The following is a 245,151-nucleotide window of genomic DNA, read 5'->3' as shown; positions in this document are numbered from 1 at the left end:
TCCTGTATGTCTCCATCTCCCAAAACAAAAATCCACCAGCATTTCCTTCAGTCAGGAAGCTGAATTTTTATTTTTTTTTTCCCCTTCTTCCTCAGCAGCTGGGAGTTTACAGCTGCAAATCATCGAGTTGGGCTTTTGGCAGAATAAAACCCCCAAAATATCCCAGCCTCTTCCTTTCTTGCAGCAGTTTGTTTGTTTCCAGATGTCTGCAGTTTATTCAGCGTGGAGCATCTCCCCTGATCAATATTTTAACCTTCTTGTTGATATTTACTCAGTGCTGCTGAATAAACTCCGTGGAGTGGAGCTCCGGAGTGAATCTGCATTTCTCTCAGCTCTCCGGAGCTCTGGCAATAATTCACATTATCCGGGGTTATTGTTATGCTGGGGTATTAACGAGCACATCTCCCTTCCTTCTGTCTCTCCAAAATTCAATTCAGAGCCCACTTCTGGTGCTGAAACAACTTCTCAGCTCTGAATTAGCACAGAGAGGAGAGAGCTTTGTGCTTTTCCTTTGTCAGCTCGCTTTGAAAAAACCCTTTTCTCTCGACTTTTACAAAGATGGGTTTGATGCAACCCCAGCTGCTTGGGCCTTGTGATGAGGGGGAGATTAAACCCTTCTTGGTGGCATTTTAAGATCCTTCTACCATCTTTCAGAACTCTGAAATTTAATCCCATTTCTCTGGCAGTTCTGCTGTTTGCACTTCACCACAAAAATTCCACGCCAGAACTGCCCCACGTTCCCCTGTGCCTGCCCTTGACCTGTTCTTTCACCTCCAAATACTGATTATTTTTTTCCCTTGTTTGGTTTTTTTGGGAACTTCTCTCCTGGATTAAACGGGCTCAGTACATTTCAGAAGCCCCCCTGAGTGATCCATCACCATCATTTTGGGGCGTGCATGCAGCAGAAGTCAAATAGCCTCGATTGCAGCTTCTATTGAACTCATCTTTTCTCCTCTGCAATTTCTTTATTGTGCCATAACAAAGCTGCCCCTGTCACTGCCGAGCTCTGCCTCATCCGTCTCCCTCTGCGAGATGGGAGCTGAGAGAAATTGCTCTGGTGACGTTGGACTGGATCAGTCCGCCTCAGAAATGGGGAAAAACTCTCCCCAAAGTTGTTTTTTCCTGCTGAAAATGCTGTGACAGCCCCCCAGGCACGGCCACAGGGAGCTCAGGGCTCCTCCAGGAGCAGGGAATGGTTCCAGTCTTGACTTCTCCTTCTCAGCAAGCCCAGTTCTCTGATTTAGGCACAAATTCCTGCCCCCAAATCCACATCAGCAGCGTGGTCCCTGCTCCAGCTGCTCCTCCAGGGCCCTGTGCTTGGAATTTCCTTAAAAAACTCGGGGTTTGGGCTCTCAGCAGATCCAAATCTCCCTGTTCAGCTGCTCATTCCCCTAGAACCAAGTCTTCCCTTCTCTGCCTTCCTTTCCTAACTCTCCATGGAATTCTGAGCTGGGAAATGTGCGCTGTGCTGGTGGGAGCAGTCAGACCTGGAGTTCTGCAGCTCCCTGGGAGATGCAGGGATAAAAGGAGGCTCTGCACCTCTGACCTCTCTTTGCCCAGAAAAGGAAGGTTTTATAAACCAGTGGAGATTCAAAGCCAGGTGAATTTGCCCCAAAAATCACAGCCAGGGTTGGAATTCCCTGCACCTGTTGCAAAAATGAGAGGTCTCCTCCCGAGTCCTTGGCCCAACCTGCCCATGACTCATTTTGTTCTTCCTCCCTTTCTTTAATCATTCCTCACTTGAAATTCTCTTCATCTTTTGTCTCTTCATCTTTTGTTTTCCCCACATTTCAAAGAGAGGTTGGGCTTTGGTTGGATTTTTTTTTTTTTCCTGCCTCACTTAAATGACTGCTTTCCTTTCTCTTTGGGGTGTGAATGGAATGCACAGAGGAGAAAACATCCTTTGATGGCACTAATTACGAGAAGGAGAATCAAAAAAAGAGAGTAAGGAAAGGTGTGATAGGCTGGAAATGATCAGTCCAATATTTCTGATTGTCTGAGGGGATGGATCCTGTGACAGCTGAAATGTTCTGTGACCTCCTTGAGATCCTGGCACTGCTCCCACCCTCTGTTCCCCGTCCCTAAAGTGGCAGATACCCCCAAAATCCTTAAATATTGCACCTTCTTTACGTGCTCTGATCTCCCAGGGTTCTCTCACTGTGTGTGCAGCACCTGAGAGGGGGTGGGATCCATTTTTTGGAAGTTTAGGCACTAAAATCCCCAATCCCACGTGTGTTTCTGGGATTAGATGGCAGTTCAAGGCTTCCCAAATCGGGAATCAGGGTGTGGAGCAGCCTCCTCAGCTGGGACCAGGAATATCCTCCCAAATCCTGCATCAGGATTTGGCAGATGCCACTCCTGACTCTCCAGCTCATTGAAATTCACACACATTTTCCTTTTTGCATGGAAAAGGAGGCAAACAAACTGTTCCACAAAATGTTCCTTATTTATCTAACTCATCCTACCAACTTCTTGGAGCTATCTAAATATATTTTTATAATTAGCTGGGCTTTTTTATATAACTACCACAGGATACTTGCTCCTCTCACTGCTTCCTTCAGAGCAACTCTTATCTATAAAATTATCTCATTTGGACGTCGTCTATTACCAATAAAAACTTGTTATAAACCTGGGTGAAAAAACTCGCGCCCATAATAGATTTATTCTTTGTGTCTCAGTCAAACCTTGACTTTCAGTGCCTTTTATCCCCTGAAATTTCTCAGCTCTGCCTGAATTTGACTTTTTTTTTCTTTTTTTGCAGTGGGCCTGTTATTTACTGTTCTGCTGAAATACAGCCACCTATGAAGATAAATGTAGCAGTTTTTTGAAATGATTCACTGCTCACCTCCACGTCAGTTTGAGATCAGAGCCCCTCTCCGTGCAGCTGAGAGGGAAAAGGGAATTTAATTGCTTGGATAAACAACCTGCTCTGAGGGAGGCAGTGGGCACTGCTGGGGGCTCTTTGTCCCAGATGTTGGGAGCTGGAGATGTGGGAATATTCCCAGAACAAACAGCCTGGAGTTTGGGGAAATTGATGTGGATTCATCCACGTGCAGCACCACAGGATCTGCTGCACCCTCCTGGCAAAGCTGGGGAAAGGGTTTTGGGGCTGCATTGAGGGACCAAAAAGTGTTTGGGGCTGGATTGAGACCCTGAACTGTATTTGGGCCTGGATTAAGCTCCCAAATCATGTTTGGATCTGAACTGGGGCCTCAAAATGTGTTTGTGACTGAATGGAGACCCTATGAAGTGTTTGGGTCTGGATTTAAGTCCTGGGTCTGGATTGAGACCCATGAAGTGTTTGGTTCTTAATTGAGACCTCAAAGTGTATTTAGGTCTGGATTGTGACCCCAAAACAGGTTTGGGTCTGGATTGAGACCCCAAAAAGTGTTTGGCTCTGCACTGAGCTGGACCTGCACTGGTACCATGGGTTTGTGCTGCTCTTTGGGACAATCAGCTCTATTTCTAAGCCCTGCTGCTCTTCCCCTGTGCCTTGGTGACCTCAGGGAACATCCTGGCAGCGATTCCCTGGGAAAGGAGCATCCAGGGCTGGCTGGTGGGGACCAGTGCCCTGCCCTGAGTATCCCCCAGGGCTTTGGGAAGCCTCAGCATCTCCTTGGTGTGTGTGTGTGTGCCCTGAGCGTGAGATCCACCCCCTCCGTAACACTTGGATTTGCAGCCTCACATCAACAACAGCTCCTTCCCCAAACAGGATTTTCTAGGTCATCAAACCCTCCAGCTTTGGCAGGGAACTGTGTCACATCACCTCATTCATAAAATGACCAAACTGTATTTTAAACCTCGCTGGGTGCCTTCCCTCCCCCTCCTCTCCCCCGTAACACTTCCCAGCAGCAGGCACTTTGGAAACCTCGCTCTCGTGGTTAGAATCCCGGAGTTTTTTCCCCCCAAACCAAACCAAGTTTCTTTGCAGGCAGTTTCTGGAGCTGTCTCCTCTGGATTCCTGCTTTCAGCTCGCCCTGTTGGCTGCCAGGCTGCTTTAACTTGTGATCCTGCTCTGATTTTTGCCATGCCATGGAGATTTTGGAGAAATTTTGGTTTTCCTGGTCTTGAGTTGCCTTCTAAGTGTACAACAGCAGGGCTGAGGCGCCAATAATTGCCTGAAGGACTCAGGGCACGGCAGAGATGGATCTGAACCACGCAAAAAATGTCTAAAAGAGAGTGGGGTGCTGGCACAAGGCAGGAACCATGGCAAGGATGCAGAATCCACCTGGGTCAAGGTGGATGGGGAGCCCTGGCTGGCCCAGGAGTGGTCAGAGCTGAGGTGAGAGGTGGGATCTGTCCATCTCCCACTCCTGGAGCTGGCACAGAGGCTGCTCTGGGTCCAGGAGAACCCCCAGCTATGCTCACCCAGGCAGGGCTGAACCTGGACCTGCAGGGCCACAGTCATTAATTAGAAGCAGATGCAGCCCAGATGAGGGAAATGCTCATCAATTCCAGGAATAATAAATGCTGGGAATGGGCTGCTGGGCAGGGACACTGGGACAAAGGCCCAGGGATCTGTCACACAGCCACTGACTTGTAGCTGTTGTCCTGAGGGAAATGATGTGTAAAAGGGATGAGCTCAAACACCCCATGCCTGTTACCTGTGTATCTCATGAGTAATTTGTCTCCGAGGCAGAGGCGTTTTATTTTTCTCCTCTGAAGCTGATTCTTTTCCTCCAGCTTATTTCTTCTCAGCAGGAGGGGAAGATGAATTTCTGTCAAATAATAGTTCATTGCTCTTAATGCAAGAGTCCAATTAATTGATGGTTTAAAAGCTTTGCTTTCCTCACCATTACAAACAAACAGGAGCAGGAGGACAGGACTGCAGCACTGCAGGCAAGGCTGGAGCATCTCGGGGATCAGGATCCTGCCTGGCATTTCCCAGCCTCACACCATGGGATGGCTCTGTCCCACTCCTGCTTCCAGGGCTGGGTGATGCCTTTTCCCAGCCTGTGTTGATGCTCAGGGCACCAGGAGGAGGTTAACCTTCAATATGAAGATTTCAACAGCTGGGAGCAAAATTTTCTCACCCTGTGTCCTTCTCAGGGAGGGGAGAAGGAGATGGAGACTCGGGGTGCTGCCAGGGAATCCCAAAGCAGTTGAGGATTTGGGATGTGTGGGGAGCAAGCACAGCTTTCCCAAACCCAACTGTCCCAATCAGGGGCGTTTAGTCTGGGCTTAGGAAAGCTGGTCACTGTTGGAGCTCTAGTTCCAGTGGCACACTGGTCCTTGCCCTCCCTCCTCAGTCCCCTCCATCCCAGATTCCTGTGCTCCCTCCATCCTCAGTACCATCAAACCATAGAATGGGCTGAGCTGGAAGGGGCCCACCAGGATCATCCAGTGCAGCTCCTGGCCCTGCACAGACACTCCCAAATCCCACCCTGGGCATCGCTGTCCAGCCCCTCCTGGAGCTCTGGCAGCCTCGGGCCATTCCCATTCCCTGGGGAGCCTGGGCAGTGCCAGCACCCTCTGGGGGAAGAACCTTTCCCTGAGATCCATCCCAAACCTTACAGCTTCGTGCCCTGTCCTCTCTGCATCCCTCCATCCTTCGTGTCCTGTTTTCCCTGCACCCCTCCATCCTGCCTGGTCCTCTTTCCATCCTTAGCCTCCTGCTCTCCCTGCATCCCCTGATCCATTCCACACCCCTGCTCTCCCCGCATCCCTCCATCGCTCTCTGTCCCGCACCCCCGCTCTCTCCATCCCGGCCCTGCCCGCGGGGGGGCCCCTCCGCCGCCCGCCCCCTGCAGTTTCCCCGCCCGCCGCCGGGGGCCCGCGGCCGCCGGAGCCGGAGCGGGGCCGGAGCTCCGCGGGCAGAGCCCAGCCCAGGTAGGAGCCGCGGGCAGCCATGGGGGGATGCGGGGTGCAAGGGGGGATGGCGGCTGGGGCGGGGGGCGGGCACGGCTCCCCCGGGACCCCCGCGGGATGCTCGGCACAGCCGCCGAGCTCTGCTGCCGAGCCGCGGGGCCGGGAGCGCCCGGAGCCGCAGCCGCCGCCGCTCGCTGGCTGCCGGCGGCTGGCGGTGCCCCTGGCTGGCACTCAGTCCCCCCCTCCCCGGCCACATCCAGCCTTTCCCGGTCACATCCAGCCTTCCCCGGTCACATCCAGCCCTCCCCGTACGCAGCCGGTGCCCCCCGACCGTCTCCCGCACTCGCTGAAGGACTTTGGGAGCAGCCCTTTGCGGTGTTTTAGCGCACAGAGAGTTGAAAAATGCCACGCTCGGGCTTCTCAGCAGAGCTGAAGTTCACGGAGCGAGGGGAGGGGGGCACTCGGGGTGGCTCCAACTCGTGCGGATCGGCGGGGAGCGGCTCCGGGTTGCGGGAGCGTGCGGAGGGAAGGGATGCTCCCCGCGGGCTCGGGGGATGCTGCGCTCGCTGCCGGCGTGCCACGCTCGGAGGCGGCGAGGAAAACGCTCTTTAAACTCGTATTTGGCTCAGGCTTTGGATGGGAAGAAAAGGCTCGTTGTTCCGGAAGGCGTTTGTGCGGAGTTGTGCCGGGAGCGATCGGCGTTAGGATCGCTGAGGTGCTCGTTGTGTGCGCAGACGTGCGGGGCTGATGCTGACACACTCCCCTGATGAACCGGCAGCGCCGAGCCCGGGCGGTGTGCGGGGAAAACTCCACGCAGAAACCTCTTCCTAGGCCCAACTTTATCCCGGCTGATTTATGCCCAAACTCCGGTTTAGCTGCGGCTCGGGCCGGGGCTCTGCGTAGGTGCGAGATGCTGCGAGCGCTGCCCGGCTCTCGCCATCCATCGGGCTGGATTCTTTGAATTTATAGGATTGAGAGCCCGCGGTTGTGGCCCTGGGGGAGTTAATTGAACCCCCGTGGCTCTGGCTTTGTCGCCACACTCGTGTCCTCCGTGGGGAGGTGCTGCTGGTCGGAGCACCCAGCGCCTCCCCGGGGACCGGCCACAAGCGAGGGATGCTCAGGGACAGCCCAGCTCGCTCTGCCGCCGCATCCCGGCCGCTCTGCCGGGGCTCCAGCAGCCCCCACAGCACGGCAGAGCCCCCCAAGAGGAGCCAGCCCCTTTGTGTCGGCGAGGCAAGGCAGCCTTTCCTCCGGGCAGCGGCTCAGCAGCCACATCCCGGCTGGATGTGAGCGCTGCAGGCAGCGGGAGCAGAGCCCTCCCCGCCTCTCTGGGCAGCGAGTCGGGAGTCTACGGCATCGGAGAGAGCCAGGAGCATGCCCCAGGAGTCTCTGGCTCGGCTGAGGAGCTGACAGGACCGGCAGCTGCCTCTGCCGCCAGCTCCTGGGTGCTCAGCCGGGCGTGCTCGCAGGTAGGAGGGGGATGCGGCCGTGCTGGGGCTTCCCTGCCGTGCTCTGCTCGAGTCTTGTTTCACAGAGGGGGAGAAACCATCCGCAGTGAGGCTCCCACGGCGCCAAGGCGTGTTTAAAGTGTCTCCATGCGAGCCTGCTTCAGTATTGATGTGTCTGAAGCTGGGGATCTGAAGGGAACCATCTGCGTGGAGAAATCGATGGTGAGAGGCAGAACCTTCCCCTCTCGGTTTCCATTTCAGGGCTGGGCCTGATGAGCAGAGACAGAAGTTGGGAAAGTTGCTGTGTGGCTCTCTGTGGTTCGCAGGTGGTGCTTTCCCCTGCACCTGGCAGGAATTAACACCCTGGGAAGAGACATCTGGAATTTTGGGGAAGAGGGAGCTGCTGATGGGCTGTGCTGAGCAGAGAGTGGCAGAGCAGGAAAGGAGAATCCTCTTTTTTTAAAAATTTCCTTTAAATGCCCATTTCTCTTAGACCCTTTGTGATCTGGCTCATGTGTGGTGAGAACAGGCTGCCTGAGGAAGGTGAACCCCAAAATGAAGGGCTTTATCCCAAAATCTTGAAAAGATTGGTTCTAGATGGCTGATTTGGAGTAGCTGCCTCCAGTTTTGAGAGGCACAGAGATGCTGCCGCTGCAGGTTTCTTGCTGGAGGTTTCTTTTGCAAGCTGTGCAAGGAAAATCAGCCAAGGAGTCATCTGGGCTGGCAAAGGTCTGGATACCTCGGTGCCAAGGAGCACTCAGCAATCTGGGGGTGATTGGAGCAGGATTTGAGGGACCTGGGCTTCTGAGAGCTCATCAAAGGAGCAGCCAGGTGAGGTAGGGGCAGTGCTGCCTCCAGACTATCCTGAAAGCTTCACTGTGCCAGGAAATTTCATCTCCTCTGTGTGTGTGTGAGTGTGCTCACACTGATGTCTCTGCTCGATGGAAAAGCAGAGAGTGAACTTCCAACTCATCCAGGGGGATCCTCAGCTAAATCCTGGCTGATTGCATGGGAAATTCTGGTGGGAAAGTGCCTGGCTGTGATGTGGGACCTCTGTGTTCCATGTGGGATCAGATTCCTGCTGCTCCTGGAGGAACCTGTTGGTTTTCCATGTGAAACAGGGCCAGAGGAAAGGCTTGGCTGGAGGAGAAGCTGTTTTCACTGGGTGATGGCTGGGTGGGTGGAAGGAAAAGACTTTGGAGCCAGCAGAGGAAGGAGGAAAAGCAGGGGAGAGGAGAAGCAGATACATCCTTATGGTCAGACAGGCAGAGGAGAACGCTCTCCTCCAAGAAACTTCATTTTTTTGAAGGCAATTTAAGCTTTATTCTGGCTTTGCTCAGCATTCAGCATGTGCAGACAGTTGATGTCTTGCCCTTTTTAAAGGCTTGCTGATGTTCCTGAGGTGTGGATATTGATTTTCACTGACTTGGGGGAGAGATCTTCAGGGGCAGCTCTTGCTGGGGTCAGATTTTATTTATTTTTCATGCTTCTAGGAAGGCAGAAGGCAAGACAGAAGTTTTGCAAGCCTCCTCAGAAATGGTTTTTGTTCTGGGGCAAGAGGTTTCTAAGGCAGCGCATAAAAGACAACGAATCTGTTAAAACAAGGCACCTTTGCTGTGTGTGAACAGGAGGAACAGTGAAATTGTGGCTGAGCAGGATGAGAACAGCTTGGAGGGTGTTGCTTAGACCTGAGGGAGGAATCAGTGGGGTATCAGCAGCTCCATGAGGAAAAAATTGCCCAGAAAGGAGATTGTGGGATTGCTGGAGCTGTGCCTGTGCACAGGAGGCTGCAAACTCCACTTTGGCACCTCAGGACAGCCACTAATGCTGTCCTGGCTTTCCTGACAGGAAAAATGGGGGACTTGGAGAGATAAAAGAAGGTGTAAAACCTGTGAGGAGGTAATGGAGCGGTTTTAAGGATTCCCATCATAACTTCATTTATGGGATGGAGCTGGCAAGGACAGACTGTGGTGGTAACACACAGGGATTCTTCTCTTTGTCCCGGTGCCTCTGGAAAATTTGGTTTGTTAATGGACGTGGGACTTGGTGGTGATGAAGGAAGAGGAAAATGTGGTGAGGAGCAGATTGGAGAGCCCCAGAATGGTTTGGGTTGGAAGGGAGCTTAAAGCCCATCTCATTCCATGGACAGGGACATAAACCAGGATAATTTCCATGCTGGTGACAGGGGGTGGCTGCTGGGCAGGACAGAGCTGGCAGTGGCCACCTGAGGGGAATCAGCAGCTATTGGACTGTTCCAGAGTGGGGAGCAGACCCAAGGTGTTGCAAATCAGTAGATCTGAGGTGAAACAGGTGTAAACATAAAGGGGAGGACACCTCTTTCTTTGTTCTGTTCTCCTCCCTGGCCATTTCCAAGGCAGGAACCCCAGCGGGCAGAGGGAGCTGATGGATGCTGCAGGAATTTTTGCCGCTCTCTGCCTGTACAGAAACCAAACCTGAGGGAGAGCTGGGATATCAGGCAAGTGAGTTTTTTCTTCTGTGCCCGCTGGGAGTGCCTAATTATCCCTTCAATACTTGGATGGTCTATCCCTGGGGGTCAAATCACCACAGTTTATATGCAGAGGATGGCTGCTCAGTAGGGAAGCCGTCCTTCCTAAGGCTGAGGAAATAAGAGTTCAACTTCTTCCAATGGGCCTAATTTATTTGGATATTTCATTAAATCCACCCAAAAGAGACTATTTTAGGAAATAAATAGCAGAATGTGGGCAATAAATAGCTGTGGGATAAGGGGCAGAGTTCAGTGCTGGCTTTCCTAGTTAAGCTGCAGAAAATAGAAGTGTAATGGCCGAGTGCTGATGGGAGCGTAGATATGTGATTATGTGAGGGTTCCTCACACTGAGGCTGGGCTTATTTATTATCTTTAATGATTTGGAGGTGGAAATGGATCAGAGCTGGGTTAGGCAGAGTGAACATGCTAACAGGAAGGGGTTGCTTTTGCAAGAATGAAGAGGGAAAGCTGCGGGGTTGGAGCGTGCGGCGGTTCGGCCACTGCAGCAGCAGTTGGTGTAACTCCGATTTGAGCATGTGAAAAAAAGGGGAAACCTGAGTGAATCCTTCCCCAGTAACAAATCCTGGGTGATTCTGTGGGATTCTAGCAGGAGAATGTGCAGGGACACGAAGAGTTGGTGTGGTTTGTGTGCAGCTGAGGAGGTCCCAGGGCTGTGTGGATGAGCTGCAGGTGCTGGTGAGCCCCAGGAGATGCTCTGCTGGGGCAAACGGGGCTCTCTCCATCTCTGTGTGGCTCAGAGAGGGCTCTGCAGTGAATTCTGCTCTTCCCAAAGCCTCCCAGCTCAGGGTTTTGCTGCTGCTGGAGCAGGGGCTCTGGGTGTCTGGACTGTGCCAGCATCCCACTGGATTTGCTGCCTTGGAATCAGTCAAGGGGAACTTTGCAGAGCCCTGAGCTCCTGGTGGGGCCATGCCCTGGCTTTCCCGAGGGGGTAGATGGTGACTCAGGGATGGAGGAGCTGAGATAAGCCGTCCATCTCCAGGGCTGATTTCCCCCAGGTTTGTGGTGCCTCCATCCCGGAGCCCTGGGGATGTTCTGTGTTTGAAGCGCAGCCTTTGAAGAGTCCGTGGTGTCTCGGTGCTGGGAGGGGGATTGCAGAGCCCAGAGGGTTCTGTTTCTGCTGGACTGCACCTCCCTGAGCCAGCTCTCATCCCAACAACAATATTTATTCCTTGTACCCGCTGCATGTGAGCAGCTCTGTAACAAAATACCCACACAGCGCCTCACCTGCTGAGCCATCCAGCACCGGGGGATTTTCATCTCTGCTGAGGTCTCCTGCCTTCAAAGTCTGCAGAATTTATTTGCATCCTTCATGAGGGAGACAGCCAGGCACAGCATTTTGTAATTTTTTTTTTATTATTTTTTTCCTGTTCCTCCCCCCTGCTTCCCCACTGGCTTTTCAGTTTGTTTATTTGGTGAGCTCAGCATCAGCACAATGATGTGGAAATAAAGCAAAGGAGCTTCCTCTTGGCCTCCCTGCATATGCATAAATGGGAGACATAGATCATGCTGGCAATCCCCAGCCAGGCTCCACTTAATGGAAATTCTCCAGTGACCTTACAAACCCCTCTTTGCCAGGGTTTATAATGAGTCTGCAAAAATCCCTTCAGGGCACAAACAAGTCACCTGAGGTCTCAGACCCTGCGAGAGCAATGTGCTAATGATAATAACGCTAATTTCCCACCCACTCAGCCATGTGCTCGGCTCCTTAAAGAGTTTGCTATTTTTAAAAAGCAGTTTTTTCACCTTTTTGAGGACTGTTAGGACGAGTGTGTAGGGGAGGAGGAGAACAACCTGTGGGGAACAGCTCTCCCTGAGCTGTGTGGCACCAGATCCCCCTGGGAGCATCCCTGGGTCCTTGCCTGGCTCTGGCTGGAGCAGTTTCGGGTGATGAACCTCGCACCTCAGCAGCTTCAGCAGAAAATCAGCTTTCCTTGCCTCTGCACCTCCCTACAGCCGAGTCTGATAACAGAGATCACCTCTGGCCCCTCAGGAGGGGATGGATTCCTGAAAACCCTTTGTTCAGCCTTGACCTCCGTGTAAACTTTCTGCTGCAAACCACGGAGTTTTTGGTTCAGCGGCAGGAGTTGATGTTTTTTGATGGCGTTTTGATGCCGAGGGTTTGTTTGATGGCTCTCTGTCCCTGCTCAGAGACACGGGGCTCCTTGTCACTGCTGCTGGGATTCACGGGCAGCTTTCCCTTTGCAGGGTTTGATGAAGCAGCAAATTGTGTCTGAGAGAGCCGCTCGAAACGTGCCTTGCTTTGGGTGAGGTGGCTGAGCCAGGGGCTGCAAACTCAGCTCATTGCATCCACTGCAGATCTGCCAACTCTTACCTGTGCCAAAACTGCTTTTTTTCCACCCCCAAAAAAGAGGTTAATCAAAGAATCTGTCCCTCTGCCCACACTCGCTGTTTGCCCTCGCTGTTTTCTTGTTTTCTCTCTGGTATTTGCCGTTTCCTGCAGCACCCCCTGACTGAGGGTGTGTGTGCAGCTCTGGTTATCACATCTCTTTTAGCCCGAGATGGGTTTGGGGCAGAGCCTGTGCTGATGCTCACCGAGCATCTGGTCCTCTCCAGGTCCCATTCATCACTGTCTCGCACTTCGCATTATTGTTCACGCCGAGGGAAAGTGGGTGTGAAGCTGGAATAATAATGTTTCACACTTGCTTTGCGGTGGGTTTGATACCCAACAGCATTTGAGCCCAGCACAGAAGGCACCGAGAGATGGAAGGGGCTGCAAGCAGCAGCTGAGAAATAACAACTTAATTACCTTCAGTGAGGAAATGACCACTCCGTGTCATTACATCCCTGACAAAATGAAAATCGAGATGGGGTTTTTAAATCCTGGTTTAACAGGTTAGAAGGAACCTGCAGGTTATGGCAGAGCTCAGTGCAATGGTTCCCCCAACTTCAACCTGGTTCTTTCAAATGGAATTCCAGCATGGATGGGGCAGCAGGGATATTTTCCTGAATCTGCAGAACACTGGAAAAACTCTCTGTAGTCCAAAGTGCCTTGCTCATTTCCAAAGGGCGTGGGGGGTTAAATGGTGGACCTCGTTGCAGTTGTTTTAATGGCATAAACATGGAAAGAATGTAATGCTCCTTGGAATATCAGGAGTTTGGTGTTTGGGAATCGGGGTCTTTTGGCAGCTGGACCTCCCAAGGGTCTCCCAGGAGATGTGGCTTTCAGTGATTTGGACTGACGTGCCTTTTGTGGTGCTCCTGCTGAGTGTTAAATAAGATTTAAGTCTCCTCAGTCACTATTTAGTTATTGAAGAACATCGCAGTCACCACAAGTGCAAACAAAACTGTCTGGATGTTTGTTTATGCAACAGATCATTAGGAAGTCTGTATGAAAAAAAAAAAAAATCTTGTCTGTTAGATAATTAATCTGCATTTTAAGAATTGTCTAAAGACATATTTGCAAGCCAGTCCATTGAGCTGCTGCTCATCTAGTCAATAATCCCATATTTAATAGTCCCTGAGAATGTATTTCCATAATGTGCTGTGAACAGTTGAGAAATCTGCATCTTTTTTTGTCTTAAGATGTCAGTGCTCGCACATTTTCTATGACAATTTTTTTTTTCCCTTCCTTCTGACTGTGGGTGAGAAAATCCAGACAGATGAACTCCCAACTGGTGGGTCTGGGGGCAGGGAAGAGGGGAAGATGCTGGGAGCAAGCCCCTGGGTGCGGATCCTGGATGAGTTTGCAGTTTCCATCTGGCATCTGCGAGCCTGCAACGTGCTGGCAGCGCTGCCCAAAATGCACCTGGAGGCTGGGGGGAGCGGGGCCAGGGGCTTTCCCGGCTCCCAAAATCCCGGGGGAGTCAGGGAAGTGGGAACATGGCTTGGGAAGGAGGGTCTGGCATGAGCTGGGCTGGACGAGGTGCCGTGACATGGGAGATGCTGTGGTGGGAACGCTGGGGTCCTGGTGCCATAGGTTTGATCCTGGCAGGAGCAGGGATGTCCTGGCAGTGCTGAGATTGGGATGCTGGAGCTCTTTTGGCTCCCAGGATGGGGCTGTGCTGCAGCAGCACAAAGCCACAGGGACCTGTGGGTAGTGACTCCCCTCTTCCAGCCTGGAATTCTGAGAGCAACCACTGGATTTTGGGGTGTGTGCAGCACCTCTGAGCCGAGGTTTTGCATGTTCCCGCATGGATGGATGTGAGGGTGTGGGGTTTAGCCAGTTCCCTCGGTTTCCAGAGGGAAAGGCTGAGTGCACAGGCAGCCCCTGTGATAATTTACTAATCCACACTAACGAGAGCGGGGAGTAAAACCCACACTTGGCGAGAGGAACCCCCGGGAGCCGCCACATCAAGGTGAGAAGCAGGAGCTTAATTTCATTATCTTATCAATAACTGGCTGGTCTTGTGCTGTGCTGTGAATCCTCAGGAGTGCTAATGCTATCTCGGGCTGTCTAAGCAGAGAAATAATGAATACAAGCAGGAAGAGCATTGTGTGCAGCCCTGGTATCTATACCTTAAAAATGATGTTGGCAAACTGGAGGGAGATAAGGGGAGAGCCACGGGGATGATGTGAGGGCTGTAAAACAGGCTGGAGAGAGAAAGAGGCTGAAGCCCAATCTTCTTGTCACTGAAGGGAGTGATTTGATTATTGTCCAGGAGTAGTTAAGCAGGGGAAGAGACCTGTGCTAGGCAAAGGTTGGGAAGGAAGGCCATGGTTCTGTGGCTGGGTGCTCAAGCTGGATAAATCCAGACAAGAAAAAGCCATGTTTTATTTTTGCACAGCTTTATATTTAAGCACAGGAGCAAATTACCCAGGACTTGGTACATTTGCTGTTCTTTAAATTGAAATGATACATCTTGCCAGCGTTCTTTTAGGTCAACTGCAGGTTTGGAGTGGGAAAAGCTCAGCATGAGTCAGTCACAACTCAAACAAGATTTTCAAAATGGTCATTATTGCCCTTCAAATCTTTCAGTTATGTTATGAATTTTTATTTTTTTTTTCCTGATGTGGGGGAGAGCAGGGATGTAAAATCCAGCAGGGCTTTGGGCTGTAGTGCGGAAGGGATTGGGTTGCTGACAGCTGAGCCCGTGTGTGGGGCTTACCCAGTTAAAAAATCCCCTTTTCCCACTGCTTTAAGACTGGAACAGGCCTGTTTGGAAGTGTTCAGGGTGTCTGAAGGGTTCTGCTTTCCTCCTGCTGTCCCGTGGGATTCACCAGCATCCCGAGCCTCCTGCACAGGCACAGGGGATGCTGCAGCCACAGATCCCCTCCTGCGCCTCCCGCGAGGTGCTCAGCAGACCCAGGGAGGGAGATTAAGGGGAATCTCTGCTTCGGTGGGTGGCTGGCATGTTAATTAGGGCACGGGGCTGCTCTGGAAGGTCACTGTCACCTCTTACCTCACCAACCTTAAAGCTGCAGAGTGGGGAAGGAGCAGAAGCAAGAAAATGGAGCTGGAAACAAACCCAGCTTTGCCAGGGATTGGGATGGGGAGGTTTAGCCAGTGCTGCCTCCCCTTTTCCACATGGGAAGTGATTCCAGCTGGGAATTCCACAGCCTGGCTCCATCCCACTTTGACTCAGCTCTTTGCAGAACTGAAGGATATTCCCTTTCAGAGGGTGGCTCCTCGTTCTTTTTCTCCCCATGCTTGATGCAGGTGCGCTGAAGAAAATTAAATTAGAGCTGTATCAGTACAAGGGGGAGATTACCATTTGCAAAACCGTGTTTTGCTTAAGTTAGTAATAATGTAAGTGTTAATTGAGTGTTCATTGATTGCCTGTCACCACCCTGATGTAATTCTGCTCTTCTCGGGCTGGTGCCCTACCCCTGGTTAAACAGAGCTGCTCTTGCACCAGGAGCCGGCTGGGCTGTTCATTTCTTCCCCCCAGTGATTCCATTTTACCAGCTGGATAATTAGCATCATCTCCTCCTCTTTGGAGCCAGCTCAGCCTGCACACCATCCTTGTTCTCTCCCAAGTATCTTTAATGCTTTAATACTTCAGGGTTTTAAAGTGGCCCTAGACAAGAATTTAAGCAGGGTGATGTGTTTGAACTCGGTCCAGGAGCTGTTGTCTGCCTGGATTTAGGGTCTGAGCTCCCCCAGCAATTGCTCTGTTCATTAGAGGCCTTTTGTTGCTGGAGGTTCAATTATGGGAGTGAATGGTGTTTTATGGGAATAGAGGTGGGGAAGGAGAAGCCGAGAGCTTTCTGTGCTAATGGTGTCTGTTATGTAAATGGCTCTGTAATCAGGTAATCGAGGCTGAGTCGTGCTGGTGACAGGACTCGTGCAATCCTTCCACTGGAGACTCCTCGGAGCCTTTTTGTGGTCCAGGGAAGCTGCTCGGGCTCCCAGCAGGGAGTGCTCAGGTGTGGGAGGTTCCCATGAGGACACACCAAGGTGAGGGTTGGACACAGCGCAGGATCCTTGAGTCCTCTGAGTCCTCCTGTAACCCAGCCATGGGCTGGCAGCACATCCCAGCGATCCCAGCACCAAACGAGGCTCCTCTCCCGCATCCACCCCGTGATCCAGCGTGCCCGGAGTAATTGAGTTTCCCCTCTGAAGAATGAGGCTCGCTGTGCACTTCTGCATATTCAATTATTCCTTCCTGCAGCAGAGCTCTAAGATCTGTGGTGGGGCTTTCCCGGTGGGAAGGCTCTTCCTGGTGTGTGTTTGGTGGACTGGAGCACCTTTGGAAAGATTAATTAACCCTGGGTGAGAAACTGATTTAGCATTTATGCAGTGGGGGGGGAGGGAAATTAATATTCCTTCTGCCATGCAGAATCTGTTTAAGCTCCTGCCTTCAGCTTGTCTGACTGGGAATCTCCTCTAACTTGTACAAATGAAAGAACAATTTGTTTTAGATGATGAGTTACGAGAATATTGCTCATAGACCCAGAACACGACATTTTCAATCACATCTTTATTGCATTGGTAAGGAAAAAAAATGATTTTTAGGATCTTGACATGCTTATCCTTTGGAGACCAAGTCAATTATCATATTATATCAGCGTTTACTCCATGGCTCTCTGGTCTCTGGGAATATCATGGCATCAAGAGGAAAATCCTGTGAGGTTTATTGCAGCTGTTGTGGAGTTGAAAGGATTGCCCAAGTTTCTATCCACAGGTGGCCTTCAGGAATAGGAAAATGGCTCAAGAAATGTGTGGTGGTAAAATATATGTTAGGGTTGTTTTGTCCATTCAGTTTTTGGCAATGTGCAGCTTTTACCTTGTCTTGAGGGCCACAAGGAACTCATTTTCCATCAGCCTGGGAAGGTGGAGCTTCTCTTGCCAGGGACTTTGAGCAACAGGTCAGAAATCCTCAGTTGAATGATCAATTCACTGAATTGAATGATCAAATACTGAATTGAATGATCAAATCCTTCCTTATAGCCCTTGGCTGAGGTCATGGAGGGAGTTTTTGTGTTTTTAGTTCCCTGCAGGGTCTGTCCTGCTGAGAATTACAATGGTTGGAGTTGTTCTCCTCTCCAGGCTGGGTTTTTTGGGTGAGGGACGCTCTCACCCCTCATTTTTCTCTGCCTGTGGAGCATGGACAAGTCTGTGCTGCTGGAATGTGGCAGATTAGCACGGGACGATGCTCCAGGAGCTGGAAATGCTGCTCTGAGCGCAGAACTCTGAGCACTTTTCTCCTTGAGCAGAAATCCAGTCACAAAAATATCCGAGTCCCATTTGCAGGCACTGGTGTTAATGCAGTGCAGCTGCTCTGCTCCATTTGCTTGCATAAATGCAGCTTTTAGAGCTGTCACATATGCTTGATGGAGCCACTACCCCTCACCTGCTCCTTCCTGGAGTGGCAATTCCTGGCAGGGATTGCCAAGACAGGGAGATGATGGCTGTCTCCGTGTATTAGTGCATATGCCAGGGCTACAATCCCACCATTTCCAAGCTGCTCTGGATGGCTGGAATGCTCCAAATGCACTTGTGCAGATGGAATTTCTGGGCTGTATTACCTTGGCTCGTGCCCTCCTTGGTTCTGTAGCTTTGTTTAGGTGGAGGTTTCGAGCTGGGGTTTGGTTCTCCTGTTATTGAAGTTGTTATGTTTTTATAGTGTTGCATTACTCATTGGTTCCTTTCAAGTTTGCCAGCCGTGACTAATGAAGAGTTTTGCTGCAGCCTCTTGTGGAGTGGACACTGAAGATGCTGTAAAGGGATTTTTTTAGTGTTTTATCTTTCCTTTGCCACAATTTGATACTGCAGGGTTGGTGCTTTCAGTGGGAAGCTGGGAAGTTGTGCCTCCTTTTTTCCCCCAGCCCAGGAGGGGTTGGTTTGGGAGCTTCAGGAGTTAAAGGAATGAGTCAAAGTTTAAAGTTTGGAGGCGCTTCAAGGCCAGGTTGGATGTGCTTGGAGCAGCCTGGGCTCACAGAACGTGTCCCAGCCTATGGGATGATTTTTAAATCCCTTCCAACCCAAATCTTGTTATTCAATGATATCTCTAATTAGTGCATCCCCATGTTGTATCCTGGGAATCCTCGAGTGAGGGGGGGCTGTGTTTTGTGGGACCTCCTAAGGGATGGCAGGGTGGGAGGAAATGTGCTGCCTTTCCTGGAGATGTGGCAGGAAGGTTTCCAGCTCATTTTATTTCCATTACTGGGGCGTTTGTGTTTTAATAAACAGCCCCAGTGAAGAAATGAATCCTTCCTGGGGAATGGATGAACTTTTACCCAGGGGAAATTCGGAAGCCTTGGACTTGCCAGGGTCTGTGCTGGTGTCAGTGTCACTGTCCCCGTGGTGTCCCTGCTCCCAGCAGGATGAGTGATCCCTGTCTGGGATCCTTTCTGTTCTCAGTTTAGCCCTGAGTGTTTTACTCAGGCCGTGGGCAGGAGCCACACCTGTGCTGGGGACACTCGAGCGTGGAGCCGATTTCCTCTGAGCCTGAGAGGATTACAGCCTGTCAGTGGCTGATCTGTTCCCAAGGGAAAGTTTCTTGGGAGATCTCGTGCTCAAGGACAACATTTGTAACCACCTCACTTTCTCAGAACAGTTCTGTATAACTGTAGAAGGTGTGTTTTTCTCTTGTCCCACCAATGGGACAAGAGGTGATGTTCCTTTGACCATTCATGTTAACCCTCTAGCATAAGACCCTATAAAAGCTGAAAGGTTCAGAGAATAAAACCCCCTTTTCCTAGGAACTTGTTCTGGTGCATGCTGTGAATCCACACTTCTACCTCGTGTCCAACAGTGACATTGGAGCTCTTTCTGCCACAGTTTTTCTCTCTGCCTCTCTTGCACAAAGCTTTGTGTTCCACGCTGGGGAGCTCAGCAGCTGACCTGGGCTCTGTCCTGCCATCTGTTTGGGCACATCCCTGTGCCCCCAGCCCTCACTGCCTGAGCTGATTCTTCCCTGGCACTGGGTATTTTCAGAAATCAGGCAACCCCGGGAATGCTCCTGGAGTGGGCAACAAAAAAAACCCAAAAAAAAGCCAGGAGACAAGTGAAGAATATTTAAAATAAATAATTCTCCCTGGCTGCTGAAACACAGCTGGGCAGCTTGCTGAGCTAAATCCAGCTTAAAAACCATCAGTGAAATTCAGGTTTAGAATGGTGGACAAGCTGGGTTCGCTGGGATACCCTTTGGGGTCGTGACAGTGTTGGGAAGAGCAGGTGGATGTTTGACTCCCTTTTCCTTCCACTCCCTCCTCCAAGAGCAGTGGATCTGTTTATTCCAAAAGCAGAGGTGAGAATTTGGGTTCTTATGACCCTGTTTTGCCCTTCTTAACCGTGAATTACTGAAGGTGTGGGAACAGATAGAAATTCACAGCTGCTGTCCAAAGCTATCAAAAATTTCAAATGCCCTTCCTAAAAAGAAGAAAAAGAAAAGACTCTGGAAAACAGATTGAGATGAGTCTTTTTTTAATTAAAGGAAGCTGTTGTCTTGTGTACTTGGGTGTTCCCAGGGAGATGACGAGCAGCTGAATTTTAATTCACTTTACTTTTTTTTTGTTTACTTCCCTCCAGCTTCTCCTCCTGAACTTTGCCCCATGGGTGGAACCGGTGCTCTCCTTGTTAGAGCATCTAAAACCTCTAATTATCAGGGAAATGGCTGAGAATTATCAAACCAGCTGCAGTGCACGTGCTGGGTTTTTGGTTTCTTTTTTTTTTCCCTAGGTGTGGACAAAGCTCCTTAATTTTAACAGCAGGGAGATGTGATCGATGTGGTTGGGGTCTGGCAGAATGAGCTGTGCCGGGGTTTGTGTGTTTTCCTGTCATGTTTCCACTCCTGTCCAGGAGAATTGTTCTGTGTTTGGGGTATTGTTATTTTGCAACTGGAATCAAGTTACACAGATTTTATTTTTTTTTTTAATGTGGAGCCACTGGGAGCAGTTACTCAGCGAATACAAAAAGGCACCAGCCCTAATGATGACAAGGAAAAGTTCTTTATGGGATCTGGGAGCAAAAGGCAGGCAACAAATGGGTACAGCCTGCAGAGACTCAGCACGGAATCCATCAGGGGAGCTTCCAAATAACTGCATCTGCTTTTGTTAATGTCTCAGGTGATTAGCTGAGAGCTGCTGTCCCATCCTTCATGGGAAAAGTGCCTGCAAGGAGGGGAAAAAAAGATTGGATGGAGGTAAAGGAGCGACACCAGGGATGCACCAGCTTATGGAGTGGTCTGGAAGGATGAAAAAGGACAGGGGAGGGTTCCGAAAATCACCTTTGAGCTGTTGCATCTCTGGAGGTAATTAAGGTGTCTGAGACAGAAACTGCTGCTTTGGGTGCCCAGATCTGGGTGCTCCGTGTAAGGGAAAATCAGAGCTTTAGAGATTTGGCTGTTCCTGTTGAATTTTGGTTGCCAGTTTGGGATTCTGACCCACAGAGCTCCTGTTAGTGCTGGGCAATATGCAAAGGTCTGGCTGGCAATTCAGCAACAGCAAATTCCCGAGCTGGGCTTGCAGAGGGCAGCTCAGATAAGCTGGGCCATCAGTTCTGTGCTGTAATGTTTGATTTATTAAGGCCTGGAAACCTGAACACAAGCCCCCAGGAATCAAAGAGAAACAATCTCTAAAGAGAGAGAGAGAATGAACTCTTCTCAACAGCAGAAATTGCAGCAAGAAAAATTGAGGCTGGACATCGGGAAACGTTGTTGAACAGTAAAAATAGTGAAGAGCTAAAATAGATTGCTAAGGCAGTTTGCAGAGGATCTGTCACTGGAGATTTTAAAGAACAGATCAGACAAATGGCTTGGAAGGATTGAGCTTGTTGGATGGACGGGAGGACTAACAGAGCTCTTCATTTACTGCCTGCTTCCCATGGTCCCTCCATCAGTGTCACTGTACTGCCCTGTGCCAGCCTCCCTCCCCACACAGAGAGCCCTAAACCCAAGCTCTGCCTGATTCTGGGGCTGGCAGAGCCCTAGGGATGAGGAATTTGGGCTTTCCTGGCTCTCTCCTGGTGCTTTGTTTTAGCCTTGTGGCCACTCAGCAGCCTCTGCCAGTACTGACAATAATGCAAATTTAGATTTGATTCATAACTCTGCCATGTGACCTCAGGAAAATGATCTGAACCTGTCATTCCTCTCAATCTGAACCTCTTGAACACAGGCCAGACTTTCAGCAACAAGTAGAGGCCTCCTTGATAGGGATTAAGATGAATTTTTTTTGCCTTTTCAGTCCATGGTTGATTAGAGATAGTGGTAATTATAGATTAACAATGGGTTGGAAGGACCTCAAAGCTCATCCAGTGCCACCTCTGCCCTGGCAGGGACAATTTCCACTATCCCAGGGTGCTCCAAGCTCCATCAGCCTGGCCTTGGACACTTCCAGGGATGGGGCAGCCACAGGTTCTCCGGGAAATCCATTCCAGGGTCCCCCTACCCTCACAGGGAAGGATTTTTTGAGTGTGGTTGTGCTCCCTGTGATGTGCAGTCCATCCTTCCCGAGAAGATTTATGTAAATTGAGATGGGTGTTATGTGAAAACGTCATTATCTCAAGGCTTTCAGGGCTCTGGAAGGCAAAAAAATAAAAAAAACAAGGGGAGAAGAATTTTGGAAAATTAAATATTTTTGACTAGGGTATGCTAAATCTTTTTCTGTTTAGGAAGGTGAGAAATTAAAATTGCAAAGCAGGCGGCGAGGGAGCGAGTCGCTGTGCGTGGCAGGGTTGGCTGGGTCTCCTGACTTCACAGAGGCTGTGAGAGGGAATCAGCAGAGAGACAGAGCTCCTTCATATGCAGAGAAGTCTCAAAAGCCCGTGTGTGACAGGGCTGTGGCTTCGTTTGCATGTGCAGGGTAACAGCAGCTCTCCCCACGCAGTGCCGAGCCTCTGGCTGGAGTTATTGGGCTTGGGAGTGTTTTTCCCTGGCCTTGGTGGTGCTGTGATAGGAGAGTGCTGAGAAGTCAGGGGGGAGCCCTGGATTTGTGTCCTTTCACCGTCTGCATCTGCAAAAACCTCTCCAAAAAGGGGCTGGAGAGCGAGCTGAGTGGTAGGTTACAGATGACAAACCCAATTTATAAATCTATAAACACGGGGAGAGGGAAGGGAGGGAGGTGCAGGGGTCGCCTGGTGGTCTGCAGAGCTCGGGCTCAGCTGTGATGAGCAAACTTCAGCCTTGAAACAGGAAAATCAGGGGGTGTTTGATTTGATGTGCAGAGACTGCATTCTCTGTCTGACAGGGCTGTGTTAGCGCTCTGTACAAAGCTCAGATTATGTTCTCCCTCTGGAAGAAAACCACTTCTGTTCAGCCTCTGCTGGCTGCCCCAGGCCACCTTTGGCTGCTTCAGGCTGCAGCTCGCTGCAAACCAGGGAACGCTCCTGACCGCAGGGTGACACAGGGACCTGTCAGACCTTGCTGCTGTCGTGCTGCACGCCCAGGCCCTCAGATGTGGAAAAACCTTTGATAAAACCTGGGTGCCAGGCTGGGTAGTGACTCCAGTGAGGCACAGATGAGTCAAAGACAGGTCAGGGATGGGTCCAGAGGCTTGGAGCGAGGTGGCAAAGCGGGAATTGGAACCCCAGTTTCACAGGGGGATGCAGTGGCCGGCTCACAGTTGTTTGAGGCGCCTCCAGAAGATGCCAGGAGTGATTCTACATCTCCAGAGGCCTCTCCCTTTTCCTGTTCGGGAGCTCTGCAGGCTGAGCTGGCCCTGTGAAGGACATGGGGACCCTTTTCCCGTGTCCCCAGGGCGATGGCAGCAGGCAGCAGCCCCTGCCCTCCCCTGAAGCACAGCCCTGGCAGCTCCAGTGCCTCGGTTACTCTGGCAACAAACTGCAGGCAGACAGCACCAAGCAGCTGAATTCAGCCCCTTGTTCCAGCAAAAAAATGCTCTCATTGAAGGCGAGCCCGTGGCAAAACCCTCCTGCTGAAGGACCCTGACAGCCAGAGGGACGTTCAGGAGTTGGGGAATGTGGGAGGAGTTGTCCCCAGAGCTGTGTCCCCATCAGGGCCACCAGGCTGTGTCCCTCGTGTTTAGAGGTGTCTGATCCCCAGGGATGTGGGGAAGAGAAGATTTGGGAGGTGATGGAGCAAGAGAGGCTGGGGAAGGGTAGAGGGGGAGCTGCTGGAAGGGGTGGGACAGGGAGAGCCACCAGCAGTGTCACAGTGACAGGGCCCCACGTCACCAGGAGCTGGGAATTTTTCCCTCATCCCAGCAGCAAAAAGCAATCCTTGCAGAGCTCTCCTCTCCCTCTCTGTTTGTTTGTCAGCTCAGAAGGGTAACAAAAGCATCCGTGGCACTGGGGATGTGCTGCTTCTCTGGGATCCAGCGAGCTGCCCAGAATGATAATTGGGTGCTTTTCATTTTTTTAAGGAGCTAACAGGCTACTGCACAAAGTAATTAACTGGACAGATGGATCCAGCAGAATTTGTAAACGTCGACAGCAACAATAAGGCTTTTTTTCTTTTTTTTTTAAAGGCCTTGTGTCAGCAGAAGGGCTCCAGGTTGGGACTGGCTTTCAGGGAAGCAGCTAAAATAAATGAGACTTGAAAAAATTAATAATCTTCACGGCTGCAGATGATGCAGGTGTCTGGTGGTGGCAGTGAGGACAGCCAAGAGATGGGGGAGCAAAAAGGCCAGGATTTCTGTGTAGCTGCTTGTGTATATGTATTCATTTTGCCCATGCAGAACATCCCCTCTTTGTGCATATAAAGGGGAATTTACTCACCAAGAGCGTGAGAGGACTGAAATAAAAATTAGGTTGTTGCAGCAGCAAATCCAATCCAGGTGGTTTTTAGATTGTTACCTGTATTCTGGGACTGTCAGATTTATTTTGACTTGTCTGCAATGGGTGATTCAAATGCTACTTTTGCTGCAGCCTGACAATGCTTGGTTCAAGATGTGTGGTTTTTTTTCTCTCACATTTTCTCACCAGTCCTTTCAAATATGAGGTCTTTGCTGTGTAACCCATCAGCCTTTTCAGGCCTCCTCTTTGCTGCTTTAATTGGGCAGGTTGTTCTTCCCTTTGTGTGGTCACTCCTCACCGCAGTGACCTGCCATGGATGGCCTCTCCATGAGGTGCCAAAGGCAGATAAAACGCAGAGCAGAGGGCAAGGGAAGCTGCTCACGCAGAATTATGGAACAGTTGGGGTTGGAGGGACCTTAAAACGATCCAGTGCCACCCCTGCCATGGGCAGGGACACCTTCCACTGCCCCAGGCTGCTCCAGCCCGGCCTTGGACACTCCCAGCGACGGGGCAGCCACAGCTGCTCTGGGAAATCCATTCCAGGCCCTCACAGGGAACAGGTTTTTTTCCTAGTATTTAATCTAAACCTCCTCTCTGTCAGCTCACAACAGACACTTGTTCCCCTGTCCTGTCAGCAGGTGCCCTTGTAAATAGTTTCTCTCCAAGACAGACTTGCCCAGGCCCCTCTGGGCCGTGCTGCGTGGTGTAATTAGTCTGACTTCAGCAAGAGTGAAGCACTGCTGTTGATTTATCTCACTTTATTGGCTCGGGCCTGATATTGGTCTGCTCAGCAAGGCTTGGAGGATGTTGTCCTCCAGCATCAGCCTCCCAGGAGACATCTCCGGAGTGAGGCGAGCGGCCCATTGTGCCTGTCAGCTCGGTGTAAATCATCCAAACACCCATCCTTCACAGCAGCACCGCACACACGGCCAAGGACACTTGTTGCAAGCGTGTCCCTGGCAATGCAACAGGTTTTTGGGGCTGCTGGCAGCTTCAGCCCTGTTCCCACTCACTGGTTGCTGTGGCTCGGCTGGGGATGGAACATCCTGGGGGGGGGCCTTGCCTTAGAGCCAGAGGAAATGGTTTGGTTTTCTGGGCGCTGTTTGTGTATTTGTTTGTTTTTAGCAGCACCCAGGCGCCCTCGTTAGGCTGGGATTTGTGTGGTTTGTGCCCCCGGGGCTTGGGAAGATCACGGCGAGCCGGGAGCGGCTGGGAAGGTTTTGAAGCTGCACCCAAGGAGAGCATCCCTCTCATCGTCTCCAGGCTCTTCCTTTAATTAGCAGGCAGGAACTGGGACGAGTTGTAGCAACTGCAGGAGTGGGGGCACAGGGGAAGGGAGCTGCAGAAGAATTGGTGCTGTATGAGTGTGGCAGGGTTGATTAGGGAGAGGGGAAGGCGAGAGGCATCTCCAGAATCCAAAACGACTCTGCCTGGCTGGAGCAGCCTCCCCCTGGCACAGGCAGTGCAAAGCCTCTGACAGATCCAGTCCTGTCAGGAAAACAGGGAGCAGCAGTGGGGAAACCATGCCTAAATCATGCTTGGTTTAATCAAGATAACTGTTTTATGGGATTGTGATTAGGGCTTTCAATACATCGATGGCAGAGACACCTCCGCTGTGCTTTGTGCTTTTGGTTTCCTTTCCCTTCTCCTCGTGGCATCGCCCTGCTTCCCCTTCCCTGAGAGTGCATTTTTATTTATTCTCTTTGTGGTGTTGCAATGGAAAAGGTTTGGGGTTCAATATTTTTAATAGGAGGAAAAAAAATCTTTAAGGGAACAAGAGCAGCCTGATGATTTCCTTTGGATGCAGCTGTTTGAATTATTGGTGAAGCTTTGTTTTTTTTTCCCCTGCCTTGCTGTGGAACTGGAGAACCTTATTCTGCTCTGAAATTGTGCTGTCTGCACTGGTTTGGGGGATGAATTGAGAGTTTTGCTTACTTTCCACTTTGCTCAGCTCATGCTGCTGCTTGCAGTGAGGGGTCCCCTGCTGATGTGGCAGGGATCACATCCCTGCAGCAGTGCCAGGATTCCCCCTGGCCCTTCACAGGGATCTGTGCTGGGATCTCCTGGATGAGGGGGATCTGTGCTGGGGTCTCCTTGATGGAAGGGGATCTGTGCTGGGATCTCCTGGATGGAAGGGGATCTGTGCTGAGATCTCTTGGATGGAAGGGGATCTGTGCTGGGATCTCCTGGCCCTCTGCTCTGCAGCTGAGCCTCTGTGTGAGCTGTGAATTCATCTTTTTCCACGTAATGCAGCCTCTTCCTGCAGACCTGGCTGCTCCAAGATATCCTTGAGTTCAAAGTCATTCAGATTGGGCACTCTCGGGGACAATGGCAGAATCAAAACCGAGTAGTGAAATTATTATGCAGTCAGGATGTTTTATATTATTTTATTCTAGAGGACAGAGATGTTTCTGGTGCTGGAGATGGCAAAGGCGTCATTCTCCCTCAAGACAAGTTAATCTGTTTTTCCTTGCAACTCGGTCCAATTTTTTTGGTTTAGAACACCAGATCTAGGACAGGCCATGCCAGAATTTAATCTCATGGAGCAATTAAGGCCCACCAGGTTTCATAGAAGCAGGAAAGGGAAGGATCTTGAAATCTTTTGGAGACTCTAAAACCAGCTCTAGAGCACACTGTGTGCTGTGGGTGAATTGCCTCCAATCAGACCAATTCTTCTTTATGGAGAAAAGCCTCCAGGCAATTTTTGGGGTGGTTTCTGGGCAAAAAGATGTCGTGAACAGGTGAAGTTCTGTTTATCCATGGGCAGAGGGACTGCTGGGAGCACAGACCCCAACGTTGGATCCCTGGGATTTGTGAGCTCTGTGGCAGAATGTTCAGGTCACTGATTCGAGAGATAAAAGACTCCTGACACGAGCAGAACAAGCTCTGCTACAAATCGCTTTAGTTCATTATGCTTGGGTAATTAATAGATGCTCTCCCAAAGCTCCTGGAGCTGCCAGGCAGGGAGCAGGGACAGGCTGGGAGCCTGTTTGCTGCCCACAGGGGACAAACCCAGCACAGGAGCTGCAGGCACTGCCTCACTCCTGGCACTGCCAGACCGGGCTGAAACTGCTCCTGGAGCTGCAGGAGAGGAACATCAACCTGGGCTGTGCTCCAGAGCACCTGGAGCAGGGAAAGGGCTACTGGCAGGGCAGTATTTGGGCTGGAAAAGGGAAGCAGAGGTCTCACACCCATCTCCCTTGCTGCAAGGACCAGGCTTGTCCTTGCTGTTCTGCTTGCTGCAGATAACAAAGGAACAGAAATAGCCCAAGGATGACGTAGAAATCAGTGGAATAAACCTCTCTCCGAGTCCAGTGACTCCTTTTTTTGGGGTGTAAACATGTCAGAGGTGCAGTCCAGCATCCAGGAAAGGGGTCAGCATCCAAGAAAGGGGATCAGCATCCAGGCAGAGGAGGGGGGCCCCCAGCAGTTCTTACAGGAAACTCCTCCGATTTTCTGTGTAAAAAGCCATGAATGGCACAATCAGCTGGAGCATTGCCTTGTGGCAGCAGGGTGGGAGCACTGCTGAGCCCCTGAATCCAGGCTCTTGTCTTGGAGGCCATGGGAACACCTGCACTGGGGAGAGGAGGCAAAGGCAGGGCGTGTTCCTGCTGTGCGCTCCCTCCTCTGGATCCCGACCCAGCCAGAGCAACCTCATCCCCTCTGCCTCGGGCTCTCTGGAGGCTTAAATAAACCTGTGGGAGTTGGAGGAAGCTCCTAAATAGCAAAAATACACACGTGGAAAAATAGTTGCAGTTTTGGAGGTGAAAAAGCAAAAGTCTCATTATTTCTTCTCACGGTCTCCTTCCCCTTCTGCTCTTTTTTCCCTCTTTTTTATTTTTTTTGCCTTTGGTAAGAGCTGTTTTCTCCAGTAACCCTTAATAAAGGAGACAAGAAATTGAATCTGTTACTTTTGAGGGGTTTGTGGGAAAAAATTGGAAACTTCTTGGTGAGGGGGCTGAATTGCAAAAATTACCAATTTTTGGAAGAGGGCCATCCGTTTGACAAAAATTGTTTGAGAAATTCTCCCCAGCTCTTGCTCTAATGTGTTTTGGCCACCATCCTGTGTAATCACAGTTCATTATTTCTGAAGCACGGATGCTGCCTCATCTGAAAGATCCCTCATGTGAGGGAATGAGGATGCCTCAGGCAGCAGCACAGACCTGCTCCCTTCTGACCCTGGTGGCTCCCCTCGACCCTGGACGTGCAGGGAATTTGGGGGCAATCCCATGGATAAGACATGGCTTTTCCTTCTCCTTTTGCAAGGTTCCAGAGTCACAGGAATGCTTTCAAACCCCCTTGAAAGCATTAAATCCAAATGTCTGCATTGTGGTGTAGTAGGGCATGGGGTGGCCAGTGCCCTCCCTCTGCACCCCAATCCCAGCTGGAAGTGTGGATTCCCCGACTTCCACCTCTGAGCAGGGAAATGACAGGGAAAATGTAATTTCCTTTATCTCTGGGTGCTGGGTTGAGTCTGCAGCTTAAATCTCCTGCTGGTCCTTCTCCTTGAAGGGGACAGGAGCATTTTGGAAATGTTCTGAGGTTCCAGTGACAGCAGCACGATCCCAGCATGGCTCTGTTTGCTTCCTTACCTCTCCTGCCTCCCCCCTCCCCTCAGCCTCCGCTCCTCCCTGAGCACCTGCCTTTTATCCAATTTAATTTTCACACCTCCTCCTGCCGCTGCTGTCCTTGCCAGTTATCTCTGTGCTTCTGCAGTGGGTGTCTTTCCTTTATTGGAGTCACTGCCATGAAGGTTCCCATCCCATCCCAGACTGGCTTCCATAATTCTGGTGGATCTGGTCCCAGCTGGGGGAAAACACCTCAGATTCCCACCAGGACAGGGCTAAAGCACAAGCTCAGCTGGGAATTTGTGTTGGTTTGGCTCTGAACCGGTCCCGTGGTTGGTTGTGTGCTATCACACCCCCAGCAGGGTGGAGACAGCGCATTTCCCCTCCTCTGGGATTCTCCTCAGGACTTTCCTGGACAGGAGCATCTCCTGTGGGTGTCAGTGCCCACCTCCCAGTGCCTTTAGTGTGGTTTCAGCCCAAATTCTGCTTTGAGCCTGGCATGGGGTGGCCAGAGCAGCTGTGCCCTCCCTCTGTACCCCAATCCCAGCTGGAAGTGTGGGTTCCTGCAGGGCCAGAGCAGCAGCAGCAGGAGGACAAGGCAGCAGCTCTGGCTCTGCCAGCAGCACAAGTGAATGAAATCTCAGCTGAAGGCTCAGGCAAGTGCAGCTCTGTCCCCAGAGCAGAGCCAGGAGCTGCTGGGCTCGGAGGCCTCACGGGCTGAGCTTGGCCTCTGATGTTTGTGACTCGTGGTGGCCCAGAAGAACCAGGCCCAGCTGCCATCTGAGCCAGCAGGGTGGGCAGGAGAGGACAGACAGAGGGACGTGCTCCTGGTGAGAAATTTGGGCTCACAGGATGGTTGTGCCACCCTGGTGGGAGTGCCCAGCAAGGCTTGGGGAGTGTTTGTTTGCCACAAACTTGAGGCCCAACCTCCAGCAGTGGTGGGAGCACCTCTGGGTAACAGAGAAAATAGTTCCAGGGGGAAAAAGGAAAGGGTTGGCAAAGCTGTTTTAAGAAAATAAGCTGGTATTTATTTCTCACAATCTAATTTTATTGGTAATAATTTCCTGAAGATGAGATTGTTTTGCCTGTGGCAGGAGCTCTGAGTGGCAGCCCTGGTTTTATCCCAGCCCACCTCAGGAAGGCTCAGCTGCAGGCTGACAATGACCAGGGCTCCCCCCACTGCTTGTGGGATCTGTTCCCTTTCATTTCAGTGCTCAGTGCCACCCTAGATGGCACCTAATAATTCGTGCAGTGCCCTCCTTGACCCCACAGAGGGTTTTTCCAGCTCAGCTGGAATTGGAAGTGTTGGCACTGAAATGCAAAGTGCAGGGCCTCATAACCCCTGACCTCGAGGTGCAGGTGTAGGATAGAGGAAGAGCCAAAATATGGGAATTGTGGCCAGATATCATCATTTCAAACAAATAACTGTGCCTGCCAGAGATTTTTCTAATATTACTCTTGCTCTGTAGATAATACTTAGCATCTGCATGAGATGATGAGATCTGGCCATCACTCAGAGGGGCCTTTCTGGCCATGTCCAGTAGCACCAGGACAGCTCAGCCCCAGTCTGTGTGTGTCTGCAGCCCTGTGCTGATTTATTCAAATCTGAGATGATTATGAGGGACCTTCATCAAAAAGACAGAGATTATCCTAACTGGGAGGAAGGAAAGATGCTGCCTGCACAGCTGGGCCTGCACTGGGAGCTGGCAATGCCCTTTCCAGCTGAGGAAGCTGGGAAAGGGGAAAATTGCCATCTTTTCTTTTTTCTTTTTTTTTTCTTGCTAGGATGAAAAGACAACAAAGTATGAATGGTCATAATTTAGTGGGCTCCTGGGTAAATTTGTATTTCATTCCGATTATTGAGTGCATTCCCTAATTGCTGCAATAAAAAGGAACAGTCCATCTTCTAAATGCAAGTGGTAGTGCTGATTGTTATTTAATTACTTGATTCCAGTGGTCGAGGGGTGAGCCTGGAATTAGAATTGCAGCTTGTATTATTTCACTGAGATTGCTGAATTAATTAGAAGAACAATGGGATTCTTCGTTGTTGACATCTTAAGGACTTGTGACAATAACTCCAAAACCCAGTGAATAATAAAAGGCCACTGTGGGGTTTTCTCCTGAAAAAAAAAGAGAAATGGGGGACCTGGAGTCCCCCCCATCCTTCCCTGTTCTAGACTGTTTTTATTCAGGAAAGAAAAGGTAATTTCAAGTCAAACTCCACTTGCTGATATGTGGGTTAATTCCAGTGTCATGGAAAAGCAGCCTGTGGTGTTCCTGGTCACCCGGTGTAATTGGAACCCAGAGCTGATATTTATGGGGCTTATCAGCCTTTTTAGGGACTTTTATGCTCTTGTGAGAGAGTAAATGAATAGAAAGTTATAAATTCTTGTGCTTCAGGATATGACCTAAGCTCTGCTTAATGAGACTGAGCAGAGACTTAACCCCTCTAAGCTCTCTCTCCTCTGCTTTTACATTTCCCTCTCAAAAATTTGGTGTCGACTGAGCCCAAGGGGACAGATGGAAAATCCCAAGGGAGGTTTGGGAAGGGTTGTGTTCACCTCAATGATCTGCTGGTCCTGGAAAGGAGGTGCTGCCTTTCCAGGCATCTCACTGGGATGGTTTTGCACAAAAATGAGGAAATTTCCATGCCCTTATTGCTCTGCTGGCTCAAGGTGATTCCATCCACATGGGAATATTGGGAAAGGAAATGAGGTCTTGCCCTCTCCTGCCACCATCCAGACCCTGGGAATGCAGGATGATGGAAAGGGCATTTTCTGCAAGGCTGATAATGCCCCCCAAAAATTGTTCCTGAGGGGAACAACAGAAACATTTAAGGACTGAGGGAGATGTGGGTGGCTGATGCTGAACAGAGATGGGAAGCGATGTGAGAGGGGAAATATTCAGACATTCAGGGTGGACATTTGTCTTGATCTACTTAAAAATAAGTAGAAATCCATCTCCACCACCCCTGAAAGTGGTGGACAAGAGGCACTGATTGAGGTTTTGCTCTGAAAATGTTTGCTTTATTGTTTTTGTCTCTCTCTCTCTCTTTTTTTTTAAAGTTTTATTGAAAATGTGTTTCATATAATGGCCTTTGTTGTGATGTAGCTTTTACTGTAGCTGAGTGAGTGTTTGTGAGGTTATTACAGCCTTGCAGTGGAGGAAAACACAAAACAGGTCCACTCAAAAGCCTTGGGGGGAGGCATGATTATGTTAAAATAATCATCTTCCCTGACCAAACTTGGCATTCTCTTTCCTGGGTGCTCTGCAGAGAGTTGTTCCTTTTTTTGTCCACATCTTTGTATTGTCAGGATTAATTTTTCAGAGGGAGAAATCTCCATAAGCTGAGTGGTGCCCACTCCTTCCTTTTTAGGAGCAGGAGGTTGGATTTTTATTTTTTTTCCCCCTCTTCTCTGCAGAAATTCTGTGGCTTGAATTTACTCCACTGCTCACTTTCTTCCCTTTCAACCTTTGATTTCCTCTCTGTTTCTGTGTGAGATTTCTGAGCTGATTGAAAGTACTTTGAGGTACATTTTGAGGTTTTTTTTCCTCACAGATTTGTGGGATGAGGTACATTTTGAGGTTTTTTCCTCACAGATTTGTGGGATGAGGTACATTTTGAGATTTTTCCTCACAGATTTGTGGGATGAGGTACATTTTGAGGTTTTTTCCTCACAGATTTGTGGGATGAGGTACATTTTGAGCTCCTTTCACCCTAGATTTGAGGGAATTTGCAGGGCCATCATGGATGGAGGGGAGCTCATGAAAGGAGCTCAGGCAGAAATGCATCCCCTGCTTTCCCAACTCCCCCTCTCCATCTCCTGCATCCCTCACTCCTCTCCTTAGGCCTGGCTTAGCTCTCCTGCTCCCAAACCATCCCAGGGACTGTATTTCACCTGCCTTTTGAGTCTGGCTGGGCTTCAGCTGAGCTTTTAGCCAGGCATGAGTTACTGCCTGTGCCTCAGCAGGGAGAGCTGTGCCAGGCCTGAGCCCCAGGGAATGGGGCAGGATCTGCAGGATTTGGGTGCTGGGGGTGAATCTGTGAGCTGGGGATGATGTTGGGGGGTAGAAATCCATGTGTGTGTTTCCTGGGAGAAGAGAGGGAAGGGCTGAGGGCGAGACTTTGGAAGGGTGGGATGGAGAGGAAATCACTCAAGAGCCAGGGGTGGGTTTGGGCAGACCTGTCCCTGCCAGGTTTGGATGTTGAAGGGCTCCCAGCTCTGTTTGCTGCAGCAGAGGGAAGAAGCTTCTGGCATTGATTCCTTCTCTTCACCTAAAATCAGCTGAGCTCCAGGGCAGAGGGGTTTGCAGGATCTGCTCCTTGCAGTCTGGCTTCTCCCTTCTCAACCCATTTTATTCCCTTTGCTTCTACTTGTGCCTGACAAGCAAATATCTCCTCTCCCTCTCAGCAAGAACCTTTTCTTCCTCCACTGCCTGGTTTTTCCCTTCTCCAGAACATCTCTAATCTCTCCTCCTGCACTGATAACTGAAATGAGTTCTATTCCCCAGGCAGCAGCTGCTCGGCGTGGACAGGGCTGAAGGGCAGGCTCTGATTGACGGGGGATCTCTGGGATTTTGTGGGCTCTGGTGATTTATTTCCCTCTTTTCCCCTTTCCCTTCCCGTTGGGAACTTGCCACCTGCAGGAGAAAGGGCAGCCAGGCTTCACTGGCAGAGTGCAGAGGGTGAGGAGAAGGAGACATGGAGCTGATAAGGGTGTGGGTGAGATCAGCCTGGCTGGGCTCTGCTGCTCACGAATCCTTCAGCCAGGAGCTGTGCAGAGCAGGAAACCCCAGGGGAGAGCCAGGAGAACCAGAGAGGTGAAGGAAAGAGAGCAGCAAGTAGAAGGGAAAAAAAAAAAAAAAAAAGAATGGCACCCTGGAGATCTGGAAAAGAGCCAGAAGAAAGAACAGGGTACAAAATCCAGTTAATTTACAGTCTCCAGGGAGAGAAAGGGAAAAGGAGGGGGGGAAAAATGTCTTTGTTGAGAAGAAGCAAATGGTAGAGAAGAGAGTGGATGGTGGTGTGGAAATCCTGCTGACTCCTGGGGTTCCTCCTTGTCCTGCTGCCACAGTCTGGAGTGCCCTGGTCAATCCAAATTCCATCTTCCCGAGGATCTGAAGGCATCTCTTGTCCTGGAGCTTTCCCCTGGCACCAAGGGAGGTTCTGAGTCAGACAGAGGCAATGGGAGAAATACCAGAGCTGAGCAAAGGCAGTTCCCAGGGTCAGATTTGGGGAATTTGGAGGGGTCATATCCCCTCACTGAGCACCTGAGAGCCAAATGTGCCCAGGTGGTTTCCTCTTTCTGCTTTTGCCCCAGGAAGGGCAGCACTTTGTCCTTTGCCCTGGCTTAAATTTTGTCCAGCAGAGTTCCTGGATGTGCTGAGCATTCCCAAATGCACCCCAGGCCCTGCTCCTCAAGGAAACACTGCTGGAAGTGCTGCTCCCCTCAGAGCTAAGCCTGGCAAAATTCCTGGGTTTTGTCCTTTGAGCTGAGGGTTCCCTCCAGCATGAAAGGACCTCAAAATGTACCTCATTCCCACAAATCTAGGGGGAAAGAACATCAAAACTACCTCGTTCCCACAAAATGGACCTCAAAATATACCTTGTCCCACAACTCTAAGGGGGAAAGGACATCAAAATGTACCTTATTCCCACAAATCTGAGAGGCAAGGACCTCAGAATGTACATCATTCCACAAATCTAGGGGGAAAGAACATCAAAATGTACCTCATTGTCACAAAAATGATATCAGAATGTTCCTCATTCCCACAAATCTAGGGGGAAGGGACCTCAAAACTACCTCATTCCCACAAAAAGGACCCCAAAATGTACCTAATTCCCACAGATTCAGCCCCCTGCTCTCCTGATGCCAACACCCAGGACTCTGCCAGCCAGTCCATCCCTCTCCCTGTGATTGCCACCTGCTGAATAACTGAGGTTCTGTGCTCTTCTGGCTGAGGTGCAGAGTCCTTTCCTGGGACATTCCTCATTTGCTTATTGGAGGCTCTAAAGTGGTGCTGGGGAAAGGCTGGGGTGCAGCTCCAGCTTGCTCAGAGCTGAGGTTTGGGCTTTGGGGAGCACAGAGGATGTGTCCAGAGTCTCCTTTGACAGCAGCACAGATGCACTGGTTCTTTTTCACTCTGTCTGGAATGGCTTTGTAATAACAGTTGGAGTCGGAGAGGCATTTTTATTGATTAAACAATTGAGGCTATTTGTCTTTACCAAAGGAAAAATATTGAGGTGTCTCTCTCTTCCTACATATACATTATAAACATTTATTATGTGCAGCAGGCTCTGTAATCAAGCTGATGTTTATGATGGGCTGGATTGAGATGGTGTAATGGGAGCTGGAGTGCAGGGGAAACCTGGTGTCAATATTCTGAATAACCAGGGCTGAGGCAGAGGGGAGGGAACCAGGGACTGGATTTTTGCAGGAGGTGTGATGTTATTATAATAACAAAGGACTTCTTTGGAATGTCTGCTGCTGTGCTCTCTCCCAGTGACTCCTAAAGCATTCCTTTGATACAACTCCATTCCAGCCATTGGAAAATTGGTAATTTGAAATTCTGGAGCTGCACCTCTCTGTTGTCTGTGTTCCCCCAAGGCTGAGCAGAGCCCTCTGTGGTGCCAGGGGGACACCTGAGTGCCCCTGGTTTGGGGCTTTCTCTGCCCTCCCCTGTCTGGTTTCCCCAGTTTCCAGGTCCCAGAGTATTGACAGAGATCTCCTCTCTCTATTTGTGTGTTTGCAGCAGCTGTAACTGAGCGCTCGGGGATTATCTCTGATTTTACTCTTACAGATTTCCTTTTAATTTGGTTTTTCCCCTTTCTCCCCTTCTCCACATGGAAGAATTTATCTGCAGACAGGACCACATGTGTGATGGAGCCTTTGGGCACGTGTGGACTTTGAGAGGTCAGACCCTGAGCGTGCTTTGTGTAACCTTTTCCAGCTGATAAGTGTGAGCGCGCTCTGCCTCAACCCCTGGCTTTGAGCTGGACAAAGAGCTTTACTTGGGTCGGTATCCTGCAATTTCCCCTCATTTTTCCACTTGCAAGCTCCCAAACCTGCCTTCCAAGCAAGGAAACGTAGGCTGGGAAGGAACCTGAGCCATCCCAAGGGGGTTTATCCAGGTGGAAGTGAAGCAGCTCAAACCCAGCAGGATTATCAGGCGATGATTTGGATTTCAGCGCTCAGCTCTGCGCTGTTTGTCCTGGTTCTTTAGGAAGCTGTGCCAGACGGGCTGGAGAGGACCCAGCTGAGCACGGAATGCCTCTGTAGGTGTGTTTGTGTATGCGATTTCTTAGGTGCACAATATGTCTGAGCATGGCACAGCCACCTTCTCCTGCCTGTGGCACAGATGGACACGTTGCTCTGTTCTCCCCATGTGATGTGTTGAAGGAATTTTGGATGTGAGCCTAGACAGGAACCTTTGGGGCCACCAATTGCAGGTACCTGCCTTGGGAAGGCTCCACCAGCACCCACCTCCAACCTGCTTTGGAGGTTTTTAGTTTTTATTAAGTTTTGGGTGGGCATTTCCAGCTCCTCGCCCCTCTAATGGCAGCCAAAATTAATTCCAGGGCTTGCTTAGCCCCATTAATTTTTGTTAAATCATCATCATTATTGTTATTATTATAATAGAAAACATAATAGATAGATATTCTTATTTTCTTGGCCATCAATAATCACAGAGAGGAGTTGTCCACTGGATTTATCTCAGACTGGAATTGTGCATCCCAGCAGGGATGGATGGGCCTCCTTGGGTAGGGGGTTTTGCTTAAAAGTCCCCTTCAGCACAAAATTAAAACGTGCCCTTGTCACTGCAGCTCTGTGGGGGGTGATTTACATTTCCTCCTTCAGATGAACTTGTCAAACTTGGTGATAATGAAGCCAAAAAAAATAATAAAAAAAAAAATTACAATGGTTAAGAAAGAGGTGCCTTGTGAAAAACCTTCCTTAATGGAAAATGTCTTTTTTGATGTGAAAATCTCCTGTGTGTGAGAAGTGGTAGCACAGCTTTGATTTTTCCATGATTTAAAACCAATCAGCTTTGTCATGTCCTAGGAAGGGAGGAAAGGAAATGAAGCCAGCAGAAATAAAGTGGAATATTTGGATGGAAGTTGTCTGACCCCTCAGAAGGGTCTAAAGCCAGCCAGGAATACACTTTTTTTCTCCCTGTTTTCTTCTGAGCTGAGCCAGTCCTGGCACTGCTTTCCCACCTTTTGTGTGGATTGAGTGGAGCAGAGGGGAATGAGGGGGGTTTAAGTGGCATCTGTGTGCTCAGGGTTCACCGAGCTGTCCGCTCCCGTGTTCCTCGATTCCGTGCCTGCCTTAATTGGGTGCTGCAACAGTTCTATATGTTAAAATAAATGAACTTTTCACTACAAAAGAGGAAAAGAAGAGAGACAGATGATCCCTCGGCAACAGCTGTTTGGAGAAAGAATCCCACAGAAGCCGCTTTCTTGGCTAATTAGAAATCTGCTTTCCTTTAGGAAGGATAACGTTTACGTTCCTGACTCCTGTTCTTGCTTCTAATTACTTTTTGGAGAAATGAATAAAGACACTTTCATATGTTTTACTCAGAGTTGCTGAGGCAGAGAGAGCTGGGTGGGAAATGGCTCCTGGAGATGGAAGAGGAGACAAGAGGAGGAAATCAAGATTTGAGGAGAGGGGGTTTATTCCAGCAGAAGCACCAGCTTGGGAGTAGCAGAGAAGCTTTAGGTGGGATCTTCTGGGGGAGGCCATTTATCCCAGACAATTCCAGCTTTCCTGGTATTTCTCTGCTTAATTTAATGCAAAAGAGCAGGGGCTGTGTCCAGCAGGAGTCATGTCCAGCCGGGGAAGGAGGAAAAGCGAAGCACAGCTCCCCCAGATCCTCCCCGTGGCACAAAAGCAGAGCCCAGCCAAGGAGCACTGCCCCAGAGCCAGGCAGGATGCAGGGCAAACTCACTCCTTATGGGATAATTTACATTTTCCCTGGCTGGGGGGACACTCATGGCCTGAAGGAATGCCCAGCACAGGAAGGGGATGGAGGAGCAACCACCAAACCTCCAGCCTGCTGTGCTGGGAGGTGGCTCTGTGTTCCCAGAGGTGGCCCTGGCACCAGGAAGCTGCAGGAGGCTGTGCTGGGGTGGGTGGGAGGAGGAAGGCGAGTCCAAAGGCACCACAACCTCTGCTGGGAAGGGTTCCCTGCTCCACCTGGCTCTCAGAGGAGCACAGGGGTTTATTCCAAGGAAGGAAGGAAGGACGTGGAGATGAGCCCAGCTGGTTCCACACCCCGTTGTCACTGTGTGCAGGGGGGATTGAAACCACTTTGGGGGGTCTAGCTTAGTGATTACAAAACAGAAGGGATCCACTCGAGCTGTTTGATACCTGGAGAAAGGAGCAGCTTCTCTCAGGAGCTTTAAGTAAATTCATCACAAAACAAATGCTCAGGAAAATGAAGTGTTTGAGCTAAAATTCTAGAAAACAGCAAACGTTTTTGTTTGGCATCTGCTGAGAAACGAGCTTTGATTGTTTGCCATGAAGGAAGAATTCAGTTTTGAAATGTGTTTCATCTTTTTATTAAGGTTATAAATATTGAAATTGGAACAAAGCGTTTAACTCAGACTGAAACAAAGAATTCTCTCTGTTTTTTGGGTTTTTTTTCCTCCCAGTAGCCCCCTGGGAGTTCAGGGTGTCTCCTCCAGGCTGGAAACTGCTCCTGCTGGTTATTTCTATTTTTGTGTGTGTGTGTGCAAGGGGTGGTGATTTAAGCAAAGCCTTTCTCTGCTTTTTGCTGAACTTTTTAAAGCCTTGAGCAGGTGTTAGTTTGCAATCCAGCAATTCAATTACTCTGGGCAATAAATTTCAAGGTAAATGTTGGAAGTTCCATCACTTGAAGTACCAATGTTTTCCTTTTTTTTCTCCCAGTCTTCAGGGTAGTATCATCAGCAGTGGAAGTAATGAAGCCTGGTTTCCTATGGATTGCTTTCTCATGGTTGGATTCTTTGATAACTAAATAATTTCAGGCTTTGACTGAGTGCCCCAGCCACAGAAAAAGCTGGATTGTGTGTAAATTCTCTAGGAAGGAGTGAGCTCGCCTTGCATCCTGCCTGGCCCTGAGGATGCTGAGAGCCTGGTTATTGTCTGGCCTCTGCTTTTGTGGAGCTGGAAGGGTTTGGGGGAGCTGGCTCTGGCCGGTGAGCTGCAGGTGGCTTTGTTTGTGGGTGGCTTTGCCTGTTTCCATAGGAAAACAGGTTGGAAAGATAGGTGGGTAAAGGATATTTTTGGCAGGCGGACCTGGCGGAGTCAGTGCCACCATTTCTGGACTCTGAGAGGAGGGAGGAGGATGTTTTTTCCGGGGAATGTGCGAATAAACACGTCCATTAACACGGTGACAAACAGGACTTGACATGCAGGGTGGTGCTTAAATTAAAACTGCTCGTTTTCCATGACCAGGGAATGGGATTTCAATGCTTTGGCTCCTGTGCTTGGTACCAGAGCTGCATTTACCACAGGGTTACTTCCATTGCATGCAGCATTAAAAAAAATAAATAGAAAACCCCACTTCTCCACTGGAGATGCAATTTTCCTAAATTCCCTTTACTTATTTTTTTTTTCTGATATTCGTTTTTAGGGGTGTGATTAAACAAAAACAGTGATGAGAAGTGAGAGTGGCTGGGCAATAAGGAGGGAAATGTGTGTTTCATCTCTTGCCTGAGAGCTCCACAGACTGAATTCCCCCAGCTCCTGGTGCTCTCCAGCATCCAATAAAAGAATAAAAATCCAGGGGCAAAATCAGTGGGGGACAGGGACAAATCTTCCTGTACAGACAATAAGTGAGAAGCTGGGAAGTGGTGGCCCAGGTAGGCAATTAACACAAGGGGTTAATGAACTGAGGGCAGAGATCTCTTGTGGGCTGAGTATTTCAGCCCTTTCCGGAGGGAATAGCTCTGGAGGGATGGACATCTTCAGGAATTAGCAGTGACTTTGGAGCAGAACAGGTGATTAATGAGGGTTTATTGCTGCTGATGGACAAGCCAAGCAGCTCCGCTTTTCCTGGGAGTGATGCTCCCTCTCCTCCCTGCTCCAACTTTTCTAGGAGCAATTAGAGGGAAAGAGAGGGGAGAGAAGGGAAGAACTGGCCCCGCTCTCGTCTTGATTTATGATCCAACCCTTTCGTAACAAGATTTCCAGTGTTGTAAAATATTAAATACATCCTTATATTCAATATCACATTTTGATACATTTCATGCCTCATTTGCTTCTGGAGTCAAGGACAACTTCGCATTTTTCATGGCACCGGGCCCAGATTTGTCTATTTATTTATTTTTAATCACTGCATTTTTTTTTCTCTTTTTTATACCTGTATCGTTCTGGATCAGATCTTGGGAACCATAGCAACCTATTCCACTGGGTGGGTTCAGGTCTCCAGCACGTGGCAACTTTTTTGGCTTGGCTGATTCCCCCTGGGGCTGCTGTGCAGGTTCCACGGGGGAATCGCGGGTTTTTAGGAAATGGGAGAGAGGTGGGTTTGTGCTGGATTTGAGGCTGAGGCAGCAGCTCTGTCACTTTTAAACAAAAGGCTGTTTTATTGAGCAGCTCACGTGCTGGGATGAGGGGCATTAAGTGGGATTTGCTGCCACGGTTAAAGGGAGGATGAACACAGCTCCCGTCACTTAGGGAGAGGCTGGAATTTGTCGGTGTGGGAGGTTTTTGTTTCTTTTTTCCTCTCAATCTGGGGAAGAGCAGCTGCCTCCTGGTGCCTGGTGAGTGGAGGCAGCAGCACAGAGGATTCTGCTCCTGCAGGTGGAGGTGCTTGTGCTGGACCTGTTTTGGTGGGCTTTGACCTGTTGCAGCTCTGGCACCTTTTAAATTCCATTTTCAACCTAGGACTGCTGTGGAGGCTGAGTGGGGATGTGTTTTCCCTGGCTGGGGGCTGGATTTTTTTGGGAAGAGCTCATTTCTCCCATCCCTCAGCCCGGATCCATCCCCCCTACCTTCACTGAGGTGTCTCGTCTCTTTAAGTCAGCAGAGAGCGATTGGCCTGTGTTCCCTCCGAGGTGACATCTCAGATGTGACTCATCCTCTGGGCTTGGGATGTCTTTCCCTTTTTATGAAATCCTGGGTTTTTTTCTTCCTACTGCCAAGGCGACTGCATTTTTTATTTATTTTTTATTTTATTTTTAAATTTTTTTGGTCTAAGAAAGTACAGCAAGGTCCACTTGCAAGGAACAGGAGCTCAAGAAGCTCTGCCTTCGAAGCAGGACAGACGGTCCTGAGAAGTGAGAGTAATTAAAAACTGTAATATCTCCCCCCAAGACTTGTGGTCAATTATCCATGAATGGCAAGTTTAGCTTGTGATTGGATGCTCTTCCTGAAGGATAAAGCTGGAGTTGGAATGAGCTCAAGAAGGCCCATGGCTGGCTGTTTTGGAAGGGGGCCTGGACAGCCACAGGAGTCCTGACTGGTCTGTCACAGGGAGCTGCTTTAGCAAAAGAACCCAGCTTTTTTCCCAGACTTCTTTTCCGACTCTTTTGAGCTGCTCCAGCTTTGCCACCCAAGCCAAACTCTTGGAAGAGTGGCCACAAGACTTGGAAGAATTTGGCTGGAGGGAAAATTTTCCAGCTCCTCCCTTGGTGGTGCTGCCCTTCCAGTTCTTAAGAGCTTCCAGAAGTGGTCAGCACCCAGAAATGAAATAATTTCAGTGGTAACATCTCTGAATGGGCAGTACTGAGCTGCTTTTGGGGACAGGTCAGGTGTCCTAAATGAATGACTTTGAACCTTCTGTCCTTTGGCAAAGGAGCCCGTGAAAGATGAGAGTCTCACAAATGAGAAACAAACAGCTTTTCTCTGTACAAGTGCTTGTGTCTGAACTGGAAAACTTCTAAGGCTTGGGATCAAAAAAATCTTCAAAGCCCTTTTTTGTAAATGAAAGTATCAACAGGAGTCAGGGGGCCTTGGTTGAGGGGCTCTTAAAAATCCCACGAGGTGCTTATCTGCCTCTTATGGTGGCTGATACCCTTTGAAAGTTTGTCCCAAAGCACTTGAATCACTCCTGGAAATTTACACTTCTAAATTACCTGCCTGCCTGCAAACACAGCCACAGCCCTGCTTTTTCCTTTAATTGCCACATCAATTAAAAGCCTCCCTGCATCCTGCTGCCATCAGCCCCTCGTGGATGGTGGCGAGTGCAGGAGTTTCATCCAGGCTGCTTTTTACAGTCCCCACTCTTTGGGTACGCAACAAAAATTTAGTGAGGGAACCTTTGTTCCCTCCTTCCCTTCCAGCAAACTAATTGAAAACAACATGAATGTTAATGATGCATTTCGCATTTGGAAGTTAGAGGGGTGATTAATACGTTGTACATTGTATATTAACACCTTCTCAGGGGCATAATGAAGACAAAATATATGCTCTGAGACGAGGCTGTTTATTTCTCCGTGTGTTCCCTGTGTTCTACCTTCCTTTCCCACTATGAAATACAAGCTTTCCAATCCAGAGGGTTTTGTTTCAAAGCATGATTTTAAATCAATCAATAAACTTTTATGTCTTAATCCTTTTTTTTTATAAATTTTCCTCCCCCTTTTGTTCAGGTGGCTGCAACCAAAGGCACCAAGGGGATGGGATTTGAGGAGGGAAAGGCCAGTGATGTGCCAGGTTCCTGGAGCTGTCACCTCATGGTGCTGCTGGGAATGATCTGTTGGTGGAAAAAGAATCCAAGGAAAGCTTTTTTCCCCTCTCTTCTGCTCCTTGACTGATGGCTCCAGAATCCTTGTAATGCTGCCTCTTTTTTTTCCCTTTTTTTTAATTATTGTGATAAATGGCTCCTGTGGCTGGAGCTTGGCTGGAGGCCGGGGCTTTGATTAATCTGTGAGGCTGCTGGAGGCTCTGAGTGCGTCCATGTGAGGAGCACAGATCAGTCTCCTCTGTCCCTGCCTGGGGCTGGCTTAACTGGGCTGCTGTGACCCCAAACTGGGCCACCTCTGCCTCTTCCTCCTCGTGGATCCTTCCAAGGATTGTCACCTTCTGGGTTAAGATGGATTTGGGCCCCAACCTCGCTGTTGGTTTATCCCAGTTTCTTGTCTGTGCCGTGTTCCCAAAGCTCTGCTTCCAGGAGGGATTTGAGCAGGGATAGCATCCAGGCACAGCTTTAGGGAGCAGTGACATCCTGATCCATACCAAATGGGTTAATTCTGCACTTTGCACTCTAGAAGAGTTCAAAAGTCACCCAACAGTTGGTTTTGTTGCAGATGTTTGAGCAGGCTCATTGTTTCCTGCTGCTCTGCATCTCCCATGCACTTTCTGGTGTCCCTTCCTTAACCAGACTCAGTCTCTGGTTTGCTGAACAAACCTTGGGCCCAGCAAATGTGCTCAGAACCCAGAGGAAGTGAACAATTCCACTGAACCCATTGGATTAACCATCCCAGTTAATCCCAATGTCCAATGCAGGGACAGGAGAAGGGGGAATGATTTCAAACTGAGGGTGGGGTTAAATGAGGTATTAAATTTTGTGTCCTGTGAGGGCCTGGCATAATTTTCTCAGAGAAGCTGTGGCTGCCCCATTGGAGCAGTCTGGGGTGGTGGGAGGTGTCCCTGCCCTGGCAGGGGTGGGATGAGCCCACATTTAAGGTCCATTCCAGCCTGGCCATTCCATGATTCCACACCTCTGGAACAACCCCTGTTGCTCTGTGCATCTTGGAGATTTATTAGTTTTAGTGTGACTTTGTGTGGTGACATTGGAATTGTTCCCTCAGCTTGGGATTTTGGCTGGGGTTGTTTATGATGGACAGTGTGTGAATTTTTCTTTTGTAATGAAGAATGTCCGGTTCAATGCCTAAATGTGCTCCTGTGCAAGTGCAGGATCTGTCAAAATTCTCATAAATCCCATAAATCACCAGGGACAGTGAAGCTGTAACCTGGAAAAGCCCTTCAGGTGGGAAGGCAGGACACTGATGCTCCAAACCTTGAGCACCAAGATGAGGGAGCAGATCCACAACTGATAAAACCTCAGCACAGGGCTGAATTTTTCTGGTTTTGAGCCTTTCTGCCCATCCCAGCTCACCCCAGCCCCTCTCCACAAGCAGCAAGGCTGAGGAGCATCCTCATTTTTGCCTCTCTGAGTAGAAAACTCTGGGAAACGACTCTTTGGGAATATTGTTGTGGTGGGTGGGAGCGTGTGCTGGAGGCTGATTATGTAACTGCAGGAAGGGGAAGGCGGGCACGGGAGCTGTAACACGTCTATAATTAAGCACAACAAACAGCCAGGAAACAACAAACACTTCTTAAGCCCCATTCTTGGCCACAGCTGAATTCTTATTTTCCTGCTTTGGCAAAGTCGTCAGAGGGGAAAGCGGCAGGAGGAGAAGCCTCTATGTGTTAATTCATTGCCTGTGTTTGAAACCTGTTTTTTTCGGGGGGGTTGGTGGGGTTTTTTTGGGGTTTTTGTATCTTTAATGAATGAAAATTAAATGTGAGAATGGGTAGAGAGCCCTGGTGAGAGCGGCAGAGCTCTCTCAGCTCCTATTAATAGCACCTGCCACCGCTGTTCCCAGCAGTTGGGTGAAAAAGTGCCTGAGTTCTGGAGTGCTTTTCCAAACAGGGAGGGGAGGAACCAACCTGGAGTAATTCCTGCTCTGCAAGCTGAGTGTTTATCCACTTTGTGAATGAATGGAAATGCGCTTTATTTATTAAAACTAGCAAAATGTCTTTTTCCTTCAGGATCTGGCATATTTTTGCTATCCTTGCTGCCTCTTCTCCCTTTTATCTGCCTTTAAGCCACGTATTTGCATGAAGCCGGCATAAAACTCTGTTTTATCTGGATGATAGTGGGCTCAAATGAAGGCTCTTGGGTTTCTTGGCTGTGTCCCTGCCCTCAGAGCAGAGTCCTGTGGCTGTGGACGTGATCTGTCTCTGCTGTATCTTAACCTCCTTCCTTGCTTGCCTCTAATTAATCTCCTGTTAATCACCCAGCCCAAAAGAGCTACAGATGTGAGGAGTCACAGATAGAAAGAGCTGAAATTTTAGAGTGATGCTACCGGGGAATCTTTCAGGTTGGTGTGACAGGATTTTCTCCTCCTCCTGACATTCCCAGCTGTGGTGGGGGAGGCAGGATTTGCTGCTGCTCTTCCCTGCCTGTTCCCCTGACCTCCTGCTCCTCCAGGCATTCCAGCCTGGCCATAAATCCAGGGCTGTTGCTTCTCCCAGCCGTGCTGGTGAGCTCAGAGCAGCTTCGTGCTCGCCGTTCCGTGTCTGTCTGTCTGTCTGCCGCCTCTCCCGGGCTCACATCCTGAGTTTTTGGGGGTCACCAAGCTGTGTCCTTGTTTACCTGCAGCTTGCCTGCTGCTGGAGGGAGAGGGGTGAGGGGGAGAGCTGTCCTCTCCTGGTTTGGGCAGCTGATCTGGTGTGACACCTGAGCAAAGCTCGCTGGGTGTGGGAATATGGGTGAGAAATTGCAGGCTGGAGATGGTGCAGGGAATCCCAGGAGATGTCAAGGCTTGGGTAGCACCTATAGTTTTCATTATTTGCTGTAAAGAAAACTATTTTAAAGGAGGTGTTGTAAGGTTCTTTAAAATAAGGGTTTCCCAATCCTCTGGAGATTTCTGCTGCGCTCTGGAGTTGTCAGGGTTGTGCTGCCACTCTCCAAAGTCTGGAATGCAGACTTTGAAGGGATGATCCCATGGGTGCATCAGCAATTCCATTGTCCTGGAATGGTCAGGCAGGAGCCCGTGAGTGCCCTGAGAATGATTCCCACGTGGAATTTTCTCTTTCACACCTTGAGGCAGAGTAAATCCAAACTGTCATCATCCAGAAGCGTGAGCCCTGTGCACAAGCCTTGAGCAGATTGCAGGAGAATAATTCAGGGGATAAGGAGTCCCCAGGTCCAAGGTAGGAACAGCTTGTAATGACTCCCAGGGAGCAATTCCAGCATCCATAATCCTGGGATTCCTGGGAAGAACCACACCTGTGGTGGTGGGGGGGGAGCAGAGGTACAAATCTGGGGCAGTTTGTGGGGTTTTGCCATGGAGTCGGGGCGTGGGAAGCAGTACTTGTGGCAAGGAGGAGTAAAGGGGCTGCTTAAAAAGATAAAGACACAGACCTGAGTGGCATTTTAGAAACCTTGATAAAAAAAAAACCCAGCTCAGAGGCTGTTAAGAGCAGAATGAAGGCTCAGATCAATAGGCTTTGAATGAATTCCTATAAAAAAGAAGAATTTGGGTTTGACTTTGTAGGCACACTGCAGGAGAATCGAATCCATTGTCCCCAAAGGAGCTGTTCCAGCCCTCCTCTCGTCGAGATACGGGGGGATTTTAAAACCTGCCAGCTTTTAGTGGTGTTGGGGAAGGGAAAAAAAGGTAGAGGAGAGGTGGAAATTAAACCACAAATGTTCACAATAAAATAGTGACAGAAATGGACAGGGAAGAAGAGAGAATCTGGATTCAGCGTCAGGGGAGCAATAACTCACCTGGGTGTTTGGGCTGATCTCAGGTATTGCTGCAAAGGCTGAAATCAACCCAGAGTTGGGGTTTTGGTGTATTTTGGTGTCAAAAATGTGATTCCCATCCAGGAAATTTCTTGGGTGCCTCCCACCTTTTGAAATAAGCCCCAGATGTGGGCACAGGAGCATTTTCCGAGCACACACCTGAATGTTTGTGCCTTGCCTCTTGTCAAATCCACAGACTTGTGTTCTGCACACAAACAGATTTTATACCTTGAGTTCTCTGTATGGGTATATGGCAAACTTACATTTTTTGGATAGTGATAATTAATTTTTTTGTGGTGTTTCTTGGTTCTCCCTCCCAAATCTCCTTACACAGGGAGTCAGGGGGTGCCCTCTGAGGGCTGGAGGCATCTTTTTGAATCCATGTTGGGACTTCCAGGGCTGTTACGGCACAGACAAAATGGCATTTTTGAGCCTCCTTTGGATAAATCCATGCAGCACCAAAGCCAAAAAACCTCGTAGGGAATACATCTGGTTTTGCAGAGGGGGAAGCAGAGCCAGGGAGTTATTTAGGGGTAGGGAACAGGGCATTTTCAGGGCTAAAAACACCTTTGTGGAGTGGCAGTGGGTAGCCCAGGCTCGGGGGGTGCGTGTTGGATTTTCAGGCTCAGTCCCAGGCACGAAGAGCTCCCACCACCCAGATCCAGCCTCGGTGCTGTGGCAGGCACTGCTGCTGGGTGAGCCCTTGGAAAACTCCAGCAGGCAGTTTTCCAGGCCTTGCCAGAATTTCCCTGGCTGTCAGCGGAGGAATGCTGCCCCTTGGGGCTGCCAAAGGCAGCTGGGAGCCCTTGGAGGAGCAGCTGGGATTTTTGGGAGTGGATTTCCTGGGGAAGAGGATTCCCCTGCTGGCTGTCCAGCTCTGATATTGCCCCTTGCAGCCCCAAGCAGAGCCAGAGGTGGGAATAACAGGAATAAAAATGTCAAACTTTGTGCCTTTTCCCCTTGAACGTGCAAAACTCAGGGTTATGTTTCCATGGGGCTTCTGAGCACGTGGCTGAGCCTCGATCCTCATTGTACTCACCCAAATCCTGATGGATCACATGCTGCCAAACATAAATCTTGATTTATTTTATCTTTATTTATTGATTTATTTTATTTTTAATTGATCCTCTGGATTCCCACAAAGTCCACTAAGTTCTACTGGAAGGTCCAAACCCGAAAGGAATTTTCAAGCCCTGTTTAATGAAATTTTGTTTGTGGTGGTTTTTGTTGGTTTTTTTTCCCTGGTTTCCATCGGGAGGATGGGAAATCTCAGTGTTACCCTGTGATCTCAATCCAGTGTCCTGTCAGCCATCATTCTGGGAAATCCCTTTGGGATTCTGGAAAAGGGAGAGGGTCTTTGGGTCTCGGTTTTTAAAAGTGAGGATGGAGAAGGGCTGAGAAGGGCTCCTTGCCTGGGTCACCCCCCCATAAAGGTGGGGATGATTTGGAGATGGATTTTTGGAGAAGGCCACTCCAAAACCCATCAGGAGCTTGTGGGGCCAGCAGGCAGCTCCAGATCCGCTGCTGGCAGCTTTGATTCTCCGTTTGCACACTACAGCAATGAACTGCCGGCACAGCGGATGACTAAACAGCTTCGTTACCACATCGTTAATTACCTTCATCCCCGCGCTGTTCTGGCCCACGCTCTGAGGCAGAGCTGACCTGATGCTACCAGAGCTGTGTTGCTTGTCCTGAGCTGTCAGGGGCAGAATTATGAGAGTCTCTTCATCTGGTGAATCACTGCTCTGGTTTGGGGTGAGGGAAGTGATTTTGCAGAGGGAATTTACCTCGTGTAACCCGGTTTGTGTCTGCAGCTCTTGAAGTGAATTTTCCAGTGCCCTGTCCCACTGTGGGGATGGGAATGGCTGAGCTGTTGCACCACAGGGCAAAAATCCCTGTGGAAATGTTGTTAAAAGCCATTAAGAGAAAGAGAAAGGAGTTATTTCCTCGTTTTGCTAAATATTAGGCTTTTCTGTGAGCACAGCCTGCAGACTTTAGGTGTGAAATAATGGCAGCATCTTCTAGTTCTGGTTTGGGATTTCGAGGCACAGGGTGGAATTGTTGGGGATGTGCTGTGCAGGGACTCAGATGATCCTTGTGGGTCCCTTCCATCTGAGGATATTCCATGATTCTCTTTTTTTTTGCTGTGCAGAGCAGGACTCTATTTGACTGACAAAACATCATTTTTGGGGACAAGGAGGTGTGATGATTTCATTTGGGGTGCTTCTGTGGTGCGAATAAATGGCAATAAAGTCCAGCCAGGCAGAAGGAGCAGGGCTGCAAGGAGTGAAACACACTCCAAGTGCAGCTGGAAAAACGCTGCTCCAGGTTCCCAGCGCCTGGGTTATTCCTGGCCAGAGCTAATGATGATGTATGAGCCTTGCAGAACACTCTTCATCCTGACACCTCCTCTGGAGAGGTCTGTGACATTATTCTCACTAGGTACAGGTGGTAAAATTAATGCATGAGGAGAGAAAGTTTGGCCAAGCAGCAGAGCTGGGGAGGAAATCTTGGTGTCCTGAAGCAGTGCCAGGCTTTGCCTCCCAGGAGCCTTTCCCAGCTCCTGGAATTTGCTGGTGCTGTGATTGCTAAATCAAGCCCTGCTGTTTTGGAAGGTCAGCAAGCTTTATTCCCCTTGTTCCTGCATAATTCCTTGTCTGGTGGCTTCCGTGGGATGCCACAAAGGGCTCTGAACCCCATGTCCCAGCATCTGCCGTGTGCTGCCAGCGAGAAAATCAAACACGAGTTTGTCATCGTCATCATCATCTCCCTTCTGCTGAGCAGCTGCTGGCAGTGCCACCTGCCAGGGCTCTGACTCTCACAGACTGCTCACAGAGCTTGTTGCAAAATTTTGGAGGGTTTTTTTGGGGGATGTCAAAGCTTCCACAGCTCCCTAAAAAAGCCTTGGAAAGAGGAAGGCCCCCAGGGTGGGTTTGGGATGTGGCTATGGATAGGGGCACACCTGGGTGTGCAGGGCTGTGCAGTCCCAGGGACACTGGCACCCCTTTTCTTATCCTGGTTTTGGGACAGAATTCTCATTTTGGCATGGACAAACTAAGTTTAAATGCTGAATTACACCAGGACACATTGCCTGCTCCTGAAATGCACTTGTATCCCTCAGGATATCTGTTCTCCCTCAGGGTGCAGAACTCTGCATCCCTCTGTCTTGTCCATTTCCTGCCCTGTGTCTCTCAGTCATGAGCAGCTAAAACCTGTTTCTTGCAGTTTGTGGGCCTTTAATCCCCTTATTTTTCCTTGCATGGATCCACTGGAGCCATTCTGCACCAACTCAGGGATCTGCTAAGACCTGACTCTCATTTTTTCATCTCCTTTGTATAAAACCACTGCTCCTGCCCTTGTGCCAGGGAAAATGTGTTGGCCAGGAGACACCCAGAGAGGAAGAGAGGGTCAGCACCAGTGGGACAAAGCCACAAAAAGCCACAAAAATCAGGGAAATCCTCTGTTGGACAGGAGCATGTGCCTGCCCTCCTGATCTGCCCTTTTCCTTGGCTTCCCCTTCCAAGGTGTTGGCTCTGCCGCCTCCCTCAGCTTCTCCATCACCCTGGGAAAAGCTGGATCAGCACAAAAGGTGGAGAGGCAGATTCTCATTTGTGTAAAGGCTTTGAACTGCTGCAGCCAGAGTGATGAGGACAATCAGGGCTTTTTGGGGGGTTGTGATGAGGTTTGGTTCGTAGGGCTGCAGCCAGGGGTGGAGGCACACACGGGGGGATTCTCTGCTGCTGACACAGCCCTGGAGCCACCCTGAGCTGTGCCTGGAGCTGTGGCCTCGTGGCATCTCCCAGCTGCTGCTCAGGAGCTGAGCTTGGCTCTCTTTTGGGAAATTTCTCACTCATTAAGGGGTTTCTCACCTGGAGAAGTCACTGGGGTGGAGGGAGACATTTCTTCCCGGTGGAAAATCCCTGCTATTTATTCCCTGAGTGATCTCCCCTACTTAAATAAAATAATAAACCCTCCTCTCTCTGCTGCCTGGGCTTGCTGGAGCACTTTTGGTTATCCCAGCACTCCTGTGGGAGGGAGCAGTGGACCAGGGAGATTCTGGTGCTGGTTCCTTGCTCACTCAGAGGCTTCACTCACATCCCCACCCCACGCTCAGACATCGCTGCTGCCCACCAGGAGCTGATTAAATGTTAAGGAGAGCTCGAGATTCCCACTGCAGCTGTGCAGGATGTGGCACAGCCCAAAATTCCAGTCAGGCTAAAATCAAATTAAAGTTTCCCAGCGTGATGTTTGAGGAGGAGGAGGAGTAGGGGAAAAAAAATAATAATAATAAAAAAAGAGATGGGATAAATGAAAACCCCAAACAAAAAGAGCCTCCTGCAGAGTTCATCTGGTGGATGGAGTTACATTAACTGAATGGAAATTAAAGGCTTTTCATAGAGATCTTCAGTATAATTTGATGGAAGACTTTAATTATTTCAAAGTGCCTAAGAAAAGGAGCTTAGAATGATTTCGGGAAGGTGGGGGGAGAGGAGCTTTCATATAAATATCTCTCTTCAGCAGCGTTTTGAGCTGTTGTTGGCCTGAAAGGCTGCTGTCAGCTCCAAGGGAGGGATTTGAGAATCCTGTGCCCCCCATCCCTCCCCAGAGAGCAATTCCTGCCTGAGTGGCAGCAGAGAGGGACAGGGATGGGAGGAGGAGGCTGCAGGAAGAGCAGAGGCTCGAGAGGCAGCTCCTTTATCAGCCCTTCCCAAGGCACGGGGGTGGAGAGGGCTCCTGGCTGGGAGCATGAGGAGGGCGGGATGTGGGAATTTGGGATCTCTCTTGGAGTTTCAGGCAGAGCCAGCATCCTCTCCTGGGCACCCCGGGGACACAGGCCATTGTAGTCATTGTGCTGAAGTTGTCACTCTTCCAATTCTTGCTTGGACAGCTCAGGAATTAATGGGTCCTTGTCTGGTCTCCAGGTTGACATAAATCCAGGGATCTGGAGACGGTCCATTCTTTCCCTGGGACTTGGATGCTCTGTTCCTGCCTCCAGCCTGGCTTTAGGCAGAAATGTGGCCTCTGCCTGCCCTGAATGCTCAGTGTTTTTAACTTGTCCTCCTCTTCCCCAGACATTGATATTCCTGTTCATGTGGCTTCCACGTGCCACTCTCTGGGATGGGGAGGGCAGGAAGCTGAAGCTGGGGGCAGGACTGGACAGAATCAGGTTTAGAATCCAACATTTAGCTTGGAAAACACCTCCAAGACAATCGAGTCCAAGCTGTCCAAACTCCACCTTCTCCCCAGCCCAGAGCACAAAGTTGTTCCTTTGGACAGCTCCAGGGATGGGGACTCCAAACTTCCCAGGGCAGCCCCTTCCAGTATTTAACAACCCTTTTTAGTGCAGGAATTCTTCCTGGCCAGGGTTCTGCCACTCATCTGTGGACCTCTCTTCTCCTCTCTGAGCTTCTGCTGGGCTGAGGCTGGAGCAGAGTGGCCAAGGCTGGTGGAGTTGACACCAGGGAATGGATTTGAGCCGGCCTGAGTTAAAATGCCACGGAAAACCAGCTGTTCTCCAGGATCCTGCAGATCCTGTGCTGCCAGGCTGTGGTGGAGGATGGCAGCGGCTCAGTGAAACCTTGCCTGGTTCCCTCCAGGGATTTCCCACTAAACTTTCCTTGCTGTGCCTCTCCCCCTCCCTTCTGGTGTTCCTGAGGTTGATTTGGGGGCTCTGTGTCCCCACATGGGGCTTTGAGCTGGATAACAGCACCACGCTACTCTGCAGGGATGGCCCCAGGACAAACCCTGCCAAGGAAGTTCAGAGCACAGGGAAAAACAGCCTGGATAAAGAGGGGAGAGATGGGGGGGAGAAGAGTGGGATCCATTCCCAGGGAATGAGTTTGAGAGCAGGGGAAGGCAGGCACTGATGCCTCCTCCCCGAGGAGGGGAGTTTGGCAGGCAGCTGGCAGAGAGTGCTGGTAGCCATGGGGATGGGAGAAAAAAGGGGGATGCTCGGATGCAGGTGGGAGTCAGGGAAAAAAGGACAGGCACTCGTCAACCTGGCTGCAGCAGGCAGCACAGGAGGTGAGCTGCTTCCATTTTCAGTTCTCCTGATGAGCACTGCCAGGCCTGGGGAGTCATCAGGGTGAAGCAAGTCCAAGCAGGGAGCTGTTGGGATGAACATCCACACTGAGGGAGGTGCACTGTGTTTTTCGGGGGCTTGGATGGCTGCAGTCGTGCAGGAGAGAGGGAGAAGGCAGTGAGCTTCGGGGAGAAGTTGGATCTGAAGGGGCTTTGGGTGTTTGCAGCTCCTTGGAAGTGCTGCTTGGAGAGGTCCTGCAGGATGGAGAATCTGAGCCTGCTCCGGGGCCAGAGTTAATCCAGAGCCTCAGTAACAGTGAATTTTGCAGTTTATTGCTGAGAGTGTTGTGCTCTGGGGTTTTTTCCCTTCATGTGTCAAAGGCTTTCTGCACCCACCATTCTTTGCTGCATTCCCTGGCTGAAGCTGCTGCTGGAGGAAAAGGAGTCTGGTCCTGGCCAGGGGTCACTGCAGCAGTTTGGGCTGTGCTTTTCCCCGTTTTCAATCCATGCTATCAGCATCCAACCCTGCCCCTCCCACACCCCATCTCCTGTGCCACGGGGTGCAGTTGGAGCCCCCAGGGAAATCCAGGTGTGAAATAACATTCCTGATGTGTTCCCATCCCGGCTGCTGTGGGAGAAGAGCTGTTGGGGTGGGGTGGTGGGGGCAGAGAGCTCCCTCTGAGCTCAGGGTAGGGACTGTTCCCCCACCAGGAGCCACCGAGCTGCTGGCAGCTGGTTTTGCTTTTGATTTAAGGCTCTATTTGCCCACACCAGGCTGCTCTTGCTCTGCTAATAACAGGTCACCATCTCCCCGAGCTCTTTGAGGGTTTGTTGTTGGAGCAGCAGCATTTTTTTGGGGGTGGCAGAGAGAGAATGGCCCCCTGATGTTTGTGATTTAATTCAGGCTGAGGATGGAGAGGAGGAAAAGCTGCTCCAGCTCAGGCTGGGGGTCTGATCAAGATCCTTCCTCCACCTTCAGTGCTGTTCTCTCCCACCAGCAGGATGGAAACTACTTTTGGGAAAGAATAATGTGGATTTTAGCATTAACAGCTTTTCTTTTTCGGGGCAGGGGGAGGCTCAGAGGCTGCCATTTGACAGCAGTCAGCAGCAATCAGCTGGGCTGGTGGCTCCTGGAATAGTTTGGAAGCCTGCTGGGCTCCAGACTGCTTCAAAATGAGCTGTGCTGAATCACAACCACTCCAAACTCCCTCTGCCTGGAGCAGGGCTGGGGTGAAGTGAATTCCAGAGGGTGGGGGAATAAAACCCAAGTGGTTCCCATGAGCTGGGGAGTCAAGGCAGCCTGGAGAGTTGTTTGTGCCTCGTGGCTGAGCTCAGCAAGCTCTAATTGATGATTTTCCCCACATTTAGGGCATGCATAACATCCTTCCCTGGTGGATTCATTGGTGCCTGATGGGAGCCGAGCTGAGCCCTTCCCTCTGTGAGGAAATCCTTCTCTCCTCTAGCAGCCTGTGATTTCATGACACTCAGAGAAACCAGGAGTTTTTTATGAGCCTGCAACACCATGAAATTTGGCTGGGAGCTGGCCCTCCTGTTCCAGATTGATTAGGGGTGGGCACAAAAATGGGTGTTGAAAGCTGAGCTGTTGGAACCTCTTCTTCTCCACTGTTGAGACACCAGCAGAAGTGTCTGGACAAGAGAGCAGATTCAGGATGTCACATTGCTCAGTCCTGCTGGCTCATCTGGCCACACAGGCTGTGACTGTGGGCTCGAGGGTGACAGCTGAATTAGGACGTGGTGCTGGGGCTTGGATGGATTATAGGTCAAGATGCAAACATGGACATTGGGCTAAGCCTGGTTGATGAGGACAGTTTATGCTAGAGCTGGAGGAGAGTGATGTGATGAGGCTTTTCAGAGGGCTCAGCTTGGCCATAACTCTGTCCCTCCCTCATTTACCCAGAATTGATGTTAAGCCAGTGATGAGAACAACTGCAAAGCCAACTCTGGGAAGGGCTGCTCCTTGCTCACTTTGGGAATTGGACATCACTGATGAGGATGAGAGCTCTGGGAGCAGTTTTGGGAATGCTGCTGAGGCAGGAGCACGGCCAGGCTGATTACAGCTGACCCGGAGCAGCAGCGGGGCAAGGTGGGCACGGTGGATTTGTTCAGGGAACAAATTTGTTTTTCACACTGAAGCCACGTGCTGGGCCTTTGTGGCTTTGTTAATGAGGCCAAGTGATTTTTGCTCTCTGGAGAAAGGCTGTGGTGTCACCCCTTGTCTTGTACCACACTGGAGACAGAGGGGAGTAAAACCTCCTGAAGTGTCTGAGACCTACCCCGTGCTTGTCTCCTCAAATGCTGGCTCTGTCTGAATCACAGGATCACAGAATGGTTTGGGTGGGAAGGGACTTTAAAGCTCATCTCATTCCACCCCCCTGCCATGGGCAGGGACAGCTCCTGCTGGGCCAGGCTGCAGAATCAGTGCTGGAAATTTCCTGTGGGGTTTTTCTCAGGGTGGTTTCTATGGCAGTGCAAGCCCCATTAGCACTTTTGGGGATCTCTGCTCACTTTTAGTGTAGAAAAGCTGGAATCTCCTGCAGGAGTGGCTCTGTCTGGGCAAGCTCCCCTTAGCAAAGAAGGAGAAATGGTGAATAACTGAGGCAGAACCAGAGGGGAAGTGTGGAGCTGCTCTGGAATTGTCTGTAAAATGGCCAGATATTGGAGAAACAAAGGATAAAGCAGGAAGAAAGGAATTTATCTTGAGGCTTATGAAACTTGAGTGGTGCTTGGTTCCTAAGCGCTTCTTGCATCACCAGGCAAGCTGCTCTGAGCCCAAATTTCCCCTTATGCAAAAGGTTCCCCAAGCCTTAAATAAACCCATGAAAGGCCATGAGACAGGGAGGGGAGCGTGGTGAGAAACTGAGAGGTGCCAGAGCCAAGGCTGTGCAGACAAGTCATGTCTGTGAGTGAATTTTCTGTGCTGTTGTGGTGCTGAGGGGAGAAGCTGAGCAGGTTCCTGCCAAGGATGAGTGCGAGGGTTTGTCTGGTCTCCTGCCCAGCAATGTATCAACAGGCAGGAGAGGAAATTTCCTTTTGTCAGCCAACACTGCCTCTCTCCTGTCCTTTCCCCATCCCTGCTCTGGGAATCTCTGAGCCGGGGAATCTCTGTTGGATTAAAAGCAAATCCCATTCCCTCAAGCTCACATCCTCACCAGGGAGAAGGAGGTCAGCAAATAATATCCCCAAAAACCCCCTGAGTACTCCACTGGTATTTCCTCTAGAGCCAGAATTCCCCTCTTTTATATGGGATTTGGTGTGTGGTTACAAGAAGCAGAGGAAAAGTGCCAGGGCAGCCCATTCTCCTCCGTCCCTCTGGGTTTTGGGTGTTTCATCTCAGCAACACAGGAGCACTGCACCCTTAATTGGTGCTTTTTGCTGTTAATTAATCAAACCCGTGGTTTTCTGGCCTGAAATATTTTTTTTTTCCTTCTTGTCACTTTTGCTACAAGCAGGATTAAAAGCTTCTCTCATGCTAAATAATGCCTTTAATTGCAGCTTCACATACAAGTTTGGACTTTGATTCTGCCTTCCTGTGCAAGACTATTTATTGCTGCGTTATTCTTTTGCATCTGGTGGTTGTGTGCAGCTGTGCCTTTGCACCAGCATCTCCCAGCTCCTGTATTTTCCTTCTACCCCATTAATTTTGCAGGTTTCCTTGCTCCCTTGCCCCCAAGCCTATCACCCCTGTGCTTTTTTGTGCCTATTCTCAGCTTGGCATCTGTCCTCGTTCCCACCTCCTTCCCCATGCATATGCTCCCTGTCAGCCAAATGCACCCCCAGCAATCCTCACTCCATTAAAACACACAAACATCATCTTCAGCCATTCACAAACTGCCTCCTTCCATCCTCAAAATCCAGGCTTTTGGAGCTTGGATGGATCAAAATGTTCTCTGGGTGATGGATGAGAGATTAATCTCTTTGTTTCACTTACAGTTTTGGCAGCAATAAAAAGAAGCAAACCCGGCTTTTTGGCCATAAACCACTTCTTGCAGGTTGATTTGGTAGAGGCTGCTTTGTTTTCCTTTCTTCTCCCTCCTTGAATCTGCCAGGGACTCTAAGTTAAATAAATAGATTAATCTTCTTTTTCTGTAGCCCAGAGATCAGGTTGATGCATTTAAGAGCTTTCTCTCCCTCTAGACTCTTGAGATGTTCACAGATCCGATTCATATTTTAGAACTTCCTTCATGTGTAAAGAGCCTGGTTGGTGTAGCAGCAATTCTTCACTAACAGCAAACAGGGCTCTGTGCTCCTTGCCTTTCTTTTCTTCTGAGAGAGCTGAAAATTTTTCCATCAAAGCCTTTTTTTTTTTTTTTTTTGCTAAAAGGAGAATTTTTATTTTTTTTTTTTGGTGGAAAAAGAGCAGCCTTTGGAGAGGTTGGGGAAACTGCCTCAAACCTGAAGGTTTCCTTCAAAAGGGAAAGTTGGTGTTCTGTGTGTTGAAGGTTGGATCACTGTGAGCCAAAAGGTTCCCAAAAGTGTCTCCACTTAGCAAAACAAAAGTGTAGCACAACTGGAAAAATCCTGGCTTTCGAGGAGGGGAAAATGGGTTTCTGATCAGCTCTGCTGCGCTCAAAGGTGATGCTGCACTGAGTGCAAGGAAAGCTCAGAAAAGGAGGGTTTTGAAGCAGTTCCTTCTGAATGCAGTCCTTGAAATGTAATAGAAGTGGGGTCCTGAGTGGGTTTTTCATCCACTTTGTGCACTTACAGCATGGTTTTGTAAGAGACAGGCAAGAAGGCTGGCAGAATTAAAGGTTTAATACCAGTGGGTACTTGGATCTTGCACTGCCCAGGGAAAGATGTTTTGCTAAAATTTCTAAAGCTGTGGACACTTTCTACTATCCCAGGTTGCTCCAACCTCTGTCCAACCTGGCCTTGGACACTTCCAGGGCAACCCTGGAACATCCACTTGAAAAAGCCTCAGTGGTTTGTTCCCTATTGGAACAAAACACACACTCCAAAGCTCAATTTTTATCCATTTCTCAGTGTAAGACCTTTGCTGTTTTAAAGCCTTTTTCCTGGTTAAGCTTTTGATGAATCCAAGGCTCTGGCTGTGCTCATTTATTCAGGGTTTCTTTGCAAGCAGCCTTGTCGAGCAGCTCGGATTCTGCTCACCTCAGAGTGTCCCCAGGCCACCTCAGCTGGGGAGATCAGTTTGCATTTCCCTTTTCCAAAATCCCCTCCTGTACTGCTGTCTGCAGTGCAAACTCTGCTCTGTCCCTCACCAGAGGTGCTTTAATGGAAATGAAGGCCTGCAGAGTGGGCAGGAGTCTTCTGCTGAATAAATGTGGCATAAAATCTGTCAGGAGAGCCACTTTAGGTAGGAAAAAAAACCCAGGTGTACACGGAAGGGTTTGTGCTTGCCAGGGGTGGGGAGGCAAAACCCAAAGCTTTTCTTTGTCTTTAGAGAAGATTTTTGACCTGCTCAGAATCTTTATGCAAGGCAGATAACACTCAGCCTTGTATTTTGTGCTCAGAATGGTCAAGGAGTGAGGGCTGGTCAGGGATTGAGAGCTGGTCAGGGATTGAGGTGATGGTCAAGGACTGAGGTGATGGTCAAGGACTGAGGTGATGGTCAAGGATTGAGGTGATGGTCAAGGATTGAGGTGATGGTCAAGGATTGAGGTTATGGTCAAGGATTGAGGTTATGGTCAAGGATTGAGGTGATGGTCAAGGATTGAGGTTATGGTCAAGGATTGAGGTTCTGGTCAGGGATTGAGGTGATGGCCAAGGATTGAGGTGATGGTCAGGGATTGAGGTGATGGCCAAGGATTGAGGTGATGGTCAGGGATTGAGGTGATGGTCAGGGATTGAGGTTCTGGCTGTGGGATCAGAGGAGCAGAGCTGCTGTGGCCACCTCTGGCCCCTGTTTCATTGAGAGCTCGCTGTCCTTCCCAGCTGGGACAAACCCTTCCCTTCCTGCAGCCTCTCCTCTCCCCCAGCCTGGTGGTGATTTTTCCTCTCAGATAACAGCTCCAAGCCAATTAAGAGCATCTCACACAGTCCTCACCATGGGAGACCACGGTGCTTTTAACTGCTATTGTTTGTTAATAAAAATAAATCGTGGGCACCAGCGGAGGGAGGGAGAGAGGGAATCCCACATGGCCTCGCTTTTCTCTTTTCCTGGTGTTTTTTCAATTGGTGGATGGTCACAGCCAGGGAGGTTTGGGCAGATGATGTGGGGAGGAATGTGCTGGGGGTGTTATCATATATGTATTATCATATATTATGATAATATATGATAATATTATATAATTATTATTTATTTATATTGATCTATTTGTTATAATATATTTTATATACTATTAATATAATATAATATAAATTAATATATAATATATAATATAATTTAATATTATATATTATTAATATATTTATTTATATATTTAAATTTTATTTAGTATTTATTATTATTTATGTGTTTTGATAATTGAATTTATTTAAAAAAAAAATCAAACTTTTGACATTTTTCTAAATATTTGCACAAATATTGGGGTGTTTTCCTCCCAGTGCTCTGTGCATCCATCACATGGTGTGTTTGCTCAGCAGCCACAGGATTTCCTTTGTGGAAGGCTTTAAAGGAGGGCAGGAAGGGCAGAACTGCTGCATCTCCCAGGGCTTTGCAGTGCCTAAATCCCCAAATTTCCCAAATTCCCAAATTCTCATTCACTCCTCTGTGCTAGCAGAGCTCTCAAGGACTGAGTGAGCCTGGGAGAGCTGATGGGGAGTGTGATAAACCTGTGGGGGAGAGGAAAATTGAATAAAGATGTCCTGTGACTGAAGTCTCCTTGTGTTCACAGGTCCGGGGTTGATAACGCTGGGGGAAATCTCGCTCTGAGATAGCCCAGCCTGTGCCAGGAATTAGGATGGGGACACGCTGCTTTTATCTCTAAGCAGTGGGGGGAAATTTGATCAGGCTTTGCTAATTCTGGGGAGGATTGAGAAGGGTGAGATGAGAGGACTCAAGGCTGGGGAGAGAGAAAGTTAAAGAAAATAATCCACAGCAACGAGAAATGTCAGGAATACATTTGTCCTTCTGCTTCACTGCCTCCAGAATTCTTTTCTCCTTGAAGTTTTCTTGCTTCTTTTTCTGGAAGTCACGAAGGGTGGAGGGGAAAAAAAAAAGAAGGAGAAGAGAGGGATGAAAGAACACAGCTAGGGGAATGAAAATAATAATAACAATAAAAAAAATCCATTTTTTTTATCAGCTCAGCAGGTGCTTATCACTAATATCACCTTCCCTGAGCTGTCACCTGCTGGGTGTTACCTGGAGAGGTGATGGGGAGCCCAGGGCTCCTTTCATCCCCCTGGCACCTGGGGAAGGGAGATAGCACAGCTCTGTGTCTCACCCCCTCCAGCCCTGGCACTGGTGTGAGGGGAGGCTGTGAGCACAGCAGCCTCTTTAATGCTGATGGAATCGAAAAAACGAGACGTGGTTTTTAGAGGAACGTAGAAATTGCCAGACTGGAACCGAGCTCTGCTTCATGTTGTTAAGTATCCTTTTTAAGCAGAGGCTGTGTGAGGAGCCTTGTCCCGAGGGCTGACTCTTCCAGCCCTCAAAAACAGGGAATTCACCAGTTCCTTGCAGCGTGGAGGGTTTACACCCCATCCAAACATTAATCCGTGTTTTTTTTTTTTTCCTTCAAATTTCCCACTGCAATTCCAGCCATTCTCTTTATAGATGTTGATCCTTCCCTCAGCCCCGAGGTTTTTTTTTGACATTACCTCGTGGTAATGATTTACCCGTGCTAATTATGCTTTTTTTTATTTTTTCTTTGCCGAGTGAAACATATTGGTGGTGGCTTTAAATGGAGTGATTTTTCAGTTTAATTGAACTTACATCTTTGTGGCCCCAGGGCAGGCTGTCAGTGGAGCTCTCCCCTCCCCCTGAGACACTTTTTGGAGCCACTTGTTGAAATGTTTTTCAGGTTTTCCATGTTCTCCTCCCCTTGCCTGTTCCATTCAAACCCAAGCTCTCTGCAAAAGAAGCTTTACAAAAGGCAAGAGCTCTCTTTGCCTGTCGAAAGAATGAAAAAGGCCCCATTAAGTTGTTTGTTGATATTCCAAGACAGTTTTTTCCCCAATTCCTTGCTGCTCTGCAGCTGTTAAATTTGTTGTCTCAGCTGTGAGGATTACTCCAGCTTTGCTCGAGCTGCATTTTCTCACCATTCATCAAGCTTCTGGTGAGGCAGAGAGAGATCCATCAACACCAAAGCCCCCTCCAAACTCCTGCTTGGGTAAAAAAAAAACTAAAAAAAAAAAATATATATATAAAAAATCTGCCTGGAGAAGGTGGAATTTGCTGCCAGGTTTTTCCAGGGTGTTTGTGGTTTCTCAGCTTGCAGGAGAAGGCGTGGAGTGGGGTTTGCAGTGTGGGGTTGCATCAGGATAAAAGGAACATGTTGGGATTTTTGGGAAGCCTGGGGCTGGCACTGCTCTCCAGGGCAGCTGCAGGAACAAGTTCTGCAGGGTGATGGCATTTTTGGAGGTGTGAGCAGGAATCACTGGCACAGGTGAGGAAGAAGTCGGTGCCCCTGGATCCCTGGAAGTGTCCAAGGCCAGGCTGGACGGGGCTTGGAGATCCTGGAATGGCGGGAGGTGTCCCTTGCCATGGTAGATGATCTTTAAAATCCCTCCCAAGCCAAAGCACTCCATAATTCCATGAAATAACAGCAGATTCCTTGAGTGTCCTTGTCAGAGGGAACAAGCAGAGAGGTGGCTGCTTTTCAGGGATGTCTTCTTTATCTCTGTGGCAGCTTCAGCAGAGGGGTTTTTTTTTGGGGTTTTCTTTCAGTGATTTAACATTTTATTTTGCCTTTTGCTCTACCATCTAAGAATTTTTCTGCAGAAATCTCCAAATAGCAGGACGCTGTGGTGATAGCAGTGAAGAAGAGCACCAGCTCACACAGTCATTAAAAATGTATCAGCAGTTTCAGAAGCAACTTGCTCCCTCTCGGAGGCAAATCGTCCATAATTCTGCTTGGTATTTAGAGACTTTTATCTCCAGAGAGAACACAAAACTCTCCAGTATATCCCTGATTTATTCTATTCTCTTGGATTTCCAGAGCTGAGAGATGAAAAAAGAAAAAAAAAGGGGGAGGGGGCTTAGCAGGGAAAGAAATCCATATTTGTGCTGCACGCAGGGGTCAGCTCGTGATCCAGCAGCAGCTTCTCAGCAAGGCACCTCCCACCCTGAAGGGCCCAGGGAACTCTTTCCCAGCCATCCCACTCTTTTTTTGGGGGAGCAGATTGGGAATGCTCCACAGACAGCTGTCCATCAAGCAGGCTCTCCCAGCCTGCTGTCAGAACAGGAAAGAGGAGCCACTAAAGCAGGAGCTGTGAATGCACAGCTCCTGACATGTTCTCGCTGGAAACTTCAGCAGGGGAAGTTGGTTTGATTTATTTTCAGCCAGCTGAGGATGAGTCTGGGATAAGTCATCTTCACATGCACGAGAATTAGTGCAGCAAGCTGCTAAATGGCTTTGTCTCTTCAGGGTTTTCTTGGCTTTCTGAAGTTTTATATTTGTGTTGCACGAAGGAGAGTTGTCCTCCTTCCCTCTCTTGAGTGGAATTTTGGGGCTGCACTGGAGTGGCCACAATTCACTCCTGTTTCACAGCATCTCCTGGGGAAGCGAGGGGCAGAGAAATGCACCTTGCAGCTGGAAGGCAGCTTGGGAGGATGAGGAGTTCAGCAAGGCAAAATTAATGTAAAAAATAAAATATTAATGTACAGTGAGGGCGTCTGAACTGTGCTCAGCACCCCGAATTCAGGGAGGAGGCAGCAAGTGGGGACTGGGCAGATGCAGAGGGCTGTGAGGATTGAAACACATCTTTGTTCATTTGAGAGTAACTTCAGTGCTGGGCTAGGAGGAAAATCCTCTCTCTCCTTCCTTCTCCTGAGTCTGGAATCCCAGCCTTTGAGCAGGTGTGCTGGTGGGGAGGTATCTTTGTGTTCCTCTCCCCAGGTATTGTGCAGTCACCTCCAGCAGCCAGATGGTCTGTGGGCACGGCTTGCAGGATCCTGTGTTTTCTGCTGTTTGGCAACCCCTGAGGTGCATTTCTGTTGCTGACAGCTGTTCCCTGTGCCCGTGCTCCAAAATCCAAGCCCTCCTGAGGGCTGGGGAATGTGTGAGGTGGAGCAGCATCCCCCTGTGCTCCATGTCCCAGGTAATTACAGCCCCGCCGCTCCCGGAGCAGAGCTCAGCGGGCGCCCTGGATTTATTGCTCAGCTTTGCTGTTCACTCCGAGCTGCTGATGCACAGGCAGCTGCTTTTGCTCAGGAATCTCCTGGGTAGCCTCTGCAGCAGGCTGCAAACCTGGAGCCTTGAGGTGTGTCCCTTGGGGAGTCACAGGAGCCTTTCCCCTTTCCCACAAGAGCTGTTGCTCCTTGTGCATTATTGTCTTTGCAGGGTCTGAAAAGAGAATCACTCTGTTTAACCTGTTCACAGCATGACTGAGCTTGGAAAAGCCCTCCCAGACCATCGAGTCCAAGCTGTGACCCATCTCCACCCTGTCACCACTGAGTGCCACCTCCAGGGATGGGCACTCCAAACTTTCCTGGGCAGCCCCTGCCAAGGCCTGAGCTCCCTTTCCATGGGGAAATTCCTGCTGCTGGCCACCCTGAGCCTCCCCTGGCCCAGCCTGAGGCCGTTCCCTCTCCTCCTGTCCCTGTTCCTGGGAGCAGATCCCAAATCCCCCTGGCTGTCTCCTCCTGTCAGGGACTTGTGCAGAGCCAGAAGGGCCCCCTGAGCCTCCTTTGCTCCAGGCTGAGCCCCTTTCCCAGCTCCTTCAGCCCCTCCTGGGACTCCAGCCCCTTCCCCACCTCCTTTTCTTTCCCTGGACACTCTCCAGCCCCTCCATATCCTTCCTTGAAGTGATTCCATGGAGCTTTGGCAGGGAATATTGGGGCTGTAAACTCCAGCAACCTCCTCGAATTTCAGGCAGGCGTTTCCCTCCTGTTTGGCTGGAAATTGAGGGGTTTGTTACCCCCTTTTCCCTGCCCTGGGCCTGGTCTGACATTCCCTACCAGGTGCTTCAGTCGAGCTGTGGTTGTTATCACCAGGCGCTGGCAAGGAAAGAACACTGGGGGTAGCAGTACGAGAAGTAGAACCTAAAATGACCTAAAAAAAGAGGAAAAGAGGGCTGTGAGTGTTGGGGAGCAGCTTTAGAGCCAGAACTGAGCACGAGGAAGCTCTTTGGATGTCAAGCCTCAAGCTGCCCTTGCTGTCCTGCTGTCTCCATCCCTGGGGGAGGGATGTCTTTGTGTGTCTGTGTGTGTTCCACGAGCTCCAGCTCCACATTCCGGGCTGTGAGCGAGTCTGACGTGATCCTGCTGTTTTGTCAATATCATGGAAAGTTTGGAAATAGCTGCTTCAAAGCTCCCAAATGATACCAGGCTCTGCAATCTGTCTCTGCCACTGCCAGAGCTTCTAAGTAACCAATTTCCCATGTGCTTAACCTTTTAGGGCTTCTCTTCCCCAGGAATTACTCTGGAAATCCCACTGAAAAGAGGCGGGGAAAAAAAGGAGAAAATTGCTATTTGCCCTTCACAGAGGTGGCTCACGGTTTTCCAGGTGTTTTTTGGGGAGTTTGTAGCTTTTAAAAATGGGTTGAGAGCGCTGAAATTGGGGGCTTCTTCCTGTGTCTGACTGACAGCTGAGCATGAGATCCCTCAATTTTCTGGAATTGGGATGCTGGAGGTGGGAGCTTCCCAAGGGAAGCGTGATCCAGGAAGGGATCAAACCCCAGGGAGTGGAGATGTCCCAGGATGCCTGGATTTTTCTTTCTGTGGCCTTGTCTCTGCATTTCCCGTCTGTGAAAGGGGATGGTCCCTGTGGAGAGAGCTGAGATAAGCTGGAGGAAAGTCTTAAATGTAATCTAAAAATAGATTAATTGGAAAATTGCAAGTAAAAGGCTGTGTCTTGCTCGGACAAAACTCCTGGTAACTTCAAAGGCAGATTAAAGACTTTGCCTGTGTCAGGACTTCAGTATTTGGCCCAAGAAGGAGACAAATGGAGGAGGGTGAGAATATTTGCCAGCAAGCTGGAGAAGGGAGAGATAAGGTAACAGATGAAACACTCAAAGTCAGCATTTAAGGACATTGCTGCCTGTGGAGATAATTTTATCAACTCCAGAGACAACCGTTTTTGTTTTTTTTTTTTTTTTCTATGAAGTAAAATCTGCCCTTTATGAAGCTGTTTAAAATGGTATTTGTTATAAATTTGATTAGCTGTGCTGCAGGAGCCTGCTGTGGGGGACACAGTGCCAATACCTGTGCTGATGATGAGTTTGTGGATTTTCCACCTCCTGCCCTTCATTTTGGTGGTCTGACTTTGGAACTTGGACCTCTGTGTGGTTGGGTGGTGGCAGCTTGTGTGAGGACAAAATAAAGATGCTCTTGGTCTTGTGCTGAATCCTCTTGCTCCTGAAAGGGAGGGAAGGAGGTGACTGGAACTGTGGAAAGGAATTGGTTTCTAGTTTGGTGAGGCCCAAGTGACTTTTGCCTCTTAAACCCTTCCCTCAAGTCATGTTTAGCTATGAAAATGTTTTGTCCCACCCGAATATCAGAAGTCAGTATTATATAATGAGTTGCAGGCTGCTCTGAGTGGAAAGAAAAAGGGGGGGTGGGGTGGGTGAGAATAGAAGTCAGAGATGTGACTCAATATTGATTTCCACTTGATTTTGTTGAAAAGCTAAAAATGCCAAGATGAAATATTTGGACTTTTCCTCGTGTTTGTTTCTTTTTTTTTAATTTTTTTTTTCCTTTTTTTGCAAGGAGCTCTCTGCCCAGTTTGATTCCAATCCCTGAATAATTCATAGCCTGTAAATATCTCCCTCCTCCTCGAGTAAATAGAGCTTTTGTCTGCAGGGCTGGGAGCTGAGTGATGCTGCTGGGGGAGAGCAGAGGGGCTCACGGGCTGTGTTTTGTGTCTCCCTGCAGAGTTATGTCATGCCCAGACCACCACAGGGCTCCATGAGGATTTATGGAAGATGCTCCGTGTCTTGGCGCCTCTGGTGCTCCTTCTGCTGTGGCTGATGAGGATCTGGGCCAGCCCTCATTCCCTGAGGATTGGTGAGTGCACACCTGGCTGGGGTTTGGGTTTATCCAGCGCTGTTTGGCTGTTCTGGAAGGATCCTTGGAGGGGGAGATGGCAGGGTGTCCCCATTCAGGTGGTGCTGAGGTTCTCACCTTCCTCCTGTAAGAGAAGTGCAGTTCATGCTGAGTGGGGACACTGAGCTCCTCCCTGAGTTTTGGGAATGTTCTCTCTTCAGTTTGTACCTGAAATGTAGTTTATGATGAGCTGACATGCTTGCTGAAGCTCCTCCCTGAGTTTTGGGAGTGTTCTCTCTCCAGTTCGTACATGAAATGCAATTTATGGTGAGCTGACACGCTTGCTGAAGTTCCTCCTTGTAGTTTGGGAATGTTCTCTCTTCCCTTTTGTAAATGAAATTATTTTATGGTGAGTTTACACGAGGAGCTCCTCCCTGCACTCACTCCTTCCCCTTGTAAATGAAATTAGTTTATGGTGAGCTGACACACTTGCTGAGCTCCTCCTTGCATTTCAGAAATGTTCTCACTTCCCTTTTGTAAATGAAATTCGTTTATGGTGACTTGACAAAGTTGCTGAAATTCCTCCCTGCATTTTGGAAATGTTGTCCTTTCCTCTTGTAAATGCAATGCGGTTGATGGTGAATTTCCATGTTTGCCTTGGTTTTCATGGTGTTGATGTTGCTCTTCCTGTGTGAATCCAAAGCCACACCTCAAAGAGCCACCGAGGAGCCAAACTCGCCCCTGCCGTGTCCCACCCCCTCTCCTAAACCCCACATAAAATGAAATATTTCTCTGTCACAAATATATTTGCTCTCCATCGATGACCAAGGGGTACCAGAGCCCAACCTGCCCCCAGTTCAAGGGTGCCACAAGAACATGAAAACCCCACAATTCCCCATTTGTGAGGAAGCCACACAAGTTCAGGCTCCTTTGGGTCGTGTTAAAAAGTGTTCAGGGAGAGGCACCATCATTTTCTGCGGATTAGGGAGCAGAAATACATCCAGAAACCTGGCAGTGGAGCTCACCTCACAGAACTGACACTTGCTTTGTTGTTTAGAAAGGAAACTGCTTCCCCTGGCTGCTCCTCCTGCAGCCACCAGCTGCCTTTATGAGCTATTTGTTGCAGATAAGCAGCTAATCCATTCCTGTCCCCATTTGCAACTTTCACAGGTGACACACTTGAAGTGAAATTACCTCTCCCCTCTGCTGGTGGAGCATGAGGCAGCTCAGGAAATATGGGGAGGGAAGGTGGAAGCTGGCAGGAGCCTGGCAAGGGTGGCCAGGTGTTTTATGTCCCTGGAATCCCTGATTCATGTGGAGCCCTCCCTGCAGGATCCCAGCTCTGCTGCCTGCATTTCACCTTGATGGGCACATCCTCCACTCCAGGAGGCAGGGATGGGGATGGAGGGTGAATTATCAGGATGCTGAAGGTGAAAATGCTTCATTTTGTTTTGTGTCCCGTCTTTTTGGGGAGCTCAGTGGGTTTTTGGGAGTGTGGGGATAAAAGGGAGCTCCCCTGAGAGCACAGAGCTGCACGCCTGAGGTCTCTTTGTTCCCCAGAGTGAAAAGTGAAGGTGTTTGAGACCTGGGATTGTGATTTTCAGCTCTTCAGGGCTGGAAACTCAAATTTGTGCTGCAGCTTCCAGGTGGGAATGGCAGCTGCCTTCCAGCTTGGTTTGGTTTGGGAGGTTTGATGAGTGTTGTTCCTTCAAGCCACAGTTTCATTTTTACGGCGCCTCCAACAAAAAAAGTTAATAAAAATAAAGTGCAGAATAAAAAGAGGGGGAAAAAATATTACCAGCAGCCCTGAAATCATTCCCAAATGCATGCTTTTGGCAAGGCAGGGAGATATGGTATCTAGCAACATAAATCAATGCTCTGCATAGGGAAGGGAAAACAGACCGGCAAGAACATTTAAATATTCAAAGAAAATGCGAGCAAACGTTTAAAGCAATCCTGAAAACCATCTGATAACGGGCTGCTGAAATGCACGGGGATGTGATCAGTAACGGGAGGTGAGCTGGGCAGGGTCAGGGTGGGTTCTTCACCAGGAAAAAAAGAGATTATTCCCTGCAGCTCTTGGCTTCCAGGCAGAAGGAAACACGGTGGTGCTGAGTCAGGGACACTTGGCTTGTGAACCAAGCCCTCAGCTTTCCTGCTGCTGCTTTTTTTGGGGTTTTTGGGTGGATCTTGGCCCTGGCAGCCCTCAGTGGAGTGGAGAGGCAGCAGATTGCTTCATCTCTGAGCACACAGTGAATTTCTGCTGCTCTGGACAGGACCCACAGCGAGTGTTGCATTGCAGTGAGCTCGAGAGGCGTCATCTGTGCAAGGAATTGAGCAGAATGTGGGCTACAGGGTGACCTTCCCCGTGCCTTTGGCTGCAGAGGAGCAGCCTGGAGGCTCCTGAACACTCTGCTTCTCTCCTTGATACACACTGGGGGGAAACCATCAGTGCAAACCTGTTTTTTTTTAAGCCTTGAATTGTTTGTTCCCTTCTGGTGCAGCCCTGGAGAAAATTTCCTTGCTCCTGTTTTTTTCTGGAGACCTTGGTGGGGAAATCCAGGTCTAAAAGCTTTATCCAAAAAGGTGATGTTGTACTAAGAATGCCTTGTGTCAGTTCCCTGCTCTGTCTGGGTGAATTATTGTCTCCATGGACCTCAAAAGCTGGGGCTGATCAGGGAGGGAATGAGCAGGCAGGGATGGGAATGTTCTCATCAGCTTTAAGAGCTCTGGGAGGGAAGGAATTGCCTCCAGGCAGCCTGGAGCCCTTGGAAAAGCCAGTGCAAGGCCTTCCAAAATATCCTGGCACCTCTTGCACAGGTTGTGTTGCATCCAGCCATCCCAAAAACCAAAAATCCTCAGCTCCCTCCTGTCCTCCAGGGTAGCATCTCCCCCTGGCCCTGCTTTCCTGCAGCACTCAGTGTGTGGGAGCAGCTCTGGGTTTGTTTTTTGTCTGTTCACTCATGCTCAAGGAAGTGTCAGGAAATTTGCCTGAGTTATTTACTGGGTTATTTACTCAGCCTCACCGAGCAGAGCATGGGGGCCCTAAATTGGCATTTTCTGGCTTGATTGATTTGGTGTGCTAAAGAAGCTCGTTTAAAATTCACACCCCAGCCAAAATTACAGTTTATCCATGGAATTGCCCTCACCAGGAGCAGGATCAGGAGCCCTGACAGAGGATCTGCTGACAAACTCCTTGCAAGGCCTCCTGTAGCCTTTCGGGATTGCCTGTGCCTGTGAAAATCCCTTCCCTGCCTCTGCCTCCCAGCTCTGCAGACTTTACACGACAACTCCAGCATCTCAGGGGGTTTTTGGGGCTGAAGCTCAATGTTTTCCTGCCCCACACCCAGGGGCTGTGCATCCACCTCTGGCTCAGCTGTCATTGCTGTCCCAGTGCTTTGTGGCTTCATCCACCAGAGAAGCAATTTCTAGTCCAAATCCTCATGAGCCCCACCCTGATGCTGGGGTGTCACAGGAAATGTCACTCTGGGTAGTTTGTCCTTGTTTCTGGGCATGATTCCAAAATTCTGGCGTGCCTAAAGGGCTGTGGATCTCCTGTGTCTGCTCTGAGGGTGGAACTAGAATCACGGGATCATGGAATGCTTTGGGTTGGTTTGAAGATCCAGTTCCACCCCCTGCCATGGACATCTCCCACTGTCCCAGGCTGCTCCAAGCCCTGTCCAGCCTGGCTTTAGACACTTCCAGAGATCCAGGGGCAGCCCCAGCTGCTCTGGGCACCCTGTGCCAGGGCCTGCCCACCCTGCCAGGGAACAGTTCCTTCCCAATATCCCATCTAAACCTGCTCTTTTTGAGTTTTAAGCCATTCCCCCTCATCCTGTCACTCCAAGCCCTTGTAAAAAGCCCCTCTCCATCTTTCCTGCAGCTCCTTCAGGCACTGGAAGTGAGGTCACTCCACAGCCTCTCTTCTCCAGGCTGAACAACACCAATTCTCTCAGCTTTTCACGTCAGGAAGATGTTCTTGGGGATCCCCAGAGCTGTGGAAAGCTCCTGGCATTCAGCTGTGTGCAGCAGGAGGTGGGAAGGGGCAGGCTGGAGCTTTTTCGGCATGGCTGTGGTTGTGTGGTGCCCCTTTATTCCCATCCCTCTGTCACGGCCGTGGGTAACAGCATCGTTTGTATGGCCCCAATCCCTGTGTAATCACCCTCCTGAAGGGTTTATGATACACTGAAGCACTTTTTCAGTGAGTAAAGGCCCCAGAGCTGCCCTGCTGGGTGCAGTTTGTCCATAGCTGTGTCTGAGCTGGAGGGCTGAAGCAAGGGAAAAGCGAGCATTAAAGACTCATGAGATAAAAATGAACGATAAGGGCAGAGGAGTTGTGGATAGATTAGTTCAGCTCCCTCAGGACACACTGAATTCTCCTGCAGGCACCGCAGGGAAGATCCCACAAGGCAGAATTAGCATTTTAAAGGGTGCTGGTGGCTCTGATGATGAAGGTGCAGCCAGCCCCTGGGTGCTGGGGAAGGAGGACGCTGATGTCAGCAGGTACCAAATTCTTCCTCCCAGGTGTCAGGACGAGGGGCTGGGGGAAGAAACCCAGCTGTGCCTTTCACTGGAGGCAGGCAGTGAGGCTTTGTGGCACATTTTGTGCCGTGCCCAGCTCCCCACCTCCTGTTTGCAGCTGGCTCCCACAGCTTGAAACTCCTCTTCTCCCTCCTGCTGGAAACATTTAACACACACAAAGCACAAACTCCTTTCCTGGTGCAGCTTTGCCTTAGCCAAGCCCTTTGTGGATGCTGCTGATGGATCTGGAATGAAGTGGCCGTGGATTTGCTGTTCCCCAGCAGAGGAATGGCCTTACCCTGGCTCTGAACCCGGCCAGGCTGCTGTGATCAGCCCAGAGCACAGGAAGAATCTGCAGGGCTCACATGGTGGTGCTGTTGCTGGAAAACCTCTCCACTTGTCACTGGGATAAGTGTTTAATCCCAGCCTGGCTTGGGGAGTGGGGTGGGAGGAGGGCGTAGTTACTGGGATACAATATTAATATTTCCCCCAATATTAAAAAGAGCCAGTTAAGTTCATTAAAGCGAAGTAGTTTTGTAGTTATTTATCATTTGCTGCTGGGGAGTGGTGAGGTAGAGAAAAATACAATATTCATCTGCTATCTGCTATTTCAATTCTGTTCTGATTATTCTTCTTGGAGAGCGATGTCTTATTTATGGGTTTTGAGTTATGTGCATAAATAGATTTTTGTTTTTAAATCACCTGTACAGATGCCAGGCCCTTCAGCAAAGCCTCATTTAGACTTACAGTGAATCACAAATGGTTTGGGTTGGAAGGATCTTAAAGGTTACCCAGTTCCAACACCCTGACACGGGCAGGGACATCTCCCACTGGGATCTGGTTGCTCTAAGCCCCGTCCTACCTGGCCTTGGACACTTCCAGCATCCAGGGGCAGCCACAGCTTCTCTGGGCAAGTGTTATCCTTGGATTGTTTGCAGTTCTCCCCAGGTGTTGTGTTCCTGTGTTCCAGCACTGGGAAGAGTGGCTGCCACTGCCCCATCTCCTTTACCCTCTCTGTCCTGAGCGATCTCGTTACGGCAGCTCATCCACGGAGACTACTCAAGGATAAAATGAGATGGTTTTTATCAGGAAAAGGCAGCTGAAACTGTTCAAAGAGGGGCTGGTGACTGGTGCAGTCATTTATCTACCCTGCTTTTCTCTGGAATGATCCTGTGGAAGGTGTTTTCTTGAGCGCTTTTGCTGCAGGATCCCGGTGCAGGGTGTTGAGGCTCAGCCGGGGTCGGTGGTGGGCACCGGGCGGTCTCCGTGTGCAGGTGGGAGGTTTGCACGTTATTCCCACTAAACCTGTGGATGCAGATTTTCCTGGGGCTGTGCTCAGCACCCTGGCAGCCTGCAGAGGCAGGAGGCTCATTCGCACCATGGAAGTGTGAGCAGAAACTGCGGGAGGAGCGCGAGCGCTTCCGAGTGGGAACTGGGACCAGCCGCCAGCGGGTTCCTGAGGGATGCACAGACCCTGAGGGATCACAGATCCTGAGAGATCACAGATCCTGAGGGATCACAGATCCTGAGGGATCACAGACCCTGAGGGATGCACAGATCCTGAGAGATCACAGATCCTGAGAGATCACAGATCCTGAGGGATTCACAGATCCTGAGGGATTCACAGATCCTGAGGGATCACAAACCCTGAGGGATTCACAGATCCTGAGGGATCACAGACCCTGCAGCCCTGCTTGGCTTCGATTTTCAGCAGTGGGAGAGCCCTTTCTGGCAGAGTGACAGGACTGGGTACCAAAGAGGGAGGGATTGATGGCTTCCTTCATCAGTTGGGGGTTTTTACACAGATTTTATGTGCTCAAGGTTGGATGAGTTTGGCTTAAGAATCAACCGAGCCTCATCCTGCAGGGAAATTTAATGGAAAAAAGAGGGGATTTGGTGCAGAGCAAAAAAAACTCCATGATAAAAAAAGGGGATTGGTGCAGAGCAGGGAAACTTCATGGAAAAAAAGAGGGGATTTGGTGCAGAGCAAGGAAGGTCCATGGAAAAAAGAGGGGATTTGGTGCAGAGCAAGGAAAGTCCATGGAAAAAAGAGGGATTTGGTGCAGAGCAAGGAAAGTCCATGGAAAAAAGAGGGATTTGGTGCAGAGCAGAGTGAGCTGCCCTGCAAGGAGAAGATGTCCAGGCACCAGGCATGTCCATGCCCAGCAAAGCAGTGCCCCTTGCCTGGTGAGGGAAGGCTCTGCCTCTCTCCAGGCTGCAGCTTTGCCACATAAAACATAATGAGCTCCTCGTCTCCAGCGGAGGAATCCGGCACTATAATAATATGAATAATAAATAATAAGCAGATTTATATTTTAGATCAGTGCCACGGGGCACGGAGCGAGGAGGGACGAGGAGTCAGCCAGACAGATCATCTCTTTCCATCTTTTGCACCTCTGTGGCGGAGTTATTTTTCCTGATCTGTTCCTATTCATTAATGTCCGAGAGGCAGGTTATATTATCCACCCCAGGAGGCCTTTAAGCTTTGTTTTGATTCATTATATATCCACATACATATTATATAGATATAGATCTCTCTGTGCAGAGCAGCTGGATGGGGAAACCGGCTGGTAGTTATGGAAAAGAGCCACGTTACTTAAGCAGCAAATCAACGTTCTATTTCTTCACTCTCTTGTTTATTGAAAGCCATTTAGCCACCAGCACGGGGGAAGCTGCAGTGCCCCTGGGCACAGCAGCAGCTGCTGCCCTGGCCTGTGTGGCTTGGTGGTTTTGGAAGGTGACTGGGTTGGAAGCAGGTGCTAATTCAGCAGGAAAAGGGAAATTTAAGGAGAGGAGCCAGGGAGAGAGGGGTTGGTCAGTGGGGAGGTGACATTTATCTCTTCCAGGCACAGTCCTGAGCTGTGGCAGGGTGATGGGCATGGGTAGGTGCATGTGCAGAATTTTGTATCAAAGGTCTGGATTTTTACATTTGTTCCTGAATATTAAACATTCTCCCTGAGCCAAGGATCAGGATCTGAGAGTCATGTAACTTGTTTTATATCTAAATACAGTTCCTGCCCCTGGGCAGCACTTTGTGTATTTAGCTGCTGAGCCACTTTTAATACAGACCTTTTTGCTTCCCACAGAGGAAGCTACTGATAGCAAGATCCACTCTGCAATTTCTTTCATTATTTTTTCATATATATATATGAATAAAAAAGTCAATTACATGAATGAAAGATCCTTGGTTGCCTGCCTAAACAGCTGCCAAAATGAATTCCAACTTGGAGCCAAATTCAGCAAAGCTGGAATTTCTGCAGAGAGCTCCAGTGTGGCGTGAGATGGGATTGTGCAGGAGGCTGCATTACAGATTCCTGCTGCCCAGCCCCTCGCCCCTGGCTATCCGTGTGGGCAGCCAGCAAGGATGGATTTCACTTCTCTGCAGGGCTGGATTAAATCTCCTCCTCAGAGCCACCACGCTGCCAGGCTGCTGCCTTGGCATCCAGAGCACCTGGGCACTTGGAGCTCCAAATCCCTTCCTCCCCACAGACCAATTAACTTGTGTGTAAAGAATCATCTGAAGTGAGCAGGAGAATTTTGGGGATGTGGGCAGGAGCTGGGTGGAGTTAGAAAATCTGGATAAGCACAGAGAGGGAGGCAAATCCTCCACAGAGGCAGGAGCAGTTCTGGGAATGACTCCTGAGGATGGGGATCTCTGGATGCCTGGCTGAAGAACGTGTTCCTTGTTTTTAGGGAAATGCAGGTCTGTAGTGAGCACAATGTGATTTGAAGGTCCTTTTCAGGCAGTGAGGGGGAGAGAGCCTTGCCTTATTTTAGGTAGGTGCCCAATTTCCTCAAGGTGAGTTAAAGCCGAATTTGTCACCAGGGAGCTGTTGGAACCTTTCTGGGAAGGGCAGGGCGAGGATGGAGATGGGAGAAGGAAGACAAAAATCCACTCCAGCTCCAGCCTGTGGGAGCAGGGCTGAGATCCCCACCCTGGCAGTTCAAGGAGGGGTTTCTTTGTGCTCCAAGCCTCGTGCTCGGGGTTTCTTCCTCCTGCTCTGTTACTCTTGGCACGTTCCCGCGTCCTTTCTCCGTGGATGGGTGGGTTGCAAGCTCAGGAGCTCTCCAGGCTGAGCTCAGTGAGGTGTTAAAGCCCTCTTGACGAGCTTTAGGCACTGCAGGGCTGCTGGGCAACCTTCCCAGAAGAGGAGCTTTTGACCTAGCAGGGCACTTCTCTCGAGTGCCCCTCTGCAGCTAATTGCTGCTGGCTCGCTGTCAGATCAACACGGCCCCTGAGAGGCTGAAATCCCAAATTGCCCTGGCTCGTGTTCAGCAGCTCCCATTCTCCACATCCAGGTGTTGGGGACGTGCAGCACTTGGAAAAGTCCCAATTCCAGAAGGGGAGAGCAACCTGCTGACAAAGCAGGGGGAGTGCTGGGTCCTGCCTCTCCTTCCTCCCAGCTTTGTGCTCCTCTTCCTCCTCTTCTCCCTCGCAGACACCACACTGTGATGAGATCAAAGCTGGAAACGAACCCCACTGCGGGAAAAGGGAAGGATGGAAAGACGTAAAAGAATGAAATTTTTGCTTTTTTGTGGGATGTCAGCTGTGAAGAGCAGGGGAGCACGTGGGAGAGAAAGGACAACACCCAGGGCACAGTCCATGGCAGAAAGGGCTGTGAGCAGGCTGGGAAAATGGGGAAATGGGGGTTTTCATTATTGGGACAACCATCCAAGAGCATCGTGTCACATTCAGGTGCCATCACAACCCAGAACCCTTCTTTTGGGGTGTAATTTGCAGAGGAGAGGAGTGTGGGCAGCCTGGAAGCAGAAGGTGAAGATCCTGGCGGGAGGAGAGCTCGGAGAATGCAGATGTGACAGCAGAGAGCTGGAGCTGGGAGGGATCTGAGAGCAGCAGGAGCAGCTCAGCCTGGCCTTGCCCTGACTCCAGCCTGCCAAATGAGGGCTGTGGATGTCAGGAGGCTGCAGGGAGGGATGGCTGCTTTTCCTTTTCATCACTAATGAATTCTTCTTGCACCTCCAGACACTGTAGGGGTTTGGAGGGACTAAATGGAACTTTATGTGAAAGTGATGGCTGAATGTCAATGCTGCCGTCGGAGCCAATTTGGGAGCTGGAAAGTGCTAAAAGAATTAAGATTGTTAAATGGAAATAAGTCTACTTGGTTGAGATAAAATAGGGTTTAAATGAGTGAAATTATCAGTGGATTACCCTTGTTAGAGCACTGCCTTATTTAATAAACTGGGTTTTAATCTGCTGCGAGCATTCCTGAAGGGAAAGCTCAGCCTGTGGAGGTGCAGGGATGTGATGGAGGGGAAGGACCAGCGGTGCCAAAATCCTCTAGAATGGAGCCACAGGAGCAAGGATTTGCCCAGGAGTGCTTTGTACTTTCACAAGGATCACTGTTCTCTGCTTTACAAGTGGGTTGATCTTTGTTGGAGTTTCTCTCGCTCCGGAATTGGGGTGGGATCACCTAAGAGTGGGGATCACCTTGATACCTCTGCATCCCTCATATCCCTGAGGAATATTTTTAGGGCAGAGCCACACAGTCCTGCATCCTTTTTGGGGTAAATGGATGCACTCAGAGCTCCCCTGGAGCCCTGGCAAGGAGCGATGCAGAAGGAGAAGCCTCTTGCTGCATTTAGGAGGGAATGAAAATGCTGGAAATCTTGAGTGCTGCAATTTTACCTGGAGAGAGAGTGCAGTAATTAGTAATGACCACTGATTACCTGCTGCTGGAGGAGCAGAGCTGGCACAGAAGAGCAGCCAGGTGTTCTGGGCCAGCTTTACCTGTCCACCTGGCTTAATGCAGATGTCACCTGGAACCTCTCGTGTGCTCCTGACCCATCTCTCTGTAGTGGCAGCGCTGAAAGCTGAACTGCTCCAAAATTTCCAAAATTGCCTATGGAGGGAAGGACCTGATCTCTCTCAGCACTTTTGGGACTTTGATTTTGGCTGGTGGAGCTCTGGGCCTGGAGGTGACAGTGCCTGGCCTAGAGGGGAGCATCTGGAACAAGGGACAAAAGCACAAGGAGGGATGAGGCTTGATTTTCTTCTTAGTTGTGCAACCCTGAGGTTCCAGAACATCTTGTGTTCTTTACTTGGAGGATTTGTGAATTTGTAATTTTTTTTTTACAGTCAGTTTTGAGAGAGAAATCAAGTCATGAGCGGGTTGGGAGGCTCAGGTGGGATTCAGGAATCCGGGATCAAATTCCAGCCTTTGGGTAACAAGGTTGTGGTTAACCTACCTGGATTATGCTCTTACCTGTTCAAAGGAGTCTGTCCTCTGTAAATATTCCATTTTTGGTAGCCTTGTTGTTGCCAGAAGGGCTGATAAAGCTGGCTGCAGGCAGAGCTGAGCCCATCCTGGATTTTTATCTCCTTTGCTGGTCTCTGTGAAGTTCTTGCATTCTCATGCAGGTGACATTGTGTTCAGGGGGAATTCAGAGCTGGGAGAATTGGAGAAGGCAAGGAAGGGGCTCTGTGAGGACTCCTGCTGGAGGGATTGCTCTTCACTCCCCAGGGCAGACTCCCAGGAGCTGGGCTGTCCTGTGAAATTATTCTTGCTGCAGAGGTGCAGGCCAGGATGAACGCCTAAGCTCCAGCCCCAGGCTCATCCCACACGAGCTCAAAACTTCTGTGATCTCCTTGCCAAGCCCAGGGGGCAGTGAGGGCTGGGAAGTTGTGATGTGGTGTCAGCCTGGGTTTGTCTGAGGATCATTCATTCATTGCCTCTCCCCTGCAGTCCCCAGGACCTGGCAGGATCTGTGCTTTGGGATGAATCTGTGCGTGCTCAGCATCTGACATCCTCCACCTTGTTCCACATCCTCAGTAATTGCATCAGGGCAGGATTGCCCTGCTCCCAGCCCTTCCCTTCCCCTGCAGAGAGCTTTTCTGGTCGTGCTCAGCTGCCCCCCACTCATCCACATTCCCATTTTTCCAGCAGCAAGTCCCTTCTGCTCTGTGTCCCTGGCACTTCAGGACTTCTTTTCCTCATCCCTTGCACAGAACAGAGCCTGGCTGCTGCAGACTTCAGTATTTATTATCCTCTTTCTACCAATTTTTTCTACCAATTACCAGTATCCAGTTTCTACCCATTTTAGCGTTTTTTGGCATTCTTGATTCTCTGGGGCCCCTGCTACCTTGGCAAGAAGAACTTTATCATTCCATCCATGCTCACAAATCCCATTATCTCAATGACCACAGAAGATAAAGCAAAAAACGCTGGAGTTGGCAAGGAAATACCTTGCAGTGCTCATGCAAAGTCATGAACACCCCGTATAATGCCCACCCCAGAGGTCTCATGAGCCACAGCTGAGTTTTTTAGGGCCAGGAGAGGCTGCAGTGGCTTTGCCCAGGTCTCCAAGTCCCCAGCATGAGCAGTCTTTGCCACAGGACAGCTCTGGCACCAGGCAGGCCCTGTGGCTGCCCAGCTTGGCACAACTGAGGAGCATCAACGTGGTAGGAGATGGTTCTGAGAGCCCAACTTGGATTTTGGAGCAGAAATCTCGTTTTCCTCGGCTGTGGTTGAAACCCTTCTCTTCCCTCCGGTCTTTGAATCCCATGGAGCATCTCATTAGGAGCAAATGATGCCTCAGGCAAGTGGAGCTGTAGAAAAGTAATTTTTATTAAGCACCCTCGGTGGTCAGAGCTGCTTGATGAGCTCTGGGGTTTTATTTGCAGGCAGCTTGGGTCGTTGTTGGGCAGGAAAAGGCTCTGAGCTCCCTCCAGTCCCTGTCTCCAGGGTGCTGTTTTCTACCTCTGCCCTCAGTCCCTTCAGCCCTGCGAACACTGCTGTCCACTCTGAGGACAAAATGAGTGGGAGAGCCTGGGTGGGGCAAGAGAAGGGATTCAAGGTGCCTGCAGCTCATCCTGAGTGCAACACAGACACAGATTTCCCTGGAAAAAATAGATGTAAAGAACCCAGAGACTGATGTGGCTTTTTGCTGGTGAGCCAGAGAGGGATGGGTTGAAGAGCTCTGGAAAATAAAGCAAGACAGGGGGTGTGAGTGAAGGTGTTCACACCTCAGGTAACCCTGTTGGAGGCTCTGCTGCTGCACGGGGTGGGATATTTCCACACTGAGCTGAAAACCTGGAATCTCTGCTGCCTTTGTTCCTCCTTCTTCTCACAGAATTCCCAGAGCAGCTGGGGTTGCCCCTGGATCCCTGGAAGTGTCCCAGGCCAGGTTGGAGCAAGCTGGGATAGAGGAAGGTGTCCCTGCCCGTGGCAGGGGGTGGAATGAGATGATTTTAAGTTCCTTTCCAACCCAACCCATTCTGGGATTTTATGATTTCCTGGTTCCTGCCCTTTTGAATGACAAACTGTGACGGATCCGTGGCTGTTTGTTGTCCCGGGGCTGTCAGATTTCATTGTGAGGAAATGAGAAGCATTTTCAGGCATTAGCTGGCAGCACAGAGAGTTTTAGAGTAGCAGTTCATGCCACTGAACATGCTTTTGGAAGATGTGTCCTCATGCTTGGAGAATCAATTAACCTCGAAAACATTTGGTGGCTTGGTTTGAAGAACACTGGCTCCGAAAATTTCCTCTCCTGCTGCTAAAATCAGCCACCTTCAGCATGAAGCATGGATGGTTTCTAGCACTGAAAGGTGAAGTGAGAACAAAAAAGAGAATAAAATAACAGCATAATGCCAGAAGAAATGAAAAAAAGAAACCCAAAAACACCCAAAAAAAACCCCAATAAAACCAAAACTAGAGCATCTGTGTGACTAAAACCCCTCTGAAAAGCAGTCATTTGCTGAATATATTTTGTTTTAAATGTCCTGGCTCTGTTCTCTGCTCTTCCCCACCCTCCCCATCTGGAAACCATCCAGCATTATCCGTGCTTGAAAAGGCAGCACTGCCTGCGTGTTCTGCCCGAGCCAGCACCTGCAGGGAGCTGCAACAGGTCCCTGTCTGTCTGCTCCGTGCTTTTGGAGCTTTTTTTGGGGTGGAAAAGCAGTGGGAAAGGGCACCCTCGCCTGCTCTGCTTGCAGGGTCAGGACACAAAAGCTCCTGCACTCCTGGGAGACTCCTGATCCTTGGAATATCTTCCCTCCCCTGCTGGTTTCATGGATTTCTCTGCCAGAGCTGAATTAAAGCAGCTTTGGGGGGAAAGTGTTACAACCTCCTTGACCTAAAGTTCTCACCCCAGCAGCATCATCCTTCTCTGCTCCACAATGGGCTCCAGGAGGGCGGATTTTGCTTTCAGTTGCAAAAAACTGAAAAATACAATGGGGATTTAATGCAGGAATCGCTGCTTACATCTCTCACCTCTTCCTCCCTTCCGATTCTGGCAGCAGAGCTCGGCCCTGGGTTTCGAGGCATTCAGGATTAAGCATTTCCAGGAAAAGCAGCAAATTCTGGCTTCCCCTTCTCAGAAAACCCTTCCCTGGCTACTAAATCAGAATGGATTCAGTTAAACAGCTGAGGATCTGGAAATGTGAAATATTAGCCTTGGGTTTGTGTGTTTTTCCAGGCAGGTTATCAACACCTGAGCAGGTGAATTTCTTGTTGCACCCAGAGCAGCTGAGAGCTGTGGTTGTTCTACAGGGCTCTGCCTGGGGTTTTTCTGCTTTTTTGTAAGCCTGGGCACGCCACATTCATGCTTTAGATTTCAGTCTCAGCTTGCTAATCTGCTTTCTGACCTATAGAAGAAAATAGCTGGTAATTATTTGTTTACTTTGCGCAATTCAACTGTGCAAGAGCTTCCTTAGAAGAGCCAGGCTGGGTGATTAGGAGGGGAGGTTTATTTTATTTTGGTTTAGTTTATTTTGCCTGGCACGTTGTCTTTTCATTTGGAAGGGCTGAATTTCTTGGGGGGATTTTGCCTATTTTAGGAGGCTTGAACTCCCTGGCTGCGTTAAGGAGTGAAAAATGAAGCAGAGAGGGGTTGTGTGTGGGGGGTGAAAAGTCAATTTTTATGTTCTGTGTTGTCAAGGTTTGGGAGATGGGGCTGGCCCGAGGCCATGAGCACAGCAGTGTCACCCTGATGGATTTGGATGGACTGTAAGGCACAGTTTTGGCTGATTATTTCTCAAATTCAGTCTGACCCCGTGCTGCACTGCAGTTCTGTGAAAGCAGGAGGGTGCTGAGTATCTTGCAGACAAAAACCTCTCTTCTGGGCTGGGATTATTCAACTAATCTCGTGATTATGGTGATAATCCCCTTTGCAGTGACACTCCTCTCCAAGGAGTTTTTCCCTCGGGCCCTTCCAAGTCCCAGATCCCATTTTCTCCTAATGCTGAAGTGCTCTATATTAAATTAAGGCGCTCTCAGGGATCAGAGGTGTAAAAGTCCTGTGGTATTTATTTAAAGCTTTGGAGTCTTTTGCCTGCCTGACCCTCCTGGGGCTTGTGGTGGGGATGGAGGGGAGGGGCTCTGCTCTTGCAGTAAAGATGGATTTTTATATTTCACCCCCTGTTTTTGGAGCACAACAAGCTGTGGCCAGTGTCACAGCCTGGCCAGTGATGCCCTGGACACTCTGGCTCTGAGGGCCAACTGATTCCAAGTAGTATTTTCCTGCAGGGAAATCAGCCCCTTTCCCTCTCCCGCTGCCAGGTGCTCGGCAGCAAATAAATATTTTGCTCACAACTCATTGGAGGTGGCATCTAACCAGATGTGCTCTCACTTGGTGCGGCAGGAGATTTATTTGGTTGTCCATTTATAGCTTATTATTTCCTGCTGTCTCCCCCCTCCCCAGCCTAATAGCAGTTTGCTATCCACCAGGGTATACATTTTCTTCTGATTAAGTGCCGCTTAGCCGTTGGCTGCTTGCTCATTTTACTTTTATAGACACATTTACAGAGGCACAAGCGCCCAGGAGCAAGGGTAAGGAGAATGGAGACTCGCAACAGCTTGATTAGATTGGATTTTAATAAAGTTTCCAGCTAAGCTGCAGCACAACTATTCCTCAGTGTGCGGATGATCTCCAGAGGTCCCTTTCAACCCTGATTATTCCGTGCTGCTGGGGAAGGGGTTGCACAGCTCCTCACCTGGGCAGTGGGAGAGAATTCCCGTGGCATCCTTGACCAGCAGGGAGCTCTGAGCTCTGAATACCTCCGAGCTCATCTCTCTGGGGCGAGGAGAGATTTTTCTCCCGTCTTTCCGCAGCTGCTAATTAGTCGCAGATGATGAGATAATTTATAAAAATTAGGAGCGATTTTCCCTCATTGTGCTAATATAGCTTGGCAATAAAACTGCTCTTTTAAGGGGGTGACTTTTCCCTAATGCAGGGATCAAGGCTAAAAATACATCCCCGTGTAAGGCAGCAGAGAGGGGGAGCGTGCTCCATCACCACACGCTCTTTCAGAAGTTCATGGGAACCTCGAGAAGGAACTCAAATTGAAATGCAAATCCCAGCCTCGCTGCTTGGGAAGGAGATGTTTGATGGTGTCACCTTGGAGGCAGGGATTGGGGAGGAACCAGAATGCAGCAGGGGGCCCTGGCGTGGAGCAGACAGCGCGCATGCCGTGGGGGTTTTGGCAGGGAATCAGCACAGGGAAGGTCTCTGCTGTCCCCTTCCCCAGCAGTGCCAGTGACTCAGTGCCAGCTCCCCACGGCACCAGGCAGGAGCAGCAAGAGCAGAGCTCCGTGTGCTGTGCCCAGGGAGGGGGGCAGGAGCCGAGGGAAGGTGGGAGCAGAGCGGCAGAGGGGGCTCAGCTCCCAGCTTTGCCTCTGCTGCGCCACTGGGACACGTTCCCTGCAGAGCTGGTGGTGCTGGGATTTGTTCCCAATGCCATTTTTGTGTTTGGAAGGTGCTGTTTGCCCCTTTGGCTGGTTCAGGGTCGAGCCAAGCCTGTGCACACGTGTCTGCTCGGTCTAGTGGGAACTGAGAACCGGGGGGGGTTGCTGTGGCAGCTGTTTGGAAAAAGACATTCATTAGGCTGAAGAATGAATTTTCCATGAACTCAGAAGGCCTCCAGCGCTCCCTCAGGCTCCTAATGATTTTGTCACAGCGTTAATCCCTCAGGTGAGTGGCGGCATTTTGATATCAGCAAACAAATTACGTTTTCTGTGCCGATAACCCAATCCGGAGTCAGGCGTGAGAGCAGAAAACAATTCATCAGCTTCTAATGGGCCCTGCAGAAACCAGGCAGGGCTGGATCCAGCCACAGGGTGCAGCTCCCTGTGTCCCATGGCATTCCATGGAATGTCCAGAGGCACAGGACGCCTCTACAAGCACACCCAGGTAACCTGGTTTGGTTTTTAGTGACGCTCAGGATGCCCCTTCCTGACTGGAATTCTGTATTTTGAGAGGTAATGCCTGTGCTGGAGAGTTTCCAGGAAGGCAAATCCCAGTGAAATGGAGGCAAGGAGGATCAGCTGGTTTTTTTGCAACAGGTGATTGAGGATGTGGTGGGTACAGAAAGTTTTCACAGATTTAAGGGGAAAGTGGGGAGAGAAGAGCACTTAGGAGTTATTAAATATATAAACAACATCAGTTTCAGAAGTTTCCTAACCTGAGAGTAGCCCAGGGCCAGGAAGCTGTTAGCAGGAATTATTGGATGGACTTTTGCTTTGACAGTAACATTTGTTCTTACAATCCAGATATGAGGCAGAGGCACAGAGAAAATGAAAGGAGTTGCCTGTAGCAAGCTCTCAAATTAACACCTCCATCTCCCAAGCCCCAGCCTGGTGCAGTGTCCATCAAGGCCTGGGAAGTGTGGAAATCTGCCTGGGCTGTTAGCAACAAACAGAGGAGAATTGTGGCAGCAGTGATGCAGGTGCAGAGGGTGAAACCAGCAGGATCAGGGATGGGAGCAGCACCTGGGAGCTGGAAAATTCAGTTTGGAATCATCCCCTGGTTTGGTGGGGGCAGAATTAATGTAAACCTGTTTGGGTTTTGTCACATGAAAGCAGCCCCCCTCCCAATTCCACAGCTGAACGTTCAGTTCTGCTTTTTAATGCCATCCTTAAATATCTCCTTTGTCTCTGAATGGTTCTGTCCTGTGCTTTCTGGTGGGATTACCTTGCTCTCCCCATCTCTCCTGTGCAGCTTTAGTTCCTAGGAGGAGCAGGCTGTGTTCATTCAGCCTCTCTGGAGATGTGAATACACAATTCTTTCCAGCATTTTATTGCTCTCCCCTCTCATTTAAGCACCTTTACAGTTTTGGGTGCTTTGCTTTATCTGTGTCAGACACAGAGCCATGAGCATAACCTGGCTGGGACTCCAGGAGTTCACCATACCCTGGGTGAATTTTATCTGTGATGTGCCTTTGAATCTCCCACAGTCCTCTCTAGTTCAGTCTCTCAGACATTTTTTTCTTTGGTTTTCTTCATTTTTTCTTCTTTTTTTTCAAACTCAGAGCCTTCTGATGGTGCTGCCAACAGCTGTGTGGCCTCAGGCTGTGCTCTTGTCCAGCATGAGTGAGGAAACTGGAGTGAGGTGTGGACAAGAGGCAGAGCTGGGAAAGGGGCACAAAAATTCCCATGAAAATCAGGGAATCTGAGCTGGAATTTGGACCAGCTGGACTTGTCTCCTTGCATCCTTTAAATCTTTTCTTCTGTGACAGTTGCAAGAATGTTATTAGGCATTTATCTACTTGGATATGCCGTATCTATTTATCTAGAGAGCATAATGAATAATCCTGATTTAGATCCATCCATCCAAACATTAGCAAACTTGTGATAAAATCTGATCCTTTTATGCAGGGAACCCCTTTTACTGTGTTTCCTTCTGCTTTTATTCCTTGTTCTCATATTCCTTATGTTGCATGCAGAATAATTTGGTGTATTTTCTAGGATCCTTAAGCAGAAATTTTGGTTGTTATTGAGAATCAAATCACAAAGTTAATTACATTTATTTTGCAACTGGAAACAAATGTTAACTTGCAAAGACAAAAACTCAATTTCACTGTATTTGAATTCCTCTGATTATCAATGGAATGGGCTGGGATGGAACAGGATGGGATGGAATGGAGAATAGGGTGGGATGATATGGAATGGAATGGAATGGAATGGAATGGAATGGAATGGAATGGAATGGAATGGAATTCCAGCTGGTCCAGAGGCTGCAGGGAGATTAGGAAACCTTTTGTGGATCTGGCAGTGTGTGATGGCAGCGTGGGATGGGAAAAGCAGAGGAAAAAAGGGTGGAGCAGAGAGAGGATGAGGAGGGAAGCGCTCACCTCTCCTTAGCAAGTGCTGCTTGCTCTTTAAAAGGGAAAAAACAAACCTCCTGGGCCCCCTGGCCCTGCAGGTCACTAAAATGAGCACTCACTAGTGGCCGAATCAGGGGCTCCACACTTTCATTGCACTTGTAAGATCTATGGGTGTTTCCCAGCTCTGCCAGTTGCTCTGAGCTGTGGGATATCAGCATGGCCTGCCTGGGCAGAGGTTTGTGAAAATGTCTGGAGCCCATTAAGACACTTTTCCTGATGGGCCAGACCTTCCCTGATCTTCCATGCAGGGCATTCCCAGGGCCACAGCCAGGTGAGCTGCTGGCAGAGGTGTCCTGGAGCAGAGCAGCAAGGTCAGCTCATGGTGTAAAAGTCCACGCTACTGAAGGGCTGCTGAGGAGAATTTGTAGCTTCTGGACTGCTGCTGGGAGGCCTGGATGTAAATGACAATGCAGCTAATAAGGTCTAATTGGCTATTAAAGGAGGAAGCAGCCCTGGAGATGCAGAGGGCCAATTAACCCTGGGAGCCTGACACTGCTGCTGTGCAGTGATGTGTGAGGCCCTTCATAAACAGAGAGAGGACGGGGGCACTGCAGGTCCTTACCCAAATCCTCTGGAAACTGCTGGGGTATTTCAGTGCTCACTTGCAAGTGTTCTCCTGTCTTTGTAGTCAGTGGATTCAGTGTCTGGGCAGTGCAGGCGCCCCCCTAGAGACACCCCGTGGGCATCAAAGCAGCCCTGGCGAGGTGGAACTTCTCAGGAGGCTGATTTTTCAAACCCTGCTCAGCTCTGGGGGACTGAAAGCCGAGTCAGGTGAGGTGGATCCCTGGGGAAGGCACATTCCTGCATCAGGCTGTGGTGGAGACGAGTGCCAGTGAAAGCAGGTGCCAGCCCCAAGGCTGGGGACCGGGGTGAGGCAGGGAACTCAGGAATGCTGAGATGGATCCTGAGCAAGCCAAAGGCTGTAGAAGCCACCAGGGGCTGTGGGAGGCTCAATCAATCATCCTGCCTCAAACACCGGCTGAGATCAGGGCCGTGGGGAGCCCGGGGTTTGACACAGGCTTGTTGCTAATTTGAATAAACAAATTGTGTCTAATGGCTTTGTCTTCTAATTGATGCCAGTGCAGTCTCGATAAGGGAAAGCAGAGATATTCGGTGTTGCAAAGCAAGCTACCTGATTTCATAGTCTGTTTCTCTGCTAGGAGTGGGCAGGCAGAAAATGGGATTGGGTGGATTTGATGAGGAATTGGGACTTGGGAATCTCAGCATAATGTGGACCATGTCTCAGACTTTGGAGTCTATTGCATCTTAATTGCATGAGGGTGGCTTTGTGTGCTGCTGTTCTGATGATGATCTTTCTCTCGTTCCTCTTCCTCCAGTTGATTATATCCTAATTTCTGCATTTTTAAATTTTATTATTTCTAATTTCTTTGTTTTTGCTTCTCTGAACTCTGACCTTTCTGAAATCCCAGGATTTCAATCTGAGCAGAAGATGAGTGTTGAGTTCAAAGATGCGGCTCAGCTCCTGGACTTGGAGCAGCTGCAGGCTGATGTTGTTTGTCATCTGCTTGGCTTTTTGCAGAGCAGAGAGAAGGGGACTGTGCCTGCAGGGTCTGTCCCACAGGGACACCTATGACCTCCCAGTGGAGGAAATGAGGCTGAGATCAGCCCAGTTCTCACTGGAGTTTTCCATGGAAAGCAGGATGGAATTCCTGTCCTCGATTCTGGTGATCCCCAAGGACGCTTCTCTTGTCTTGTGTCGAGGAAGCAGCTGGAAAGAAGATCCAGTGCTGACCTCAGCAGTGCAGACAGACTGATCTGCTCCCTCAAACCTGGCTAAAACATCCTTTAGTCTGTCTGGGCCATGAGACTCCAAGTTTGTGGATTTGCTGATTTAGAGGTGACCTGGCCTGAGCTGGAATTCCCACTGACAGGGCCAGGAGTGTGCTGGGAGCCCTCTAGAGTGGGGACCTGCTGAGCCCCTGCCATGACCCTTTGGGCAGTGGGGAGCAGCACAGGGGCCTCAGAGGGTGCTTTTTCTCCTGACTCAGCTCCAAAAAGAGACAAAAGCTCCTTTCAGCCACACAGCCGGGAGCTCTTTGCTGAAATAATTTCTGTTACCTTTTATCTGCCTCAGAGGAACACTTAAAAAAAAAAATTATCCTGCCCATAGCGGGTAACCTGATGAGTCTAATTTGGTGGTATGAAAACACAACCACTTGGAGGTTTCCAATCCATGTTCTGGCTAATTAGATCCACTTCCCCTGCTAGCTCCTGCCCGCTGTGCAGTGTTGCGTGTGCTCAAACACCCCAGCACGAGAAGGAGCACGGTGCCCCTTGGTTAATGTGTGTTTTGGCTGGTGAGTTTGGGAGGCAGGGTTGATGTTGTTCGCTGTCCAGCCAAGGGAAGAGGCTGCACCAGCTCAGGCTGTAAAGCAGCTGCTGGTTCTGCAGGCCTGGGGGATCCTGCTGGTCCCTTTGGGCTTGTGGGGTTGTTTGTTTTGGTAAGCTGGGCTTGCAGGCAGCTCTGGAGAGGTCTGGGGGAGGAAGGATGAGGTTCTCCAAGGGGGCTGTGGTGTCAGGGTGTGAGTGGCAGCACTCCAGGGCTCGTGCCCGGGCAGGGAACGCTCAGCAGCTCCAGGTCACTGCCACTTCCCATCAGGAGACACTGGGCTGATGGCATCCTGTCCTCTGGCCCTGGAAGGGTGTCCAAGGCAGTGCAGCCATTGCCTCTAACCCTTAAATTACAGCTGCTGGACTGGACTGAAAGTTCCATCCACAGAGACAGAACAGACTGAACAATTTGTGTGTCTGGGTACAGCCTGGGCTGAGCGAGAGCTGGCAGGGACCAGCTACAGCTCACAGGTCTGGGCATCTGAGTAACACTTCCATGCCCAGGGCTGGCACTTTGGTGCCTTTTCCATAAAAATTGGCTTTATTTGTAGAGAAAGGTGGGCCAGTTTATCATAGGAGTTGACAGAACTGCGTTTTTCCTTCCAGCATGGAAAATACTAGTGCTGGAGGAGCTCAGAGCACTGAGGGAACTTTCCTGCCCTCCAAGAGATTGTTTTGCGTCCACTTAGGGATGCCAGCAGCGCGTGTCCTGCCTGCACAGCCCTCCCAACACAAACATCACCGGTGGGGAAACGGCGCAGAAATTCAGCAGGGTCTGGCTGAGGTTTCCACCCAGGCAGGAAATAAATTTGCTGCTGCTGTTCTCTTTTCTAAAGTGGTGCCTGGAATGGGGCCAGCTCTTTTCCCTGCTCTGGGAGACACCCATTGCTTCTCCAGGGAAATCTGGGAGGGCACCTGGGGAACGGGATTGGCTTGTGGGTTTAGCAAGCAGCGGGATGCCGCAGAGGTTAATTGCATCCGGCTGAAGCGCTGCACAAACCATGAATTTTGGGATGAAAAACGGCTGCAAAACCAAATCCCTGGTGTTGCAATCTGCCCTGGACTGGCCTCCCCCTGTGTGTGTCGGGGTGAGGTGTCTGGGCAGCAGATAACAACACCTCATCCGCATTCATGCCCCGGCTCTCCTGCGGGTGGACATCCGTGCGCTGATGAGGCCGAGAATATCGTCACTTGTGCCTCTAATGGCCGAGCACACGCTGCAAATTCTGCCTTAAACGGAATCTGATGTGCTCAGAAGCTGCACAAGTCTCTGATGGAAAATGAGATCTTAGCAGGAAGCCTAACACCAAACAGAAGGCTCTTTATTGACCATGGGATGCTGCTGTTGGAAGGGGACTGCAGGTGGCTGTTTCCTGTGTAGTAAAACATGTCAGGCTGGTCTGGATGGGGTTTTTTGTTTTTGTTTTTTTTTTTAAAGCAATAAAGTTAAATTGGTAGGACTGTCTAATGTGATTACAGCAAGATGGGGATAAATGTGTTTCCATTAGAGCTTGTTTTGAGATGGGAGGCTGTCATTTTGTGATGGAAAACTGAGATGACAGCGAGTATTGGTATTCCAAGGGCCTTTTTCTAAGGAATGACCTGCTCTGTCTTTTTGACATCAAACATATGTATGCATAAGGAGAGTGCTGGTTTGTGTTCTGCTGCAGCTCCACTTTTAGTCTGAAGTGTTCTATCAAAAATTTTATGAGGGAAGGGAAAAAAAACCTTGGATGAAAGTGCTTGAATGTGGAAAGGTGGCCCCGGGCAGAGCCTGCAAATTCCAGCTGGGGGACGATGGGCTGTGTAGGGCTGGGAGGGGCTCGAGCAGAGCCCAGCAGTGAAGGTGGCTCCTGGCTATGGGCTGGTGCCTTCAGGGCATCCCAGATCCTGTGGTACCACTGTTCATGGGAAACTGGAGTTCTGGTGGGAGCTCCTGAGTTGGTGTGCAGGAAAAACCTAATCTGATCCTGCCTTTGAGGCTTCGAGTTTGGGTTCTGTCTTGGGGTAATGCCAGTCCTTGACCAGCCTGGAGCCTGGATTCTGAGTTTCCTCTCCTTGCTATCCACACTTGATAAGAGACCCAGAACTTGCTCCTTGTCTCTTCCAAGAGACAGCTTCCATCAGCTTCCATCTGGTTCCTTTGCGTCCCGGCTCTAACCTCAGTGTTGGTTGTTGAATGTTTCACAGGGACTTCCCACTGCCCCTGGGATGTTAATTAAAAGATTTCCAGCCTAAAAAGCCCCCCAAATCCCTCTGCACTATTGGTATTCTGCAAGGAACTGCAATGTGGATTGGTGTTTGTGCTGGAATCTCCTGGATGGAGCCATGCATGGATTGATTTTTCCTGGTGGTCAGAAAGAGAGGGAAATGCGGTGTCTGACATCCCCTTGTCAGAAGGTGAAATCTGGGAGAGGAAATGCAATATCTGACATCCTCTGTCCAGGAGGTGAAATCTGGGAGAGGAAATGCAATATCTGACATCCTCTGTCCAGGAGGTGAAATCTGGAATCTCGTGGATAGAAAAGCACAAAAAGGACAGGAGAGGAAAGGCACGGCCCAGATCTCACTAAAACAAAGATGATGTGCCATCAGATGAGTAACACTAGTGGAAAATGCAGGAGCTGACTAATGTTGTAGCCAGAGTAATTGTTTGGAGGACTGGCACTTCTGGTATTTAAAAGATTTAGAGTGAGCTTTCAGTAAATAAAGGAGGAATTGGCCCTGAAGTGCAGGGCTAAGAATTGGCAGCTGAGATTGAAAAAGGAGCGAGGGGGGTGGGGTGTTGCAGGTGCTTTAAGGAAAAAAAGTAATTTTTCAAATTGCATTTCACTTAATTGAGAATCAACAAGAAGGGCTGGACTGGAAAATCTTTATTCCATAGAGCAAAAATCACCTCAGCGAGGCTGCCCTTGGAGCTGAAGGGAAACTTCCACATCCCTGTGGATGCAATCCCATGGGATTATAACATCAGACCCACTTTTTGTGCCACAAAAACAGGAGCTCATTTGCTGCTTGGTGTGAGGCTGCTTTTGCAAGGTTTCCTTGGATTTCTTTGTCTGTGTGTGGTGGCAGCCACAGCAGCTTTTCCAAGCAGGGGATGTTGTTTTCCTGGGATTATTTAATTTCCTTCACGGATGCTGGGTAGCCAGGGCAAGGTAGAAAAACCCTTTTGTGCTGGGCTGGCTTTGTTGTAGTCTGTAGTCTGGGATTTGAGGCTGTCTGGCAGAGCATGTTTGTGTAAATGAATGATCCCGTTCCCTCGCTGCCTTTATCCACCTCACCATCTCCCTGCGCCCTTCTCCAGCAATGCCTTTTCCACGGGCTTAAATCAAAGTGCAGAGCTCTGGTGGCTTGAGGCAGTCAGTGATCCTCAGGGTGCTCAGGGCCGGGGAAATGCGGGTGCCATCAAACACCAGCTCCTGACCTGGTTCTTTAAGGGGTTTGCCCATTAAGGTGTGGATGGGGGGCAGGAGAAGGGGATTGTTAATGGGAGCAGAGCAAAGCCCTGCCAGGTCCTAATGAGCTGCCATGCAGAGCTTTTGTAAAGATTCTTGTGGCTTCCAGAGTCACTTTTTTCTTCCTCATTTCTCCCCGGGTTCCTCTGCTCAGCATCAAGAGGACCGTGTGATGTTGAGGACAAAGGTCTGGGCGTGGATCCTGAGGCTCTGGTCACAGCTGTGGCTGAAATTTGTGCTGAGACCAGACTGGGAATGGTTCTTTCTCCTCCCAGTGGTGCCCAGAGCCACGGTGGGACTGAAACCAAGGGCTCAGAGCTGGCAGGACACAGGGGAAGATTCCATTCCAACATTCCCAGAGCCCATTCCCTTCCCGCAGGTCCGGAGCCTCAGGTGTGGAGCTGAGCTGGGGGCTGCTGGTGCTCTGATTAATGCTGCAGCAGGGCTCGTTCTGCTGGAGAGGAGCCTTTCCTCCAGAGACATTAAATATTAATAGCAGCAATAGAGACACAGATAAACAAGAGCGAGTTATAAACTTCATTTTGAGGGCACTGCTGCTCGCTCTGGCAAACTCCTGTCGCAGCTGGCTCAGGAGCACGGGCCAGAGGCTGGGGCTGCATTTAAATATCTGCATTCCCACCTGGAACTCCAAGTTCCTGACTGTTGGCCCAGCAGAAAAAAGCCTCCCTAGCCATGATCAAACCCCTTCTGGAAGGTGACAGTGACCTGCCAGCAGTGCCCCTCATGCAGCCAGAGCGTCCCCAGCCGCTGCCATCTGCGCCTTGTGTTTCCTTATTCCGCTCCAGTGCGTCTGCTCTGCTCAGGAATTTGTTCCACAGGTTCCTGGAGAGCTGAGAACTCACCTTCAAAAACCAGTCAGGTGTTTTAGCCAGGTTGTTATGAACTATCCAGGATGGGGACAGGGATGCTCTGGTAGGATGAGACTTTCCCTACTGTGTTTGGAGCTGGGGGTGCTCAGATCTTTCTGTGAAGCCTCTCTGTAGCACAAATCACTTCATTCTTTTATTTGAAAATCTTCACGGCATGTGGTGATAATTTACAAATCACACCTGTTTAAAACCTGCCGCTTCCTGGTGCAAATAGCCAAGGTTTTTGTGATAAGAGGAGTCAGGTATTTTAGGCAGATTGTTATGAATTATCCAGCGTGGATCAGGGTGGGGATGCTCTGGTAGGATGAGAATTTCCTCTCCATGTGGTTGGAGCTGGGGGTGCTCAGATCTCTCTGTGAAGCCTCTCTGCAGCATAAATCACTTTATTTATTTATTTGAAAACCCTCATCACACGTGGTTGTAGCTTACAAATCACACATGTTTAAAACCTGCCACTTCCTGGTGCAAATACCTGAGGTTTGAGCTGGGCATAGAGGGAAAATCAGTCTAGGAAAAACACTAAATAATCCCAGTGCAAACTGGGAATCGATAACGAGCCTGGTGTTTACTGCTTAAACAGCTTTCAGATGAGAAATGATTGCAAACTCATATTTTAGTAATGCAAAATATTATTGACTGAATTCAAAGTGAGAGCGTTTATAACATGTCAAGTCAACTTTTGTACTGTAATTTATATTGGATTCTCCTTCCCGAGGGGTGGGAAGGGGGGAGGCAGCTGCTGGCTGCTGGAAACAGCTGAATTTTGGTGTTTTATAAGGTTTTAGGTGTTCTTTTGGCTGTATTGCACCTTGTTTTTTAGGGAGCAGCAGAGGGACATGGAAAATAAAGGCGAAAAAAGAGATTTTGGGCCACCCTGCCAGTCTGGAAAACTCTTATTTGAACAAGCAGGTCCAGAAACTGAGTCTGGTTTGAGAATGTGAGGTTGGATGGAGAATTCCAGCCCCTCCTGCAAAATAAAATGATGAACTATTTATGCAAACCCACCTGGGCAATGAAAATCCCACCAGGTTTCTTGGGAAGCTCCAGTGGAGCAGAACCGTGGAGCTTTGACCAGCAGAACTAGGAAAAATTAATGTAAAAGGAAACAAAACCCAACCAATGGCTGCAGAGGGAAAAGGGAAATAAACCCAAGCACTGCTTTGCCTTCCAAAGGCAGAAGGGTTTAAAATCTCCTAATAATGTATGCAGCAGGGAGGGAAATCAGACTGGGAATCTGAAGGTTAAATATTAGGAAAAAAAAAGAAAGAAAGAAAATCAGGCAAATAGATCTTGATTTCAAATTTGCTCTCATCATCAGTGAATTATATTGAGTTTCTTTTTATAATGCCGTTGGGACAAACACACCTTAATCACTGGATTTTAGCATGGCCAGCCTGAACGTGTTGAGGTGCTGTTTGCTCAGATCTTTTCAGTCATTAGCAGGAGTTGGGGAGAAGATCTGGGGTTTTTTTGGTTCAGGATCTAATTAGTCCTTACCCACAGAGCCCTGTCCTCTGCTGCTGGCCCCTGGCAGCTTCCTGCCCATTTCCATGCACACTCCTGCAGCTCTTGGTGCTCCAATTTAGCTCTGATGAGAAAAGACAAGTGTTTTCCAGAATTGGATGGCACAGTGAGGAAATGGCCCTCATCACTTATATTTATGTTCTTAATTCACTCCACTCTGGTCATTGGCCATTGTACAAGGCCCCCATCATCTCTTCTAGTTGCAACACTTGAGCAGAGTTTGTCTTAACGTGATTTATGGCAGCAGAACTTTCAAGGTAATTATTGAGATTGCTGCAGCAGATCCTTGAAGGGATTCTGAAGGGTATTTTTGGGTAGTGGTGAGGGACTGAAGGGTCCAACAGGCTGCAGGTTTTACCTGACTTGGTTTTTTCTCGTTCCCTGCGATGCTGGCAGAAAAAACCTGGAGGTCACCTGTGCACAGAGAGACACAAAACCACCTCCTCCTGCACAGCATAAACCTCACTGTCTTCCCTGGAACTAGACAGCTTAAAAGGGGAGGAAAATTATGGAGCAAAGAGTTTGGCTAATGCTCGCTTTCAACGCACCAAGACTCGCTGCCATAATTTCTTCCAGGATGGCTTTGGGTGGCGTGGCTGGGAGATGGATGGAGCTGTTTGAGCACCCTGATGGGAGCTGAGCAGCGTAGAGCCGGAGGGAGAGGGCTGTGAATCTCCTGGAAGTGCATTCCAGCCAGGAACAGATGTTGTGCTGGTTGAACGAGGGGTTTTTACAAGCCCAGCTCCCCCTGCCCGGGCTCTGCCGGCACTTGCTGCTGTTTGTGGCCCCATTTGCTGGGAGGCTCTGCTCAAATGCAGGCAGGGAGGCAAACACAGGCTCCAAATGTCACATTGGGAGGCACCAAAATAAACCAGCCCTGCTGGAGTCAGCTGGGCTGGAGCTCACGGCTCGAGCTGCTCGTTCTGAGTGGGAGTTGTGTGCGCAGAACCCTCTGTCCCCAGAGCCAGTGACATTTGCAGGCTCCCTGGAGAGCTCTGGTGTCACCTTCCTGTGTACTCAGGGTCAGCTGGATGAAGGGATTTGTGCTTTACTTTATTTTTTCAGAGGTTTAACCTTCCTTCCCCTTTGGAGCTCAGCTATTGGTCAGATATTAGGGGAAATTTCTGGAAAGCATTGGAACAGGCTGCCCAGGGAGGTGGTGGAGTCACCAACCCTGGGAGTGCTCAGAAAATATGTGGATGTGGCCCTTGGGGACTTGGTTTAGTCCAGGGACACCTTCCACTAGCTCAGGTTACTCCAAGCCTCATCCAGCCTGGCCTCAGACACTCCAGGGAAATTTTTTCCTCTTACAAGGTTGATGGTGATGCCACTGAGCAATAAATTTGAGCGCAGCAATTTCACAGGATTTTGATTTTTTAAAGTTTGGTTTGTTTTTGGTTTGTTGGGGTTTTTTTTTGGTGGCCCAAAAGTATAACTTTGTAAACTGAGAAAATCAAGGAAAAAATTAAAACCAAGAGACCAGAAACTCTCTGGGGGCATTTTGTGATTAATACACATAAAACTGAGGAAAAAGGAGAATGCTGAGAAAACTGTCTGTTTTTCCTGCCTTTCCCTGTCAGGGATAAAAGTCAGGAAGGGCTTTTAAAAATCCGTTGTGTGGCTGTTGCACACTCCCAGTAAAACCAGGAGCATTAAGGATAGCCATGCCTGGAGCCTGAATTATTGTAATGCCATTTGTCTTGGTTATTGCTTAACAGAACCTGGTGCAGAGCTTTGCTGAAGGGATCATAAAGTTGGTGTGAAAAGAGCTGGAAACTAAACAGAAAAGGCTTTTGCAAAAAAGCCATTAAATGAGAAATGGGGTCTGGCTGAGAAGTGGGCCATGAAGGAGGGATGTGAATGTTGCTTTTCCCACTCTTCCTTTTCCATGCTGCTGGAATAACCTGTGCCCCACAGGTGTGTGCCCAAGGGAAATTCCCCTCCTTTCCAGGGTGCTGTGGCTCCTGCAGGGTGCACAGGCTGCAGGGGAGGCCAGGAGTGGCCTCCTGTGCCATCCTTAGAGCTCATCAGTGGCTTTAATCCATATTTTCTATGGGATCCTCTGAGTTCCTATGCCCTTAGTGCTGACTGATGGGTTTAATCCATGTTTTCTACAGGTTGTTTTGAGTTTTTATGCCCTTAGAGCTGATCAGATGGTTTAATCCATGTTTTCCACTGGATCCTCTGAGTTCTTCTACCCTTAGTACTGACCAATGGGTTAAATTCATGTTTTCCATGAGATCCTGTGAGTTCTTGTACCCTTAGTGCTGATCAATTGATTTAATCCATGTTTTCCATGAGATCCTGTGAGACACCACCCCTTGAGCATCCCGCTCGCTGCCCTTCCTGCTCCTCCTCAGCCCCTGGGTGGCTCCTGGCAGCCCCTGGGGGGCTCCTGGCAGCCCCTGAGGGGCTCCTGGCAGCTCCTGGGTGGCTCCTGGCAGCTCCTGGGTGCTGCCGGAGCCATTCCCAAGGTGAGGAGGGAGGCAGGAGGGGCAGGGATGAGCGGTGGCACCTCCAAAGTGCCTTTGCTCGGGGGTGATGCTGAGGAGCTGCCAAGCACCCCTCGCCCTGCTGGGTTGGTTCTGGGTGAGGTGGAGGGGCAGGAATTCGGTGGGGGCTTGGCAGAGCTGGAATCTCTCTCCATCCTCCCCTCTGTGCCCCCCAGCAGGGCAGGGAGCAGCGAGGGCACGCAGGAGGGTTTGTGGCAGCTCTGGAGCAGGTGGAGGAGCAGCTGGGCGCTCTCCGGCGCAGAGGAAATTAAAAATGGAACGCTGATCTCCTGTTCCCTGCCCTGGCACAGGGAGGTGACACTCTGGGGACACGGTGCTGGCAGCCCTGGGGTCACTGTGCTTTATGCTGAGGGCGAGGTGAGCTGGCTCCTGGAGAATATCCAGCCTGTCCTGCTGCTCCGTGGGGAGCTGCCCCAAATTCCCGTCAGTCAGAGAGACAGGCAGCCTGTCCACACCTTCCTGAGCTGTTCTCAGGGCTCTCCCAGCACCACTGAGGGGTTACATCCCCCCTACATCCCCCCACAACCTTTCTTTTAATGAATATTTTCTCATTTTAACCCAGCTCTGAGGTGCTGGTTGAACTCCCACTGGACAGCCATGGGGAGACCCATTGCAATGGAGTTATTTAAAATGGGAAAAACTTTCCTTTTTGGAGCATTCCTCGTGGAAGTGGCATACAGGAGGATCAGCACTGTGCAGTGCCTGCTTGTGATTCAGAGAGATCTGGCCTGGGTCAAGTGCAGAGCAGTGTCCATAATTACACCTATAAGGGAAAGTATTTTCCTTTCATCACTGTAAGCCTAATTACATTTGTCAATGGGAGTCCTGCTCCAGAAATCAATAGAGGGAAGCTCTGCTTGGCTGTGTACGAGAGGAGGGGCATTTCCACAGCCTTCCCTTGGCCCTGCAGCAAATCATGGTAATAACAAATCTATATTTGTGCTTCTCATGCTTGCTGTTATCTGGATCTCTTTGGTGAGATAACAACGGCAGAAGAAAAGCCTCGTTCTCTCTTTTTTTCCCTTCTGCCTGTTTGTTTTCATATTTTTAAATTAACCTTATCGACCCACCTGTTGCAAGCAGGGCTCTGTTGGCTCCTGGCTGGGGCTGAGATTTCTGCACCAGTCACAAAATCCCAGAATGGTTTGGGCTGGAAAAGACCTTAAACCTCACCCCATTTCCCCCCACCACCATGGGCAGGGACGCCTTCCACCAGCCCAGTCATCTTGAGGCATTTTTATGATAAATTGGGAAAATTTTTGCCCTTTTATATCCAAACTCCAGCATTTTGTCCTGTTTTTGTCTCTCACAAACTTTTACCTGTCCCTGATGGAGAGTTGAAGCTTTGTAGGACATGTGATTATTATTATTATTTTTTTTTTGGGTCTCTTTAAGTAAGCAATATGTATTCAAGACTAAAAGACACTCAGGAAATGAAATTGCTGGCATTGCTGCTGCTCGGAGGGGAAACCATTTCCGTCCCTGCTAATGGAGGAGGGGTCACAGAGACAGCAGCAGACATCAGAATTAGGCAGGAGGCAGGAAAACCAAACCCAGCCAGGGGAAGCCTCTGGAGGAGCTTGCAGGCTGGTTGTGTTCAGGGGTTTTTTTAACATCCCCTGGGGTTTCTGTAACATCTGGAGTAGCTGGACACACGCCCAGCCCTGGCTGTAGGATTCTGATGAGGAAAAGCATTATGGAAGCTGCCAGCAGCCCCCCAAGGGCTGTGTGTGGCCGCTGGATTAACTGCAGGGAGGGAGAAACCTCCTCCAAAACCTTCCAGGGGCTTCTCCAGGCCTGGGTTAAGCTGAGACACTCTCAGTGAAGTGATATCCCTGCATCTCCTGAGATAGGGAAACTCCAGCTGCTGGAGAAGGGTCAGGGAATGGAGGAAAGAGGTGGAATCCCACATCCTTCAGCCTCTCCAGGTAGAGCAGAGGGGTTTTTTTATGGATTTCCCTGCAGAGAGATCTCTGCAGACCCGGCAGATCCGTGCCAGAGCTCTGCAAATCCCTGGCTGTGCCTCCCAGGGCGGGAGGAATTGGGAACGTCAGGTTAGATAAGCTTTTTTTGGGATAGGGAAATCCTTTGTGTGAGTGAATGAGCCCAGAAACATGAAAGGGACTCGTTGCTGTTGGTTGATTTAATGTGAAATACAAAGAGTGGGGACGGGAGGGAGTTGTGGAGGGGTTCCTGGGGTGTCTGAAGCGGCTGGAAGGTGACAGGGACGTGAGGGAGCTCTTTGGGGTCTGAGTGAGAGGGGAAAGCTGCAGCTCTCAGCTCATGGAGAAACACCTCAGGCAGCTGCTGCTGCATGAGAAAGGAAAAGCGAGGCAGGACCTTGAATGAATCCCAGAATTCCAGAATCACTGAGGTTGGAAAAGCCCTCCCAGACCTTCAGGTCCAACCTGTGACCCATCCCCACCTTGTCACATCCAGTTATCCTTTAGAGACTCCAAACCACCTCCCTGGGCAACCCCTTCCAAAGTTTTAACAAAGTTTTCCGTGTAGAAATTCCTCCTGATGTCCAACCTGAGCAGTTTCCTCTCCTCCCACCACTGGCTGCAGCTGGTTTAGGGTTGGTGCTTCATACCCTGCCTTTGCTCATCTGCTAAAAATTCTCCTCCCTGGGTTCCTGACCCACCCAGGGGACTCCAGGCACTGGGAAAATCCCTGTTCCCACGGGAGAGCCCTGCGTGCCCTCAGGCATCCCCATCCCATCCCAACCAGCAGCTGGAAAATTCATTTTATCACTGCAAACCATCAGAGCACAGCACTGGGAAATGCAGATCTTTCTGCATTTCCTTGAAAACCACACTAATGTGACAGTTTTCAATAAAATAAAGGAACAGGGCTGGAGGTGAGAAAAAGCACATATATATATAATTTCTCAGTTACTGCTCCCTGAGCTTTTTCGATTTGACTGTTTCCCCTCTGATGTGTGAAATCCGAATGTGAGCCCCGGCTTTCTCAGCTCCCTGCCTGTTGACCTCGTCAGAAACACTGAACGCAAGAGGGAAAAAAAGAACAATAAATTGCTTTATGTACCTCCAGTCAGGAGAGCCCTGCACTTCCCCTCCCAGGCAGACTTTTCCATCTGTCACCTCGCTGTGCTGCCTCCAGGTTACCGCAACAAGAAAACTTAATAATTGAGGCGATGTCAGCAGAGAACGATCCATCCATCGCTAAAGAACCGCTTTTGTAACCAATTTCCCTTTTAGCATGACTGGTTTTGTTGCCGGTTTGTTTGTTTTTTTCCCGATAATAATCACTTTCCAGGACCTATTTTCATTCATGCCCGGGCAAACATTCCAGAGCTGTCACTTTGGGCTGCCCGTCCTGCGCGCACCCCGCGAGTGCCGGGGCATAATGAGGGGAAAAATCTCTGCTGCAGGACAGGATAAAGAATGCGAGGACAGAAGGATTATCCCTCGTTTTTCCCGACAGGGAGGTGACATCGGGAGCCTCTCGGGAGGTTTTTAGCAGTAGTTAGAGACTTGCCGTGCTGTCATTACAGAGCTGCAGAGGAGCTGGTGATGCTCAGGAGTTGTTGCTGAGCCCGTCCTGAGCTCTCCCCACACCTTTGAAGCACCTTTGTAGCTCAGATAATTTGGCTGTCTCAGAGGCTCCCTGTGCAGGCTGGCTCCTGCCTGTGGAAATAACTGGAATTTTCACATTTTCTCCTGAAGAGGAGATCAGGGTGATGTGCTCCCAGCTCCTTGGTGCTCGCAGCTGGAGCAGCAGGCACTGAGAGGCTTCAGGGCTAAAATTTTGGTTCTGTTCTTTGTCCCTGGGTATCCCAGAGCATCCCCTGGCAGCCAGGGAGGGCAGCAGGGCACAGGGAGCTGTCAGGTTGTTACTGGTGCATTTAAATACCTGTAAAGTATTATCTGTGCTTTTCCTTTTTTGTTTTTTATTTCCCCACGATTTTAGGGATGTCGTTTCTCTATACTCAGTTTCATTTCTGTGTCGGATGTGAGACTATGCATATTAAAATGTCACTTGTTTTTGTAAGGAAAAAAAACCTTGTGTGACTGGGGGAACAGAGCAAAGGCCAGCCACAGCTTGGCTCTGCTCTTTTGCCACCGTTTCCTATCCTCGATCTAATTTCAGTAAAGCTTCAAACCCGTGTAATTACGCAACAGCCTGACATCCCCACACAGCCCTGGCTTCCACCTCCCCGGAGCATCTTCCCTCAGCTCCCAGCACTCTCCTGCCTCTCCCAGACTCAACATTTAATAAATGGCAGCGGAGTGGGTGGGGGAGCTGTGTTTACCCCGAGCCTGCCAGGCAGACAATGAACCTCCTCTCGCCCAGATGGCACCGGCTCCTCTCCAAGCTGACAAACAGGGGCTGGTGCCATCCAAACGGGCCCAAACACAGCGAGAGAGCGGCAATTCCAGCGCCTCCAGTGACCATCTGGACACACAAACTGATTTTCTATTTGGATAATAAAGCCTCTCCTACGTCTCCAATATTAGCCGTGTATGGGGATGCTAATTGATTTAATTGACGCTCTCAATGTCGAGCCGTGGGCACTGCCAAGCTTCTCAGTTTGGGTACGTGGCGGGGTTTGATAAACGTTGGAGGGGAGGAAATTGTGGGGTGATTTGGAGGTTTTGGGAAAGGAAGGGATGTGGCAGCTCCTGGAAAATGGGAATCACAAGTTCCTGGCCCAGAAGAGAAGCCTCTGCTGAGCTCCCCTAAGCAAAGGGACAGAATTTTGCTGCTCTTGGTAGTGCTGAACTCTTTTAACTTATTTAATTTCGAACAAAGGTTGTCTTTTCATGTTTTATTTATACATACACATTCAAACACGTATCAGATGTGGTTATATGAGAAATAAAATCGTGGCCAAGTGATTAATATCCTTTATTTTTGGACTTCAGTAGCATCTCACAACTTGGCTCATGACGTTCTGCAGAAAAAACCCTGCATTCACAGACTTTGAATGTAATGAAAACCCTCTCTGTGCCTTGAAAATCTGTTTGCTGGCCTCAAGAAATTTAAATTTTCAGAGAAACACCACTTTTGACCTCAAAGATATTGCCAGGGCTTCTCTGCCAAAAAATTATCCCAGCCTGTCTCTTTTTTTTTTCCTTTAGATGACCTTTTTTTTCCAGCAAACAAACAAAAACAACAACAAAAAAAGAAAACCCACAACCTTGCAGCAAAGTTATCCACTCAAAGGAGTGGCAGAAAGTGATCTCCTGCATCAGGGACAGGATCAGAACCAGAACCAGTTGGTTTTGAAGCTGTTCCCACATAACCTCAGGCTTTTATTCATCAGTTTTCCTGATCATTAAAGAGCTTTATGATATTAAGGATATGTAGAGGTGGTTGGTATTTCCTAGGAAAAGCCTCATCCACTTGAGCCTTTGCCAGTCTTCAGGGGAATATTTTGCATTTTTTCCCCTGTGCTTTCTCTTGTTTCAAACAGGGGGGGTGTTGGCTTCATTTCCTGTTGATTTTGCTCTGTGCAGACTCCTCATTTACTGGTTAATCAGGAAAACACAGCCAAGCACTTTTTGTGAAAGGCAGGTTGGGTTTGGAGGGGAGGAAAGCGGCTCAGAGGAGGCACCTGCAAACCACCAAATTGTTGGCCTGAAATCCTTTTCTCCAGTAAAATGTTTGGGAAAAAGGGAGATAATTTGGCTTTTAGGAGCAGGGATTAGGGATTTAAGCATTTCCAAAAGGTGGGAGAGTCCAAGTGAATGCTCTGGGCTGCCAGGGGAGGATCATGAGGGGAGAAATGACAATTTTCTGGGGGTTTGACCCCACCTTCTCAAGGGTGGAGGCTTCTGTCAAGTGGCTCTGGCAGGAATCTCGTCCCCTGATGTCACTGCACTTGTTAATTGGACTTGACAGATGATAATGAGGGAGAGGCTGTGGCTGAGCAAGGGCAGAGGGAATGGCAGCACTCCTGGGGGAGCAGGACAGAGCAGAAGAGTCCAGATGTCCAGGAGTTACGTGAGGTCACTCCAATTATTAATCTTTGCCATTTCTGCTCCCAGAGGTGGCAGGGCAGAATCAGCGACTCTGAAGTGAAGGTTATTTATCTCCAGTTCACAATCCTGGCTTGGCATCACTGTTAAACCTCATGAAAATGAGTTTTTTTGGGGAGGGACCCTCCTCTTTTGAGGGTGTATGGGGGACAGGTCCCCTGAGCAGATGTGGAGTGGGGGGTGACATCGTGGTGCCGTGTCCCCAAAATGCAGCCCTGTTCCCTGGAACTGTGGTCCTGTGCCCACATGCCTTATGGCTAATGCATAATTTGCCTTAATTAGCTTAATTAGCCTGGAAAATGGGGTGGGGAGGGTTGCCTTTGCTGGAAGGTCAGTGTGTCCTCCCCTGGACACCAGGGGACGTCGCGGCCTTGACAGTGAGCAGGACTCAAATGCTGCTGCTGCTCCATCAAGGAGAGGGATTATGTCCTTGAAAAAGGTGGGATTTTACCCTCTCAGGGGCAGGATCGGTGTCTAAATTCCAGAGCAGGATTGGGCTGTGTTTTGTGCCTCTTCTCCCCACGAAAATCAGGTGACAGCAATTCTCTGTCTGCTGAGAAATGGAGCTGTCCCAGAGTCCTGAGCAAACAGTCGAGAGCTGCAGCTGTGCCGTGCCTGTCATGAGAAAGAACAGCCTTGTTTGTCACCAAATCACACAAAAGTGGCACCTTTTCTAGAGCAGTCACATTTGCAGGCTGCTCAGAGGCTTCTGAGTGGCACAGGCAATATTTCCCCTGTGCTGGGAACCTGCCCAAGTCGAGGGGACTCGCTCCAGGGTTAGGTTGGAATTGGATCCCCTTGTCTCCCCTGGCCCTGGGCTCTCCTGTTTTCCCTTGTAACTCACAGGAAACTGCCTGGCCAAAATGCTTTTCCCTCTCTGGGATGAGTCAGGGGGGGAAGAGCTCCTGTTTAACTGGAAAAGGGGGCTGGGGGCAAAGGAAGGGGAAGAATTGCTGCCAGAGAGCTGTGGAATGAATGAATGAATGACATTTGTTTAAAGACACATAAGGAGATTAATGATGGGAGTTAAAGTATGAAAGCAACAGGGCCTAAGTGTGGCATTAATGGAATCCATTTTCTCCACCATCTCCTGCAGGAACTCTTTGGAAGTAGAGAAAGGGGAAAATCACTTTACAGTAATAACTGTTATTTATATAAGAGAACAGCTTTGGATATATCAAAATGCAAGGTTTCAGGGTAATAACTGGCCCCTCACAATCATTGTTATCCATTTAAAAGACACTTTCTGTGATGGTGAAGAGATGGAGGAAATAGCCCCAATCCTGCAACTGATCCAAAATGAAGTTTATTTTATTATTGTCACCATTAGTCAGTTCCCAATCTGATAGGATTGTATTAAGAAAAAGGAGAAAAGGCTGGAGGAGATGAAGGGGGGCTGATAATCAGAATTTGTTGGGGCCATTTGATGGGCTCATTACAGACCTGGGGCCTCATCTTGGCTCCCTCCAGAGCCTCCCTCCACCGTGGCTCTGCTCCTTGGGCAGGAAATCTGTCTTGCACAAAGCAGGAGTTCAGCTCTTCTGCAGGAATCAGGAGAGGCTCATGAATGATTCATGAGAAGGGATTGGGGGTAGCAGGGAAGGATGATAATAATATTCTCCATGTGTCAAAATATAACAATAATTTGACCAGCTCTAATTTTTAATAACCACTGGGTTTGGGAGCAGATGTGATGGATGAGCTGGAGCAAGCCATGGTCTCCCAAGCTGGCTTTTCACTTCAGAGCACCAAGGCCACTCTCTGAAATATTAGAGCTGTATAAAACCTCTCAGACTGTGGGAGGAAGGAGCAGAAAGCTGAAAAGGAAGGGACAAAGGGTCTGCTCTGCTTTCATAATTCCAATTAGAATAAGTGTTAGAGATGATCCTTAATTGATCCTGGCTCAGAGCGGCTCTGGAGCGGGAATTTTATCATCTTTAAACCTCCAATCTCATGGAGTGAAGCCTTTCAGAAGGGTTTTCCACTTGAACTCTGCAGGGTGTTATCGTGAGCAGGGGATGAGCTGAGAGGGGTGGCCAGGAGTGGGTGACAGCGAGGGGAGGTTGGGGATTTGACGATGGGGTCACAGTTTGCTGTCCCAGACGTGGCCCAGGACGTTTCTCATGTGGGAAGAGGCAGGGTGGGATGATAAAGCAGCCCTGTTTCTCCAGGCAGGCTCTTTCTGGCTGGGATAATGAAAAAGAATTGGATTTGTGAGGGCAGCTGACACAGCTGGCTGTCTCTAAGATGTTTTCATTGCTGTGTTAAGAAGTCTTTTACAGACTTGGAGAAGTACTGGGAACGTGGTGCTGCCTGAAGCTGTCAGCCCTGACTCCTCACATGACAGCAGCAAGAGTGAACCCCCAGCAGAAACCCAGAAACCCCCAGCAGAAATTCCAGGACCACCCACTAGAATACCAGAGAGTGGGAAGGAGCCTTGGCAAGGCTCTGCTCTCCCCTAAGAGTGTGCTTAGGCTTGTGAGTATCAAACATAAGTGCTGGCTTCAGCTCTTGCAGGTATCCTCATTAAGATGGTTGGAAGGAGGAGGATTTAATGATCTGAACCATGACTTCAATTAATCAGTATAAATGTTGCTTATTTATAACATAAAGCCCGGCCTATGGATAACTCTGTTGTTTAATTAAGCTTATCACTGGGAACCTGATCCAGTTCCTTGCTGCGTTAATGTCACTAATTCAGAATCCCCTCTTAGAAGCTTCAGAACAGACTGCAGGGGATGTAATTCACTCCACTCCCTCTGCTTTACAAGGCTGGCTGGGTCTGGAACATCTCAATCCTCACCCAGTGCTGGTGCTGATTCCCCCTCGATCCCACCAGCTCTTCCATCATTCCTGACATCCCAGGGGCCTGGAGCAGCTTTTTCCTCGGGTTTGTTCAGCCTTGTTCACTAAGAGTTTTTGTGTCTGCTTTAATTTACTCTCTGCAGCTGAGCCTTTTTCTGTGGCTTTGCTTTTCCTCTCTTCCTTTCTTGCTCTTTGCTTGCCCTCTCCAGTTTCTGCGTGGTGTCTTTAAAACTTTTCCAGATGCAGGAGAATCTGTAATGAGCTCCCAGGCTGAAAGCAAAAACTGTTTGCACAGAAGTTGTTCTTTACCCACACTGGAGAGCCTTGCACTAGGAACCTCAGAGATTCTTGGGAAAACTTTGCATAACTTTTTAAGGATTTTGTGGTTGTTTTTCCTGTAATGCCAGGGATTCTCCAGGCAATGTTTGACACCCCCCTGCTTAGGGGTGGTCTCCAGAGGATGCTGAGACAAATTGCTCCGAGCGAGGATGTTGCTGTGCATCACTTCACTCACTCAGGGCTCTGCAGATCCCTTCTCTCAAAAAAACATTGGAAAAAAAAATCAAAGTGTAGCTGCCTTTTTTTTTTTTTTTTTTTTGGTCCAAACAACCAGAAAAAGTATCCTGGGATTAGATGAATTAGCAGTGTGCTGCTAAGATGGATGGAAAGACAGGGAAAACCATGTCAGAGTCCAGGGAAAAGCAAATTGCTCTTTCTCTTTCCCATCCAGAAGTCGGGGAAGAAGCCATCAGGGGAGAAGGATTGCAGTGGGCAGAGCATACTAACGAGGGAAGGCAGGAAGACATTAAAGCAACCCATTAAATCAGCTGAAGGCTGAGTGGCAAAAAATAAATAAGTAGAGGCTGTGAAGATTGATCAGTATTGGATCTGAAGGGCTTCCACATCTGCTGTGGCAGCTCTTTAGCATCTCATTCCAGCGTGACTCAGCAGCAAAAGGTGTTTGTTCTATCAGGAAAGCGCAGGGATGACAACAATCCTGAGGCAGGGGAAGGCTCAGGTGTTGTTTTATGCCTGGATCAAACTCTTTTATGTGGTTTAAGACATCTGGATCCTCTTCCAGAGAGGTGAGGTTTCTAATGTCACCTTTTCCCAACTTTAGTCATCTTTTCAGCTTTTCTGTTGGAGCAGACAGGTTTGGGGGAAGGCATCTCTGCCCATGGAAGGTGTCCCTGCCCATGGAGCTTCTCCCTGCCCATGGCAAGAGGGTGGAATTTGATGATCTCTGAGGTCCTTTCCAAACCAAAGGCTCCCAAACATAGTTTGACTCTTCCATCCACACTCAGCCACGTGGCATTGACCCATTTATCTTTACACACATTCCTGCTTCCAGGGATTCCCATCTCCCAGATGATCTGTTTGTTGTGCTGCTGACTTTGTGACATTCTCAAAGGCCTGAGGATTGAGGCAGAATTGTCAAATTTTGGTGGCAGAAAGGCTGAGTGTCTAAACAAGGCTTCCTGGCACATTAAATGTTTATCTGTCACATGGTCCTGGAAAACCTTGAGGAGCCACCTTATCTCTCTACTCTTCATCCATCATGGGAGGATGAAAATCATTCCACCTATCATTTGTCTGGCTCATATCTTTATAGGAATTGTCATATCTACATCCAGCATAGTCAGCCCTTGTCCTTGGCTCCATCTTTTGGAGATTTGTCACAGCAGCAGTGGCCACTAGTCTGTTACAGGAATAGAAGTGGTGCAAAACATCTCTAAACTCTCCATATTAATGCAAACAACCCCTAAGATCCCTCAACAACGTTTTTCCCCTCCTCACTTTGATACTGGGGGTACATCCAGGGCTGTTTCCTGTCTCTGTGCGTGGATTAATGCCTGGATGGGGGAAGCCAGGACCTGGAATTTCCCTCCTGCATCCTTTGGGCTGAGCTGTGCATCCCCTGTGGTGCACTGGGGTTTGCCAAAGCTGTGACCTCCCTGAAACAGGGAGGTGCTGGAAGAACAAATGCACTTTAAATGCTGAGAAATCCTGAAGGGTTCAGAGGAAAATGGTCTTAAAGCCCCACTTAATGGAAATTCAGTGGCTTTAGAGGGACCCCCAGTTCCTTAAATCCTGTAACCTGCTGTCTCATCCTCAGCAGGATCAGAGGAAATGGCCTCAAGTTGTGCCAGGGGAGGTCTGGATTAGACATTAGGAAAAATTTCTCCATGTAAAGGCTGTCAAGCACTGGCCCAGGCTGTCCAGGGTGCTGAAAGCATTCCAAAAACGTGTGGATGTGGCACTTGAGGACAGGGTTTAGTGAGCATGGTGGTGGCTTGATGATTTTAGGGGTCTTTTCCAACCTGTGAACAGAAGGAGGTTCAGGAAATGGTTTCCCCAGCAAGGCTGAGTGCCAGGTTTGGGAATGTTTCTCTCCTTAAATCCCTGTCAGTCAGAAAATCCCAAAGTGTTGCAGATCTTTGTGAGCCACTGAAACTCAGCCACCTCTGGGGACGGAGCTCTGGGATTTTGTGGGGTTATGGGTACAAAACACATTTATTGAGGGGATTTTGTAGGGTCTGGGTCCTTTTCTGCCTGCTCTCTGCCAGCTCTGCAAATCTCACAGCTCCATTATTCATTGTCATCTCTCAAATCCATCATTAGAGCCATAAAATCCTGCTGGACTTTCCCATTTGTTTGTTGGCTTTTTTGTTGTTGTTGTTTTTGTTTTTTATCTCAGAAATTTACCCATTGTTTCTTCCTGCCTCATTCTTTTTGCTTGCCTGGCAGTGGCGCTTGGGGTTTGTGTGGTTATTTTTCTTATATTTATACTCTCCACTGACTTAATTAAGTTCTTGCTCATTTCTTGGTCTTGCCAAGTTTATTGGCCCCACCAGGGCTTCCCAGTGCTCTCTTCCTACAAAACCACAGCTGCTGCCAGTCACCTGAGACCACGAAAATGGGCAGGAAAAACTCCTTTGGAAACTCAGCTTGACATTATGGAAGCAAAAGACAGGCAGAAAAAATGATCTTCCCAACTCGGGTCAGTGTTTTTAGGCTGGATTCCTAAGAAAATAAGATTTAGGCATTTAGGGGATGTGGGTGGCCATGCAAGAGCTTGGATTTTGGCAAACTCTGATCCAGTTTGACAGATGGGGCTCTGCAGAGCTGCTGAAAATCTGGATTAGAGGGCAGTGCTGTGGGGAGCTGCTGCTGGGAGAAAAGTTTCAGGGAAAACAAAAAAAGCCACCCCACCACAGCACACTGATCCATGCAGAAACAATCTCCTGGTGGCTGGAATTCCCTGGTTTTGGGGGTTTGTGGACAGGCAGGAGAGCCCCTGGTTTTCATTTTTCCAGCCTGTCCCTTCCTTTCAGAGCCAGAATCCCATTCCCTGACCTTGCACCTCGGGAAGGCTCATTCCTCCTTCTCCCTGCTTTCCTCTCCGTGTTTTTGGGAGTTCTCTTGGCAGGTTTTTCAGGGCATGAAGTGCCACTGAACTGGTCCCAATCCCAGTATTTAAATCCCCAGCTCAGGATTTTCTCCACAGCTGCAGCGCCTCAAGTCTGGCTGTGAAAACTCACAGGAGTTTCCCTTTAAAATCAGTTTTCTGCCCTGCTTCGGTACCAGAGGGTGGGTTCAGACCCCCTGAGCCAGCTCTGGATGGGAATTTCCCATTTTAGACCCTTTTCTTATACTTTTGGTGCCTTTTTGCTCCTCTTTTCGTGCTCGGGGTGTTTGCTGCTGCTTCAGAGTGGGATTGATATTCCCCAAATCAGGTGAGATGAGGAGCCTGGAGGGTTTTTACCTGCCTGCCCTAGAGGGATGATGTTTGCTGGGATCTAGGGATGGTCCCACTGAGGTTTTGCATCCCAGCATGATGGACAGATCACCACCTTCCTTCTCAATTTTCCTGGAAACTCCAGGTCTCAGGCAGTGTAATTCTGATTTTATGTACACAAAGCAGTTATTAAAGAAGATAAAAGAGAGATTGTGTTTCAAGCAGCAGGAACTAAAGCCCTCAGCTGTTTTTATCACATCTCCCCTGAATTTGCTCTCTCTGGATAGCAGGAATGAGAGGGAAGCTCCATTTAAATGCAGATTTCCAGTGCTGGCCAAGAGCAATAAATAGCCCTCTGCTACCCCAACCAGACAAACATTATCAAGCCTCTTTGTGAAGAAGATTTTATGTTTTCAGATCTTCTTTTTCCCTTGATGAGATGCTCTTTCCTCGCAGAGTAATAGCGTGTTGACGCCTTTTTATTTTATTTTTAAGCAGCACTTCAGAGATTATAATGGAAATACAATCCCACCTGTTTCTCCACTGGAGCTCCACTTGACAGCCCAGTAATGAGGAACTGTGCAAATTTCTTCTCTTTAACTCTACTGACAGCCTGGAGGGTTGATACCTTATTCAGCAGAGCAGGAAAACACAAAATAAGGCAATTTTGGCAACAATTTTTAATCACCTGACCCTGCAGCCTCGTGGTTTTGGAGGTGGGTTGGAGCTCAGGAGGATGGGGAGATGTGGAGGTCTGGGGTGATCCATCTCCTGATGTTCCTCAGCAGGATGTGGGTGTTTGAAGAATGAAATATTTTCCTGGAATTCTTTTGGGTTTCCTGGTTTGGAGAGGAAGGACCGGTCGGCTCCGGTGGCAGGTACTGGATCTGCTGGGAGACTGGACTGGGCTGGACTGGGATTACAGCTCTTGCTTTGATAAACCATAGAGGATTTGAGGGAATGGTGTGGCCAGCAGGAGCAGGGAACTGAGGAGCCACCTGGAATTCCGTGTCCAGTTCTCATGGAATGAGGGATGTGGAGGGGCTGGAGCCCCAGGGGTGGCTGAGGGAGCTCAGCCTGGAGAGAAGGAGGCTCAGGGGGGACAGCAGCAGGAATTTCCCCATGGAAAGGATTGTTAAATATCAGAAGGGGCTGCCCAGGGAGGTTTGGAGTGTGTCCAGGGAAGGACTGGTGGCACTCAGTGCTCTGGTGGAGATTGGGTGCATTTGGACTCAATAATCCAAGAGGTCTTTTCCAACATCAGTGATTCTGTGGCTGTGTTTACAGCATAAATCAGAGGAGGTTGTAGGTGTGATCTTAACCTGTCATTTGGGACACTTAAGAAATATTATAGGTACCTTTATGTGTTTTTCACTTGGAGGGACAGGTTATGAACAGTGAAATATCCTGTTTACCAAGCCAGTGCTGTGTTAAATCTACATTTTCAAGAGATGCCTTGAGATGAAAATCGTGTTTCTGAGTATGACTTTACATTTCAAAGGTATAAAAAGCATGTGAGAAAATGTAAATGAAAAAAAAAAAGCCGTGAATGAGGAGAGGTCAGCTGCACACAGTTTGTTGTGGCTGTGTGTAATCCTCACAGTGGCATCTGTTCCCTGTTATTGTTATAAAAATGTGACTTCATGAGATTTGGGATGAATCACGAAGCTGGCTGGCAGTGGGATCAGCCTGTCAGAGTGCATCTGTTGGCAGCCTGGCTGGGGCAGGCAGCGCTCCGGGAGCCACAGGGCCCTGGGGAATGGAGCTGGAGCCTTTTCTGCTTCCTCAGCCCTGCTTGGAACCAGCTGAGGGTGGTGAGGACTGAATTTCAGCACTGGGGCACTGAATCAGATGATGGCTGTGTCTCACCCAGCTCTGGCAGACAGCTGTCTGCAGCTCAGGGAGCTCACAAGTGACAGCCCTGCCAGGCCTCAGACACTGCTGTGGCACAGAGAGGCACAACTGAGCTGTTTGGGGTGAGAAATGAGTGTCCTTCCTCCCCCTGGAGAGGCAGAAGGGGTTGAGCATCTGCTGTCACAGCTGGCTGTGCTCAGGGCTGGAAGGGCTGAGCCACATGGCCCCGTGTGGGCTTAGGGATGTGGGGCTTGGAGGAGGCACAGGGAACTCCTTGTGCAGCTCCTGGATCAGCACAGAGCACCAATTCCTCCTTGTCCTTCATCCCTGTGGGCTGAAAATTCCCTGCAGGACAGTCAGTAAAATCTCCTTTTCTCAGAAGGTGCCATCCCATCCCCTTGCATTTCTCTGGCTCCTAATTAAACCTTTATTTTTTCTGTTTCTTGCTCTTAAATCATTAACTTTGAGCATTGCCTTTGAAATCTGTATCTGATGGAGTTTTGCAGGGGAAGTCACTTGTTGCTTGAACCTTGATTGATTATTACCCAGTTATTCCAAAGGGATAAACTCTCCTGGTTTGGTGCTTCTGGAGCGTGGATTTAGTACGGAAAATCTGAGTAAATTGAATAAAAAGCTAATTATTACAGCATAAGGGATGTTTTTCTGACAGAATTGGAACATCCCATGGGAAGAGATGTTCTTCCTGAGAAAAGCTCAGTCCTGGCTGGCTTCACTCAGCGCCTGGGAAATCCTGAGCTTGCAGATCCAGGTGCTCCTGGCTCCCTCTGCAAGGTTTATCTCATCATTCATGGAGAAGCAGTCTAGACCAGAGACATTTATCACGATGGGCAAGACAGAAGTGATTTTTGAGGGCAACAAAGTTCAAAGACTTTGCTGTAAGTCTTCAGGATTAAAGATTTACTTGATGCATCTTCCTCTGTTTAATAGACAGGAAGAGATGAAAGGGAATTTCTGGAAAGATTTTCGTTCATACTTAATGATGCCACTATTAGATGAGCTTTGGCACTGTGTCCCAAGCCATGAAGCTTTAAAACCAACCTTTTTTAAACATTAAATGACCTTTTTTCATCCTCCAGCTTTAATAAATAAAGATTAGTTCAGCCTCATTACCTCCCTAGTCCTGGGGTGCTGGTGTAATATTTAGTTAAAGTAACCAGTCTCCCAAAATGAGCACATTTTGCTGGTTTCCTATCCTAAATCCCACAGGGACACTGGAAATTCTACTGGAATTTGATCTGGGTTCTGGAAGTGCTGCTGCCACTTCCAGCCTGGGTCCAGGCTCTTCATCTGAATTCCTTTATCTCCAAAACCTGCACTTTCCTCTTGTGTTTGCTCCCAAAGTTCAAATTCCATCAGAGCTGAGCAGGTAAAAGAGTTTGTTGTTGTTATTTTGGGTTTCTTCCCTTCTTCTCTTTCCTTCTTCATCTTCAGGGAAGTTTTCAAGATTCTCAAGAATAGAAAATCCCATCCTGAACAGAGATTAAAAAAAAAAGCTCTGTGCAAACTTCTTTGCTTAGCTTGAGGAAACTATTCAAAATGCTTTGGTTTTGACTATTTTTATACTTAGAAATCATTTAACTGTACATTAGTGGAAGTGGATTTTGTTTGAAAGCTGCCAATTAGGAAAATACTTGAAAACATTCCCCAATTTAGAGATTTTGAAGCTTTAAATTAGAAACTAATGAATCTGAGAATGCTGACATGCACTCCCCCACTGCTGATCTTTAATTTCACAGAGTCAGCACCTGAGCAGGAGCTGCATTAGGTGATTTTCATCAGGCTCAGCACGTGGATTTACCCTTCCCTGGGAGCAGGGCTGCAGGAAAAGTTTCTACAAGAACTTTCTCCTCTGCTTCTCTCCTGGAAAAGTGGAGTTTATGAAAAATTGTTCTCCCAGCTTTATTCTAATTAAAAGAAGTCATCAGCCATATTAATATCCTAAAACTCCTGCTCCTGGCCTTGGAGGAAAGCACAACCCTTTTTGTTGCATAATGAGTTTAAGATGAACTCAATTTAACTCCCATAAAACTGGGGAAAGATAGGAACAGAAGGGATTTTTGAGTATTATCAGGATGTGAAGTAAATCTGGCTGGTGTGGGCCACCTTTGGGCTTCCCCTGCTGGGGTTAGGGCAGGGCTGGGACACAGAGCTGCTCCTGTGCCAGGAGAGAAAAGATCCCACTGGGATGAACAGGGCAAGGCTGAGAAAAAGAGTTTTGGGGCTGGGTCAAAGCCTTCGGGGCAGGAAAACCAAAGGTGAAGGAGCCTGGGCCCCAGGCAGGGGGGTCTGGGCTGTGTTGGAGACTCCCTGTGGCAGTGAAGGGAGGTGGGAGAAACGAGGAGCTTCCAGAGAGGCCTCTGTGGATCCCTCAGTCCTGGCTCCAGCTCAACACCCCCGTGCTGCTCTGAGCATGGTCCCAGCCAGCTCTGCCTTCCACACCTGTGTGTCCTTTTTGCCTTGCTCTCAGGACTCAGGATACCTCCCTGATGGGCTTGCTTTCAGTTCCCAGCTCATTTATCCTTTTTTATCCTTCTCCCTACCAAAAACAACCCCAACTCAAACCTGCTGCAGCACAAGGACGGGTTCCAAAGCTCCAGCAAAGCACCCTGGCTGCTCCAGGGAGTTCCCTTTTTCCCTGTCACAAACCAGCAGAGCCCCACTAATCCCTGCTCTGCTCCCCTACACCTGATCCAGCACCTGAGCAGTCCTGAATGGCATCACTCCCTGTGGAGTGGTTTTTTGGAGAGGAAAGACAAGAACCGGTGTTTTTTTAATGCACACAGCAAACAGCAGCACTGCTCTTCCCCAGATCAAATGGCAAAGCTGCCTTCTGGGGGGAGACCTCCTGTTAGCAAGGATAAACCCACTGGGATGCCAAGTCCTCATGGAATTCTGGCCTGAATGCTCCACTCCTGAGTCCTTTTTGCCTTCCTCCCAGAAAACAAAGATAATACCCCTCCTCAACGTGCCACAGCTCTGGGTGGGCAGCCCCAGGAGCCGGGTTCAAGAGTTAAGAGCGTTCTGTTTGAAAAATATTTGTCCCTCCCCACCCACGGCTGCCCACGTGCTTCCTGAAATATTCCAGCTCTCAGCTCCCTATCAATGCTTCGACAAAAGACTCAGCCAGGGTTTTTGGGGACGCTCTGCCTTTGCTGGGGTGTGAGGCAGCGCCTGGCTCTGGGGTTTGTAGGGTTCCCAGCTGGCTGTGCCCCCGGGAGCAGCCAGCCCGTGTGGCAGTGGGAGCCTGGCAGTGTGGGTGGCTGTGCTGTGCCATTCCAGCAGGTAAAACAGAGGCTGCTGAGGAGATGTCACCACCCACCTGTCTGGCAGGACCTGGGGAGTGGGAGAAGCAGCAGGAAAGGCCGCGTGTGGGAAGGGGGACGCGCCAGCTCTGGCGCTGACGGGAGCACAAACAGAGCTCCTGCAGGGATCAGCGAGTGTGGGCACGGGGAGGGGAGAGGAGAACCCAAACCTAACCAGTGCCAACACCTTTTCCCCCCACAGCTGCCATCCTGGATGACCCCATGGAGTGCAGCAGAGGGGAGAGGCTCTCCATCACCCTGGCCAAGAACCGCATTAACCGTGCGCCCGAGCGGGCGGGCAAGGCCAGGGTGGAGGTGGACATCTTCGAGCTGCTGCGGGACAGCGAGTACGAGACGGCAGAGACCAGTGAGTACCACCCCAGAGAGCCCAGCTCTCCTCCCAGGAGCCGTCTGGCACACTGAACTTGTGATTTTGTGCCAGTCAAAAAGGAACAGGGAAGAAAAAACCCATCTCTGCGCCTTGCACAGAGCAGTTTTCATTCGAGGTGGATGAAATGTGCTGGTGTGATCCAGACTGAGAGGATCCCTGCCCCCAGTGAGCTTTGCCACCACTCAGTGGCTTGGGACAAATAATTTCCTTTAATCTGCCTGTCAATAAACAGGGGTAATGCTGATCCTTTGTCAAGCACTTAATGCTGAGCAAACAAGAGACTCTCGGGCAAGTTGGGCTCAATTAAGTTGTTTTTGAAACCCTGTGGAATCCTGTGTGTCAGCAAACATGACAGCTCTTCCTGGAGCTCGAGATTGGCAGCAGATTTATTTACACCAAGTGAAGTTTTTCAAGTGATGTTTGAAATCATGAGGATGAAGAGGAGCTGATTTCCAAAGAGCAGCAGATTTCCCACGTCACTTTAAAGTCCGTGAATGGAACAGTTCTTTATTAGGGTTGTTCCTCTGGATGCCCAATATGCCAGTTCTGTGCTGATGAATAAAAAAGAAATTGATGGTCACTGTCCCACAGTTTGAAAGGAAACCTAAAGGTCTATGGTGTTTTTTTTCCTGTAAGAGGGAAAACCCTTTGGAGTAGGAAATCCTCCTTTTAGAATAATTTTTAAGCCGACCTTTAGAGTTTAAGGGAGGTCTATAATTTTTTATTGCCAGTTGGCTCGAGAAAGCTGGAGGATTCATTTTAAATAATAGGGATTTTAGGCTCATTTCCTTGTGATTCTGCATTCCATGACTGTGTGATCTGCAGGGTATCCCCAAAAAGTGTGGCAGAGTGTTGTGGTTTGGGGCTGGCTGGTTTTTCCTGGAGTTTTGGTGGGTTTTCTGCCCAGCAGTGCTCAGGGGTCTCCAGGTGAGCTGGCAGAGCAGCTCTGTGGGGCTGTGGGATCAGCACATCGCTCCTTCATTTCCTGAACGAGCGTTTGCACTATTTATAGAAGTGTGCAGTTAATAAAGAGCGTCTCAGCAAGTACCTGGGCTCTATTTATAGAGCCTGTCACCCTAGAGGCAGCCTGGATTAAACCCAGCTCAGGGACTTGCATCCAGAACTTCTCCACTGCTTTGGATCCCTCCATTTCTAAATATTTTCCTGGTCTTCCCCATCTCTATTGTCCACTGTTGTCCCCTAACTTGGCACAGCATTAGGGCAGATCCAGTTTACCTGGCCAGACCTTGCAGAAAGGATGGGAATTGCCTGGGTTGAATGGAATCCCAGAATTCCAGGCTGGGAGGACTTTAAAGTGCATCCAGCTCCAGCCCAGCCTGGCCTTGGACACTTCAGGGATCCAGGAGCAGCCACAGCTTCTCTGGGCACCTTGTGCCAGGGTCTCCCCACCCTCCCAGGGAAGGATTTTTTCCCACTATCCCATCTATCCCTGCCCTCTGGCAGCTTGAAGCCGTTCCCCCTTGTTCTGTCACTCCACACCTGTAAAAAGTCTCTCTCCATCTTTCCCTTTCCCTCTCTTCAGCTGGAAGGGACAATGAGATCACCCCAAAGCCTTTTCTTTTCCAGCAAGCCCAGCTCTCCCAGCCTTTCCTCACAGCAGAGCTGCTCCATCCCTCTGATCCCCTCGGTGGTCTCCTCTGGACTGACTCCAAGCACATTCCCAGTTTGTCCCTTAAATATCCCAGATCTCCCTGTGAGACTTCTGGAAAACAACAGAGCTCCTCATTTTCCTGAGCCTTCTTTGTCTTTAAAGAACCCAGTGGCATTTTTAGCTCCATTTTTGTTCCTTCCTCATAAATATCCTTCTTGTAGCAGCATTCCTGGCCTTTAACTTTTTTTGGGAAGCAGACTTAATTTCAGTGACCCCAGAGCTGCTGTAAGGATCATAAGAGAGATTTCTGCCTTATTTTCAGCCTGTGACACTGCTCAGGAATTCTTCTCTTGGAAGGTTTCTCCAGCAGAGGAATATTAATTGGCTGAGAATGAAATATTATGCAAGAAATTGTTGATTTCTGCAAATGTTGTGTTTGGGGAGAAATTGGAAACAGGGCAGGTGAGGAAAGGGCATCTCCCATTTCCAGTTTCCACATTGGAGTGATTTGCTTTGTTTTCTTTACTTGGATTTTTAGAGTAGCAATTGGAGCAAATTGACTTGATTTTGGTGAATTTTGCAGTGTGTTATTTGCCTTTTCTGCGGAGGGAAAAAAAAATGTCTGGAAGCTTTTCTTAGAAAAGGAATAATCTGGATTCTGTATGGCTCTGCTATTAATGTCACTGATGTTATTCTTGATTTATCCTGGTGGCAGAGGAAAATCAGATCCTCAAACTTAAATTTCAAGGCTTTCATGACTTTCAAATGCTTCAATACATTGCTGGTATTTGTTATGACACACAATATTAATAAAAACTGTTGAGATGTTTTAACCTGTGACTGCAAAGCTGTTTACAGCTGTTTAATACTGTTCTCACATTTCACACTCTTTGATTCACTCTTAAATATCACAGCTCCATGCTTAGCTGTCAGATCCAGGAGTGCTGGGATTACACCATGTATTGCATAGAAGAGGAAGAAGAATTTAGGGGAGTTAGGGTTTTTATTTGGGGAGTCAAGATTTTTATTTTGTATTTTATTTTGTATTTTATTTTGTATTTTATTTTGTATTTTATTTTGTATTTTATTTTGTATTTTATTTTGTATTTTATTTTGTATTTTATTTTGTATTTTATTTTGTATTTTATTTTATATTTTATTTTATTTTTTTCTGGAGCTGTTTTTCTCCCATTTTACCTTCTGGCTGACCCAGGTGTTTTAATGTAAGAGAGCCCCAAAATCTGAACTGCTCCAGCTGGTAAAATCCGAGTCAGTCCACTACATTCATCCTTCATTTGCTATTCCAGCTTTAGATAGAAATGAACACAAACCTTGCCTGCTCCTGTGTGATTTTAAGGAGGTTTCAATGATAAATTGTGGGCAGAACCTCTTTTTTTTTTTTTTTCTGTTTCTAGGAAAACCTGTTCTCCCTTTGTGTTTGATGGTGCAGTTCCTTTAGTGCAGCTCCAAAATGACTTGTTTAATCATGTCTCTATCTAAACCACCTTGTTCCTTTTGATGCCTGGGCAGGACAGATTTCCCTACTTGTCACCCTGTCCCCTCTGGCCTCGGGTGCCTTTTAAGCTCCTCTTTGTTGTGAATCCAAACATCCCAGGGCAGCTCAGGAGAGAGAGGCAGCTGGAGAACAGGAGATTTTCAGTTATCCACACTGATATTTCAAAGTGCCCTTTCAAAGGGTCCTTTCAGTGCTGTTTTTACCTCTCCCACTCCTTTGGAGGATTTCATGTTTCAGCCTGCTCTGGTTATCAGGGAATCATGGAATGGTTGGGGTTGGAAGGAACCTTATGGATCATTTTGTTCCACCCCTTGCCATGAGCAGGGACATTTTCCACTCTCCCAGGTTGCTCCAAACCCCATCCAACCTGGCCTTGGACACTTCCAGGGCATCCCCAGCCTCTCCAGACGTCTCTGGATGCAGGTCAGGAAGCACAAGGGATGCTTCTGGAGCATCTCTAGAACCCCTTCTGTTTACGCACTTGATGTTTTCTCTCTGAGAATCCCGTGGCCAGTCCCTGTCTCTGGAGATCTTGGCTGTGTTTGGCAATCAGGGAGCTGCTGAGGTATTTCCACACCTTCCCTGCTGGTTTATTCTGAATTAGAGCCAAGAATCTGCTGTGCATTCTGTTTGAAACCCTGCTCAGGTATCTGTGTGCTCTGAAAGAGATGATTCTGCCCCAGGGGTGGATCCTCACTCTGGAGGGAGCTTTCAGCCCTGCTTTGAACAGGGGAGGATTCATGGAAATGTTTTCCAGGTGCTCTGGGATCTCAGGAAGTGAAAGACACTCTGACCATGTCTGAGGGGATGTGCATACATTTATCATCAAGAGCTACTCATTTGTTGTGCTTTTTCACGTTCAGAGATAAATTTGCAGTTTGGCCTTCCTTTAAAAAATATCTTGCTGTATCCCAAGTGTCCAAACCTGGACTTAATTCCCAAATACCCTCAAGGAAATGATTGGACACTGCTCTGCTGTACGAAATGAGGGTCCCTGTGCCCTGAACACACCTGATCCAGCATGCTCAGCGGTGCCTGTGGTAAAGAGGTTCTGAAAGTGATGCCACTTCCATGTCCAGCATTCTTGAACCCCTGAATTCTAAACAACATCAAAACTGGGACAAAAACTGGGAGCTGCTGGAGCCTGCAGCACTCACAAAGCGCCCTGCACAGCTCACAGCTTTTGTGGTACCCAGGGGTTGGAGTATGAAGGGGTTTGAGCAGCACAGGGTCTGTAGTTATCCACAGCTGTAGTCCCTGTGGTTATCACAGATGGATTTTGGGTACAGGACCAACATTTCCACATCTTGCAAGCGCTGGTCTGGACGCTCATGGCAGCAGCAAGGTCGAGCCTTTTCTCTCTGTGGAGATCTGACAGCATCAGGTAATGCTCTGAAATAGGAAATGTGCTTGGATTACAAGAGAGGCTTTCCAAATGTGGTCAAAACCTTTGCCTCAGGCACTTCCACCTTGTTTCCATTCATTTTCCTTCATTTTCATGGATGTTTCCCCCTGGTAGTGATAAGCCAGGTCTTTTTTTTCCTCCAGCTGTTACAACTCTGTTACTATGGCTTCTTAACCCACTTTTTGCTCCTGCTAGCAGGCACAAGAAGAAAACCACTCACCAAACTTTCCCCTGCATGGCACAACGAAATTTTCCCCAGAAACTTTGTCCTGGTGACCTGTGGATAAGGGAGGGCTTGGAGCAGCTCCATCCTCATGGATGCTGAATGGCAGAGCTGAGAGGGACTGATGAGTGCTGCTGAGACAGCAGGCAAAGCTTTCAAACCGCTGGTGCTCTTGATTTAAAAGGATCTTCTGGAGAGGTTTAAGTGCCTGTAAATTTTTTAAGCAGGGAGGAAAAGCAAGCCCTGGATTCCTTTGAAGATGCTGCAGAAAAATATCCCTCATTCTGTAGGAGATTGAGTTGTTGGAGGGCGAGGGAGCTCAGGAGGAAGGAAAACCCAAGAGGAGATGTTTGCATTTCATGAGCACTTTCTGTAAGAAGTCAGAGCAATCAGTGGGGACTGGGGAGGATTAGGAGCTTTTCCTTCAAAAGAGAAGCAAAACCAATTCCCCAAAGTGACAAATGAAATGAGATTTGGGCCTCATTCCAGTCTTCAGGAGTCTAAGGCCAGAGATGACAGAATCATTGAATGGTTTGGATTGGCACAAACCTTAAAGATCATCTTGTTCCACCTCCTGCCATGGGCAGGGACAGTTTCCAGAGTGGTCCCAGCCCTGGCCAACCTGGCCTTGGATGCTTCCAGGGATCCAGGGGCAGCCAGAGCTTCTCTGGGAAAACTTGAAACTGTAGATGTTCACTTCCCAAACCCCACACTCAACCCCAAACTTGCTGCTCTGAAACCACCCCAAGCACAGCGAGCTTTCCTTCCACTTCCAGCCTTGATTTAAAGGCTCAAAGTAGCTAAAACCCCTGCTCAGATCTGTAGCTCAGCAGTTTGACAATGAATTCACTTTGCTACCAAAAATCATGCTCAGATTTGAATTTTTCCAGCTCAAATAACTCTTCCCAACCCTCACAAGAGCTGCTCTGAGGCGCAAGCCAGGGGAAGAGGCAGGTTTGATACTGAAGAGTGCCTGTCTTTAAAATCTCAGCTTTGGGATGCAGTGGTTTGGTTTTCACACACAGAAATGTTGTGAGCTTGCCCTGGCCAGAACTCATAGGAGTTTTGGTGCCTCTTTTCTCCCTTTTGATGCCTCCTTCCTCCCCTTCAGTATCCAATTTCTTCAGAAAGATTCCAGCTGAGCAAATTTTTGTCAGGGGAAAAAGCTGAGTGTGTGAGCATGCTGAGGCAGGTCTGGCATTGCAGAAGGAGCTGTGGCCAGCTCGCAGGAGGCTTTTGGAGCTCAGGGATTGAGGCATGAGGGGCTCTCACCCTCCTGTTCAAGAGGTTTTTCCTGCTCTGGAAGGGCTCTGAGCGATGCAGGGGATGGCAGCAGGGAGGTGACACCAGCTGGGCTGCTCCTGGGAGTGAAATTCAGCTGGATTTGTGCTGTGAATTAAAAGGACCACAAAAAAAAAGGGTTGCACTTTAACCCAGGAAGAGATTTAACTCCTCCAGTTTGTCAGGTGTTTTTTTATGGTTCTGCTAACCTTGGTGCCAGGGAGCCAGAAGATTTAACTACTGCCAGGAAGAAAACAACACAAAACAAATGAAAACCATCAATGAAATCCTTATTTTTACCACTGAACTCTGCAAAGATGAGGGGGGAAATTCCTGCAAGTCTCTTTGATGCTTTGAAGCCAGGTCACTGCTGTGTTTAGCATCTTCCATAAAGTTTAGTTCATGTTTCTGTCCTGGGGGTGGTACAAGAGAAGGTCAGGGATGAAGATTTTGGGGTTTTGGGAAGAGTTTAGGTGGGGTTTTTAAAGGCTGGGGGAAGATGGAGAGTGCCACAGGCAGGGTGACAGTGCTTCAGGGGGAATAAAGGGATTTTGGGGTTGGAAATGGCAGAGAGAGTGTTGTGTGAAGGAGATGATGCCGTGTCCTTACTGAGTGCAGCAGGCACTGTGAGCACAGCTGTCTGCTGGAATTTGGGATGAATTCAGATCTCTGTTCCTTCTCTCTGATGCCCACAGTGTGCCAGATTCTCCCCAAAGGCGTGGTGGGAGTCCTGGGACCTTCCTCCAGCCCAGCCTCCAGCTCCATTATCAGCAACATCTGTGGGGAGAAAGAGGTAAGCGGAGCAGTTCCTTGGTGGTGATCAGAGTGGACAGCTTGGTTTGTCATCCCTCCTCCTAATGCACAGATTTTGTTTTCCTTTTCCCTTTGCTGCCCCTTTCTGAGTCCCTTTCCATCTCTGCATCCCCTTTTGCTCCTCACTTTCGTCACCAGCACAGCCCCAGTGACCGCAGGCTGCAAACCCCAAAGTGTCTCCTGATGGATGCAACCCCAAAGCTCCTGCTGTCACTTGCTGCACAAGCTTTATGCTTACTGCTGTTCCATCCAGTTCAACCCCTTTTTTTTTTGTCTGTGTCCAGACTATGTGCTGGATTTAATATTTTATGAGCCTTGAACCATCCTACACTGATCTGGCGCTGCACTCGGGAGAAGAAATTGAGTTCTCTTCTCATAGTTCATCCCTTTAAAGCCAGAAAACATGGCTCAGCCATTTAGTGGCTCTCTCTGGAGCCCAGCTTTCGAGGAGAGGAGGCTGGGGCTGAGCACTGTAAATAATTTGCATTCACAAATGAGTGCTGGGTGGTGTTCCTGGAGCGTGGAAGAGATGGAAGGGATCTTTCAGCCCTGATGCACGGGGCTGCAGCAGGAGGGGTCTCCTGGGGGTGTTTTGTAATGTTTTCTCTTGCTAAATGTCCTGGACACGTGCTCCATGCCAGGAAAGGCAACTCTGCAAGTGTTTTTCCTCAGAAATTCAGATTCATTCTGAGTCTCTGATGTCCTGATTTATTTTTTTCTTCAGAGAGGTGAGTGCTGGTGCCCTCCTCAGATGTTTTTCCTCTCAGCTGCCCTCCAAGCGATGTAAACCTGCAGGAATTCCATGGGATTGACATCCCAGGAGCATCAGCTGGTCACACAGAGCCCAGCCAGAGCCCCCTGTGCCTACAGCCACCCTTCAGGGAAGGGAGCAGTGTCCCCAGGCACCGGCTGGAGTGACTGATGCTCCTGGGGGATGGACCCTGTGATACCCCTCTTATGCCCAAAGAATCCCTTCCCCCTGTCCAGAAAGGGGAATTGCACCGGGGCAGAGCTCTTGGAAAGGAGAGGAGGGTTCTTGGGGCTGAGGGCAGGGGCTGAACAGGGCTGTGCTCAGCTCTGGGAGCTGGTGTGGTGCTGGGCTCCTTCCCCTGTGCCCGCAGCTCTCTCTGAGTCCCAGGCTGGGTCTGGGTCACTCCCAGGAGCGATCAGGATGTGCCAGGAGCTGCTCTAGTTACAGGAATCCACCTTTCCCTCCCTGGCTGAGGGCTGGAATCAAGGCAGAGAGCAGCTTATTACTCCTGATCTTCCCCTCTGCTGACCAGCAGCTCCTGCTGTCACTGCTCAGCCATCATGGGCTGCTAACAGGCTCTCCCAGGAGGAGAGAGGTGGGAGACAGGGGCTGATGGCTTCGGAAGGACCAATAATGGAGGGAGAGAGGACCTGACACAGCTAACAAAGCTGTGGCAGATGTTTCCCTTTCTCTGACTTGTGTTTCTTCCAAAATAATTGGCGTGGCAGAAGAAAAACAAGATTGCCTCTCTTTATCTGGCTGAGCCTGCAGCGTCTGGGCTGGATCTGGGTGTCTGCCCACCCGTTCCATCCACCCTGGTCTGCAGGATGTGCAGCACAGCTACCTCAGAGAGAACCCTGCGGCTTCCCAGCTCCCAAAATTCTCCGTGGAGCAGCATCCCGCTCCAGCTGCTGCTCTGCTGGATCAATGACAAGGCCAGCACTGGTGCTTCCAGCCCTGTCTGGCCTCCTGTTGATCAGAAATGCCCAAAGCTTCTGGCTGCTGCAGCTGTTCCTCCTCTGGCCAGCCTCGCCAGCACGGGGTCATCTTGTTCTTGCCTTGGTCTCTGCTAATTAATTACCTGGTGGCACCTCCGTGCAGCAGGCAGGGCTGGATGATCCCCGTGTCCCTGCACAGCATCCTTCCCAAACGAAGGCTGGGCCCAGCTACAATTAGTGCCCCAACTAATTAGATGAACTCACAGGGAAGGTTTCCTGTGCTGTAATCACAGTCCCCGTTGCCTTTCGCTGAGTGGCTCAGCAAGACTTTTCCTGATCCACTCCTTCCCGTTACTGTGATAATTATTTTCCTCTGCTGTTGCACGAATCCCAGCCTCCCCTCTTGACTCCAGTGATGCCTCTGCAGTTTTACTGGGATATTCCACTTTCTGCCTGCTGTGAGTTTCACACCACAGGCCCTTTATCACAGATTTACTTGTTTTTATTTCTACTTCCTCTTTAATTATATTTTCTTTCCTCCTTGCCATGCTCAGGTTCCTCATTTCAAAGTGGCTCCAGAGGAGTTCCTGAAGCTGCAGCTCCAGAGGTTCACCACCCTCAACCTCCACCCCAGCAACACCGACATCAGCGTGGCCGTGGCAGGAATCCTGAATTTCTTTAACTGCACCACAGCCTGCCTCATCTGTGCCAAAGCTGAATGTAAGTCTTTGCCAGGCTGCCTTTGCCTGCCCTCTGCTTCATCTCCTTTTTGCTCAGAAGGTCCCCAGTTCTCATGTTTCTGCCCAGAGCAGCCTTTTCCACTCCAGAGCAGTTTGTCCACCCTGGTGCCTCATGGAGGTGTTTTTCAGAGGAGGAAAGGGGATGGGAAGAGATTTTCCTTCCTTCTGTTTGACCATCTGAAGAGCATTTTGCTTCCATAGATGAGGCTTTGAGTAAGAAAAAAAAAAAATTAATAAGGTGTAGGCCTGTTTCTGGAGATTGTTTTTAGGTAAGTAAAGCATATTGAAATATGTCTTGTCCAAAGCAATGTAAAGTTTGTGACCTAAAAGCAGGATTTGATTAATAGTCAGCACAGTGCACACCCTCCTGGGCTCTGCAGCCCTACATCTGCTGTGACTGTGCATCTGGATGCTGGAATTTCCATCCCAGCAGGGCCAGATCCATCCCAGCAGGGCCAGATCCATCCCAGCAGGGCCAGATCCATCCCAGCAGGACCAGATCCATCCCAGCAGGACCAGATCCATCCCTGCAGAGCTCCCTGGCTGCTGGAGCAAAGTGTGTCCTGTGCTTTCTGAGGTCACCAGGCAGTAGATTTGGGGTGGCCACACCAGTTGTGTTTTTATTGCCCTGTGCCAGATCCATCAGCTCTGGAGTTTGCCAGACAAACCATCCTGGAAGAGGGGCTTTGGAAAGGCCCGTGGATGCAGGGGGAGCTTTGGCAATGCTGCTCTCTGACTGGGCCAGCTGAGGGAAAGGCAGCATCATTCCCAGGGAGCCCTGGGCAAACATCCCAGCTGGTGTGGGAAGATTCCTGCACAGGGACACAAGAAACAGGAGCATCTTTGCCTTTGTGCTTTCTGTACCCTGAGGGCAGTGGGCACTGGCTGAGGGAAGTCAGTAAATCACCTCACATTTACCCCAGAAAAGGCCCTGGCTCAAAATGATGCAATTAAAATCATGCAAATGGTCTCCCACATCACTCCCAGTGCTGGAATTTTTCATTGTCTAACCTTAACCTTAAGCAAGAAGGGAAGCAAAGATAATTAGGTTTTCTCAGCTGCAGTGCAGGAAGCCCAGGGCTCTGCACCCCTGCCCTGCTCCCCAGTCCTGCACCACGTGTCTCCCACTGGGATTAATATGATTAATATGATTTCTATTTAGCTGGATCAAACCCCCTTACCTGAAGCAATCCAATTTATTTCACTCTGGTGCTGCTGGATAACTCAGTATTTAAGATGTGCCGAGTCCTTCCCAGAGCCAGGGAGGCAGTGGGACAGGAGCCTTTCATCCATCCCACTCTTTGTGCTCAGCAAGGACCTGATGTGAGCCAGGCCTGAAGCCCAACATGCCCTGGCTGTAACAGAGCACAGGCAAGGCTTAACTGTAGGAGCACAAACCCCGATTTTCCCTTAGAACATGCTCTGCTCCTGAGCACAGTCCTTAAACAACTAACTGGAGGCATTTTGGGCTTCTGGGAGGTTCCCTTGAGGCAGCTGAGGGGAGCAGAAGAGCTGCGTGCTTATCAGTGAGGAAATGCTGCTTTGAGGGATGTTGTTATTTAGATCCCAGGAGGGGCAAACTGGAGCTGCTTTGGTTTAAGTGCGAGGCTGTGTGATGGGACCCCTGGGCCCTACCCTGCCACACTCATCCTGTCACATCCTTCCTCTGGGGGCTGGCTGTGATTTCCCCTGGCAGAAGCAGAAAATGACCCTTAAAGCCAAAGAACTTGGGCCAGCCTAAGTGTAATGCTGTGGGGAATGTAAAATGTAATGCCATGAATAGAATTAGATTTGTGTGACTCTGTTTGGTGGCTAGAATAAGGTTATCTGACTCAGTTTCTCTGTGATGTTTGAGAATTAGCTGGTTTGGGAACTGCTCTGGAAGGTTTTGTTTGATTCCACAGAAATCTTAACCCAAAAAGGCAAATAGAAGAGTGCATGGACTATTTTGTAGCTTGTCTGACTGTCAGAGGGGAGGGAATAACACCCAGTGCTTGGGAAGGGTGACCAGGGCACCCTTGTGCACATCCTTGATCTTTATTTTTATTTTCAATATTTTTTATTTTTAAATTCTAACAGCCAGGGAGATGTTTGAAGCAACAGTGTTGGGATTAAAAGCGAGGCTGGATCATGGGAATGTTTTCTTCCCAACCATCCATGTCCAGGACTGCAACCATCAGCAGCACTGCAGGTCCTCCATCAGCAGGAGCATTAAACAGGGATGTGGCACTCCAGGAAAGCTCCAGCTCCTGCTTTTCCTCCTTCCCAAGAAGCAGCTCTGGTGCTGAGAGCTCGGGAGCACGGCTGCTCCTGCCAGCTCCGGATGTTTCCATAAGGAAAAATCAAATAATCAAGGTCAGGACTTGCCACAGGCCAGCCTGATCCTCTCTCAGAGCTCCCCACGGGAGTGTTGGAGCAGCAGGTGCCTGGTGCAGCCTCTCTGTCCTCACTTTAGTACTTCAAAGGTGCCAGGAGGAGTCTGCAGGCCTTTGCTGGGGTTCACATCCCTCTGAAGTGCCAGTCTGGCAGCGGCAGCAGCAGCAAGAGTCTCACATCCTCTCGGCATCAAACAAAAGGGAATCTCTGCACACAATAGAGACTTCCCTGCACACAGCAAGAGCAGCTGCAAGCAGGAGGCTTGATGAGGCTACAGGTAGGATCTAACATGCTGGAAATGATAATTTCCTCGAGCTGAAGGTGGAGATCAAATGATTCTTTTTTTTTTTTTTTTTTTTTTTTCCCTGGTTCCACTTCTTTCTCCCTGTGCCTGATGAGCTTTAGAAAAATTTCCCTGGGTTTCACAGAAGCAGAGTGTGCTGGGATGAGCTGCAAGTAAACTTGGTAGTGTAAGGGCTGTGACTTGCAGCAGCCTGTCTGGTCCCTCGTGGATGTGGAATGAGGTGAAAATAAATTTTCCATGTCCTCGAGGCTCAAATGGAGGGCTTAGGTGAAATTTGCTATTCACTTGGGTTAGAAGACAAAAGAAGTTTTCAGGTGAGGTCCTTGTGTGCTGTAAGCAGAGTGAATTCTCTGCCTGGTGAGGGAGAAAAAGGAGCTGATGTGACCCAGAAAAGTCCTGGCACAGCGGTTTTTATAACCCCTTGCTGTGTTCCTACCTGTACCCAGAGAAGAGGTGAGAGGCAAGGGCATCCTCAGGAGCTCAGAGCAAACTCAGAGTGCTTTAAACCTCTTGCTGTGAACGAGAGGCTCCTCATCTTGGATGTGTCTCTTTTCCTGCACTGCTTTGTTACCTTGTGAAGTGCTGGGAGTCCTTGAGAGCTCCAGCACTGATCCCATCCCGCTGCGTCCCTTCCCTGCCCCCCGACCTGCTGGGGAACGAGTGGATTCATGCAGTCAAAAATAAGTCAGGTTAAGAGTAAAACTCTGACTTGAGGGTTAATTTGCCTCTCTACCAGCTGGGATGTGATCCTGCTCGTAGTTGTGTTTCTCCAGCTCAGCTTTCCCCCCCTCTTTTGGGGTTGTCTTCCTGTGGGGATGGGATGTGTGGCTGTGCTGTCTGTGTCTTGCTGATGATTCCATCTGCTGGTCCCTCTGGTCAATCAAACTTGGCAGGAGGTTATTTCTTGATGAAACTCAGCAGCTGGAGAGAAGAGAGGCTCTATCAAAGCTGCTTTCTTGACTAACAAAATCTGCAGCAGGAGTTTTGACATCTTATTAGGCTTCAAGACAGCCGTGCTGGAAGGAGCCCTTGACGTGCCCGTCCTTATTTTTGTCACCATTTTTTTAATGTTGTGTTTTTGCAGTGACCTCCAACTCTCAGCAGAGTTTCTCATCCCCTTGGAAGAGAGCAGCTACCCATCAGAGTGCTCCAAGATGTCCAAAACAGCTGCACCTTCCTGGCCACTTAATTTGGGAGCTGGAAATGCAAAGGCTGAGGGGGAGGAATAATCCTCCAGTAACCAGAACAATCCCATATGCAGGGAGATAATGGAGACTGGTTTTTTGAAGGTCTTATCTCTTCCCAAGAGGAGTTTGGGGCCACTTGCTTTTCTTGGAGAAGAGCTGGAGTAGCTCCATCACTTCTCCTTCCCTGCTGGACCAAGCAATGAGTCCTAAATCCTTTCCTCTCTCTTTTTTTGTGGGAACAGATGGAATAGCTCCATCATTTCTCATTCCCTGTTGGACCCAGAATTGAGTGCCAAATCTTTTTCTTTCCACTCTCTTTTTCTGGGGAACAGCTGGAATAACTCCATAATTTCTCATTCCTGTTGGACCCAGAATTGAGCTCCAAATCCTTTTCTTTCCACTCTCTCATTGTGGGGAACAGATGGAGTAACTCCATCATTTCTCATTCCCTGCTGGACCATGCTCTGAGCCTCAGAACTTCAGTGCACAGACCCAGAACTTCAGGAATGCATCCTGCCATGGATCACTGTGTTCCATGGGAGAACCAGGCCTCAAATTAAAAGGGACCTGTTCTTCTTCTCTCTTTTCCTCAAAGGCCTTTTAAACCTGGAGAAGCTGCTGCGGCAGTTCCTCATTTCCAAGGACACGCTGTCGGTGCGGATGCTGGATGACAGCCGGGACCCCACCCCGCTCCTGAAGGAGATCCGGGATGACAAGACAGCCACCATCATCGTCCATGCCAACGCCTCCATGTCCCACACCATCCTGCAGAAGGTGAGTTTCCACCCCCTGCTCCCCCCAGCCCCATTTCCAAAAGGGACAATTCCCTCAGCAGCGCTGGCAATGGGCTCTGCCCCAGTTTCCAGGGCTGGATCTGTGCAAACGATGGTTTCATTGCTCTGAGGGGATGTGTTTGCTCTCCACAAGTGGTGTTGCCATCAGAGAGCTGTGAAGGGCTGCTCAACTCTCTGAAATGACTCTTGTGCCTCCTTTTTCCCCACCCATTATGTGTCTAACTTTTTCCTACTTTTTATTTTTATTGTCTTATTAACCGAGATTTTATTTTAATCCTGTTTATTTTTAAATGGTCTCTGGCTGCAGTTCCTAGCACTTGTTTTGATAGCCTGCTTCACAATTGAGCAGTGGCTCCAGATGGAGCAGTTTCCCCACATCCTGGAGGGAACAAGAAGCACATTCCTGAAGGGAGGCAGGTTCCAAGCACTGGGATCCCCCTGGCTGGTGCAGGCATTCCACACTGTCCTGGCTGTTCTAGCACGGAATGTGTCATCCAAAGGCCTTGCCTGTGTCAGATTTATCTCTGATGACATCCAGCAGGGATGTTTTTATCACTCCTCTCTCGCCTCAAAAGGTTTTTATTCCACTACATGCAATTTTCATTTCTAAATAGACAGTCTGGGGGGATTTTTTGGGGTTGTCTACTCAGTGGGGGTTTTTTGGTGTGTTTTTTTCCCCCTTTTTCCCCTCTTTCTGCCTGGCTGCTGAGGGCTGTCCCCCTCCTCTGTTGCTATAGTGACTTCCCACAGGCTCCCAGCAGCTCTCTCCAGGCACCCACATCTCCCTGCCCAGCTCCAGCCTCCTTCTGCCACCACTGAGAAATGTCAGAAATTGCCAGCATTTCCCAGTAAAACCCAATTCTTCCAGCTAGAGGACCATAGGAATGGAGGGTGGTAAATAAAGAGTCCTGATCTGGCAAATTCTTGCACCTTGGGAGGCTGGAAAGTGTTTAATTGATAGAGGTGGAGCCTGGGGTGGTGGTGGTGCTGAGCATCAGGTGAATCCACATCCTGTCCCACGGGGCAGCAGCGGCAGGAGAAACGCTCTGTGGGTTTGCTGGGTCTGTCCCAGGAGAGCAGCCCTGTTCAGGGAGAGGAATTCACAGTTTCTCATCCCTCAGCCTCCACAGATGGGCTGGAGACACGTGGATGATTCCCAGATTCCCAGCTGCCAGAGCCAGGTGAACGGATGGGAGAGGCGCTCCCAGGCGCCGCTTTGCTGCTCACCTTGATTTTCTGCCCTTGAAAGCAGACACTCTGAGCTCAAAGTGGGTCACAGAGAGAGCTGGCATTGTCACTGTCCCCAGGAAGGGGTGAGGAGGGGGAATTGGTGCCAGGCTTTGCTGCGGAGGGGGTGAAAAATGAGGCAAACGGAGCAAAGGGCTTTGCTGTGTCTGTTGTGCCACCCTGGCGAGGGACAGGGTGACAGTGTGCAGCCAGGGGGCTGGGCACAGCCAGGCCTGAGCCACCAGCCACGGTGGTGGCCTCAGATTTGCACAGGAACAGGTGAAAGACAGGCAGGAAAAGGGAGAGGTGCAATCCAAGCTGTCTCTTTCTGTCTTTCCTTCCCTCGCTTTCTGTTGTCGCAGCTTTTGGGAGGGATAAAAAGGGACTCACACCAGGAGGTGCTGCCTTTGGTCCTTCCCTCTTTACCTCCCGTTCCTCTGTGTGGTCTGGACTGCTGGGAAAACCTCTTTGCCAGGGTCTGGAAGCTTGATTTGAGACCAGCTGTGCTTGGCAGTGGAACAGAGGCTTCCAGGAGCATCTGCAGATTAATGCCCCACTTTCCTGAGCATCTGTTCCCACAACCAACTCCTTGTGTAGTGAGAATTTTGGGAAAGGGCTTCAGTTATCTGCTCTGTGATCTCTAGAACAGATCATCCCCATGGAAAATTCCGTGTCCTTCTCTCTGCATCCCTGGATACTTTTGCCCTGTTTTCTTCTATTTCTGTGGCCAGTACAGCCCTATCTCAATTCTGAAGAGCAGCCTGAGTTACTGGGTCTCATCCATGCTCATTAATTTGTGGGATTTGAGCCCAAACCTGACTGATAAAACTGGAAAACCACCAGTGGCTTGATTGTCCTTTTCCTGTAGCTCCCAAGAGCTTTCTGTCTCCGTCATGGTGTTTGTGGTGGAAGGGACAAACCTGGAGCTCCCAGCTGCTCTTCTTTGTTATGTCCCAAAACAGGAGCAAAGCAGCATCCACACAAAAAGCAGAAATTCTATTTTTTTCCCTCCAAAAACATCATGGAATTCCTCATCCTGAGGGGTTCTGGAGCTCTCAGGGGTGGGGCTGCAGGACCCCCCTCACCTTTCCAGTGTCTCTATGGATCATTGGGGTCTGTCAGGGGTTCAAAAGCTGTTCTTCTGGGAGCTCAAAAGCTGATTTCCACAGACATCTTCCTTAGAGTTTGTCCTTGCATGGATTCACCTGCAGGAATCCCTGAATTCCATCTCAGAATTGTGGAGAGAGCAGGGATGCTCCCAGGGGTCAGGAGCTGGGTCATTTCTCTCTGTGCAGGTTCTTTGTCAGGGCTGTCGTGGGCAGGAGACCCCAGGTAGGCTCAGTCCTGCTCAAAAATTGCTTCCCCAGACCTGAATTTCCCTAGGTCCAAGCGTGCTGCTGTGTCCCACCCTCCCTTCCTGCAGGGAGAGATAAACCTGAAAAAGCAAGATGTGGCCCTGGCTCTGCCTTGCTGGAGTGGAGATTGGAGATTGTCAGGCTCTGGTTTAATCTCTTTTTCCCTCTCCTTCACAGGCAGCTGAACTGGGGATGGCATCTGCCTATTACACCTATATCTTCACTAATCTGGTAAGGAGTTTTTCCCAGCTTTTCCTGTCATTTCAATGGGAGCTGATCCCCCTGACCCACGGGATCCTTGGGCAGAGCTGTGTCGGGGAGGGAGGGAGGCAGGGGTGTCACCTGCTGCCTGGAATCAAAAGGCAAAACCTTTCCAAATAATCTCAAGAATAGTAATCCCAAAAGCAGATCTGTAGCAAAAGCTTCCTGTGCACTCATGGCATCAGATTTCCACAGCTTTTATCAGGTTAATTAATTAGTTCTTCTAACAGGTACATCCAACAAGAGAGCAGTTGCCCCAGCAACCCACCCTTGGGTCTGCCCATCAGAGTTGTTCTGTGTCTTATTAGGTCTCTTAAATTCTGCTGCAAAACAAGATGCCCTCGTTAGGAATTCCTCTTGTTAAAATCAGCCAAACCAGAATTTCAAGGATGTGTTAGGAATGGTTGGCTTATTGTTCTAAAATGTGAGGAAGGGCAAGAAAATTGCTAGAAACTCTCCAGCTACATATTAAAAAGCTACAAGGTTACAAATACATGAAAAATATGTAAAAATTCTTCAGACATCATTCCTGAAAAGCTGGGAAGGTCTTTGGGAGGTGGAAAAGGATTGGTGCAGCATCCAAAGGCAGGAATTGTGGACATTGTGACAGGAGCTGGTGCAATGAGATGGACAAGTTTTTGGGAAGCTCCAGCAGATGGGTGGGTCCTGATTGTCCTGATTTGTGGGGGTTATGCTGGTGTTGTCACCCCCCTCAGGCCCATTCCCTGTGTTGGAAAAGGCCAGGGATGAGCATCTGGAAGGCATCACAGCCCTGTGGCTGCACTGCTCCCCAGGACAAAGGAGGGATGACCCCATAAATGTTGAGAGCAGGGGATATCTCCAGCACGGTGCTTTGGCTTTATGGCCAGGAAGAACATTAATGTTAAACCCCTCAGTGCTGTGCTGAACAAGGAGTGATGGGCTGAGGCAGCAGAGGGGGAAATGCAAAATAAACAGCGGAGAAACCTCTGCTGCTGCAGCAGCTCCAGGGCTGCCATGGGGTGTGGGGAGGTGCCAGCAGGAGAGCAGGAACCCGGCTGTCAGTGCTGCTGTGGGGCTGATGGAAACCTGGGGGATTAAGTGGAGCTGCCTCCCAGCCCAAGTGATTCTCCTATTCTCTAATTTCTATTAATGCTTCTGGCAGGGAAGCCGAGAGCTGAATCACACTTTGTGTTTGGGTGGGAGACAGACGGGAAGGGACGGAGCCAAACGTGTGGGCAGGAGAGCTGGAGAGGAGAGGAGCAGGGGAAGGAGGGAAATGGAGGGGTTGGGAGCAATTGGGGCACAGAATGGAGAAGGGATAAGGGGAAGGAGGTGTCAGAGAGAGAGAAATGCAAGGAATAGAAAAGGCCATGAGGCTCCTGGCTGGACAACACTTGGGTTCCTGCTCAGTGTTCAATCCATGGTCAGTCCAGCAAGACAAACTTCACTGATCCTGTTCATGGAATGGGCAGGACAGGCAGAGGAAGGGATGTTCCTGCAGGGCTCAGGCAGGGATGGGGCCTGGGGGTCGTGGTTTGTGCCCCAAGTCACGGTGGCACTGGCAGAGCTGCTGAGGGATGATGCCAGACCTGCCCAAACACAGCCATTCCCACTCCCAGGAAGCATTTCCAGTGCTCCCAACAGCTGCTCCTCTTCCACTTGCCCTCCCCAGCCCATTCCCAGTCCCACAGAGCAGGGCTGGGCACACAGGGAGCAATTTCCACCTGCACATCACCAGCTCAGCAGAGTCTGCTCAGGGATGCTGCTCTAAAAATGAAGCTCCCACCTCCAGCCCCACCCCAGTCCTGAGCATGGGTGTGATTAAGCACTTGCTGGAGGTGAAATTTGCCTTTCAAACCCATTGATCTCGTGGAATGCAGCTATGGCAGGTGAGAAAGAAATGAGTTTTGTTGCAATTCGCTCTCTCTCAGGGTATTAATCTGTTTATCAAGGTTATTTTACCACTCTGTCCAAAAGCCCAGCCCTTAGCAGAACTAACTGGATTTTTGGCAGGGATCATTATGGAAAGGTGACATCAGACAAAACCTGGGCAGATGGAAGAGATGTTTAAGGAAATTAGTAATATTTAAATGGGGGTTGGAGATGGGAGTGAGCAATTTAGGCTCATAAATCTGGAGGGATTATCAAGCTCCTAATGAACCCTCTGAGGTTCTGCAATCACTGCCTAATAGAAAAGATAAAATCACAGTGAACTACTGTCAAGGGGAGGAAGCAAAAAGATGGCTTAAATGGAGAGAGAGCCCATCAGAAAAGGGAAGAGAGTCTGTAAGAGCACTGAGCTGCTTGGAGATGGAAAAATATCTCAGGCAAAAAAGAAAAAAAGAGGAGAAAATAGGATAAAATGCTGAATTAAACACCTGCCCTGCAGCTCTAGAGGGGAGTTCTGTTTCTGTCTTTTAGCATTAATTTTATTTAATAAGCACATCCCAGCCGACAGCTCTTGGTGTGGTGCAGCTCTGCTCTCTGTGAGCGTCAGGGGAGGGAATTCTCTTCGTGCTGGGGCACAGGAGGGGATTTTTGGGGGTGATGTCCCCTCTGTCCCAGCCTGGTGGCTGCAGGGAGTGGCACCAGTGCTCTCCCAGTAGGTCACTGGAGCAGATGAGGAGGAACCCACAGCCCCTGACACATTTCCATGGGAGCTGAGGCGAGCAGCCCAAAGTAAAAATATCCACAGGCTCCTTTCCTGCGTGCAAATTCATTATCAGGCTCCTTCAGCCAGCTCCAGGGACCCGATTTTGTCTGCAGCAGCAGCCTGGCAAATTTTCCAGGAGTCCTAATGGAACTCAGGTCTGGTGCATTTTTCTTCCCCACATCCATCACCTGTGTTTGGGCAGCCCTCCTGTCCTCCATCCCCTGCCAAAAAATTCCCATCCAACCCAAATTTCTCCCTGGCATCTCCACGTGGTGATGATTCCCTTGCTCTGGGAATTTTGGGAGGGATGAAATTCCCTGAAGAGGTGCAGGGGTGATCTCAGAGCTGTTCATCATCCCTTCCCCTCACCCTGGCAGGGCTGGCTGGGTCTCCACAGAGCTCACAGCCATGTAAAGGGGCAGTGATGTGCATAATGATAATAATAATACTAATAATAATAATAATAATAATAATAGTGCACAAATAGACCATTGCAAGCAGACTGCTGTGCATTAAAGAAAATGTTCCTTCCAGCACTGGAAATCCCTGAAATCAGCAGCACAGAGTAGGAGGGGAGTTGGATGCCTCCAAAACCCCACGCTACAATTAATTCTTTTAGCTTGTTAATTCTTTGTAGCTTGTTGGATTTTGTCTTTTTATTTTTTTCCCCTCTCTGTTTGGTTCATTGTTATTTTTTTTTAATAATGTTCGGACCTCAGGCTGGGTTTAAATTTCAAAATATTTGTCAAGGAGATTAGATGGGAATAATTGAAACAATTAAAATTATTACTGTAAGGGGGAAGGTGTAAAGGAGGTTTCCCAGTGCCTTAAGTCAGGCAGGGCAATTCACTGGGTGCAGTTTTGTTCCCTGACAGAATTGTGTGCAGGTGTTGCTGCTGATAAAACAGCTGCTGTGTTCAACTCCTACAGACCAGATAAATCAGTTTGGGTTTGGGGTTTGTTTTTTGGGGCTTTTTTTGTCTTGTTTCCTGCTTTCTCTTCTTTGTTTGGTGATTTATAAAGAGGTCTTCATGCAGGACAAGGTTTTCAAAGCTGAATTGTCAGCCTGGAACTGGAACTGGAGGGGAAATTGGTGTCCAAATCCCCCAGAGAGTGTCACACGTTTCTGCTGGAGCTTGTCAGCAGGGTGACACCCCTTGCAAGGAAGGGATGATGTCAGATCAAGCAGAGGGACAGGCAACTACAGATCAGGCTTTGACCAGGGTTTAGCTTTTGTGAAATTACCTTATTTTGGTAAAATAATCTTCTTTTTCTCCCTGAGCTCCAGCACAGGCCGTGGTGTTTGGCCTTTCTGCTGCCAGGGGCACCTCCCTGTCCCTTGCTCAGGTGAGGAAGGCAGAGTCTCTCGTTACCCTGTGACAAATGTCCCCTCTCAGCCCAGCCAGCCCTCCTGGTTCCCAGCAGCTGATGTGAGGTGTTCTGGAGAGCCCCGATCATTGCTGGGATTTATGGATCATATTTTCACTGGCATGTGGTAGCAGGGCAAACAAATCAGGTTTTTGCAAGGCTGCCAAAGCAATTTCTCCTCGTTCTAGTTAGCATGAGGGAAGGAGGATTTAGACAAAGCAGTGACTGTTCCTCCCTGCCTTTCACTGCCTTTACTTCTTCACTTTCTGACCAGATCCCTGTGCTTGATTCCAAATTTTTGGGTTAATCATTCTCTCAGATACCTCCCAGCTCCTCTGAGGTGAGGGCAAATCTCTCTCTTTCTCTCTGCCCTACTTCCTACCCTTTTTTTTTCCCAAGAGCTGTGTTTTTTCAAGTCCCAGCATTCAGCACTTGACCTCTCTGTGGATTTGTCTCTCTCCAAATCTCGGGCTCCCTGCAGAAAAGTTGAAGTTTGGGCAGTGTATTTTCCTAAAAGTGCTCTCGTTTGAAGAACAGCCTCCAAAATTTAACAGCTGGCCTTGCATGAGGAGCTTCAAGACCCTGTAAGGCACATCAGTGGTTTTTTTTGGAAGAGAAATCTAATTACAGATACAAATATGCTTCCCCTGAATTGTGTCTGAGCTCACTGTGGTCACAGCTTCTCTTTCCCTGCCTCAATGGCCAACTAGCATTGCCTTGAGTACATCTACCCCATCCACTTACCTGCTCAAATTGTTGCTGTGATGACTTTTTTCCACTTTTTTCCCTCCTAGAGAAATCAATTTTTACATGTGGCCCATTAGAAACTTATTGACTCTGTCGATAGTTTTTAAATAAATGGAGCCTTTCAGGAAAAGCATAGAAAGCACTTAACATAATGTTGTCCACTTGAGTAAACAAATAAATGTGTTCTGAGCAGAGCTTTGGAATGATTTACAGGCTTGGCAGCTCTGTTCTGAGGGCAGCAGGATGCAGAGAGGAAAAGGCAGGAATTTTTTCCACCTCTAACTGAGGAGGTTGGTGAAGGATGGGAGATTTAGATGGGATATCAGGAAGAAATTCTTCCTGTGAGGGTGGTGAGGCCCTGGCACAGGGTGCCCAGAGAAGCTGGGGCTGGCCCTGGATCCCTGGAAGTGTCCAAGGCCAGGTTGGACAGGGTTTGGAGCAGCCTGGGATGTGGGAAGGTGTCAGGTTGGAATGGGATGCTGTTAATGTCCCTTCCAACCCAGACCATTCCTGTGTTTCTAAGAGCTGAGCTGCCAGCCAGAAATCCCTCAGTGTTTTTCACTCTGCACCTCTGTTTCCTGCTCTGTTTTCCAGGCATAATAACTCCAAGGCAGGATTTGCCCCAGGGTTTTCCACAGTAACCAGCCCAGTGTGAGGAGCAGTGTTGGGCTGTCCCAGAGTGACACGGGCAGGACAGGAGGGACAATTCCCTCCCAAATTCCCACCCTCACATGGCACTGCTGGATACAAAATGATTCACACAGATGCAGCTCGAGGTGTGGTGAAAGAAGAAGAGTTTATTTGTTCTTTCAGTATTTATAGGTTTTTGACAATGACCAGGGATTGGATGGTCAGGTCACCACCTTCCCAACCACACTGGCCATGAGAGACGTCCATCAAAAGGCAAATCTTTAATGGAATGTATAAACACCTATGTTTACAGTTACTTTCCTGGGAAAATGGCTAGAAATTATGAAAACAGTTTTGAAAGGCCTGATTCTCAGGGTGACACTCACGAGGAGCCCCGGAGCCAGCTGAGGCGGGAGAGGGCTCGTGAGTGCAGAACCTGGTTGGGATCAGCTGATTCTCCATCCAGACCTGCAAAACGAGACTTGCAGTGAGCAACACGCTTGTTCCTGATGGCTTTATGTCCCTAATGGAACAGGGACTGTATCCTGCAGATCTGATCATAACTCACACCCAGCCACGCTGGAAAATCCAATCTCCCGGCCTCAGCATCGCAGGGCTCGGCTCTGTGGCTTTTATTAGCCAGGTCCTCCCAGTGACCTCGAGGTGGGGTCATCCCCCGGGGTTTGTGTGCTGCTGTAAAGTGAGAGTGCAGGTCGAGTGCTGCAGGAAGCCGGAGAGTGACTTCATCTTCTGATAACTCCTCCAGCGCCGTCTCCCAGGGAACCCCGTGGAATTCAATTAGCTAATGTGTGCCTAGCACTGGGAAAATATAGAACACCACGGAATTGCCAAGTGTTGTTATTTAACAGCTCACATTTTGTGGTTGCAGCCCTGTAGTAGCAGCCACAAAATCTACACCGTAATTGCCTGCTGGTGCCTGCTGCCGAATTTGCTGCGATCGGAGCAAGGCCTGGGGATTTTTCTTTCTGTGAAAAAGTTCATTAATTTTGGCTGCAGATCCTCCGAGTCTAATTTTTTACCGAGCTCTCTTGAAACAGAATATTGACATGTGGTGGGTGTTTTAAAAAACAGAGTGGAAAGAGGGGGAGGAATTCAGGCAGGCAGGATTTGTGTCCCTGAAATTCACCTTGGTTCCTGGTGGTCTTCTCTGTGTCTCATCGAGATTGAGGGCCAAGTTTTGGGCAATTACTGCAATTCCTCCAGTGTAGGGAGAGGGATTCCCAGTGGAATGGGAGGAAATGAGGGAGCTGCTGTTTGTACCCGTCTTTTTGATGGCATTTTCTGGAGGCCTGTGGTTACAAAGCTGTGTTTGCACAGGTGGAGGAGGCTGGGAGACCCCTCTTAAACAGGATTTTCCTAATGGCTCTTTGCTCTTACTGCATTGCAAATCTTGTACCCTGCAAAAGCTCCAGCCAGCACTGAGGCTGAGGGAGAGTAGCTCCAGGAGGATAAAAAGGCAGCTGGGGAAGTGTTTTGTGTAGGAATCAACTTCACTGTGTCTCAGAGAGAAATCCTTGGCTCTCCATCTGAAAACACCCCTGAGATCAGGGGTTTTCCATCCCTTGTCCTGCCCGTGTTTGCGTCTTGCAGCGTGGGAGGAGGGCAGGAAGGGTGGGAAACCAGCTGAGAGGTGCAGGTCTTGAACAGAAAATGAGCTTTTGTTTGCAAAACGTGAGCTGGGAAATGTCAAGCGCGGCGAATGAGTGTGTGAAAAGGTAAAAAGAAAAACCCAGAAAAGGGACAGAAGCTGAGCTGGCAGCTCCGGGAGTATCGGGATGCTCTCACCCCTCTGCCCTCTGCAGCAAAGCCTGACCTTACCAAATCTCTCTTATCTCACTGCAAATGAAGTGTGTCCCCCTAGGGTGGTTTTTCTCCATCTCATTGCATAGGCAGCTCACGGCTCATTTCCTCCTCACCCGGCTCTGCTCATGGATGGGAAGGGATTGGAGCTGGAGCAGAGGGAAGGGACAGGGAGCAGTGGGTGGAAGGGGTCGGGTACAGGCCGTGCCACCCCTGTGTCACAGAGGTGATGCTGAATGGATGTGACAGGCACAGAAATGGGGTTTTCTGCAGCTGGAGGTTTGGAAAAATGGATATGGAGAGGGCTGGCTGTAGGAAAAGAGCAAAACTTGCACTGATGCCTGGGGAAGGCTGAGCTAGGACAGAGGCTGGACAGATTTCAGAATAAAGCAGGGATTTATTGAAAGGCCCTAAAGGACACACCTTGGGCACTACAAGAGCCTGGCCAGGGCTGCACCCAAGATGGACCTAAAAATGGTCACAAAATGGATGATTGGTCACGAGATCTCACATTTTTATAAGTTTTGGTCCATCTGCATATTGGGGTGAATTGTCCAGTCCCAGCTGCAGGTTATGGAGTCCCACCCTTCTTGTTTTCTCTCTCCAGCCCAGCGCTGTTCCTGCTTTTGGGCCTGGAACTTGTAACGATTGTCCTTGGTATCGAGCTGGAAAATGAATTGTTTTGTGTGCCCACTCTGTGAAGAGAGCTCACTGACACCTCATGTGAGGCTCGGAGCTGCACACCTGGGCACCAGAGAATATGAAACATATAAAAGCTAAAACTTAAGGCATCAGCACAAAGCAGCCAGTGGTGATGGGAGCTGGGTAAAGCTGCTGGTAATGTTTGAAGCAGAGCAAATGATTGGCTCTGGGGGAGCCTGTCGGGGTCTCCTGTGCTGGTTTAGCAGGCAGAGAGTTCTGGCAGCTGCCTCGGGGCATGGAATTTACCCAGGGCAAGTGGGAAAGGGACCCTTCAGGGGCTGTTTCTGACCATGGCACAGCCAGTCAGGGCAGCAGGACCTGGGGGTTCAGCTCTGTGGCTGTGCCTGGCTGGGGTGAATCTCACCCCTGCCTCAGTTTCCCCACGTGAAGTGAGACCACCTCATTCCCTCACCCAATAATTGCTTATTTAAAGATCAGAGCATAACAAAACCTTCAAGTTCAAAAGCTTGGAAATGTTTCCAGGGGAGAAAAGGCACAATAAATAAATCAAGGCACTAATTTCAGCTGCCCCAAGGCTGGGGCAGGCTGGCACAAGATGAAACCTTGAATTTCATGGCTGTTGGAGTACAAAACATCTCATTTTCCTCCTGGGTATCCCAAAGCCAAGAGGGCGGTGGGGCAGCTGTTTGCCTGGTGCCCTGCACGATTTGCCTCGGGGCTCTGGCTGCAGGGAGAGAGGATTTTACAGGGGTTGAGCATCCCTCCTGCTGCTCTGCCTGCAGCCAGCATCTCCTCAGGCCCAGCTCCTGACAGGATGCCGTGGGTGAATGGATCACCTGTCAGCAAGGCAGGGGGACAATATCATTCAAATGAATCAATAGTTCACAGGCAATTTCACGTTACCCGACGTGAACGCGGCGGCATGTCCAAAACGTGCTTCATCCTGGGTTTGACTGCATTCCTCTGGGTCTTGGAAGAGTCTTGTAAGTCCCAGGTTGGGGAGATTTACAGGAGAATTGCTCCTGCATGCCCAGCAAAAATAAAAAATGGCTGGACTTGCTGGAATCTCATCCCCCAGGGAGCCCAGGGACAGCTGTGTCCGTGGTGGGCGTCCAGCAGGTGCTGAAACTGTGGCTCCCACCTTCTCGCTCCACTTCAGCAATTGGCAGAAGAGAAATTAGTGAGGAAAGTGCCATTATTCTCTGCTAATAGGACAAGGAGGGCTGGACTCTTCCCCAGGCTTTGTTGCATGGCTGCTTCGGTGGATGTCAGGAGCAAAACCGAGCACTGTGGTTTTGCTTTAATTTTATTTTTTAATGTAGTTGTTTTTATACTCCTTACCACATCCAGAAATGCAAGAGGAGGCTCCAAACTCCAAAACCCACAGTCAAGGCACAGTCCAACCCTCCCCAGGGCATTAGGGTGGCATCTCCTCCTGGTTCCTGGCAGCAGAAAGGAGCAGTGCAGGATTGGGGTTTTTTAGGGTAGAATTCAGTTCCTCCTCTTGTGGGAAAGAACTGATTTAATTTAACAGCTGAAACATGGTGTCACCAAGTTGGATGTGGTGATAGAGCAGCTCCGCTCAGCAGGTGAGTGGCACCCTCTTTGGAGGGTTTTGGGTTTGTTTTTTGTGGAATTTGGCCAATAAAGCACAGGGCTTGGATGATATCTTCATTAAAACCTGAGGTGAGCAGCACCCTGAGTCAAAGCCTGGTTAAAAGCCAGGCTCTCCCTTCCAAGATCTCACCGGATCTCACAGCTCCCATTCCCTTCAAGGGCACTGGGGGGGTTTGAAGCTTCCAGTGCCTCTTTTCCCCTCTAATCCCATTTTGTGTTTTGGGCTGCTGTAGGAGTTTTCCCTCCAGCGCCTGGACAGCCTCCTGGACGACCGAGTCAACATCCTGGGATTCTCCATTTTCAACCAGTCTCATGCCTTCTTCCAAGAGTTTGTCCAGAGCCTCAACCAGTCCTGGCAGGAGAATTGTGACCACGCTCCTTTTACTGGGCCAGCAGTAAGTAAAGTCCATTCCCATCCCCCAGAACCTCCCAGAGCTGGGAGCTGTGATAGACCATGGAAAAACCTCGTGGCGAGATCTTCAGGAAGGTCCTGAGCAGCAGAGGGGTAGAAAATTCGGTCTCAAATGATTTTTTTAGAAGTTATTTAAATTATTAAATAATTTAATTATTTAATCCTATTTAATCTTGTGCTGAAAGGCTCAGGGACATCCCCAGGCTGCTGTTGTACCTCAAACTGGATTTTGTGGGGAGATGCTGGTCCAGGAATGGGAAGGAAAAGCCAGAGCAGAGCATTTTTATTAAGTAGATAGGAGAGGACTTGAGCTGTCAATCTGTGATTTACAGGGCATTCCTTCTGTTGTGGAAAATACCAAAGTGACCCCGAAAGTCAGAGCTGCCCAAAGGACCTTGTGGTGCAGAGCTTCTCTAGGCTGGACTGGGAGCACAGCTTTAAATTCAAGCCTAATCTTGATTTGGATTGTATTTCTCTGTGGGTGCAGGGGATGATGCAGCTCTGATTCATTTCTTCCCTTGTGAAGTTTATCCCTGTGTGTTTAAACTCCAGGAGAATGGCTCGTGGAGGGGGGATTGTGGCTGCAGATGGCACAGGAGGAGCTGGGTCAGGCAGATGCTGAGGGGCTGAGCTGTGCTCTGTGCGCATCACTCCCTGAGGAGTGTGCACATCAGCACTGGAGAATTCCCCAGGGATTCTCCACAGCTTGGAGAGTTTGCAGAGCAGATTTGCCACATCAGAGCTGCAGCTGCGGGAGGGGAGAGAGAGGAAAATATCAGCTGAACCCTTTGCATGGATTTTAATGAACTTAGAGCCCCCTTGACGAGCTGAGCTGCTGAAAACCTCAATCCACCACAAAGGGATCATTAAGAGGCAAAATAAGGGGATTTTTGCCCTTTGTGTCCACATCCTTTGGCTTGACTTGAGCTCGTGTGTCTGGGACCATCCTGCTCTCCCTCGCACCCAGAGGCAGCTGCAATCAGCTTGCCCTGCTCAGTCTCCATGGGATTTCCACCAGGAAGATTCCTTTTTGGATTGCAGGGGCTGTTGAGAGGCATTAAAAACAAATCTCCTCCTCCTAGTGCAAACAGGAGGCAGCAGGAACCAGCAGCAGGTGTGACAGGGAAATGAAAATTCTCATTTCAGGTTCTTACCCCATGTTGTCTTGAGCATCCAGCAAAAGCTGTAGGTGGGAGGATGTGAGATGATGCCTGGAAGGACGGGAATTCTTCAAGATGCCATGTCCCAGGTGATGGGAAAAAGGATTTGAGGGTAGGGAAGTTACAGAGCAGAGGTGAAATATTCCCAAGCAGAGTTTCCTTGGTCTGTGAGGTGAATCCAGGACCTTCCTGCCTCTGCTGCTGGAAATCTGGCAGGGAGCATCTCTCTGTGTTACAAGTTCCCCTTGTAGCCCTGGGAAGGAGTTATCCCACAGGATAACTCATCCTAAAGAGAGAAAAGGGAGCTCAACAGCTGGAAGTGACAGGAGGGAGGTTTTCTGTGAGCTGCAAAAATCCCAGGGCATTCTTGCTGGAGCTGAGGAAGCATCTGACAAAGGAGGAGGGAGCTGCCTGCTCTAATGCCATTCTCATTAATCACATTGCAAAGAAAGGAAATCAGAGAAAATCATTCAAATTACAGATGGCTAGATTTGGTAATTAGAATTTAGGCTAAAACAGATGTTTGTAATTAAGTGTTTATGTCATTGAATAAAATCCAGATTGCAAAGTCTATTTCACAGGGTTTTAATGGTTTTAATTCCCCATGTTGGGTTTGGGGGCAAAGATACAGCTGATGATGTTTTAGGGAAGGAAGAAAAACCTCACATGCCAAAACCCAGAGTAGCCAAACCTGTTCAAGTTTCAATGTCAAAAATTGTCAAGAATTTGGCTTTGGGGATTGAGGGAAATCCTCCAAGCCCCATGGATTTTCCATGGAGCTCTGATATTGCAGAGGGCCACAAAACCAACAGGGCTCTGCACAAATCAGATGGTGCAGCCGAGGGAGAGAATCAATTTGTTAGCAGACAAATTGGCTTTTTTGTGACAGAGGGACAAAGCTGTGGTTTAAAATGAGCATATAAAAGGAGTGAGAGGTTTTTATAGGTGACATGGGGAAAGCTGAGGAATGTCCAGGAGGGAAGGGACACGTCCCTCTGGCTGGATCTTCCTGGAGGACATTCCAAAGGTCTCTTTTCACTCCTTTGCTGAAGGTTATGACCTCAAAACTTTGTGGTTTGCGTCTGTTCCATGCAAAGTCAGGCTGCAGGGAAGGAAGGAATTCCTGTTCTTATTCCTATTCCCATTCCCATTCCCTGCCATGAGGACTTGATCCTGTGTATCTCCACACTCTCCCCAGTACTTAAATTGCTCAAAATCATAAAGGGTGCTGGCAGAAACCCTAATGAACTTTCCAGAGTTCAGGAGTAAAAAATTCCAGTCAATAATGTCAAGAGATCTACAAGCCTCTTGCTCACCAGCTAATAAGGGATTAACTGCTCAGGGAAAATGGAAATGGAAACCCAGCAGGAGAAAAATTAAAAATGCTGGGCCAATATTCTGATTTGGTAGGAAATGGGGGAAACTTTGGGGTTGCCAGGGTTGTGTTTGGTCTCATAACAGTTTCATTTGTCCATCTGATGTTAATATGGTTCCTGATTCAGGAAAGGAATTGCTAATTGGGTGTGACACCCTGGAACCAGAACGGGATTAAGTTCATAATTAAAATTAAGTGCATGGGAAGATCTTCATGGAACAGGGGCAGAGGAGAGGACAGGCTGGAGAAGCCCTGTCAGGGAAAGAATTTGTATTGAAGGGATAAAAGAAAGGATTGATCAGCTTCTTTAAGAATCTCTGGAAAAAGCTTTCCAGGAGGGGAAGGTTTAGGTCAGCCTCAGCAGGTTGGAGGAGTGAAAGGTCACTGGTGCTGTCAGAGCTGGTGTTTGGGGCTCTTATGGCATCGAGCTGCAATCCTGCCTTTTAATTTAGGATGACATGTAGGTTTTGAGGGTTTTGCGCTGCTTTTGAAGTGTCTGATCCCACACCAACGTGGTCAGTGAGGTCACACCACTGGTCTGAGTAAGATCAAGCAGGGTTAAGTCCAAATTAGCAACAGAGTGGAAGCCCAAGGTTTGCTGGGGTCATTGAGCTGGGTGAGATTGTCCCTGCAGGGTCAGCAGCAGTGAGTGAACCTGTCCAGGCTCTGGGAGGAGGAGAGGATGCAGAAGCCACTGCAGGGCTGGAAATCACAGCAGATATTAAGGTACCGAGGTGAGGAACAGTCCAGCAAGATATTTCTGTCCTGGCCCCTTCTGTGCAGGAGCATTTGCTGGGTATATTCAATACTGGAGGTGGATCAGTCCCTGGATGTTTTGTATGTTGGAGGAGGGAATGCCATTTCTTTTGAGATGGGCTTCTAGTTCCTCTCTTTGGCAAAGAAAGCGAGTTTGGATGGTCTTAGTGAATTTAAAGGCTTTTCCCAATAAATAAGGGTAAGGTGGGGAAAGCAGCCCCAGGCTGGAGACTGAACCAGGAGCTGGGATGGGAAGAGGATGCTCTTGGAAGTATCCATGAGGAAAATACAGCCCTGATAGTAATGAGCTACAACGGCTTAATTCCAGCAGAGTCAGGGGGTGACAGTAATTAAAAGTGAAATCTCAGTCGCAACAGTGAGCACAAGGGAGAAAATAGCTGATTGTCAACGAGCCCAAAGCCATGGAAACTGCTGTGCTCGGGTGAGAAATGAGGTTTGTGGTGGACAAAGAAACTGGGCAAAGGCAACAGAAGCCAAGGTGAGCAGGAGAGGGGATGAGCGCTGTCACTCTGGACATTCCTTCAGCTGTGCTGTTCCAGCAGGGAACTGGAGCTTGTAGCGAGGGATGGATGATCTCTGTGGGGGCTGAAAGGCAGGATTTGGCTGCTGGACAAGCCAAACCTCATTTCCCGTGGGTCTGCCTGTCAAAGAAGTGGTGGGAGAAGGCCGCCCATGGTGGCTGAAGCAGCACAGTCGAGTTTCCTTCTGTGGGAGCAGGCATCGAATCTCAGGAGCAATTTCCCCTGGAAATTCCTGCTTCTCTCAGGAGCATTCCCCCTGGCCAGCAGATTAATCAGAGCCACCAAAACACTGAAAAACATCCCTTGATTAGGAAAGGAAAACTGCAGAAACTGAGATAGAAAGGACCGGGAAGGAACAAGGACAAGCGGAGCGAGAGAGATGACAGTGATGGATGAAACAAGCCCGCACAAAGGGCATCCCAGCTGACCCCAGGCTGTGCATGGGACACTCTCCAGCTCCCAGCTGCAGCAGGAAGGTGAATTTCTGTGTTCCAAGCTGACTTTTCCCTGCCTTTCCCCCTCAGCTGTCCTCGGCTCTGCTGTTTGACGCCGTGTACGCCGTGGTGACGGCGGTGCAGGAGCTGAACCGCAGCCAGGAGATCGGCGTCAAGCCCCTGTCCTGCGGCTCAGCACAGATCTGGCAGCACGGCACCAGCCTCATGAACTACCTGAGAATGGTGAGAGGGGGCTGGGGGCTGCTCCTCGCTGCCAGCAGCAGGGCTGGCTTTGCCCCAGCTCTCTGAAGGCAGTGAAAAGAGAGATCTGAGGGTTTGGGTTGTCACCGGCCTTGGAACGACATGAAACTCTCCCCTTTTCAGGCTTTGCTGCAGAAAAGCTGGAATTCAATTTACTTTTTTTTTTTTTTATTATTTTTTTTAAAGTATGAACATTTCTAAGCTATTTGAGCTCTGACTTGAACTGATATGAGATCACACAGTACAATTGCTCAGAGCTCAGGGGCAAGATGCGAGCTCCCCTATGGGTTTGGGCTCCTTTGAACCCAAAATTGTCATTTCTGGAAGCAAACAAACCTAAATTTGGCACGAGAACACTCTGAAATTCCATCCTTGTGAAACTGTTGGAGTCTGTGGCTCCTCAGAGCTGAGGTGACCATGCAGCAGGAGCAGGTTTCTGAGTCTGTTTGGGTGTAAATGAGACAAGGAAATTTTGTGAGGTTTTTTTGTTTATAAGGGCTTTTCCCCCCCCCCCACCAAAGGAAAGCTCAGCTAAACCAGAGCATTGCACTTTGGCCCATTGTTTTAAATCTCACCTTTAGCCAGGGACAACAAAATCCTGCAGCTCCCCATAGCTCTGCTGCTCGGAGACCCAGTGGTCTCAGGATGGAGGGAGGCAGTGAGGGGATGTGGAGCTGCTTTTCCCAAAGCAAGGAAATCTGGGGAGTCCTGCACTTTGTGCTGCTGATTCCCTGCTCCTCTGCAAGTCCTTTCTCCTCTGTCCAGACTCCAGAAATAATGAGGATGGAGATAAGAGGGTTGCATTGCTGTTCCTGCTGGCAGTGTGGGGTGTGTGGGGCTGTCCCTCCTGTCTCTGGGGGGGTTCTGGGGTGGGGCAGCCTCGCTGGGCGCTGTAACTGAGTCTCTCCTGGACAGGTAGAATTGGAAGGTCTCACCGGCCACATCGAATTCAACAGCAAAGGCCAACGCTCCAACTACGCCCTGAAAATCCTGCAGCACACTCGTGCCGGCTTCAGGCAGGTGAGAGCAGCCAGGGGAGGGCTGGGAGCGTGTCCTGGGTGTCCCTGGCTCAGGGGGCTGCTCTGGGGACCAAAAGGGGCTGTGGACCCCCCTCGTTTGCACCGTGAGGTGCTCGGGGTGTCCCCTTAGCGCCGGCTGAGCCCCGGCTGGCAAACTCAGCGTGTTTGGCTTCAGCAGGATAATTTGGATTTGTTTTGATCTCTCAGGCCCTGGAGGGGTGATGGCAGAGCCCATCTCTGGCCTGTCACCACTGCTGATTCCGGGCAGGGAGGCTGTGCCAGGTGCAAGCTCACGCTCACGACCCCTTAGTTCTTCAGCTTGTGGCTGCATTTGCTTAAAATTATTTGGATGGGGGGAAAATGGGAGAATTTTCTATGAAATGGGAAAGAAAATGGGTACTGTGAACCTTTTCAAGCTGTTTCTGGGAAGGAAAGCAAATGGAGCAACCCCATGTGAGGGGCTCCCCATCACCTCTCCCCTGTGAGGAGAAGTTCAGGCTCATTTTGCTCTCTGTTTATGGCTCCTCTCTAACAGGTTTGCTCAGCTCACACTCATTTACTTTTTGTCTCGGTGCTCGTAGGTTCCTCACAGCTTTCTTCTGCCCACAGAATACCGAGCAGATTTCATTAAAATCATTAATTTGAGTGGTATTTCCTCATCTCACACTTTCTGCCCGAGCCATATTTTCTGGTTCGAGCTGAAGTTGAGGATATCAGACTGGCGAGATTACACGACACAAATCCAAGGAATTTGCTGGTAAATCCAAACCTTATATTCAGGAGAAAGAAAATAGAAGTCCCAGGAATAAAAGAGGGGTTTCATCTGTCTTGTTTCCCTGCTGACAGCTCCACTGCTGCCCTTTTCGCAGAGCTTGCCACTTGTAGATGCTGGCAGAGAACAAAAGCTATTGTATCCTACCCTCACCAGCAGAGCATTTTGGCACCAGGAACCCTCTCCTGGCCTGGCAGCAGTGAATTTCAGCCTTGGCAAGGATGTTACCTGCCAGTTCTTACCTGTCAAGTGACAGCTTGGCTTTGATGCTGCCTTTCTCTGAGCGAGCAGGGGGGATCGGGATGGCATTTTCCCCACAGAGATCTCTCACAGCATCAATGCCCTTTTAATCCTCTCCCAAACCCATCACCCTCTGAACAGAAGTGACAGATCCAAGCCCACCTGCATTAATAAGAGGGCAAATTCAGCTGGATTCAAGGAGGGAATGCTGCAAAGCTCCCTGTGGCAGCGCTGGTTTTGATGTGTGTGAATGTGGCAGGGACTTCACGTTAAACTCACGGCTCCTTTTGGAACAGAGCTGCTCCCAGAGCTCCACGGGGAGCTGTGACTGCAGCCTGATCTGCCCTGAGTCTAAAGTCTCATCTCTTCCCCACAAAGCTGGTGTGACAGGAGGAAACCTTTGCTGACCTGTTGTAACAGCTTGGTAAACGAGGAGTGTTGTGTCTGTGGGATGCCCAGGAAAGCTGCGCTGGGATGAAGCTTTCCAAACTCCACCAGGCTGCAGGGGGGGTGAAACACTTCCAGCCACAGGGAGAAAGTGCTGGAAGGACAGGGCAGTCCCTCAGGGATGGCTGCAAGCTGTCACAAACCCACCAGGAAAGGGTTGATTTCCAGGAAACTGCTCCTGTGACAGCTTTTCTGCCTTCTCTCCTTTTCTCAGGGAGCTTTCCTGATCCACAGCAGTGCCCAGAGGGGTGTCAGGGCCCCTCCCAGCCTAAAGGAGTTTGTTGAGATGTGTTTAACTTTATCCCCAGAGAGCTGAGACCCATCAGGCTCCTGCCCAACCTGCCTCCCCTCCACATTCCTGCAAGGGGAAGCCAAAGGCAGCTCTGCTGTGCCATAAATGGTTCTTTTCTTGTTGCCAGCCTGGCTTCTTTTAATGAAAAGGACTAAATAAATCATTAGAAATATTTTAATTAAAGGAACAGGGTAAAGAACAGACGTTCACATCCTGGAGACAATCTTGCTCCCAAGGGTTGTATTAACTGATTTGTTTGAAACACTTCCATTCCCTGCTTAGTTTTAACCAAGCTCATTTTAACTCTGCCCATTCCTCTCTTTCTCTCTTCCCCTCTCCTCCTCTCTCTCCTTCCACCCAGTGAAGCCACAGGGACTTCCAGCTCATCAGCTTTGATGGAGAGTTCACTGAATTTTGAGGCTGATCCAGCCAGCAAGCAAATTAGAGACACTTAGACTCTCTAACTTGCTGCTGCTTTTGGGCAAGGGGAAGCAGGGCTTTTTGACATCCAATTTTTAATACATTTATGTAACGCACCAAACACGTCTTTTCCTGATTTAGCTTAACCAGAGGAATTTTTTCCACAGCCATGTGAGAGCTGCTCTCTCTGCTCACAGGATGCTCCATAAAGCACAGGCTCATTAATGTTCTGGTGATCTATAGATCTGACAAGGGCTGGGTTTGGTAAATGTCATCTTTTTAATTTTTTTTTTTGTCATTCCCCCCTTTTCTTTGCCTCTGTAAAAAACACTGCAGCGTTCCAGCAGAGTGATTTGCTGTGAATCACCAGCTGAGGTTTGGGAACTTCACAGGGGAAGGGAATGAGGAGGGGCTGTGATTTAGGGAGGGGAAGCTGCAGACCCTGACCCCAGCTCTCCCCATCCTGAGTGAGGCCCATCAGTCTCCACTTAACCACGGGCCCTGCTGCTGTCCCGAGACAGAGCAAGTGCTGGGGCTGTTAATTGGGATGTTGATGAGATACAGATGAATTCCCCTCCAATAGCTCTGGGACCTTCCACATTCCCCACCACATCAAACCTTTTTAATTTAGCAGCAGCCAATCAGCCTCGGTGGGACCGGCTCCTCTTTATCTGCTGCCCCAGGAACAGCCCAGGGACAGGGTCTGCCAAGAGCTCGATGTCTTCTGCCCCCAGGGCCTGACAAACTCAGTGTGTGTCACTACAGCCCTGCCTGGCTGTGCCAAGTGTCCATGGTGTGGTCCAGAGGGGACATTTGGGGAGGAGGGGACATCTGGGGGATGCTGGCATCCTCAGGGGTGAGGGCTGTGTGTCTCATGGTTCTTTGGTTGAATAGTTGATGCTTTCAGTGCTAATTTCAGTGGAGGAACTTTTGCCCCAGGCAGCATCCTCAGAGGGATTTCCTTCATTTGTTTGTTTGATTCCCTTTTTTCTCTCCCCAATCACTCCCAGATTCCCTCTCCTTGGGGCACCTTGATTGCATTGTGCATTCCTTCCTTTTCCTGGGGACACAGGGAGGAGGAGATGATGGCTGCAAGCTGTAGGACAGCACTTGTAATCAGAGCCCAGAAGGTGCCTCTTGCTGGCTGATTGTTCCAAGATCTGAATTCGGGGCTGGCTTTACCTCAGTTTGAAGCTGGGAATGGGGATGGTGAATACCTGTGGTGCCTCTGGAGTTCTGAGGAGTCTTGCCCTGTCATCTCTGTGCCTATAGAAAAATAAGTGGAAGATTTCATTAAAATCATTACTTTGAGAGGTATTTCATCACCCCACACCATGAGGAGCCTCAAAACCTCTGTGCCCAGGGTGGAAGGAGTGAGCCAGGAATGTTCCACATGGGAATTTTCCACAGAGATGTAGAAAATTATTTTCTTTCTGTGCCACCAACCCAAATAACGCCATTTTCAGAGCAGCTAAATTGAGGCACCTCATCTGCCTGTGGGGATGGAGCAGTGGCATGAACAATAACACTTCCCTGCTCCTTCCAGGCTTTTTGGGCTGGTTTGTACTCTGAGGTTCACAGTTTGTGTTTGCAGGTGTGCCTCGAGATGCCTGCAGGCGTTTCAGGCAGGGCTGGATCTCAGGGATGTGCAGGGATGATGCCGAGGGGGTCACACATCCCTGAGGACATGGAGGGCACTTTCTCCACCCTGGGCTGTCACCAGGTCACATAATCCCTCTCACAAAGGTGTTGAGCTCCAGCTTGCACCCAGCTGGTTGTGCTGGCCTCCTTGCTCTTCTAGGACAGGTATCAGCTCCTGTGATCATTAGGAACCTCTCTCCTGGTTTGTCAGCCTGTTTATTTCTGGATGGTTTGTGTGTATTTATTTTTGTGCCAACGCCATCGCTCCAGCGCCAAAAACCTCTTTGCTCCAGACCTCCTCCACCTGGGGTATTTATACAGACCAATCACATCCACTGCTTAAAAACCCTGAGTCAGAAAAACCCTGAAGTCCTTGTCTAGAGCCTTAACAACAGGATGGTCTCATCCACGCCTGTGTGGAGAATTTGATTGTTTTCTAAAAAAACTTTGCAGATGGATATGTTTTCTGTTTTCCAGAGGCTCTTTATATGTAGATGGAGATGATTAAAATCACCTTGACATCCATCTTGCAGGAGAGGGGTGTGAGGGGCCAGGACAGCCTCTGGCACTGCAGAAACAGCAGCATGAGGAGCTCTGCCAGCCCGTGAGGGGCACAGGAGTGAGCTGGGGCCAGCCAGGATGGGAGAAATGCCCCAGCACGTGGGATTGTGTGGCCTTGGTGCTTTTAAAAGCAAGGTCAAACCCACAGCACCGTCAGGAGGAGAGGCAATTAGTCTCAGCACATGCCAGCAGGGGAGGGACAAATTGGAGAACAGCGAGGGCTGTTAAAATTAAAGTTAATCTGTCACTAATCTCTGGTTGAGAAATCTGGGAGGGAAGAAAAGTTAGGCAATATTTGTGAGTGATGGCTCACTCTGAGAGGATTGCTGTAGAGGGGCTGCTGTTTAGCAATCAGAGCAGAGGGGGGAATTCAGGAGGGATTCAGACCTGTGCAGGCCACTGAAAGCTGTGCTCCAAGGGCTCCCTGCCTGTGAAATACGTGAGAAATCTCCCAGTTTGTGGCTGTTGTTCCTGAGGTGAGCCCTGCACTAGGAATGCTCACATCCCCAGTGCTGCCAGAGCTCCAGGAGGGTTTGGACGATGCTCTCGGGCACAGGATGGGGTTGTTGGGGTGTCTGTGCAGGGCCAGGAGCTGGGCTTGGATGATTCTCAGTGCAAAGCTCTCCTGCTTGCCCTTCCCACTGCTCCTTGTGCCTGGGGATGAGGATCTGGGACCCTCACAGATTCCCACTGTCGGTCCCTTGGGCTGGATTTGCAGCAGAGGAAAGGACTTGGCCCTTTCCTCAGCACCCAGAGGGGTTCAGTGTGCGAGGGTGTCTGTGCTGGGCTCAGATCCAAGTCACCCCAAGTCCTTTGGTCACCCCTGAGGCCAAGCAGTGCCCAGAGCAGGCACAGAGTCAATCCCAGGGCTCCACAGCACTTCCCTCCTGCTCCCTGGACATAACAAGATTAACCTGTGCCAGACAGGAAAATCAATTGGTTCCTCCCACCCTGACAGTGTGGGAATTGCCTGCCTCAGTGCCAGTGTCACAGGAGGGAGCTGGGCATGGATTTGCTCTGGAAGGGCTCTGAAGACCCTCCTGCACCTTTGGGGTCACCCACTGCCCCTCAGGGCCACAGCAGCCCACTAGAGAGGTGTCGGAGGACACCAGCAGAGTGCTGGAACCTGATGGGACAGAGGAGAAAAAGGAGGAGAAGGGTTTCAGATGGAGCTGGCCTCCCTTAGCCCCCTCTGTATCCACAAGGAAAAGCAGAGGCTCTTTTAAGGAAAAAAAGAGAGCAAGAGTTTAATTTGCACGCTCTGAACGAGCTGTTGGAGGTGCTGATCTCCCTGCCCAGAGCTCTGAGGGAAGGAGATTAGGCTCTTGAAGTTAAAATTAGGTTTTGTGGAATATTCCTCCCCCCTGGCTGAAGGCAGCTGTGTCACAGCTGAATCACGATGTCCTCCCGAGTGCTGGGGGACAGGTTCCCACCATCCTCACTGGGAATTTGGGTTTGCTGCAGCCACACTGACGCTTGGATGGGTAAATTGGGCTGTTGGCGGAGCTGTTGGGTGTGATGAGCCTGAATCAAATGATTTGGAAGTGCTTAATTGTGGTGGTGAAGAGCTGGAAGAGGAGTCATGGAGCAGCACCACTGAGAAGGTGCCTTTGCCACCAAGGTGGAGGGCAGGCAGGCCACAGATAGGGGGTTTCTGGCTAAGATGGTGGCATTTGGTGGCATCTGGGGACAGCAGACAGGGCTGTGTGGCTCCCAGGGAGCTGCCCAGCTCTCAGGGACGACGCTGGGAAGGCAGCACGGGGCCAGGTTGGTGGCACTGCAGAGCAGGTGGGAGTGTGCACAGAGGGTTGATCTCTCTGCTGACCCGTTCTGGGGTGTGTTGTGAAGGTAATGGAGCATCCCTAAACAGGCCAGCCCCAGTGGTGTCACTCACCAGAGCCATATGGGCAGTGACTCGCCCTATAAACCCTTCTCGTGCTGTTTATCTCTGCAGATTGGCCACTGGCACGTCTCAGAAGGGCTCAGCATGGACAACAGGATCTTCTCCTCCAACATATCCGACAGCCTGTTCAACACCACGCTCATTGTCACCACCATCCTGGTAAGGGAGGGGGGCCACCTGCAGTGCCCAGCCCCCAGGGGTGGGCTCAGCTGGGATATTCCTCCCTGCTCCTGCCCCTCAGCCCTGCTGATCTCACAGGGGACGAGCAAATCTGGAATTACAGTGTGGGGGACGGTTGCTGGCAGTGTAATTGAGCTCAGGGCCATGGTGCATATGGAAATGGTATTTGGTGGGTTCAGAGAGTGCTGGGATGGGGCACGCTGCCAGTTCACATCCAGCTCGGAATGGGGCTCTCATTTGGTGTACAGCTGCTGAGTTGGAAGGGACAGCTGCCCCTTCTACCCATAAAATTATAAAAATTGACCAAGATGGGCACGATTTTGATGAAAACTTGGCATGTACAGGCACCACTGCCTGTGTTCAGCAGGTTCCCTTCCAGCTGCTGCCTGTCCAGTGATATTTTTTGCTCCCTCTTTAAAGACACCCAAACTCCTCACATCTCACAAAGTTTGTTGAAAAGGGGACAGACTGGAGAAGTGGCTCTGTGCTGGGAGAGGTTGAAGTCTGGATGTGCTGCCATGACTCACAGGAGTCACTGGGCTGCTCTCGCACTTCCCAGTTGGAAACAGCCCCCAGATCACCATCCCTTAAATAAATCTGCACAGCAGAGGCCAGGGAACACCAGTGTGGAGCCAGCTCTGAGAGCTCAGCACCCCGGAGCTCCCAAGCTTTCCTCATCAATTTCACCCAGCTTGAGAGGGATCCACTGGGCTGGGATGTGCTTTTTGCAGCTGGAACCAGATGTTTTTTTAAGGTTTCTCCCAAACCTGCCAGCCTGTGGCAGCGCCCAGCTCCGTGCTGGCGGGACACCTCGGCTAAGATGGGAATGACAGCTGCCCAGTTTCACTGCAGGAAAACCCTTACTTAATGCTGAAGTGGAACCACCAGGAGCTGGAAGGCAACGACCGCTACGAGGGATTCTGTGTGGACATGCTGAAGGAGCTGGCAGAGATCCTGCGCTTCAACTACAAAATCCACCTGGTTGGGGACGGCGTCTACGGAGTCCCCGAGGCCAACGGCACCTGGACAGGGATGGTCGGGGAGCTGATAGCTCGGGTAAGTGGATTAGCTGCTCTTTTTAACTCTGCTCTGCTGGGCTTTGGCCCTGCAAAGCCCTGCTGCTTCGTGGTGATGAGGATGGATGGGGTTTTAGTCCGTTTGAGAGGCTTGGAGCGGAGGATTTCCACTTAATGAGTTCTCCTGATGGAAAATGTGTTTCTTGGGGTGGCGTGACAGTGTGGGTAGAAGTCAGAGCAAGAACAGGGCTGTGGGATGCTCTCAGGGGTGCTCACTTTGTTGGAAAGGGAGTTTGGACTCTGGGATCCCATGTAAAAACTCATTACAGAATAGATTACTCTGGTTCCTAGTGGAAGGATTAACGAAAACTTGCAAGAGGAAAAGGCAGAGCTTGGTAGAAGCTGAAAAGATTTACAAAACTGCACTGGGATGGAAGCAAGTAAGAACCCCATTTCTGCCTAGAAAAGCTTTGGCAGATTCAGCTCAACTGCTTAACTCAGTGTTGCTTTTGGAGAAGAACATTTCCTATTTCCTTGAAGTGCACAGCTCGAGATCTTTTCACTGCTCTGCTCTGTGGAGCTGCTGCCCAGCAGCACAACTGAAAACTGAATTATTTTGCTGGGTTTGACAATAATTCTGTGTACACCTGGGCTCAGCCAGCCTGGACCCTCCTTCCTGCTCTTTGTTTTCCTTTGTGGTCCTTCCCAGGCTTCCTGAAGCTTAAATACAGCTCACAAAATGCTCTGAGATCCTCAGGAAAATAGGCTTAGCCACAGCTTACAGTGGGACTGATGCTATTTAAACCAATATTTCCTCACTGATTTCTGCCTTGTCATTACTGACGTGCCCATGAGAGCCCAGCTGGTGACAAATCCATCACATGGACTGGTGATAATCCCCCCACTTTGGGAGAGGAGACCCTGAGTCATTTGCCTTCTGCAGAGCAGAGGAGCAATGGTCCAAATCCATCCCCTGTGGCTCCAGGCAGGGATTTGAGGCTCTGGGCTCTTTCCTGCCTGGAAAATGAGCATCATTTCACTCTGTGGTTTATTAGGCATGGTGGAATTTGGTTGAAAGTTGGGCTCGGGGATTTTGGAGGTCTCTTTCATGATTCTGTGTTCTTTAGTGGGTCCATGATCTCTAGAAATGCGCACTGGTGCCTTCTGTTTCTTCCCCCATGGTGAAGGGTGATGCTCATCCCACTTCAGGAATTTCAACTGAGGGTTTGAGGTCAGCTGGGAGAACTCTTTGTCTGAAAGAGGGAGGGATTTGGGGTTTTCTGAGAGTCACAGACAGGGCACTGAACAGACTGGAGACTCCCCTGAGCTCTCCCTGTCTCCTGGGTCACCCTTCCCTGAGCAGTCGTTCCCAACGCCAGCTGAGATCCCACCTCCATCTGCTCTTTTAAAAGAGCTTCTGTGAGGCTGTTTGCAAATGCTCCAGGCTATTGGCATCGTTTTTATCCATCTTTGTGTCTCTGTGTGTGTACACACACACAATTACACTCCTGCAACATTCCTTTGGGGAGGCAAGAGGGAAGGAGCCGAGAGCAGCATCTGATCAAAGGAAGGGAACAGCCATCAAACTTTTGGCCTACTAACCTTGGCAGTGCCTCTTCATTAAATGGGACCTTCTGGAGGGTTGTTTTTCTCCAGTGATGAGTGTTTTAACTTCATCTTCACACAGAAACTGTTTGTTTCTTCTGCAGCTCGAGCCTTATTTAGGAGGATTTTTTTTTACTTCTGCTTCTGCAGGGCAGAGCTGTCAGAGCCTGTGAGGCTGGATCACAAATTGGGGAAGAGAAACAGCTTTGCCTCTTGTTCTCCCTGTATCCCTGTGAGTTTTTATAATGGTTTCAGCAAGTTTTTGATCAATCCCAGGGACTGGGCTCAGGTCAGCCAGGGCAGAACTGTGTGTGCTTGGTGTTGTGTTTATTCAGGGCTGCCTGGGATGTTGTTTCTTGAGGGCATTTCACTGCCCAAGGGGCTTCTCTCCATCCCTGACTCCCAAAGGGGATTTATCCTTGATTCTAGCCCCTTGTTCACCCATGTCCCATGGGATCCAGCAGATCTTGTGTTGGGTGCACATATTCCTCTTCCAGTGGATTTATCCCCTGAGCACTCTGCCCCTTTAGGAAAAAAAGGGGAATCAGTTGGGGCACAAACCTCTCACAAAAGTCCCAAATCCTTCCCAAAAATGAAAGCTCTGCTCTGTCCAGCACGGTATCATTGTAGGGAAATAATTCCCCCTTGATACTGATCAGCCATCAGAAAATAAGGTTTGATTCACACTCAATGTGCAGGACCAAAAGGTCACAGAATTATCCAGCTCCGTGCAGCGCCTGCCCTGTAATCCCTCTGTGGCACGAAATCTCCTCAGATCAACTCCAGGCTATTTGGGAGAAAATGTTTTGTTTTATTGCTTCTAAATTAACCAGCTATTGATTTATTCTTAAGTGCTGGGAATTCCATTACAGCTAATTGTGCACCCTGATATGATTGAGCAGGATGCTGTACAAACACAAATCTGTTGTTGACCCAAATTCACCCATACATTTCTTATTGACCTGCTCACAAAACAGGTTGGGAGGTAAGGAAGAGGGGGATTGGGATGGCTTGGGAATCCTGTACAGTTTGGGATCAGCCCATGGAGGTTTGGCTTGGGAGAAATCACTTGGAAAGATTCAGGATCACAGAATGGTGATTTAGTTTCAACCCCCTTTACACCTTCCACTATCCCAAGTTGCTCCAAGCCTCATCCAGCCTGGCCTTGGACACTGCCAGGGATGGGGCAGCCTCAGCATCTCTGGGAATTCCATCCCAGCTCCTCACCACCCTCACAGGGAGGAATTCCTTCCCAATATCTCTTTCAGTTTGAAGCCTCTCCCCCTTGTCCTGTTACTCCAGTTCCTGAAGAAGAATCCCTCAAGCCCATTCTGTAGTGAAAGATGTCACAAGTGCAGGAAAGCCTGGGCTAATTTGTCCCTCTGAGCATGCAGGGCAGGGAGATTGAGCACCCTGCTCATTCCTGGAGTGAGCAGGGCACTAAAGCCACTCTCCCTGTCAGCCTTCCTGGCTCTGGCACAGACAAACAAACAAGGGAGGACAGCAAATCTTCCCATCTCCTCCTTTCTGGCATCAGAGACTTAAAGGCCATTTGGGCTGGCAGAATTACATCCTGCTCCTTGCCTGCAGTGCAGAACTGGCTCAGAGTCCCTGATGGTGGCTGCTCTTCCCCTTCTCTCTCTCCCCAGCACATCCTTGAGCTGAAATGAATTCTCTGGCATGGCACAAACCAAGGGACGTATTCTCACAGCACCATGACAGCTTTAGCCTTGTCCCACCACGCCTGGCTTGAATCTGGCCAGGATCAGTGGTGATCAAAGCTCTTTTAAAAGTGAGGGACATGAAATTGTCCATCTTGTCTGGCCTCAGGAGCAGCAACAGCAACAACAGGAAACCCCTTAAAGCTTTGGGGTTTTCCTTGCTGGTGACCAGGCACTGCTTTCCCTTCAGCTGTTCCAAAGCTGGGGAATGGCAGGAAGGGGACAGGAGGGAGAAGACTGTCCAGAAGTGGCAGAGCCCTGCTCTCCACTCGCAGTGGGTGTTGGTGTGTGGAGAGCAGAGCTGTGTGTGGGTGAAGGGAGGCGGGGGGAGGGTGTCTGCAGGCTGTCGTGGTGGCAGCTGTGACCAGGGGGGCTCCAGGAGGGGCTGTGGGTGGCTGAGCAAACGAGGGGACGGGCAGAGGGGTCTGCAAAGCGCTGCTGGGGAATCAAACACAGGTGGGGAGGGTGCCGTGAGCTGGGCTCGCTGCTGGCCCTGTGTGCTCTGGGTCCCCATTGCTTCACCTCAGCTGGCTTTGGCACGGGCAGGGGGAGCACCTGGCACAGGATCTGTCCTCCCAGCCACAGAGAGGGGCCAGGTGAGCAGAGATGGGTGAGGGCAGACTCGAGGCTGACACCTGCACTGAGCCCTGCTCCCCCCACCCTGACAGGGGCTTGCAGGGAGAGCTGCAGCCTCCAGGGTTTCCAGGCTGTCACTTCTCATATGGCAGAACTCACCCTTGTCCTTAAAAACACCCCAAACCCCTGTTTGGAGCAACCCTTGGAATGCAGGAATAGGCATCTGAGCATCACGGGGCTGTGTGGAACAGCCAGGAGCCTCCAGAGATCATCCTGGGGCAGCCACCCAGTGCCAATGCTGCTCTGGTGGGTCCTGAAGCCTGAACAGCTATTTCACCTTTCTGGGAGGCTTTTTGTGCACAGGAACAGTGCAGAAAAAGGCTTTGGTGGCCCTGGCCATGCTGTCAGTGCTCCGTGGGCAGCGCTGGTGACAACGCCGCTGTCACAGGCACCCAGGGGATGTGGCATCCAAGAAGCTGCTCAAGCGAGGGACTCCTGGAAAAGATCCCATCCCTGTGGTCCCAGAGCTGTCCTGGCTGCTTCTCCAGGTGTTTGACACAGCCCCAGCCCCGAGCCTGGCTCCACTGGCACCTTGTCCCCTCGCTGTGTGCCCGCAGCCCGGCGGAGGGCAGGGGAGCGCGGTGGGGATGGAGCCGGGCTGTTCTCCCGGCTGATTTCTGCCTTGCCGTGCCGTGGGAGGCTTCTCTGGGATCCTCTCCGGGCTGGGGCTGACGTCAGGGCCCATTCATCACCATCAGCACCGAGCTGAGCCCTGTCAGAGCCCGTGGCGAGGGGGCGGATGCCGCCTCTGGACTGGCAGTCCCTGCAATTTGCTCCTGAAGGATGCTTAATTGTTGTTCCTCCTCGGGAGCCCGGCTCAGCCCCCGTGTTTAATGTCCTTTCCAGAGCCCTGATGCAAGCAGAGCCCACGGGAATGCCAGGTAGGGTGGCGGTGCTGGCAGCTTTTGTCTCGCACGCCAGCCCACCTGGGTTTCCTCTCACCTAGAGAGGCTCTGGCCTTGTCTGGGCGGTGTTTTGTCAAGAGAAGTGGCTGTCTTCACTCCCAAAAAGCTCTGGGTCTTTTTCTAAGCCCATTTCATGCCAACATTTATAGCTGCAACTGTGCTGTGCAGGATGAAAACCAACCCCTCTTCCCCCATCTTTTCCCTCTTGTTTTTCCCTCTCCCCTGAGCCCAGGTGTGGACAGAGTGTAGGGGCACAAGGCAAAATCCATTTCTCTTCCCCCAGGGCATCCCTTAGCCCATAAAATCCCAACACCTACCTGTGCTCAGGTGGGGGAGGATAGAACTCAGCTTTGCAGAGCTCCTCTGTGGCTCCACAGACCTCAGTGAATCACAAGAAGTTTTGTCAGGAATCAGAGTTGAAAGCATGAAATGGATGAAATTCAGGCAGAGAATTCTTTGCATGCCATTCCCAGATCAAAGTTTCCTGCTATCACAGATCAGCTCTTAACTTGCATGACTGAGCCTGCAGAGAGGAGAGAGAGAGAGCGAGGAGGAGCTGGAGCTCTGCTGCAGAAAGTTCTGCATCTCTGATGTGGGAAAAGCCCTGAAAAGTTAGCAGGGAATGAGCAGAGGGAAATAACTCTGATGGAATGGCAGAACCCTCTGGAGATGAGAGAAAGGAACTGGGCACAACATCTGAGTGCCTGGGGAAGGCTGTGCTGTGTCTCTGCTCTGTGGACAGAGGGAGGGGGATGGATTTGCACTATTTTGTGTAGAGAAGAGCATTTTAAGATGCTGCTGATGATTCAGCAGCACCAAGATGATCAGGGAACAATCAAGATGTTGTTTCTCCGCAGAGAATGGTCAGGACCCCAATGCTGGGCAAACCTGGGGATGCTGCTGCTCCTTTCATCAGCACCTTTATATTTACCCCTCTGCAAATTGCAAATTTCCTGAAAGCTTTGGCATGAAACCCTTTTGCCATGGCATTTTTACTTTCTGTTCTAGTCTGTGACTTTGCTGGTGGAATTGTGTTTAGTCTGGAGAACCGGGAGAAGAATTCCATTGTCAGACCAAGCTGTATCTTCACCAGAGGCTTTGCTGGGAGAGCTCTCCCTGGGACAATGACACCTAGAAACCTTTTAAGTAGAGACAAGAGAGGTTTAGGAGGCTTTATCCTCGTAGATAAAATTCTTCACATGCCAAGTTCCAGAGATGAGCTGATCCCGTTTTAGTAATCTGCCGGTGTTTACACAGGGCTCAGCTGCTCGCACACCACGTTGGGATTATTGGTGTCTTTTAAAAAGCCTGTGGGTAAATGTCTGGCTATGCAGAAATTCTCCTCAGCTCATAATTTATTCCAGCCTGAACCTCTTAGGAATATCTAAGAGCTGCTTGTAAACAATTGCAGAATTGTCTGCTGAGCGTGTCCAAGCATGGCCTGGGAAGTGTCACCTTCTCCATGAGCCCTTCCTGGGCTCGTGGTCACCTTCCCTTTCTTTTCCCCCTCCTGCTTCCAGCAGTGCTGCTCTTCCCTCTCACAGCTTTTCCCAGGACCTCTGTCAGCATCTGCACAGACCTTGTCAAATTTAGGGACAAAAAATGCAAACAGCTTTTCTTTCTCCCCTACCCATCTTCTCTTTTTCCACATGCATAATCATCTTCCTGCAAAGCAGAGAAACAAATGGATAAGGGAGTGGAGGTTTCATTTTCACAGAAGGCAATTACAGACATTAAAAGAGCTAAAGTAATAAAAATAATATTTAAAATTCAAATCCCTTATCTATATTACAAGGGTATTAACATGAGAAGAAGTTATTTTTATTTTTTTTCTCCCCCTAATCTCATTTGCTTTGCAAGTCAATCTGCAAACTTTAATGCCAGTCCTCTCAATTTTTTTTTTATTGTTATTTTTTATTTGGAAACTGATCTGCAGTTCTGGAAGTCTGAGTTTGGCAGGTTTGTGAACTCTGTGGCTCAGGGGTGAGGATGCTGCTCTGTCACCTGTGGCACTTGTTTGTACCAGCAGGGACAGCTGTGTTCAACAGGGAAGGGGAGGTTGTATTTTCTGTAGATTAATATAATATTTATTAGTTTATGGCTCCAGGTTTTAATGCATTAAATGAATAAAAACGGCAATTGGGCGGTGAGCACTTGGGGAAGTGAGCCAGGAAGGGAAGGAAAAATGGGGAAAGGGAAGGAAAAATGGGGAAAGGGAAGGAAAAATGGGGAAAGGGAATAAGAAATGAGGGGAATGCTCCAAAGCACTGGCTGGGCTGAACTTTGGGGTGAGTTTGGGCAGGGCTCGTGTGAAAGGCACCCAGGCACTGGGGATGTGGGGACCTGTGGATGCAAAACTCCTGCTGTTTCCACAGCGATGTCCCAGAAAGGTGGGACATCCCCCTGCAGGAGCAGGTGTCCTGTGTGGCCCCAGCTTTGGTTCCTGCCCAGGATTCTGATTTTCTCCATTATCCCTCCTCCCCAGAAAGCTGATCTGGCCGTGGCGGGGCTGACGATCACAGCGGAGCGCGAGAAGGTGATTGATTTCTCCAAGCCCTTCATGACTCTGGGAATTAGCATTCTCTACCGAGTTCACATGGTAAGAGCCTGGTTTTAGAGCCATTTATGTCCCTCCATTATTTGCACACAAACCTGCCTGGTTAGAGGAGAATAATGAACGACTCATAAAAATATTTTGGTTTCTTATTTAAACGCAAATGTGCTCGACCTTTATTTCCTGCTTTTCTCTCTGCTGTGTGTCAGGATTGGTGAATTCCATCCTGTTCAATCCCCTCAGCCCTTTGGCTTCTCTCCCCACTCCTCCCAGGGCACATGATGGGTTTTTTGGCATGGTGGGGGCTGCAGGACGGTTTTAGAGTGGCTTTAAGTGGCTTTAGTGAGGTGTGCTGAGGGCAGGCTTGGCTGAAGGGGTGCAGCAGCTTGGTTGGGTGGCCACAAATTGCACAAACTTGGCTTGGAGTCACCATCCAGTTGGATTTAGTGGTAAGACTGGCTGGGAGGCTGAGCTGGAATATCTGTGGATGCGCCTCGCTGGTGTTGGGGCCATTCCTGATCTCAGCTTTTCTCTCTTGCTGCCTTCTCCCACCTGAGAGTCGCATCAGGAAGGAATCCTGGATTGCTTTCTTTGCTGTGAGCCCCTGGAAATGCTCTACAGGCAGATCAGCCCTCTGCTTTCCTAACCCCTGGGGAAAATGTCCCTCCTGGGGTGCCTGGGGCAGGCAGGTGCCAGGCTGAGCTCCCAGCCCTGCCTCTCTGCTCTCAGCCCTCCTCATTTGCTCACCCTAAAGAGCAGCAGCCCCTGCAGCCCGAGGAAAGCTCCTTAATCTCAGGGGGTGCTCTCAGCACAGTTGTGGAACCACAGGATCCTGGAATAGTTTGGGTTGAAAGGACCTCAAAATTCATCCCATGCCACCCCTGCCATGGCCAGGGACACCTTCCCTATCCCAGGTTGCTCCAAGCCCTGTCCAGCCTGGCCTTGGACACTTGCAGGAGTGGGGCAAATTATTTTTTTGTGTCAGAACAGCTGGGAGTATTCCCAAGGGATTCGTGAGTGCAAGCATGGTGTTGTGCCTTTGCTTAGCCAAACTTGTCTTAAATTCCCATAAATCCTCTTTTATTTGCATCCTCCATTGTTTTACCTTCTCCCTGAAGCTCAGGAGAGGGCAGATTCCCCCCAGTTCCTCCCAAATTCCTGCTGTCACAGGAGGCAAGCTCCTTTCCCAGCCTCGTTCTTCCCAATCCGCATTTTGGAAACGCGCTCTGAGTGATGTGAGTGACAGTGCCTTGGTTTCTGTCAGCCCAACAATAGCAGCCAAAAGGAAAAAAAACCATTCAAGCTGCCTCTCCCAGCCCCCTCTCCACCCAGGAGGCTGTTAAGGATGCAGCGTTGGGGATGAACAGAAACAAATTCACGCATCTATCTCTGTGCTGAGTGGCTCCTGCCAAGAGCAAACAAGTAATTAAAATCTAGTTAAAATTCTGCTTCCTCTGGTACGTGCAGAATTTAGGATTGATGATTTAACTGATCACAAAAAATAAAACAAAAAAAAAATAAGGGGGTTGACTCTTCCAGCTCCTGGAAGTCAAATGGAATTGTCCCTTCCCCACCACAGCTGGGTTTTCACATCAGCTGCTGCCTTGTGGAGCCAGGACCTTCTTCTGCAAGTGTCTCCTAGGATTAAAATCAGATTTGGTGATTAAATACTGTGTTTTATTAGGAAGGAATTCTTCCCTGAGAGGGTGGGGAGGCCCTGGAATAGATTTCCTAGAGAAGCTGTGGCTGCCCCATCCCTGGACGCATCCAAGGCCAGGTTGGATGGAGCTCTGAGCAATCTGGGACAGGGAAAGTTGTCCCTGCCCGTGAAAAAAGGGCTGGAACAAGATGATCTTTAAAGTCCCTTCCAACCCAAATCATTCTGTGCATGTCCTGCCTCAGCTTTGCACCACAACCTTCAGCACTTCATTCCCTGGGCAGAATTCCCTGAGCAGGATTCTCATGGAGCAGCATTCCCTGCTCCAGAGGAAAGGCAGAAATGCTGGCACAGGCTTTGCACGGGGTCTGTTGATGGGAAGCATTTGCTGCTGCCTCGGGGAGCTCTGTGGGGTTGTCTGACACTTGTGTTTGGGGTGGCAGCTCCTCAGGGCAGGGAGCAGCTGCTGCCACCAGAGCAGCACAATCCAAACGGAGCAGGATTCATCCCTACAGACTCCACAGGGGTTTGGGGAATATCCCCCTGCTGCCAGCAGGGCTTCAGCTGCTCCGTGGATCCGCTTTGGATCCGAGCAGAGGAGCTGCCCAGCGACATCTCCCAGGTGGGGTCACCCCACAGCCAGCCCCAGTGGCTGCACTGGGGACATGAGGAGTGGTGGAGGGGCAGCCAGGGCTCGTGTCCCCCCCAGGACCAGGGGGATCCCCATGAGGGAGCTCAGAGTCCCCCCTTTCCTCTCCAGCCCTTGGCACCTCTTCCTCCAGACCTTTCCTGCTCAGCTTGAGGAGGGTGCCTGAGAGCTGTGTGGCAATTTAACTTCTCAAACTGGTAAATATTTGTTAAACCAGACAGTTCTGGTTTTCCTTTAAGGATGTGGTTTGCTGAGCAGCCCCACAGTCTTCTTCTCCCCGCCCCAAAAACCACCTCTGCAATGTCAAAAATTGCAGCTGACGTGTGTTAATCATGGTTTGGATGAGATGGAGCCTAATAAATAACCACAAATGAGCCTCTTCCTTGCCCAGGAGTTGTCTCCACTCCCTGGGCTCCTCTGAATGCGATGACATTTTATTTTCATTTCCATGTAGCTCCAGTGGCAAGTGATTTCTCACCCCTTTCTCCTCCCCACGCCACCAACCCAGCCACCACTGAGCCTGTGCCTCTTATCACACATAACCAAATATGGCAGCTTTAACCAGGGCTGTCATTTTTCTCAATTTCACTGCTTGTGATACAATCAAGGCTGGATTTCTGACACGGGAGCTCTAACAGGCTTCCTGACTCGCAGGCTGCCGAGAGAACAGGCTTGGTTGGTTTTATTACATTCTGCCCAGCCAGGAGGATGTGGAGGAGGCAGGAGGAGCCCTGGGCAGCCCCTGGGTTTGGCAGGGGGCTGGAATCAGGTGTCCAGGGTCATTTCTGCACGTAGGGATAAATCGGGATTGTTTGTGTCTTGCACATCTTTGTTCATATCCTGCCTCTGTGGCAGGGAACGGGGGAATAGAGATGATTCTGGCTCCTCAGCCCTGAAAGTCCTTGCCTTCAAAATGAGGAAATGGAGGTTGGGAGAGTGCAAAGCAATAGCTGAGTTCAGGCCAAGTCAGCTCAGGCTTAAGGACTGCTGCAGAGGACACAGAATGGGAAGAGTGGATGGAAAAGCTCCTTTATTCCAGACAGAGGAGGCTTGAGAGGGGCTGAGAGGAGCTGAGGCCCCTCCTGACAGCTCTGCCAGCAAGATTCCCTCCCCACCAGAGCAGAGTGGGAGCTGCTGCTGGCCAAAGGACCGTGGAAAGCATTTGCTGGTCATGAAACGTGGTGACTCCAAATTAGGCTGTTCAGAGCAGCCTGTTCAGGGCTCTTACTGACTCCAGAGGAAGAGGAGGGATCTGGATCTGCCCTGGTTCGGTGCCCTGCAGTTGTTCCAAGCACACATCAACATTTCTGCCTCTGCAGGCTGAGTTTTCTCACTTTCCCTCTGACTTCCAGAGGCAGAAGAGAGTTGTCTGCCCTCCTTTTTTTGGAAAACACTTGTGAGAAATGACATGGATGGGGCTGGCTGGGGTCCCTCCAGACTCTGCGTGTGCAGGGCAGGGAGGCTGAAAACAACAAATCCAGGGCTGTCCTCTCCTTCCCAAATGTCCCTCTTGTCCAAGCTCTTCAGTCACCAGTAACCTCCCAGAAAACTGCTGCTCACTTGCTGAAAAAATGAAGATTTCGAAGAACAACTTAGAAGAAGGGTAAATTAATCTCTCCCACTTCCATCTGAGGATTTGCAGGAGGCCTTCATCAATTATTGGACATTTTGAACATATCTATTCCAGGAAAAATAGCTCTTCCAATTAACAAAGCTCTATTGGGACTGCCTAAAAATATCTGACAGACTCCAGATATTGTCATTCCCATCTTCAAAACAGACAGATAAGAGAGAGTTTGTGCCCTCCTTGGGAACAGAATATCTTTATTCTTACCCACAACTGTGAATGAAAAGAATATGTCCCAGCAGCCTGGAAATGACTGGAGCTGAAAAGAACCAGAACTACTACAACTGTAAAGCCACAGGAGAGATTCATTGCCAAGCTGGAGACTTAAAGCTTCCAACGCAATTTCCTTAATGAGAGTAATCTATTGACAAACTGCCCCAGAAATATAAAGAAGACATCAAGGCCTTAATTGCAGAAAGGAACTTTGTCACGGGAGCATCTCGCAGGGGGAGGCTCAGCCAAGGCTCTGCCAGGGCCTGTGAGTTCCCTGCCAGCTCTGGGATGCCAGGGAGGATCATTCCCTGCCCTGCCTGGAATGATGAGCTCCAGGAGCTCCAGCTTGCTCAGCAGCCTGTGCCATTCACTCCTTGCTGGTTCCCCACAGCCTCATTTCATCCTTGAGTGTGCAAACACCTGGAGGAACAAAGAGTTGTCGAGGCAGCTCAGCTTCTGAGAAGAAGGGAACCAGGGTTTGAGGTGCATCAGGAGAGCCATGAAGGGGAGAGCTCTGGCAGTGCCAGCCTTTGGCAGTGCCAGCCTTTGGTGTGGATCTCTGGATGGGATCAGTGGGAAGGGCAGAGGGAACACCCCGTGGCACCTGCAGCGCTGGGAGGTGCTCTGGCCTCCCTGGATTAGGGAGAGGAGCTCCAGCACGGTGAGCAAAGGGTTCCCCTGGGAATGGGGGTCCCTCGGGATGCTGGGGGTGCAGCTTCCTGCAGTTTCTGTGGCTCTGAAAGCCCCTGGCTTGGAAAAGCAGACCACAGCAGCAACTGACCAAAAAATTGGGAAGGGACACAAAGAATGTGGTGCCTTCCACTGTCTGTACCTCACCTGTTTACAGAGGAGAGACATTGCCTCAAAGAGAGACTCTAGAACTAAACCCATGAGAACCCGAACTTTTAATTGGGAATTGCCTTGAAATTAATCTGAGGACCTGAACTTTTCCTTGGGAATTGACTTAATCTGAGAATGGATGCTGAACCCCTGGTCCTCAACTCATCCATTTGCTAGAAGCCTTAGCAAGCCAGAGTCTCTAAAAATGCTCATCCCAGAATGGTTTGGTTTGGAAGGGACCTCAAAGATCCTTTGGTTCCAACCCTCAACCCCCACCACGCACAGGGACAGTGCAGGTCCCAAAATATTGTCCTGAAGGGTACAGGGACAGGTTGTTGTGTTGTGCTGGGTTTTTAATTCATGCAGGGTTTGCTGGGGAAGGTTCCTGACACGTTTCAGGTTCCCAGATGGTGACTGGAGCTGAGGATTTCACAGGCTCCTGGATATTTTTAGCAGAGGAAGGTTTTTGTGCAACAACTGTTGCCTTTTCTAGCAACAACTCAAATCCCCAGAACTGCTGAGACCTTGTGAAATTCAGGTTTTGCATAACATTCAGTAGTAAAGCAGCGAGGTTTGGATGGAAATGGAATTTAAAACGCTGGTCTAAGTCTGGGGAAGGAAAAAAAAAAGCCTTTGCAAAGCTCTGACTCGTGGGAAACTTCCCAGTTACAGGTGCTTGGGGAAGCTGTGGAGCTGTTTCAGGGATGCCAGGACTGAATCTGTGGTCTGGGACAGAAAATCCAGGGTTCTGTGAGCTATGGGGTCGTGTCCCTTGTCCCTGTGGTAACTTGGATGTGCTTGAGCTGCTCTTTCCTTTCAGAGGAGCTGCATCCACAGAGCTGGTGGTGACAGGAGAAATCCACTTTGAATGGGAGGTGTTTGGCTTTTGAGAAACTTCTCCAAGAAGTTAATCTCCCCCTTTGCACAAATTTTCTGACGTTTGACAGTTTTCTGGTGGTGGCAGTGTCCTTGTGAAAGTTTAAAATGCTCTGGGAGAAAATCAACCTGCTTTTTCTAGCAGTGAAGCCTTATTTTTTTCAGGGAAAGGTGGTTTGCTGAGGGGAAAAAAACCCAAGAAATTCTGACGCATCCTGGAGATAAAAATATCCTGTTCCTTAAGATAAAAGTAATAATTTTATTAGGTTTTCTGTAAAAGAAACATTTAAAGGCCAGAGAGAGAAAAGTTTTGAAAACATCTCTTTTTTTTTTTCCCTTTTGTTTCACAAATATATTTACCACCCTGTGAGCTCAGGTGGAGCCCCCTTTCTCTTTTTTTATCCCCTTGTCTCCCATTTATCCCCCTTCTACTGTTTATCCCTTTTCTCCCATTTATCCCTTTTGCCCCTTTCCCCTCCTTCTGCCATTTATTTCCTTTTTCTTCCATTTATCTCCTTTGCCCCATTTATTTCCTTTTACCCATTTCTCCCCTTTCTCCCATTTATTTTCTTTTCCTCCCATTTATTTATTTTCCTCCCATTTATTTTCTTTTCCTCCCCTTTATTCCTTTTCCTCCCCTTTATTCCTTTTCCTCCCATTTATTTTCTTTTCCTCCCATTTATTTTCTTTTCCTCCCATTTATTTTCTTTTCCTCCCATTTATTTTCTTTTCCTCCCATTTATTTTCTTTTTCTCCCATTTACCCTCTTTGCCCCATTTCTCCCCTTTCTCCCATTTATTTCCTTTTCCTCCCTTTTATTCCTTTTCCTCCCTTTTATTCCTTTTCCTCCCATTTATTTTCTTTTCCTCCCATTTCTGCCCTTCTCCCATTCCCCCTTTCCCTGCTGCTGTTCCCCAGGGCAGGTGCATTCCCTCCTGCCATTCCAGAACTATTCCCACCTTTCCAAACGCAATCAGCTCCACCTCCTCCTTTGCTTTTCCCTCCCCAGGGCCGCAGACCCGGCTACTTCTCCTTCCTGGATCCCTTTTCTCCCGGCGTCTGGCTCTTCATGCTCCTCGCCTACCTGGCCGTCAGCTGTGTCCTGTTCCTGGTGGCTCGGTAATGCGCCTTTCCCTTCCTCGCGGTGCCCCCTAGTGTCCCTCGCAGACCGGGGGGACACGGGGACATCCTCCGCCCCCCGCATCCCCGGGATGGGCTGGCAAGAAGCGTCCCAGCCCTCTGCCAGCTGGGGACTGGGGTTTGTCACCGTGTCCCCGCGCTGGAATGGCCATCGAGCGCTGGTTTGGGATGGGTTTGGTGCCCAGAGAAGGTTTTGCTGTTGAAATGTTCCCTGCAGGTGTTTTTTTACCCTTTGTCCCGAGCAGGGAGGGTGGAGGATGGTAACAAAATCCATTCTGAAGTGTCAACACGAATTCCACGAGTGATGCCTGGCTCCCCTGGCCCTGTGCAACCCAGTTTGTGGAGGAAAGGGAAATTCATGAATATCTTTGAGCAGCTGATGTGCAGAGCCTCGCTTGGCAGCTCTCAGCTCCATTCCCCTATGACTAATTTAAATCACTCTTAAAATACCCTGTTGAGTGCTCGCCTGCAGCCTGGCCCCCATCGAGGCCCAGGGTCTGGGCTCCAGTCTGCTCTCCCTGCCCTCCCAAACCCCTGAGGAGGGGCTGTTCCAGGCAGGGCAGGGCTGTGTCCTGGCACTGTGTGCCAGAGCCTGCTCTGGCCTCAATGGCTCTTTCGGGACCCCTTTAATGCCCAATTCTCATCTCACAAATTGGAGCTGCGCTGTCGCTCGCTCCCTCAGCATGGCTAAAGTTGTCATCCTGACAGGGCTTTAATGGGCTCTTTGAATGCTGTTACAGCCTCAGAAACACAGGTCTGGAGAAACCATTGAATTATGCAGAGCTGCTGCCTCTTTAGCCCCTTCCTCATGTTTTAAATATGATCCTCCAAAAAGGTGCCTTTACCCAGCTGCGCAGTGGAGAGGGAGCTTTGGCTGCTGCTCCCTGCTTTGCTCAGCAGGAAGGAGCTTCTGACCCTGTGAGCTGCAGGCTCTCCCAGAGCTCTGGGGTTTGCTGCCAGTGTTTGATCCACCATGGAAAGTCTGCAGGAAATAACCTCCTGCTCCTCCCTGGCACCACGGTGAGAGAGGAGATGCAGGGATGAAAATAACCCCCTCATCTTGGCTAAATACGATGTGAGCTGGCACAGCCCTGCAGCTGTTTTGGCAATTGCCCCAAAATGACCCTCCCAGGCCCATGCTTTCTTAACTGGAGCAGGATGATGAAGTGCAGCACATGAATTGGCAGACTTTTGTAGCAGCCAGGGAACTGGGGACTGGAAACAACAAGAGAGAGAGAGAGAGGTGCACTCACAGCAGTGACAGGCTGTCAGATGTTTCCCATTCCCACCTCTGTCCTGTCCCTGGAGGATGGGATGCTTTGAAACACCAGCACTCAGCTTCCAGCTCCACCTCAGACTTTCTCAGAGCAACCCTTTGCACCAACACATTTTTTCCTCGATGGTTTAATGCAGTCTGGGCTCACACACTTCGCATTTGAACTTCCCGTCAGCGCTCGTGCTCCGGCAGGGAGCACAGCCAAAGATGTTTGATTCCTAATTCCCATCAAGTCCGTGCACATCTGGAGTTCCTGCTGAGGTGTGAATCTGCACACGGGGCTGCAGGATGCACGCAGAGCTGCCCAGAGCAGAGCCTCTCAAAGTTTTTGCAAATCTTTACAAGAAAGCCTCTGGCTCCTGAGTCTTAGAGCAATCGTTTCACTCAGCTCTGAGCCCTGGGCATCAACTGAGAGCAAAGCATTTCCTCCTCAGAAAACTCTGCCTCCAGGAGAGCTGGAGCTTCACAGCTTCGCTCTCTTTTTTGGTTTTTTTTAAAGTGTCCCATTTCCCAGCACATTCCCTGAGCTCCCCTTTCTTGTCCTTTCAGGCTGACACCGTACGAGTGGTACAGCCCCCACCCCTGCTCCCAAGGCCGATGCAACCTCCTGGTGAACCAGTACTCGCTGGGGAACTCGCTGTGGTTCCCAGTGGGGGGGTTCATGCAGCAGGGCTCCACCATCGCCCCCCAGGCTCTGTCCACGCGCTGCGTCAGCGGAGTCTGGTAAGGAGGGCAGCCCTTCCCTTCAGGAATGTTTCTCTGGGCAGAAGTGGATGTGGAGGAGGGATTTCTTCACGGAAAGGGAGGGATTTCTTCACGGAAAGGGTTGTGGGACATCGGGAGGGGCTGCCCAGGGAGGTGGTGGAGGTGTTCAAGGATGAGTGGGTGTGGCACTCACTTGTCTGGGTGACAAGGTGGGGATCGATGGTTTTGGAGGGATTTTGAGCCTCAGCGATTCTGAGAGGCAAAGGGTGGGGATGGAGAGCACATTTCCTGAGGGAATCCACATCTCCTCTTCCCTCTCCTTAGGTGGGCGTTCACCTTGATCATCATCTCCTCCTACACAGCCAACCTGGCAGCGTTCCTGACCGTCCAGCGGATGGACGTCCCCATCGAGTCCGTGGATGACCTCGCTGACCAGACAACCATTGAGTACGGCACCATCCACGGCGGCTCCAGCATGACCTTCTTCCAAGTAAACCCCATTCTTTGGCTGCCTGGGGGGGCAGGGGGTACACAGGACACCCCTCAATCAGATTGTCCCCTCAGCCCGTGTCACTCCAGTTGCTGGCATGGAGGGGACCTCTGGAGAGATCCCTGCACAGGGTGGCGATGATGGGATGAATGGTGGGAGAGGCATGATGGAGGACACAGAAGGGAATTTGACAAGGAAGTCGAATTTTCATGGGTTTCCACATGGTTTTAGCTTTTATTTGAGAGTTATTCAGGTGGGATAAGCAAAGAAACATTTGCACAGCTCAGGCAGGCTCGCAGAAGTCGAAGTGCTGGAGCCTGTATGAGGTCAGTGGCACTGAAATAAGTCAAGTGTATGCAAAGTTATGTGGGCCATTTAGCCCAATTTCATTTTTATCTTCCCTGCTCTGCTCTGAAGGGAAATAAATGAGTGAATCTTTTTCTGCAGCACTCTGAATGCACAAAGAACTGCTTGAGGATTATTAATTTATTTATTACTTGTTGAAATTCCAAAAGGAGAGAAAGCTTGTTCTCACTCTTTCCCCACACTCTGAGTCTGAACTGAATTTGGAAGGCTGGGAGATCTCTGGAGTCAGCCTGAGCTTTTCAGCCCAACTTGATGCTCTTCAGGGGTATGGAAAAGAGCTACTTTTAAGCCAAACTTTACATCTAAAATGAACTGAGCAGAGCCTGAGTGAGGTGGTTGTATACAAGGGGCTCACTTGAGGAAAGCTTTCAAGTTTAAACCCCTGACTGTGTCTCTGCACTGCCTGGCAGTGAGGAAATCAAAGAGGAAATTAGGAAAAGAGGGTTTTGTCCCATTTGTGGTGCTTTAAGCTGTGTTGGGATCCATTTGCCTCTGGTGTAAGGATGGGGAGGTTAAAGTAGTGATGGATAAACAGCCTCCATCCCCCCTCCCTTCCTGGGTGCACGAAGGAATGTTTGTCCCCTCCTGGGGCACCTTGTCCTGGCAATGCTTCTCCTGACACTGACAAACAGTTTAAGGTCTAAAAATGCAGCAAATTGGGACCAAACTCCCCCAGCTCATCTGTCTCCTGCCCAAGTGGCTGCACCCAGAGGACAGAGCTGGACAGATGAGGGCAGGAACTGGGTCAGCAGCAGATTCCCTGAGGCTCTCCAGCATCGCTCGCTAGCCACAGAGAACCAGCCCTGGACTGTGTGGAAATCCCCGTGTAGAGCAGGGTGTGTTTATATTCAGTCTTTGTGCCAGCAGGTTTCACTCTCTGCTCAGCACAGGCAAGAGACATTAATCATTCCCAGCTTTCTTTTCATTGGACCAAGGTGGTTCAGCCACCAGCAAACTCTGAGCATTTGGGGCTGGCTGAGCTTTAGTTTATTGTAATCAATGACAAAAAACCCCAGTTCTTCCTAGCAAGCACTTTAACTTGCCTCACAGGGAGGGTGAACCAAATCTGGATTATTTTTTGAATAAAATTTGTTGAAAAGAAAGCAGCAATCTCCAGAGAGCTTTTGTGCTGCCCCCAGCCCTCAGTGCCTTCCTCAGGGTGCTGAAGTCTGGCTCTGACACTGAGGAACTGTTGGGACAATGTTTGAGGGATGGTCAGTACAGTGAGAGCTCTACAGGGAGCACCCAGAACTTTCAACCAAGCAGGAGCTATTTCTTCCAGCTTTTTTTTGTGTGTTATTGATACATGGTGACTGAAATCCTGATCATTTTTTTTTCCTAAAATTACCAGACCCCATTGGAATTGGGGCATTTCATGCCCAGCTTTTCCAACAAATTCCCAACACATTTGGGCCTCTTTGAGATAAACAAAGATGAAGCATCAAAATCCTTTCTGAATCTGAAACCTGATTTGATTCCTCTCACCGTTGTGGCCTTTCTGCAGCAGTGCCTGATTTGGGGGGTTTAATTTTCGGGGTCTAATTTACCCCAAATCTCCTCCCTGAGCTGTGGCTGCCTCTTTCCACCCCGCAGAACTCCCGCTACCAGACGTACCAGCGGATGTGGAATTACATGTACTCCAAGCAGCCCAGCGTCTTCGTGAAGAGCACGGAGGAAGGGATCGCGCGTGTGCTGAACTCCAACTACGCCTTCCTGCTGGAGTCCACCATGAACGAGTATTATCGGCAGCGCAATTGCAACCTCACGCAGGTCGGGGGCCTTCTGGACACCAAGGGCTACGGGATTGGCATGCCCGTCGGTAGGCAGTGAAGAACAATTCTAGTCCTTCTCAGCTGTCGGCAGAGGACCGGAGCGTTCCAAAGGCTGCGCCGGCTCTAAAAGCCAACGTTGCATCTCACAGCTCTGCCCAGGGTCCATTTTATTTCTTACCTGTTGCCCGTGCTCAGAGCCAGATGTGAGACCCTGCTCTGGTCCAGAGCCAGATGTGAGACCCTGCTCTGGTCCAGAGCCGTGTGAGACGCGACCGCGGCTCTTTCAATAATTCATGTGAAAGATGTCTCAAAATTGCTGCTTGTTCTCTGCATACCTGCTCTTTGCTGTTTCCTTCCCCAACCAGTGTTTGTGCATCGTTTTGTGCTCCCTGTTTTGATCCCAGAAGTGATGTCAAAGTAATGCTGTGGAAACTCTGGTAGTTTTTAGCAGGAATGTCTTAACAGCTGGTGGTTCTTGAAACTGCCAGAGATTCAGGGACTATCTCAGCTCATCATCAGGTTTAACAAATGCAGGGGTTTTGTCTTTCAAATGGATGAGCTCACAAGAGAACATGACCACTAAATAAGGCTTTAGTCGTTGTTATTCCAAACGATCCGATGATCTTTTGGACAGCCTGGAAACCTTGTCCTGACCTTTAAGCCCTGGCATTTAGCAACACAAAGTTGAGGTGGATTACATAAGGCCCCATCACACAAACAGCCACTCTAGTTCAGCAAACATGGGTAAGCTTGTAAAGTCACAGCAACCTGATCAAAGTGAGTACAAATCCCTTCCTTCAGGGCTAAATTTGTTCTGACATTGTCTTGTTAAACAGTGAAACCGTAGCAGATAAGAGGAGCAGAAAGCTGCTGGCTGGGACAATAGTGCAGAGTTACTGGGAGAAGCGCAGTCTTTCCCATGGCCCTTCCTTGGGATCTCTGGTGGCAGACAAGGATCTCTGGTGGCAGACACTGGGACTGCAGCACAGCTCCATGGCCAGCACAGGACTGAGCTCCTCCAACATGGACATTTTGCTTCCATGATCCTTGGGCTCCTTCCAACTCGGGATTTCTCTTCTGTGACCAGTTTGAGGGAAGGAGCGTTAGAACTAGATTGAATTGGAGGCGGAACGACAAGAGAGGGACCTCCATGGGCTGCAGGAGCAGGATACTGAGCTGCTCATTCGAAAGCCAAGGCTCCCCTTGTCATGGACCTGCTCCAGTGGCCTGTGTGGCTCCTGGTGGCCAGGTCAAGTCACCTTCTGCCAGTGACACTAACCAGGTGACATTCCCAGCAGGGTGGCTGCAGCTTCCCATGGCTTGCATGGACTGACAGCCCCTCCAAGCCACCCAGAGAGGAGCTGTGGTAGCTGGGCTCACTGTGGGGGGGACGAGTGGCGAGAATGATGATGATGGGGAGGAAGGCAGGGCCCTACCACGTCCCTCTCGGCGTTGCAGGCTCCGTGTTCCGCGACGAGTTCGACCTGGCCATCCTCCAGCTGCAGGAGAACAACCGCCTGGAAATCCTGAAGCGCAAGTGGTGGGAAGGAGGGAAGTGCCCCAAAGAGGAGGACCACAGAGCTAAAGGTAAGCCCTGCACTCCCAAGGGACCAGGCACAGAAACATCCTGGCCAGAGGTGCAAGGATGAGCACCCAGCTGCATGTCTGCCAGGTTTTCTGCCTGGGAATCACTTTTTCCCCTTCTCCTGACCTGAGATTCCTTCCTTCACAATTCAAGGAGAAAGCCAAACCGCTCCGCTGTGCCTCACGCTGTGTTTTTTTGCCTGGGGCAGAGATAGCGGGAACAACCAAATGACAAATATTGGAGGCATATGGAGGGTAAATTAGCTTCTAATGAATGTCTGGGAAAATGGATGGCTGAAGGGATCAGACCAAAATCCTGGGTTCCTTGAAGGGAGATGGATCTCCACCACAGGCCCGCTGGTTAATGGCTCCAAGTGAAAGCGTCTTTTAAACAGCCAGGGGAAGGGACACAAGGACTTTATTAGTACATTTGTAAACTGAGGAGCAAATTCTTTTGGGTAATGCTATGCAAATTGCCATAAAAGCCACCACGTTAGGCTGATGTCCCAGCATGAGAGCAGTTGCCAGCTTAACACAGTTGCTGCATTTTTTAGTTTTGGCAGCATCCCTTTCCTCAGCGAGTGTTTTCTGCGAGGCCCCCCAGTTAAAAGCACAGCCTTGTGACCTTTGTGAGAGCAGAGAAGAGAGCCAGGCCAGGTCTGGGGAAGCTCTTTTGGGGTGTTTTCCTTGCAGCAGGTGTGTGTGTGTCTGTGCAGTTCCTGCTGGGACCCCACGGGGCTCAGAGGTGACGCTCACTTTTGGGCAATGCTGCTCTACAGGCAACCCCAGTTATTTATCTCCAGGCTGAAGGTGTAAGACAATCAGATTATTGCTATTAAATGAGTTACTTTTGAAGGTGGAAGGGTTTTTTTCTCCATGGACTGTGCCAAAAGCAACTAAGGTGGAATCTAGGCTGGGGGCTGTTTGGAGATGGCTTTGGGAGGGGGAAGCTGGGCTGTTTCTGGCACTACCCAGCACGATCTGTGACCTTGGGCAGGTTTTGCTGCTGGTTTGTTCCCTCTGCCATGGCTCACTTCCTCAGTTCAGGAGATGAGGAAGGCTGTAGCTGTATGGAGAAAGGAAATATCTGTCAGTGAGCTTGGGAGTCTGAGGTGGCACCCAGACAGAATGAGAGGAGGATGTAGAGAGAGGTACAAACCCTAAATTCACACTTGTGAGCTGCTGGGGGGAGTGGATGACCTTTACCTTTGGGTCTGAATTGTGATTCCGGGCTGTTTTTTCCTGCCTTGCCATTGCTGTGGAAACACCTCTGCAAAGTCTCTGATTTACAGACTCCCTGCATTGTTCTGGGGGTGGTGCCAAAATAATGACAGAGGAGGAGGCAGAAATGTGACCTGCTAAGTTTTAAAACAAAACAGGTCAGCGATTTACAAGGATTTTGGTGAGGTTTTATGTCTGAAAGCCACGCTGAGATCAAGTCAATAAATCATCGATTCTTACGCTTTGATTTAATGCTACAGGAGGGAGAGGAAGATTTTTATAGATGTTCTTGTTGAGTAATGGCCTCACACAGCCAACCCAGGGCAGAGCACATGTTTTTAAGTAATCAGTCCAATCAGGAACTCAAACCAAACACAGGAGAGAGGAACCATACCCCAGGACAGCAAATGCTGAGGTCAGGTCATCTCACGGGCAGGTGGAGGCACGGTTTTGGGGACCAGGGCTGTGGTGGTAAGTGGAGTGATGGCCTCAGCACATGGAAAGCTCAGGGTTTTAAGGATTTTCCTTCAGCTGTGAACTTTCTGGAATGGAGGCTGGGTAGGCATGGTGGTCATCCCATAGGAAGAGAGTTGTCTGAGGGAGGTGGGATGAGTTGTCAATGGAAGGGGCTGTTTCCTCCTCCTGGGCCAGGGGTGCTGGGCAGAGACACCCAACCCACAACCAGGAACCCCTGGGTGACAGGGACCCCATTTGTCACCCTGTAGAGTGACACAGCATCCTGCTCTTGTTCAGAGCCTCTCCCACTGCAGTCCAAGCAGCTGGAACCATTTTCCTGCAGCACTTTGTGATGCAATCAAAGAAGCTTTTCCTGGTGCCAGCTTCCTTTAAAGCCCTTCCCTGTCTCCTTTATCTCTGCTCCTTTAACAACTTTGCTCCTCTTCCTTTTCAAGTTCAAAGCCACTGGAGCTCAGTGAATAATTTGCAGGGATTAATGTGCCCCACTCATCCCACATTTTTTCCCACCTGTTTTCAGTTTGCCCACAAATTGCTTTGTGCTTCCCTCCAACGTTCTGGCTGTTTATCTGTAAAATCATCATTTCTGAGAAGGCATCTTCGATCCTGCAGTTATTGCAAGTCACTCACTTTGGCCATCTGAGTCATGCAGGGAGCTATTAATAGGACACTGCTGGCTCGGTGGTTTTGGTCCCTACAATGCCAACAAAACAGCAAAACCTGGTTCTGTGCAGTGATACTTGACACTTAATGATGTTCCTGCCTCTCCAGAGTGTCTCTCCTGCTTTATTTTAGGCTTGGGAATGGAGAACATTGGCGGAATCTTCGTGGTGCTCATCTGTGGCTTAATCGTAGCAATTTTTATGGCAATGCTGGAATTTTTGTGGAGCCTTCGACATTCTGAACAGTCGGAGGTAGGACCTGGGAGTGTCCTGAGGGGACAGGATGTGTTTATTGCTGTCTGTGGGGTGTCCTAGAGCAAGTCATGGACCCAGGCTGAGGAGCAATCCCAGCCAGGACACATCAAACACAGGAATAGGCTTGGTCCTTTGGGCAGGGTCTGAAATCCACGAGTTTCTTGTGCACTCCTACTCAGAGCGAGGCTGTAGAGATGCTCCAAGGGCTTTCAAAGGGATCAAAGATCTGTACAACATCCAGGTACCTTTCCTGGAGGTGGAATTTCTACTGCAGCAGGTTTGGGTCTTGTGCAGATGAGGAATACAGCGGGGGTCTCTGATGAGAGGCAGAGTTGGGTTAAACCGAGTGTGGATGTCTGAGCATTGATGTTGAAAAGCAGCAGCGCTGAGTCCATAAAAATCCGGTGTCAGAATCACATCATGGAATCTTAAAATCATCATGGCCACATCTTGACCTGGGTTGGAAGGGACCTTAAAGCTCATCCAGTTCCATGGTCAGGAACACCTCCCACTGTCCCAGGTCACTCCAAGCCCTCATCACTCCAGAGCCCCTGAGGGACTCAGAGCTCGCTCAGGTGAGCAGGACAGCTCCGTTCTCCCCTGCAGGTGTCGGTGTGCCAAGAGATGGTGACGGAGCTGCGCAACATCATCCTGTGCAAGGACAGTTTCCACCCCCGTCGGAGGCGAGGGGGGGTGGTACGGACTCGCCCCGCTCTGCCTGAGGAGCGCCGAGCCCGCAGCACAACCACGCTCAGCAACGGCAAGCTGTGCAGCGGGGGCGAGCCAGACCCCCTGGCACAAAGACTGGCACAAGAGGCAGCCCTGGTCGCCCGGGGCTGCACCCACATCCGCGTGTGCCCCGAGTGCCGCCGCTTCCAGGGGCTCCGGGCGCGGCCGGCCGCGGGGTCACCGGCGCGGAGCGAGGAGAGCCTGGAGTGGGACAAGGCCACCAACAGCAGCGGGCCCGAGTAACGCCAGGCCCGGGGCGGCGGGGTGGGACGAGAGGGTCCTGTTCCATTTTACAGAACACGGACTTGTACAATGTCAACTCGTTTTTAAATCAATAGCGGTTACCCGGCTTCTCCAGTGCAAGGCGGATCTTGGGGCGGACGCAAAGGCGGAGGGCTGGCTGCGGTTTGGGTGCCCGCTGCAGCCTGCCGGGGCAGCAGGGAGGTCCTGGTGGCTGTCCAGAGCTTGTCTCTGGGAAGGAGGGATGTGGTGGGTGGCTGGTGTAGCAGATATCGCCCACCCAAGGGCAGGAGGGGTTCTTGGGACTTCTCCCCCTCCACGGTCAGGAGAAAGGACACTGGCACTGCCTCTCCATCACTTACTGGGGGATGTTCTCCGAGGGCAGCGGGTGGGACTTCTTATTTGCCGTGGCTAAGGGAAGGCAGGAGTCTTTATTTTGGGGTTTTTTGTTGGTTTTTTTTTTTTGTTTAATTTGGGTATGTCAGGACCCAGTCTCCAAGGCATCAGGTGCTGAACTCTTCTTCCTTTCCAGAGGGTGGCACGGGGGTTGAAGGGGGAAGGGGAGGATGGGATGGGACACGCTCCCTGTGAGAAGCAGCATTTGCAGGAAGTGCATCTGAGGAGTTGTTAAAGTTACATATATAGAGAAATATATCTATACATAGATATATATATACATATATACTAAAACGCCAAAAAACAGCCAACGAACACAATGAACTCAAAGAGGCCTTGAAACGCCTGGAATTTCAGGGGTTCTGTGTCTTTTGTTACTTCTGGGGTTATCTTTTGGGTTGTTGGTTTTTTTCCTTTTCCTTTCTGTTCTTGGGATGGGGTGGGGGGAGCCCTGGGGGCGGCTGCCCATCCCCACCAGGCGAGGGAGGAGGTGTTGGGACCCCCAAGATGTCCCTGGCTGTGCTCTGCACACTCCTGAAGTGACTCTGAGCTCTGCCCCAGGCTCACGAGTTCCCCAAATCCGTGACCCCGAGGAACACCCTCAACTTCCAGGGTGATTTCCAGCCACACAGCATTTGATAAAATCATTAGCCCGGGATCTCGTGTAAGGAAAATAGTGACTTCCCTAGAAACAGCAGCAGCTCACCCTCTGCTTGGTACAGATGTGGGGTTTACACTGGCAAATTTAATTTTCTGATTGAAAAAACAAATTCTATGCAATTTCTGGTCGTTAAAGGAAAGAGATGACAATGGAGAGGGGCAGGGGAGATAAAGCCTTGAGTGAAGGTACATCCTGTCCTTGAATTGTTTTCTTTTCTTTTTGTCTTGAATGTATGGAAATAAAAAATGTCCTTGTATAATCATGTTTTTTTTTTTTTTTTTTTTTCTTTTTTTTTCTCTTCCCTATTCAGTCAGGAGAGTTGTGAGACAGTTTGAGGCCTGTCTGCTCAGGGAGAAACCCAGCAACTTGACAGGCAAGAGGTGCTTTGGCTGTTGCAGGTCTCTGCTGTCCGAGAGTGTCCACACCCCTGGTGTTGCTGTTACCTGTAGCTGAATGGAAAACAGGAGTTAAAAAAGCAAAGGTCATTTTAAAAAAACAAAAAACAACCAAATACCTGGTGATGAGGGAGGAGAGAACTCAGAACTGACAGCAGGGCGAGCAGGGGTGCAGCTCCATCCTTCCCATGGGTGGTTGGAGCCCAGCTGTGAATCCAGGATGAGTCCAGCAGATGTTTCTGAGGAGGATACACAGGGAATGGGGTGTGATCCAAGGTGATGGGTACAGCAGGGTCGTTCTGTTGCTCCCAGCAGGGTGTGAAGGGAAGCTCTGCCTCCCAGTGAATGTAAAACAGGCAGCAGGGAGGGGATTTAGAACTTGTTTTTTCGGATGTCGTGTGAGATGCTCACAGAGATCCTTCCTGGTTTCACATCTCTAAATCCACAGGATGTTCCCCTCTCCCTGACATAAACTGAGCAGTGAGATAAGGCCAGGCTCCCCCAGTGGTTGGAGAGGCAGATCCTCAGCTGAGGTAAGTCAGTAAAACTCCATCCAGCTCTGCAAGGAGCCAGGCTGGGCTTTCACAGCACTGACAGCAGCACTAGAGACATCTGAGAGTGCCTGTGTTGTGCTTAAAGGCCAACATGTTTCTACGAGCCGCAGAATATATTCATCAAAAGGAAGCTGCTTTTTAAAATTTATTTACAGATTAGCAGAAGAAAAGGCTCCATGAATCATTTATCAGACCTGATGTTTTTTTCACTGCTTCCCTGCATTGAATAAAGAGAAATCTTGACAGAGCCAGACATTATTCTGCACCTCCAAAGATCTTGCAGTCATCTGCTCAGACAGAGGATGTCAGTGAAAAAAATGATGAGAAACCACCTGGTTTCTGAGTGTCTTTGCTTTTTATCTCTCCTGTTAGCTTGCTCCACCCACATGGTGTTTTATATCTGGGTCTGTATTTTAAGGAGATTTGTTTCATGTCCCTCTTGCCCTCCTCTCTATTTAATGTTGTTTTTTTCCTTTTTTTTAATAGTCAGAGGTTTTGCACTCAGAGCAGAAATGGACAAGGAGGATAAAAGCTGATGTCATTGAGATGCCTTTTCTAATGTGCCTCTGCCCTGTATTTTCTGCTCCCTGCTAAATCCTTCCAGGTCCCACCCTGGAGGGAGCAGGCAGCATTATGCATGTGCTGGGCTTGTGCTCACACACATCTGCGTGCCCAGATGGGTTTACATCTCACATATTCCCTCTCTCCCCAGTTTTTTTTTCCCCTTTCCTCTCATCTTTGAAGCCATTGTGGCTGGCTCTCTCAGCCAGCCCCAATGCTAATGCAGTTCAAGATCTGGAGTAGTTTGCCTTGCAAAAGGCACTTTCCCAGTATTGCTGTCTCCTGATAAACCCCGGGTAATTCTAGTAAGATATCTCAGTAAATTCCACCGGGAGCCAAAGATTAGATCAATTAAAATGTAATACTTTGCTTTATCCCCTCTAACCAGTGTGTTTGAGCCTCCTGCTGCCCTCTGTTTCGGGCTCACATCTCTTCCTGCCCTGACAGCCAATTCTCTAGCCCTGGCTCAGTCGACAGCAGCCTGGCAGCTTCCTAACTAAAAGGCCTGGAATCTCTTCTCGTGGGCTAAAACATGTTTGTGTTGTTTTTTCCAGGCAGTTCCATTTTCACCTAATGATAAAAAGCTGTTTTCTCCCTGGAGGTTGCATGGGTGAAGGTATTAACGAGGCCTGGACTAACCTGGGGGCATTTCCTGAGCTGAGCCATGTACCTGAAACAGAAAAGGGTTGTTCTGTGAGCACAAAACCTTAGGAAGAGAGATGCTGAGCTATAAATTATAGAACAGACACTAAGCCCTCAGTGGTCCTGAGGCAGGAATATTTTTAACCATTCCACAGCTACAGAAATCTTCCCTGCTTCTGCCCTTCTCCTTGAACCCCAAGTGCTTCACCAGGTAAGTGACCCAAAAGGTGGAGAAAGATCCACAGGGAGCAGCTTTTTTGGCAGAGATTTGGAGTTACAGAAGGGGTGTGAATCCCTGGAGCTGTGGGCACAGGGAAACTGGGATAGACACAGGAGTGTGGGTAACTGGTTTGGATGGTTCCTGGGTGATGGCTCTGAATGGCAGGAAAAAAGGTAAAAAGAAGAGAACTGTGGGTGAGAACTGTTCAGTGGAGGCTGGCTGGTTCCTAAGGAGGTTTCTAAGTTTCTGTAAGAGCCAATAAGCAAAGGTGGACTGGTTTGGGGTGAAGCTGTCACAAGCTGGCTGTGAAAAGCCCAGTATGAGTGATCAGAGCCCCTGCAACACTTTAGTTTCATTAAGCTCTGTAGTTAATTACCTACAGGATGGGTGTTTCTCTCTTCTGCTCCACTTGTTCATCCAGTGAAGGTGATGGAATTTCTTGCACTGACTGGCTAGAGGGGGAAAGCAGCAGTGGCCATCAGGAGGAGTGAGGGCAAGGGAAATAGCCCCAGTGTGGGGAATCAGGCAGCAGGAACTGCAAACTGCCACCAGAAATGGTAAAAAGTAAGTCTGGGCTCACATGTGACACTTGCAAGTCTGCTGAGGATCTAGGAGTGAGGGAACATCAGATTTGCCTGGAGTGAGGGGCTGAACACAGCTCAAGGAAGAGCTCAGCAAGCCCAAACGCCTGCAGAAGAGAGCATAAAGCACCCACAGTTCCGGAAACCCCATTAGGGTCTGATGGCCACTAACTGATTGAAAAGACAGAGCTGAACTCTTCTGGGCACAAAGTGGCTCTCATGAATTCGGTATTAAATTGGCTCCCCTGGAACCCAACACCACACTGGGAAAATCAGCCCTGTATCAGGACAATGGGCAGGTTTATCCATCCTTCAGGGGTGGTTTTCTCCCCTCCAAGGGGGGAACCTGCTGTGTTGCAGGTGAGTTATGAGCCTGGTTGGTGGCAGGGCTGCAGCATTTCATCCCAGGGAGGATTCCAGCCCGAGGGTGAGGATCTGCAGCTGCCCTGGCCAGGGGGGGACGTGTGGCACCGCATCAGCAGCACAAAGGGCCACACAGCAGCGGCTCCCCGAGAGCCCTGCCGGGGCCAGAGCAGCATGAAAATGAAGGGAGCTTAATTAACAAAGGCTTTCTCCTCTGCTGTGTTGAGGTCTGCAGTTATCAGCGGAGCTGGCAGTTCTCAAAGACTGAAATGACAGTAGTTGGCTGTAAAAGAGATAACTGTCAGATTAGCTGGGACATATCTCCGCCGAGGTTTTCTATATCATACCTATCTTGAAGCATCTCCATGTATCAAAGGGACTAGTTGGCCATTTGCCTCTCCAAAGTACCCTTTCCACTGTGATAAATAAGGCTCTGTTACAGGGGAAAGGCCTAACATTTCTTGTGCCTTGACTCAAGCTGGTTCAGAGCAGCGTTTTTCGGGCTTTGATCAATATGTGGAGACGAATCCTCGCTGTTGTTTTCAGTGTTTGATGTATTAAGTTTAGGGTACAAGGGACAGAAAATGTCTCTTGGGGTGTAAAGGCAGGGGAAAATTACATTCCTGGCAGGTTCTTCACAGGGTGAGTGGGATTTTCACTGACATTGGTGAGGAAAAGGCAGTTTTGGTACGTGTTTTTTCAAAGCTCTTCCCTGTACCGCTGAATCCCAGTTGGTTTTGGTTGGAGGATACCTTAAAGGACCTTGTTCCATCCCCTTTCCATGGGCAGGGATGCTCTCCCTTCCAAGCACCTGTCCCTTTGTTGTTCATCCCCAAATACTCGCCCTCATGTTGTTCAGCCCCAGAAAAAAAGCTCTCAGCCTGGCTTTTGCCTGAACTCCCAGGGAACGTTCCTGAACGGAGTCCTCTGCCTTCCCAGCTCTTGCTGAGCTGAAATTTAAAGCAATTTCCTTTCAAAGCCAGAAATGAACACAAATGAGGGGAAAGAACCAGGGGAGGAAAAGAAGAAAGACCTTTTTATTCCCAGACGAGCGCTGAGATGTCTAAGCTGCAAGCCTCAAACTGATTGTTCTTCCAGAGTCTACAGCAAATGCTCCTGAGTGTTCCTGAGCACAGCCAGGGAGGATGCTCTGATTTCTGCTGGCTGAGCCAAACTGGAACAAGGAGGTGAACACACAGCCCCTGGTTTTACTGAACAACTGCTCAGCCACAGCATCCTGAGCCCTCAGCTGAAATGAAGGTCATGACATGGTAGGGAGCCAGACAGGAGCAGAAAGCCACCAAATGTCCGTGCTCTGAGGTTCTGGGAGCCAGATTGTTCTCCTCTGTGAGGAAAGTTTGTCTGCTGGCCATTTCTAATGGCCCTGGCACACCGTGATTGGGTCAAATGGATGGATATTTCTGTTTGGAGCTAGGCCTTGAGTGGAAAACTGGAGTTTTGTCGGGGAATGTCTTTGAGGAAGAAAGTCTGCTGTTTTAGAAGATGTCATTTTTTACTCTGACCAACCTATTTCATTCTAATTCCTCCATGTGAACACTGTATTTCAAGGAGATGTATTTTGGAGTGAAACCCCACTGCTTTTAGGTTTGTTTTGGACAAGATCATGTCCAAGAGGAGCTGCCAGAAAACAGCAGCAAGGAGGACAATGCTGGGTGGCAAAAATTCTACCGACCACAGCAGGGACAAGAGAAGCTGCTGTCACAGCACCCCGTGCTCTGTGCTTTGCTCAGGGCTATTTCTGGGTTATTTTCTGCTGTGTCCCAGCAGTGAAGACAGAAGCAGAGCTCTGTCTCCACCAGTTTTTTGGTCCATGACAGACTGGGCTGAGTCTGCATCCCTTTCCTGCTTGGACTTTCTTGCCAGTGAGATGAGGATGAAGCCTTGCCAGGCAGAGGAAGGATGGGGCAGGGCTGGACGCCACAAACGTTCACTCTTGATGCACCAGCAGTGCTTGTTGGGGCTTTGGAAATGTCACTTTTGCCACCACTCTGGAAAATGTCACTTTGGGGCTTTGGAAATGTCACTTTTGCCACCACTCTGGAAAATGGAGGTGACCTGAGTATTTCCCAATCTCACCCTCTTTGTTAAATACCCTGTCAGAGAATAGAAATGGAGGGAAATCTTTGGATGAATGTGTAGGACTGGCAAGGTTTAATCTGTTCCTGTTTGCAGAGGACTCTAAGAGCGGGTGGAGATTTGCCAAGTGTTTGCCAACATTAATGGTTAATTATTATGAATTCTGGCAGCCCACAGACGCAGCCAGCATCGTTCTCCAAGTGGGATCCAGACCTGCAATGGAGTTGTTACACACAGAAGATGGGAAGAGACAGCTTCTAGCTCTGTTCTGTCCTGTTCTTCCAGCCAAAGCCACATTCCAAAATCAGACAGCAGTGGCACCTCTCTGTCTCATCGGAGCTACAAATCCAGGACATTTGGCAGAGGGAGGCTCAGCCTTTTCCATGTCTGGGCTCATTTTTGTCTGCTGATGCCCTTTTTGTCTGAGTGAACAGGATGGAAATTGTGGTCCGAGATGAGATGTGTCTGGATCAGGTGGGTGCCACACCAGGGGCGCATCCAGAGCTGGCTGGAGAAGGGCTCTGAGCATGATCCGTGCCCAGGCTGGGTCAGCAAGCGCCTGGCTGTGCTGTGGCACTTCCAAAAGTGAGGATGCCATGCTGAGGGATCACAGGAGAGGACAGAGCTGGCAGATCAGATCACATGTGAGTTTGGGGTTCTCCCAAGCACAGCAGAGCAGCTGCATCCTGCACTGAGTGCCCAGCAGGGTCCCCAGGGTGATGGAGAGGGTGACAGCAGCCAGCTGAGCGAGTGTGGCCCCAAGTGGGGGAGATTTGATTTGCCAGACTTCATTTGCAGCAGTGCCATCACAGCAGCACCTGAGAAAAGCTGCCTTCATCTAACAGTAGCCATCCAGAAAATGAAATCAGCTGCATAAAAGGCTCGAGGTCCATTTGGTCCTCTGAGCACGCCTAGCAATTGCCAAATTATGAGAATGCAATAGATCTTGAGACTCCACCGGCGCTGATTTATTTCTGATTTCTCCGTTTGAACGCGCAGCCTCAATTTCCAAAGCTGAAAGCTGAGCCCTCCCCGTCTTTGGGCCACTGATAATATTTGAGAATTATGGCCACGGAGAAATGTTTGCTCTAAAAGGTAACTTCAAGGTGCATTAGTCTCAGATAATTGACAGAGACTGAAGAAGTGATTTGGGAAGCGTTTATGCGGAACCAAAGATCCCAGTGAACAGTTACCTTAAATTAATGGTGTAGCGAGGAGCAGCTTGGACTTGATCAGCTGGCACTGGTGCTAAATGAAGTCAGGCTCTAAAGTTATTAGCAAAATATCTATGAAACAGCTCTGCTGTAGATTTATGAGCTTGCTTGAGTCTTTAGGGGCCAAATCTGCAGTGTGCTCAGCGTTCCTTGCCTTGGGTGGGAGCAGGGAATGCTCAGCATCCGTCAGGATTGGGCTCTCCTGGAGCTCAGGTCAGGCTAGCAGGGCTCACACCTTTAACTCCCTTCTTAATCCCCAGCTGGAATGAAAGGTCTTCTCTCCACACTTAGTAAATCTCCAATTTTATTTCTCATTATTAAATCATGGAATTGGTCATAAATGTTTAAATTAAGTGAAAGGAAAAGAGATTTGTGAGAAAATTGAAGCCTCTTTGAGGAATTGAAGAATAATCTCCAAGGATGAAGGAAGTTGCATTTGCCAGACCCAAAAGTGAAAGGATCAAAAAGCTACAGAAAAGAAATAGCAAATTGCATGGTTTAAATCCTCTCCCCCACCCTCCCCCTAAAACCTCTGCTGTTTTTAATATAGGGAGAAGTATTCTGATAAGCAGCACAGGCTAAAAGATGCTCCTTTCCCCTGCTGCTGCCATTATCTCTGTGTGAGACCCAGGGAAGTTCGGGGACCTCGGTGTCCCCGTGTCCCCAATTGTGACAGTGACACTCCTGCTCTGTGTGCAGCGAGACCTTCTGAACATTATTAGTGTGAGCTGGGAATTAATTGGGTTTAGATGCCTCACTCTGGCTGGAATAAAGCCTGGTGGTTTTGTTGGTTTTTTTTTTTCATTAGCACAGTGAGTAATTATCTGATTTTTCACAGAAAGGGTTTGAGTCTCCATCTCAGGTAATTTTTCAGGAGTACATGGGAGGGTTTTTTTGCTCCTCAGACCAAATGCCAGTGAAATTAGGGATGTTTGTGGCTTTTGTTCTGGATGTGATTCTCTTGTGGCCTCTGTGCAATTCCAGACCCCCATAAGTGCCCCCAGTGACAATCATGGGTGACATTGATTTGTGGTGCATTAGAAACACGAGTAATGAGGGAAGGCTTGGGACAGGATTATTTTCAGATATTGAGGATATTTTGTTTGCTGAGTTTAATCAGGTCCAGCTCTAAAAATATGAAAATAACTCAGATTTGGTGTCTCTGTCACCTCACACGGACGTGTCAGGGGGGTGAGTGTGGGTGTGAGGTGTCACTGTGGTACCCCCCGCACAGCCAGGCAGAAGGAAGGATGTGCTGATCCCAGTTCTCCCAGTTCCCATGGCCTGTTTAACCCTGGGGAAGCGGCTGTGGGAAAGAGAGGAGCCTGCCAGGGAGGGGCCAGGGCTGGTAAAAGCTTGGGCAAGAGGATACTTGTGTGCCAGGGAGGAGGAGATGGAGACCCATCAAACTGGAACAATGAGACAGCCAACGTGATAAGCACTCAGGATCTGGGTTAGCTTGGGCTGAATTCAAACTGGTCCCTGGAGGAGGAAGATTATATTGTGTTAACAATTCCCTGACCTGTCCAGGCTCCGTGGAAATGGGCTCTAAAGTCAGCCAGGGCTACAGCGGCCACTTTCTCACACTTGCAGCACTGACCCAGTGGAGGTTAACACAGACATCTGCTCTATCCAGTCCATCTGTAATTATAGAAAGCAGCCCCTGAAATGTGTTTCGAATCAAACTGTGGTGCCAGTTACCAGCTAAAGTATGCTCCTTCTGCCTTCTAGCAACTGAATAGCACAGGTGAGCTGTGCAAAAAAAACCCTGAGGATTGTTAGGGAAAGAGTGTGGCCTCTGAATGCAATGGAATTCTTTATCTTGCTGAAACAGATCCGAGAAGCAGAGGGGGAAGGAAAACCAAGTGCAGACAAAGCTCTCTCCGAAATGTATTGAAAGGACCAAATGAGCCGTTCAGAGCAAGGGGAGAGGAGGTTTTTTAGGGAGCGTTAGCAAGGAAATGTTCAGCTGTGCTGGCCTGCCCATGAACCAAATAAACCCAGTGTTGTGTCAACAGGGTAAAAAGGAAGGACACCCAAGTGGTTTTCTCTCTGTTGAAAGGCAAACATGAAATGTATTTCAGTTTGGCTGCTGCTGTGCTGGGGGGAGACTGGGGGTGGCAGGGTGACACACAGCAGGATGGTGATGGAGAGGATCTGTGTGATGTGACACCTCCAAAGCCCTGAGCCCTTTCACACGGGTAAATCGCCACAGCAAGGCTGTCATAACCCTGGCATCAGGCAAGGTTTTCTCCACCACGGTCCTGAAGAAAATGCCCTGTGCTTTGTTTAAAAATCTGCTGTGAAGCCAGCCGGAGCAGAAGCAGGGAATGGCAGACAGTGAGCTGCGTTTTAGTTGTGGTAATAGGTTTGGGCACCTTGATTAGCTCATTAGATTCTATGACTAAGCCTATTACAGCTTTTAAGTTTGCATCTGGAGTTAATGTGATGTGCTGATGGCTCTGGCAATGGTCTCACTTTGCTTCTTGGGAGGGAGATTTTCTGCTGAGAAATCCTCGGTGCCCAGGCTTAGCCCTGGGGATCTCAGGATTGCCTCATGCATGAGTTGTGTGGGTGCAAACCTAGGATGTCTGTCCAAAGTGAGGCAGGGAATTCCTGGCAGAGGAGGAGTTAACCCCTGGGCTGTTGTCCTGGGTAGCACCCACAATGCTGCCATTGTGCCCTGCAGCCCCAGCCTGTGAGGGTAACAGGATAAAGCTGTCCCGATGATGTTACAGCCTGGGGAGATGCACTGCATCCACTCAGCCATGACTAATGCAGCTCTCCTCCAGCTCCCCTGTCTTTGCCAGGCAGGACAGGCCGCGTTTCAGGCACTTTCTGATTCCTACTGTGCGAGGATGGAGGTGGGGAACCAGGCTGGCTGGATTTGTCCTCACTCTCAGCATGATTTGTCATCCAGGTCAGGCTTAGAGCAACCTGGGCTAGTGGAAGGCATCCCTGCCCATCCAGAGGGCTGGGATGAGCTTTAAGGTCTCTTCCAACCCAAATCAAGCTGGGATTCTGTAATTCTGTCCTTGACCAGCCACTGCAGAAAAGGAGGTGCCAGCATTGAGTAAACAGGAGAGAAAGGGGCGAGCTGGTAAAGAGCAGGTGGGCACTGCCAGCAAAGGCTGTAGCTGCTGTGTGAGCCACACAGCCAATGCTGCTGACATTTTACATCCTGAACATGCAGGTGTTTGCAGGATTTAGGGAATTTTATGTATCCAGCTCCAGCAGGACCCTGGAGGCAAGGGGCTGCCACCCTGAGGCCACTCCTGTGCCCGGAGCTGGACCCTGGCACTGCAGGGATCTTGGCATTGGCATCATCTCTGTGTGGCATCACAGAATCACAGACTGGGCCAAGGTAGAGACCTCAGCAGGTCCTCCCTGCTCCAGCAGGGTCATCCCAAGGCACAAGGCTGTGTCCAGGGCCTTCTGGAATCTCTCCAGTGAGGGTGACTCCACCCCCTCTCTGTGTTCAGGACTTGGTCACTGAGTGATAAATTTCTTCCCCCTGTCCAGGTGGAGCTCCCTGGGATCAGTCCCTGCCCATTCCCCTTGTGCCATTGCTGGGCTCCCCGGAGCAGAGCCTGGGCCCTGCAGGCACTGACAGACAGAGGTGAGGTCCCTTCTCAGCCCCTGAACAGCCTCAGCTCCCTCGTCAGGGAGATGCTCCCGTCCCTTCGTCTTTGTCACCCTCCGCTGGCCCCGCTCCAGGATCTCGCTGTCCCTCCTGCGCTGAGGAGCCCAGAGCTGGACACAGAGCTCCCGATGCTCCTGCCAGGGCTGAGCAGCGGGGCAGGGTCCCCTCCCTGACCCCCTGACACCGCTTTTCCCCTCGCATCCCCAGGAAACCCTCCGTGGGGACAGGAATGACGTCATCGGCGTCGCCGTCTCCACGGCAACGGGGGACGCGCCCCGCCACGTGATCGCGCGCTGTGTCACGTGATGTTTGCAGCTGCTTCCGGGTCGCTGTGGGACGCGGCCGCCGGGCCTGGGTGAGAGGGGCGGGGGACAGGGGAGGACAGGGGAGGACAGGGGGGGACAGGGGACAGCGGGGGCCGCTGGCACCGTCCGGCACCGCCCGGGGACCCCTGACACCGCCCGGGCCCAGAGCGGCGCGGTGCGGGAGCGCAGAGGCCGCTGTCAGCCGGGGCCAGCCCCGGGGCCGTGTGAGGGACGGGGATGGGGACAGGCCCTGGGAGGGGACAGGCCGTGTGTGAGACGCGGAGAGGCCTCGGGGGCTGTGGGCTGTCGGGGGGCAGCTGCGTGCTCGTCCTGCCCCGAGCCCAGCAGCACGGACAGGGAATAATTCCAGCAGGGAATAATTGCTGGTGCAGTGGGACAGGGTCAGGGTCGGGCCAGGAGCGTGCCAAGGCACAACTGGGGTGTGTGCCTGTGCTCGCAGGGCTCCTCAGCACGGTGCTGTGGTGTGGGAACAAACAGCCGTGCAGGGCTTGATGATGGGGCCTTGACAGAGTTTCACCTGCTTGGGTGGCTTATCCTGGTGGCTCAGAGGGTTGGGCTCCCTGCCCTGCTACAATTCCTGATAAATCCTGCTGGGATTTCCCTGCCCATGGCAGGGAGAGGTGGAACTAGATCTTTAAAGTCCCCTTCAAACCCAAACCGTTCTATGATTCGCTTCTCTGCCTCTCAAGATCATCTCAAAAATAATTTCCCTGAATCATGTCTCGGGAGAACAATGCTCCAGCTCCTTGCAGACGGATGTTTGTGCTGTTCATCCATTCCTTACGCTTTGTTTTCTGTGTGTGTAAACATGTCAGGATGTGTTTGGTGTGTGACTGTTCAGGATGTGCCCCGAAGTGGCACTGGAATTTCATTAGCATGTCATTAATGATGTCATTCTCCTGAAGGGTCTCTTCTTCTCCTGGAAGGCTCAGAGTACAGGGGATGGAAATGTTTTCCAGGCTGGTTTTAGTATCCTCTCTTCACTCATCAGCTGCAGCAGCACACTGGGCTTCCCTGGAATCAGTCTCAAGTCAGGGTCATGCTCCTCTTTCCAGACACTTCCCAGTGCTACTTCCAGCTTGGGAATCCCAGCACAGGAAGGATGTGGAGCTGTTGGGGAGGGTCCAGGGGAGGCACCAGGATGATCAGAGGGATGGAACAGCTCTTCTGGGAAGAAAGGCTGGGAGAGTTGGGATTGTTTACGTGGAGAGAAGCTTTGGGGTGACCTCATTGTGACCTTCCAGTACTTGCAGGGAGACAGATGGAGAGGGACAATTTCCAAGGGCCTGGAGTGACAGGATGAGGGGGAATGGCTTCCAAGTGTCAGAGAGTGGCTTTAGACTGGATATTGGGGAGCAATTCCTCCCTGTGAGGCTGGGCAGGCCCTGGCACAGGGTGCTCAGAGAAGCTGTGGCTGCCTCTGGATCCCTGGAAGTGTCTACAGCCAGGCTGGATGGGGCTTGGAGCCACCTGGGAGAGTGGAAGATGCAGGAACGAGGGATTGGAATGAGGATTGTTTTTAAGGTCCCTTCCAGCCCAAGCTATTCTGAGATTCTCTGTCCTTGTCACTGGGGCCACAGCCCTGCAGCAGAGCACTTAAATATAACAACAAAGGCTATTTGTTGACACCTCTCAAAGCCCAAGTGCCTCGTTTGCACTCCGTGCTGTCATTTAGAAAACCCAGAGTTATTTTGAGGCGTGAATTGTTCCTTGTGATTCCCTTGTCAGCAGGGACACACTCAGAAACGTGCACCTTGCAGGTCACCCCGTCCTGCCCTTGTGCTGACAGCATTCCCTTGAAACCTGTCATTCCCTCTGCACATCCTGCTGCTCCTTGCTCCCAGGCAATTGTAGGGATTCAGAGAGGCCAGATGATTACAGGGGATGTGAAATCCCATGGGAAGGGAGGTGGGAAAGGTGACTGCCCGCTCCACAACAGTTCTGGCATCTCACAGTGGCGCTGGTGTTCAAAGGTAGAGATTGAGGAAGAAAATATTGGGGATTCAAAGCTCCCCAATAATTGGATGTAATGTCAGTAGTTTTTCTTCTCAGTTCTGGATTGCTCTCGCACCATTGCTGAAAACACCATTTTTTGCCTCTAAGGTGAGTTTCTGGTGTGGAATTTCCAGCTGGTGTTTGTTCAGCAGGTGAAGAGGGATGGAGCTGATGGAAAAGCCACGTGAAGGACAGAAGGCTTTATGCACGTGGGAATAAATTCTGGAAACAAAATTTCCAGACCAGGAGGTCTGAATGTGTGTTTGGAAAGCCCTGTTTGTCTGTGGATGGTGCTGAGCTGCCAAACCACTCTGGAACAAGGCTTTTCAGCCTAAAGCCTTGGCTGTCAGTGCAAATTGTACCTGTACTGTGTGGAATGGCTTAGCCTAAAACTAAATGCCTTGCTCCCATCAAACTCCACTTTGAGCATTTATTTTTTGATTCTAGATAGTGACAGGAATCAGGTTTGAGCTATGAATCAACCAAGCTGTTGAAAGATGAATACGGTGGGGTTTGGTGTTTTTTTAAAGTCTAATCCTGTAGGTCCCTATTTGTGACATTTAAACTTTATCTATAATATAAAAATGATAACATGTTTCAGTCAATTGCTGCTTATTGTACTCAAATCCTTTTGGTTGGAGGTTTTAGGTAGTCTGGTCTTGAAGAAGTGAAGTAAAACTTGCTAAACAAGTGATTCTCAGCAAAGGGAGCCTTAGTGAAATAATTTTTATTTAGAATTTTATCTCTGGATTTATATCCCTGCCTGTAACAAGTCTAAGGGAAAGACACAGGCAGAAAACTTAATTCAAGATTATCAACATGGCTTGCAATGAATGTGTGGCCCCAGTCTGAGGTTTAAAAATGTAATTTTGCAGTAATTAATGGAAAAGCTGCCCTATGACTAATTGTAGAGTGTAGGAAACCTGCGCTGGTTCCTGCACGTTCAGGATTGTGATGCTGTGTCCATGATGAGTAGCAGGACCAGGAAACAATCTCTTCATTCATGAATGAACTCTGCTCCTGTGTTACAAACCCATCAAATGCCGAGTTCAGAGAGACAGAGGGGCTGAGTCTCACCTGGGCAGGGCAGATCCCGGGCCATGGAGGGGTCCAAACCACTCACAGCTGACTCTCAGTATCTCTCCAGGCAGCTCAGCAGCCTGTGATGAAGCAAGGCCTTCTTCCTGTGCTGTTCTGTGCCGTGCCCAGATATGAAGGGCACAGTTATTATCTCCCAGATACATTAGGCTGCTGCAGAATGGAATTGGCAGAAGCTGCCTCTCAGCCTGGCCAAGTGATGTTTGGTGACACAGCAGAAAGGGGAAGTTGGCAAACAGCTGTTGGAGCAATCTCCTACTCACAAACAGCTGTTTGCTCCTTCCCCTGCTGGCTGCCCTGCAGATGTGTTTGAGAACAGCTGTGGATTTCTCACAGTGCTCCTGGGAGGGGCAGAAGTGACAAGTACAGAAGTCACATTTTGCAGCCTGGAATTATCCTGGAAGAGCGTGTGGGGTAAGGAAGTCTTGAACTTGGCCTGTAATGCTGGGTTTGTACAGCACCAAACCCTCTGGCTTGGGGTGCTTTTCAGGTAATATTTTACTTTAATTTTGAATTTGGAATAGGACCTGTTAGATGATCTGGAGCTCAGAAATAAAACCCGTGGCCTATCTACGTGCTTTCCCTGTGTTCTCAAGCACCACCATTAGAAGTGATTATTGCTTGCTGACTGCTCATATGCTCTGTTTTTCTCTTCTTTAACCAGAAGTCCAAGAAGGGAGCATGGACCAGCCCAGTGGAAGGAGTTTCATGCAAGTTCTGTGTGAGAAATACAGCCCTGAGAACTTCCCCTACCGCCGTGGGCCTGGCATGGGGGTGCATGTTCCAGCAACTCCACAGGGCTCACCTATGAAAGGTAAATTTCTGGTCTTTCTGAGCATCTTGGAGGGTGCTGAGAGGAATCAACTGAAAAAGAAATCACCTTGAATTGCCCAAAAAAAGAACCATCACAATGTGTTTTTTTACTGGAGAGTAGAGAGACTGGAATCTAACAAAGGTAGAAAGTGACTGAATGGGTTGCTGAAAAAAACCAAATTTCTCTACAGCATGATAGAATCAGAATTAGAGAATAGAACAGAAATAGAATAGAATCATTTGGGTTGGAAGGGACCTTCAAGATCAGCAGGTGTGTGGAAGATGGACCTAAGGCCCTGTGCAGTCTGTGTTTTGAGGGTTCAGCAGTCCTTGGAGCTTTTCTTCAGGACACTGATCCTATTTTATTATTGGCTGCAGCCACAGGTGTTTTGGAGAGGTGGCTTAAAAACACATAAAATACCTAAATTTGAGGTTGGTTCCCATGCCACCAGCTTGCTTTGATGCCTGCAGGGACAGGAGCTCAGTGTACACAGGAGGGGGCATATTTCAGGCAGAGTGATGAGTTGTTGAACCTCCAGCCAGGCTTTTGTGACAGCTGCCTCAGGTGAACTTGCAGTGTGCTTTGTCTTCTCAAGGCACCAAAAGCTTTGTGACCTAGTGGAGAATTCCCCTCTCCTGTGCTCCTGACCTTGCTGCCTCGAGGGAATTTAGCCAGATGTGTGTCTGAAGCTCTGTGCTGCTCGTGGATGTCCTTGAGCCTCCCAGACTGCAGAATCTGTGTCACCATCTCCTTTGAACTAGATCCATGTGACACCCTTTAGTCTTCCCTCACGCTCTGATGTTGACATTTAATTCTTGGTTTGTACGGATGGGTCTGAGATTCACATTGATCCCATCAGAGCTGCCCCTTCTTTGTGTCACACATCTTGCCCATCATGGTCTGTAGGAGTAATCCAAACATCCATCAGGTCAATTTGTGTCATAACCAACCCCAAAGGGGAAAATAGCCATGGAAATCAGCTGGATGAAGTTTCCAATAACTGGGTTTGACAGAGGAGAAAAGAGGGCCTGAGTTCAGTTGAGGATAAAACACTCTCAGAATGAACAAGAACAGAAAAATGGCCTGATGGAATGTTCAGTCAGTGCCCTCTCTGCAGGGAAATTTACCTCTCCTGCTCACCTGAGCTGTTTGGGTGCTGAAAAGAGGCCATGTCATAAAACCTGACTGAGACATGACTTACAAATACTGCATTAGTAATTCCCAAAGTACCACACTATCCTTTTTAAGAAACCAGACACTTATGAGCCAGAAAACTTGGAAACCCAGATCACCCCAGGTAATTGTTTGCTCCTAGAGTCCCTTTCCAATCGTGCAGCTGTCAAGTGTTAAGGAGAAAAGGGGCCACCTATTTAGGAAAAAGCTTGTGGTTATATTTTAATGGATTTCAGTACTCCAGAGAGGTGGGAAAGTCATGTTATACCTGAAAGAGTGTAAGACTGATGACTTACCTTGTCTCAACGTGGATTTCTTGTGTGGAAATCGTTTCCTGTTACAAACCCCCAGCTTTTTGTCATGGTTTAGCCTTAGCACAGCAGGCTGTGATTGAGGTCCAAGTCCTTGGTTGTAGCTCTGAGTACATTTACCTGTCCGAGGAGGAGCTGGAGCAAAACCAAAGCAGAAATGGAAAGGCAGGGCAGAGACACGAGTTTTTGCATGAATGCTGAATGCTCTACACTGAACCTTGGGAGGGGAGAGCGTAGAAAGGAAATGTTTAAATACCTCCTAAGAAATGTTTAAATACCTCCTAAGAAATGTTTAAATACCTCCTAAGAAATGTTTAAATATCTCCTGGCTGTTACTAGGCCCAAGTGGGCTCCGGGCAAGAGGATAAGGGAGTCTGACTGTGCAGCTCCCCTAGTCCTGTGTCCTATCTGCAGCAGCAGCTGCCTGGGGAAGAGCAGAAGTTGTGGCAAGGGCTGATAGGAGACATGCCATAAATGACAAAGGAAGGCCTGAAATACACAGGAATACATGAAGGAACTGAAGAACACTGATAGGAGTGGTACTTCATGTTTACAACCAAGACTTCAGGACAGTGTCTGTTATAAAATCCGTGTTTAACCTGAAATCGGTGTAAATTCTGGCATTCCTGGTGGATTTCTCTTCCTGGCTGCAATATCCATGTTTGGGGCTGGGTTCTGTAACTCCAAGGCAGTGCTGAGCAGAGGCAGCTTCTGTTTTTCCCTGTGCCAGACCGCCTGAACCTGCCCAGTGTGCTGGTGCTCAACAGCTGTGGCATCACCTGTGCCGGGGACGAGAACGAGATCGCCGCATTCTGCGCCCACGTCTTTGAGCTCGACCTCTCTGACAACAAACTGGAAGACTGGCACGAGGTAAAATGGTCATGGGCACCTCACTGGGGACCTTCCACAGCTATTACTGACTGCAAATGCATTGCTTTGATGAGAGTTCCATTTTTGTGGCTTCTTCCTCCTCTCTGAAGGTGATGTTTATTTACTTGGACAGCAACTGAGCAATACATGTGATAAAATTAATCCAGTGTGGCACTTCACTCCTGTACCTTGTGACTTACAGTCTTGGCCCGTGGGCGAAAAATCTGTATTTTTATTTTATTTCATCATGCAAAGCACTGGAACTGGCATTTCTGACACCAAGAAGTTAATGAGCAGTTTAGTTTTTGACAGAGTGGCAGTCAATTCCCAGCTTTGCCACTGTGATGGTGAGCAAGGTATTTATTCCCTCTCCACATTTGTTGCCTTATCTGCAGAACAGATTTAATAACATTTACCACAAAGGGTATTTCTGCAGCTTCATTAATTAATACTAAATGCTGTCATAAAATCCTTTGAAGTACTTGGATGAAATAATGCTCGATAAATTCAATGTAACAGGAGTGAAACAATCTCAATCCATTCAAGTGTCATTAAGTTCCTCACTGGATTATGCTCTCCTTTTATATTAGTGTTTAGTGTTGGAAATACGTGGGGAATAAACAGGATATCATGGGGGTTTGTGCCATCAGATTGTCATGGCTTTAAGCAGGGAGAGAATGCAGTGTTTGCAGTGTCCCTGCTCAGTGGGGCTGACCCCCTGTGTGGTCATACACTGGTCACTCAAAAGCTGCACATCTCACACCCTGCTCTGTGTTCAGTCTCTTCAGAGACTGGAGCTGAAAGGCTTCTGTGTGTGCTGGCCCCTTCCTCTGAGACAGGATTAAGTTTTCACAGCCCATCCACACCAGATAAATATCTCCCCACCCCTAAAACCTGCCCGTGCTGGGGATTCCAGCCTGTTCCCATGCTTAGCTAATAACCTCATAGGCTAAACTGTGTAATTTAAGTCTCCTGTGCTGCAATTTCAGCCAATTTCTGCCTGCCCTGTTCTCAGCAGGCAGGAGGAGCATCATCACCGTTCCTTATACAACAGCTTTATACCCACTAAGAGGAACTTTAATGTCTTTTTTCCTTATTTCAATATTCTACTGAAAAAATACCCTTTTCCCAATAATCCATCATAGTTTTTCCTAAATCCTGTGTTTTTGCTGGACTGATGTCATCCAGTTAATTCCTGAGGTGTAGCCCCTAAACCATGACATCACCTGAGGGGAGGCATGAAGCAAGGCAGGCTCATTACCTCATGTTTGCCACACCTGAATTCAGGAGAATTCACCCTTTGCCAACAGCTGGGCCATTTATTGACCTCTGTGTGCCATGGTCTGCCCATCTCTGCCCATGCCAAAGCTTTGTGGAGTTGAGCTCTCCAGCCAGGTGTTGTCTGACTCAGAATTGTTTTCTCCATTGATGTCCGCTGGTGTTGGAAGCTGCTCCCCACTCAGTTCCCCAGTCGAGGAGGGAATTAGGGATTGGCTGAGCTCTGTGGGAAGCAGTGGGAAGGTGGAAAAGTGCTCAGTGTTGGCTCCTGGAGGCAGGAGAAGTGTCCATGGCCCCCTGTGAGCGAGGGCTGGCTCCTGGAACGTGCGGCTACTCAGCCTTGGGCTTGAGGTGGATTTTATGACCTCTCCCAAGGGACTGCCCTTCTCTTATCAAGCTGCTCCCAGAGTGTAATTAAATGAACTCTTGAGGAGAATGAGCAATTAACCAATCCATCTAGATCAGGAATGGCTGGATATGAATTACAGGTAGATATCCCTATGTTTTTCTCCATATCATTGCTTTGTGATGATTCCACAGGGCCCCTTTGAGGAGGTGGGATATTATTGCCAGAGGTCCGATTACTGCCTGATATACATTTCTTTCTTTCTTTCTTTCTATTTTTTTTTTTCTTCCCTCCCCACTTAGGTCAGTAAAATTGTGTCCAACGTCCCCCACCTGGAGTTTCTAAACCTGAGTTCCAACCCTCTCAGTTTGTCCGTTTTAGAGAGAAGTTGCGCTGGGTCTTTCGCTGGCGTCCGCAAACTTGTGCTCAACAACAGCAAAGCTTCCTGGGAAACAGTGCACACCATCCTGCAGGAATTACCAGAGTAAGCCTGGGAATCTGGGGATTTACACTCAGGTCAAGGCTGGGTTATGGAGTCGTGTGGTGAGGGATGAGGGGGCTGTGAGGATGCAAACATCAGCAGAGAGAAAGGGATGCTTTCCTTTGGGAGTTTGGGAACTCCAGGTGAGTGCTTTACATTGTCCTAAAAACCAAATTTGGGTGGTGCTGCAAAGCCCAGGCCTTCTCCTCCTCCAAACCTAAATACCAGAGATGGATAATGACCCCAAAAATGTAGGAGGGTCACACTTCCCTCTGAGTCACTGTGCAGTGAATGGTGCAGGGCATACCTGTTAAATGGGTGGTACCTCTGAGGGTCTGGCCACTTGTCAAGGAATATTTCATCCTGCTTTTCTCTGCTACGGTGTTGATTTCTGTGGTTTGGTCACAGGCCACCTTGGCATTCTGCTCCCATGGATGTCCTCAGTGGCTTTGTTTTGATGACAGATCCCTCTTTGTGTGGCTTTGTAAGCAGAGATGATGACAGCAGAATGTCCTGTGTGGCCAACCTACACTTCTCTGGGATTGTGAGAGTTCAGTTGTCTGAAAACTCAGTAGGACCTTTTCTTTCTTTAATAGGATCTGTTCTTTCTGTAATGAGAATCTTTGGCAGTGATGTGGGGAAAAAAAATCATCATCAGGGTTGTATCGAAACCCCATTTTAAATCAAGCTGAGAGCACTGGGAGCAGGTCCAGTCGCCACTGGAGCTGGGTTGGTGGCTTGTTGGGCACAGATGTGGAAGACAACCCCAACCAATCTGTTACACAATACTGGGAGAGACTCAGGGAACACTTAAAAGGTTTTTTTAATCTTTGAAGATATAGTTGGGAGCAGAGATGTAGTCGAAACACTCTGTGTGCAGGGCTCAAAGGCTTTCTCTACACCAAGGTTCTCAGAGCTGTTACAGAAAGTTGTGTTAAAATCACATAAAATTAACGACATGATCCTTTCTGCCCTGCGCAGCTTGGAGGAGCTCTTCCTGTGCCTTAACGACTATGAAACAGTGTCTTGTTCTCCAGTTTGCTGTCAGTCTCTCAAGCTACTCCACATAACTGACAATAATCTTCAAGACTGGACTGAAATTCGAAAGTTGGGAATTATGTTTCCATCACTGGACACACTTATCCTGGCTAACAACAACCTCACCACCATTGAAGAGTCAGAAGATTCCCTGGCAAGGCTCTTCCCCAACCTAAGATCCATCAATTTGCACAAGTCAGGTGGGAGCCTGGGAGCTGGGGTGGGTTTTCTTGGTTGATCAGAGTCTCTCCTCCTGTATAGATGACAAGCAATGAACTTGCCCATCTGTGGGATTTTCCTGCTGCTTTGGGTAATTAGTCATTATCAAAAGATGAGTCAGAGCAGCGTGGACCAGTTAATCAAAATGAGCTGGAAAGGATTTCATGTTGGTAGTTTCCCTCTGTTTCCCATCCCTGCCTCAGGTACTCCTGGCTGGGGAAGGATAAATAAATGTCTGGCAGTGGAGGGGATGAAAGAATCCCATTTTCCCTTTATTCCCTGCTTTAGCTTGGGTAAAATGAGGGCATGTGCAGGTATGCAGTGTGGATCAAGCATCCCTCAGCAGAAGCTGTCTGTCATCTGTGCTCAGTCATTACAGCCTCACAAGTGGTGCTGGAAGCTGCTTTTAGACTCCAGCCCCAGAGAATTTTCAGCCAACGCTCCAGAAAGAGAATGAGCATTTGGAATATTGGGAAGAGCACCCTGTGCTGGGAGAGAAGGAGCTGCAGGGCAGCTCGTGGGGGCTGTGACGTGTTTGTGCATGACACATACACCAGAAATTCATTTGCAGGAGTGCTTCATGCACCAGCAGCTTTTGTTCTTTACAGCTTTATATGCTGTGCAAGCGATGCTGAAGTGTCAGGCAGGTAGAAGGGACTTTATTAACATGCCCTACAATGTAAGCATCAAGGAATCCCTGTAATAAAAGCTTAACTAGAGGAGGAAAAGCCTGTTAAGCTGCATTTGAAAGCACTGTCTCACCAAGGAACAAGTGCTCCTCTGGTAAGTAGTTTTGCAGTTTTGATGCCAGGTGCTTAAGAACTCTGGGCTCGGTGTTGCATTTTGATGTTTTGGGAGCTGAAAGTCAAACAGGAATCCCAAGGAGCTTGTTAAAACTTTTTGGGGGTTTTAGAGAAAGCTGCTGCACTCTGAAGTTCTGGCAGGTGAAGGCTTCAAGATGAGTTGTGTTGATCTCACCACACAATCACGGCTCTGCTCTGCTCAGTCCTCAGCTTTGTTTTATTTTGCCCTCCCCACTTGCTTTGTTATTCCAAATGTCAGGTCTTGAGGGGGGCTGAAAACGAGTTAAAACCTTTTTCATTAAATGGCTGGATGGCTTTTGGGACTGTTTCACCATTGGGTTGTGAGCAGGAATGGGACCCAAGGTGGTTGTGTATGTGAGGTAAAGCCATTTGGTGGCTGTTTAGTGATGCCTGGGATGAAAGAAGTGCTGGTGACTTTAACACTCTGAAGGCAGCATCCTTTTATAGACACAACATCACTGATGCTGGTCAGTCCCCAGCAGTGAGGCCAAGGGCTGAGTGGTCCATAAAAAAGCCATGGAGAGCATCCTTCTAGACTTGGAAATAGCACAAGAGAATTTCAGCTCCTCTGTCTTGTAAGCAAATGTTGATTTTTTTTTTTAGCAGCACATTGTGAGCAAAAAGCCAGCTTCTCAAAGGAACAGCAGTGACACTCTCCTGTCACATATGTTCTTTGGCTGTGTCTGATTATTGTGGATCCATGATGTGTTTTCTGTGTTTGTTAACACAAATCTTTCCTCCTGAGCAGGTCTGCATTGCTGGGAAGACATTGACAAGTTAAATTCTTTCCCCAAGCTTGAGGAAGTGAAATTGCTGGGAATTCCTCTGCTGCAGTCTTATACCACCGAGGAACGCAGGAAGCTGCTAATAGCCAGGTCTGTTGGTTTGTTGTGCTCAGCAGAAACATGACAAGGCAGGGAAGGGGTGGGAGCAGCTCATCAGAGGAAGATGCTGGCAGGAGATGAAATTCTGTGTGAATGCAGAAAGATTGGAGCTTGATTTGTTGGGTGGGAGCAGCTCATCAGAGGAAGAGGTTGGTAGGAGATGAAGTTCTGTGTGAATGCAGAAAGATTTGAGCTTGATTTGTGGAAAAGTCAGGGAAGTGAAAATGTTAAATCTGACTGCTCTACTTCTCAGAGGATTTTGTGAGTCTCCTACAGATCTGTGCACGTGTGGTGCATATCTGTGGTGAAATTCAAGTGCTTAATTTTGAGTGTTCTTGAGAAATTACATGGAACTTCCTCACTCTCTCAAAGGGATCGAGGCCTGAGCTTCCTGGCAGGAATTCTCATGGTGTTAAAGCTGAGGCACTTTTGAGGTGACTGCCTTGTTGGTGAGCCTTTCTGGGCTCCCCTCCTGGCTGACTGTGGCTCTTGGTGTGTGCCTGCAGGTTGCCATCCATCACCAAGCTCAACGGCAGCATCGTGGCCGACGGGGAGCGGGAGGACTCGGAGCGGTTCTTCATCCGCTATTACATGGAGTTCCCCGAGGAGGAGGTCCCTTTCAGGTAGGAATTCTCTGTCCTGCAGTGGAGAGCAAGGACAGAAGGGTGGTGACTGGCCAGGTGATGGGAAATACATGCCTGCTGTTCCATGAAAAAGACATCGCTCACCTTCCTCTGGCCTTGGCTCCTTCAGTCTGTTTGGGCTGAAATTGTCATATTATCATTGTCTGATGATTTGTTGGGTCACTCCTGAGTCAGGTTTGGTCTTAAAAGTGTCAAGTGCCATTAAACAACAGGACTGTTGAGTTCATGACCTTCATTGTTTTCTGGCCTGTCCCATGGCTCCCTTCATAATCCACCTGTGTTTGGGAGTGCGCAAAGCCAGGACACATCGTGCTCTCCAGTGCCAGGCCAGGTCATCTGTTCCTGTGGACCATCTGGTGTGTGGAATGTGGCTGGCAGTGGGAAGCTGTGCCCTCTCTTTCAGGCCTGCAAATCACAAGTCTGATGGGTTTTCTTTGCCAAAAAAGTACATCCAATGATCCATTCATCTTGGTAAACGAATGAACTTGGACAGATGCTGTTCAGTCTGTAACTTCTTTGTGCCAGCATCCACTGACTGCTTCTAATGGGCTGAGAAGGGATCATGGAGCATCAGGCCACTGCCTTTACCTTTCCTCTGCCTGAAACCCTCATGTGCTTTTGGACAGCAAAGCTTTATTATCCTTTTCTTACAGAAAAGGGGTAGGACAGGAGTGTGTGTGACTCTGAGGGCACAGACAGAGGTGGGGACGCTCTGAAGGTCACAGGTATGGCCTGGCATGGATGACAGAGGTGTAAATGGAATCTGCTCAGTGTTCTCCTCTGCTTAACTCTCAGCTAAAATGCCTCTTGTAATTCTAAAGCTCTGGATATGTGACTTGCCAATCCGGGAAGGGGGTGGGAAGGCTGGAAGGGGGAACGAGGGCATGGCATTTTGTGTGAATATTAATAGGGTCAGTGATTATAATATTTGTTAAAAGCATGCTGGGGTCAGTTCAGAGGCAGAGGGCACTCATGCAGTCAGGGAGACAAGACAGCTGGTCCTTTTTCTGAGGACAAGTCCTGACTTGTAATTTTAGAAGGCCTCGAAGCGTAAAAAATGAAGGAAATATTGGAAGGGATAACAGCAGGGACAGAGAATGCAGGAGAGAGGAAGGGGAAAAGGAAGACTGGTAGTGTGAGCTCATGGTCCTGCTCCCAAAAGGGATTAATTTCCATAACATTTCATATTTCTTGTGTTTGGTGGTGACAGAATGTCAGTGATCCATATATTGCTGGGAAGGACACAGTGGGGTACAGCTTTAGGCACTCATGGTGCCTAGGACATGGGTTTTGGGAGCAGGCTGTGTGTTACACATCACCACACACCACTGGGGTTGGTTTGCAGGTGGGATCTCATGTAAAAGATTACTGACATCTCACCCATCCAAGAAAACCATGCTAATTTTGACCAACATGCCAGCTTTATGCTAGGAAAATTACCTCCCCCTCAGGTTTCTTAGCCTTTAAACACTGGTACTGCCTTTTTCATGGTCAGTGGCTTCTTTGTCCAAATCCCTTCATCTGTGCAGCGTTTCCAAGAGACTTCTGCAGCTGCCAGAGAGGGTTGTTCTGTCCTGGAGGGGTTGGGTGCTACTGCAGACTATTTTCTAGTGAGGCTGCAGATGGCTGAGAGTGTCCCCAGTGCTGGGTTTCAGTTCTGTACCCACAGTCAGCAGCCCTTGTCCAAAGGGACACCTGGCATTCCTTGCAGAGGGATTTTGTGTCTGTTTGTTGCTAAAGCTTCCCCTTCCTCACTCCCAAATCTGGTGTGGTGGCTCCAGAAGTGGTTTGTAATTAGAAACTAATCAGGACACACATGTTGTGGCTGGGGTCTGACATCTGCATTGCAGTGCTGCCTCGAGCAGAGGGAGAACAACTTGAGCACAGAAAACTTCCCAGTGGGAGCAGCCCCCCTCCAGACTGGCAAGGTGCAGCCTGTGATAAGCTCTGTCAGCAGAACCCCCCTGCTTGCTGCATTGCTGTCTGCAGCTGGAAGGGATCAGGCGGGCAGGGAAGTGGAAGGAACGATTTATCTCTGTGGATGTCGTGGTTCTAGGGAGCGCCGGGTGCACAATCCAATATTGGCTGTCTTGTGGAGCGACGTCCTCGTGTCTGGGGGGTTTTAATGAGCCCTCTGCTTGTCTGCTCCACTGTTTATCTGCAGAGTATCACAGACACTTTCAGCCAGGCTCGGGTCTTCAGCAGCCTCAGCATCTGCCAGGCTGCAAGGGGTGATTAGAAAAGTCCCCAGGGTACCTATTATTGGGGTCCAAAACATCCATGTACCAGTCTGCCTTGGTCCTGATTGATTTGAGGGCAGCCAGTCACTCGCACTCCCCGCTTTCTTTGCAGCTCACATACAAAGGAATAGGCTGCAAAGCTCATTCTGCCCTTCCTCAGCACAAGAAAATTTCAGAGAGCATTGCTTGACCCACCACATATTTACAGCACATATTTGGATAATCGTGGCTCTCTCATGGTGGTTCTGTCTCTCAGCTTGGCTGAAATTTGTCCCCCTCTTTATCCTCTCCCCACCATCAGCCCAGTTCACTCTTAGTGAATGAATCATGACAGTACTTGTGGCTGGCCCAGAAGTTGTTGCTGGTCTGCAGCAGCAGAGATGCTGAGAATTAAGGGGATGTCCCAAAGGGGCGCTGAGGGTTTGGAGCAGCAAGAGCGGGGTTCCTCTCTCCCTCTTTCCCATCGGATGTTGCTGCTGGCAAATCCTTCCAGAGAAAGAGAACCCTCCTCACTGCTGACACGTTGGCTGGCAGTTGCTCTGCCTGCAGGTGGGTTAAACGTGGGGAGTGTTGTTTTCTCTCAGCACTAATGGCTTTCCCAGATGAACGGGGCTGCTCCTGCCACCCCGGTGCCCATGAGAGCAGGGCACCGTCCCGCCTTTGGACGCTCTGGTTGTGTCTGTGGGACTGGAGAAATCCTAGTGCCTTGTGGCCCTTAGCTCAGTGCCCAGCACACAGAGGGGCTGCTGTTCTCCAGGAACATTCCTGCCTCCGGCAGCACTCCCTGGGGTCACCCAGCCTGCCAGATCCCATCTCTGCTGCGGGGGCTGTGACACCGCGCCCATCGCATTCAGCTGCGCCTGGGATCGGGAGCACAAAGCGCTTTCTGTGCAGGGGCTCTGAAACGTTACCTGTCCTCGGCAGCTCTCAGCCTTTGTCATCCCAGTCCCATTGTGTTTTGTGCTGCCATTCCTCCTCTTTCCCAGCCAGGCAGGGAGATCCAGCCTGGCCCAATGGGAGCGATACCAGGGGGGCGGGGGTGACACAGACTTTCCATTGCAGGGACCTTGGGAAGAGAACTTGGCTGCAAGGACACGGTGACAGTGGAGTGTGTGCCTCTGCTAGTAAAATTCCCATCTTGTTTTAGAGCAGGTGTGAGGGATCAGCTGGCAAGAAGTGCCCTGTTATCAGCTCTCAAACTGTGCAGCAGCTCACCTTGTTTCAGTGATCTTGATGATCCTGTGCTCAGTGGAGTGTAACATTTGGGACCTAGGTGGCCTTTTGGTTACAAGCAGGAATGTCTGATGATCAGTTAAGTCATGAGGCCACAGATACTGGGAATCTAAACTGAGGGTTGTGTCCTTTTTGTGAGCACTGGCTTGGTTCTGGCACTCTTCAGTGAAGTGTTTTCCCTGGAGCAGGAGGTGTAGAGTTGTGAGCACAGCATCCTCTCTTTCTTCCAAATCCCACTGCAGCCACGGCTGGGATTTCTGAAACTGTAGGAGCCCAAACTGTGCTGCTCAGTTTTGTCAGGAAGCTGTTTAGAGACCAGCCAGCTCCAACATCTCAGGCTGGTGGTAACTTCACCTTCCTCAGCGAGATAATTCTCCCTAGTGGGACACTGAGCTCATGTTGGTGCCACGGTGCAGCCTGGGAACCGTGGGACAAAGTGAGTGGAGTTCTTGGGCTTTCTGGGGCTTCAGGTCATCAGCTGGAATCAGGGTCAATGTTGTGTCATGTGGGGAACACTCAGACCTGGGAATTGTGCATTGTGGCTGCACCATAAGTCTGGACTTGTTGAATTTTCCAGGTATCATGAGCTGGTCACCAAGTACGGGAAGCTGGAGCCCTTGGCAGTGGTGGATCTGCGGCCTCAGAGCAGCGCCAAGGTGGAGGTTCACTTCCAGGACAAGGTGGAGGAGATGTCCATCCGCCTCGACCAGACTGTGGCAGAGCTGAAGAAGCACTTAAAAACTGTGGTGCAGCTGTCAACAAGCAACATGCTGCTCTTCTACTTGGACCAGGAAGCTCCTTTTGGTCCCGAGGAGATGAAATACAGCTCGCGGGCGCTGCATTCCTACGGCATCCGGGATGGGGATAAAATTTACGTGGAGCCCAGAATGAAATAGCCTTTCTGCCCACACCCACACGCCCCCACACACCCACACACATGCATTGAGGAGTTTTTTGCAAGGTTTTTGTTTCGGTTGGTTGGTTGAGGTTTGGTTGTGTTTCTGTAGCAGGTAATTTCTTAGCCCGGAGGAAGTGCCCTGATCTGAGAACCATGCCCACCATCCACTGCAGGTGACCTTGAGGTGACAATTGACTTTAGGATGTGTGTTTCAGTGTGGGCAATACCTTGATGTTTCCTTTGATGCTCCGGTATACTCGTGATTTGGCGTGAATGGTCACTTGTTCAAGCTAAACAATGCCAGGGTCCATAAGGGAGGAGACGGCTCGGTGCAGAATTTGACCTGTTTCTTTCTTTTCCGAAATTTTTTGGTGTTTTGCTCCACCAGAGCTCCCTTTGGCCTAGCTATCCAACTGTGGCTCGAGCTTGCTGTAGTATTTTCTTGCAGCTTGGTGCTGTCTCAACCTTTTGTTGTGCTCGAGTTCACAGGAAAGATCTCCATCAGTATTTTGCTTGATTCAGAGCTCAGGTACTTTAGTGCATCCACTTCACTCCACTGGTTTGCTTTCTGTGAGTGCACAAAATGGGGGAAAGAAAAAGAACTTCCCAGAAAGAAACTTTTCTTTTCAAAGTGCACGCTCTATATCCACCTGATTTTTTGGGGAAAAAAAAGAGGTTTGGGCTGCTGTACCCATCTCACGTGGTGCCTGCAGCCTGTGGGGATAAAGGGTGTGTTGGAAAGCGAATTTTGGGAGGTGGTGGATGAGCGCTGCGTTGGAAGGGCTTATAGAGCAACAGGCCAACAAGGGGTTAAAGAGCAGCTTCCCCCGTTGGCCATTGCCCATCCTGATGCTGAAGAGATCCTCCTTGCACTTCACCTTGTGCCAGTGGGCGCTGCAAGTGGAATGGCTAAAATTCCTCTCCTGGGAGAGAGGAAGAGTCAAGTTGAAGTTTGTGTTTGTTGCTGTTGCACCAGTTCAAACCTAGCACTTTCCCCGGGGCCCCTGGCCGGGGTCCCTGCCTAGGGTCCGAACTCGGAGGATGTGTTGGCTCGGGTCAGCCTCTGGAAGTGGAGGAACAGAGCAGCTGGACTCACGCTGGGTGTTCAGCAGGTTTCACTCTCTCTCTCTCTCTTGGCTTCCCCCACGCGCCCCTCGTAGGCATCGCGTGCTGCTGCTTCACGTAGTCCCCGTTTTCTACTGCAGAGCAGATTCCCCTGCCTGGGCAGTGAAATCCTCCTTCCTTCCTTTCTCTCTTGTTTCGCTTTCCTGTGTCTTCCCTGCTCCAAGTTCAAGACTTTCCCAATTTCCTGGTTCCAAGCAGCTGCAGAGCAGTTTTTGGAGCTGTGCAGCGAGGGCTCTAGTTACACATGAACTCCTGACCTTCATTTTGAAACGCTCCCTTTATCCCCACGTGCACTTTCTGTCCCAGGATGCTTTTGCCCACATCACCGAGCTCCTTTGGTATTCTTGGAGTTGTGTATTTTCTCTTCACGTTTTACCTGGATTGTGGGGTGGGATCAGTGGGGAGGGGATGAAGTATTATTATCTCATAGTCTTCAGGTTTAGGATTTGGGGATTGTTCAGAGGGGATTAGTTCCTTATCCAAAGCGAGGGTTAAAATGGGAGGATTTAAAACAAGTTACTAATTTGTGCCTCATCCCCCTGCCAAAAATAGCAATTTCTTGGCCCCATTGAGATGAGCAATAGGGAAGGGAGTGAATTTTCCATAGGTAGCATAGATTTTCCATAGATCCGTGGTACCTGTAAACTAAACAGCAGGGAGATAGTGGCAGTATAGCATAAAATGATGCTTTTATAAGCTAGAGCTTTACTGAAGATGTATTTTCCATTTGGGCAGCAAAAATAATTTGCTGCCTGATAGCAGAACCCTTAAGCCAACACTTCTGTATGATATATACATACCTACCAATAGGAAAAGTTGTGGTTAATAAGATATTTTGTTATAAAGCAAAGTTTTATGAAGATATGGTTGTTTAATATTAGAAGCCTATTTCAGCCCTTGACCTCCAGTGTAAGTAGGTTATCCCTGAGTGGCTGCAGAGTCCGAGGCAAGTGACCTATGGGGATGCAAAAGATTCTCTGACCTAATTCTCCAGAGCAGTAATTGCCTCTGTGGGTATATTTATGGCATTGTACCTGCTATTAATGAGATGTTGTAACTCTTGACCAACTTCCTCAGCACAATTAAGTGTCTGGGTTTCAGAGAAGGGAATAAACAAAGGCCGTTAAAGGCTGGAATGGGATGATAAAGAAGAGCCAAGTACGTGCTTTTAGGTTTGTTTGCCCACTAAAAATTGGGCTGTCCGTGGAGGGATCGGTGCTGTCACCAGCTCAGAACTGGCAGTAAATCCTGATTTTGTTTGTGACAGACCTGGTGGGAACTGGAAGATGGGAAAAGAGAACACAGAAGGTTAACTGGTGCTGGGGATTTGGTGCTGACACCCAAACCTGCTCCCCTGGTCTGTTCAGGTATGAAATCACCACCCTGCCACTTCTCCAGGGGAAGGGTTTTCTCAAGGCATTCACCTTGTGTGCAGATAGTGGAGCACTCACGGGGTAGAAACCAGAAACCTTGGTTGGCTTCCCACGGAGAAGGACTCACCCCCAAAACCCAGAGAGAGAGTTTATGTGTGCAGATGATCAGCTGTGGGACCAAATGGCACTCAAGGATGTGGCAAAATACCCCAAATCAGCTTTGTGGGGAAGGGTCTTGTGTGTGTGCCACCCAACAGGGGACCACGTCTTGGTGAGAGAGGAGAAGGTTCTGGCTGGGAGAGGAGGTTTGGGTGCTGAGTGAGGGTGCAGATGTGGTTTGATTTAAACCTCTGCCATGCCAGGAGGGGCCATATCCATGTGTTGCCAGCTTCAGCTAAGGGTCTGTGACATCCCCTTGAGAAAACAAAATAGATTTGCAAGCTTCCCTGGCTTGTGTGTCCTTCTATCTGAGGGCTGCTTTTGTCGAGAGCTGTTGTGTTGTTCCTGCCAGTGAATGCATAAAAATCTGCCAAGGGCAGCTGTGCAGCGGGCACAGCCCCTGCTCCACGAGGACTGGGGTGACAGCTCCACACCAAAGTGTCCCACAGCTCTGTGTGCCGGGTTTGACGCTGTGCTGTTGTGGTTTTGGATACGTTCCTGTTGAATATCCGTGTTTGTGGCCAGATGTTCCGGGTGGATCGCCTAATGGTGTTATGAGTTATCAATATGCACGGGGTGCTGGCTGTGCTCTGCTCCCTGGCTGGGATTTGTCACCTCGTTTTTTGGGAGCTGCTGGCAGCTGTGAGCTGTGGTGGCTTGGGGGAAGTGCTGCTGGGGACAGGCTCTCCCTGTGCCCTCTCCTCCTCGGGTCTGGAACCCGACGGGGGCTCCACGGCGGCTCTGCCTCCTCGCCTGTCAGTGAGATTCTGTAGGTTCCGTTCATGTGCAAGATTTGAGAATGCAGACGAGGTGCTTAAAGCAGCCCAGAGGCTAAAGTATGTATTCCTGGCAGCTGTGCCTCCCTCGTGTGGATGTGGCACTTTTGTAGGCAGCAGAGAGACGCCTTCCCCAGAGCAACATTAGAGGTGCTTCAGCCACCTCGGGCCTTTGCCTGTGTGATTGCTTTTCTGCAGTTCCTGGAAACTTCAAATATAATTTAAACACAAAGATCTATTCTTGCTTCCTGTTAATGTTGCATCCATATGTAATTTCAAAGAAGAAGAACTGTAAGTCCATCTGGATTTTATTCTGGTTTCTCTCCCTGGGGATACACCTCCCGCTCCCACAATTTGCCTTTGGTTTGCTCGCAGACTTAGTGGTGGAATTCAGGCCAAAACAGGTCATTGGTTTGGATCAGTTCAATAAACTTATGTAAGTTTTTACACAAAAATCCCCGGTGTCCTGAGCTTTGCACTTTTGTCTTCCCTGAAGCAAAAATGTTCCCTGTTGTCACCCCAAAGACGTGAGTGAAAACTGGCAGGATTTTTTTGTCCTGCTGATGGTTTTGTTGTCTGTCCTTGAGCTTGGGCACAGCCACAGGTGCCACCTGTCAAAAGGAGGAGTCACAGAGCTGGAAATCTGTTCCTCTTCTGGACTGTACTTCCCTGTGTCTGGGACTCATCCCCACCTCCAGGTGAGGAATAAAGCTCAAGCTTGCTCTCTCTCTCTTCAGGGACTGGCCTTGGGGTTAAAACAAATTTCACTCTCAGGGCCTGCACCAAATGGGCCTGGGGGGGACAGGAGGAGGGAGATGCCCCTCTGGATGGGAAACGGCTTCTGGGCAAATCCCTTGCCAGGGCATCTTCCAGGGGCTGTTCCTTGGGATAGGAACGAGACAAGGCACTGCCTGTGGCTGCTGTGCTGAGGTCAGGCAGCCACAGAAGCCCTTGTGGCATCTTTGAATGCTTGTTTTTCCTTGAGGTAAGGCACGGGAGGAAGTTTCCTGCTAGAATAATTTAGGAAAAAAAAAAAGAAAAAATATTTGGTTGTTCAGCTCTGATGTGTTCAGCACTGCATGATGGGAACATCCCCTGCCAAAAGAAGAGAGGCTGGAAGACAAAGTCTTCCCCAAAGAGACAGTGAGACCTAATCAAACTTCATCAGTGTTCACTTGCTCAGGACAAACAGGACCAGAATATTAAACTGACAAAGGAGCAGAAGGAAACTTATTTTCACCAGTTTTCTCTGTGTTACAGAGCAGAATGAGGAGAGTAAATTGATTTTCCTGGAGCTGGTTGTGTTTAAAATGTATGGGAAGGAAGGGAAGAGCTGGGATACAGGCTAGAAGTAATCTGCCCCTGGAATATCAGTCAGTGCTGATATCCCCCTGCCCTCCTAAAATAGCTGTTGGCTTAGAAAAAGGTAAAAATAAATTTAAAAATGAAAGAATCCTGCTAGCAAGGCCATGCTTGGAGGATGGAGGGAAAGCAAATTCTGGGATTTGCTGTGGAGGCAGCGAGGTGCCCTGATGTGCTAAAAGAGACTGCTGAGGTAAGAGAAAGCTTTTTGGGGAAAACTTGCTGAACACACTGCCAGGAGCACACAGGGAAAAAAAATTTGGCTTCTTGTTGGGCTACTGGTGTTCCTGTCTTCTCTCTTCCTGACAAAGGGTGGAGGACAAGAGGAATTAAGACCTCCTAGCAGGGAAAACAGGGAATAAAAGGCCCCCACCCAAAATATCAGGGGAAAATCAGCCAAGCTCGGGCTGTTTTCCCACTGCTGGGGTTGGAGCAGTGCCTGTCTGACCTGAGCCTTGCTGCAGGCTGAAAAATCAGCTCTAACGTGGCTCTGCTGGTGGATCCTTCACCCCTGGGCTGCTGTTTCAGCTCTCCCTCTCATCCAACATGGATATGAACCAGCTGAAATCTTTTTTGGGGTACAGATTGGACTCAAATGCAGAGCTGTGGTCAGCCCAGATGCCAGAGGCAGGGAAAATCCCTGTGGAAACTGCAGCTGCACCAGTGAAAATGATAATAACGCTCACACAGTGAAGCTCCCCACCAGCACCAGTCCTTGCAGAGGGGATGGGGCAGCAAGGAAACCTTCTCTGGGCTGGACTGGGTGAGTTTTTCCTTTTCCACCTGTAAAAGCAGGACTTGGATGGCAAAGCAACTCCATTGAGACTTCAGGGCAGTGCCTTTGAACAGCACTTTAAGCCTAGCACTGTTTAATGCTAATCCTGTAACTTTATATAGATGGGCTCTTTTTTTTTTCCCCTTTACACAAAGGAGGAAGGGGCTCAGTTCTTCTGAGGGTTGGGTTTTCTGTTCCCTGAGCAGCAGAGCTGCGAGCCCAGCTCCGTCTCTCTGGCATTTCCATCTGAATCCACCTGAAGGGGGTGAGCTTCTGGGGAAGAAAGAGGCTTCTCTCCCTCTCCAGGCCAGAATCTGATCTCCAGATTAGCCTGCTGCTTATCAGTAGAGGAACAACAGTTGTGATTGCAACTCAACACTGCTCCAGCCCTGGAAGAGCATTGAGGAAAACGGAGTTTTCAATTGGGAGAGCAAAGGACTGAGCCATCGTTTCAGTCATCAGCAATAATTGGCACGGGAGGACGGGCATGCATTCTCCATTGACATAGGATTTCGCCCTGCTCCACCAAGACTGGTCTAAAATTTCAGACTTGGTTGCTCCTCTAGCCTATGAAACAGGTTGGTAATTTTTTCTTCCATACCTAAAAAATTTGTAGTTTTGGATGGGATGTGTTCAGTAGTGTGTTCTTTGCTGTCTGTCCTGTTTTGCTCTTGTTCTCTCACTGGTCACTCTCTGCTAACGAGACTCAGATTTACAATCTATCCAAAATTCTGTCACTCTCACCTTTCCAAGACAGGGAATGTGCTAAAACTTTTCCTTGGGGGAATGAACCTTTCCCCACGGGGAATGTGGTTGTGTTGATGTGGGTGAACTTTCCCTCTGCTTGTTCCCAACTCTCTGAGGAATGGGAGTCAGGTGGGAGTGATGTGGGATGAATGATGGGATGTTCCCCCTGTAACCCTGTGCTCCTTGTCATTAGAAGGAGCTGGATCTGTTGATCCACATTTTCCATAGAAACAGATCCATGGGGAGAACACAAAGAGCATTCAGGATTTTTAGGGCGATTTTTAAGGCTGGGAAGGTGGGGAGGCTGCTGTTGACACCCAGGCTGTCCAGAACACACACAGCTGCTGTGGGAAGTTCCCACATCCCTTCCCAGCACTCTGAGACCTTCCTGGGAGCTCTCCCTGAGCCGTGCCCGTGCGGAACCAGCGCAATCAACGGGCAAAGAAATCGAAGCAGGTGTTTGAGCAATATTTTCTATTGGATTAATAACGAGTAACAAATTGCATTAGGCACAGAAGGAATTAGAGCTGACACAGGATTTCACTTTCATTTTGTATCTGCATTCTCTCTGTCTCTCGTTTATTCCTGTACAGGGAGCTGCCCAGCTGTGTAAATGTTTGTGCTCCTTCCACGCTCATCCAAGCCCCTGGGTGATGGTTGTGGTGGCAGCCAGGGCAGAGGATTAGCTGGAGCCCCTGGGAGCACATCACAGCTCTGCTCCCCCTGGGGTCAGCCATCCCTGCACCAGGCAGATCAGGAATTGCTCCTGAACGCTCAGGAGAATGAGGAGCCCACGGAGAGCTGTGGCTGTTCACGGCTTCCAAACATGAAATCAGCTCTTCCAGGTGTTTCTGGGCTCCCTTTGGCAGTGATTTGCTGTTCCTGCCATGCAATTCTCCTCACTCCTATCCTATCTGGGATTCAGGGCTGCCTGGCAGGTGAGGGACCTCCAGCTCTGAAACATCCACATGTCAGCAGCAGTCAGGCAGCTTCAGGAATCGCCTTGAGGATGTGTTTTCCTACCAATGTGATGCATGGCTGGCTTTGTCTCCTTCCTTTAGGATGAACAAGAGATCATTTCTGGGAGCCTGGGTGGCCCTTTTGGTGATAACAGCACGGCAGCGAGGTGAGTATCTCCCAGCAGGAAAACATTCCCCAGCTGGACTGTTCTCAGAGACCCCAGAGGGCTGGGGAAACACCCCAGAGGGCTGGGGAAACACCCCAGAGGGCTTGGGAAACACCCCAGAGGGCTTGGGAAACACCCCAGAGGGCTGGGGAAACACCCCAGAGGGCTGGGGAAACACCCCAGAGGGCTTGGGAAACACCCCCAGCTCCTTGGCTGGAGCAAGAACAACAACCAGGGTGAACTGAGTGTTTCTCATGGGGAGGGAGGGACTGAGAATCCTAAGGGATGCTTGTGTTTATAATTTATAAGGCTGTGTGTGCACCTGGAGCATTCCAGAGGAAGCAGGAGTTTGGAAAATTCCTGTGTTAGGGCTGCTGAGCAGGTAGGGTGGCACTTGTAGAGCTAAAGAAGAATTGAGGAATGTCTGCTGAGCCTCCTGTTTAAAAAAGGAATGAAATCCTTGTCTTGTAGCTGTGCCTTGGCTGTGATAACTCATCAGGTGTGTAACAGCTATGAAATGATTTATTTTACTGCCTGGCAGGAGGAATTTTGCTGTGGCACTTTGGATATGTCTGTGGAGACTGGGGTATGGCTTGGACACCATCAATGCCACCTCCCTTTATGTCCAGCAGGGCACTCAGGGCACACAAACATCTTAGGAAAGCAGGATGCCAGTGGGTTAGGCCAGATTTCCCCTTATCTCCCTTTTCTAGGGAAATGTGGAGCCTGTGAAGGCTCGGTCAGTGACTCCTTAATGCCCAGCATGGAGCATCCTCAGGGTGGGGCATCACAGAGAGCCTTTTCTGTGTCCATGGGAACACAAAGCAACCCAGCCTCGGCTGCAGGGCCCAGGAAATGAAATCATGTCCAGAATCCAGGTGAACAGAGCCAGGATTGTTCCAAGGCCAGGGGCTCTGTTATCCCAGATTGAATGTTGTGAGGCTTTCCTACATCAAAGAGGGGAGAAGGGGGAGGCAAACCCAGAAAAATCCCCTTTTGCTCTGTGAGGAGCTGGCTGGAGGAACAGGACATGAAATGACAGCACAAGTCTGGCAGTGGCTGGAACAAGAAGGGATGTGTGCCCTGGGGTCTGAAGTGGCTGCTTGTGCCTCAAGATGATGGATTTTAGGCTGGTAAAAAAGCAGCCAGCTGAAATGTGTCAAAACCATCTTCTGAAGTACTTTTGGGAGAGATCATTATGCTTACTGGCATTGCCTTTTAGCAGGAAACTGGGAAATGTCGGAGCAGTGACCCCTCAGGCTGTCAGGAGCCCTGGCAGGGGAGGAGCAGGCAGGAGGAAGGTGGGCACTGCCAGGAACGTGGCTCTGGGGGTTGGAACTGGTGCTGCTTGCTGCCCTGAGCACCTCACCATGTGGAACAGCCAGTCCTGCCCATCCAGGAGCAGGGTATGGACCTGCTGTCCTCGTGTGAAGCCAGGACTCAGGGGCTTTGATTTGGTCACAGTCCCAGGGGAGGAAAAACTGCAGCTGTGGTGAATCCTGTGGTCACTTTGCTGTGCCCTGACGAACCTGGGTGATGCTTTTTCTCCTGAGCTGTCCCACAGCCAGCAGCTCTGCCCTGGCTTCAGGCACTCTTTGGCTGCAGATGTTGGGGTTTGGTGCTGTTTTCTGTGGCTTCTCTGAAATCAGGACTGTCCTGGCTCTTCTACCTCTCCTTCCAGCTCACACCATGGCAAGCCTGTATCCATTCTGGCAGAACGACACCAAAACCCCCAAAGTCGATGATGGGAGCTCACCTGAAATCAAGATCTCTGTGCCATTCATCTTTTTTGGAGTCCCATACAGAAGCATTTATGTAAGTGGAGAAAGCAGATCTTCCCTTCATCCTTTTCCTTGCCATTATTGGCTGCATTTTAAACACGCTCTGCCTGTCATCAGGAATTGGAAGATTTATTAGCAGCTACCTGACAAGTTCTTAGATTTCATGAACTGATAGGTTTTATGATTAAGAAAGTCAAAGGTATATTTAATGGGATAATGTTCATAGGAAAGGAATCTAAAAGGCAATAAATTTTCTTTGTGGGTGATTAAATGGCACAGCAGAGCGAAGGGCTTGACACGAGGGACATCACTCCTGCTCCATGACAAGAAACAAGAACATGCAGGACCTGCAGGGGGGAAAAGGGGCAGCAGTTTTGGGGGGGCCCCAGACAAGGACAGGCTGCTGCTGCTCCCAGGTGATGGCACAGCAAAAGCCTGGCTAAGGGGACACCAGGGCTGGGCTGAGAGGAGTCACCTGAGCTCACCTAAACCTTAGACAGGGCCTAAGTCAGTCTGACTGTGCCACAGCCCACATTTTGTGGCCTCTGTGGGATCAGAAGAGAGGCAAAGACTCATCTGTTCTCTAGCTCGTGTTTGTGCACAGCAGCACTGGGAAGGCAGAATCCCATTCCAAACCTTTGTGTGACGGGGGATTCCAGCTTCCAGGGCAGCAGTGCCATTTGCTGCCCATTCTTTGCAAAAATGTTGTTTTGGGGAGCATCTTCAGCAGACTCTGGGGAGGCTGAGGTGGCACCTCCCTGCTCTTGGGGAGCCCCAGGATCTGTCACAGATGACAAAGCAGTTTTTTCCCATGCAGCCACCTGTGTCACCATCATCCACATCCCTGCAGAGCTGGGTATTACTCCCAAACACTCCCAATACTCCCAAAGCTGAATATTCCCAGGAGCCTGAGGCAGTGTCTCAGTAGATTTGGCTGCCATCCTGCTCTGATGGGTGCCTCTCCTGTAGAACCCTATTTTGAAGACTTTTCAGGGTTTTGGCCTGCTTTTGGGGCTTCCTGCCCCAACTCTTGGCCACCATGGGTAGGATGAAGCAGGATCTCTGCCCAGGAAGTCGAGCTGCTCACCCTCTGTCTGTGTATAACCCCAAATCCTCTCTCCCCGCATTTCCTGACAAACCAGCAGCTCTGTGCTGATCAATTCTGCTAAACCACCTCTGCTCAGCCGAACTGGGGGTCTCCACGCAGGTCAACAACAACGGCGTGATCTCCTTCAACGCCCTGGTGAGCCAGTTCACGCCGGAGGCCTTCCCGCTGACCGACGGCCGCGCCTTCGTGGCGCCCTTCTGGGCAGATGTGCACAACGGCATCCGCGGGGAGATCTACTACCGGGAGAGCACGGAGCCAGAGCTGCTCCGCAGAGCCTCCCGGGACATCCGCAGGCACTTCAGGGACATGGCCTCCTTCTCTGCCCTCTGGCTCTTCATTGTCACCTGGGAGGAGGTGACGTTCTACGGGGGGAGCAGCACCACGCCGGTAAGTGGCTTCTCGTGGGCGTATTTTGTGTCTTGTGCCATCATCTGGGTGTAAAATGGAGCGAGACGCTTGGTGTTCCTGCTCCCCAGTTCCCTTCTGGGCAGAGGAGAACCATGGTCTTTCATTCTCTCCCCTGGGAGCCTGTAGGAGCCTCGCTCCCTGCTTTAAATGCTCCAGGGAAAGCATCACCTCCTCAGGGTTTGTAGGATCTAAGCAAGGCTCTGACACCAATTAGGACTTTCTGGCTTGATCATAATGCATTTCTTGCATACAAATTCAGATGTTTCTGATGGCAGCTCCCTGCCTGCATGGGAGATTGATCACGCTGATCAGAGTCACACTAATGACTTGTGACATAAATGTGTGAGCTGTATCTCACAGGAGGGGGATGGCAGTGGGATGTTTGTCAGGGCCTGGACAGCTTTTAAATATCCGCTGAATTTGTGAGCTGTGACTGCAGCTGATGGTGGGAGGTCCGTGCTGGACTGCTGGTAGGGCCTGTGGGTTCTTTACCTTGGGGTGGAGAATCAGAGTCATTTGGACTGGAAAACATCACCACATTCCACCCCCTGCCATGGGCAGGGACACCTTCCTCTAGACCAGGTTGTCCCAAACCTCATCCAACCCATTCTTGGATAGCAAGTTAGGGATCCCAGCTATTGTCTGGATTGCCCAGCATTAGCCTGTGTGCCACGAGTGCCAAACCCCAGCTTCTCCTGTCTCAAAGAGCTGGCTCTGAAAAACAGTTCAGCTCTTTTCCACTGGTTAGAGAAGCTTGAGGTTTGATGCATATTTTTTGCCAGCCCTGGCAGCACTTGCAGAAAAACCCCACATATATATTTTTATATATATATATATATATATATTTGCAGACAGCAAGCAATATAGAGATTCATGTATTGCCTAAAGAATTACATTTGCAACACAATGCAATTTATCTTGCTATAGAGGAGCCTTCCTGCAGAGCAGCAGCCAGGGCTCGGGGTTGGCACAAGGAATAGCACTGTACAGCTTAAGCAGGAATTTCATCGCAATGCAGAAAAGCTGCAGAAAATTTGGGAATGTGGCCTTGGGGATGCTGCAGGTGCTGCCTGGAGATGTCACCTGAGAAAACAGGTTCATTTTCTGAGGGTCTTGGCTGGACAGAGAAGGTGCTCTGTGGCCAGGAGCTTCAAAGAGGGGCATTTTGGGGGTTGATGGAAGTGTTCTTCTTGAGGAGAGCCAGGTGTAAGATTCACCTCCTGCCACCCTCCCAGAGGCTCCTGAGCAGAGCAGGGTTTGTTGCTGTGTGGAAAAGCTGTTGTGGCACTCTCCAAGTGCCACTGCCTTTATGTGTGATGTGTTTGTGATCTCCCAGCGCGGCAAAAGGCTTGGCAAAGGTGAGCAAGAGGAAAGCACGAGTAGGAGAAACAATCCCAGGGAAAGGGTGAGGAGTGCAAGTGGTTCTGCTTCAGCTGCCTGCCCCGCTTGCCCTGCTGTGAGCTGTGCCATTTGCAGCTGCTGAGAGGCAGCTCTGCCCACTCCTCTCTCTCGTGACAGCTCCCAGAGCTGCTTCGCCTCCGTGTTGGAGAGCTCTCCTGGCAGAGCCTCGTTTCCTTGGAAGTGACATCCCCTGTGGCATGCAGGCAGCGAGAGCAGCCCTGGGGTCCCCTCTGGGCCATCCTCAGAGCCAGTGGGTTTGCTCCAAGGGGATGGAACGTGGTGCAAAGTGACCCCCAGCCCTCCCCTTCCTCCAGCAGCCGCCATCAGGACTCAGGGCTCCTGGCAGGATAAGCCCTGGTGCTTCCCAGTGGGAGATGGTTCCATCCCAGGGCTTTCCCAGTCACCTGGGAGTTGCTCCTGTGGCTGTGGTTTCCTCCCCAGTGTGCAGTGGCCAGGTAGCCAGGCTCCAAGTGTTGCTCTGGATTAATTAAAAGACAGGCAGCCCACACTTTGTGCCCTGGTCAAATCCTGCTTGCTCAGAGGCAGGAGGAGCTGCTCTCCTGGCACTGTCCCAGAGCAGGGATGGGAAGGACAGGAAAGTTCAGGGGGCTGAGAGAAGTGACTGACTGAGTTCCCAGTGACGAGCTCTGCTGCTGGATCTGCAGGGATAGAGGGAATATCTCAAGGGAAGGAGCTACTTCTGTCTTTCTGCACAGCCCTAAAAGGGAAGATGGGCTTTTCCCACCTGGATCCTGGCTGGAATGTGCCTGGAGTTTGTGGGGCTGGAAATGCAGAGTCATTTCAAGTGAAAGGAAGAACAGGAGCAGAGGATTTAGCAGGTAGGGAGGGGATTTGGCAGCCAGCAAAATGCAGGGTATACATGGCTGGTTTGGATGTAATCCACCCTCGGCAGCGTTGTAGGATATGAATGTGGAAGGGAGCCGGGAAAGATAATGCAGGAATACAGCTAAGACAGGGTAATGGGAGATAACAGATCACAACCACCCAAATCCTGCCCGCTGCTCCTTCCCCGTGAGCTTATTCTCATGCTGCCATCTATTGGTGTTCCCTTGGATCAGACATGGTCTTCACATGCTCCCAGCTGGAGGAAGGAGCAGGAATGGGAGCTGCTGGAGCTGTGGCAGCAAGAACAAATGTATTTTGGGTCTCATTCCACTTCTGCTCCTCACCGTGAGGCTCACCTGGGCCTCAGTGTGGCAGAAGGGCAGGAGAAAAGCAGTGTGACCCGTGGTTTTCCACAGGTGAACACGTTCCAGGCTGTCCTGATCACAGACGGGGTGTCATCCTTTGCCTTATTTAACTACCATGAAATCAGCTGGACCACGGGCACAGCCAGCGGAGGGGATCCCCTCACTGGTCTCGGCGGGGTGATGGCTCAGGTGAGGCTCCTGCTCCTGTATCCCCATCCCTGTTGAGCTCTTGGATGACTGCCTATGGCTTCTCCAAGGTATCCATGCTTGCTCAGGCTGCTGAGTCCCTCAGCATCCCCAGCACTGGCCTTGCACTCAACTGCTGGGCACGGTGGGATGAGCCCTCCAAAATTTGGTGGTGGCAGCAGTGCCACAGTCAGTCCCTCTGCCTGAGGAAGGGGATGTTCCTGCATAAGGAATGTAGGAATCCTGCATCCCCACATTGCTTCCTCACTTTATCTCTCCCTACGTTGTACCCCCACTTTATTTTCAATTCACACACCCTTAGATCTATATGTGCATATATATGTACCTGTACAAACATAAACCTGTGAATACACATCCCTTCTGCTTGTAGTGCCTGTTTAGCTTTTCATTCAACCCAGACTACCTGAAAACAGAAATTTAGACTACCTGAAAACAGGAATTGACTACCTGAAAACAGAAATCTCCAGAAAGAACTGTTAAAACTAAAGAAGATGCTGTCAGGGTGGAACAGGGAAGTGAGGAAATGCAGCATGGATTTCCTATTGCCAAGAAGGGTGATGGAATTTGCTCTCTCTCTGGTTTAGGCTGGCTTCAATGGTGGAAACCTCACTAACTTTTTCAGCATCCCAGGATCCAGAACACCAGACATTGTCAATATTGAGGAAACAACAAATGTAAACATCCCTGGGCGCTGGGCTTTCAGAATTGATGGCAGAGAAATAGACCCGGCCAACGGCTGCAGCCTGAGAGGTAAGGGAGAAATAGCATTGCTTGTCCCTAAATTTTGAGGTGCAGTGTAGCAAAAGGTGATGCTGTTGGGGTGCTGGATGATCTGTGCTTTTGCCAGGGCATCTCCATGAGCTGCAGGGACAGAAACACAAGAGAGGGCTCAGTCCTTGCACATCTCTGGGTTCCTGCGATAGTTGGTGGCAACAGGAAAGACCCAGAGACAGCAATTTCCTCCTGCCCATAAATTAGGGAAGCTGATCTTGTGGTGCCATTTCCCTTGTTTGTGCAGGAGGAACAGGAGGTTTTGCAGGCAGGACAAATGCCATGTGTCTGCAGCAGTTACAGAGTCTGTGCCTGTCACTGACAGCACGGGGCCATAAAGGGATTAATCGATGCACACACTGGCTGCACAGGGACTCTGCTGCTGAAAGATTATTGCACTTCCATTTGACAAATAAAACTGTCAGGAGCACCCACTGTGCTCCAGGAGTCTTTCCAGCAAGAGAGGATTGTAGTTTGCAGACAGACACCGGAGACATGTGGCTCCTTTATGTCCTAGTTTAGGACTACTGAAGCTCCACGAGATTCCAAGGCTCTTGCAGCTCCAGCAGAGTTTTGGGTCCAGCTGCTCCAGCATTTTCCAGCTGCTGACCCCAGGAAGGAAGGCTGGACTTGGCAGAGAAGCTGGAAACAAGTCTCAGCTCTGCAGGTGACAAGAGGAGCGCGAGTAGATCCCACCACTGGATTTGCATTTCACAGTGAATGGCTGATTGCCTTCCATGAGAGGAGATGCAGCACGAGGTGTTGGATCCAAATGACACCCCTTTCCCAAATTCCCCACACCAGGATGGCTGGAGCGTGGGCCTTGCCAAGAGGAGACATTTGTTGCGGGGAAGCAGAAAATAGCTTTTTTTTATTTTATTTTTTTTTTGTAGGAGGCAGGGAAGAGAACAAAAAGCTTAGGAGAGGTAACTCAGGCAGCGCACGGCAGAAGCCACGCGCCGGAGGAGTGTGAAAAATGGCCAGATGGAGGGGAGAGAAACTCTCACGGGGACTTGCCACCCTTGTTCTCCAGCCTTCTCCCTGCCTCCCCTGTCTCTCACCAGCCAAACCCGCTCCCTCTCTGCTGGTGTAACACGTCTGGGGCTGTGCGATCACTCAGCGCTCTGCCGGGGCTCCTGTGTGGGGTGGAAGTTCCTTATCAACAGCTCTTTGGTGTTGTAATTACTACGAGCTCCTCCTGAATGGGAGTAAATTGCTCCTGGGGTTGCTGATGACAGAGTGACTTTTTGACCAGCAGAGTTATGTGAGCAGGGGATCCATGGAAGTGCCAGCAAAGTGGGAGGATGGTGCAAGTGGAACAAAGTGCTGGAAACTGCCTCCAAATGGGGCTTTTCCTTTGGGAAAACAGCACAAATGCCTCTTGTGCCCTGCAATACTGGAGAAGAACCAGAATGGTGGGTGTCCAAAATGCGTGGAATAACCCTCAAGTTTTCCAGCCTGTGTGTTGCAGCACTGACCCCGGATTTGTGGCAGCACTCGCAGCATTCCAGGGACTTGTGGCACGGGTTGGACTGGAAGAGGATGCACCACACGTTAGAAACGCAGCTTGGGATTTGCTGAGCAGCTCTTGCTGGGAGTTTTCACAAACAAAGCAGCTGAGAAGCCCAGCAGCAGGACACGGTGGAGGTGTCTCCATCACAGGACCAGCAGACCACCCCTGAGGGTGCACTCAGAGCGTGTTTCTGTTTCAAGGAGTGATGTAGCGTGGGTTTTCCCCTTTCTGTCTTTCTAGGACAGTTTCTCCGTCAAGGGGAGATCTTTTGGGACAACGCCAACTGCACCACCAAGTGCCGCTGCCTGGACTTCAACAATGAGATCCTCTGCCAGGACATGGCTTGTGGCCCCTTCGAGGCGTGTGAGATGAAGACCAAATTCTTCCAGTGCGTGCCGGTGGAGAGCAGCACCTGCGTGGTGTTCGGAGATCCACATTACCACACCTTCGACGGCTTCCTCTTTCACTTCCAGGGTTCCTGCTCCTACCTCCTCGCCAGGCAGTGCTGGCCAGGCTCCCAGCTGCCCTACTTCAACGTGGAGGCCAAGAATGAGAACCGAGGCGGCTCCTCCGTCTCCTGGCTGAGGGATATTTTTGTGGAGGTCTACTCGCACAAGATTGTTCTGCCCAGGGGCGGCTTTGGGAAGGCAAAGGTAAGAGCTCTGCTGGAAGGGGAGAACTTGTCAGCTCAGCTCCTCTGAGGTGGCAGCAGCACTGTGCCAGCAGCCTGGAGAGTGTGGGATGGGCACGGGTGACACCGAGTGCCTGTAGCTTACCAGTGGCTGTCCCTCTGTGCATGTCCCTAGCCCAAGACCCCACAGCAGGGCTGTCCTGCCTGTGTCCCAGCACGAGGGCTCTGCTGTTCCACGGCGCTGGCTCAGCTGCTGGGTGTTGTCCCCACAGGTGGACGACCTGGTGGTGTCCCTGCCCATCTCCTTGGAACTGGGTGCAATCAAGGTCTACCAAAGCGGCCTGTCCACTGCCCTGGAGACTGACTTTGGCCTGCTGGTGACCTACGATGGGCAGCACTATGCCTCCGTGTCTGTGCCGGGCTCCTACATCAACGCCACGTGCGGGCTGTGCGGAAATTACAACAAAGACCCCGAGGACGACGTCCTGCGCTCGGACGGGAGGGCGGCCACGTCCGTGCCGGAGCTGGGCGAGAGCTGGCAGGTGCCACATCCCGAGCGCAGGTGCTCCACGGGCTGCCTGGAGAACTGCAGCCTCTGCGACCCCGCCACCGAGGCTCTGTATTTCACCCCCGAGTACTGCGGCTTCATCAACAAGAGCGGGGGGCCCCTCTGGGAGTGTGGCGCTGTCGTGGATCCCACTGCCTTCATCCACAGCTGTGTCTACGACCTCTGCAGCGCCAAGGACAATGGCACCGGGCTGTGCCAGGCCATCCAGGCGTATGCCACCGTGTGCCAGGCCCTGGGCATCTCGGTGGGAGAGTGGAGGAGCCAGACGGGATGTGGTGAGTGTTTGGGAGGAGGGGTTTGCCTGCGTGACAGGAGGGGGAGGAAATCTGCGGGAGGGAATTGCCTGAAGTGGAGGGAGTTGGGAGAGAATTGATTGGTCCCTCCTCTCTGTAGCATCACAGCCTTGCTCCAGCAAAAGTGTGGCACAGGTCAGGCATGAGGTGGGAGCTCCACATTGCTCTGGAGATCGTCAGCTGCCACGAGCAGAGTTGGAGGCTGGTCTGAAATGGGGACTGGTTGGTCAGTCCACCATCCTTGCAGCCTTAAATAGCTGTGGGCAGCTCTTGGGCTATTTTGGGGAAGCCCAGGACTGCCCAGAGAGGCCTGAGTGGGAAATGGAGGGGCCAATCCTACCGCTGAGGGCTTCGTGGGTCACTGTGTGTTGTCTCTGCTGTGGTCAGTGAGAAGGTGGCAGCTGACCCTGACCTGTGCTGTAACATGGCCCTTCTGTTTGTCACCCCTCTGCGCCCACAGCGGCGGCCGTGCAGTGCCCGGAGCTCGGCCAGTACTCGGTGTGTGCCAGCAGCTGCCCTGCCACCTGCTCCGACCTCACGGCCCCGCTGGCCTGCACCTCCCCCTGCACCGAGGGCTGCCAGTGCCCCGAGGGCCACGTCCTCAGCGCCGACCGCTGCGTCCCCATCCAGGCCTGCGGCTGCGACGTCAACGGCCGCTACTACACCACCGGGGAGTCCTTCTGGGCCTCAGCAGACTGCACTGTGCAGTGCCACTGCCAGGCTGGCGGGGAGGCCAGGTGCTTCAACAGCACCTGCCCCGAGGGAGAGATCTGCACCATCGAGAACGGCTACCGGGGGTGCTACCCGAAGAGGGAGACCGTGTGTTTGGTGGGGCAGGACCAGGTGCTGCACACCTTTGATGGCATCACCTTCCCCTACCCGCTGGAACAGTCCTACACGCTGCTCAAGACCTGCCCAGAGAGGCCAGACTTCATTGAGGTGGACATCAGCCAGAAGAAGGCCGGCTCTGCTCCCAACGGGCCGCGCGTCCTGAGGGTCCAGGCGGCCGGCCAAGAGGTGAAGATTGGAGGCACCAGGCTGTCAGACATTAAGGTAAAGGTGCTGCCCAGGCACAGGGTGGGAGGTGGTGGCTCATGGTGTGATCCAGCGGAGAAGAGCTCATGGGTCTGCGGCTGTGGACACCACAGTGACACTTGAAGCATCTTGTGGAGGCCCTTTGGGTGCCTGTGAAGTTGGTGCTACAGCACTGCTCCTTCTGTTTGCTGAGGGGGCTTTCCTGCCTCCTCCTTCTCCTGCAACTTGCTTTTTTCCTCGAAGAAAAATTGCTTTTTGTGGGGCAAAAGCCAAAGGTACAGCTGTATGCCCCCACTGAGAGGAGTTCTGGGCCTTGGAGGGTGGGTCTGGGTCAGGAAGTGTTTAATGTGCATGGTTAGGCAAAGCCACATCACCCTCCCTGAAGCTTCTCCACCTTGTTCCTTGTAGGTGAATGGTTATGACGTGGAGCTGCCCTATTTCCATGCCTCTGGGCGTCTGGAAATCTACCGGACTGACAACAGCACCGTGGTGGAGTCTGAGGGGCTCCTGGCCATCAGCTACTATGACTCCGGCCTCCTGGAGATCCGCCTCTCCACCTCCTACTTCAACTGCACCGCGGGCCTCTGCGGCTTCTTCAACGACAATGCCACCGACGAGTTCTGCCTGCCCAAGGGCAAGTTCACGGACAACCTGGAGCAGTTCCTGGAGAGCTGGACCACCTTTGACGAGATCTGCAACGGCGAGTGCGGGGACCTGCTCATGGCTTGCAACAACGACTCGGAGCTGCTCAAGTCCTACAGGAGCCGCTCCAGCTGCGGCATCATCAATGACCCCACCAACAGCTCCTTCCTGGAGTGTCACAGCGTGGTCAACGTCTCGGCCTACTACAGGACGTGCCTCTTCCGCCTGTGCCAGAGCGGGGGCAACGTGTCGGAGCTGTGTGACTCGGTGGCACGCTACGCCAGCGCCTGCAAGAACGCCGAGGTGGACATCGGCCAGTGGAGGAGCCACAGCTTCTGCCGTGAGTCCACCAAGGCTCTTCATCACCCAGGGTGGAGAGAAGGGAGTTTGGAACCCACCAAACCCAGGCAGAGTCTTTTTGTTGGGGATTTGTGGGCGTGCAGAGGTGGAAGAGCTTCTCGTGCGGGATGCTGGAATGGCAGGCAGTAGTTTCTGGTGCCAGCAGAGACAGATTTCCCAGGGAAGCGGTTTCAAGGTGCCATTTCAGGAGGTAGCAGAAGTTTTATGGTGCACTGTAGGAGCGTTCCAGAGCCGCAGATGGTGTCTGGCGGTGCTGTACGCCACCACCAGAGGATAATTTGAATAACACTGGTTTTTAGCTGCTGCTGTAAACTTGCCGTGGATGGGAGAACATTCATAATTCAGAAGCGAATGTGAAAAATCCTGAGTGTGGAAGTAGATGGTGGGAAGGCTGTACCTGTCTCTGCCTCAGAGGTTTCAGGGAGGTGTTTGGGAAATAACAGGGGGAGGTGATGTTTGGTACATGCCTGAACAGGGCTGAGATGTAAGGGGGGTGGTGGCTGAGGGGAGAAAGGGTTGCAAAGGGACTGGGATGAGCCAGTGGCCACAAGCTGTTTCCCCTTTTCCCCTGAAACCGTCACCCCCTCCTTTTTGCCCGTTCCTCACCCCGTGCTGTCAGAGCTGGGGGCTCAGGCTCTGTGTTTGCCAACCCTGCAGCTCTCTCCTGCCCGGAGAACAGCCACTTTGAGGAGTGCATGAGCTGCGTGGAGACCTGCGAGAGCCTGGCCTCGGGCCCCGTGTGCAGGGACACCTGCTCGGAGGGCTGCCAGTGCGACGAGGGCTTCGCCCTGCGCGGCACCCGCTGCATCCCCCGCCGCGAGTGCGGCTGCAACTTCGAGGGCCGGCAGCTGGCCACCAACCAGACCTTCTGGATGGACATCTCCTGCCACTTCCTGTGCTACTGCAACGGCTCGGACAACAGCGTGTACTGCGAGAATGTGTCCTGCAAGGACGACGAGTATTGCCTGGAGGAGAACGGCCTCTACTACTGCCACGTCCGCACCGATGCCTCCTGCATCATCTCGGGCTATGGGCACTACCTGACTTTTGATGGCTACTCCTTCGACTTCCAGAGCAGCTGTGAGCTGGTGCTGTGCACCACCATCTCCCGGCCCAGGGTGGAGCGCTCGGACACGTTCCCAGCGTTCACTGTCACGGCCAAGAACGAGGATCGGGACACCTCTCTGGCCCTGTGGGTGAAGCAGGTCGAAGTGGAGGTCTTTAATTACAAGATCATCATCCACCGTGCCTACAAATACACCGTGCTGGTGAGTGCAGGGATGTGAGGGCTCTGATTATTTCTGCAGGTGTGACTCCCAAACTCTGGGGCAAAACCCTAGCCATGAGGCCTTATGGCATTCAAGGTTTTCTGGGGGTCAGGTCATGCTTGGACCTGTGCTGCCAGGCACAGCTTTTGGAGAGGATTTCTGGTTTTGCTGCCTTCTTTTGGGTGTGGAGGTGAGGCCAGCAGGGACCTTTCTCTGGGAATGCCGAGCCGCCCTCATTTGTGTCCTTCTATGGAAGCTCCCACCATCATTCCCCCTCACAGCGTGCCTTGTTTCCTCCCTGCAGATCAACGACGAGCGTCTCTACCTTCCCCTGAAGCTGGGCCAGGGCAAAGTGAACATCTTCGCCTTCGGTTTCCACATCGTGGTGGAGACCGACTTTGGGCTGAAGGTGGTGTACGACTGGAAGACTTTCCTGTCTGTCACCATCCCACGGGGCTTCCAGAACCTCACCTACGGCCTCTGCGGCCGCTACAACGGCAACCCCGAGGACGACCTGGTGGCCGCGGGGGGGACACCGGCCACCAGCATCAGTGACTTTGTGCAGAGCTGGGCCAAGCGGGACGCCTTCTGCCGCGTGGGCTGTGGTGACCGCTGCCCGGCCTGCGGCAAGGTGGAAGGATTCTGGAAGCCCCAGCAGCTCTGCAGCCTGATCCCCAGCCAAAGCGGTGTCTTTGCCAAGTGTCACAGCAAGATCAACCCCGGATTCTTCTACAAGAACTGCCTCTTTGACACCTGCGTGGATGGGGGGGCCATGCAGACAGCCTGCAGCTGGCTGCAGAACTACGCCAGCACGTGCCAGACTCAGGGCATTGCTATCACTGGCTGGAGGAACTTCACCTCGTGCTGTAAGTGCCACCCTGCCTCCAGGTCCTTCTTCTCCTGGGGTGCCAGGGAGGGGGAGGCCAATGCCCTGGCCAGCCAATCCCTCCCACATTTGCTGGGACATTGTATTGTCTTGGAATTGTCACACACTGCATGTGGTACAGCAGGAGCAGGTATGGAAAAGGGGAAGCCTCAAGGACAGAAGGGACAGGGCTGGAAAATGGAAAGCCTCAAGGTCAGAAGGGACAGGGCTGGAAAATGGAAAGCCTCAAGCTCAGAAGGCATCAGCCATCCCCCACTGGTAACCAGGGATTATATCAGTCAGCCTCAATGCCAGCAGTGCGTGTTTGTTCTAATGAAGCTGCAGCCCCTTGTCAATAAGATGACGATGTGCTGTTCAATCAGGCTCTTGAGGATGGGCACTGCACGCAGCCAATCTGTCTGGCAAATCAGATGGGAAGTAATTGTCTTTGCTAATGAGACTGAAAATTAAATTTGTGTCGTTTTCCCTCCTAACAAGCAAGCTCATGGCTCAAGGGCCCTGCTCTCATGGGGTGGTGAGGCCACAGACTGGCACCATGCATGACAGGTCTGAATCAGTCTCTGGTGGGGAGCCAGGTTGGTTGTGTCCACGGAGCTAATCTGTGTCTATTCTGTCCCCTGCTCAGCTGTCAGCTGTCCCCCCAACAGCCACTACGAGAGCTGCGTGTCCCTGTGCCAGCCCCGATGTGCCGCCATCCGGCTGAAGAGCGACTGCAGCCACTACTGCGTGGAGGGCTGCCAGTGTGACCCCGGCTACGTCCTCAATGGCAAGAGCTGCATCCTGCCCCACAACTGTGGCTGCTACTCTGATGGCAAATACTACGAGGTGCGCAGCTCTTTGTGCCTGCTCCCTCGCTCTGGATGATATTTCTGGGCAGAGTTTGAGTGGTGACAGTCAGGATGGGCTGGTAGCAGGGCTAGAGAGGAGAGGGTGTGCTGTACAGAGAGTCTTTCTATCCAAAAAACCATCATGCAGTTGTTGGGTGAAGGTGAACTGGGTGTCAAGCACAGGAGGGAGCTGGTGGAGGTGGGATGGAGAGAAGTGTGGTGGCTGGGAAGACTCTTTGATGAGTGCCAAAGTCCAGTACTGTATGATCACACTGTGCCAGGTATTCACACATCATGGATGTAGTGTTTCACCATGAAATTTGCTTTCCTGTGGCTACTGAATGTCACCGAGGAGTTTGAAGCAGCAGAGTGCTGTGCTGATAGCACTGCTCATCATTGTGGGTTGTATTTTGTGCCAGTGAAACTGTTCTGTGTACGGTGCCTTTGCCCCATGAGGCGCCACATCGGGGTACTGTCATCTGGGCTTCCTTGCAGATGGCTTGGTGGCTTGCAGAGCACAAGAAAGGCCAAGGGGGTATTAAGCACTGTGTTTTTGTGTGTGCACAAGAGGTGAGGGAGGTTGTGGAGGCAGTGCAAACGTGAGTGTGGATAGCAGAGGTAGGTGCAAGCTGCCAGCGTCTTCTTTTCCTCTGCCTGTTTCCTGCTCTCGCTCATCGTGTGACAGAGGGCTGTAAACTTGTCCCAGCCGTCCTCAGAGGCTGATGGGGCAGCCGGTGATGGGTCCCTCTTTCAGCCCAAGCAGCTCTTCTGGAGCGGGGACTGCACGCGGCGGTGCCGCTGCTTCCGGCGCAACCTGATCCAGTGCGACCCCCGGCACTGCAAGTCGGACGAGGAGTGCGCGCTGCGCAACGGCGTCCGCGGCTGCTTCAGCACCCGCAGCTCCTTCTGCCTGGCGGCCGGCGGCGGCGTCTTCCGCACCTTCGACGGCGCCTTCCTCCGCTTCCCCGCCAACTGCGCCTTCGTCCTCTCCACCATCTGCCAGAAGCTGCCCGACTTCTCCTTCCAGCTCATCATCAACTTCGACAAGTGGTCCTCGCCCAACCTCACCATTATCTCCCCCGTGTACTTCTACATCAACGAGGAGCAGATCCTCATCAGTGACAGGAACACTGTCAAGGTGAGGTCTCGTCAGGGGTGTCCAGCCCCTCCAGAGTGGGGCTGGGAGGGGATAGTGGAAGGCAGTCCAGGCTGCACAATGGTCTCCATGAGGGCCCCAGACTGCTGTCGATGTTTTCACAGCTGGGATAGTGGGAAGCAGCCGTGGGATCTTTTATGAGTGGCTCACGCCCACCTCCATAGGCAGAGAATATGGGAGGGACGTCAGCTTCGTGTCCTTCTCTCGTGCCAGGTGAACGGAAGCCACGTGAGCATCCCCTTCGTCACGGGGCTGTCCACTAAGATCTTCAGCCAGGAGGGCTTCCTGGTCATCGACTCCAGCCCCGATATCCAGATCCGCTACAACGGCTTCAACGTCATCAAGATCATCATCGGGGAGCGGCTGCAGAACAAAGTGTGCGGCCTCTGTGGTAACTTCAATGGCGACCGCACCGACGACTACGCCACGCTGCGGGGCAAGCCGGCCGTCAGCAGCGTGGTGCTGGCACAGAGCTGGAAAACCAACGGCATGCAGAAGAGGTGAGTGGACAGACAGCCCCTTCCCAGCAGGTGGGAGCGGGAATGGGAGCAGGGCTGGCCATGAAAGGAGCCCCCACAACGTGTCTGGTGCCCACAGCTGCAACGAGCTGCAGTACTCGCAGTACGCCGCGTCCTGCGACAACGTCCAGATCCAGGAGCTGCAGAGTGACAGCTACTGCCTGAAGCTGACCGACATGAAAGGCTTCTTCCAGCCCTGCTATGGCCTCCTGGACCCTCTGCCCTTCTACGAGTCCTGCTTTCTGGATGGCTGCTACAACCACAAGAAGGTCCAGCTGTGCGGCTCTCTGGCTGCCTACGGAGAAGCCTGCCGGACCTTCGGCATCCTGGGCACCGACTGGATCGAGAAGGAGAATTGCTGTAAGAGAACTGGGGCTGCTCAGGTCGAGGGGAGCCATGTCTCTCTGGGGAGTGGAGATAGAAGTGGCTGCCCCCACAGTCTGAGGATAAAGGTTGTGTTTGTGCTGTGTCTTGTGCTGTTTAGCAGGAGTGGTGGAAGATCCCTGTGTGGGCGCCGACTGCCCCAACCGCACCTGCGAGCTGGACAACGGCGGGGAGCTGTGCGGCTGCATCGAGCCCCCACCCTATGGGAACAGTGAGTCCTCTGCTCCTGGCTGTGGGCTCAGTGCTCCACATTGGGCCATGATGCCACAGGGGCTTTGGAAAGGGACGTGCCAAGGGCTGTGACCTCTGCCAAGATGGGTTTCCCTGACCATGCACAGCTCAGGAGGGGAGCAGAGAGCAGGGAACAGCTTTTCTGGGGTGCACATCATGGGCATCTCTGGCTTGTGGGAGCGCTTTCAGCAGCAGGGATGTAGGATGGGCAGAGCATGGAGGGGATCCCAGCCCATTTCTGGTGCTGGATACAAGTGCCAAGGGGCCATTTGTGGTGATCTGGTGTCATCTTCTCCTCCAGCCACCCATGACATTATTGATGCGGAGGTGACCTGCAAGGCTGCCCAAATGGAGGTGTCCATTTCAAAGTGCAAGCTGTTCCAGCTGGGTTTTGAGCGTGAGGGTGTGCGGGTCAACGACCGCCAGTGCCCTGGCATCGAGGGGGAGGACTTCATCTCCTTCCAGATCAACAACACCAAAGGCAACTGTGGAAACTTGGTGCAGGTGAGCTGGGATGTGGGGCACACGGGGCTGGGAGTATGGGACAGTCCACTGCTGTCCAGCTCAACCCCAGGGCTGGGGCAGGTGATGCTTGGGAGGTGCTTTAATGGGCTGGGGGTCAGGAGAACACGGGAAGGTTTTGTAGAGTAAGGATACAATTCCAAGCCCCACCATTCCACACCCTTTCTGGCCAGAGGTGGAGGGGCAGCAGGTCCCTTGTCACACAGCTCATTTAGAGGTGCTCATTAGGGGCAGGGAGGTGGGAACAGCTGGAATTAAGCAGTGCCCTGTGTTGCCTCCGCAGTCCAACAGCACTCACATAGTGTACAAGAACACGGTGTGGATCGAGAGTGCCAACAACACGGGCAACATCATCACCAGGGACAGGACCATCAATGTGGAGTTTTCCTGTGCCTATGAGCTGGACATCAAGATCTCCCTGGATTCAGTCGTGCGGCCGATGCTCAGGTAGGAGCAGGGCCCATTACCCAGATGGGTGAGGCAGTGCTGGTTCTGAAACAAGGCAATTTGGGGGTGCAAAACCTTTCCACCCACTGAGGCAATTGTGATTTGATTTTTTTGTCATCGTTAGCGTGATTAACCTGACGGTGCCGACGCAGGAAGGGAGCTTCACCACCAAGATGGCCCTGTACAAGAACTCGTCCTACAAGCACCCGTACCGGCAGGGCGAGGTGGTGCTCACCACCCGGGACGTGCTCTACGTGGGGGTCTTTGTGGTGGGGGCCGACTCCAACCACCTGATCCTGATGCTGAACAAGTGCTATGCCACCCCCTCACGGGACAGCAACGACAAACTGCGCTACTTCATCATCGAGGGAGGGTGAGCCCCATTGGTTTTCATGGTGTCTGTTGGTGCTGGAAGGGTGGTGGTGTCAGCTGGGACAAGGACCTTTTGGCCAGTGAGAAGGTTGATCAAAGTCTGGAAAGGGTGAGGAGCGGTGTTGCTAGAGCGGGAGTTAATTTGCTTGGTGTAGATATAGCCGGAAGCCCTGTGTGTGCAGAGAGAAGCACTTTCCTTGTGTGGGCAACACCTAACTGCAGGAGACAGGGGCACATGGATCATGGAACAGGCATTTTGGGAAGCTGGAAATGCCAGAGAGAGGCGACAGAAGCAGGGCTTGACACCTTTGTCCAGACAAACCATGGCAGGGTCTAAGCACCCCGCTGTGGGACTGGGGGTGAGCGGCCTTATGGGGACAGGGACCCCCTTGAGGGAGGGTCCCAGTCACAGGAGGGTGGTGCTGAGCATCAGTGCTTTGCACAGGTGCCAAAACATGAAGGACAACACCATTGGCATAGAGGAGAACGGGGTGTCCCTGACGTGTCGCTTCCACGTCACTGTCTTCAAGTTCATTGGGGACTACGACGAGGTTCACCTGCACTGCGCCGTCTCCCTCTGCGACTCCGAGAAATACTCCTGCAAAATCGTGAGTGGGGCGAGTGCAGAGGGAGGGGATGCTGGATTTGAAGGGCTCTCCCAGAGTGCAGTGAGCCCTGCTGATGTGGCATCAGAGAGGTGACCAGAGATGTGGCCCTAGGGCTGAGATGGGAGTGTGTCCCCCTAGGCATGGGGAGGAGATGCTCTGTCATGGGCAGGTCACCTTGGGACCTGTGCTCTCTCCAGCCTGGTTGCAAGGTCCCTTTGGGAGCTGGGACAGCTGGAGGGGCACAGAGGGGGCCTGGGCAGAGGCTGAGGATGACAGAGGTGCTGTTTATCCCCGAACAGAACTGCCCTCAGCACACGAGGATGGCCAGCGCCTTCGCCGAGGAGTCCAAGGAGCAGATCCTCTCAGTGGGGCCTATCAGGAGGAAGCGTAAGTGGGACCCCAGGGAAGGCTGCAGGATTTGTCTGCCATCCCAGCCTCAGGCAGCCAAGGACCAGGGGCTTGGGGTGTGGGAGAATGGCTCAGGTGTCCCCCTTTGCTGTTTGTGTCCAGGATCAGACTGGTGCGAGGACAACGGAGGCTGTGAGCAGATCTGCACGAGCCGGGCGGACGGGCCTTTGTGCAGCTGTGTGACAGGGACACTGCAAGGGGACGGCAAGAGCTGCAGGGGCAAGTACCAGGGTCAGGATGGGCACAGCAGGGGACAGCCACCCCCAGACTGAGGGACTGTGGGGTGAGCAGCGTGGGGAAGGTGGCCGGGACGTGTGGCGTGTTGCAGACAGAAGGGGTGTGGAGGACAGGGAGCCAGATGTGCACTGTCCCTGTCACCTGAGGGATGTGAGGACACTGCTGGCAGGCAGCTGCGAGGGAGGTGATGGTGCCTGCATGGTACAGGGATGGTACAGGTACAGGGTGCCTGCAGGGTGGAGCAAATGCCGTGGGCAGAGTCTGGGGGCCATGAGGTCGGGCATTTGGGTGGGCACCAGCCTGGCATGATCTGGAGGGGAGGCACCCACTGTGTGTGCTCCAGAGCCCCAGCTCACGTGGGTTTTGTGTTGGCAGCCTCCAGCTCTTCAGGGGAGCACCGTGCCCGAGTGACCCTGGTGATGGCAGCCCAGCTGTGGCTGTGGCTGCGCTCAGCTCCGCGGCACCTGACCTCGTAGGCGCGGCCCCGCCGCCCAGCCAAAAACTGTTCTCGCGTCAGCCGGAGTCTTTGTAGGGTAGGAGACAGCCCCCCAGCCCTGGCCATGCTGCTGCCCACCCGGCCACGCTGCCAGGAGACAAAGGGACGTGACCTGGAGAGAGATGGGACATGGACCTGGGTGTGAAGGTGACACGCAGCCGGCACAACAGCAGGACTGAGCAGGATGTTCACCAGCAGCGATGTGGGACTGGGGTTTGGGGTTTTTTTTACAGCTTTCCATTATTGATGTGGACTCAAAGAAGGGTTTTGCAGCCTTTTCCCCAGGCTCTCCCTTGTGGGGTGCACTGTGGGTGCTCCACACCTGTCAGTAGTGCGGGACAGGGTGGAGCACGTGCTGTCCCTTCACGTGGACAGCTGCAGGTCTCCCCTGTCCTTGGGAGCTGCCACCACGGTCTTTTGAGCTCACAGACTCACCCAGAGGTAGGTGTTGGGGCACAGGTCACGGCCAGAGCAGTGCATTGCCATCACTGGATGTTGTGACACCTTGGGACCGTGTCACCCTCTGACTCTCCGGAGCAGAGGTGGTGCTGAGGTTTGGTTCAGACAGCCAAACTCATCCATAGGGGTCTGCAAATCTTGGCATTGTGCTGTGGTGGTGACAAGCTGGTGCCAATAATTGGAAAGAGGCGCTTTCTGGTGGGCAGGAACGAGAGTCAGAGGAAGGAGGGATGAAACTCCCTGCCGAGTTTGCGTGGTGGGCAAGGGTCAGAGCAGGGTTGGGGTCTGTGGGCACAGGGCAGCATTGGGGGCCTGGTGAAAGAGTGGGGAGCAGCCTTGGGGTGCTGGTGGGTGTGGGGGTGCTGTCTGTGTTGGTGTCTTGTCTTGTGTTTGTACTCTGTGAAACGGCTGCGTGGGAATAAAAAGTGTTGTAATCCTTCGTAAGCACCGGGTCCTGTGTGATGGGGTGAGGACAGGGAGCAGCAGGGCCTGGAAGGACACCAAGAGTCCCTGGGAGGGATGGACAGGGAGTTTTGGGCACAGTGGGGCTGGAGTGTGGGTCTGGGGATGGACTGGGCTGGGATGTAGGGCAGAAGGAGCAGAGATTTGGGTTCTGGGGCTGGAGGGAGCTGCTTCCCTTGCCTCAAGACAAAAGGTGAGTAGCAGGATGTCATGGACTCTGCTCTGCTTGTTCTCTGCCTCAGCTCCCCCTGTCCCTCTGTGCCCTCTGTGTGTGTGTGAGCTCTGAATTCTCTCCTTCACCTCTCTTTTCTCCCTGTGACTGCTTCTCCTGCGTCACTGTCCCCATCTCTGTGCCTCTTTGCTCTCCATTCCCAGCCTGTGCCTCTCCTGTGTGCCTCTGTCCTCACTGTCCTCTCTGTGCTTGTTTGCCACCCCTCTCCTGTCCCTGCTGTCACTGGGAGCAGTCCCCCTGCCTTTGGTCTGTTTGCTCTTTGTGCCTCTTTGCCCTCTCTCTCCCCACATTTGCTCTCTGCTTCTGTGCCCTCTGCACCTCCCTCTTTGCTCTGCAGTTCTCCCATCTCCAGTCTCTCTTTGCCTTCTCCTGCCCTGGGCCGTGTCTCTCACCCTTATTAATCAATTAAAGATTAATTAATTAGCTGCTGCAGGCTGGCAGCAGTGTGGGTGTGCCGTAGGAGCTGACTGGTGCCTGAGGGCCAGTCTTTGCACGCTGTGTGGGTGCTGTGGAGGGACACCTCGAGGATGAAAGGACATGTCAAGGATGGAGAGGATGGGGGGACACCTCAAGAATGGAGGGACACCCCGACAACACTGACCACAGCACTGACCACAGAACTGATCACAGCACTGACCACAGCTTCCTGGGCCTTTCACCAGTTTGCATTGGAAGAGGAAGAGACCTAAAAGCTCATCTCATTCCACCCCTCCATGGGCAGGGACACCTTCCACTGTCCCAGGCTGCTCCAATCCCCCCAGGGACAGCCCCAGCTGCTCTGGGCACCCTGTGCCAGGGCCTGCCCACCCTCACAGTGGGCATTCCTTCCCCATTCACATTGCTTCCCCAAATCCCATCTAACTCTGCCAGCTTTATCCCATTTGCTACTTGAAATCCAGACTAATGTGTAAATGCTGTCAGGCCAATAAATTTGGTTTGAAGTTTCAAAGAGTGTTGGTGTCTTTTAAATCCATCCAAAACCTGCAGCTGCAAAGGGTGAAGGTGTGGGGGGACACAGGGACACAACTTGAGCCAGAGCTGGAGAGCTCTGAGCTGCTCCAAATGCACAGGAACTTCATCATCCTGAAATCAAAGGGGGACCCCAAACAAGCCCCAGGAAGATGCAAAGTAACCCCAAAGTGGGTGGAGAGAGAGAGTCTGACCTCAAGAAACTCCAGTGACATATAATAACCTCAAAATTTAATTTTTTTACCTCAAGTAACACCAAAGTGACCTAAAATAACTCCAAAATTACCTCAACTAACCCAATTTTTTTTCTGAACAGAGCAAGTTTGAACTCTAATAACCCCCATGACCTAAGGTAACCCCAAATCTCAAGGTTTGACCTCTAGTAACACCACAATGACCTACAATAACCCCAAAATGACCTAAAGTGACCTGAAAAATGACTCAAAGTAACCCCAAAATTTTAAGGTGAGAGTGAGTTTGACCTCAAGTAACCCAATGACCTAGAGTAACCCCAAATCGCAAGATTTGACCTGCAGTAACCCCACAATGAACTGAAGTAACCCCAAAATGACCTCAAATGACCCAAAAAATGACCCAAAGTAACCCCAAAATTTTCTGGCAAGAGTGAGTTTGACCTTTGATAACCCAAATGACCTAGAGTAACCCCAAATCGCAAGATTTGACCTGCAGTAACCCCACAATGAACTGAAGTAACCCCAAAATGACCTCAAATGACCCAAAAAATGACCCAAAGTAACCCCAAAATTTTCTGGAGAGAGCGAGTTTGACCTCAAGTAACCCAATGACCTCTAATAACCCCAAAGACCAATAATAACCCCAAATTTTTATCAGTTTGGAGTTCTTAAGGTCACCCTCACTTGCTATGGAGCACTTTGGGAGTGCTTTGCATCATTTTGGGGTTACTCGACGGCAACAATTAAAATTCGGGGTTATTAGAGGTCATTGGGTTATTTGAGGTCAAATTCGCTCACTCCAGAAAATTTTGGGGTTACTTTGGGTCATTTTTTGGGTCATCTGAGGTCATTTTGGGGTTACTTCAGTTCATTGTGGGGTTACTACAGGTCAAACCTTGAGATTTGGGGTTACTCTAGGTCATTGGGTTACTTGAGGTCAAACTCACTCTCTCCAGAAAATTTTGGGGTTACTTTGGGTCATTTTTCAGGTCATTTGAGGTCACTTTGGGGTTACTTGAGGTCACTTTGGGGTTACTAGAGGTCAAAACTTAAGATTTGGGGTTACTATAGGTCATGGGGGTTATTAGAGTTCAGATTCTCTCTCTCCAGAGCATTTTGGGGTTACTTTGACCATTGGGGATCAGCTTCTCCCTCTCTGGGGTCCAGCTTTGATGATTTTATCTCACCCCATGTGGTTTTCTTCCTCCTGTGCCAATTTTAGTTGCTTTTACCACTTCCTTCCCACTCTGGTTTGTTCTCTGATCCCTCCTCCATAGGATCCCTGTCATCATTTGAACTGGTGGGGCTTTTTTTAGGATTTCCCATTCCTACAGCTTCGGGATTGAAGGATTTGATTTCATCTCTCCACGGCGCCTCCAGTCAGTCACTCTGAGCCACCAGCTTTCCACAATAAATTCAGGATTTATGTCATTCTCCACCTCAGACTTTAATCCTATATTTGTGAACATCAGCAGCATCACCCCATAAAAAACCCCATTTCTTCTGGTGGAAGCCACACTTGTGTCAAAGCCAATAAAAACATCCCTATGTTCTAATAAGAAGAGCAAACAAGACTGATTTAAAATATTTTTTATTGTGAAATAATAATTACATGCAACTTTCTCCCCCTGCTGAAGCTGATTTTTAACTTAGACCAAGTATTTCCCCCAGCTGAGCCCCAAACCATTTTATTCTAATGGTTAAAGATGATTCTAGAAGGAATAAAAGCTCTGGACAGGATTTCCTCATTGAGCAATTATGGATTTTTTTCCTCCACCATCCTTCCATATTAATATCCTGCATCTGTCCCAGATGGATAAAAAAGTACCTCAAACATATGGAATATTCTGGATCCCCAAACACAGGACAGACCTGGACCTGTTGGAGAGATGATCACAGAAAAAAAATCCTAAAATACCCCCCTGAGTCCCACCCAACCCACCCAATAAATAAAATATATTTAATTTATAAATATATAAAACCAATTTTGGTTTATTTGTTTGTTCTTGGGGATTTTAAAGCACTGCAGGGAGTTTAAAACAGCACAAGGTTTAAAGCCAAGTCAATAGTTTGTACTGTCCCTGAGATAAAGTGGCTACAGGGACTTGGTGATGATTTTTCTTTGTTAAAATTCCATTTGTAAGCATGGTTAGTACAGAGGTAACTACAGTTTTACCAGTAAAAATGACTTTAGGTCAAGATATAACTTTTTTATTCAGCTGCCTTGCCAAAAAGCCCCACTGGAAATTGTTTTCCCCCTTGTCTGTCTGTATTTGTGACACCAGCAGCTTGTAAATAACAAATGGGACTCAAGTTTCCTTATAAATCAGTGGTTCTGCCAAAAAAATCCACTTTTAATGCCTATAACTTCAACAAAATATAATCTTCTGGACTGACTTTCATATTCTGAAGTTTCTTTTAAATTTTACTGGGAAAACAATCAAAAGAATTGACTGTATCTTAATAAAAATAAGCTTGGGGGGGTAGAATTTTTGCTCATATTGGGAAAAATTCTGTGATTTTGGTGGCTGAGGCAATGCCAGAAATACAGTTTGGTGAATCCCTCCCTTTAGGCAGATTTGCTAAAGTAGAACTTCACAAGAAAACACAGCAACAGACCTTTTGAGCTGAAAGCATTCCCAGCGTTGTGCATGCAGGAAATCCCCATGGATGCAGGAATTTGCGATGAGAGACGAGCAGGAACGATGATTTGAGCAAAGCCCTCGCTGTGTTTCTTTGCTGGAGTCCTCATCCCAGGCCCTGGAGAGGTGTGACCTGAAAAGAGGAAAAGAGATGGATTACCTGAGGAAAACCTAGGGAAAAACTCAGGGAAATTGCAGTGGCAGAGAGGAGGTGGGTCTGGAGAGCGAGTAAGAGCTGCTGCCGAGGAAACTGCACGGGGAATAGAATAAAAACACAGTAATTAAAAGGCTAATGAAGTGTTTGCGAGGGTGGGGAAGCACAGGGTGCCCAGAGGAGCTGTGGCTGCCCCTGGATCCCTGGCAGTGCCCAAGGCCAGGCTGGACGGGGATTGAAACACCGAAGGTGTCCCTGCCCTGTACAGGGTGAAACCGGATGGTCTTTAAGGTCCCTCCCAACCCAAAGCGCACCAGGGATGTCCCCTGGCCACGGGGACCGAGGGGACAGCAGGGAAGGGGAGCGGAGAGGGCAGAACTCCCCCTCAGAGGCACCAGAGAGACACCGGCAACAATGGCGGAGTCCCGCAAGCCCCGCCCAGACCACGCCCATTCCCGGGCACGCCCAATCACGGAACGCGCTTATGGCCACGCCCCGTCCGTGGCTCCGCCCCAGGCCATGACCCCGCCCGTTTTTACGCACTGACGTCACCGCTCGAGGTGGCGCGAGCTCCTCCGCCCGTGACGTCACGTGGCGCTACCGCGAAGCCCCGCCCCCGGCCCGCCCCCGCCCCGCTCCGCTCCGGGACCCCGGGCAGGTAACGGGGCACGGGACTGGGGGTGCGGGATGCGGGGTACCGGGCTGCGGGGTACCGGAGGGGGGGACACCGCCGGCAGGGCCCCCGCTGGCCGCTGCGCTCCCCGCCAGCCTCACCCTCCCCGTTTCCAGCACCCCGCGCTTGCGTCCCCGCCGCTGGCCGTGCCACCTGCGGCTCCCGGACACGGGGACCCCCCCTTTGCCACCCTCCCTGGCCGGGCACCCCCGAGGAGCGCTGCGGGAATCGCCCCGCAGGGCACGGAGCGGAGCCCGGAGCCCCATACACCCCCAAGCGGGGTTTTGCACCCCAGCCCCACCGCCCGCTGTCACCCGTCCCGCTGTCCCCTGTCACAAGTGCCCCCTCCCATAGCTACAGAGCACAGAATTAGGCGAGTTCCCCACTTCTGCGCCTTCCATGCTTTACACCACAACCTGCAAGTCCCAGATTTGCTTCCCAGCCCCAGCTAAGGTGATCCAGAGAGATGGACAGCATCCCAACCCTGCCACCCCCCTGCCCACAGCCTGGCGGGCAGCCGGTCCCCGTGCCCCTATGCTGCTGGGGCGGGACAGCTTTGAGCTTTTTCCTGCAGGAGCCACCATGGATCTGGTCCTGGAAGCCGCGGACCGGCACCTCCTGACGCCCTACGTGTACCCGGCGGGGTGGCCCGAGGGCGAGCCCTGCCGCCAGCTCCTCAGCCTTTTTGTCATCACCAACCTGGGAGCCCTCGCCCTCTACCTGCTCTTCGGCACCCTCAGCTACTACTTCATCTTCGACCACGAGCTCAAGAAACATCCCCAGTTCCTGGAGGTGGGTGCACCTTGCTGACTCCTCGCCAGCCCTGCATGGCACTGTCCCCCTCGCCATCCTCCTGTCCATTCCAAATGTCACCTGCCAGTGTTGTGGCACGGGCTGTCCCTGCTGTCATACCCATCCCTCTCAGCCTGCCCTTGATCATCCCTGACCAGAAGCGGGTTCCAGAACCCACTAATCCCAACACCCAGCGTGATCCCTGCCCTGCCCCAAGCACAGCTGTCCCCACACGAGCCGCACCCTGCGTCCCACACCGTGGTGCAGATGCCACAACAAAGGGGTGGCCAAGACGCCAGCCCTCCCAGCCTTAGGAGGGGCACTGGGGCTCTCAGATGTCCCCTGTGCCCTTGACCCCTCTTGCCACACCCCACAGAACCAGGTGAGCCGGGAGATCGCCTATGCCCTGCGCTCCCTGCCCTGGATCAGCGTCCCCACCGTCGCCCTGTTCTTCGCCGAGGTGCGGGGCTACAGCAAACTCTACGACAACATCGAGGACTCCCCGTATGGTGAGTGACCTCCCCGCACTCCCTGCCACAGCAGTGCCCTCTCCCCACCTGGGTCACCTCCCTCAGCCCCCCTTCTCTCGATGACAACACCAGGGAATGTTCCTGGGTACCTCCTGTCCCAGGCTGTCAGCCAGAAACCCAAGTTCTCTTTAGGGGAGGTACCCACATGTCCTCACTCAGGGCCGTGTCCCCCTGCTTGACACACACCACCCTCCACAAACGAGATCCTTCCCTTCCCTGGGCACGGCTCCCAGTGAAGCAGCACCCGAGTCGCTTTCCCTGAGTCACAGGGCACAGCCTGACGCTCTCACCTCAATGGGGCAGACCTTGACATGACTCAGGTGTGCCTCCCACCACAAGGACCATTGTGGAGACCCTCACAGCCTCCTGGTGCCCACATGTGCTACCTCTAACAACCCTGTCCCCTCCCAGGCTGGTCTGGTGTCTTCCTCAGCATGCTGTCCTTCCTCTTCTTCACTGACATGGGCATCTACTGGATACACCGTGGTCTCCACCACAAGCTCTTCTATAAGGTATGGGACAGGACAGGGGGCTCTGGACAGGAGTCCTTGTCCTGCTCTGGTGACATTTCCAAGCTGCTCCTCCCAGGGAATAATGCATGCTCGGGTGGGAACGGCTGGACAAGGCGTCACCATGTGATGGGAGCTGAGAGCCCTTTAGGGCACAGGTCCCCCTCCCAGTTTGGGTGGTGATGGCCCAAACAGCATCCCTTGGGGCCATGAATCTGCCTGGGGGACCCTCTGAAAGGGCCCAGCCTGACTGACAGCCCTCTGTCCCCACAGCGCTTCCACAAGCCCCACCACCTGTGGAAGATCGCCACGCCCTTCGCCAGCCACGCCTTCCACCCCGTGGATGGCTTCATGCAGAGCCTGCCCTACCACGTGTACCCCTTCCTGTTCCCCCTGCACAAAGTCACCTACCTGGGCCTCTACATCTTCGTCAACGTCTGGACCATCTCCATCCACGACGGCGACTACCGCGTGCCGCGGCTGCTGCGCCACGTCATCAACGGCTCTGCCCACCACACCGACCACCACCTGTACTTCGACTACAACTATGGGCAGTATTTCACCCTCTGGGACAAGATTGGTGGTTCCTACAAGAGCCCCACGTCCTTTGAGGGCAAAGGTCCCCACGATTACTTGCGCAAGCTCCGAGAGAAAGACGCAGGAGCGTCCAATGGCAGCGTGGCCTCCAAGAAAGACCCGGCAGCGTCCAACGGCAGCGTGGCCTCCAAGACTGAGTAGGCTTCCTCCAAGTGTGTCCCTTCTCTGGCTGCACCTTGTTCCATTCCTCACCAGCCACCCAAGACTGTTTTCCACAGACAAAGAGCCCCTGTCCCTGATGACGTGACCAGCGTGGGGTGATTTTTGGTGAGCGTCTGACCTGCCCCGATCCCAAAACTGCGGTGTCCGGCCTTGCTCCACACTACGGATCTGCCTGGTTTTCCTACTGCTTCCCCTCCCAGCTCCCTTTGGATCTCTGCTAAGGTCCCTGCGCTGCTTTAGTGCTGTGCTGATGCTTTACAAGAAGAATAACACGGCACAAATAGAACAATAACGTGGCACAAATTAACATGACTCGTGGCAGGGTCTTTGTTCCACTGCTGCCCCCCTTTGTCAACAATTCATTGTTCCCATCACGGTGTCCATCGGGATGAGCTGTATTTTGGAAAAAAACCCTACCTTTTGGAGGTGGTGTGGCTTCTTCTGATGGCTCCCCTGGTGGGACTTCTTGCACTCAGCTTCCTTTTGCCCGGGGATGTCCCATGGAAACATCATGCCTGTAGGACAGAGGTGTGCTTTGAGTCTTGTGGGTCTCTCGAGCTCCCAAGAACACTGAGGGGGAAGGGAGGAGGCACCCAGATGTGAGGGGAAGGGGCTTCTCACTCAAGGGTTCGTGGTCAGCTTCCCCCCTTAAGGGCTTGTGTTTTTCCTGCTGAAATCTGGTCACCCCACCTTTGGGGTTGACCCATGTTCAAAAATAAATAAATCTCAATTGCCAACTTGGTTGATGTTTGGTCCCTTCTCCCTGGCTCATGCAAAGTCTCCTGGGGCAGCCCGTTTCTGCCCTACAGCACCCATGAGGGGCTTGTCACAGACCTGTGCTGTGCTGGCAGCAAATTTGGGCCAAAACAGCAGAAGATGGGCAAAATAGTCCGAGTGGCCAGAGCCACCCCAATTGTCCTGAACCTCCTTAGGTGTCCCTGCACAGTGACAGAGCTCTCCCATTCCTTGCTCCCCCAGTTTCACCAGTCCTGCTGCCCTCAGTGGGGATGGGGGCCCTTCTTTGGGTCCCCTGCTGTGGTGACAGCCCCTCCCAGGCAGGGATGGCCTGGCTGTGGCACCTGCTGACACAAGGGACACCTGTCCCACGTCCTGCCAGCACGGTCACACTCTGCTTTCACCTTTTCACCTGCCCACCCCAAGCTGCTCTCACCACGTGCACAGGACCCCTGAGCTCTGTTTGCTGATTAACCTGGGGCCTGGAGCACTGCCTAGGGTCGAGGTCCAGCCCAGATAAACACGGTGACAACATCACAGGCCTTGGCTAGCCTGATTCCCAATCCATGTGAAACCCTTGGGAAAAACCCCAGGCTTCTCATCACCCCATCCTTCCACCTTAGCTGAGCCCAATTCCTGGGGACCCCATCCTGGCAGCTTCGGGACAGACTGACCCTCAGCATCCGGGTCCTTGCAGGGCAGTAAAGTCCTAGGATGAGATTACATCACTCCTGGTGCCAATGCACCCTCCCAAGGCCCTTCTGCCGGACACCTGGCATTCCCACCGGGATGGATCTGCAGCCCCCCAGCTCCCGGGCACGGGGACATCGTGTCCTGCGTGCCGAGGCTGCCGCAGGGCACAGGGCACTGTGGCACCCAGAGCCGCAGCTCTGGCTCTGGTCCCCTGGTGCTGCTGTTGCCACAAGATGGGGATGTTGCTCACGACAGCCGTGGCTGTAGCTGCACCTGCGTGGATGCCCTTCCTCCTCCTCCTCCTCCTCCTCTTCCTCCTCCTCGTTCCCCCAGCGTGGGGCAGGAGCAGCGCTGCCTCTCTTAGAGGACACACACGGGGTGTCCCTGCTCCAGTTCCATGACCCATTCCTCGGGCTTTTCCTGACATCGGAGCCTTTTCTGCTGATTTGTCTGCAATAGCTTCCCTGTCCCACCCCACACAGAGCATTTCCTCCCCTCCTTTCACCCCGCACACGATGCTCACACAGCAGGGCAGTGCACACACTGAACATCCTCCTCAGAGACCCCAGCGCAGACAGCGACCCGTGGTGTGTGAATGCAACAATCGGGTGCCTCTGGCACAGCCCTGAGCCGTGCAGAAAAACCTGCAAGCTTCATCATCCTCTGAGGAAGGCTCTGAGACCAATGCCATGGGTATTTGCTCTTTGGCTCCTGGTGTCCCTGTTTTGCTCCCTGATTCAACTCCAGCAACAAGCAATGGCTCCTTTAAGCAGCTTTACTCTCTCAGTGAGGCTTTGTGGGGAATGGCTGTTCCAGCCCCTCAGTCCCCCAAACCCTCTGGGACCTCTAAAGCTGAGGCAGGGAAAGGTCTCAAGAAAGAGGGGAAGGAAAACCAGGGGGCCAGGGGCTCCTCACCTTGGAGTTCACAGCTTTTGCTGCTGATGAAATCCAGATGGACCTTAAAATAAACTCTGCACTGCTCCCCTCTCCCCTTTACGTCTCTTTTCAAGAAACAAAAAAATACCTTGGCAAGGGAAATGTGTGTTTCCCTGCACAAAGAAAGACCCATTCATGTGTGAGCATTTCCCAGGGCTGGGTTCACCCAAGAGCTCCTGGCTAAAGCTCTCTGCCTGTGCCCACCACAGGGAGCTCATGGGGGGACAGGGACTCTTCACACCCTGCAAGAAGTGTGAAACAAGGGCTGGAAGAGAGACAGCAAACCCCCCCAAACACAATTTTCCTCCATTTAGCACCTCAGCAAAGGCAGTTCCTCATTTCCTCCTATTTCTTATTCTATTCCTCATCTCCAGGTCCTTTTTGGAGTCCTTCTCATCCGGCCCAGAGAGCAACTGGCTGCAGGGATTCCTGCACAACAAAACTCCCTCACTGGCTCTGCCCATACCCACGGTGACCTCCTGTCCTGCAGGGGGACATTACTCTGAGTCAGGACCTTTTTATTAGGAGGGCTTATAATTCTATGGACCTGATAATTTAAATACACTAACTGGGTTTCTAGGTGAAAGCACCTCGGGGAAAGCTCTGGACACCATTCCTGCCATTAAAGCAAGTGGAATTAAGGGGGAGCAAGACTGCCTCGGGGCTGTCCATGGGATTTATAGACTCCCATTCCGCCACTGCTGGGCCACATCTATTTTCTTTGATGGAAATGCTGGAATGGTGCATATGAGGCAGAGGGGATGAAATCGGTGTGTTCTCAGTACCTGGGAGACACAAGAGGCCTGAGCCATTTCTTAGCAGAAAGATCATGCCTAAAAAAACACCTCTGGCTTAGAGAGACAAGCTGGGGCTGAGCAACAGGCACAGCTCAACTTTCCGGTCATCTCCCAGTGTCATTTGAATCTCCTGCCTCAAATCCTTGCTCTCCCTTCCTGCCCTGCTCTGTAACACCCGGGACAAACATGAGCCCCAGGCAGGGACAGGAGAAATTGCTTTCTGAAAGGGATGCACAGTGACCAGGGGAGCAGCACCAGGGGAATCCCCACGCCTGGGAGCCCAGCACTTTGAGCTGCCCCAATAAATCAGAGTTGTGGCCACTGGCATCGGTCCTGTGCTGTCCCTGCGTACCCAACCAAGCATCATCCCCTGTTATGGGCATGTTTCCTTTGCCAAGTGTTCTAGGGGAAGCACACAGGCACTGGCACAGCTCAAACCCACCTGCCATGGGTGGGAGAGGTGGCAGAAGGCTCTGGAGAGACCCTGAGGGTCTCGGGTTTCCCACTCCCACCTTGTCTTGCTCACCTTCCCAACTCTGCCCAGGTAAAAATGTGGCAGAAATTGAGATAAAGACCTCTGAGGGATGCCAGAAACATACCAGGGGGAAGTCTGTCACAAAAACCTGTGAAATTATTTGCACCTTTTCCTCTTGACATCCATCCACACCTTCACCTTCCCATCCAGAAGCAGACTCAGCTCTTCATCACTCAGCAGCAAGGACCTGAGCCTAGGTTACCATGATTTTATGGTTCTCACCACAGTGATTCTATCAAACCTCAGCCTGGACAACTCTGCCACTTCCCACCAACCCTGGCGTGTTTTAGGCACACATCCCAGGCTGAGGGACCCACCTGCAAGATGTTAGTGGGAGGAAAAATGCAGCTTGGTGGTTTTGGGGAATACCTCACTCATTCCCCAGAGAGAAGCAGCTGCAATGCTTTTATTTGAGTTTGTTTTACAGAATCCCAGAATGGTTTGTGTTGGAAAGGACCTTGAAGTCCATCTAAGTCCCACCCCTGCCATGGGCAGGGACACCTTCCGCTATCCCAGTTTGCTCCAAGCCCCATCCAGCCTGGCCTTGGACACTTCCAGGGATCCAGGGGCAGCCACAGCTTCTTTGGGCACCCTGTGCCAGGGCCTGCCCATCCTCACCGGGAGGAATTTATTCCTAACATCCAATCTGACCCTTCTCTTTGCCTGTTTGAAGCCTTTCCCTTTTGCCCTGTCTCTCCACACCCTCCTAATCAGCTTCATTTATTTCAACAGTTTCCTTCCATCCACCCTCACTCCCTTCAACTCGATTTATGGCTGCTTCATTTCTCTTTACTCCATTTCACAGAAATTAACTTGAACTTAATATTTCACTCCATCTCGATGGGCACCCGAGTATCCTCCAGAGAGGGAGAAAAAGAAGAAAAGGAAAAAGAGCAGGGGAAAAGAGAGGGAGAGGAGAGGGGAGGGTGCCCGAGCTTTTGCCCGTTTCACAGAAATTAACCCCAGA

At 50.3% G+C, this 245,151-nt stretch overlaps 4 protein-coding genes across 15 annotated transcripts; all 4 read left to right on the top strand.

The window, feature by feature from the left end:
- The first annotated feature begins 5,806 nt into the window (after nucleotides 1-5,806).
- GRIK4 (glutamate ionotropic receptor kainate type subunit 4) lies at nucleotides 5,807-176,819 on the top strand. 3 transcript variants are annotated; one of them, XM_014257316.2, is made up of 20 exons: nucleotides 5,807-5,829; nucleotides 64,886-65,017; nucleotides 112,302-112,466; nucleotides 119,223-119,320; nucleotides 121,584-121,749; nucleotides 126,232-126,410; nucleotides 129,190-129,243; nucleotides 138,988-139,149; nucleotides 143,524-143,676; nucleotides 144,610-144,714; nucleotides 151,041-151,148; nucleotides 152,022-152,225; nucleotides 159,538-159,651; nucleotides 166,478-166,587; nucleotides 168,434-168,607; nucleotides 168,914-169,079; nucleotides 171,039-171,264; nucleotides 172,676-172,804; nucleotides 175,292-175,410; nucleotides 176,020-176,819. In XM_014257316.2, the coding sequence occupies exons 2-20, from the start codon at nucleotides 64,936-64,938 to the stop codon at nucleotides 176,383-176,385; spliced, it is 2,880 nt and encodes a 959-aa protein (XP_014112791.1). In that variant the 5' UTR covers nucleotides 5,807-5,829; nucleotides 64,886-64,935; the 3' UTR covers nucleotides 176,386-176,819. The 3 variants fall into 3 exon arrangements, with proteins under 3 accessions (XP_014112791.1, XP_087922857.1, XP_087922856.1); XM_088066731.1 differs by lacking the exons at nucleotides 5,807-5,829; nucleotides 64,886-65,017 and adding exons at nucleotides 106,785-106,920; nucleotides 107,708-107,800; XM_088066730.1 differs by lacking the exons at nucleotides 5,807-5,829; nucleotides 64,886-65,017 and adding an exon at nucleotides 106,785-106,920.
- Nucleotides 176,820-188,017: 11,198 nt separating this feature from the next.
- Nucleotides 188,018-208,269, top strand: TBCEL (tubulin folding cofactor E like). Of its 4 annotated transcripts, none has more exons than XM_005528478.3 (8): nucleotides 188,018-188,064; nucleotides 191,793-191,942; nucleotides 194,157-194,296; nucleotides 196,223-196,404; nucleotides 197,383-197,639; nucleotides 199,231-199,357; nucleotides 199,873-199,989; nucleotides 204,061-208,269. In XM_005528478.3, exons 2-8 carry the CDS (start codon nucleotides 191,810-191,812, stop codon nucleotides 204,377-204,379), a joined length of 1,275 nt encoding a protein of 424 aa, XP_005528535.1. In that variant the 5' UTR covers nucleotides 188,018-188,064; nucleotides 191,793-191,809; the 3' UTR covers nucleotides 204,380-208,269. The 4 variants fall into 4 exon arrangements, with proteins under 4 accessions (XP_005528535.1, XP_087922842.1, XP_087922841.1 ...); XM_088066716.1 differs by having other exon boundaries at nucleotides 188,042-188,064; nucleotides 191,796-191,942; XM_088066715.1 differs by lacking the exon at nucleotides 188,018-188,064 and adding an exon at nucleotides 190,034-190,138.
- Nucleotides 208,270-208,412: 143 nt separating this feature from the next.
- TECTA (tectorin alpha) lies at nucleotides 208,413-232,954 on the top strand. 6 transcript variants are annotated; one of them, XM_005528477.3, is made up of 25 exons: nucleotides 208,413-209,939; nucleotides 210,158-210,529; nucleotides 211,760-211,824; nucleotides 213,506-213,639; nucleotides 214,813-215,100; nucleotides 217,785-217,922; nucleotides 218,525-218,690; nucleotides 220,465-220,877; nucleotides 221,128-221,698; nucleotides 222,177-222,769; nucleotides 223,160-223,733; nucleotides 224,411-225,021; nucleotides 225,326-225,887; nucleotides 226,533-226,732; nucleotides 227,489-227,872; nucleotides 228,104-228,390; nucleotides 228,488-228,768; nucleotides 228,893-229,003; nucleotides 229,325-229,527; nucleotides 229,829-229,992; nucleotides 230,117-230,365; nucleotides 230,810-230,972; nucleotides 231,272-231,359; nucleotides 231,483-231,599; nucleotides 231,993-232,954. In XM_005528477.3, the coding sequence occupies exons 3-25, from the start codon at nucleotides 211,761-211,763 to the stop codon at nucleotides 232,091-232,093; spliced, it is 6,462 nt and encodes a 2,153-aa protein (XP_005528534.2). In that variant the 5' UTR covers nucleotides 208,413-209,939; nucleotides 210,158-210,529; nucleotide 211,760; the 3' UTR covers nucleotides 232,094-232,954. The 6 variants fall into 6 exon arrangements, with proteins under 6 accessions (XP_005528534.2, XP_087922836.1, XP_087922840.1 ...); XM_088066710.1 differs by having other exon boundaries at nucleotides 210,107-210,529; XM_088066711.1 differs by lacking the exons at nucleotides 208,413-209,939; nucleotides 210,158-210,529; nucleotides 211,760-211,824 and adding an exon at nucleotides 213,103-213,230.
- A 4,830-nt stretch (nucleotides 232,955-237,784) lies between these two features.
- Nucleotides 237,785-241,229, top strand: SC5D (sterol-C5-desaturase). Of its 2 annotated transcripts, none has more exons than XM_005528476.3 (5): nucleotides 237,785-237,883; nucleotides 238,473-238,690; nucleotides 239,067-239,199; nucleotides 239,632-239,732; nucleotides 240,003-241,229. In XM_005528476.3, the coding sequence occupies exons 2-5, from the start codon at nucleotides 238,481-238,483 to the stop codon at nucleotides 240,465-240,467; spliced, it is 909 nt and encodes a 302-aa protein (XP_005528533.1). In that variant the 5' UTR covers nucleotides 237,785-237,883; nucleotides 238,473-238,480; the 3' UTR covers nucleotides 240,468-241,229. The 2 variants fall into 2 exon arrangements, with proteins under 2 accessions (XP_005528533.1, XP_014112805.1); XM_014257330.2 differs by lacking the exon at nucleotides 237,785-237,883 and adding an exon at nucleotides 238,039-238,351.
- Nucleotides 241,230-245,151: the final 3,922 nt, after the last annotated feature.

The sequence above is a fragment of the Pseudopodoces humilis genome, chromosome 25 (genome assembly GCF_049639895.1).
Source record: "Pseudopodoces humilis isolate 2021_Gansu_Grassland_sample_001 chromosome 25, ASM4963989v1, whole genome shotgun sequence".
Classification (NCBI taxonomy): domain Eukaryota; kingdom Metazoa; phylum Chordata; class Aves; order Passeriformes; family Paridae; genus Pseudopodoces; species Pseudopodoces humilis.
This window is presented reverse-complemented; position numbering and strand designations above follow the sequence as displayed.

What these genes read in the sequence shown, in the direction of transcription:
- GRIK4 (XM_014257316.2), top strand. Translation starts at nt 64,936, where the DNA reads ATGCTCCGTGTCTTGGCGCCTCTGGTGCTCCTTCTGCTGTGGCTGATG. An exon ending in CATCTGTGCCAAAGCTGAAT is followed by an intron (nt 121,750 to 126,231) that starts GTAAGTCTTTGC and finishes TTTTCCTCAAAG; the next exon opens with GCCTTTTAAACCTGGAGAAG. An exon ending in CGGGATTGGCATGCCCGTCG is followed by an intron (nt 171,265 to 172,675) that starts GTAGGCAGTGAA and finishes TCGGCGTTGCAG; the next exon opens with GCTCCGTGTTCCGCGACGAG.
- TBCEL (XM_005528478.3), top strand. Translation starts at nt 191,810, where the DNA reads ATGGACCAGCCCAGTGGAAGGAGTTTCATGCAAGTTCTGTGTGAGAAA. An exon ending in ATCCTGCAGGAATTACCAGA is followed by an intron (nt 196,405 to 197,382) that starts GTAAGCCTGGGA and finishes TGCCCTGCGCAG; the next exon opens with CTTGGAGGAGCTCTTCCTGT. An exon ending in GAGGAGGAGGTCCCTTTCAG is followed by an intron (nt 199,990 to 204,060) that starts GTAGGAATTCTC and finishes TGAATTTTCCAG; the next exon opens with GTATCATGAGCTGGTCACCA.
- TECTA (XM_005528477.3), top strand. Translation starts at nt 211,761, where the DNA reads ATGAACAAGAGATCATTTCTGGGAGCCTGGGTGGCCCTTTTGGTGATA. An exon ending in GATAACAGCACGGCAGCGAG is followed by an intron (nt 211,825 to 213,505) that starts GTGAGTATCTCC and finishes CTCTCCTTCCAG; the next exon opens with CTCACACCATGGCAAGCCTG. An exon ending in GTCGTGCGGCCGATGCTCAG is followed by an intron (nt 229,993 to 230,116) that starts GTAGGAGCAGGG and finishes TGTCATCGTTAG; the next exon opens with CGTGATTAACCTGACGGTGC.
- SC5D (XM_005528476.3), top strand. Translation starts at nt 238,481, where the DNA reads ATGGATCTGGTCCTGGAAGCCGCGGACCGGCACCTCCTGACGCCCTAC. An exon ending in CATCGAGGACTCCCCGTATG is followed by an intron (nt 239,200 to 239,631) that starts GTGAGTGACCTC and finishes GTCCCCTCCCAG; the next exon opens with GCTGGTCTGGTGTCTTCCTC. An exon ending in ACCACAAGCTCTTCTATAAG is followed by an intron (nt 239,733 to 240,002) that starts GTATGGGACAGG and finishes CTGTCCCCACAG; the next exon opens with CGCTTCCACAAGCCCCACCA.